Source organism: Hyla sarda, chromosome 11, assembly GCF_029499605.1.
Source record: "Hyla sarda isolate aHylSar1 chromosome 11, aHylSar1.hap1, whole genome shotgun sequence".
In the NCBI taxonomy this organism is placed as follows: Eukaryota; Metazoa; Chordata; class Amphibia; order Anura; family Hylidae; genus Hyla; species Hyla sarda.
In genome coordinates this window covers 18,409,421-18,697,778 of record NC_079199.1, presented here as the reverse complement: position 1 = coordinate 18,697,778, position 288,358 = coordinate 18,409,421, and the positions used below count along the sequence as shown (strand labels likewise).

The 288,358-nt window shown below is 44.9% G+C and overlaps 10 protein-coding genes across 17 annotated transcripts in view; 5 read left to right on the top strand and 5 right to left on the bottom strand.

Annotated features, from left to right (window-relative positions):
• Nucleotides 1-10,872, top strand: part of ATL1 (atlastin GTPase 1) — a 78,336-nt gene extending 67,464 nt beyond the window's left edge. Inside the window, 4 exon segments of the mRNA XM_056546657.1 lie at nucleotides 23-94; nucleotides 4,119-4,550; nucleotides 5,998-6,012; nucleotides 10,177-10,872. Of these exon segments, the coding sequence (XP_056402632.1) occupies nucleotides 23-94; nucleotides 4,119-4,550; nucleotides 5,998-6,012; nucleotides 10,177-10,284 (627 nt within the window). The 3' untranslated portion in view covers nucleotides 10,285-10,872.
• An 11,750-nt stretch (nucleotides 10,873-22,622) lies between these two features.
• On the bottom strand, nucleotides 22,623-61,118 carry SAV1 (salvador family WW domain containing protein 1). 4 transcript variants are annotated; one of them, XM_056546432.1, is made up of 5 exons: nucleotides 60,967-61,118; nucleotides 39,984-40,427; nucleotides 38,077-38,347; nucleotides 35,613-35,768; nucleotides 22,623-23,153 (listed from the first exon to the last, which is right to left on the bottom strand). In XM_056546432.1, exons 2-5 carry the CDS (start codon nucleotides 40,420-40,422, stop codon nucleotides 22,955-22,957), a joined length of 1,065 nt encoding a protein of 354 aa, XP_056402407.1. In that variant the 5' UTR covers nucleotides 40,423-40,427; nucleotides 60,967-61,118; the 3' UTR covers nucleotides 22,623-22,954. The 4 variants fall into 4 exon arrangements, with proteins under 4 accessions (XP_056402407.1, XP_056402408.1, XP_056402406.1 ...); XM_056546433.1 differs by lacking the exon at nucleotides 60,967-61,118 and adding an exon at nucleotides 45,589-45,720; XM_056546431.1 differs by lacking the exon at nucleotides 60,967-61,118 and adding an exon at nucleotides 43,121-43,703.
• Nucleotides 61,119-75,024: 13,906 nt separating this feature from the next.
• On the top strand, nucleotides 75,025-116,110 carry NEMF (nuclear export mediator factor). Its single transcript, XM_056544984.1, has 33 exons — nucleotides 75,025-75,179; nucleotides 75,258-75,326; nucleotides 78,598-78,700; nucleotides 79,257-79,382; nucleotides 80,006-80,154; nucleotides 80,632-80,699; nucleotides 80,778-80,864; nucleotides 82,354-82,427; nucleotides 84,075-84,145; nucleotides 85,598-85,673; nucleotides 87,242-87,304; nucleotides 87,434-87,511; nucleotides 87,603-87,811; nucleotides 88,491-88,673; nucleotides 88,782-88,845; nucleotides 92,670-92,758; nucleotides 93,102-93,205; nucleotides 94,912-94,974; nucleotides 96,182-96,294; nucleotides 98,762-98,819; nucleotides 98,903-98,961; nucleotides 99,613-99,733; nucleotides 101,023-101,278; nucleotides 101,371-101,419; nucleotides 101,510-101,556; nucleotides 102,213-102,351; nucleotides 106,574-106,651; nucleotides 106,725-106,913; nucleotides 107,063-107,095; nucleotides 110,010-110,116; nucleotides 112,610-112,653; nucleotides 114,290-114,369; nucleotides 115,860-116,110. The coding sequence occupies exons 1-33, from the start codon at nucleotides 75,121-75,123 to the stop codon at nucleotides 115,935-115,937; spliced, it is 3,186 nt and encodes a 1,061-aa protein (XP_056400959.1). The 5' UTR covers nucleotides 75,025-75,120; the 3' UTR covers nucleotides 115,938-116,110.
• Nucleotides 116,111-117,034: 924 nt separating this feature from the next.
• Nucleotides 117,035-146,953, bottom strand: KLHDC2 (kelch domain containing 2). Its single transcript, XM_056544983.1, has 13 exons — nucleotides 146,633-146,953; nucleotides 143,457-143,539; nucleotides 140,333-140,450; nucleotides 139,841-139,956; nucleotides 138,582-138,660; nucleotides 137,172-137,255; nucleotides 137,020-137,100; nucleotides 136,881-136,939; nucleotides 125,843-125,952; nucleotides 124,546-124,618; nucleotides 122,938-123,025; nucleotides 121,801-121,853; nucleotides 117,035-118,409 (listed from the first exon to the last, which is right to left on the bottom strand). Exons 1-13 carry the CDS (start codon nucleotides 146,876-146,878, stop codon nucleotides 118,283-118,285), a joined length of 1,317 nt encoding a protein of 438 aa, XP_056400958.1. The 5' UTR covers nucleotides 146,879-146,953; the 3' UTR covers nucleotides 117,035-118,282.
• Nucleotides 146,954-150,212: 3,259 nt separating this feature from the next.
• KLHDC1 (kelch domain containing 1) lies at nucleotides 150,213-175,098 on the bottom strand. 2 transcript variants are annotated; one of them, XM_056545335.1, is made up of 13 exons: nucleotides 174,986-175,098; nucleotides 170,017-170,087; nucleotides 169,768-169,885; nucleotides 167,668-167,786; nucleotides 167,508-167,586; nucleotides 162,000-162,083; nucleotides 161,844-161,924; nucleotides 161,708-161,766; nucleotides 159,954-160,066; nucleotides 159,714-159,786; nucleotides 157,340-157,424; nucleotides 156,234-156,286; nucleotides 150,213-153,146 (listed from the first exon to the last, which is right to left on the bottom strand). In XM_056545335.1, the coding sequence occupies exons 3-13, from the start codon at nucleotides 169,879-169,881 to the stop codon at nucleotides 152,978-152,980; spliced, it is 1,029 nt and encodes a 342-aa protein (XP_056401310.1). In that variant the 5' UTR covers nucleotides 169,882-169,885; nucleotides 170,017-170,087; nucleotides 174,986-175,098; the 3' UTR covers nucleotides 150,213-152,977. The 2 variants fall into 2 exon arrangements, with proteins under 2 accessions (XP_056401310.1, XP_056401309.1); XM_056545334.1 differs by lacking the exon at nucleotides 174,986-175,098 and adding an exon at nucleotides 174,624-174,979.
• POLE2 (DNA polymerase epsilon 2, accessory subunit) lies at nucleotides 174,993-195,366 on the top strand. The gene is made up of 19 exons (XM_056545333.1): nucleotides 174,993-175,207; nucleotides 176,486-176,586; nucleotides 177,193-177,268; nucleotides 180,619-180,696; nucleotides 180,920-181,013; nucleotides 181,317-181,391; nucleotides 182,809-182,892; nucleotides 185,216-185,272; nucleotides 185,772-185,820; nucleotides 186,122-186,194; nucleotides 187,629-187,801; nucleotides 189,416-189,505; nucleotides 190,111-190,165; nucleotides 190,802-190,861; nucleotides 190,967-191,044; nucleotides 191,812-191,920; nucleotides 192,010-192,186; nucleotides 192,873-192,940; nucleotides 195,177-195,366. The coding sequence occupies exons 1-19, from the start codon at nucleotides 175,140-175,142 to the stop codon at nucleotides 195,193-195,195; spliced, it is 1,584 nt and encodes a 527-aa protein (XP_056401308.1). The 5' UTR covers nucleotides 174,993-175,139; the 3' UTR covers nucleotides 195,196-195,366.
• A 4,679-nt stretch (nucleotides 195,367-200,045) lies between these two features.
• DNAAF2 (dynein axonemal assembly factor 2) lies at nucleotides 200,046-213,315 on the top strand. Its single transcript, XM_056545249.1, has 3 exons — nucleotides 200,046-201,579; nucleotides 208,800-208,946; nucleotides 211,728-213,315. Exons 1-3 carry the CDS (start codon nucleotides 200,125-200,127, stop codon nucleotides 212,175-212,177), a joined length of 2,052 nt encoding a protein of 683 aa, XP_056401224.1. The 5' UTR covers nucleotides 200,046-200,124; the 3' UTR covers nucleotides 212,178-213,315.
• A 17,901-nt stretch (nucleotides 213,316-231,216) lies between these two features.
• On the bottom strand, nucleotides 231,217-241,481 carry MGAT2 (alpha-1,6-mannosyl-glycoprotein 2-beta-N-acetylglucosaminyltransferase). Of its 4 annotated transcripts, none has more exons than XM_056545537.1 (2): nucleotides 241,460-241,481; nucleotides 231,217-233,082 (listed from the first exon to the last, which is right to left on the bottom strand). In XM_056545537.1, exon 2 carries the CDS (start codon nucleotides 232,783-232,785, stop codon nucleotides 231,484-231,486), a length of 1,302 nt encoding a protein of 433 aa, XP_056401512.1. In that variant the 5' UTR covers nucleotides 232,786-233,082; nucleotides 241,460-241,481; the 3' UTR covers nucleotides 231,217-231,483. The 4 variants fall into 4 exon arrangements, with proteins under 4 accessions (XP_056401512.1, XP_056401513.1, XP_056401511.1 ...); XM_056545538.1 differs by lacking the exon at nucleotides 241,460-241,481 and adding an exon at nucleotides 241,370-241,391; XM_056545536.1 differs by lacking the exon at nucleotides 241,460-241,481 and adding an exon at nucleotides 241,257-241,361.
• Nucleotides 241,482-256,603: 15,122 nt separating this feature from the next.
• On the bottom strand, nucleotides 256,604-275,909 carry LRR1 (leucine rich repeat protein 1). The gene is given in 5 exon segments (XM_056545650.1): nucleotides 256,604-257,333; nucleotides 266,851-267,578; nucleotides 269,306-269,352; nucleotides 269,355-269,397; nucleotides 275,507-275,909. Coding segments are annotated over 5 exon segments (1,269 nt in total). The 5' UTR covers nucleotides 275,702-275,909; the 3' UTR covers nucleotides 256,604-257,077.
• Nucleotides 275,910-278,468: 2,559 nt separating this feature from the next.
• On the top strand, nucleotides 278,469-284,869 carry RPS29 (ribosomal protein S29). Its single transcript, XM_056546542.1, has 3 exons — nucleotides 278,469-278,627; nucleotides 281,465-281,564; nucleotides 284,735-284,869. The coding sequence occupies exons 1-3, from the start codon at nucleotides 278,566-278,568 to the stop codon at nucleotides 284,741-284,743; spliced, it is 171 nt and encodes a 56-aa protein (XP_056402517.1). The 5' UTR covers nucleotides 278,469-278,565; the 3' UTR covers nucleotides 284,744-284,869.
• The last annotated feature ends 3,489 nt before the right edge of the window (nucleotides 284,870-288,358 follow it).

Genomic DNA, 288,358 nt, shown 5'->3' with positions numbered 1-288,358 from the left:
ATTATTATTTTTTATATGTTAGGCCACAGCGGAAGCAAACAACCTCGCAGCCGTTGCCACAGCAAAGGATTTGTATCATAAGAAAATGGAAGAGGTGAGAGTAGAGACATGAAAGGTGACATCTGTTTTTAAGTCTGTTTGACAAATTCTTTATAATCCTGTCAAATGGTCATATGCACGGTAGCATCGCTGCAGGGTCTGGAATTGTTCCGGCACGTTTGATCAATTCTATCTCTGTGTCACAAATGCATATTACTAAAATGTGTGTTTCTAGAAAGGTAAGTTTTGTTTTACTATATCCTAAGGATGACTTATTTTGATAAATGTGATCATGTGTAGTGTTGAGCGGCATAGGCCATATTCGAATTCGCGAATATTCGCGAATATATGGACGAATATTCGTCATATATTCGCGAATATTCGCATATTCGTTATATTCTCGTTTTATTTCCGCGTACGCGAAAATTCGTGTATGCGAAAATTAACATATGTGAAAATTAGCATATGCGAAATTAGCATACGCGCAAATTCGCATATGCGAAAATTAGCATATGCGAATTTTCGCGCGCCAGTCTCACACAGTAGTATTAGAACCTTCTTTACACCACCCAAGCTGGAAGCAGAGAGGGATGATCACTGTGATGTGTACTGTGAAGAAAAAAACAAAAAAAAAACGAATATTCGTAATTACGAATATATAGCGCTATATTTGCGAAATTCGCGAATTCGCGAATATGCGATATTCGCGAATAATATTCGAATTGCGAAAGTTCGCGAGCAACACTAATCATGCGCTATCAGTGCAAGCTAAATTAAGTTATATTATGATTAAAGGGGTACTCCGCTGCTCAGCGTTTGGAACAAACTGTTCCGAACGCTGGAACCGGGGGCTTGTGACATCATAGCCCCGCCCCCTCAAGACATCACGCCCCCACCCCATCAATGCAAGTCTATGGGAGGGGGCGTGACGGCTGTCACACCCCCTCCCATAGACTCGCATTGAGGGGGCGGGCGTGACATCATGAGGGGGCTATGACATCACGAGCTGCCGGCTCCAGCGTTCGGAACAGTTTGTTCCAAATGCTGAGCAGCGGAGTACCCCTTTAAAGAGTACCTGTCATCAAACCATATTTTCTAAACTAACTGAGATTATATTCCCTAACTATTCCTAACACCCCTCCTGCCCTTAAAGGGGTTCTCCAGCATAAGGTGATTTTAGTACGTACCTGGCAGACAGTAATGGACATGCTTAGGAAGGATCTGCGCTTGTCTTGGGCTAAATGGCTATGCTGTGAGATTACCATAACACTGTGGCTAGCTTTCTCTGAACTTGTATTTCCTGTTTTCAGTTTTCTTGTTTGCCTACAAATCCCATGATACCATTTTCTTCCTTCCCACACATCAGCTACCCCACCCATTGAAACATAAATGAGCTGCAGACCTGTGGTTTTCAATCAGAGTGCCTCCAGCTGTTCCATTACTTGCAGATTGCTCTCTCCACCCATTGAAGCAGAGAGGCTCCCTATCATCAGCTGACTAGTGAGTCAGGTCTCGACCGCATTGCAAGCTGGGAAAAATCCGAGACAGCAGTCATTTTGTATGCTGTTAAAAATAAATATTGGGATGAAAATCACATAAAAATTGTGAGAAAACCGTCACACACAGGTAAAGACACTATATTATGAACTACACTAACTTGACAGCCCCTGTAGCATAGTCAAATAAAAAAATTCCCGGAATACCCCTTTAAAAAAAAAATTCCGAACTTTAATAAGCTCTGTATCCTACCTTTCCCCTTGCTCACATTGTGTGAGCTCCCGGCAGGAGAAAGTGGGCGTTCCCCAGCAGGCGCAACGACACAGAAGCCTGTGAGAGCTGTGCCTCTCCATGCTCCGCACGCACTTCCTGAGTTTGGTCTCCTGCCAGGCCGGGAGAAGACCAAGCTAACTATTTGAATTGAACAGGGAACCGAATAGTGACCGTTTTTTTTTTAGCACATTAAAAACATAAAGGTTGAGAATTTTAACAGCAAGTAAATAGCAAAGTGTCTTATAATTATATAAGGAACAATATATTAAAAGTTTAGTTTGGTGACAGATACTCTTTAAAGGGAAAGAATTAACCGATTCCTACCTTGTCCCTACCCTTGATCATACTTCTCTGTCCCAGGTAGGTAACTGCTTCTTTGTCAGAGACTTATAGAGATGTGACCGGGGTCAACTGTACCCAACATTTGTGCCGCCTGAGACAAGAAGACCTGTCTCTTTGCCAAACCCCTATTAGCTTCACTCGACCCCAAAACCAGCCTTTTCTCTTAGGGATTGTTCACATGTCAAAATGAAGGTTGAGCATTAAAATGTTGCAGGTAATTTAACATAAAAGAACAAATCTGGCATGACGAAAAAAGCAAATAAAAAAAAAATATATTTTTTTTTTATAAAGACTGGTATCTTCGCTGCCGGTCTAAAAGAACACCAACCCCCCCCCCCAGGATTATGTGAGACGTGCGGCTCTACATAACTCTCTGCACATCAGGGCTGCCTTGCACACTTACTGAAATCAAACACAGTTTACACTTGCAAGAAAATGTAAACTGTGATAAATTATCTGAACGAGATGGCTACACCCCTTGTGCTAAGCCCATCCACCGTAAACTGTGCCCACTCGGAGGAGATTACCCAAAAAGTTGCATAATGTTTGTGCAAGGGCCTTCCTTGCACAAAAAGTGAGCAATGTTTTGACCACTTTCATCACTATTTTATTCATAAAAGCTCCCCTTTTGTCTACTATGATTTTAATTTTGTTTAAAAAATAAAATAGAAAATATTGTATATACTCGAGTATAAGCAGAGTTTTTTAGCACGATTTTTCGTGCTGAAAACGCCCCCCTCGGCTTATACTCGAGCTGTCCGGACATGCTGGGTGTTGTAGTTTTGAAACCTCTGGAGGTCCGCAGGTTGAAGACTACTGCGGCCTTCGTCATCATTCAGCCCCCCCCCCCCTTTTGTTTTGTACTCACCTCCCCTCAGTGGGAAGTTAGGGTGAGCTGCTCCGGGCCATCTATGCTGCAGGGACCGTCCGGTGGGGATGGTTAGTCATTGCGGACTGTCCATTTTCACCGGGGGGGGGCCTCTTCTCCGCGCTTCGGGCCCGGCCTCAGAGTAGTGACGTTGCCTTGACGACAACGCACAGGGACGTTCATGCGCAACATCCCTGTGCGTCGTCGTCAAGGCACCGTCACTACTCCGGGCCCGAAGAAGAGGCCCCCCCAGTGAAAATGGACAGCCCCCAACGACTAACCATCCCCACCGGACGGTCCCTGCAGCAGAGATGGCCCGGACCAGCTCACCCTAACTTCCCGCTGAGGGGAGGTGAGTACAAAACAAAAGGGGGGGTGGGGGCTGGATGATGACGAAGGCCGCAGTGGTCTTCAACCTGTTGTAGTTTTGCAACATCTGGAGGTCTGCAGGTTGAAGACCACTGATGACGGGATTGACAGGCGGTGATGATGACGGGGGGGTCTGGATGATGATGGGGGTATTGATGATGACATGGGGGGTGATGTATTTCCCACCCTAGGCTTATAGTCGAGTCAATAACTTTTCCTGGGTTTTTGGCGTAAAATTAGGGGCCTCGGCTTATATTCAGGTCGGCTTATACTCGAGTATATACGGTAATATATAAAATTAAACCAACAATCCAAAGGCAGCAAAAAATAAACTGGCACTGCAGACAACTGCACTAATAGAAATGTCCACGCACCTGGGATGCACTAGTATGATCGCAACTGGAACCATGGATGGTGCTCACGTAAAGAAAAAGTCCATAGGAATAATAATAACTGTACATAGAATATGAATCGGAGCACTCACCCAATCACTTCTGGTTCCAGTAATTTCCGAGATGTTATCCTCTTCAGACAGAAACAGCGTCTGAACTCCCCCGTTATCATCTACCGCCTTCCCACTACCGTCCGAAGAGGATAACATCTCGGAAGTTACCGGAACCAGAAGTGATTCGGTGAGTGCTCCGATTCATATTCTATGTACAGTTATTATATATAAAATTATTTTTACCTTAAATTGTGTTCTATTATTTCTTTTTCTTCTCTTATTTAGGTGTGTGGGGGGGACAGACCCTTTTTGGCACCCACTGACTTGCAGCATAAACATCAGGAACTAAAGGAAGATTCTGTGAAGCTTTTCCGTAGTGTGAAGAAAATGGGGGGTGAAGAGTTCAGCCGGAGATACCTTCAGCAACTAGAGAATGAGATTGATGAGCTTTATGTCCAGTATATCAAACATAATGACAGCAAGAATATATTCCATGCTGCCCGCACCCCAGCCACACTGTTTGTGGTCATATTCATCACATATGTGTTGGCCGCAGTCACTGGCTTCATAGGCCTGGACATTATTGCTAGCCTATGTAACATGATTATGGGACTCACGCTCATCACCCTGTGTACATGGGCGTATATCAGATACTCAGGAGAGTACCGAGAACTGGGGGCCGTAATAGATCAAGTGGCTGCAGCACTATGGGATCAGGTATTATTCATTGATATTATTTTATCATTTTACAAGTGCATAAGTAGGCAGATTTACCATTCAGGGATTTTGGAAAGCCATGTATATTTCTATACCTTACAAAAAGCTTAAAGGGGTTGTGCGCTGCCCTAATTTTCGGAGCTCCGCTCACAGCGTCCGGAAGTTCATTACTCCGCACGCTGTGTGCGGGCTTCCGTGTTCGCGGCCGTGTGACGTGACGTCACGCCCGGCCCCTCGCGACGTCTCGCCCACCCCCTCGTGACGTCACTCCCGCCCCCTCTACAAAAGTCTATGGGAAGGGGGTGTGACAGCGGCCACGCCCCCTTCCCATAGACTTTCGTTGAGGGGGCGGGCGAGACGTCGCGAGGGGGCGGGCGAGACGTCATGCCCTGCGGCCGCGAACACGGAAGCCCGCACACAGCGTTCGGAGTAATGAACTTCCGGGCGCTGTGAGCGGAGCTCCGAAAGTCAGGGCAGCGCACAACCCCTTTAAAGGTGCCTTTAAACTGGTGCCAGAAAGCTAAGCAGATTTGTAAATCACTTCTATTAAAAAATCTTAATCCTTCCAGTACTTTTTAGGGACTGTATACTATAGAGAAATCCAAAAAAGAAATGCATTTCCTCAGATGTCACGACCCACAGTGCTCTCGGCTGACCTCTGCTGTCCATTTCAGGAACTGTCCAGAGTAGGAGAAAATCCCCATAGCAAACATATGCTGCTCTGGACAGTTCCTAAAATGGACAGCAGAGGTCAGCAGAGAGCACTGTGGTCGTGATGTCAGCAGAGGAAATGCATTTCTTTTTTGGATTTCTCTTTAGTTTACAGCCCCTAAAAAGTACTGGAAGGATTAAAGATTTTTTTTTAATAGAAGTGATTTACAAATCTGTTTAACTTTCTGGCACCAGTTGATTTAAAAATAAATAAATAAATAAAAGTTTTCCACCGGAGTACCCCTTTTAACAAAGCAGGGGCATGCATGAGTAGCAGTGGAACCTGGGTCCTGGTGCCTGAGGGGGCTCACATTCTGCTATGCCACAAAAGACAATAGTATTATAGATGGCACATAGTAGGTGGGGGCTGTTACATATTTTGTACTGGTGCCCAGAAGCATAAATTTGTGTCCCTGTAACAAAACTAAATGGCTCTTTAATCCCTATAATCCCTTTTTGAGTTCCAAAAGTGTATAAATGATTTGTTCTCTATATCAGTGTTTCCCAACCAGTGTGCCTCCAGCTGTTGCAAAACTACGACTCCCAGCATGCCCGGACAGCCTTCGGCTGTCCGGGCATGCTGGGAGTCATAGTTTTGCAACAGCTGGAGGCACACTGGTTGGGAAACACAGCTCTATATAACTGACAGATATTTACTGATCCCTACAGAAAACGTTCACCAAATATTTCCATAAAATAACATGATTTTTTCTTCTTTTCAATTCCTGCTAAAAAGGGAAGCACCAATGAGGTAAGTGTCATAACAATAAACCGTGTTTAATCTTCTAACAACAGATCATAGATACTCCATGTTAGGTCAGTAGGGTAATATGGCTGCATTTATGTGTCCATATTATGACCTCTAGTCTGGTATCGACCACTGGTCTAATGACTTGAACTGACAGCATCATAGACCATAGGGCTGGGAGTTGAAGCATTTCACACTCTTGTAAAATTGGCCGAAGTCTGTTCCACCCTGAATTAAAGGGGTATTCCAGGAAAAGAAAATTTTTTATTATATATATATATATATATATCTATCGCTCAACTGGCTCCAGAAAGATAAACAGATTTGTAAATTACTTCTATTAAAAAATCTTAATCCTTTCAGTACTTAGAGCTTCTGAAGTTAAGGTTGTTCTTTTCTGTCTAAATCCTCTCTGATGACACCTGTCTCGGGAACCGCCCAGTTTAGAAGAGGTTTGCTATGGGGATTTGATTCTAAACTGGGCGTTTCCCGAGACACTTGTCATCAGAGAGGATTTAGACAGAAAAGGAACAACCTTAACTTCAGAAGCTCATAAAGTACTGAAAGGATTAAGATTTTTTAATAGAAGTAATTTACAAATCTAAAAAAAAACTAAAAAAACTAAAAAAGTAGCCCACCCCTCTAGGCTAGCATCAGTTGCCTGATACAGTAATGTAATGGTAAAAATGATGACTGGATCGTGCTTCAATTATAATATGAAAGTGCAAATTTATTACACAATAAAATACATATAAAATATAAACAATAACTCCTCGAAACACAAGGGCCCTTGTGCCGAGGAAAATTACAATATAAAACTTATAAAACTTATACACACACCAATAGCTAGCATTGAGAATTTTTTTGGAGAATTTTTTAGCAATGCAATAATACTTTAAATCCGGCCTCCGATATATCAAATGGGTTAAATGTCCCTTAAAGGTATGGATTCCAATTATACGTAAGGTAAAGTCCCATTATAGGATATAGATTCCAAATTTTAAACATAGAATGGGTAAATTATAGTTACCAGTCTGCAATACATCCCGATAGAAAGTCACCTTGAGTTGAAATGTGGAGTCCGCACGGTTAGGTGGTATCAGACACTGGCATGCGTCCTCGCGGCGGTCTGCCTGCCACAGACCAGCTGTAATAATAACCGCTTACTGATGTTTCGCTGCAGATGGTAACCACACGATGAAGCAGGTGCGGACTTCTAGGTAACTCGATGGTGGGTGACGTCACAGGCGCTTGGGCAATGCTGCCTGGAAGATGATTCCGGGAATGGTGTACTGCTTAGCAGAACTGGATCGGAGTTTGCCTTTGAACAGTCAGGTAGCGGTGATGTATAATAAGAATATTATACATCACCGCTACCTGACTGTTCAAAGGCGAACTCCGATCCAGTTCTGCTAAGCAGTACACCATTCCCGGAATCATCTTCCAGGCAGCATTGCCCAAGCGCCTGTGACGTCACCCACCATCGAGTTACCTAGAAGTCCGCACCTGCTTCATCGTGTGGTTACCATCTGCAGCGAAACATCAGTAAGCGGTTATTATTACAGCTGGTCTGTGGCAGGCAGACCGCCGCGAGGACGCATGCCAGTGTCTGATACCACCTAACCGTGCGGACTCCACATTTCAACTCAAGGTGACTTTCTATCGGGATGTATTGCAGACTGGTAACTATAATTTACCCATTCTATGTTTAAAATTTGGAATCTATATCCTATAATGGGACTTTACCTTACGTATAATTGGAATCTATACCTTTTAAGGGACATTTAACCCATTTGAAATATCGGAGGCCGGATTTAAAGTATTATTGCATTGCTAAAAAATTCTCAAAAAAAAATTCTCAATGCTAGCTATTGGTGTGTGTATAAGTTTTATAAGTTTTATATTGTAATTTTCTTCGGCACAAGGGCCCTTGTGTTTCGAGGAGTTATTGTTTATATTTTATGTATTTTATTGTGTAATAAATTTGCACTTTCATATTATAATTGAAGCACGATCCAGTCATCATTTTTACCATTACATCACTGTATCAGGCAACTGATGCTAGCCTAGAGGGGTGGGCTACTTTTTTAGATTTGTTTCCCTTATCACAACACCAGGTGTAGGTGTACAGCCCTCTTACCTCGGCTAGTTAATTGTGAGCTGCACATCCCCAGTTTTTTACCTAATTTACAATATCTGTTTAACTTTCTGGAGCCAGTTGAGATAGATAGATAGATAGATAGATAGATATAATATATAAATATAATATATATAAATAAAATTTTTTTCCTGGAATACCCCTTTAACCCATTACATTTTTTTTCAATATGGTGGCAAATCCTGTATTGTCAGCTGTAGGATATTTCTCAGCACACTGTGCGTGCTCTTGCCAGTACATGGACCACTTACTATATCACTGAATTATCATGTTATAGCCATCACTAGAGATGAGCGAACTTACAGTAAATTCGATTCATCACGAACTTCTCGGCTCAGCAGTTGATGGCTTTTCCTGCATAAATTAGTTCAGCTTTCAGGTGCTCCGGTGGGCTGGAAAAGGTGGATACAGTCCTAGGAGACTCTTTCCTAGGACTGTATCCACCTTTTCCAGCCCACCGGAGCACCTGAAGGCTGAACTAATTTACGCAGGATAAGTCAACTGCCGAGCCGAGAAGTTCGTGACGAATCGAATTTACTGTAAGTTCGCTCATCTCTAGCCATCACCACACAGCTAAAGTACCCACAGCTTGTTTTTACCACGCAGTTCAATCCACTACATCAGTGATCTTCAACCTGTGGACCTCCAGATGTTGCAAAACTACAACTCCCAGTATGTCCGGACAGCCAACGGCTGTCCGGGCATGCTGGGAGTTGTAGCTTTGCAACATCTGGAGGTCCACAGGTTGAAGACCACTGCACTACTTATACAGGCACCCTTAAAGGGAATGTGTCACATAGATATTTTGTTTCCTGAAGAGACAGCTACTGAAACCTGTTCTTTTTTTCTAATCAGGTTCAGGATTTTTTTTAATTTTATTTAATATTTTGTACAATTTTCAGACATCTTGCCTGAGCTGTTTTTAGAACAGTATTTAGTGATATGCTTTACTGCAGGATCAATGGACCATAGACACCAACCTTTTTAAAAGGGGAAGGAAGGGTGGGGGGGGGGGGGGTGTCTGCCTCTTAATTTTGTCATCTTTGATTGTCTGTATGCAGCAGGTTATGAGCTGATGTAGAGTTCTGCTATAATTCACGCCAATTTTCCGATGTGAATTATAGTAAATGTGTCCGGCCGCAAGACCCCTTCAGCTGAGTTCTGCCTAATTTTGAGAAAGTGCTGCAAACAGCACTTAGGCTAGGTTCAGACTATGGAATTTCCGCCTGGAATTCCTCTTTGAAATTGTAGGCGGAAATTCCGCTTGCTAAAATGTATAGTGTAGTGAATGGGTTTCCGTTCACAAATTCACACTTCGGAATTTGTGAAGCGGAATTTGTGAACGGAAAATCCGCTTGGAAATTTCCGCCTGAAGAATGGGGTTGCTCTTTCTTCAGGCGGAAATCCGCGCAGAACACATTGCAGTCTATTGGAGACTGCAGTGTCTCCGCGCGGTCCCAGCGCCGACTGATTCAGTCAGCGCTGGCCGCACTCGGAATCTCCGGCCGGAATTTTCTGCCCGGAGATTCCGTAGTCTGAACCTAGCCTAAGGCTAGATTCACACTACGGAATTTCTGCCTGCAATTCTGCTTTGAATTTGCAGGCAGAAATTCTTCTTGCTAAAATGCACAAGCTAGGGAATGGCTTTCCCGTTCACGAATTCACACTTTGGAATTTTGGAAGCAGAATTTGTGAACGGAAAATCCGCTTTAAAATATCCGCCTGAAGAACGGTGATGCTCTTTGTTCAGGCCGATATCCTCGCGGAACAAATTGTAGTCTATTGGGGACTGCAATGTCCGTGCGGTCCTAGCGCCGACTGATTCAGTCGGCCCTGGCCGTACTCCGAATCTCCGGGCGGAAATATTCCGTCTGGCGATTCCGCAGTGTGAACCTAGCCTAACTCCCAGCATGCTGGATAGCCACACGAGAAGTATACATAACATTGCATGCCTTTGTTCACTACATATCAGATGCAGAAAAATGTCATTTTTTGCTCCCCTTTTGTAGGCCCTCTATAAGCTTTACAGCGCTGCAGCAACCCACCGACATTTATACCACCATGCCTTCCCTGCTCAACAACCTGAGGCTGCCGAAGACCATGATAAGAACATGTAACGGTTTCTGTAACGGCCAAGAGAGCATAAAAGTCTCACAGTAAAAGCTGCATGAACTTAAGTGTCCACCAACTGGTAAATATTAATGGTAACGCTGTCATGACTTCACCTTTAAGAGCGGGCGTTCTACCATCACAGTGGTCAAGGAGGATCAACGCTGCTTGACACCTCGCTGGGCCCCTGACACCGGGATTCATGATGGCACCACCAGAACACTATAGAAATGTTGGGACACAACCAAACCTACACTCGCTTACGCTACTTTATTTTTAAAGTGTGTAATTATAATTTATTCTACGATATGGCACTTATACACTCACATTCATTATTTTACATACACTTTATTTCTAATACAGTTACTCGCTGTCCTGTTGCAGCTTAGGTTACCTTACGAGAGCACAAATCTAACGCCACCCGGCAATGCTTCCCGTGATCGCACTATAAGGTGCTCTGTGTAACTGCAAGCACTCACCCTGCCTGTACACTTGTATTTATTATACTGTATATTTTGTTGTTATGGTACATACTGGTGACGGAGAGGATGTTTCAAAAAGTTTTATAAACCTTCATTAAAGACAATTCTAAGAGACGTTTGATGTACTCCAAGACACTGTGTGGAACCTGCTGTTGCTTTGCCTTAAAGGGGTACTCCAGAGAAAACAAAAATCCAAATTAACTGGTGACAAAAATGTATAAATCTTTACTTATTACATTACATAAAAAAAAATAAAAAACATTTCAGTACTTAGCAAGCAGCTGCATACTATAGAAAGTTGTGTAGTCTTTCCAGTCAGACATGTAAGTAAAATATACTGCAGCCATTTTTAGGGTAGCGTGAGGATTCTTCTGTGTTTTGACACTTAGGATGCAGATTAGCCTCCTCTTAAAGGGGCTGCTTGGCATTCTGCATTTCCAGTTGACATTTCTGAGCTATAGCGTAGGTTCAGGTGAGCGGATTTACAGCATATTTTATGCTGCAGATCCGGCGCTGAAGGACCTCTGTATGGTGCCCTTACATGTGCCTGCTCGGAGCTGCAATACGCCGCTACATGCAGACACACTGAAGCAATGCGAGAGTCGCCGCGCACGTACGGTGTACTCGCACACATCGCGGCTGCTCCCCCTGCTCAATGAGCTAGGCCGAGAGCTGCCGCGATGTGAGAGTACACTGCGCATGCACGCGACGACTCGCATATCGCAGTGTGTATGCTCGTAGCAGCGTATTGCCGCTCCAAGCAGGCAAACGTAAAGGCAGCATATAGAGGTCCTTCAGTGGCGGATCCGCAGCGAAATACGCGCAAAAAATCCACTCATCTGAACGTACCCATAAACTCAGTCAGTGTAATTCATGTATCTCTAAACCACACTAAGATGCATTTGAAAGATCAAAAAGATACCCGTCGCTATTCAGTGTGTGAACTGCAGCGTATTCCCAATGAGATGTCTGAGGTGGTCACATGATATGAACAGGTCACACAGCTGTCTTCCTACCTCGGTTACATCCTGCACATGCACTTTCCCCGATGAGAAAGACTGGAGGTCTCCAGTTGCGTTTGCACCAGTGGTGTTTGTTGACTGGAATCAGTGTCAAAATTCTTAAGCTAAGCACACAGTGCTCTCTTACACTGTAGATCTCCTTTAATGTACAGTACTGTAAAGAGTAAGATACTTATCCCCTATCCGCAGGATAGGGAATAAGTGTCTGATCGCGGGGGGTCTGAACACATGGACCCCGGCTCTGCCCCTTCACGTTTCTCTATGGGAGAGGTGGAGATGCAGCGTTCGTTCCCTGCCTCTCCTACAGACATGTATGGAGGGAGCGTGTCATTGACCTCAGGGAGGTTGACAAACATGCACATTAGCCGTGCAGAGCCACAGGAGATCATGGAGGTCCCAGCGGTCGGACCAACGCAATCAGACACTTATCCCCTATCCTGCGGCTAGAGGTTAAATGGGCACTGTCGGATACAAAAACTTTTGATATGTTGTAAAGCATGCAAAACCAATAGATTTTGAAATTGGTTACTTTAGAACATTTTCTGTATTTAATACTGAAAAAGCCAGTCAAACAACTGCCCCAACCCCCCCCCCCCCCCCCCCCCTGCTTGGACACATACTAGTCCTGCTGTGTCCATGCGTCATCACCTATGTCATGGACACACTTCCTTGATTGACAGCTGTGAGCGCAGGGTTCACAGCTAGAGGAAAAATCCTCCCACTGTCAGCTTGTGTCCCGCTACTGTCAGTGAGGAGAAGCTGGGAGTTGTAGTTTTGCTAATGCTAGGGGAGATGTGAGCAGACAGCATACTGAGGGAGGGGGCGGAGACCTGCGCAGTGAGGCCACGCCCCCTCCCTTTGAGAGGAATTTAGACTAGTGAGTTAAATTGAAAGTATAATAAAAAAAAAAAAAAAAAAAAAAAAAAAGGTGCTAGACACATAAAAATTAGATGTACATGGTCAGGATTAGATACTGAGTGATATATCAAATAAAAGAAAATTTGTGTTGGATCTGACGGGTACACTTTAACCTGTTGACGACGCTGGGCGTATGCATACACCCTGCATACCGAGTCCTTAAGGACGTGGGGCGTATGCATACGCCCGTGGGAAATCCGGTCCCCGCCGCTAGCCAGTTGGGGACCGGACGGCCTGCTGAAATCATTCAGCAGGCACTCCAGCACATCGTCCAGGGAGGTCCTGAGACCCCCCCATGTCGGCGATGGCAGAAAATCGCATGTCAATTCAGACATGCAATTTTCTACTATTCCGGGCTGATCGGGTCTCTGGTGACCCGATCACCCGGAAAATAGCGATGATCTGAGCTGTCAGGGACAGCCCCGATCACCCTGAGGGCTAGGAGTGAGGTCACAGTGCTGCAATCTCCTCCTATCCCCTGCCATTGGTCAGAACTGATTCTGACCAATGGCAGAGCAGGACAGTGGGTTACCATGGCAACCCCCGTTCTGCCCACCCCTGGATGTCGAGGGGATCGTGGGAAGAAGATGGAGGCCGGTACCTGCAGGAGAAGATGCCTGGAGATCCCCGATAGTCGCTGGAGACTGCTGGATCCTGGGTCAGGTAGGGAAACTACAGGGGGGGAATTGAAAGTGAAAGTAAAGTGATCTTTACTGTGGCAACCACTAGGAAGGCCAAACTGCAACTCCCAGCATGCCCAGACAGCCAAAGGCTGTCTGGGCATGCTGGGAGTTGTAGTTTGGCAACATCTGGAGGGTCATAGTTTGGAGACCACTGTTACAGTGGTGCCCAAACGGTAGCCCTCCAGATGTTGCCAAACTACAACTCTCAGCATGCCTGGACTGCCCAGGCATGCTGGGAGTTGTAGTTCTGTAACATCTGTCCCTTCAGATTTAGCAATTTTTATGATTTTTTTGTGGAAAATTGCTGTTCTACTTTGAAGCCCTCTAATTTTTTCAAAAAGCAAAAATATGTCCATTTTATGATGCCAACATAAAGTGGACATATTGTATTTGTGAATAAAACTAAAAATTTATTGTGAATATCCATTTTCCTTACAAGCAGAGAGCTTCAACGTTAGAAAAATGCAAAATTTTCATGAAATTTTGGGATTTTTCACCAAAAAAGGATGCAAGCAACACCGAAAATTTACCACCAAAATAAAGTAGAATGTGTCACGAAAAAACACTCAGAATCACAATATTCGGTAAAAGCGTTTTCACGTTATTAATTCGTAAAGCGACGGTGGTCAGAATTGCGAAAAAGGGCTCAGTCCTTAAGGTGAAAAAGGGCTGCGTCCTTAAGGGGTTAAGTGTCTAACACTGCAGTACTCCTTTAAAACATTATATATATATATATATATATATATATATATATATAAATATGTCGGCCTGGCTGCCTGTAAGCAGTGCTTCTCAGCTATGCATAGCTATGTTAATTCTGTGATTCACTGCATGCCCACGCCTGTAAGGAACACAAGGGTTACTGCAAAACACACCTCTGTTTGCGTTATCATTGAAATCCATTCCATATCCTGTATCAGGCAGCAGATTGACCAAAAGCAGCAATGACAGAGCTAGCAAACAGCTAGATCTGCGGTTTTTTCCCCTTCCTAAGGGTACGTTCACACGCACTGATTTTTTAGCGGCGTATTTGAAAGTGGGCGGGCTCTTCTCAGCTGTCCGCAGACGATTTTCCACGGCGGAATGTACACTGCGGAAAATCCTCCGCAAGCCCCATTGAAGTCAGTAGGGACTGTGGTGGATTTTCCGCAGCGTAAATTCCGCCGCGGAAAATCTGCTGCGGACAGCTGGGAAGAGCCCGCCCACTACGCAGCGGAAAACCCGCTAAAAAAAATCAGCGCGTGTGAACGTACCCTTAGGGTGCGTTCACACGGGCGTATTTGTCAGCGGATCCGCAGTTGCGGATCCGCTGACAAAGGCCCCTAAAGTGCTGCCCTCTTTGTGCCTGCTAATAACGGCAATCCGTCGCTACCAGCAGACACACTGAAGTGCGAGTCGCAGGGTATCCGCACATCGCGGCCATTCCCCCCGGCTCTCTGAGCTACACAGAGCGGCCGCGATGTGTGCGAGTACACTGCAGGGTAACTCGCACAACGCAGTGTGTCTGCTGGTAGCGGCCGCTATTAGCAGGCACAAAGAGGGCAGCACTTTAGGGGCCTTTGTCAGCGGATCCACAGCTGCGGATCCGCTGACAAATACGCCCGTGTGAATGCCCCTTTAGGGTGCGTTCACACAGGCATATTTTTGCTGCAGATCTGCTGCTGCAGATTTTGCTGCCCATTGACTTTAATGGGTAGGTAAATCTGCTGAAGAAAATCTGCAGCAGAAAATACGCACGTGTGAACGCACCCCAAGTGTGTCTCCAGCTGTTGCAAAACTACAATTCCCAGCATGCCCGGATAGCCGAAGGCTGTCCGGGCATGCTGGGAGTTGTAGTTTTGCAACAGCTGGAGACACACTGTTTGGAAAGCATTGAGCTAGATACATGTTACACAACCATGTAGATTTATGGAGCCCTGACTGATATTAAGCATTGTACTCACAGGTTGTCTTCTGAAAGGGACACTGAATACAAAAAGTGCATCTTATCTATTTTTACAGTCATATGGAATGTATTGTTCCCCGTTATCGACCATTCCAGGCTTGGGAACGGCTGACTTTTTTCTATTCTTTTTTTTTTTTCATAGAATGGCAGGAAATCAGTCAAAATCCCGGCCCCCACATATGTAAATGTTTCTGGAGGTTGTCAGAACTGGAGATAGATATGATAAAGTTACATAAGCATGTAAAAAAAAGCTAAAGCATATTCCCTTCACGTAAGAAGCTGATCTATGATCATTTGTTTAGTGATATTTAATATTCACATTTTAAGAATAGACAAAAATAGAATATATATACCCTCTGGAAAATTGTAACAGATACATGAAGGATCAAAAAAAAGAAAAAAATTAAAAATTGTGCTTTCTTAAAGGGGTTATCCAGGAAAAAACATTATATATATATATCTCACAACTGGCTCCAGAAAGTTAAACAGATTTGTAAATTACTTCTATTAAAAAATCTTAATCCTTTCAGTACTTATGAGTAGAGATGAGCGAATTTACAGTAAATTCGATTCGTCACGAACTTCTCGGCTCGGCAGTTGATGACTTTTCCTGCATAAATTAGTTCAGCTTTCAGGTGCTCCCGTGGGCTGGAAAAGGTGGATACAGTCCTAGGAGACTCTTTCCTAGGACTGTATCCACCTTTTCCAGCCCACCGGAGCACCTGAAGGCTGAACTCGTTTACGCAGGATAAGTCATCAAAGGCCGAGCCGAGAAGTTCGTGACGAATCGAATTTACTGTAAGTTCGTCTCTACTTATGAGCTTCTGAAGTTAAGGTTGTTCTTTTCTGTCTAAGTGCTCTCTGATGACACCTGTCTCGGGAACCGCCCAGTTTAGAAGAGGTTTGCTATGGGGATTTGCTTCTAAACTGGGCGGTTCCCGAGACACGTGTCATCAGAGAGCACTTAGACAGAAAAGAACAACCTTAACTTCAGAAGCTCATAAGTGCTGAAAGGATTAAGATTTTTTTAATTGAAGTAATTTACAAATCTGTTTAACTTTCTGGAGCCAGTTGATATATACATATATATATATATATATAAAAAAAAAAAAAAAAAAAAAATTTTTTTCCTGGATAACCCCTTTAAATATAAAACCCATCTGCATAGTAGTGAGTGTATGTAAGCATATGCTACAGCAGTGGTCTCCAACCTGCGGACCTCCAGATGTTGCAAAACTACAACTCCCAGCATGCCCGGACAGCCAACGGCTGTCCGGGCATGCTGGGAGTTGTAGTTTTGCAACATCTGGAGGTCCGCAGGTTGGAGACCACTGTGCTACAGTATATTCAGTTCCATCGTCACAATAAATATACAGCATTTACGAATCTATGGCATACAGGAGGACAATAGGAAAATTACAGTACTGCAGTCCAAAAGTGAGCAAATCGGTCAGCCTGAAAAAAATAAAATCATTCTTTCCATTTGTAATGTGCACCGATTACTCCTCGCAGTCTTATGTGTGCCGAGCTATTGGGGGTACATCAAAAGCAGAACTACTTTTCAGATTGGGTTTGGGACTGCGGCCCTGTATTTTTACTCACCTCAGGCAAGGACCAAACATAACACATTGATAGTTTACTATAACCAGGAACCAGTTGTGTTCCACATTGTACCAAAAACTCTCTCTTCACCCTTCTGCTGCAAAATCTTGCTTTATTCCAGTTACACGAGACTCTCCCCCCATCTTTGGTATAATCCCCCTCATGGCATAATTATTGGAAAAAGTTGCACCCATCCCAATTCCTACTGCTGTACTATCTACAGGACATGCAAGGGGACAGCTGGAGCGCTGTATAAAAGCATGTTCCATAGTACATAAACTTCTACTGTAAAACATCCGCACATAGTGGAGCCATTCCTGTACAAACACCCAGAATATGCTCTTGTACACCTCTAACTGCCCATTACCCATTCATAATGATGCCTATTAGAGATGAGAGAACTTACAGTAAATTCGATTCGTCACGAACTTCTCGGCTCGGCAGTTGATGACTTATCCTGCAGAAATTAGTTCAGCCTTCAGGTGCTCCGGTGGGCTGGAAAAGGAAAGAGTCTCCTAGGACTGTATCCCCCTTTTCCAGCCCACGGGAGCACCTGAAGACTGAACTAATTTATGCAGGATAAGTCATCAACTGCTGAGCCGAGAAGTTCGTGACGAATCAAATTTACTGTAAGTTCGCTCATCTCTAATACCTATAGGCACTTGGTTGCTGCCCATGTAAGCCATTTAAAAAAAATATATATATATATATTTAGACATACTGCACAAACATGTTAAAAGTAGGGATCGACCGATTATAGGTTTGGACGATATTCACGATTTTGGACTTATTGGTATCGGCAATTACCTTGCCGAAATGCCGATAATGCCCCGCTCCCTGGCCAGAGACGACTGCCGCCGCTGCTGCTGCCCCATTGCCTTCCCATCCTCTGGCCACATACCGCCGCCCCATTGCCTCCCCCATGCCCGGTTTTATAATTACCCATTCCCGGGGTCCGCGCTGCTTCTGGCTCCTGCGGCGTGATGTCCTCAAAGCGACGTCACTGTGCGCACAGTGACAGCGCAGGACGCACAGTGCGCACAGTGACAGCGCCAGAAGTATCACGGACCCTGGGAACAGGTAATTATAAAACCGGGGATGGGGGAGGCAATGGGGCAGCGGTGGTGGTTGGACTCAGTAGGACCCCAGGACAGGCAGGGGGAGAGAAGCGGGCGGCGATGGCGGTCTCTGGCCCCACAAAAGCCGCTGCAGTTCATTGATTTAAAGCGCCCGCTTTAAATCATTGATCTGCAACGGCTTCTGCCCCACCGGGGGGGGGGGGGGGGGGGAGAGAATTAGCCGATAACTTATACCGGTATAAATTATCGGCCTGAAAGGTCACAGATTATCGGCCCTAAAAAATCATAATCGGTCGATCCCTATTAAAAGTTAAGATCAGTTCGGGTGTCAGTACCAAAGCCACATCCAATCGTTTTATATCACCAGGTAAAGCGTGTGGTAGCGCACTTCATGCTCAAGCTTAGCACTCAATGCAGGGGACAAGCTCCATAGACTATAATGGAACCCATCTCCTGTAATCAGACACAGTGCTGCTACATTCTTTACCCAGCAGTAACTATTGATCATTAGGGGACTCAGCACTTGGATCCTGACAGATTTTAAAGAAGTACTCCAGTGCATTATTTTTTTAACCCTATGTGGCAAGCCAAACAAAACAAACTTTAACTCACCTTCCTACATTCCCCCGTTGAGCTGATATCGATGTCTCGTTCTCTGGTCCCCGACTTCTTCTGCTTCCTGTAAGTCGAAGAGTCACGTGACGCTCAGCGTATCACCGGCCGCAGAGGGACACTGCTACGGCCGGTGAACGGGACATAGATATCATCTCAACGTGGGAACGTAGGAAGGCGAGTTAAAGTTTGTTTTGTTTCGCTTGGCGGCACAGAGGGTAAAAAAAAAAAAAATGCACCGAGCTCTCCTTAAACTAAGAACATGTCTGTGCGACATGTCAAAAGTTAGCTTAAAAAAGCAGTAATTTTTTTAACTGGTTCCTCACTTTGGACAATGGCTACGCATTTATAAGTACCCTTGACTATAAGCTGATCACAAGGAGTCCCCCCCCCTAATTAAAGAGTACCTGTCGTCAAACCATATTTGCTAAACAAACTCAGATTATATTCCCTCACTACTCCTAATACCCCTCCTGCCCTTAGAATTTTTTTTCAAGCTTTAAAAAGCTCTGTATCATACCTTTCTCCTTGCTCACCTTGTATGAGCTCCCAGCAGGAGAAAGTGGGCGTTCCCCAGCAGGGGCAACGTCACTGAAGCCTGCGATAGCTGTTCCTCCCCATGCCCCGCACGCATTTCCTGAGTTTGTCTCCTGGCAGGTCGGAAGGAGATCAAACTAACTGTTTGACTTGCGCAGGGAACAGAACAGAGCCACCTAGTGGCCGTTTTTTCAATCACATGAAAAACATAAAAGGTTGAGAATTTTAACAGCAAGTAAATAGCAAAGTGTCTTTAAATTATATAAGAAACAATATATTAAAAGTTTAGCTTGGTGACAGGTACTCTTTAAGCATTGATATCAATAGACTGTGTGGGTCATGCAGGACCGGTCCTCTAGAGATGCAGTATTATGTACATAATGACAACCAATACATGACACAGTTCATATGGAGAACAGAATTTTAAGATCTCAGTGTAGCTTTAGCTTGTGTATACTTAGCCCAGAGTCGATTGTTCTGTGGTATCAGTTTTAAGAGATCTCAGTCTCCCTATTCAGTATCTAAACAGGCACTTATACTGATCCTAATCTCTTAAACGAGAGTGTTGATGCATTGGTTATCCCCCAAATGAGGGGCTAGTTATCCCATTTAATCATTCTAGATAAACATTGGTATTAACATTAGACATCACACATGGAGATGGGCTTTTAATTTATATTTAGTCTTAACTTAGTTAATTTAGATTGGTGTTAAAGGGATACTCCGCTGCCCCATCGTTCGGAACATTTTGTTCCCAACGCTTGGAGCGGGCGTCATGACGTCATGACCACGCCCCTTGGTGACGTCACACCACGCCCCCTCAATGCATGTCTATGGGAGGAGGTGGCGGCGGGGGTCATGACGTCACGCCCCCTCAATGCAAGTCTATGGGAGGGGGCGTGGCTACCGCCACGCCCCCTCCCATAGACTTGCATTGAGGGGGCGTGACGTCATGACCCTCGCCGCCGGCACCCAGCGTTCTAAACGAACGCTGGGTGCGGCACACATTGCGGGGATCCCAGCTATCTCTGTGCAGCAGATTTGCGGGGGTCCGAGCTGTGGGACACCCGCGATCAGACATCTTATCCCCTATACTTTAGTAAGGGGATAAGATGTCTAGGGACGGAGTACCCCTTTAATAAAAGTTATATTTTAGACCTCTTACAACTGGGAATAGGTTCACTGTTTGCCTTCTGCAATTTGTAAGCATGTAATGGAAAAACTAAGAAGAGAAAACCGCTATATGGGCACTGCAGCGCCTGTATCCTAAAGATCCATGATGTTTGACTCCTTCCAATAATAAAGTGATGGCATACCGCTAGGAATTGATCACCATGTTTAACATCACTTATACTTTAAATATGTCCTCTCCTTCCTCACTAGACTGCCTAAAACTGTGAAAGTAGATAACTTCATTGTACCGACTATGTAACTTCTGGTAGGATGCCATGGGGAGACTGTGACTCTTCCTGTCAATCCATATTAAAAAGGAGTACTCCGCTGGAAAACATTTTTTATTTTATTTTTTTAAATGAACTGGTGCCAGAAAGTTAAACAGATTTGTAAATGACTTCTATTTAAAAAAAAATCTTAATCCTTCCAGTACCTATTCACAGCTGTACACTACAGAGGAAATTCTTTTTTTTTTTTTTCTCTCTCTTTTCTGTCACAACCACAGTGCTCTCTGCTGACACCTCTGTCCACGTCAGGAACTGTCAAGAGCAGGAGCAAATCCCCAATAGCAAACATATGCTGCTCCGGACAGTTCCTAAAATGGAAAGAGAGCACTGTGGTTGTGACAAAATAAATCCAAAAAAAAGAAAAGAATTTCCTCAGTAGTATACAGCAGCTTATAAGTACTGGAAGGATTAAGAATTTTTAATAGAAGTAAATCTACAAATCTGGCATCAGTTGATATAAAAATAAAAATAAAAGTTTTCCAATCGGAGTACCCCTTTAAAGATATAGTACAATGCAGACAACTGCCTGTGGGTGCAGTGGGTCATCACCCATGTAGTCACCAAAGAAACTCATCGAGCCATTTAGAGCGTTCAGTTGATAGTTTTAGGGTAAATTCTCGAGAGGCAGATTTATTGCAGAAATTCCTGTGAATGAAGATAAATTCTCTTTCTGTAACAAAATCTGCCGTGTATGAATTCACCCATACAAAGTTTTCAATCCAGGGCATCACAATCTGATTACTATTTTTTTTTTAAATAATAAAACAAGGCTGTCTCTATATAGCAGTGTTTCCCAACCAGGGTGCCTCCAGCTGTTGCAAAACAAGAACTCCCAGCATGCTGAGAGTTGTAGTTTTGCAACAGCTGGAGGCACACTGGCTGGGAAACACTGACCTAGACATTTCTAGGGCGCAAAGAGGAGAAATGGCTACTGTCACAAATTTCTGCTTGCAAAAGGAACACCGTACAACTTAAAGGGGTACTCTGGTGGAAAACTTTTTTTTTTTTTAAATGAACTGGTGCAAGAAAGTTAAAAAGATTTGTATATTACTTCTATTACAAAAATCTTAATCCTTTCAGTACATTTTAGCAGCTGTTTGCTACAGAGGAAAATCTTTAATTTTTTGTGTTTCTTTTTTGTCTTATCCACAGTGCTCTCTGCTGACACCTGATGCCCATATCAGGAACTGTCCAGAGCAGGAGAAAATCCCCATAGCAAACCCATGCTGCTCTTGACAGTTCCTGACATGGACAGAGGTGTCAGCAGAGAGCACTGTGGACAACACAAAAAAGAAATTCAAAAAGTAAAGAATTTCTTCTGTACCATACAGCTGCTAAAAAGTACTGGAAGGATACAGATTTTTAAATAGAAGTAACTTACAAATCTGTTTAACTTTCTGGCACCAGTTCATTTAAAAAAAAAAAAGTTTTCCACCGGAGTACCCCTTTAAGTAGTAGAGCCCTCAGCATGTATATATTCGGATACAGTGTTTCCCAACAGGGTGCCTCCAGCTGTTGCAAAACTACAACTCCCAGCATACCTGGACAGCCAAAAGCTACTACCCAGCTCTCCTACACTCCAGAATGGCCTATCAGGCTGGACCCTGATTTTGTACTGCAGTGTTTCCCAACCGGCATGCCTCCAGCTGTTGCAAAACTACAACTCCCAGCATACCTGGACAGCCAAAGGCTACTACCCAGCTCTCCTAGACTCCAGAATGGCCTATCAGGCTGGACCCTGATTTTGTACTGCAGTGTTTCCCAACCGGCATGCCTCCAGCTGTTGCAAAACTACAACTCCCAGCATACCTGGACAGCCAAAGGCTACTACCCAGCTCTCCTAGACTCCTGAATGGCCTATCAGGCTGGACCCTGATTTTGTAGTGCAGTGTTTCCCAACTGGCATGCCTCCAGCTGTTGCAAAACTACAACTCCCAGCATGCCCGGACAGCCGAAGGCTGTCCGGGCATGCTGGGAGTTGTAGTTTTGCAACAGCTGGAGGCACCCTGGTTGGGAAACCCTGCTATATATAGGGTGGCTTGCTCCATGAAAATCTCATCACAGTAAAATCATTGGCTCATACATCCCAAATGAGAACTTCCCTGCGTGTACCTACCCATAGAGGGGGGTAAATGTGCAGAAATCTTTTAGGGTTATAAAACTTTCAGACAAAAAGTTTACGTTCTGTGAGTTTCCCTTTTATGAGTACATAAAGCATTTACTGTAGGAATATTTTTGTCCAAATGAACCACCAAGGCACTGAGAATAAGAGGGGAAACATTTCCAGTCCTGAGGAGAAGAAGAATACAGGGAGAGTATAAAGAGGTGGCGGAGGGTCCTAGAAGTTCTTGTTGTGCTGAGCGTACCACTGTTGCCTCTGTTTGCGCGTCTCCACCTCGGTAATAAGTGCCTGTCTATAGGCTTCATACAGTTTTACTATCCTTTCCAGTTCTTTCATGAACAGTAACTTGAGCATTCCCTGGTACGTGTCCAAATCTGCCAGCTGGAAGAGTTCCCACTTCAAGATGTGGTCATATCTGTGAGTAGGAAGAAAAATAGGAGGTTCAGAAGCATTGCAGAAGATTCAAGTAAAATGCAGAAAATTCTGGTCATCTACCCCAATGTACGCTCTTCAGTTTTATATGGTCCAATAAGCCCCCAACTCTCAAAACTACAACTCCCAGCATGCCTTGACAGCTAAAGAGCCACAGATTGGACACCGCTGCAGTGCAGTTGTCAGGGTATGCTGGGAGCTGTAGTTTTGCAACAGTTAAAGGGGTACTCCCTTTTTTTTTTTTTTTTTTTTTTTAGATTACCGTATATACTCGAGTATAAGCCGACCCGAATATAAGCCGAGGCCCCTAATTTCACCCCAAAAACCCAGGAAACGTTATGGACTCGACTATAAGCCTAGGGTGGGAAATACATCATCCCCCCCCCCCCCCATGTCATCATCCCCCCCCTTCATCATCACCGCCTGTCAATCCCTTCTCAGTGGTCTTCAAACCGCGGACCTCCAGATGTTGCAAAACTACAACTCCCAGCATGCCCGGACAGCCATCGGCTGTCCGGGCATGCTGGGAGTTGTAGTTTTGCAACATCTGGAGGTCCGCGGGTTGAAGACCACTGAGAAGGGATTGACAGGCGGAGATGGACGGCCGGGACATCCCCTCACAGCTAAAGCCAGAAACGTTTTTTTTCTTTTTTCACTCGAGTATAAGCCGAGGGGGGAGTTTGCAGCACGAAAAATCCTGCTGAAAAACTTGGCTTATACTCGAGTATATACGGTAATTTTTTTTACATCAACTGGTGACAAAAAGTTAAAAAAGATTTGTAAATTACTTCTATTAAAAAATCTTAATCCTTCCAGTACTTATCAGCTGCTGTATACTACTGAGGAAGTTGTATAGTTATTTTCTGTCTGACCACAGTGCTCTCTGCTGACACCTCATTACACACCAAAATACCCTCAGGGCAAGTATGGGGCCCTTGAGACTAATGAAACACCAAACCCCAGGGCCGTAGGTTTTACCGGCCGGGGGTTTGGTGGTTCATCTACTGACACCTCTGCCCATGTCAGGAACTGTCCAGAGCAGGATATGTTTGCTATAGGGATTTGCTCCTACTCTGGACAGCGGTGGCAGCAGAGAGCACTGTGGTCAGACAGAAAAGAACAACACAACTTCCTCTGTAGTATAAAGCAGCTGATAAGTACTGGAAGGATTACAATTTATTAATAGAAGTCATTTACAAATCTGTTCAACTTTCTTGAGCCAGTTGATATGAAAAAAAAATTAAAAATAAAATAGTTTTCCACCAGAGTACCCCTTTAAATAGCCACAGGTTGAGGATCGCCATCTTACAGCACTCCAGTACGTTTAAGTGTCCTACAACTTTGTAGCCGAGACTAAAGCAATCGGGATACGGATTTGCCTGAAATCCAATGCAAGTCTCTGAGACTTTAGGCCATACTGTAGTCTCGGGTTATAAAGTTGTGCGTGTTACCCTTTAAATCAGTGGTCTCAAATTGTGGCCCTCCGGGCATGATGGGAGTTGAAGTTTTGCAGCATCTGGAGGGCCACATTTTGAGACCATTGCTTTAAATAGTAACAATAATGCCAGACATATCCGTGCCTATAGAAGCTGACGCTCATGTTTCGAATATCACATATCAGTATTTCCCAACCAGTGCGCCTCCAGCTGTTGCAAAACTACAACTCCCAGCATGCCCGGACAGCCGTTGGCTGTCCGGGCATGCTGGGAGTTGTAGTTTTGCAACAGCTGCAGACACCCCGGTTGGGAAACACTGCCGTATATCCACAAGGTTATCTATTCCACCTTCTGTTGTACCACTACAATTCTATCCATGTATGTTTTGTGACGCTGCAAAATGTAGAAGATCCTTCAGATCCATAAACAAAAAGTTTCCTTTCCTTTCATCATATGGGATGGAACAAAATAGGGAAGTGACGTTGTAGCATTAACCACCATCAGTGAAAGGATATTTGTTGACTCAAGGCTCACAATAGGCTGCTCTGTACACAAACCACGTCTGTTCTCCTACAATCCCAAAACATGCCCCGGGCAATTCCTCCTGTATACGTGTCCTAGGACTTCCTTACAACACAGCCAAAAGTGCCCCCAGCACAAACACACACCTCATTACCTACACCCATTTATGAGGCAGAGGAGGGGAGGTGGGGGGTCTGTTTTGGGTACTACAGTGTGTTACTCTTCGATTCCAGAAAGCAGCAATGGCTACTGCCGAGAACTACGTGTTCTTCCGTCTCTGTTGCTCCGACTATTTTGTTCTGCAGAATCAGGACGAAGTTCTCCGGATCAGGACACACTATATGCCTCGCTATTGAGATGGTTTGTCTGGTTACTGCTGTTCTTCTCCTGGCTATGACCTTTGACTCCATTCCCGACTATGACCTTTGACTCAGTCCTTGACCATGTTTTTGTCTCATCCTCTGCCTCGTACTCAGGATGGCTCATCTAGTACTTGTTGTTCTACTTCTGGTTCCGACCTTTGGCTTTACTCTCTATTATAACCCAACTGTGTATTGACAACATTTCAGTCTTGTCCTCGGCCAGTGCCCTTGGGCTGGTTTGCCTGGTAACGGTTCTCCTTCTGATTCCATCCCAAACTACACAGCTAGTACTGCATTAAAGGGGAAAACAATTATTTTATTTTTTTTCTAAATCAACTGGTGCCAGAAAGTTGAACAAATTTGTAAATGACTTCTATAAAAAAAAAAAAAAAAAAATCTTAATCCTACCAGTACTTATCAGCTGCTGAAGTTGAGTTGTTCTTTTCTGTCTGACCACAGTGCTCTCTGCTGACACCTGTCTGTCTGTCTCAGGAACTGTCCAGAGTAGCAACAAATCCACATAGAAAACCTCTCCTGCTCCGGACAGTTCCTGACATGGACTGAGGTGTCAGCAGAGAGCACTGTGGTCAGACTGGAAAGAACTCAACTTCAGCAGCCTATACGTACTGGTAGGATTAAAAAAGAAGTAATTTACAAATCTGTTTAAAGGAGATGTCCGGCTTAGACTTTTTCTATTCCGTCCTGCCCGGGCTGCAAAAAAAGACAAAACAAACTTTCACTTACCTCCATATGTTCCCCCGGAGCTCCGCAACAGTTGATCAGTCGGCCGGGCGGTCTGCTTCCTACTTCCTTTAGCCCGGTACATCACACGGAGCTTCAGCCTATCACCGGCTGCAGCGATGTCCCGCCTCGGCCGGTGATAGGCTGAAGTGCCGTGTGACGTACCGGGCTAAAAGAAGTAGGAAGCAGACCGCCCGGCCGACCAATCAGCTGTTGTGGGGCTCCAGGGGAACATTTGGAGGTAAGTGAAAGTTTGTTTTGTCTTTTTTTTTTGCAGCCCGGACAGGATGGAATAGAAAAAGTCTGCGCCAGACATCTCCTTTAACGTTTTGGAGCCAGTTGATATGAATTATTTGTATTTTTTTCCATGGAATACACCTTTAATGCTACTATTGTCAACCTGTGACTTTTCTGGGTTCTGTGACCTGAGGATCTTACTTTAGCAAAGAGGATCTCTTAGGCTCCTTTCACACTATGAACAGGACCTGTTGTATAACACCCGTTATAAAATTGCGGCCGATCGCGGGGTAAAATGGCCATTAGAAAAGCCCTAACTTACGTTAGTAAATCCCATTATAGTCTATGGGATTGTTCTAACGTAAGTTAGGGCTTTTCTAATGGCCATTTTACCCAGCGATCGCCCGCAATTTTATAACGGGTGTTATACAATAGGTCCTGTACATAGTGTGAAAGGAGCCTTAGAGTGGCTATGTTCACGGTACTAATTGTCACGCTATAACAGAAGATGCTGAATCTGCATCTAAAATTAAAGGACAACTGCAGCGCAATATACACTTATCCACTATCTACAAGATAGGGGATAAGTGCATGATCGCGGGGTGTCCGACCGGTGGGACCCCCCACGATCTCCTGTACAGGGCCGCGGCTGTCCCGTGCAGGGGGCATGCCTGCCGCTGCATGACGTTGCAGCCGGCACGCCTCCTCCATACATCTCTATGGGAGAGGCGGGGAGGCAGCGTTCGTGCCTCCCCGGCTCCCCCATAGTACTGTATGGGGACGGGGAGGAGACGGGGCGTCACCGTCGACCTCTAGGTTAACGCTACGCGCCCTTAGCGCTCACTATGAGCGCTAATGGCGGCGCCCCGTTAGGGAGATCTCAGGGGGGTCCCAGCGGTCGGACCCCCGCGATCAAACACTTATCCCCTATCTTGTAGATAGGGGATAAGTGTATATTGCGCTGCAGTTGTCCTTTAAAAAAAATATATATATTTTGACACTTTTTTTAAGGTTCCTTTAAATTCAAAAAAAATATAAAAAAAATAAGCCACATGGAACCCTTTGAAAAAAAGGGTCACATTTATTTATTTATTATTTCAGTGTCTAAGAACGTAACATTGCACAGAAAAATCAGTGTTACCTGCACTGTCAAGTGGTTCGTGGGCAGAAGTGACACAGAATACAGAATAGGCAAGGATTCTGTGCCCAAATCAGCCCCCAATTTTGCGGTGTGAATGCAGATCGTAGCTCCACATTTTGCAAAACCACAACTACCAGTATGCCCGGACAGCCAACGGCTGTCCGGGCATGCTGGGAGTTGTAGTTTTGCAACATCTGTGGAAGTGCTATGTTACCCTGCAGTTCCATATTTATAACCCACTGCAGTAACTTTTCCATGGAACCCCTTCATCCTGTACCTAGCCTGGAAAAAAATAAAATAAATAAACCTTACTTATATATGCGTGCACACCATTTATCTAATTTATATGAGTAAAAAATAAAAAAAAAAAGCAACCATAAAGCTATTTTTGGGTGCATTTAGTGGCCATGACATGTGTATCCTATAGTTAAATATACACACAAGCTGCTTTCATCACCCTCTGCTTTTATATTCACAGGGCTGATGAGATATTATAATTAAAGGGGTACTCCCGTGGAAAAAAAATTAATTTTTCTATTTAAATCAACTTGTGCCAGAAAGATAAACCTATTTGTAAATTACTTCTATTAAAAAAAAAAATCCTAATCCTTCCAGTACCTTTTAGGAGCTGTATACTACGGAGGAAGTGCTTTTCTTTTTGGATTTCTCTTCTGTCACGACCACAGTGCTCTCTGCTGACCTCTGCAGTCCATTTTAGGAACTGTCCAGAGCAGCATAGGTTTGCTATGGGGATTTTCTCCTGCTCTGGACAGTTCCTAAAATGGACAGCAGAGGTCAGCAGAGAGCACTGTGGTCGTGACAGAGGAGAAATCCAAAAAGAAGAGCATTGCCTCTGTAGTATACAGCCCCTAAAAAGTACTGGAAGGATTAAGATTTTTTTTAATAGAAAAATTATCTTGTTGCCAATGGTGTTGCATAAGGATGACCCCAATAGGAATTAGAAATAAGTTTTTTCAGGATTTAGATAGGAAAATAAATGAGTTCATATGGGGGAGGGAAAAAAGGTACGGATGAAGAGCTGCTATCTTAAAGGGGTATTCCAGGCAAAAACTTTTTTTTATATATCAACTGGCTCCGGAAAGTTACCGTATATACTCGAGTATAAGCCGACCCGAGTATAAGCCGAGACCCCTAATTTCAACCCAAAATCCCAGGAAAAGTTATTGACTCGAGTATAAGCCTAGGGTGGGAAATACCTCATCCCCCCCTGTCATCATCCAGACCCGTCATTAACATCCTCATCATCCCCTTGTCATCATCCCACACATCCCCCCTTCATCATCCCCTTGTCATCATCCCACACATCCCCTTATCATCCCACACATCCCCCCTTCATCATCCCCTTGTCATCATCCCACACATCCCCCCTTCATCATCCCCTTGTCATCATCCCACACATCCCCCCTTCATCATCCCCTTGTCATCATCCCACACATCCCCTTATCCCACACATCCCCCCTTCATCATCCCCTTGTCATCATCCCACACATCCCCCCTTCATCATCCCCTTGTCATCATCCCACACATCCCCTTATCATCCCCTTGTAATCATCCCACACCCCCCCCTTCATCATCCCCACCCCCCTTCATCATCCCCACACCCCCCCCCCCCCTTCATCATCCTCTTCTCATCATTCGCCCTCAGTGGTCTTCAACCTGCGGACCTCCAGAGGTTTCAAAACTACAACTCCCAGCAAGCCCGGGCAGCCATCGTCTGTCCGGGCTTGCTGGGAGTTGTAGTTTTGAAACCTCCGGAGGTCCGCAGGTTGAAGACCACTGCGGCCTTCAACCTGCGGACCTCCAGAGGTTTCAAAACTACAACTCCCAGCAAGCCCGGGCAGCCATCGGCTGTCCGGGCTTGCTGGGAGTTGTAGTTTTGAAACCTCCGGAGGTCCGCAGGTTGAAGACCACTGCGGCCTTCAACATGCGGACCTCCAGAGGTTTCAAAACTACAACTCCCAGCAAGCCCGGGCAGCCATCGGCTGTCCGGGCTTGCTGGGAGTTGTAGTTTTGAAACCTCCGGAGGTCCGCAGGTTGAAGACCACTGCGGCCTTCAACATCATCCAGCCCCCTCTCACCCCCTTTAGTTCTGAGTACTCACCTCCGCTCGGCGCTGGTCCGGTCCTGCAGGGCTGTCCGGTAAGGAGGTGGTCCGGTGAGGAGGTGGTCCGGGCTGCTATCTTCACCGGGGGCGCCTCTTCTCCGCGCTTCCGGCCCGGAATAGAGCCGTTGCCTTAACAACGACGTATCTGCGTCGTTGTCAAGGCAACGTGACTATTCTGAGGCCGGGCCCGAAGCGCTTAGAAGAGGCCTCCCCGGTGAAGATAGCAGCCCGGACCACCTCCTCACCGGACCACCTCCTTACCGGACAGCCCTGCAGGACCGGACCAGCGCCGAGCGGAGGTGAGTACTCAGAACTAAAGGGGGTGAGAGGGGGCTGGATGATGTTGAAGGCCGCAGTGGTCTTCAACCTGCGGACCTCCGGAGGTTTCAAAACTACAACTCCCAGCAAGCCCGGACAGCCGATGGCTGCCCGGGCTTGCTGGGAGTTGTAGTTTTGAAACCTCTGGAGGTCCGCAGGTTGAAGACCACTGCGGGTGGGGGAGTTCACTCGAGTATAAGCCGAGGGGGGTGTTTTCAGCACGAAAAATCGTGCTGAAAAACTCGGCCTATACTCGAGTATATACGGTAAACAGATTTGTAAATTACTTCTATTAAAAAATCTTAATCCTTCCAATAGTTATTAGCTTCTGAAGTTGAGTTGCTGTTTTCTGTCTAACTGCTTTCTGATGACTCACGTCCCGGGAGCTGTCCAGCGCCTATGGGGATATTCTCCCATCATGCAAGGGATATTCTCCCATCATGCACCGCTCCCGTGATGTGACATCATCATTGAGCAGTTAGACAGAAAACTTCAGAAGCTAATAACTATTGGAAGGATTAAGATTTTTTAACAAAAGTAATTTACAAATCTGTTTAACTTTCGGGAGCCAATTGATATATATAAAAAAGTTTCTGCCTGGAATACCCCTTTAATTCTCCACTGGGGAAAGGGGGTCTGGGACTTCCTAATTTTGACTATTATGTAGTGACACAGATATATATATATATATTGCACAGGTTTGCTGGAAAACATTATTAAAAAGAAAGGGATGAATATTAGTCATTTTGTATTGGTATTGTCAATGACGAAATTGGTAAATAAAAATTTATAATAAAAAAATATATATATATTGTTTTTATAGAAATAATTTACAAATCTGTTTAACTTTCTGGCACCATTTGATTAAAAAAATAAATAAATAAATAAAAAAGTACCCCTTTTAAGGCACCCAGACATAGAGTAATGTTACCAAGCCTATGGCCCCTTCGTCAGACCCCACACCCTGTAAATGAGGTTTGCCTTCAAGAGAATTTCTTAATTATAGATGTATTTCACTGCCCGGCCCTGGGGATGGGAGTGTACAGAAAACGAACAGAGCTTAAAGTTAAAAGAGAAAATAGCTTGCACACAGCTTCTAGAACTGTATGATCACTTAGAACAGCGTTTCCCAACCAGGGTGCCTCCAGCTGTTGCAAAACCAACTTCCAGCATGAATTCACCCATACAAAGTTTTCAATCAGGGGCATCACAGTCTGATTACTATTTTTTGTAAATAATAAAACAAGGCTGTCTCTATATAGCAGGGTTTCCCAACCAGGGTGCCTCCAGCTGTTGTAAAACTACAACTCCCAGCATGCCCAGACAGCCGTAGGCTGTCTGGGCATGCTGGGAGTTGTAGTTTTGCAACAGCTGGAGGCACCCTGGTTGGGAAGCACTGACTTAGAAATTCATCTGTCCAAGCAGTAGTTTCAACTTCAGAGCTGTATCACCATCTAACCAAGTTGCGATCATAATTGCCCATTATGGAGCCCACAGGAGACAGTATTTGGCCACCACCAGGTATATATAATTTATCTTCTCAACTCCACGTCAACCGCATATGTTCTTGCCCACAAAAGGATGGATAGAGATATATATATATTATATATATATTATATATATATATATATATATATATATATATATATATATATATATATACACACACATACACTATAATATATATATATATATATATATATATATATATATATATATATATATATATATATATATATATATATATATATTATAGTGTATGTGTGTGTGTGTGTGTGTGTGTGTATGTGTATAATATATACATATATACACACACACACACACACACACACACACACACACACCATGGGAACAAAATACAGATTTCCCTGTTTTGGACATTTAAGTGGAAAAACATATGAGGCATAATATAATGAGCCAATAAAAAAAAAAAAAAATAAATAAATGTACGACCGCAAGCATGTCTAAAAAAATAAAAATAAAAAAAATATAAAAATTTTTTTTTTTTTAAATCAAGACATAGCCGGAAATATGCTTTAACATTCCAAAGTCAGAAAAACAAAAAAGGGTCAAGAGGATGGATTCTTCATTATTAAGAGCTGGAACATCTCTTCCAAAATAATATCAGAGGAATTTGAGTCGGGGTTGGCAGGAGGAGCTGTAGGAGGGACCACTGGAGGACTATGGGACGGCAGCATGCACATTATCTGTATGCCTGCCACCTTATCCTTGAAAGCGTATCTGTCTATCAGTAAAAACTTTTCACAAGTCAAAAGTTGATTTATTTTATTTTTATATCCGACAGGATCTGAGTGTCCAGACTCTGACTAATGACAAGTACAGGAGAGAACAGCAAGCGCTTCTCCCCACTGTGTCTATGAGACCTAGACAGTCCGGCCACAGACTCTGTAAGGCTGGGTTCACACCACGTTTTTCAATAGAGTTCCCGTATACGTACAGAACCATATTGGAAACCGTATGCATTGACTCTCCATTGAAAACCATATGCCAAACGATGCATCAAGTTGTGTCCGTTTTGCATCCTGTACGGTTATCAGGTTTTTCTCCCGTACCCAAAACCGTAGCCTACCACGGTTTTTGGTCCGGTTGAAAAAACGTATTGAAATGTACTTTTTTTTCTCACATGGGAGTCAATGGGAACCGTACAGAACCGTATGTGCGTACAGTTCCATCCGGTTTTCACCATATGGTTTTTGACTTTGCCCAGTTTTTTTCTTGGAATTTCAGTCAAACAAGTGAAACTTTATTCATAATGGAATGAAAAGTTAATAAACGTATACTTTTTTTTTTCTTACAAAATGGATGCCACCGGACATCACTTTTTAAAACCGTATACGGCTTTCAACCATATATGGGTTAAAATTTGTACACACGTTTTCATACAGTTTAGTCCAGTTTTGAGCAATCCGTTTTTCATCAAAAACCTAATGCGGAAACTGTATTGCCAAAACATGATGTGAACCCAGCCTAAGTCTATCCAGGTCACGAAACACAGAGCCAGGAAAGTGTGCTAAGGGCAGACTTCTCCCAGCTGGTGCTCGTGATCAGAGTCTGAACACTACGGCCACGTTCACACGTCAGGACTCCGGAGCAGCAGAGTCCCATTGAATTCCACAGGATTCTGCTGCGCTGTGCACACGGCCCGAATTTCTGTGCCAGAAAAACTTTTAAGGCAGAGAAATTCAGTTTTCCGTGTTCGCAAAAATTATGAACCTGTTCATTCTTTGTGTGGACACCGCACAGAATGCATAGAAGTCTATGAGACGGCGCATTCTTAGCGCCAGCATATTATTCCAGCGCCTGCACTCCCCGGAATGTCCGCACTGAGTTTTTCCGTGCGGACATTTTGGAAGTGTGAACAAAGCCCAACACCCAGATCGATGAGAACGATTGATAATGTCCCTACGACATAAGTTTTTTTTTTTTTTTTTTAAACATATAATGACAGGTACCATTTAAAGCTGTGACCACCTACACGACCAATTGTTTTTAATGCTTCATTGCATCTAAAATAAATAAAAAAAATGTTTTTCAAATAGTCTCTATTAAAGGTTTCCTAATTTTTTATGTCTACAACTGCTGTGCAGACTTGTGTGACACCCTGGCAACAGAAAACAACCTGTGCAGTGAACATTGGACGTAGCTGTAACACTCAGACAAAACAGAGGCCCAGCAATATACCAGAGGTGTTCAAATAATTAAAGGGGCTCTGAAAAGCACAGCAGGATGACAATGAATAGGGGGAGGTCACTGCACCCTCTCACCACCAATGGTAACATCTTCTAAAATGACTAACAGAATGGGCACCTATTCTATTTTTGGACACATTTAGTGACAGAGAGACGGGTTCAATCGATTTTCCACATCTGGATTTACATTAATGTTTCTAAAACCTGATGATTTTCAAGGTATCAGTCAATTGTCTATTTTGTATGGGGCCTCTTGGCAGCATCCAGGGAGAACCGATGGGCACGTTGGATTTTAACAAGCCTGATCCTGAGGCAATAAACAAATGAATAAAAAAAATAAAGAAATACAACCTTCACATCCAGCATTGTATAAATATAATTTTATTTTTAGAAGAATATAGATATAAAGAAATTTGTGTCTCCCGTTCTTTGTACACCAAATCTTGCCACGCTAAAAGGAGTCCTCTGCAATTACCTGCTGCTCTGTCCACACAAGGCCGATCTTTAAGGCGTTTACAATTGATGTGTAAAAAGGTGTTTACAGTTCATGTGACTCAACATAACCCAACCAGGTGAGCACCAGTCTTCTGTTTACATGCATTTAATCTTCACTGTGCTACCCTATGAAGCGCTCTGCACCTTTGTCTTTTCTACCTTATGACATTTTTGTTTAAAGAGACAGAAGCCCACAAGGTGTCTGGCAGCAGATTTTCTCTTTGTTAGGAGTGCATGCACACTCCTTTGCTCAAGTGTGCATGTGTATAGGGTGGTCCAGGAGACATACGAGCCGAGAGTAGTTCTCTAACTCTGTGTCACGTGACTGAGACAGTCTTGAGACAGTCCAAAGGATAGGGGATAAGATGCCTGATTGTGGGGGTCCCGCCGCTGGGGACCCCTGTGATCTTTCACGCAGCACCCAGTTACCATCAGCCCCAGTCTGATGACTGCCGATCACGGGGCCAGAGTTTAGTGACGTCACGGCACCTCTCCTGTGTGATGTCACGCTCCGCCCCCCCAATGCAAGCCTATGGGAGGAGGCGTGACAGCTGTCACCCCCCCTCCCATAGGCTTGCATTGAGGAGGCGGAGCGTGACGTCACAATACTCCGGCTCCGTGATCGGCAGTCATCAGACCTGGAGTACCCCTTTAAAGGGGTTGTACGCTGACCTGCCATTCGGAGCTCCACTCGCAGCAGAAGTTCATTACTCCGAACACTGTGTGCGGGCTTCCGTTTTCGCGGCCGCCCCCTCGTGACGTCACGCCCGGCCCCTTGTGACGTCACGCCCGCCCCCTCAACGAAAGTCTACGAGAAGGGGGCGCGACCGCTGTCACGCCCTCTTCCCATAGACTTTGGTTGAGGGGGCAGGCGTGACGTCACGAGGGGGCCGCCGCGAACACGGAAGCCCGCACACAGCGTTCGGAGTAATGAACTTCCAGATGCTGCGAGTGGAGCTCGGAAAGGCAGGGCAGCGCACAACCCCTTTAAGTCCATGGGGCCATCTCACTCAGACACAGAGCGGGGGGAGAAGCGCACATCGGCACACTTCTCTCCTTGCTCATTTTAGTGAAAAGTTCTGAAGCCCATAAGCTTGTCCACAGTCCTGAATGTTTAAGGAATCAATTTTTTGCCTACAATAGCCATTTTTACATACTGCACAGTCACATCCAGCAGAAACAATTCACATAATACCGATCCAAAGTAGAAACCCAGAAAACAAATACCAAATATAATTTCTACAAGATAAAATCTCCGAAAACTGTAGGACATTATCCTGTCCAGAAATCATACACTGCAGCTATTTTATGGCTTAGTTCACCATGACCTCATGCAAAACACAAAAGGAACTTACTTCACAGGGGCCCTGGCGTAGACTTGAAGCCAATCTGGGATCTCAGCCGTATGGTATGGATTGGCAGGCACCAGGAGCGGCTGGCTTCTTTCCACTTGCTGCGGCTGATAAGTTACAGGCGGAGGGAGGGGTGGGGGCTGGTCGTAGCGGGGAACGCTGCAGGGCAAATACAGCTTAAATGAGCACAGATACAATGGGGCCTAACAAAAAGAGCCCACCCAAATGTTATTTTTCATCACAATAAAGCTAGGAGAGGAAAAGGGAACAAGTAATCTGAGGATAATAGCACCTTGAGTGTATTTATGCAGGGATGCAATAAACACCCATGGCACAATACAGCATTAGCATACAAAGCCTGCGTCCATTTAAAGACTATAATATAATTAAGCAAAGAACAGACACTTGTGCCGGACAACTGCATAAAAAGTAATTTAAAATACTAATATTTGTGTATTCACTCTGTAGCAGTATTTTCCAACCAGAGTTCCTCCAGTTGTTGCAAAACCACAACTCCCAGCATGCCCAGACAGCCAAAGGCAACATCTGCAGTCTTGCCTGTCCATGCCGCCACATGAGCAGAGTACAGACTGCTGCAAACTGTGACATTTCCTTCATCATCACATCACTCCCAATAGCAAACAAGTGCAAATCATCCGTGATTCACAAAATGGATAGGATTTATACATGGTAATAGAAAAATGACAAATACCCCCATTCAGGGCAATTATTACTCCCCCAGTGTAAGGCTGGGTTCACACTTGTGTGATATGGCTGCATATTTCTGTCTGTATTACAGCTACAGGTCTGGCCTGAGTTAGTTTGGCTCATCAGACCTGCAGTGGGCTCGGACTAGTGACCGTAATACAGACAATTTAATCTGTATTAAGCTAGTGTGAACCCAGCCTAGGCGTATATTTACATGTTCTGGATCTGCCGCTGATTTTTTTGTGGGTTTTGACTTCCCCATAAAAAATCTGCAGCAATTTTGCACGTGTAAACATATATTAAAGGGATACTCTGGCCCTAAGACATCTTATCCCCTATCCCGCCGCTGGGGACCCCCGCTATTTTCATGCAGCACCCCGCTATCATCATCCTCCGGAGCGAACATCGCTCCGGGTCTGATGAATCACGATCACGGGGCCGGAGTATCGTGATGTCACGGCTCCGCCCCGTGTGACGTCACATTCCACCCCCTCCTCAATGCAAGCCTATGGGAGGGGGCGTGCCAGCCGCCACATCAGACCCGGAGGGATGTTCGCTCCAGAGGCTGATGATAGCGAGGTGCTGCATGAAAGATTGCAGGGGTCCCGGACCCCCGTGATCAGGTATCTTATCCCCTATCCTTTGGATAGGGGATAAGATGTCTTAGGGATGGAGTAGCCCTTTAAGGGTAGCTTCACACATTCATATCCTGCTGCTGATTTTCCTACCTATTAAATTCAATGAGTAGTAAAATATGCAATAAAATTAGCATTAATGAATGTACCCTAACGGTACGTTCACACGAGCGGATACACAGCGTATTTTACGCCGCTGAAGGACCGCTGCATAGTGCCTCTAGATGTGCCTGCTCGAAGCGGCAATACGGAGCAGACACACTGAAGCGATGTGCGAGTCGCTACGCATGTGCGGTGTACTCTCCCACATCGCGCCTGCTCCACGAGCTAGGCCGAGAGATGCCGCGATGTGAGAGTATACTGTGCATGCGCGTTGTGACTCGTACATCTCAGTGTGTCTGCTCGTAGCGGCGTAGGCACATCTTAAGGCACCATGCAGCAGTCTTTCAGCGGCAGATCCGCAGCGTAAAATACGCTGTGGATCCGCCCGTGTGAACGTACCCTTAGGGTATATTCAGATGCAGCAACTGAAGAGCATGAAAAACCTGTGTTTCCTCACTAAACAATCACTGGATGCGATTATTGATTTGCAGGATCTTCTGCAACAAATCAGTGACAAAGTGCGAATATCCCCATTGGTGTAGCGTGGTGGTCTCCAGACTTCAGACCTCCAAATTTTGCAAAACTACAACTCCCAGCATGCCCGAACAGCCGAAGGCTGTTCGGGCATGCTGGGAGTTGTAGTTTTGCAACATCTGCAGGTCCCCAGTTTGGAGCCCACTCGTGTAGTGCCTGTTTTACTGGTTCTTATAGTACTTAAGGGTTCGTTTACATCTACTATTAACAATACAATGCTTGCATACCTAGGAATAATACCCAAAAGCTAAACCACAGAACACAAACGTTTACTTTGTGTTACTCAAAAACACAGTAGACCACGTTTCCAAATCTTGTAAAAATGAAGATATATGTTGGGTTTCAGTCCATTAATGTGCATGGGTACGTGATGGTATAAATTGGTATACATTTTTCCGGGTATCCTGACCTATACCTCTAACATAAAGCCCAAATGTAATGTGAATTTAGCCTAATAAACCTATTTTGTGAAGAATAGATGCTTTTACCTTGGCGCACATGGATGCTTGTACTGGGCTCGTTTATTAATATGATCCACATAATAAACCCCAAATTCTGCTGACTCCACTCGCTCCCAGCCCGGGGGCAGTCCTTCCCTCTCCAGCGGGTGACTCCAATGTGTAGTGTTAGTATTGTGGTCTATGTAGTACTTTCTGCCCCGTATCGTCCAGTCCACCGACCACCCAGCTGGCAGGGGCATGTCTTCTGAGCTGTGGTTTGTTAGGTTTCCTAAAGAAGTTGCAGCGATTCTTCCGATACCTGGTCCAGAATATAAAATACTAATATCAGGGTCATCCAGCTGAACAGGAAAGTAATGGAGTAGTATTTAGTCTCGTACAACGGAAACGCCTGTCTTAAGAAGTCCATTCACCCGTCCTGCAGATTATAATATCCACGGGAATGTGAAGTGTTATATACCCCTCCCCGAGGAATCCGATATGTGAAAGGTTAAATTCATACCAAGGAGGATGAGCACATCGCTGTTGTTTTTGGAGCACTGTCAGACTAAAAAGGTTACAATAAAGAGGCCTTAAAGGGGTACTCCACTGGAAAACTTTTTTTTTTTTTTTTTTTTTTTTTTATCAACTGGTGCCAGAAAGTTAAACAGATTTGTAAATTACTTCTATTGAAAAAAATCTTAATCCTTCCAGTACGTATCAGCTGCTGTTATGATCCACAGGAAGTTCTTTTCTTTTTGAATTTCATTTCTGCCAGACCACTGTGCTCTCTGCCGACACCTCTGTCCATTTCAGGAACTATCCAGAGTAGGAGTAAATCCCCATAGAAAACCTCTCCTGCTCTGGACAGTTCCTAAAATAGACAGAGGTGTCAGCAGAGAGCACTGTGTACAGGCAGAAAGGGAATCATACAGCAGCTGATAAGTACCAGAGCGATTAAGATTTTTTTAATAAAACTTATTTCCAATCTGTTTAACTTTCTGGCACCAGTTGATTTTAAAAAATGTTTTCTAGTGGAGTACCCCTTTAAAGGGAAACTACTATTAGGAAAAAAAATTAAAAAAAAATAAAACAGAGTTGAATTGAAATTAAAGGGCTAGTGAACAATAGTTTAGTCCTAAACTAAAACGGACTCACACTTTCTCCTAAAGCAGTAATTCCAAGATATATTTTAATCTCCTTTAGGCTAGGCCGATGACGGACCCTACAGTGTGTCTCAAGCTGTGCCTGCCTGCTTGTAGCGGCAAACCCCGCTATGAGCAGACACACGGCGATCTGCGAGTGGCCGCGCGCAGGCGCAGTGTACTTGCAGACATTGTAGCCGCTCCTTCCGCTCCCTGAGCTAGGCCGAGAGCAGCCGCAATGTGTGCGAGCACGCTGTACATGTGTGTGGCGACTCGCAGAACACTGTGTGTCTGCTCGTAGAGGTCGGATTGCTGCTATGAGCAGACACACTGTACGGTCCGTCATCGGCGATCCACAGCGTAAAATATGCTGTCGGTCTGGTTCACGTGACCCTACAAAGGATAGTGGCTAACTAGCTGATCAGTGGGGGTCCAACAACTTGATCAACAGAACAGGGGCCGCCGCTCAATTCATTGTCTAAGGGACTTCTCAAAATCCACTGGCAAAGTTTTAAAATCGCACAGAGAATGAATGAAGTGGTGGCTGAGCCTGCAGGTTGCCGCATCATTCACTCAGGGAAAAATTGCTATCTGTTCCCGGTAATTGGACCTCAACTGATTGGCTAGTTATCCTTTAGGGTCTATTCACACGTACAGTATTCTGCGCAGATTTGATGCACAGAATCTGAAGCTGTGTTCAGTCATTTAGTTTACATTGAAATCTGCAGCAGAAAATCTGCGCAGAATACTGTACGTGTGAATAGACCCTTAATGGAAAAGAGGAGAACCCATTTTAAAGGAGTTTTCACTAACCTGCAGGATGTCGACCTGGTCCGTGCATCATCCGCTGTACATGATCACCCCCGTGTTCATAGTATCTGTATTCTTCATGTGCACGGTCCCCGAGCTGTTTCCTCCTTTGACCATCATAGTGGTGGTCTGAGAAGTACCTTGAGTTTGCATCCCCATTTTCCAAAACAGAATTGCTCTCTGTTAAGAAGGACTGAGAAGAGGAACCATATTCCCTAGGGACATCACCTAGTCCCCTAACTAAGTAGGACGGAGCAGAAAGTCTATTGCTCTCCCTGCGCATCACCTCATGGGGGGTTCTCTGAACCGGAGTCCGCAGAAAGCTTTGGTTCCTTGAAACTATCCCATCCCCTGTGGCGTTATACTGAGAAGGAGCAGGTTCTGCCGGCAAGATATCAGTCCGTCTTGGTATGGTTGGTCCATGGCGGATGAAAGAAGGCATCAGATCTGCAAACAAGGAAAAGGTGGGGGATTTATCAAGCAGTAAAAAGGCATGACAATATACAGCAGTGTTTCCTGACTAGTGTGCCTCCGCCTGATGCTAAACTACAACTCCCAGCATGCCTGGACAGCCGAAGGCTGTCCAGGCATGCTGGGAGTTGTAGTTTTGCAACAGCTGGAGGCACGCTAGTCGGGAAACACTGACTTTGGAATAAAAATACCTAAGCAAGATGCCCATGGGTGCACTACTTTCCAAAGAGCAGCTGACAAGGTGGTGACAATAGACAATGGATGTTTATTGCTGAACACCAGGTGTAGGCACCTGATCTATAGGTGTAGGCAGCAATCGGATGGTTAAAAAAAAAAACACACTTAATAGATCATTGGCATATAAAGCATAAACAAATGCAGGCTTCGGAGATATCTCGTTGCCAAAAAAGGAGGATCCTATAGCTGGAATACCCCTTTGAGGCCAGGTTGAAGCATAGTATTTCGGACAGTATTTGGTCCTTATTTTTTGGCAAACCAAGAATGGTTCCAAAACATTAAAAAAAAAAAAAACCTTAATTATAGTTCTTCCGTGTGTCTGTTTGGCTCCAATTTTTGACTTAAAGGGGTTATCCAGGAAAAATCTCTCTCTCTATATATCTATGGCTCCAGAAAGTTAAATTTTAATCCTTTCAGTACTTATGAGCTTCTGAAGTTAAGGTTGTTCTTTTCTGTCTAAATCCTCTCTGATGACACCTGTCTCGGGAAACGCCCAGTTTAGAAGCAAATCCCCATAGCAATCCTCTTCTAAACTGGGTGGTTCCCGAGACAGGTGTCATCAGAGAGGATTTAGACAGAAAAGAACAACTCAACTTCAGAAGCTCATGAGTACTGAAAGGATTAAGATTTTTTTAATAGAAGTCATTTACATATCTGTTTAACTTTCTGGAGCCAGTTGATATATATTAAAAAAAAATCCTGGATAACCCCTTTAAAATACTGACAAAATAACATGTGTAAACCCAGCCTAAAAGTTAAAGTGTACCCGATGTCAACAAAAACTTTTTATATAATGTAGATAATACTATTATATGTATATTTGTAATATACATTGGTTAAAAAAAAAAAGTGTATAATTTTGGTCCCTGCAGCTATTGTCTGTGTGTCTCTATGAGGAGACCAAATACAGGAAGTGAGGGTGGACAAGCAGGGCTCTGTGCACTAAGGAAAATCAGGGCTCTGTACACTGAGGCTCTATAACATGCTCCTGGCTCACACAGCCAGGAGTCTGCACAGAGCCCTGCTTGTCCAGCTCTCACATCCTGTATTTGGACTCCTCATAGAGACACACACACACACACACACACACAATAGCTGCAGGGACAGCATTTTTCAACCAAAAATATACACAATTTTTAACCAATGTATATTACAAATATACATAGAATGGTATTATCTACATTATATCAAAAGTTTTTGTTGACGACAGTTACACTTTAAAATACTGACAAAATACTATGTGTAAAACCAGCCTAAGAGTTAAAGCTGCAGACAATTGCAAATATAGAAAAGCATTAAAGGGTTTATCAAGGAAAAATCTTTGAGATATATATATATATATATATATATATATATATATATATATATATATAAATCTCAACTGGCTCCAGAAAGTTAAACAGATTTGTAAATTACTTTTATTAAAAAATCTTAATCCTTTCAGTACTTATGAGCTGATGAAGTTGAGTTGTTCTTTTCTGTTTAAGTGCTCTCTGATGACACGTTTCTCGGGAACCGCCCAGTTTAGAAGCAAATCCCCATAGCAAACCTCTTCTACTCTGTGCAGTTCCCGAGACAAGCAGAGATGTCAGCAGAGAGCACTGTTGCCAGACAGAAAACAACAACTCAACTTCAGTAGCTGATAATTATTGAAAGGATTAAGATTTTTAATAGAAGTAATTTACAAATCTGTTTAACTTTCTGGAGCCAGTTGATATATATAAACTTTTTTCCTGGAATACCCCTTTAACACAGCATTAACAATGGGCACATGCCATTACTTAGATAGCACAAGGTCGGTAATCTGTGAACTACTTCAAGCGCAGGAACTGCCAGGACATAGTTTACATAGCTTTCAAATGGACTGAAGCAGCACACGCAGATTCTCAGCTCACGGGCGGCTCTGGACTTGTAAATCTTAAGTAATATGGCAGCTCAAAGCAAAACTCAGAGGTCAGTGCAAAATAGGTGGTTGCCCACACCATACTCAGCAGTCCCAAGTAATTACCCTTGTAATATTTAAAGGGGAACTCCAATGGAAACAAGGGGAAAACAAATGTTTTTAAAATCAACTGCTGACAGAAAGTTAAACAAATTTGTAAAATACTTCCATTTCAAAATCTTTAAATCATTGATCTGCAACAGCTTCTGCCCCGCCAGGGGGGGGGGGGGTAAAATAGCCGATAACTTATACCGGAATATCGGTACAAGTTATCGGCCTGAAAGGTGACAGATTATCGGTATCGGTCCTAAAAAAAAAAAATCGATATCGGTCAATCCCTAGTAATAACTCAGGTAGATATGGGCCAGTCAGGAATAGTTGATGGTTTCTGGTTCCCGTTGAAGTGGAAATTCACTTCTCCAAACCTTGTGTTCAGTGGTCACAGAAACCAGATGAAAAGTTAAAAGAAAGTAAATGATAGGGTCCAAACCTTAGAGTAACCTGCACTGCACCTTCCGGAGGTTGGGCACACAAGGTCTGAAGTCATGACAAGACGGATGTTATCTGGAGCTCCAGACAAGCGTCACTTCCAGCATCCTTGGTACTTTGTGTGCAGCGGGATGAGGGGGTCTCATTGTACAGGGCCCCATAATATTATAAAGGTCTCCCTGATGGATGCTTCACAGGAGAGGTACAGGGCAGGGCGCTCCTGCTATTTGTCCCCCTCTTTTTATGCTATTATATGTGTATTATAGTTCAGGACAGTGTTTTCCAACCAGGGTGCCTCCAGATGCTGAAAAAATATAACTCCCAGCATGCCTGGACAGCCTGGTTGGGAAACACTGGTTTAGGACAATGGACTGTAATAAGATGATCATTTCCACAGTCCTCTGCTGCACTGAATACTGCTCTCATATTTGGGAGAAGTCCTGAACAAGGGGGCAGAGAATCCTAACTGCCCACTTCTCTTTCTCCAAAGACCTCCCCATGACCGCTCCCCTTCACTACATTCTAAGCGCTGTTCTTCATCACATATACCCCGGGGATAAGACAAGAACCACTTTATTTACTACAGATACACCCAATACAGCTCCCCTCCATCACAGACCCCCCCCCCCCCCCCCCAGGAGCACTCCCCTCCATCACAGACCCCCCCCTGGGAGCGCTCCCCTCCATCACAGACCCCCTCTGGGAGCGCTCCCCTCCATCACAGACCCCCTCTGGGAGCGCTCCCCTCCATCACAGACCCCCCCCCCTGGGAGCGCTCCCCTCCATCACAGACCCCCCCCTGGGAGCGCTCCCCTCCATCACAGACCCCCTCTGGGAGCGCTCCCCTCCATCACAGACCCCCCCCTGGGAGCGCTCCCCTCCATCACAGACCCCCTCTGGGAGCGCTCCCCTCCATCACAGACCCCCTCTGGGAGCGCTCCCCTCCATCACAGACCCCCCCCGGGAGCGCTCCCCTCCATCACAGACCCCCTCTGGGAGCGCTCCCCTCCATCACAGACCCCCCCCTGGGAGCGCTCCCCTCCATCACAGACCCCCTCTGGGAGCGCTCCCCTCCATCACAGACCCCCTCTGGGAGCGCTCCCCTCCATCACAGACCCCCTCTGGGAGCGCTCCCCTCCATCACAGACCCCCCCCGGGAGCGCTCCCCTCCATCACAGACCCCCCCCTGGGAGCGCTCCCCTCCATCACAGACCCCCTCTGGGAGCGCTCCCCTCCATCACAGACCCCCCCTGGGAGCACTCCCCTCCATCACAGACCCCCCCTAGTACCCCTCATGCTCATTATGGAGGACCTCAACTATCTCTCTTCACCACGGTGACCCCTCACCCCTCTCCTCCAAGACTGTGCACCCCCCAAGACCACTATGGACAACCTATTAAGTGGGTGCAGGGAAGGCACTAGGTGCAGAGGAGCCCTCACATAGGCTGCACTCACTCCAGTGCCCACTCACTGTGTAAACTTGTGCAGATCTTGGATAGTGACCGCCCAGTGATCTCCGGCACCCGGGCTCTCCCCTGTCCCTCCTCTGCAGACCCCCAGACTAGGACCCTCTGCCGGACCGACCCCACCTCTCACTTACTCCGCAGCAGGGGAGACGTCTCCTTCTTCACGTACTTCCCCTGCACCTCGGAAGGTTTAGAAACTTCTTTCTTGGTTTTCTTCCTGGATAACATCCCCTCCTCGGGTTCCGCTACACGGCGCGTCCCCTCATAGTGTCCACTGTACGGCTGGATAGTGACAAGTTCCCAACTGCACCCTCTCCCCCCTAGCGCCCTCTACAGGCGGCACCGGGGCCCGGCTCGCCCACATGATCCTCCAGCGCGTACTCGCCTCAGGGAAAAGCGTCATTAGGTCACATGACCACATTAAAGGGACGTGGGCGCGCCTGACCATAGCCCCGCCCACCTCCAGGGCCAACAGCAAATGACGTCATCAACTGTTTCCTATTGAACCGAAAAAAAACTATAGTTCCAGCGTTGGGAGGAGTTTCTACATCACAGACGCCGCCAGAGGGCGCTAGATAAATGATTCCTAAACTTACATAATAAAACCCAGAGGGGCGTGTGTGTGTGTGTGATAGGTCCCCGTGCTTTATTATCAAGTGCCCCAAACGCGCCAGGGATACAGAAATATGTATATTGAGGATTATTCACACAGCTACATTACAGCTCCGGGTGGTATAAGGCCATACTATAGCACGGTGTTTCCCAACCAGGGTGCCTCCAGCTGTTGCAAAACTACAACTCCCAGCATGCCCGGACAGCCTTTGGCTGTCCGGGCATGCTGGGAGTTGTAGTTTTGCAACAGCTGGAGGCGCCCTGTTGGGAAACACTATATAGCATTTATGCAAGTCCCCCCCTACTTTACAATGTCTTCAGGCTCAATGAGTTTTGTTTAATTGCTGACACTAGGTGTCGCTGTTGCCACAGTCACTATTATGCCAGTTACCAACACTAGATGTCGCTGATGCACTGTATCCGCTGATGCCAGTTACCAACACTAGATGTCGCTGATGCACTGTAGCCGCTGATAGTAAATGTTAATGGAGTGAAAGCGCTTTTTACTGCCACCAGGTGTCGCTATTGTCCCGCTGACGTCACTAAATTGCATCTCCTAGTATAGGTGGAGGAGACTGTAACACTCTGCTGCTGCCAGGAGATGGCACTAGCTGTCCGGGCATGCTGGGAGTTGTAGTTTTGCGACAACTGAAGGCACCCTGGTTGGGAAACACTATATAGCATCTATGCAAGTCCCCCCTTACTTTACAATGTCTTCAGTCTCAGAGTGAGTTTTGTTTATTGCTAACACTAGGTGTCGCTGTTGCCACAGTCACTATTATGCCAGTTACCAACACTAGATGTCGCTGATGCACTGTAGCCGCTGATAGTAAATGTTAATGGAGTGAAAGCGCTTTTTACTGCCACCAGGTGTCGCTGTTGTCCCGCTGACGTCACTACATTGCATCTCCTAGTATAGTGGAGGAGACTGCAACACTCGCCGGGCGCGGTGGCGTGCGTCTGTAATCCCAGCTACTTGGGAGGCTGAGGCTGTCGGATCACTTGAGTCCAGGAGTTCTGTTCTGCCCTGCGCTATGTCGATCGGGTGTCCGCACTAAGTTCGGTATCAATATGGTGACTCTGGGGGAGCTCGGAGCCACCAGGTTGTCTAAGGAGGGGTGAATCGGCCCAGGTCGGAAACGGAGCAGGTCAAAACCCCCATGCTGATCAGTAGTGGGTCCGCGCCTGTGAATAGACAGTGTAGAGCAGCCTGGACAATACAGTGAAACACAGACTTTTTGTAAAAAAAAAAAAAATCCTTTCTTATTTCTTCCTGATACTTATTTCTCTCTGCATAGAAATCATTTATTGATATATTTGCACGATGTGCATCATTTTACTCCTATAAAGGACCTTGATTGTACAGTATTTGTACTGGAGACTGTTACTGCCTCCTGCTGGTGAACATGAAGAAACTCTTTGCTAACAGCATGTCATTCTATAATAGGCCACAGGGTGTCACTAGATTAAAAAAAATGTGGATAGACAGTATGCAGACTGAATACAGTGCAGCACAGACTGGTTAAAGGACAACTGCAGAGGCATTACACTTATCCCCTATCCACAGGATAGAGGATAAGTGTTTGATCGCGGGGGGTCCGAGCGCTTATTCTACGGGGGACTACGATTCCATTGATACCAAACTTGGATATTTATTTTTTATTTCCTTTTAACCCCTTAAGGACCGGGTGTTTTTCCGTTTTTGCATTTTCGTTTTTTGCTCCTTGCCTTTAAAAAATCATAACTCTTTCAATTTTGCACCTAAAAATCCATATGATGGCTTATTTTTTGCATCACCAATTCTACTTTGTAATGACGTCAGTCATTGTGCCCAAAAATCTACGGTGAAACGGGAAAAAAAATCATTGTGAGACAAAATTGAAAAAAAAACGCCATTTTGTAACTTTTGGGGGCTTCCGTTTCTACGTAGTACATTTTTCGGTAAAAATGACACCTTACCTTTATTCTGTAGGTCCATATGATTAAAATGATCCCCTACTTATACAGGTTTGAATTTGTCGCACTTCTGGAAAAAATCATAACTTCATGCAGAAAAATTTATACGTTTAAAATTGTCATCTTCTGACCCCTATAACTTTTTTATTTTTCCGTGTATGGGGCGGTATGAGGGCTCATTTTTTGCGCCGTGATCTGAAGTTTTTAACGGTATCATTTTTGCATTGATAGGACTTATTGATCGCTTTTTATTCATTTTTTCATGATATAAAAAGTGACCAAAAATGCACTATTTTGGACTTTGGAATTTTTTTGCGCGCACGCCATTGACCGTGCGGTTTAATTAACGATATATTTTTATAATTCGGACATTTCCGCACGCGGCGATACCATTTATGTTTATTTTTATTTTTATTTACACTGTGTTTTTTCTTTTATGGGAAAAGGGGGGTGATTCAAACTTTTAATAGGGAAGGGGTTAAATGATGTTTATTCACTTTTTTTTTGCACTTTTTTTTTGCAGTGTTATAGGTCCCATAGGGACCTATAACACTGCACACACTGATCTTTTACATTGATCACTGGTTTCTCATAAGAAACCAGTGATCGATGATTCTGCCGCATGACTGCTCATGCCTGGATCTCAGGCACTGAGCAGTCATTCGGCGATCGGACAGCGAGGAGGCAGGTAGGGGCCCTCCCGCTGTCCTGTCAGCTGTTCGGGATGCCGCGATTTCACCGCGGCTATCCCGAACAGCCCACTGAGCTAGCCGGCATGCTTTCGGTTTCACTTTAGACGCGGCGTTCAACTTTGAACGCCGCGTCTAGAGGGTTAATAGCGCGCGGCACAGCGATCAATGCCGCGCGCTATTAGCCACGGGTCCCGGCCGTTGTTAGAGGTCGGGCCCGAACCGCTATGACGCGGGGCCACGCCGTGGCCCCGCGTTATAGATCGGGAGTGGACACATGACGTTCCAGTACGTCATGTGTCCTTAAGGGGTTAAGGTAAAAAAAAAAAAAATAGAAAACTTAAAAAAGTTTGTTCAATGCCATGTTCTGACTCCTATACCTTTTTTTATTTTTCTACCTACAGAACTTTGTTAGGTTTTATTTTTGGTGCCATGAGCTGAAGTTTTTAACAGTACCACGTTTGCGTATCTGTGACTTTTTGATCACTTTTTATTAAGTTTTTTTACTGGGACGTCATATAACAAAAAATCAGCAATTTTGGTGTTTGGAATGTTTTTGCGTTTAAAGCGTATCCGTCAGAGAAAACAAAAAAACATTTTTTTAAATATATCACTCAGTACCTAATTCTGACCATGTACATCACATTTTTATGTGTCTAGCACCTTTATATATTTTTTTATTATACTTTTAATGTAGCTCACTAGTCTGAATTCCTCTCAAAGGGAGGGGGTGTGGCCTCACTGTGCAGGTCTCCGCCCCCTCCCTCAGTATGCTGTCTGCTCACCTCTCCCCTAGCATTATCAAAACTACAACTCCCAGCATGTCCTCACTGACAGTAGTGGGACACAAGATGACAGTGGGGGGATTTTTCCTCCAGCTCTGAGCCCTGCGCTTCCCATTTAAGCTGTTCACCGTGCACGATCAGGAATGCCATCATTTAATCGTTAGGACAATTACACATGTGGGGATACCAGATATGTTTTTTTTTTTACAGTGTTTTATTTGAAAAATGGGAATAGGGGGGTGAGTTATTAAAACTTGTATTAGGGAAGGATAGTGGCCTATCATAAGCTATTTGTAGATGGCTTACATAGATCAGTGTAATGCTATCGCATTACATTGATCTTTGTTTTCTGCACTCGATTTCTAAGGGCTACCTAAGGCAGCCTTAAGCAATCGCTGATCCACGGAGCATTGGAGGGAATATCAAAAAGCTGCATTAAGGTGTTATAAGGACACCCTAAGTTATTTTAATAATAGTAACATGTCATTTTAGGAGATTGGCTACAGATTCTCTCCTGGGCACCTGGGATTTAGCGCACCAGGACATACATGTACTTCCTGCGCCTGTCGTGGCTATGAAGTTAGTGCAGGCGCCTTTGAGCAGACCAGAGTAGATCATAGATAACACTGAACAGTGCTATGCCTATTATGTGTGTGTGTGTGCTTGGTGCACTTCACTTATATGTGTGTGCGTGTGCGCTTGTGCTACCATGTCAGCGCCTTATATGCGGCTGTGAGCCGCGGCGCTGTATCGGGCCGGGCGCTCTCAGCTCAAGTTTACTTTCGTTTTGTCGGCAGCGCCTTATATGCGCTGATAGCGCTTCAGTGCCGGCTTACTTTCTCTTTCACCGGCAGTCTCTGCCGGTGCTTTGTCGGCCCGCTCTCTTCCCCCAGGCGCATAAACCGTCAGGTGCGCTTGGGACAAGGAGCGGGCGCCATGACAGTTCTTTAAGGCTTCCGGAGGGGCACTTTCACTTTCGGTCTAGCCACGGCTCCTCGGGTCTTTACAAAGATCCTTGCGCCAGTGATGGGCCTATTACGATTGAGGGGAATCTCGGTCATACCCTATCTGGACGACCTTCTCATCAAGGCTCCAACCAGGGCCCAGACTCTGGAGAATCTGGACGTCACTCTCCACACTCTGACTCGCTTCGGGTGGATGGTCAACCGGGACAAGTCAGTCCTCTGTCCTACCCAGTCTCTAACCTTCCTGGGACTTCAATTCAACACGGCCTCCTACCAATCTGAGGAAGGAGGAAATACCCTCCGAAACGCGTCATTGGAAGCTCTATTAATAAACGGAGTGCCTCCGGGCACTTTACTTTCCATACATATTCATGTTTCATTAACCTGGATCTGCGAACAGCGCCTCGACAAGGTTCCGTTTTTTTCTCTCTTCATTTCTACTCTTCCCGGATTTGTCTTCTGCTGGACAAACGTCTGGCGCTCCGGTCGGGGGTCCGCTCCCTTCGGTCCCGGGTATCAGTCTCCATCCGCACTTGTATGGAAGTCCTGGGTCGGATGGTGGCAACTATGGAGGCCGTACCCTTTGCCCAGTTTCATTACCGCCCCCTTCAACTGGCGATTCTTTCCCGATGGAACAGGTCTCCTCTGTCCCTCGATCGTCAGATTGTTCTCCGTTGCAGGGTCCGTCAGTCTCTGCTCTGGTGGCTCCGCTCCCCCCGCGGTCGTTTCTTCCCCTTCACTGGCAGGTTGTTACAACGGATGCCAGCCTGTCGGGCTGGGGCGGCGTGTTCAGGGATTGGACGGTTCAGGGACTCTGGTCTCCCCAGGAGACTCTTCTTCCGATAAACATATTAGAATTACGGGCGATTCTTCTTTGTCTTCTTCATTGGGAGTCCCGTCTTCAGTCCCGTCCTGTCCGCGTTCAGTCGGACAACGCCACGGCCGTGGCGTACATAAATCGACATGGCGGCAGCCATGGCCGAGGTGACCAAGATTCTCACCTGGGCGGAGAGCAATGTTCTGGCCATTTCGGCGATTCACATTCCGGGGGTGCTCAACTGGGAAGCGGACTTCCTCAGTCGGTCCTCACCCGTCCCCGGCGAGTGGTCTCTACATCCAGAGGTCTTCGCACAACTCTGCGACCTCTGGGGCATTCCGGACGTGGACCTCTTCGCGTCCCGGCACAATCGGAAGATCCTTCCTTTTGTGTCCAAGTCCCGGGACCCTCAGACTCTGGTTGTGGACGCCATAGTGATTCCTTGGGCGGGGTTTGCCCTACCCTATCTGTTCCCTCCTTTTCCGCTCCTTCCCAGGGTGCTGAGGAAGCTCAAGGCAGAGGACGTCCCCGCCATTCTGGTAGCTCCAGATTGGCCCCAAAGGTCGTGGTACGCCGAAGTAGTCAGGCTCCTGAACGACACTCTACTGCGCCTTCCGCTCCGTCCGGACCTGCTCTCTCAGGGTCCTCTTTGCCACCCCAATTTACAGTCGCTGCATTTGATGGCGTGGCGGTTGAGACCGCTGTTTTGAGGGCCCGCGGGTTCTCTTCCCAAGTCATTCACTTTTTGCAGTCGGGGTTGGAACTAGGGTTGTCTCTCAGTTCCCTTAAAGGTCAGGTTTCGGCCCTTACTGTTCTTTTCCAGCGGCCCCTGGCTTCTAATTCTCATGTTCGGACTTTCCTTCAAGGAGTGACGCATGTTGTTCCTCCTTATCGGTCACCCTCTCCCCCTTGGGACTTGAATTTGGTTCTTAGTGCCCTCCAGGGTGCACCCTTTGAGCCCCTTAGAGAGGTGTCTCTCCGCCTCCTTTCTTGGAAAGTGGCGTTTCTTGTTGCTATCACCTCCATCCGGAGGGTGTCTGAATTGGCAGCTCTCTCCACCAAGACAAGGTTGTTTTCAGATCCCTCCTTTTTGCCTAAGGTGGTTTCGGCCTTTCATCTCAATGAGGACATTGTTCTCCCGTCTTTTTGTCCTGCTCCTTCTCATCCTAAGGAGCGCTTACTACACAAGCTGGATGTAATTCGAGCTGTTCGGTCTTATCTCTCCATCACTTCTTCGTTTCGTCAGTGGGGGAGATTTATCAAAACCTGTGCAGAGGAAAAGTTGTCCAGTTGCCCATAGCAACCAATCAGATCGCTTCTTTCATTTTGCACAAGCCTTGTTAAAAATGAAAGAAGGAATCTGATTGGTTGCTATGGGCAACTGGGCAACTTTTCCTCTGCACAAGTTTTGATAAATCTCCCCCAGTGTGATTCCTTTTTCGTCCTTACGGAAGGTCGTCGCAAGGGACAACCTGCTTCCACGGCCACCATTTCTCGGTGGATTTGGTCTGCCATTTCAGAGGCCTATCGCTGTAAGGGGTAGATTCCTCCTTTGAGGGTTGTGGCTCATTCTACCCGTTATGTTGGGGCATCCTGGGCTCTCCAGAATGGAGCCTCGGCCTCGCAGACTACCTGGTCGTCTGAAATGTCTGATCTATTAAACTATTATGTTAATGATACCAAAGTTCAAACTTACAAATTTTAGGTCACATCACAACCTAGAAAAAAATAATATAAAGTAATCCAAAAGTCACATATACTCAAAGAAGCGCCAATAAAAAAAACTACATATCACAGTGCAGAAAATGAGCTCTCATACAGTCCTGTATTCAGAAAAATAAAAAAGTTGTAGGGGGTCAGAATAGGGTAATTGTAAACATACAAGTTTTGTAATATTTCTTTTTTGTATTTTTTTTTTAAAGTAGTACAATAATAGAAAAGCATGTAAAGATGTGTATCATTTCAGTCATTTTAACCCACAGAATAAAAAGAGCATGTTTTACCATAGAATGCACTGCGTAAAAAAAAAATAATAATTAAAAAAAAGAAGGTTGCCTTTTGGACCGAAAAACGGTACTTCCAGTGTTGAGAGGAGTTGCTGCTGCCAGGAGATGGCACTAGCTGTCCGGGCATGCTGGGAGTTGTAGTTTTGCGACAACTGAAGGCACCCTGGTTGGGAAACACTATATAGCGTCTATGCAAGTCCCCCCTATTTACAATGTCTTCAGTCTCAGAGTGAGTTTTGTTTATTGCTGACACTAGGTGTCGCTGTTGCCACAGTCACTATTATGCCAGTTACCAACACTAGATGTCGCTGATGCACTGTAGCCGCTGATAGTAAATGTTAAAAAAGAGATAAAGCGCTTTTTACTGCCACCAGGTGTCGCTGTTGTCCCGCTGACGTCACAACATTGCATCTGCTAGTATAGCGGAGGAGACTGTAACACTCGCCGGGCGCGGTGGCGTGCGTCTGTAATCCCAGCTACTTGGGAGGCTGAGGCTGTCGGATCACTTGAGTTCAGGAGTTCTGCTCTGCCCTGCGCTATGTCGATCGGGTGTCCGCACTAAGTTCGGTATCAATATGGTGACTCTGGGGGAGCTCGGAGCCACCAGGTTGTCTAAGGAGGGGTGAATCGGCCCAGGTCGGAAACGGAGCAGGTCAAAACCCCCATGCTGATCAGTAGTGGGTCCGCGCCTGTGAATAGACAGTGTAGAGCAGCCTGGACAATACAGTGAAACACAGACTTTTTTTTAACTTTCAAATTACTAATTTTTGTTAAAAAACAAAAATGCCTTTCTTATTTCTTCCTGATGTCAAGCTCTCTGCATAGAAATAATTTATTTTATATATTTGCACAATATGTATCATTCTACTCCTATAAAGGACCTTGATTGTATTTTAACTGGAGAGTGTTACTGCCTCCTGCTGGTGAACATGAAAAAACCGTGGGGACTAAAAAAGTGTAAGAAAAAAGTTTTAATAAAAGTAAATAAGCCCCTCTCCCAATAAAAAATGTAATTCTTCCTTTTTCCCATTCTACAAATAAAAGAGTAAAAAATAAAAATAAACATACTTATTATGGTCGCGTGCTGAATGTCTGATCTATTAAACTATTATGTTAATGATACCAAAGTTCAAACTTACTAATTTTCGGTCACATCACAACCTAGAAAAAAATAATAGATAGTAATCCAAAAGTCACATATACTCAAAGAAGCGCCAATAAAAAAAAAACTACAGATCACAGTACAGAAATTGAGCTCTCATACAGTCCTGTATTCAGAAAAATAAAAAAGTTGTAGGGGGTCAGAATAGGGTAATTGTAAACATACAAGTTTTGTAATATTTCTTTTTTGTAGTTTTTTTTAAGTAGTACAATAATAGAAAAGCATGTAAAGATGTGTATCATTTTAGTCATTTTAACCCACAGAATAAAAAGAGCAAATTTTGCCATAGAATGCACTGGGTAAAAAAAAAAGGTTGCCTATTGGACCGAAAAACGCTACTTCCAGTGTTGAGCGGAGTTGCTGCTGCCGGCAGATGGCACTAACAGCCTTTTTCTTTGTGTAATAAGCATTGATTCGGAAACAAGCATGAGAATGCGGTAGATAGCAAAAGAAAAAAAAATGTCACAAAATTTCAGCTGTTTTTACATTCAAGTGATTCCTAAACTTACATAATGAAACCCACAAGAACTAGAGGGGCGTGTGTGTGTGTGATAGGTCCCCGTGTATTATTATCAAGTGCCCTAAATGCGCCAGGGATACAGAAATATGTATATTGAGGATTATTCACAGTGGTGTCCCGGTACAGGACATGGTCCTGTACCCTTCCTAGGTCCCCTCAGGAAGAGTCCCTGCAGTCCATAGGGCTCTCCTGCAGGGCTTTCCCCCTTGCTCATCAGTTACTGCTTCATATAAATGCATTGTAAATGTATTGTGCATATTGTTCAGTGTATATAAAGTTGCACTAACGTATAGGACCTTCCTGGGTTATGTGATCTACTGTCATGTGATGTACCCAGAGTTCCCTGGGTACAGGACCTACAGGCTTTGCAACCAATGGGCTTTAGTCCAGCCTCCCTAGTATATAAGGGGCTGTAGTCTCTAAATTCTCTCTCCTATCTCCTGGATCTAAAGCAAGCACAATCTCAGCATATACTACTAAATTCATCTTATCTAGGCCAAAGCCTAAGGAACCTGCAGCCTCTTCAAAACATGAGTTATCAAGCTCTATCTACAATTCTAGTGACTACTACTCAACTCAAGCATACAATTAGTAGCACAGTGGCCTGCATAAATCTCCATACTACAAGTCCCAGCAAGCCTGTGAGGTATCCTGCATCCCGGTTGCCTCTAGAGAAACTGCATAATTGTAAAGACTGTTCCATAAGAAGTTTAAGTAAACGTTCCAGTTATTTGCACAATTCCTGCTGCGGACATTCCTTTATTTCCTGCCGTTTCTGAGTTGGTTGTCGGCAGGGCCTTATACAGAAAACAACCACATCCTGGCGTCACGACAAATCAGGAGTTAATAACACCTTACCCCACAGGGTTAATACCACCAGACCCTGCTACACCGTTGCATCACCCCAGACACCACACACACATCTACATTACAGCTCCAGATAACGCAGGGTGGTATAAAGCCATTCTATAGCACAGTGTTTTCCAACCAGGGTGCCTCCAGCTGTTGCAAAACTACAACTCCCAGCATGCCCGGACAGCCAAAGGCTGTCCGGGCATGCTGGGAGTTGTAGTTTTGCAACAACTGAGGGCACCCTGGTTGGGAAACACTATATAGTGTCTATGCAAGTCCCCCCTACTTTACAATGTCTTCAGTCTCATAATGAGTTTTTTGTTTATTGTTGACACTAGGTGTCGCTGTTGCCACAGTCACTATTATGCCAGTTACCAACACTAGATGTCGCTGATGCACTGTAGCCGCTGATAGTAAATGTTAATGGAGTGAAAGCGCTTTTTACTGCCACCAGGTGTCGCTGTTGTCCCGCTGACGTCACTACATTGCATCTCCTAGTATAGTGGAGGAGACTGCAACACTCGCCGGGCGCGGTGGCGTGCGTCTGTAATCCCAGCTACTTGGGAGGCTGAGGGTGTCGGATCACTTGAGTCCAGGAGTTCTACTCTACCCTGCGCTATGTCGATCAGGTGTCCGTACTAAGTTCGGTATCAATATGGTGACTCTTAGGGAGCTCGGAGCCACCAGGTTGTCTAAGGAGGGGTGAATCGGCCCAGGTCGGAAACGGAGCAGGTCAAAACCCCCATGCTGATCAGTAGTGGGTCCGCACCTGTGAATAAACAGTGTAGAGCAGCCTGGGCAATACAGTGAGACGCAGACTTTTTGTTACGTTCAAATTACTAATTTTTGTTAAAAAAAAACTCCTTTCTTATTTCTTCCTGATATCAAGCTCTCTGCAGAGAAATAATTTATTTTATATATTTGCACAATATGTATCATTTTACCCCTTAATTGTATTTTAACTGGAGACTGTTACTGCCTCCTGCTGGTGAACATGAAAAAACACTTTGCTAACAGCATGTCATTCTATGATAGGCCACAGGGTGTCACTAGATGAAAAAAAATGTAGATAGACAGTATGCAGACTGAATACAGTGAAACACAAGACTGGTTATTCCTGTAATATTTTAATTTTTTCCAAATAAAATCTTATTACTATAGCAGTGGTGCACAGTATTGTCCCATTTACTTGTATACATCAGCAAACTGCCAACAACATAGTCCAAAATCCAAATGTGAATGGATCTTTAGTCACGCTTATGGGGTAACCTGACAACCTGTTCTACTCCCTGGACAACCCCTTTATAAGATATAAGATCCCGTATTCACATGATAGAGGATTACTAGCTGATCATGGGGGTCCGACCTTTGGGACCAATCACGAGAATTGAGTTCCATTCATTCTGGAGACAATTTTCTTCCATTTTCATGATAAGTGATTGGTCCCAATAGTTGGATTCCTACCGATAAGCTAGCTGTCCCCTATCTACCTATCTATTGAATATGGGATAGCCTTTTGAGTTGGGAATAACCCCTTTAAAGGGGTTGTGTGGTTAGTAGAAAAGGTCCTACCTGTTCTACTCCCTGGAGCTTACTTCTGCCCTCTGCCTGGAGGCTTTTGCTGGGAGTGAACCTATAGTGGGACCTATAAGCTGTAGTTTTTAACAGTACCACGTTTGCCTATCTATCTCTTTCTGATAACTTTTTATTAAGTTTTTTTCTGGGACATAATGTGACCAAGAATCAACAATCTTGGTGTTTGGAATTTTTTGTCGTTTAAGCGATTCACCGTGCACAATCAGGAATGCCATAATTTAATCGTTTGGACAATTATGCACGTGGTGATAACAAATAATGTTTTTTTTTTTTTTACAGTATTTTATTAGAAAAATGGGAAAATGGGGGTAATTTAAACTTTTATTAGGGGGGGATTTTTTAAATATATTTTTTAACTTACTTAACAGATTTTTTTTTCCAACGGAGTACTCCTTTATGGCCAAAATGCACTGAATCCTTAAGGGGTTAATAGACCAGTCTCCTGTTGGTCTATAGTTGCCAGGTTTCTTATGGGAAAAATAAATTAAAAAAATGATCAATTAAAAAAGTTTGATACAAACAGAAAAAGGGGTAGGATAGATTTATATATGGGGTGGCTCAGTACGGGAGTTGCACCCCTGTACCCTTGCTACCCTGTCAGGCAGCCTCTCTACAGTGCCCTTGGGCCCCCTGCATCTGTTCCCCTTGCATATTCATTTATATGTGTGTTATCTCCTGTAATATACCTGTAATGTGTTATAGCTTTAAGAATAGTTGACATGTGATTAAACTGTTGTCATGTGATTGTAACCCAGTGAGGTGTCAGTGACCATGTGACCTAAGAGTGACCAATGGGACCCCTCAGAGTCTCCCCCATATAAGCCCTGTGTGGAGCCTCTGCTCACTCTCTTAGTCTTTGCTGAGTTGCAGTGAGGTCAAGTCCTAGGTGTCTGGAGTCCAGAGGAGGCCTAAAGTCAGTCCAGCAGCCACGGATTCTCAAGTCCATTGCCCCACAGGTCAAGTCAAAGCTACAGAAGGGGTGAAGTCAGTCATAGTCTGTCATAGTCAAGTCAGTCCAAGTCATCCTGTCTCAAGTCAGCGTGGCCTGCATTCAAATTGTCCAAGTCCACTACAAGTCCCAGAAAGCCCTGTGGTCTCTGAAGTCACTGGCCACCTCCGTGGGCCTAGCCAAGCTGTATAGACTGTTACACCTGTCTGACTCAGTAATGCTGCCGTTATTCCGTAACTTGGCATCAGAGTCATAAATGCCCCCGTGCTTAGCCCAGGATCCAGCGGTATTCCTTCGGGTGGTGTAGAGCAGTGCTCTCCAACCTTTTTATCACCGCGAACCGCTAAACGTTTGATAATTTTTCCGTGGCCCGTTTGTTTTATATAGATATCAGCCCCCCCTTATATAGACAGCAGCCCCCCCCCTTATATAGACAGCAGGCCTCCCCACTTATATAGACAGCAGGCCCCCCTCTCATAGACAGCAGGCCCCCCTCTCATAGACAGCAGGCCCCCCTCTTATGGACAGCAGGCCCCCCACTTATATAGACAGAAGCCCCCCCCCCACTTATATAGACAGCAGGGCCCCCCCTTATAGACAGCACTCACTCTGCTGCTAGATCAGTGGTCTCCAAACTGTGGACCTCCAGCTGTTGCAAAACTACAACTCCCAGCATGCTGGGAGTTGTAGTTTTGCAGCATCTGGAGGTCCACAGTTTATAGACAGCAGGCCCCCGCCCCCGCCCCCCTCCTCTTGTAAACAGCTCACCACCTCCGGTTGTCCTCGGGTGCTGCCGCTCCACTGCCCCGTTCTCCTGTCCTCATAATGGCGTCCTATGGAGGAGCATGTGACATACACGTCACTCTGCTTCCTCCGCAGCGTTACGATGGGCGCAGGGGAGGAGGAGTGACGTGTGTGTCACATGCTCCTCCATAGGACGCAATGATGCGATCAGGAGAACAGGAGAGCAGCACTGCAGGGATCTGACATGGTATCGATTGGCCAGGAGGAGGATCAATGTAACAATAGTGAATTTTAATTCGCTTATGTCACACACTGGGCGGGCTCGGCCGCCACAATGAAATTATTTAAAGTTCCTCGGGCAGCCCGGTACCGTTTGATTCACGGACCGGTACCGGTCCGCGGCCCGGGGGTTGAGGAACACTGGTGTAGAGGATAAACCACGCCCTGGCATCACAAACACAAGGGGTTAATGCCATCCGCCCCTAGGGTAATTCCATCTGCCCTCATCACACCCTCACCACATATAGCCATCTAAAAATATGTTCACAGACTTTTTTTGAACAAATTTAGCAAATAGAAAAAATATGCTGGTTGTCCAAAAACATAATGTAATGTCCACATCTAGGTCAGAGGTTCTTTTAGGAGTCTCTCTCAGATTATGGCAAATATCCTGGACTAGATGGCCAACAACCAAGACAGGCGGTGGAACTACTGGTCCCAGCCATCCCCCAGAAGCTCTTCTCAGCTGCTGCAATAGTCTACACCTCCTCTGGTTTGCCCACACTACATTTGGCCTATTTCTAGTCTGACTGACACCCCTGTCTGTCTCAGGAACTGTCCAGAGTAGAGGAAAATGCCCTTAGCAAACCTCTCTTGATCTGGACAGTTCCTGACATGGACAGAGGTGTCAGCAGAGAGCACTGTGGTCAGACAGAATGGAAACTCAAAAAGAAAAGAACTTCCTCTGTAGTATACAGCAGCTGATAAGTACTGGAAGGATTAAAGGGGTGCTCCGCCCTTAGACATCTTATCCCCTATCCAAAGGATAGGGGATAAGATGTCAGATCGCCAGGGTCCCACTGCTGGGGACCCCCTGGATCTACCATGCAGCACCCACCTGTAGCGGCTTCCGGAACCGCTTGAGTTCCTCAGGCTGTGTCCATCTTGACCACCGGGACGGAAGATCGTGACGTCACGACTCCGGCCCTCGTGTGACGTCACACCCCGCCCCTCAATGCAAGTCTATGGGAGGGGGCGGGACAGCTGTCACGCCCCCTCCCATAGAATTGCATTGAGGGGGCATTACCGGGACATCACAAGCCTCCTCCCCGCATCGTCAGTCATCCGGCACAGAGCAAAGTTCGCTCCGTACACCAGATGTCTGGGGTGCCGCAGCCAAGATCTTTTGGATAGGGGATAAGATGTCTAGGGGGCAGAGTACACCTTTAAAGGGACAGCAGCACTGAATATGATGGAGTTTGTTTGAAATCATTGAGGTATTGTGCCTCCCTACTGGGGGGAGATTCTATTCCACAAGTCTCACTTGCACGGGTTGCCAGGTTACAAGTAAAGCCTCTAATCTTTTCAGCAGAACTGTGAGTGTGAGTCCTTGCTCCGAGCTCACTGAATATGAGTGAGCCAGGCTTCTCCCAGTTCTCTAATCTATGTATTTGTTAGGTTTCATCCACATGGATGTTCCGTTAGGACCCAGTCGCAGATTTAGAAGAAATCTTGGAGAAAATATTGCATGAAGCATCACTATCTTTTCTGGGACAATACCGGACACCATGCCTGATACCTGATGGTCCCTGTTACAGTCAATGGGGTCTATTGTCTGTCAAGTGCCATTGGTGTCCAGCAGTCACAGGATTGGGCACTGGTGCCATTTCCATTGTTCTTCTCCTATGATCGAGAGGAAGAATGGAAATATGTAGAGAGCCTAGACCAAGCATGTCAAAATCAAAGGCTAACATGGGCCAAAAAAACAAGGTTTAAGTTTATGTGGGCCGCATGAAAAAAAAAAAAATTAAACTTTACTATATGTATCAAGACCCCAACCCCCCCCCTGTACAATACCCCAACCCCCACCTGTACAATAACCCAACCCCCCCCCCTGCACAAGACCCCATGATGACCCCTTTGCACAACAACCCATGCCCCCGGCACAACATCTCATGCCCCACTGCACAAGACCCCATGCCCACCCTACAAAAGACCCCATGCCCCCCTGCACAACACCTTATGACCCCCTTCACAAGACCCGATGTCCCCCCTTCACAAGACTCCATGCCCCTTTTGTACAACACTCCATGCCCCTTTAGCACAAGAACCCATTCCCCCCCTTTGCACAAGACCCCATGGCCCCCTTCACAAGACCCCATGCCTCTTTTGTACAACACCCCATGCCCCCTTTGCACAAGACCCATGCCCCCCTGCACAAGACCCCATGCCCCCCTTTGCATAAGACCCCATGCACCCTGCACAAGACCCCATGCCCCCTTTGCACAAGACCCCATGCCCACTCTACACAAGACCCCATGCCCCCCTTGACAAGACCCCATGACCCCCCTTCACAAGACCTCATGCCCCTTTTGTACAACACTCCATGCCCCCTTTGCACAACACCCCATGCCTCTTTTGCCCCATGCCCCCCACCCCTGCACAAGACCCCATTCCCTGTTTTTTTTTTTTATCAAACAATATTAGCATTAATATTTACTTTTCTTACCTTGTGAATCTGTTGCCCTGCGTCTAAAGCTGCAATGGCACCATCCGCAGCATGTGTCAGAACTCCTTCAAGGTGCTGCCTGATGACGTGACATCAGGACGCAACGTTTACCTCTGCGCACCTCCATCCTCTCCTGGACCGCCTCCAACTGCTCCTGGACCGCCTCCACCAGCCTCCATCCTCTCCTGGACCGCCTCCAACTGCTCCTGGACCGCCTCCGCCAGCCTCCATCTTCTCCTGGACCTCCTCCGCCAGCCTCCATCCTCTCCTGGACCGCCTCCGCCAGCCTCCATCCTCTCCTGGACCGCCTCCGCCAGCCTCCATCCTCTCCTGGACCGCTTCCGCCAGCCTCCATCCTCTCCTGGACCGCCTCCAACTGCTCCTGGACCACCTCCAATTGCTCCTGGACCGCCTCCGCAAGCCTCCATCCTCTCCTGGACCGCCTCCGCAAGCCTCCATCCTCTCCTGGACTGCCTCCGCCAGCCTCCATCCTCTCCTGGACCGCCTCCGCAAGCCTCCATCCTCTCCTGGACCGCTTGTCAGCTACTGGACCACCTCCAACTTCTCCTGGACCTCCTCCGCCATCCTTCAACCGCTCCTGGACCGCTGTGAGCTGAGGGGAGGAGCGGTCGCACGTTTGCATGGGTTGCAAAATTCTACCTCACACCTGCACCTGTGAAGTCGCAAAATTCCACCTCACACCGCCTCTGACTTTTTTATTTCATCTCCGCCCCCCTCCAGGTAACCAGAGCAATTAATATCTTTGCCAGGCCGCTAAGATATTCATTGTGGGCCACATGTTTGACACCCATGGCCTAGACAATGCAATGAGACACAGTCGTTTAATTCCTATATTGTTATTAATTTTTCTTAACCCCTTAAGTACTCGTGCCATACGTAATCATACAGACCTACAGAATAAAGATAATGGGGAGATTTATCAAAACCTGTCCAGAGGAAAAATAGCTGAGTTGCTCATAGCAACCAATGAGATCGCTTCTTTCATTTCTCAGAGGCCTTTTTAAAAATGAAAGAAGCGATGTGATTCGTTGCTATGGGCAACTCAGCAACTTTAAGGCGTTATTACTATTAGAAGGTGAGGAGGAGAAAACTGAAGTGCAAAAATTAAAAATATCTGCATCCTTAAAGGGGTAGTCCAGTGGTGAAAAACATATCCCCTATCCTAACGATAGGGGATAAGCTTCAGATCGCGGGGGGTCCGACCGATGGAGCCTCCTGTACGGGGCCCCGGCTCGCTGGTCAAATAGCGCGTGTTGACCACCGCACAAAGCGGCGGCCAACACGCCCCCTCAATACAACTCTATAGCAGAGCTGGAGATTGCAGAAGGCAGCGCTCCGATTTTGCCATAGAGTTGTATTGTGGGGGGGTGTCGGCCGCCGCTTCGTGCGGTGATCAACACGCACCCTAAATGGGAAGGGGGGAGATGATTTATATTTTTATTAGGGCAGGGAGTGGGGCTTTTATATATATTTTTAAAACATTTATCACAGCATCTATACAGTAAATCTATATTGATTGATCACAGAATCTATTGAGTTAAAGGGGAACTCCGGTGGGGAAAAAAATTTCAAATCAACTGGCTCCAGAAAATTAAACAGATTTGTAAATTACTTCTATTTAAAAATATCAACCCTTCCAGTACTTATCAGCTGCCTAAACTACAGATATACTACAGAGAAATTTGTGAATTTTTTTCCAGTCTGACAACAGTGCTCTCTGCTAACACCTCTGTCTGTGTCAGGAACTCCAGAGCTGGAGAGGCATTCAATGGGGATTTGCTTCTAATCTGGACAGTGCCTGACACAGACAGAGGTGTCAGCAGAGAGCACTGTTGTCAGGCTGGAAAAAACTTCACAAATGTCTCTGTATTATACAGCAGCTGATAAGTACTGGAAGGCTTCAGATTTTTTAATAGAAGTAACTTACAAATCTGTTCAACTTTCTGGCACCAGTTGATTTAAAAACATTTGTTTTCCACTTGTTTCCACCGGAGTTCCCCTTTAATGGCGGACATCAGCATGAACACTGATGTCCACCATTAGTGGTGAGTCCTTAAACACCCCATAAATGCATGGTGCTGCACATTACTGACTCACTACAGTGCCATACATTTACGGCATATGGCGCAAGTACTTACCGGCTGAAAGAAAATTAACATTATAGGAATAAAAAGACTGTGTGTGACTGTATTGTCCAGGCTGCTCTACACTGTCTATTCACAGGCGCGGACCCACTACTGATCAGCATGGGGGTTTTGACCTGCTCCGTTTCCGACCTGGGCCGATTTACCCCTCCTTAGACAACCTGGTGGCTCCGAGCTCCCCCAGAGTCACCATATTGATACCGAACTTAGTGCGGACACCCGATCGACATAGCGCAGGGCAGAACAGAACTCCTGGACTCAAGTGATCCGACAGCCTCAGCCTCCCAAATAGCTGGGATTACAGACGCACGCCACCGCGCCCGGCGAGAGGGGCTGCCTGCTGTGTAATATAGGAGCCGCCTGCTGTGTAATATAGGAGCCGCCCGCTGTGTAATATAGGAGCCGCCTGCTGTGTAATATAGGAGCCGCCTGCCGTGTAATATAGGACCCGCCTGCCGTGTAATATAGGAGCCGCCTGCCGTGTAATATAGGAGCCGCCTGCCGTGTAATATAGGAGCCGCCTGCCGTGTAATATAGGAGCCGCCTGCCGTGTAATATAGAAGCCGCCTGCCGTGTAATATAGGAGCCGCCTGCTGTGTAATATAGGAGCCGCCTGCTGTGTAATATAGGAGCCGCCTGCCGTGTAATATAGGAGCCGCCTGCTGTGTAATATAGGAGCCGCCTGCTGTGTAATATAGGAGCCTGTGTGATGGGGGATACAGACAGACAGCGCCACCTACTGTCTCTTTTTTTTGTGTTTGGTTCAGTCTCTAACTGTGATATTGTGCATAGTGTAAGTATAGTAAAGAGACAGTAGGTGGCGCTAGCTGTGATATTGTACATAGTGTAAGTATAGTAAAGAGACAGTAGGTGGCGCTAGCTGTCTGTATCCCCCATCACACAGGCTCCTATATTACACAGCAGGCGGCTCCTATATTACAAAGCAGGCGGCTCCTATATTACACAGCAGGCGGCTCCTATATTACACAGCAGGCGGCTCCTATATTACACAGCAGGCGGCTCCTATATTACACAGCAGGCGGCTCCTATATTACACAGCAGGCGGCTCCTATATTACACAGCAGGCGGCTCCTATATTACACAGCAGGCGGCTCCTATATTACACAGCAGGCGGCTCCTATATTACACAGCAGGCGGCTCCTATATTACACAGCGGGCGGCTCCTATATTAAGCAGCAGGCGGCTCCTATATTACACAGCAGGCGGCTCCTATATTACACAGCAGGCGGCTCCTATATTACACAGCAGGCGGCTCCTATATTACGCAGCAGGCGGCTCCTATATTACACAGCAGGCGGCTCCTTTTGCCGGGCGCGGTGGCGTGCATCTGTAATCCCAGCTACTTGGGAGGCTGAGGCTGTCGGATCACTTGAGTCCAGGAGTTCTGTTCTGCCCTGCGCTATGTGGATCGGGTGTCTGCACTAAGTTCGGTATCAATATGGTGACTCTGGGGGAGCTCGGAGCCACCAGGTTGTCTAAGGAGGGGTGAATCGGCCCAGGTCGGAAACGGAGCAGGTGAAAACCCCCATGCTGATCAGTAGTGGGTCCGCGCCTGTGAATAGACAGTGTAGAGCAGCCTGGACAATACAGTCACACACAGTCTTTTTAGTAAAATCTGATAATTGTGTTATTTCTTCTCCCCATAGGGTTAGTGTGAACACAACTGCTGCAGCCTCCTCTACTGGACTAGAAGCTGAATATGTGCAAATTATACAGGACAACAGCGACACCTGGTGGTGACAATCAGCACAGACGCTCTTATCTACTATAATCCTGGAGTGTAACGTTCTATTAGGCCACCAGCGCCACCTACTGACCACACACAGCTGAAGCTTTGGAGCTTTTGGGAAAAAAATTCTGAGCATGTTGGGAGTTGTAGTTTTACAACATCTGGGGGCTCCTCAGTTTGGTAACACTGCATTAGGCAAATGTGCAGCAATCGTGGACAAATCATCATTGAATACATGTGATGTGTAAAAACATTAAACAAACAGACGTCCTCCTGACCCCAACAGACTGGTCAGAGGAGGTCGTCAGCTGATTCACAACTCAAGTAACCAAAAGTAAAGAGATGAACAATCCCAGGTGAAATACGACAACTACAGAGTCTCATTGTTCTTACAGCCCATAAAGATCAGATACAATGTAATAAATGATGGTCCGTGTACACAGCGTATACTGCAGTATAAAGACTGTGTGTGACTGTATTGTCCAGGCTGCTCTACACTGTCTATTCACAGGCGTGGACCCACTACTGATCAGCATGGGGGTTTTCACCTGCTCCGTTTCCGACCTGGGCCAATTCACCCCTCCTTAGACAACCTGGTGGCTCCGAGCTCCCCCAGAGTCACCATATTGATACCGAACTTAGTGCGGACACCCGATCGACATAGCGCAGGGCAGAGCAGAACTCCTGGACTCAAGTGATCCGACAGCCTCAGCCTCCCAAGTAGCTGGGATTACAGACGCACGCCACCGCGCCCAGCAAATGTTGCAGCCTCCTCCACTATACTAGGAAATGCAATGTAGTGACGTCGCGGGACCACAGCGACACCTGGTGTCGGTAATGAGCGCTTTTATTCTGTTCTCATTTACTATGAGAGGCTACAGTGCATCAGCAACCTCTAGTGTTAATAATTAGTGCTGCCGCTAAAGAAGCTGCAATGTAGTGATGTCGCGGGATACAGTGACACCTGCGCTCTGTTACTATTATTTGATGCTACAGGGCACTAGCGACATCTAGTGTTGGTAATTAGTGTTGCCGCTCTCGCCACCGTCTACTGACGGCTCTGCTGTAACAGAGGCTGTGTTACCAGCGACACCTAAAGTTAGCAATGGAAAAAGTCGCATCTCTGAAAAGAGAACGTTACAAACTGCTCATTAGGTAACAATTACATTCTTTTGTTCATTGCTAACACTAGGTGTCGCTGTTGTCACAGCCTCCATCACACCAGAGCAGTCAGTAGACCGTGGCGGCTGAGAGCGGCAGCGCTAATTACCAACACTAGATGTCGCTGGTGCACTGTAGCCTCTCATAATTTAGATGGTAACAGAGTGACCGACACTAGGTGTCGCTGTGGTTCCTCGACATCACTACATTGCGGCTTCTAGAGCGGCAGTATTACCAATACTAGATGTCGCTGCTGCACTGTAACCTGTTATAGTAAATGATCACAGAGTGAAAGCGCTCAATACTGACACCAGGTGTCGCTGTTGTCCCGCTGACATCCCTACATTGCATCTCCTAGTATAGTGGAGGAGACTGTAACACTTGCCGGGTGCGGTGGCGTGCGTCTGTAATCCCAGCTACTTGGGAGGCTGAGGCTGTCGGATCACTTGAGTCCAGGAGTTCTGCTCTGCCCTGCGCTATGTCGATCGGGTGTCCGCACTAAGTTCGGTATCAATATGGTGACTCTGGGGGAGCTCGGAGCCACCAGGTTGTCTAAGGAGGGGTGAATCGGCCCAGGTCGGAAACGGAGCAGGAGAAAACCCCCATGCTGATCAGTAGTGGGTCCGTGCCTGTGAATAGACAGTGTAGAGCAGCTTGGACAATACAGTCACACACAGTCTTTTTAGTAAAATCTGATAATTGTGTTATTTCTTCTTCCCATAGGGTTAGTGTGGACACAACTGCTGCAGCCTCCTCTACTGGACTAGAAGCTGAATATGTGCAAATTATACAGGACAACAGCGACACCTGGTGGTGACAATCAGCACAGACGCTCTTATCTACTATAATCCTGGAGTGGAACGTTCTATTAGGCCACCAGCGCCACCTACTGACCACACACAGCTGAAGCTTTGCAGCTTTTGGGAAAAAAATTCTGAGCATGTTGGGAGTTGTAGTTTAATGACATCTGGAGGCTCCTCAATTTGGTAACACTGCATTAGGCAAATGTGCAGAAATTGTGGACAAATGATCATTGAATACATGTGATGTTTAAAAACATTAAACAAACAGACGTCCTCCTGACCCCAACAGACTGGTCAGAGGGGGTCGTCAGCTGATTCACAACTCAAGTAACCAAAAGTAAAGAGATGAACAATCCCAGGTGAAATACGACAACTACAGAGTCTCATTGTTCTTACAGCCCATAAAGATCAGATACAATGTAATGAATGATGGTCCGTGTACACAGCGTATACTGCAGTATAAAGACTGTGTGTGACTGTATTGTCCAGGCTGCTCTACACTGTCTATTCACAGGCGCGGACCCACTACTGATCAGCATGGGGGCTTTCACCTGCTCCGTTTCCGACCTGGGCCGATTCACCCCTCCTTAGACAATCTGGTGGCTTCGAGCTCCCCCAGAGTCACCATATTGATACTGAAATTAGTGCGGACACCCGATCGACATAGCGCAGGGCAGAGCAGAACTCCTGGACTCAAGTGATCCGACAGCCTCAGTCTCCCAAGTAGCTGGGATTACAGACGCACGCCACCGCACCCGGCAAGTGTTATGGCCTCCTCCACTATACTAGGAGATGCAATGTAGTGACGTCGCGGGACCACAGTGACACCTGCGCTCTGTTACTATTATTTGAGGCTACAGGGCACTAGCGACTAGGTGTCGCTGTGGTTCCTTGACGTCACTACATTGCGGCTTCTAGAGCGGCAGTATTACCAATACTAGATGTCGCTGCTGCACTGTAACCTGTTATAGTAAATGATCACAGAGTGAAAGTGCTCAATACTGACACCAGGTGTCGCTGTTGTCCCGCTGACATCCCTACATTGCATCTCCTAGTACAGTGGAGGAGACAGTAGCACTCGCCGGGCGCGGTGGCGTGCGTCTGTAATCCCAGCTACTTGGGAGGCTGAGGCTGTCGGATCACTTGAGTCCAGGAGTTCTGTTCTGCCCTGCGCTATGTCGATCGGGTGTCCGCACTAAGTTCGGTATCAATATGGTGACTCTGGGGGAGCTCGGAGCCACCAGGTTGTCTAAGGAGGGGTGAATCGGCCCAGGTCGGAAACGGAGCAGGTCAAAACCCCCATGCTGATCAGCAGTGGGTCTGCGCCTGTGAATAGACAGTGTAGAGCAGCCTGGACAATACAGTCACACACAGTCTTTTTTGGTTCATTTGAGTGTCCACTGTATATTTTTTGCAGCTGATGTTTTCAGAATATATGCAGCAGTTACTGTACGTGTATTCTGACCCTAAAACTGATCCCAGTTTGGTATCAATGGAATCGTAGTCCCCCGTAGAATATAGATAACATGTCAGATTTACCCTTCTGTGAACTCTAAAAAAATGATTGCCCCACAAAAGCATTTCACTCTTGGACCCAGGCAGCACAATGTTTTGGGCCGGCCCTGCCCCTGACTGTATAATCCTGACCACCACCTGATCAGTTATTTCCATTATTAAAATAATTTCACGCCTGTCTAATGATTAACTGAATTGTCAAACTATAAACCACATATGTAGGGACCAGGAGTCATGTGGCTGTGAGGTCTCTCCAGGTAACTGAATCCCGTCTGGGTATCATGAGTTTAACCAGTCTGTGCTGCACTGTATTCAGTCTGCATACTGTCTATCCACATTTTTTTTTAATCTAGCGACACCCTGTGGCCTATTATAGAATGACATGCTGTTAGCAAAGAGTTTCTTCATGTTCACCAGCAGGAGGCAGTAACACTCTCCAGTTAAAATACAATTAAGGTCCTTTATAGGAGTAAAATGATGCACATCGTGCAAATATATAAAATAAATTATTTCTATGCAGAGAGGTTGATATCAGGAAGAAATAAGAAAGGCATTTTTTTTAACAAAAATTTGTAATTTGAAAGTAACAAAAGACTGTGTTTCACTGTATTGTCCAGGCTGCTCTACACTGTCTATTCACAGGCGCGGACCCACTACTGATCAGCATGGGGGTTTTGACCTGCTCCGTTTCCGACCTGGGCCGATTCACCCCTCCTTAGACAACCTGGTGGCTCCGAGCTCCCCCAGAGTCACCATATTGATACCGAACTTAGTGCGGACACCTGATCGACATAGCGCAGGGCAGAACAGAACTCCTGGACTCAAGTGATCCGACAGCCTCAGCCTCCCAAGTAGCTGGGATTATAGACACACGCCACCGCGCCCGGCGAGTGTTGCAGCCTCCTCCACTACACTAGGATATGCAATGTAGTGACTCAGCGGGACAACAGCGACATCTTGTGTCGGTATTGAGCGCTTTCACTCTGTAATCATTTCATAAGAGAGGCTACAGTGCAGCAGCGACATCTAGTGTTACCAATTAGCATTGCTGCTTTCACCACAGTCGTCTGATTGCTCTGCTGTACTGGAGGCTGTAACAACAGCGACACCTAGTGTTAGCAATGAACAAAATACTTCGTTCTAAAAAAACAGAACACTACAAACTGCTCATAAAAACACATTTTCGTTCGTGATCTACAACAGCTACGACTAGTATTAGTAATAAATGGCTGCCGCTCTAGAAACTGCAATGTAGTGACATCGCGGGACCACAGCGACACCTGGTTTCGATAATGAGCGATTTCACTCTGTAATCATTTCATAAGAGAGGCTACAGTGCATCAGCGACATCTAGTGTTAATAATTAGTGCTGCCGCTAAAGAAGCTGCAATGTAGTGACGTTGCGGGAATACAGTGACACCTGCGCTCTGTTACTATTATTAGAGGCTACAGGGCACTAGCGACATCTAGTGTTGGTAATTAGTGTTGCCGCTCTCGCCACCGTCTACCGACGGCTCTGCTGTAACAGAGGTTGTGTTAGGCTGCGTTCACATCACGATTTTTCCATCTGACTTGTGTAAACGATTTTATAACTTAAAATCATATGAAATCGTATATAAAGTCGAATCCATTGACCTCCATGAAAAAATCGGATCCATTACACACATCCGATATGTTCCGCATCCGATTTCACATGATTTTTGTTCAGGTCTGAAATCGTGGTCAAAGAGAAGGTTACAAACTGCTCATTAGGTAACAATTACATTCTTTTGTTCATTGCTAACACTAGGTGTCGCTGTTGTCACAGCCTCCATCACACCAGAGCAGTCAGTAGACGGTGGCGGCTGAGAGCGGCAGCGCTAATTACCAACACTAGATGTCGCTGGTGCACTGTAGCCTCTCATAATTTAGATGGTAACAGAGTGACCGACACTAGGTGTCGCTGTGGTTCCTCGACGTCACTACATTGCGGCTTCTAGAGCGGCAGTATTACCAATACTAGATGTCGCTGCTGCACTGTAACCTGTTATAGTAAATGATCACAGAGTGAAAGCGCTCAATACTGACACCAGGTGTCGCTGTTGTCCCGCTGACATCCCTACATTGCATCTCCTAGTATAGTGGAGGAGGCTGCAACACTCGCCGGGTGCGGTGGCGTGCGTCTGTAATCCCAGCTACTTGGGAGGCTGAGGCTGTCGGATCACTTGAGTCCAGGAGTTCTGCTCTGCCCTGCGCTATGTTGATCGGGTGTCCGCACTAAGTTCGGTATCAATATGGTGACTCTGGGGGAGCTCAGAGCCACCAGGTTGTCTAAGGAGGGGTGAATCGGCCCAGGTCGGAAACGGAGCAGGTCAAAACCCCCATGCTGATCAGTAGTGGGTCCGCGCCTGTGAATAGACAGTGTAGAGCAGCCTGGACAATACAGTCACACACAGTCTTTATTGGTTCCTTGTCTTTTTTGGTTCATTTGAGTGTCCACTGTATATTTTTTGCAGCTGATGTTTTCAGAATATATGCAGCAGTTACTGTACGTGTATTCTGACCCTAAAACTGATCCCAGTTTGGTATCAATGGAATCGTAGTCCCCCGTAGAATAAAGATAACATGTCAGATTTACCATTCTGTGAATTCTAAAAAAAATGATTGCCCCACAAAAGCATTTCACTCTTGGACCCAGGCAGCACAATGTTTTGGGCCGGCCCTGCCCCTGACTGTATAATCCTGACCACCACCTGATCAGTTATTTCCATTATTAAAATAATTTCACGCCTGTCTAATGATTAACTGAATTGTCAAACTATAAACCACATATGTAGGGACCAGGAGTCATGTGGCTGTGAGGTCTCTCCAGGTAACTGAATCCCGTCTGGGTATCATGAGTTTAACCAGTCTGTGCTGCACTGTATTCAGTCTGCATACTGTCTATCCACATTTTTTTTAAAATCTAGTGACACCCTGTGGCCTATTATAGAATGACATGCTGTTAGCAAAGAGTTTCTTCATGTTCACCAGCAGGAGGCAGTAACACTCTCCAGTTAAAATACAATTAAGGTCCTTTATAGGAGTAAAATGATGCACATCGTGCAAATATATAAAATAAATTATTTCTATGCAGATATCTATGTTGATATCAGGAAGAAATAAGTAAGGCATTTTTTTTAACAAAAATTTGTAATTTGAAAGTAACAAAAAGTCTGTGTTTCACTGTATTGTCCAGGCTGCTCTACACTGTCTATTCACAGGCGCGGACCCACTACTGATCAGCATGGGGGTTTTGACCTGCTCCGTTTCCGACCTGGGCCGATTCACCCCTCCTTAGACAACCTGGTGGCTCCGAGCTCCCCCAGGGTCACCATATTGATACCGAACTTAGTGCGGACACCCGATCGACATAGCGCAGGGCAGAACAGAACTCCTGGACTCAAGTGATCCGACAGACTCAGCCTCCCAAGTAGCTGGGATTACAGACGCACGCCACCGCGCCCGGCGAGTGTTGCAGCCACCTCCACTATACTAGGAGATGCAATGTTGTGACTCAGTGGGACAACAGCGACATATTGGGGGAGATTTATCAAAGGATTTAGACTGGTTTTTCTTGTCTAAATTTGTCGCACAGAATGTTGCAGTCTAAATATGTGCGACTTTTCTGCGACTTTTGCTCTAGAGGATTTTTAGAACATGATGCATGCAAGTCTATTTTAGACTGAAATGCATTGAAAAATGCATTGGTGCTGAATTTATCAAAAGCGACTTTTCAGCGACAAGTCGCATAGGCTGAAAGTACGCCGAAATGTTAGACCATGTTGGAGCAGGTTTAAATATAGATTAAACCATAGATCATGCAGTCTGTGCACAGAATTTATCAAGAGCTGTGCGCCATTTGATAAATTAGGTGCACAATAGACCAGACTAACCCTCTGTAGTTTGGTCTATATTGATGCGGGACATAGACAACTTTGATAAATATCCCCCATTGTGTCGGTATTGAGCGCTTTCACTCTGTAATCATTTCATAAGAGAGGCTACAGTGCAGCAGCGACATCTAGTGTTAATAATTAGTGCTGCCGCTAAAGAAGCTGCAATGTAGTGACGTTGCGGGAATACAGTGACACCTGCGCTCTGTTACTATTATTAGAGGCTACAGGGCACTAGCGACATCTAGTGTTGGTAATTAGTGTTGCCGCTCTCGCCACCGTCTACCGACGGCTCTGCTGTAACAGAGGCTGTGTTAGGCTGCGTTCACATCACGATTTTTCCATCTGACTTGTGTAAACGATTTTATAACTTAAAATCATATGAAATCGTATATAAAGTCGGATCCATTGACCTCCATGAAAAAATTGGATCCATTACACACATCCGATATGTTCCGCATCCGATTTCACACGATTTTTGTTCAGGTCTGAAATCGTGGTCAAAGAGAAGGTTACAAACTGCTCATTAGGTAACAATTACATTCTTTTGTTCATTGCTAACACTAGGTGTCGCTGTTGTCACAGCCTCCATCACACCAGAGCAGTCAGTAGACGGTGGCGGCTGAGAGCGGCAGCGCTAATTACCAACACTAGATGTCGCTGGTGCACTGTAGCCTCTCATAATTTAGATGGTAACAGAGTGACCGACACTAGGTGTCGCTGTGGTTCCTCGACGTCACTACATTGCGACTTCTAGAGCGGCAGTGTTACCAATACTAGATGTCGCTGGTGCAACTGTAGCCTCTCATAGTGTTAACAAAGCGAAAGTGCTCATTACCGACACCAGGTGTCACTGTGGTCCCGCGACGTCACTACATTGCAGCTTTTTTTTTTTTTAGCGGCAGCACTAATTACCAACACTAGATGTCGCTGGTGAGCTGTATCCGTAAATGATCACAGAGTGAAAGCGCTCAATACCGACACAAGGTGTCGCTGTTGTCCCATTGACTTACATATTGAAACCCACAAGAACCAGAGGGGTGTGTGTGTGTGATAGGTCCCCGTGTATTATTATCAAGTGCCCTAAATGCGCCAGGGATACAGAAATATGTATATTGAGGATTATTCACACAGCTACATTACAGCTGTCCGGGCATGCTGGGAGTTGTAGTTTTGCAACAGCTGATTGGGAAACACTATAAAGTGTCTATGCAAGGCCTCCCTCTACGTTACAATGTCTTCAGTCTCAGGGTGCGTTCACACGGAGTAATTCAAGAGGAATTTACTCGAGTAATTCCTCTCGAATTCTCCGCTCCAAATTAATTCACATCTCCTCTGCCCAAATGTTTTGTTTTTTTTTTGTTTGTTTTTTCCACTGTCCTGTTCACACTGCGGAAATTCTGCTAGCGGAAGCTTGAAGAAAGAGCATATTCATTCTTCAAGCGGAATCCCCTAGCAGAAATCAATAGAAGTCAATGGTAAAACTAAAAATATTGGTCATAATGAGTTTTGTTTATTGCTGACACTAGGTGTCCCTGTTGTCACAGTCACTATTATGCCAGTTACCAACACTAGATGTCGCTGATGCACTGTAGCCGCTGATAGTAAATGTTAATGGAGTGAAAGCGCTTTTTACTGCCACCAGGTGTCGCTGTTGTTCCCTCTATTTTACAATGTCTTCAGTCTCAATGAGTTTTGTTTATTGTTGACACTAGGTGTCGCTGTTGCCACAGTCACTATTATGCCAGTTACCAACACTAGATGTCGCTGATGCACTGTAGCCGCTGATAGTAAATGTTAATGGAGTGAAAGCGCTTTTTACTGCCACCAGGTGTCGCTGTTGTTCCCTCTATTTTACAATGTCTTCAGTCTCAATGAGTTTTGTTTATTGTTGACACTAGGTGTCGCTGTTGCCACAGTCACTATTATGCCAGTTACCAACACTAGATGTCGCTGATGCACTGTAGCCGCTGATAGTAAATGTTAATGGAGTGAAAGCGCTTTTTACTGCCACCAGGTGTCGCTGTTGTCCCGCTGACGTCACTACATTGCATCTCCTAGTATAGTGGAGGAGACTGTAACATTCGCCGGGCGCGGTGGCGTGCGTCTGTAATCCCAGCTACTTGGGAGGCTGAGGCTGTCGGATCACTTGAGTCCAGGAGTTCTGTTCTGCCCTGCGCTATGTCGATCGGGTGTCCGCACTAAGTTCGGTATCAATATGGTGACTCCTAGGGAGCTCGGAGCCACCAGGTTGTCTAAGGAGGGGTGAATCGGCCCAGGTCGGAAACGGAGCAGGTCAAAACCCCCATGCTGATCAGTAGTGGGTCCGCGCCTGTGAATAGACAGTGTAGAGCAGCCTGGACAATACAGTGAAACACAGTCTTTTTTGGTACCTAGTCTTTTTTGGTTAATTTTAAGGTCCAGTGTCCGCTGTATATTTTCTGCAGCTGATTTTTGCAGAACATATGCAGCAGTTACTGAGCGTGTATCCTGACCCTAAAACGATTAGGTTTTGTTAATAAAATCCCTTCCTTTTCCATAGCCTCTCTGCATAGAAACCAATTTATTGTATCTGCTAGCTAGATCATACAACTGCACGATGTGCATCATTTCGTTCCTATGATTGTTTTTTTTTTTTTTTTACTGTAGCGTGTCACTGCCTCCTGCTGGTGAACGCGGAGAAAAACACCAATTTTGTGCATGTCATTCTACAATAGGCCACAGGGTGTCGCTAGACGCAACCAGCGCTTTACAGAACTGAGCCTGCCGGGCACCCGTTCTCCTACGCGCATGTGAGGCAGTGAGCTCGAGCTGTGTCTCAGCAGCAGTAGGAACAGAAGTACAAGATGAAGAGTCGGTTTAGCACCATAGATATCCGGGCTGTCATCTCCGAGCTCAGTGACAGGTGAGTGGGGGCGCTGTGACCCTCTTAAAGGGACAGTAATGCATGTGTGAATGCTGACTATGGCTTCTTATCTCCTAGCCTGTTGGGGATGAGAGTGAATAATGTGTATGATGTGGACACCAAGACCTATCTCATCCGACTGCAAAAGTAAGTGCACCCCCTGTCCTATGTAGTCACTGGGATACAGTATATACTTGCTTTTATATGTTGTTAGCAGAGCTGGGATTCAGTAAATAGTCTCACAAGTGAGAAGTGGTCTCCAACCTGGACTTCCAGATGTTGCAAAACTACAACTCCCAGCATGCCTGGACAGCCAACAGCTGGGGGCACACTGGTTGGAAAACGGTGCTCTATCCTGTGCAAAAGGAAAAACTTCATCTTGGGATAACCCCTTTAATTGTTTTGACATGTACAGCATGGACACACATCATTATGGGATGTTGTAGTACAGCATGGACACATTTCAGTAGATAGAGTTGTATTACAGCATGGGCACATATCATTATGTGGGGTTGTATTACAGCATGGGCACATATCATTATGTGGGGTTGTATTACAGCATGGGCACATATCATTATGTCGGGTTGTATTACAGCATGGGCACATATCATTATGTGGGGTTGTAGTACAGCATGGGCACATATCATTATGTGGGGTTGTAGTACAGCATGGGCACATATCATTATGTGGGGTTGTATTACAGCATGGGCACATATCATTATGTGGGGTTGTATTACAGCATGGGCACATATCATTATGTGGGGTTGTATTACAGCATGGGCACATATCATTATGTGGGGTTGTAGTACAGCATGGACACATATCATTATGTGGGGTTGTAGTACAGCATGGGCACATATCATTATGTGGGGTTGTAGTACAGCATGGGCACATATCATTATGTGGGGTTGTAGTACAGCATGGGCACATATCATTATGTGGGGTTGTAGTACAGCATGGGCACATATCATTATGTGGGGTTGTATTACAGCATGGGCACATATCATTATGTGGGGTTGTATTACAGCATGGGCACATATCATTATGTGGGGTTGTATTACAGCATGGGCACATATCATTATGTGGGGTTGTATTACAGCATGGGCACATATCATTATGTGGGGTTGTATTACAGCATGGGCACATATCATTATGTGGGGTTGTATTACAGCATGGGCACATATCATTATGTGGGGTTGTATTACAGCATGGGCACATATCATTATGTGGGGTTGTATTACAGCATGGGCACATATCATTATGTGGGGTTGTAGTACAGCATGGGCACAGATCATTATGTGGGGTTGTAGTACAGCATGGGCACAGATCATTATGTGGGGTTGTAGTACAGCATGGGCACAGATCATTATGTGGGGTTGTAGTACAGCATGCGCACATATCATTATGTGGGGTTGTAGTATAGCATGGGCATAGTTCCCCCCACATTAGGTTGGCAGTATAGTTCCCCCCACATTAGGTTGGCAGTATAGTTCCCCCCCCACATTAGGTTGGCAGTATAGTTCCCCCCCACATTAGGTTGGCAGTATAGTTCCCCCCCACATTAGGTTGGCAGTATAGTTCCCCCCCACATTAGGTTGGCAGTATAGTTCCCCCCACATTAGGTTGGCAGTATAGTTCCCCCCACATTAGGTTGGCAGTATAGTTCCCCCCTTTGGTAAGCGGCCTGGGAATTACCGTCCCCCACCCCCACTAACAAGATCTGCTGATCCCGCACATGAGGCGCCTTCCTTCCTCTTTCTAGATTCCACATTAGGTTGCCAGTATAGTTCCCCCCCCCACATTAGGTTGGCAGTATAGTTCCCCCCCACATTAGGTTGGCAGTATAGTTCCCCCCCCCCCCCCCCACATTAGTTTGCTAGTATAGTTCCCCCCCCCCCCCCCCCCACATTAGGTTGGCAGTATAGTTCCCCCCCACATTAGGTTGCCAGTATAGTTCCCCGCCCCCCCCCCCCCCCCCCACATTAGGTATAGCAGTAGGTCCTGGGACCGGAGGAGCGGTGGTCGGAGCACCGAAGCTGACATGCCGCTGGTGACACTTACCAAGCTGGCCAGCACTCGTCCTGCTCGCTGCTCCGCTCCTCCGCGCTCCGTTGCTATGGGCGTCAGTGATCTCCCTGCGTGCGCTACCTCCCAACGTTCCTTGTTTTACTTATACATTTGTATGTTTGCCGCCACAGATAAGTATAATATAGGGGCCTATGTGCTGGGACCAATCACACAGCGGTCCTAGCGATGACATACAGGAGATAGGCGTGGCGGCCGCGGGCCATAGTCACACCTATCCGACTGTTACTGACTGTCTTATAAAGCATTTCCTAGCCTGATAAAAGCAGTAAATGGTATACCTGGAGAGTAATTCTAAAGAACTTTGTGACCCTGTGATTGGTTTATGGGGGGTGCAAATTCGTGACAGTTGCGCTGTAAGGATCTGTAATATGGCCATATACATTGTACACATTTGTCCTGGAGGCTCCATTCTGGGGCTGTATACAATATTGGCGAGCGATCATAGGAAGCACAGGGTGTTTGCAATGAGGAGAGGGAAGCGCACGGGTCACAGACCCATCTGGCTGTAGGATATCGGTCACAATAGTCAGATACCACATGCACATGACATGTTTGTCCGGTCCTGCTTAAACCATCCAATGAATCTGGATATAAACATTCTTTCATTCACTGGCGTTACAAAGCTGATCATATAGCTGTGTTCACACATTCAGGTTTTTAATTGTCATTTTTTTAAATAAAAAAGTGTTTCTGTTGTAGATTTTTGATCTGTTCCAAGCTTTAAAGGGGTACTCCGGTGGAAAACTTTTTTTTTTTTGTAATCAACTGGTGCCGGAAAGTTAAACAGATTTGTAAATTACCTCAATTAAAAAAACTCTTAATCCTTCCAGGACTTATTAGCTGCTGAATGCTACAGAGGAAATTCTTTTCTTTTTGGAACACAGAGCTCTCTGCTGACATCATGACCACAGTGCTCTCTGCTGACATCTCTGTCCATTTTAGGAACTGTCCAGAGCAGCATATGTTTGCTATGGGGATTTTCTCCTACTCTGGACAGTTCTAAAAATGGACAGAGATGTCAGCAGAGAGCACTGTGGTCATGATGTCTGTGTTCCAAAAAGAAAAGAATTTATTTTGTAGTATTCAGCAGCTAATAAGTACTGGAAGGATTAAGATTTTTTTTTTTTTTTATAGAAGTAATTTACAAATCTTTTTAACTTTCTGGCACCAGTTGATTTAAAAAAAATAAATAAAAAAAATTCACCGGAGAACCCCTTTAATTTCGGTAATTGCAACTAAAAACCTGAATGTGTGAACATAGGCAAAGTTCCTCAAATAAATTGAGAAAATCCCTGTACGTTTTTCTTTCCTGTTCCCTTTCTCCATGCAGACCTGATGCTAAGGCTGTGCTCCTCGTGGAGTCCGGGATCAGGATTCACACCACAGAGTTTGAGTGGCCCAAGAACATGATGCCGTCTGGATTTGCCATGAAGGTTTGAACACATTGACTAATCCCTTTTTGTTTCTTCTCTCATCTTCAGTGACCTTCACCCCAGTCTCATCTCTCTTTGTACCCCATAAATATAAATGTGCCACCTTTACCCAGGATGCATTTCTTTAAAGGGGTACTCCGGTGGAAAACTTTTTTTTATTTTATTTTTTTAAATCAATTGGTGCCAGAAAGTTAAACAGATTTGTAAATTACTTCAATTAAAAAAATCCAACTTGCTATGGGGATTTGCTCCTACTCTGGACAGTTCCTGAGACAGATAGAGGTGTCAGCAGAGAGCACTGTTGTCAGACAGAAGAGAACAACTCAACTTCAGCAGCTGAAAAGTACTGGTAGGACTAAGACTTTTTTTTAAATAGAAGTCATTTACAAATTTGTTTAAGTTTTTGGAGCCAGTTGATATGAAAAAAAAAACAAAAAAAACCTATGTGCTGCCTATTTAACCTATGTGCTGCTGGCTTGTTCTGATATTGTTTTGCCCTGCTGCCATCCTTTTCATTAAGTACCTTATAATGCAATCTGTATTCTTCTTCATCCAGTGCAGGAAACATTTACGATCCCGGCGACTGGTCAGTATTAAGCAGCTCGGAGTGGACAGAATCGTGGACTTCCAGTTTGGCTCAGATGAAGCTGCTTATCATCTCATTGTGGAGCTGTATGACCGGGTAAGATGTGTGGTATACATGGAGATGAATGTGCGGTATGTTTTATGTCCATTTCAGACATTCTACACCCTGTGGCCCTGCAGCTGTTGCAAAACTACAACTTCCAGCATGCCTGGACAGCCACAGCTCCTTGGGGGCATGCTCGGAATTGTATTTTCAGGTTTCTACTTCTGCTGTATGTCCCTTTATTGGTAAGATCCTATGGAGATCCTGACTGCTTCTCCAAATTTCACCGCTATGGGTATTACTTTGCATCTATACCAGTATAAACCTTGGAGTCTTGAGCCATCTGTAAAGGGGATTGTACAGGATAAATAAAACACAACTGCTTTTTTGCAAAAACAGCGCCACATCTGTCTGCAGGTTATGTGCGACATTGCAGCTTGGCCGCGTTCATTGCAATAATGCTGAGCTGCAACCCCAGACTTGATCATGGTTGGGATTTGGTGCTGGTTCTGAAAGTAAGCAGTCATGTTTTTCTAATCCTGAAAAACTACTTCATTGTATAATTCCTATAGAGATGAACTGCAGTACCAGTCACTGCCCATATACAAGAGGGGGTGCTGTTTTTTCTAATCCTAGACAACCCTTTTTAATTTTTTATTTAATTTTTTTTCCCCCAGGGTAACATTGTCCTCACAGACCACGAGTATCTCATCCTGAACATCCTCAGGTTTCGCACAGATGAGGCCGATGATGTAAAGTTTGCAGTACGAGAACATTACCCCGTGGATAACGCCAAAGCCCGGGAACCTCTGCTCACTATGGAGAGGTGAGGTGCTAAATATTATTGGAGTCATTAGGATTGTAAGTTTTTTTTATGTATTTTTATTTTTTTTAAATAAAGTTTGTTCTTTATTGAAAGTTGCATGGTACGTAAAATAAAAGTGAAACTGAGTAACAGCACCTCCCATGCTGCAAAACTAGTGGTCTCCAAATTGTGGACCTCCAGATGTTGCAAACATACAATTCCTAACATGCTAAGACAGCCAACGGCTGTCTGAGCATGTTGGGAATTGTAAGTTTGCAACATCTGGAGGTCCACAGTTTGGAGACCACTGCACTAAACCATACAAAACAATTGTAAGTTTTTATTTCAGTATATTCTAATGCACATCTATATCCATGGAAGTAATTGTAACTGTAATTATGATAAATTCCTGTAACCTATCATATCATATTAGCAAGTTGACGTTTTTAAAAAAATATATGTAATTTTTTTTTCCGATTTATTGCTTTTTTTGATCAGATTGAAAGAAATTTTGGAGAGTGCTCAAAAGGGAGATCAAGTGAAGAGGATCCTAAATCCCCATCTACGTAAGTTGTGTGGCCCCCTGTAGTAATGGATTGACTCCGGCAAGAACCAGACCGTAACTTACCCCTGTCTTTATACAGCGTATGGCGCCACCGTCATAGAGCATTGCCTGCTTGAATCTGGTTTGTCCAGCAATGTCAAGGTTGAGCAGCTGACAGGGGACACAGGTCAGTGACTATTCATAGATATTTTGGACATGCCTATTATAGGTTGATATTCCTATAGGCAGGTTCGGCCTTAAAGGGGCACTGTCAGATATTTAAACTTTTTATATATTGTACATCTTGGCAAAACAATAGTTTTTCTAATATACCTCTTCACATTTTATTAAAGAAAACTACCTTTGAAAGTCCCACCACTAGGGGTCCCCTTACCTCCTGGGACATTCATGAGTCCCACAGCAGCATGAGTGTGTCCAAGGGTCATGGACAAGAAATGGCTGATTGACAAGGCTGCAGGCCTGCAGCAACACTGTTGTAACACTGAGTTTTACCAATCATGTGCCTTCAGCTGTTGCAAAACTACAACTCCAAGAATGCCTGGACAGTCAAAGGATGTCTGGGCATGCTTGGAGTTGTAGTTTTGCAAAAGCTGTGGGCAACACTTCTGTAAAAAAAATAAAAAAAAAACGGAGTTATTTAAACACTGTACCTCCAACTATTCCAAAACTACAAGTCCCAGCATTACAGGACTGCCTAAGGATGACACACACATTAATGACATAGGAAGATGTAAGTTATACACTCACCATATTGTCTTTGGTGGTAGAGTACAGGCAATCTCCAATAATCATTGTGTGTGCGCGTGTGTGTACAACATAAAACCAGAGAGGAAAGGGTTACAGAGCAGAGCTGCCATGCTCCTCCAAGAGCATTGAGTCAGCAGAGTGAGTGAGTGAGGGAAGGAGGGGGAGGAGTCCTCACAGTGCAGGCAAGAGAAGGACACACCCCCTCCCTTTGAGACAATTTGAAAAGAAATTGAGCAGGTGTAATATTCTATTTTTTTGTGAAATATGGGTAATAGAGACATAAAAATTACATGTACATGATCAGGATGAGGTACTGAGTAACATATAACCCTTTTTTTTTTGTGGGATCTGACAGGTACACTTTAAGGCATTTCCAGCTTTATGTTGTGGCTATTTCAATACTACAACTCCCATCACTGGTAGTGTCCCAGATTGCAACCTGTAAATCAGTATTTCCCAACCTGTGGATCTCCAGCTGTTGGAAAACTATAACTCTGATTATGCCCTGACAGCCTTCACCCCTCAGAGCAGGGTGGGAGTTGTAGTTTTGTAGTAGCTTTATTTAGACACCATCCAACATACAGTCAGCCCTGCCAATAAGAAACCCTGATGTTTCTTTGCCCTATTTTCTATGTAAAAAAAAAATGTTTTGGTTGTGGTTTTTTTTGCAGTCTTTGGGTGAGATTTATCAAAACCTGTCCAGAGGAAAAGTTGCTGAGTTGCCCATAGCAACCAATCAGATCGCTGCTTTCATTTTTCAGAGGCCTTTTCAAAAATGAAAGAAGCGATCTGGTTGCTATGGGCAACTTTTTCTCTGGAGAGGTTTTAATAAATCTCCCCCATACTGTGCATCTCATTTGCTATGAATTGTTCAAGGTTTGACACGGTTCACTTCTGTTCATTTGTAGATTTGGAGAAGGTGCATTCAGCTTTAAGGAAGGCTGAGGAATACATGGACAATACAGGGAGTTATAAGGGAAAGGTAAGAAGTATTTGTTGATGTTGGGGGAGATTTATCAAAACCCGTCCAGAGGAAAAGTTGCCCAGTTGCCTATAGCAACCAATCAGATCGCTTCTTTCATTTTGCAGAGGCCTTGTTAAAAATGAAAGAAGAGATCTGATTGGTTGCTATGGGCAACTGGGCAGCTTTTCTTCTGCACAAGTTTTGATAAATCTCCCTGACTAAGTTTAGTGTTTGACTCATTCTACACAAAAAAAAAGTCCCGATCTGATATCTGGGGTCCCCTGTTTTTTTTGTATCTATGGCGTGTGCGAATAAGCTGGTCATACACATAGCTGAACATACTAAGATATTTTGTGGTCACATTATTAGTCTAGACCAGTGTTTACCAACCAGAGTGCTGCCAGCTGTTGCAAAACTACAACTCCCAGTACAGGCATGATGGTTGTTGTAGTTTTTCAACAGCTGGAGGCACCCGGGGTGGGAAACACTAGCCTAGATAATATCATACACTACTTCTGTGATAAAATCTGGAAAAAAACGGGGGGTAGTGAACAAAATGTCACTTTTAATTAATCGTTTAAAAAATATCAACATATCATCTTGTGCGCTGAGCAGCTGGCGGGACAGCACGGCTCCCCGCTACAGCAGGTCGCACAGGAGTTCGCAAAATAGCCTAACTGGCTGACCAGACCCGGAAAGAGGCTCATTAAAGGGGTATCCAGAGGATAGGGGATAAGATGTCTGACTGCAGGGGGTCCACTGCTGAGACCCCCGCGATCTCCCTGCAGCACCCGCATTCTATACGGGTGCTGAATCTCCAGTTTCGGAAACCTCCGGGTTTCTGGGACTGGGGATGTGACGTCCTGTGATCAGACATCTTATCCCCTATTCTTTTGGATAGGGGATAAAATGTTTTTGCCCTGAATACCCCTTTAACTATGTGTGACTGTGTGCCCTAAGATCAGGGGACTATTTGCTTGATAGGTCACAGTGTTAAATAGGGACGGATACTGTATCATTTGTCCCTATGTTCAGTTGTAGTGTGTTGTTCTTTATATTAACAGGAACATATGTCTCTATTTGATATACACTGATACCCCATCCAGTCCCTGAGGAGGCCACACATAGTGGCCGAAAGGCGTCGGATTTTGTGGGACATTATCTTTATAGTTTGAGACACACTCATTTAACATGAGTTATTGTCTTTAATGTATTCTGTAGGGAATACCATCAGTCCCTCTCCACTTTACACGCACTTATATGTTAATATTGTTTAAACGATTTAATAAATGTGACGTTTTATTCACTCATTTTATTCCTTATTCGAATGACTGGGAGTCTTGCACTTATATGTGGTGGGTAGAAACCCGATATTTTTTTTCTACAATTGCTTTTTCTGTTATAAAATCTGACCAGTGACTAATGAAGCTTACATTTAAGGTACGTTCCCCCACCTGGTGTATTTGCTGCTGCGTATTTTATTTTCCCATTGAAGACAATGGGTAGGAAAATACACAGCAGCAAATACACAGCAAAATACGCCAGGTGGGAATGCACCCTTAATGGAGATGATGGGAGTTGTTTACTAGACTGCCAGGACCTGGGATACAGTGGTGAAATTGTAGCTATATTTTGTATGTGTAAAATTTCTGTGTTGTCTAACAGGGCTACATAATACAGAAGAGAGAGAAAAAGCCGAGCCTGGAGCCGGATAAACCTACTGAAGAAATCCTCACGTGAGTCTTGTGGATTCAGCATCTACTTTACTATAGATCAGTGGTCCAGAAGAATTCGCTGGTTGTGTATCTGCATTTCCTCTCGGACACATACTGTCAGGGAGTTGTACTTTCACACCGGCTATAGAGCTACAGATTGTGGACCACATAGATGGCTATAAGGTGCATTATGTAGCACAGGAAAACAGTAATGTTACTGAATGTAGCCATTCAGATTTAAAGGGGTACTCCAGCGCTAAGACATCTTATCCCCTATCCAAAGGATAGGGGATAAGATGCCTGATCGCGGGGGTCCCGCCGCTGGGGACCCCCATGATCTTCCACGCCGCACCCTGTTAGAATCAGCCCCCTCCCATAGGCTTGCATTGAGGGGGCGGAGCGTGACGTCACACAGGGGCGGAGCCGTGACATCATTATGCTCCGTCCCAGCGATCGCCAGTAATCAGACTCGGAGCGAGCACGCTCCGGGGGCTTATTCTAACGGGGTGTGGCGTGGAAGATCACGGGGGTCCCCAGCGGCCGGACCCCCGCGATCTTTAAAGCATTCATTGTTCCATAGCGCCTCTGTGGGGTATGTTGGCGCTATATTAAAAGATAAAAAATTTGGAAGTTGATTAGGTTGCCGCCTGGCCGGTATTTTACTATTTTGGCCACCCTGCCAGTATTTTTATATAAAAAATACCGGCCATGCGATGGCCGGTATTTAGGCAACCAATCCTCCAACTCCCGGTATGTTGCACCATATACCATACTAGTGTTTCCCAATCAGAGCACCTCCAGCTGTTGCACAACTACAACTTCCAGCATGCCCGGACAGCCAACGGCTGTCCGGGCATGCTGGGAGTTGTAGTTGTGCAACAGCTGGAGGTGCTCTGGTTGGGAAACACTAGTTTTTGGAATTGTAGTTTTGCAACAGCTGGAGGCACTCCTGGTTGGGAAACACTGACCTTTACTATATACTACTATATAGTCCAACATGCTGGGAGTTGTAATTTTTGTTTGGGGCGGCTGCTGAGCCACAGTTGTATCAGGGCATGCTGGGAGTTGTAGTTAGTAACTAACTGCAACTCCCGAATTTTATGAAAAATTAATGAATAAAAAAAGCAATCAAAAACTTGCATCAAAACAAAAATGGTAATGTTAAAAACTGCAGGTCGGGCGCAAAAAAATGAGCCCTCTTACAGCCCCGTATAAGGAGAAATAAAAAAGTTATAGAGGTCAGAATAGGACAAAATTTCCCCTCACATACGTGTATCCTGTGATGTCACGCATATATAATTAATTATGCAAATTAGCATGGCCGGCATTTTTTGGGGGCAAGAAAGGTGGCAACCCTAAAGTTTACGTTTGGGCATCTCCACTAGATTTTATAAAATGCACTGGCGGTCTTTTCTTGGCTTGTTGTGGAAAGTTATTGTTGGTATTTTTTTTTTGTCTTTTTTTTATATATAGGTATGAAGAATTTCACCCATTTCTCTTCACGCAGTATGTAAACTGCCCGTATGTGGAATTTGACACGTTTGATAAGGTGTGTTGCCATCTCTATAGTGTTGTATTCAAGTTGTTCCCTTCTACAAGCTGGTAATTGTTGGAGTAAGGTGGAGTCAGTATTATTTTTGCATATGTGTATAGGAAGTGGCCACAGTATGTTCCACAATAAAAGGGGTTATCCAGGAAAAACTTTTTTTTTATTATATATCAACTGGCTCCAGAAAGTTAAACTGATTTGTAAATTACTTCTAATAAAAATATGTTAATCCTTTCAGTACTTATGAGCTGCTGAAGTTGAGTTGTTCTTTTCTGTCTAAATGCTCTCTGATGACACGTGTCTCGGGAACCGCCCAGTTTAGAAGCAAATCCCCATAGCAAACCTCTTCTACTCTGTGCAGTTCCAGAGACAAGCAGAGATGTCATCAGAGAGCACTGTTGCCAGACAGAAAACAACAACTCAACTTCAGCAGCTGATAATTATTGAAAGGATTAAGATTTTTTAATAGAAGTAATTTACAAATCTGTTTAACTTTCTGGAGCCAGTTGATCTAAAAAAACAAACCTCTGTGGCAGAACACAAGTAAGGGATGATTTTAGTCTATGGGACAGCTGTTATAGAAGGTGCCTCTTGCTGCCACTGTTGGGCCCCTTGCCTCAGAGAAGCCCTACTATTACTACTAATTATGATTTATTTTAAGAGAAAAAAAGGTAAAAAGTAATGCTTAAATACTTAATTCAAACCAAAGAGCAGACCCCTAAATTATTTAGACCCCAGGCCTCTAAATTAAGACCTTCCAATTCATTTAGACTCCACAGAAGTAAATACATCCAGATCTTCGATCATATCCATTAAATTGATCCAGACCTGTAAATCAATTCAAACCCCAAACTAGCTGCCCTAATTTAAAGGGAATCTATCAGCAGATTTTAGCATATATAATGCTTGGCAATGCGTTATATATGCTAAAAACTTTATCCTCACCATCCCCGGGGACGTTTGCGCTCCCAGGGATGATGAAGATATTAAGTTATAAAGTCCCCCCTGGCCGCCCGGCAAGTAGTCCCCTGGGCGGGAACCCCTAAATTAATTCAGACCCCTAAACTAGTTTAGACCGCAGATCAGTTCAATAGACCAATCTAGACCCCAGATTAACTTTTCTAAATTCACTTAGAACTCAGACCAGACTCTCAAATTACTTCAGACCCCAAACCAGACCTTTGTCTAGGGGAGCAGGGTGTCTTCTTTTGTTGTTGGTGATCATATTCCTAGGGCAAAGAGATCACCAGACTCAACGCTGACTTGTTGGGAGCCATTCCCTGTATCACCAAAAAATGGGCTCCAGCCCATCAGTCAGTCTGCTCATCACCGATCCTGGTGACAGCCATCTTTGCCGGTCTGATGTGTTGGTATCAAATTACACTAGGAGGAGGGGATTATTTTGATCTTGGCAGTTGATCCCCCAACTATAACAATTACTTTCTTCTGTATTACATGACATACTACATATTAACGGGCATCTTAGAGATGTGTATATATATAATTTATTTATTTTATTGAAGAAATCACTGTTAGTTTATTTTAAAATATCTATTATTTCCCCATAGGCTGTGGATGAGTTTTACTCCAAGCTGGAAGGCCAGAAGATTGATCTGAAAGCCTTACAACAGGTACATGTTATGTTGTTGTGCAGTAGCCTTCCCGTAATGCATCCTCTGATAGTCCAGAAATCCCACCCACATGTTTCTGGCACTGAACCGGCTTCCTGACCTTTTTTTTTTCTTCACCTTGACCAACAGGAGAAACAAGCATTGAAGAAATTGGATAATGTCCGTAAAGACCATGAGCAGCGGCTGGAGTCTCTAAACCTTGCTCAGGTATGTATTCTGTGATGGCCACCTGCAGGGAGAAGCACATCTCTCATCATCTTCCTCATCATACTTATTATCTCATAAACTTATCTCATAGGAAATCGACAAAGCCAAAGGAGAACTCATTGAAATGAACCTAGACATTGTGGATCGTGCTGTTCAAGTTGTACGTAGCGCCTTGGCCAACCAGATTGACTGGACAGAGATTGGGGTCATTGTGAAGGAGGCGCAGGCACAAGGAGACCCGGTGGCCCTTGCCATCAAAGAGCTTAAACTGCAGACAAATCATATTACTATGCTGCTGAAGTAAGGAGAACCACTCTGCTTAAAGGGGTGGTCATAAGGCTAAAAGCGATCTCCTATCAGCAGAAAAGGAGATAACTAGCTGATCATTGGTGGGTTACCACTGGAACCCCCACTAATCATGAGAGTGGAGAACTTGGGGGACAATTGACCTCTGTTCTCTTGATTGATGAGGATCCCAGCAATCAGACACCCCCTCTTCGCCCACAACTGCTCAGCTTTTTATTCCCAATCTATGACTTTTGAACTTGGGGTAACACCTTTAAATGTATATCTTATAATTGCACTTCTTGCCTGAAAATTGGAAGACATTATGTTCCTAAAAGTAGTGGGGTGCCCTAAGTAGGGGGTACACCCTTGTTGATGTCCACCACTCTAAGGCCCAGGGCTGCTATAGGTTTAGTACAGACATTTCATTCAGTCACTTAAATGTACAGTGATGCACAACATGTCTGAAATAGAATGTTGCAGGGACTTTGAATATGGCTACAAATGCATTAATCGAGTGATTCCAAACTGATGACTCTCCAGCTAATGCAAAACTACAACTCTTTTCATGCCCTGACACTCTTTGGCTGTCAGAACTGGATGAGAATTATAGTTTTTCAACAGCTGGAGAACTGTAGGTTGGTGAACATTGCATTATGTTATTAACAGGACCATGTTTATTCTTTATATATAGAAACCCATATACACCCTCCGAAGAAGAGGATGAGGAGGAGGAAGAAGAAAAACAGGAGAAGGATGAGCCTAAAGGAAAGAAGAAAAAGGGCAAAAACAAACAGCAACCAAAGAAAGCACAGAAAAACAAACCCACGCTGGTGGATGTAGACCTCAGCTTATCTGCCTACGCAAATGCCAAAAAGTGAGTCTAATAGACTGATTATTTAAAGGTTCCTATGCAATATTGCTCCTAGAGGCCGAATGTAATGTTACTCAAGTAGATAGTATCTTATATATTCTGTATTTGTAGATATTATGACCACAAGCGACATGCAGCAAAGAAAACACAGAAAACAGTGGAAGCGGCACAAAAGGTAAAGTCTGTACCCAGTAAGATACAAGTTTCTCGGTCGCTATTCATTGGGGGACACCTTACAGATGGTATATGCTCTTGCCACTAGGAGGCGCTGGCACTAGGAAAAAAGTCAGCTCCTCCCTGGCAGAATATACCCCCCACTGGAAGTGAGGTAATCAGTTTTAGCTAGTGTCAGTAGGAGGCAAGACACAGGTCTGGGAGCTCCCTAGATCTGGCCTTTTTTATTATTTTCTAGTAAGGGTTGTTTAGTTAGGTTTTTATCTCCCTTTTGTTTCCCTTTTTCAGGTAGGAGTTCAGGAGCAAGAGTATGGGCCGTCAGTGGTCTGTGTGGTTTCCTCCACTGCCTGTCATTCATCACTTAGCTGAAGTATCTGTGGCTGGAGTTCCGGTACCCCACTGCTGTGGAGGTGTATGAAAACTTGTCCCAGCGTGTCCTGTGGACTCTAGACTGTGGATGTAGGGATGCATTCTGCGGCTCCTTAGCCTCCCCCGGTCTCCCAAGGTTGGCGGGGATACTATCTATGGCTCCTAGGCCTTCCCTCCCTCCCACATGCGGCAGTGGGGCACGGTGATCGCCTATCTGGCTGTCCCCTTTTATCCAGCACCAGGAAGTGTACTTGTTCAGCCAGACTGTTGTCTGCACGGTCCCCATCGCTATCTGTCTCCCATCTCTGGGCTGCCGCAGGCTTGGTCAGATCTCCCGTACCTCTCTGCTGGTATAAGGACTCTGGATGATAGTCCCTGCAGGTACTCGGGACTGATGACAGTCAGCCAGACTTTCGTCTGCTGGGTCTCTTACACCACCAGGTTGCTCGTTAGTTCGGTCATACTCCAATACCCCACTTTCTGTAGGGGGGTTCGATGGAGTGTCCCTGATTATTCAGGAATCCTATACCAGTCTGCCTGACAGTTGTCAGCATGGTCTACTACTACCACTACGTCGGGTCCACTACCATACACTTCCCACACCGTGGACGATAGTTCAGGTTATCCACTGCCAAGGTGTAGTTACAAGTGAGTCTCCCCATGTTGCTCCGTGGGCCCTATACAATACACCACATACTGGTTTGCTGGGTTCCCTCCTTTACCAGGTTCCTCCCTACATGCCTGCCACTCTCTAGGCTGAAGGCTGGTAACCCACTTTCTGTGTGTGATTCTGTCTACTGCACCCGGTGTGGCCATGGTCCCTATGCCAGATAGCCAGACTGTCTGCATGGTTTTTCACCCCACCAGGTCACCTTCTCCATTCTTGCCGCTCCCGCGGTTACAGTCCTGTGACTCATTTTCCAGGTGAAGTTCCAAAGAGATTCTCGGTGGTTTCATTGGATCTTTTATACTTGCCGGTCAGACTGTGTCTGCATGTTTCCTGCTCCACATACATCCTTGATCCCTTGCGTCCGCAGCTGTGTGGCTTTATTTGGAGCGGGGGTGTGGGCGTTTCCTGCAGCTTCCATGGTCTTTTGCAGAAAGAGCATCACTCTGTTCCCCTTTCTAAGGGGGCAACATCGGTCTGCTAGGGGTACCATGCTGCTGGACTTTTGAATGTCTGCTGTTTCTTTCACGTCTGCAGTCTTGGTACCCCTCTACTATTGTGCAATAACCCCCCTCCCAATGCCTCCAGGTATCTGTCCCGGGTTCCTGTCCAAGGGGTGGTTCAGACGCCTGCTCTGTTGCCTTAGGGAATTACCAGAATGGCTCAGTTGACGCCCTTCTAGTCCAAGGTTACACCACATTGAGGTATTCCCCTCAACGCTTTGGGTGTGTGTGTGTGTCTTACTTCCATTCATAGTCAGGACTCAAATTAGCTCCTCCATTCCTTGATATGTTGTTGCAGGGTTCCTGGGGACTACATTAACCCAGTACTTTGCCCCCTTTGCTTCAGGCAGCATTTCACTGCTCCTATAGTGCCTTGCACACGTTGATCATCCTCCTTCCACAGGGGGTACGGGGATCAGGGGGCTTGGCATGGTCTGGGCCTGGGATTCATTGCGACCACCCCTTTTTTTCCTTTCCTCTATATAGGTGGGGTACCTGGCTGGGCCCTTGTTTTATGCTGAGCTGCACACTTTTGCAGCATGGCTCTCTTCCAGTTTCTTGGTTATCTACTGCTGCTCTTACAGACTTGGCACTCTTCTCCATTTGAGGAGTTTATGCACTCTTGGTCATGCCAAGGCTCTCCTCCTCTCTCGGTGCAATCTCCATAAGGGGGGGGGGGATTGTTCCTCCTTCCTTCTCGGCGTCAGTTGCGCTACACTGACATTACAGTGTTCTGGAGTAACCTTCCCTTTTGTTTCCCCCTTCGTCCCGTCTTGACGGGATGTTGCTTCGGTCCACTCAGACCGTTGGGGTTCATGTCTGGTTAGTCTCCTTGTCTATGACACTATCATAGTATGCTTTGGCATGTCTTCTTTTCTAGGTCGGCCCTTCTGGTTCTTTTGGGCCTTAGTGATGGTTGTGGTCTTGGGCAGGTTAGCTCTCCTGCCCCGACTTCTCCGCAGTCCTGTTTGTGGGGTGGTCTTACTGTACCGCACTTCTTCTTGTCTAGACGTAGAAGTTTGTCACCCGGAGCGTTTTGCGGACATTGGGTTTACTTACTCTACAAGTGTACGTCTTCCAGGTGACCCGGGTACCTCCAGTTCCCATGTCGGACGCTCCGGTGTTCGGGGATGCCCCCTTTTAAGGGCATTCCGCTTCCTTTTTGGCCTTATTCCTTCAGTCTCCTCCTTTCTGGGTCAATGTACTCCCGGGGTGTTCCGGTTATCCGGATTACTCTACTTGAGCTTATTTCGCCTCCCAGGTGCTCGCGGCGGGCCCCTGGGACAGAGGTTTTTGGTCTGCAGCTGTTCTGGTCAGCGATTTTCTGCACCAGGCCTCTCCACAGCCAGTCTCCATCCTTCTTTCTTTTTTCCAGTGTTTATCTGGTCTCCATCTTCTATTCCCGCCTTCTGCTCAGGCGTGCGCTGCTCTCCCTAGCGTTTTTTTTCCCCACCATGTTTTCTTGACTTGGTTGACTTTGGATGGGGTTCTCTTGTTTGTGCCCCTTTCCATTTTTGTTTCCCAGCCGGGTTAGCCTTCTGTCTGGTTCTGTGTTGCTCAGAGTGGATGCCTACCTCTACCTCCTCCCGGAATGGTTCCGGCCCATCTGGCTTCCTAGTTGACCTTTTCTTGTCTCTCGTTATAGACCGTAGCTTTGGAATCTCTACATAGGACGGTCTCTTCCTTGGCTTCCTAGTCCTTCTCCATGGACGGGGGTTCTCCCGGGAGCTCAGTTTGTGGGCCTCAGTTGTCTTTGGTACGTCCCATCAGGATAGTTGTCCCCCAATGAAGAGCGACGAGAAAAGGATTTTTTTTTTTTTTTATACTCAACGTAAAATCTCTTTCTGGTAGCCTTCATTGGGGGACACTGCCCCCCCCATTTCTTCTATTTTGGTCCGGATTTTCTTTTCCCGTTCTTGTTTTTTTTTTTTTTTTTTTTTTTATACAGGTTTCCTTACTAGGGTCCTTCGGACATATTTCTTTGTTGGCTTCTCCTACTGCTTGGTGACAAGACTGATTACCTCACTTCCAGTGGGCGGGTATATCCTGCCAGGGAGGAGCCTACTTTTTTTCCTTAGTGTCTGCGCCTCCTAGTGGCAACAGCATATACCCATCAATATAGGTGTCCCCCAATGAAGGCTACGAGAAAGAGAAATTTTACAGTGACTACAAAAAAATCTCCTTTTTTCATAGGATGTGCGTATCTAAGTGAAATGGCTCCTATGTATTAGGATTAAAATGTAACAACAATTTACAAATGTCACAATGTGCGTTTTTATGTCACAGGCCTTCAAGTCAGCAGAAAAGAAAACCAAACAGACCCTGAAAGAGGTGCAGACGGTCAGCACTATCCAGAAAGCCAGAAAGGTCTACTGGTAAGATCACTTGCATATCAATGTATGGGGCCGGGTAGTCACAATGGAGTAGTCCTGACTACTGAGCCCCATAAAACTTACATGGCCAGTATCCCATATTGCAATCTGTAAACCAGTGTTCCCCATTTCAAAACTATAACTCCCATTATGCCCTGACAGTCTTAGGCTGTTATGGTATGATTGGAGTTGAAGTTTTGCAATAGTTGGCACCAATGCAGGATCATGGGAGAAACAATGGTTGCATTATAGGGACAGTGTATATGTACATGGGTGTTATGTTTGTACTGTCCATACTGGTACATTTGTACAATGGTGTATGTTTTCTTTTTTGTTTTATCATCAGGTTTGAGAAATTCCTGTGGTTCATAAGCTCTGAGAATTACCTGGTCATAGCTGGAAGAGACCAGCAGCAAAATGAAATGATTGTGAAGAGATACCTGCGGCCCGGTCAGCAACTTCTCACTTATTAGTCTGTACATCAGTGTTTCCCAATCAGGGTTCCTCCAGCTGTTGCAAAACTACAACTCCCAGCATGCCCGGACAGCCGAAGGCTGTCCGGGCATGCTGGGAGTTGTAGTTTTGCAACAGCTGGAGGCATCCTGGTTGGGAAACCCTGCTGTACATGATAATGCATTTTTTATATATATACACAGTATAAGTCCAATATTATGGGACCTGATTATCATTAATGCTAATGGAGATCCTGCTCCAGGTCACTCCTGTACCCTTAATGCGTAGAGTAGAAAGAAACGACCCTTTCAAAGGTGCTGCTGGTTCAAGTAAGAAGTGGATCCAAGCCAGGAATATTATAAAAAAAACTGTAGTGGTTTATTAAGTAAATAAAAAAGCAATAAAACACCCAGGGATGACGCGTTTCGGGGGAGCCACCCCCTTCCTCAGATCTGTCACTGATCTGAGGAAGGGGGTAGCTCCCCCGCAACGCATCTTCCCTGTATGTTTTGTTGTTTTTTATTTACTGAATAAACCACTACAGTGTTTTATAATATTCCTGGCTTGGATCCACTTCTTACTTGAACCAGCAGCTCCTTTGAAAGGGTCGTTTTTTTTTTCTACTCCACGCATTGATTCTCATTAGGATTGGATTACTCCTTCTCCTGTGACCTGGGCTTTGCAGCTGGCTCTCACTTCTTGGGAAACCCCTTTTGTGGGTTGATATGCGAATTTCCTATTCGCTTCTGGTAGGCGGCCATTACCTAAGGGCATTTCCTGCCTAGTGACATCATCTGTCACATTACTGCCGATTGTTATAGTGGTAATGCACAAGGCACTCCTGTACCCTTAGCACTTACTGAAAACTGCTAGAGTTTCAGTGAAATATCAGACATTTTAATGGGTGCCATACAATAGATAACCATACAGCCATGGTGGCCGCACCTGGGAGCAGGTATGATCCGTGTTTTGAGGTTTCCTTTATCCATTATGGCTCCATAGTGGGTGATAAGGTGACATAACTGCTGATGGTGTCATCAGAGATGGTGGCAGAAACACATTGGGGAAGATTTACTATTCCATTATTACTATTACATAGAGTTGTTGGTTAGGGTATATTCTCATATAGTCTCACGTTACACGGGCTATGTTTAGTGTATATAGCAACATATTGGAAAAACAGCATGCCAACATAAACCATGGTTTACCCAAGCCGTACCCATTCAGTTCAATAAGCTGAACATTTTTGGTCACTTTCCGAGGGTATAGTATATTTTGTTGGACTTTGGAGTAATTTCTAGACTACATTTGGTCATAGAACTGAATGGGCACAAATTGAGTAAACATAACATTGAGCAATGTACCAGCAGGCCAACACATACCCAAAATATAGGCTGCTTTACAAGTGAACACCAGACACTAATTTGCACAATAAATGGCTTGGGGCTGTAGTTTATTAGAAAAAAAAAAATGGGTGGGGGGGTGGCTTGATGTGTGACACCTTGCACCAAAATTTTGGTGCAAAATATCAGCATAAGGTAGGCCAAATAATAGGAGGGATAAAATACAAGTGTCTAAAGATGCACCAAATTATACTGTGTGAGGTATTGTGATAATTTTGTCGCACCTTCAGACTGTTTACGCTAAAAAGGGTTAGTATATATTTGTGCCTGATACTGACTAGTGTTTCATCGTATATACAGGTGACATCTATGTGCACGCTGACCTGCATGGAGCCACCAGCTGCGTCATCAAGAATCCCACAGGTAACAAACTGCACAGATGTCATCCTCATTGCATTAATATCAGTTCTGATCCAATTATAGTCATACGAGGGAGTAATTACTTTATATTATAATATTTAGGTTATAATTGACATCAAGGGGTATTCAAGTCATAGACATTTATGGAATATCAGTATAATAGGAAGGAAATCCCTGCAGTGCTCGCTGCTCCTCCTCCTCCTCCTCCTCCTCCTCCTTTTATTATACCCATCTGGCTGACTTCTACTTCTAAACAATAAGTTGGGGTTCTCCAGCTATTAGGCCCCCCACCCATCAGTCAATTTATGGATTCCAATCTCAAGGTTCCAGTTGCAAGACTTCTTGAATATGTGATTGGCTTCTTTATGCATACTAGTAGTATTGGAATTTAAATTTCCTGATTCAGAAAAGATAGCTTCATATAACATCTGAAGTCATAAGTGCAGTATATATAATATGCATATAGAGAGAATACAAAATGGACAGAAAAATAGGAGGTAATTGGGTGGAGCACTTCTGCTAGTGAAGGACGGGACTCAACAGCCACAGTTGCACAGGACAAGAATTTATTGGAATAGAAAATGTTTGGACAACGTGTTTCGGCGCCAACATGCATCTTCCTCAGGTCCACAAAGATCAAGTGAGTGCGTCCTGGTGATGTGTGCTGTGCAATGGTGGTATGTGGTCACATGCCACCATTGCACCGCAAACATCACCAGGACACACTCACTTGATCTTTGTGGACCTGAGGAAGGCGCATGTTGGCGCCGAAACGCGTTGTCCAAACATGTTATATTCCAATAATTTCTTGTCCTGTGCATCTGTGGCTCTTGAGTCCCGTCCTTCACTAGCAGAAGTGCTCCACCCAATGCCCTCCTTTTTTCTGTCCATTTTGCATCCACATTTCCGTACCCTTGGAGATACGGAAAGGGGAAAGTGAGCTGCACGCATCCCACTCACCAAATACCCCTCACAGGGTCTTGCTTGCTTTGCTGGAACACCCCAGCGGTCCACGGCGACACCCAAGACAATGTGGTGGGTTGGGTCCATCTCGTCCTTATACTACCACCACCACAGAGAGCGCCCCTCTTTTTTTCCTTTCTGCCTTCGCACTATAGAGAGAATGGAGAGTTTTATCTCTGTAGAAGATAACCTAGTGCTAAGAGAAAAATCAGCCTATTTTATAATGTGTCTTTTTTTCCCCCCCCAGGTGAGCAAGTACCGCCCCGTACCCTGACTGAAGCTGGCACTATGGCTGTGTGCTACAGCGCTGCATGGGATGCCCGGGTTATTACTAGTGCCTGGTGGGTCCATCATAATCAGGTATTGTACTTTATTATGTAGAATTAAAGGGTTTTCTCATGAAGCCACCAACCCTTCATGAGCCAGAGCTTCTCGGTTCTTGTTCTGACATGTACGAGATGTTCTCGTATAATAAGTGTTACATTCATATGTAATAAAGGGGAGAAAAGGGAGAGCGCTTCTTGGTGTGATAAAAGAGAGATAATCAGTATAAAAGTGAAATAAGACAGCAGCTCACCAGATGTGGTTGTGTAACGTCATACACAACAACGGTAAGCGCATCAAGAGGTAGTGTATCCGCAGCCCTCTGGCTAGGCAAGGTATTCAATCGGTCTGGCGTCAAGGAGAACGCGGGCTCCACGTGGCGCCGGATACAAAAGGAATGGAGATCAGATAAAATCGAGGTAATTTATTTCCCAAGATGCAATGCATTTTGCTGCGCGAAAGCAGCTTCATCAGGCATTGATGCCTGATGAAGCTGCTTTCCCGCAGCGAAATGCGTTGCATCTTGGGAAATAAATGACCTTGATTTTATCTGATCTCCATTCCTTTTGTATCCTGCGCCACGTGGAGCCGGCGTTCTCCTTTAAGCCAGACCCATTGAATACCATTCATATGTAAAGCCACCATGTAGTAAATTTTCCTTTAAAATGTAGTTGCCAATTGATAAGAACTTTTCACATGTCCTGACATGTCAAAAGTTTTTTTTATCCGTCAGGGTCTGAGTTTGAAGACCCTGACCAATCACAAGCACAAGCAGGGAGAGAGCCACACTGCTACACGCTCTTCTTCCGGCTCTGTGTTTAGGAGACCTGGACAGCCTTATAGATACATTGTAAGTCCATTAAAGGGGTACTCCCGTGGAAAACTTTTTTTTTTTTTTTAATCAACTGGTGCCAGAAAGTTAAACAGATTTGTAAATCACAGTCTAATAGAGATAACTCGGCACCACTTGGAATGACTGGTAGGTATCAGGATAGTAATAGTGTACGGCCCCTTTAACTGCTGTGTGAGCTCTGTATTCGGTGCTAACTGGAGATAAGACAATTCACAATTCAACACTGAAGATGCAGAAAATGCAGAGCACTCACCCAAGCTTCAACTGCAGTGGTAGTTTATTGTAAACTTATAAACATAGGGGTACACGGATCAGGGAGCTGTGCTGGAGGACGCGGGGATATAGTCTCGGTGACGGACCGTTACGTCCCGGTCTGACAAAGCGCAGAAGCGCGCAACGGTCCGTCACCGAGACTATACCCCTGCGTCCTCCAGCACAGCTCCCTGATCCGTGTACCCCTATGTTTATAAGTTTACAATAAACTACCACTGCAGTTGAAGCTTGGGTGACTGCTCCACATTTTCTGCATCTTCAGTGTTGAATTGAGATTTGTAAATCACTTCTATTAAAAAAATCTTAATCCTTCCAGTACTTTTTAGGGGCTGTATACTAAAGAGAAATCCAAAAAAGAAATGCATTTCCTCTGATGTCATGACCACAGTGCTCTCTGCTGACCTCTGCTGTCCATTTTAGGAACTCTCCAGAGCAGGAGAAAATCCCCATAGCAAACATATGCTGCTCTGGACAGTTCCTAAAATGGACAGCAGAGATCAGCAAAGAGCATTGTGGTCATGACATCAGAGGAAATGCATTTCTTTTTTGGATTTCTCTTTAGTATACAGCCCCTAAAAAGTACTGGAAGGATTAAGATTTTTTAATAGTAGTGATTTACAAATCTGTTTAACTTTCTGACAACAGTTGATTTAAAAAAAAATAAATAAAGTTTTCCACGGGAGTACCCCTTTAAGGTCACGTGACACAGAGCCGGGAGAGAATGTTTGAAGCATACATTTCCACCAACTCGTTCTTGTGATCATTTGGGGTCAAACCCTGACCAATAAAGTTTTTTGATTTGTCCCTATGAGCTTTCAAAAGTTTTTTTTTTTTTTTTTTTTTTTTATGACAGCTACTATTTAAATAGCTGCTGTTTGTCCCCCCCCCCCCTTGGGTTCTAGGAGTGGGACCTGGGAAATTACTTCATCACCTTGCTTGGAGGCCACATTCTACAAGGGGGTTGTGTCTGATGAGACAGCCCTTCTAAGGGTGCATTCACACCACGTTTTGTACATACGGGTGCCAGATCCGGCGCAAACCGGGCGCTCCCGTACCCCGGCCGGATCAGCCCGTGACTCCACTTACTTTAATGATCTAACCGTAGTCAAACGGTGACTCCGGTCGGCTCAGTTTTGACCCGTATGCGGTTTCCTGACCGGACCTAAAACCGTAGTATACCGTATGACTCCGGTCGGATTATTAAAGTAAATGGAGTCATGGGCTGATCCGGCCGGGGTACGGGAGCGCCCGGTTTGCCCCTCCCCCGCCGGATCTGCAACCCGTATGTACAAAACGTGGTGTGAATGCACTCTCACTTAGCTTCATGGCAAACCCTGACATCCATCTGTCTTCACATTTTCACATTGTCCCTTTCAGGTGTCAAAGACGGCTCCAACAGGAGAGTACCTGACCACCGGCAGCTTCATGATCAGAGGTGAACTGCGTGAGAGATCAGCCATATTGTCTTCATTACATCTATGATAACATTTGTACTTATATCTTTAATCTTCCTTTTAGGAAAAAAAAATTTCCTTCCACCTTCCTACCTTATGATGGGATTTGGGTTTCTCTTTAAGGTGTGTACATCCAGAGTTTCATATACATTACGATTTATGCTTCTTGGGGGACAAGTATCAAAGGTTTTACCCCTGTTTTAAATTTTTGCGCAAGCTGTTTTTTTGCGTCCTTTTTTTTGCGTCCATTCTGGTGGAGCATTTCCTCCAGATGTGTAGGTTTCGGTGCACCTTGGAGTGACATATTTAGTACGCACAAACTTATTAACTGCGCACATTTCATTTACCTGCAGAAATCTGGCGCAATGACCATATTTTTAATGCAAATATAAGCCATCTTGGATTGCACGTAGCGAGATGCTCTAAATCATCGATTCTATTTTTCAAAGAGTGGATTGAGGAAATGACTATATTTGCCCTCAATTTATGAAACTCTTTGCGCTTGATTGATAAATTTTGCGCTTCTGCGCATAATTTAGAATTAGGCAAAAAGGGGGTAAACTGCTTCTACCATACACAAATAATGATACATGTCCCCCCCCCCCCCCCCCCCCTTGATCCTTATTTTGTTGTGTATTTGCTGGCTTATTATGTTCCTTATATGATCAGTAGGGGGCAGCACTTGGTGGGTTGTATGTAACTAGTTTGCGTGAGGATTTGATTTGGGCTGGTACGTAATAAAGCTGCTTCTGAGGACATGGCCCTTTGTTTCAGGTGGATGAGCCTTGTGTTTGGAGGCACAAAGGCGAGCGCAAAGTGAAAGTACAGGATGAAGATGTAGAAAGTGTAACCAGTAGTAATACAGCGATTGCTGACGAAGATAATGAACCATTGGGTAAGAAGTCACCTATAAACATACTGTACGTCAGTGTTTTCCAACCAGGGTGCCTCCAGCTGTTGCAAAACTACAACTTCCAGCATCCCCGGACAGCCGTTGGCTGTCCAAGCATGCTGGGCGTTGTAGTTTTGCAACAGCTGGAGGCACCCTGGTTGGAAAACACTGCTGTATGCATTGCATTGTGTTAACTGCCCTCTAATGCTGAGGAGGTAGTCATGCGCCATCTACAGTACAGAGGTGGTATTAAAATTCTCAACAATTTTATTTATTTTTTAATCAGGAGTTGCATTAATAGTCAGAAATCCATCAGCATTAACCTCTTAACGACGCAGGACGTAAATGTACGTCCTGTTGAGCTGGTACTTAACGCACCAGGACGTACATCTACGTCTTATGCATAACCGCGAGTATCGGAGCGATGCTCTCGTCATGCGCGGCAGGTCCCAGCTGCTGCTAGCAGCCAGGGACCCGCCCGTAATGGCTGTCCGCCTTTAACCCCTCAGATGCCGTGATCAATACAGATCACAGCATCTGCAGCATCGCGGTCACTAAAATGGATGATTGGATTGCTCTCAGCGCTGCCGCAGCAATCCGATCATCCAGCACGGCAGACGGAGGTCCCCTCACCTGCCTCCGCTGCCTTCCACGGGTCTCCTGCTCTGGTCTGCGATCGAGCAGACCAGAGCAGAAGATGACCGATAAAGATGACCGATAAAACAGTATTAGCAATCCAATGATTGCTGTAAATAGTCCCCTATGGGGAAAAATAAAAGTTAAAAAAGTAAGGAAAAAAAAAAGCTAAAAAAATTAGAAAAACCCCCTCCCCCAATAAAAACGTAAATTGACCAATTTTCCCTATTTCACCCCCAAAAAGTGTAAAAAATAAATAAATAATTATAATTTATATACATATTTGGTATCGCCGCGTGCATAAATATCCCAACTATTAAAATAAAATGTTATTGATACCGTATGGTGAATGTAAAAAAAAAGGCCAAAATAGCTGCTTTTTTTTTACATTTTATTCCCAAAAAAAATGTATAAAAAGGTTTCGTTACTATTTGGCTATGTGGGGAACACGCTGTATGTAATTTTTAATGTGAATTTCGCAGATTGATATTGTAAAACAACTTGAGTTACAACATGTCCTTGTTGAAAATGTTTTAAATTCCCTTTTTGTTTTTAATTGAAATAAATAATAAAAAGATTTAAAAAAAAAAAAAAAACAATCTTCCATAGAGTAGAATTTGAAAAGTAATTTTTATTTCTTCTGGTTTTATTTACAGAAAATCCAGAGGGCGACACTGACAGCAGCGACGATGAGGAAGAGGAGAAGCCTCACAAGGACAAGGACGGAGCTCTGCCTGGGTCAGAGGATATTAATGATGCTTCCGGTCATGGAGACATCTCGGAGGATGAACACTCAGATGAAGATAGTGATGCTGGGAGCTCACATTCTACTGAAGAGATCACCGCGAAAGAAGAAGAGGACGTCTCCTTCCCCGATACCTCAATTGACTTATCCCATCTTCAAGCAAAGAGGTATCTTCATAGAGGGCTTCACCAATACATGGAGGTTCTATTATTACGTCAATCCCTGTAATCTCTAATATAATCATTGTCACACTTTGTAGGACGCTGAACCGGGCAGCTGTAGCTCAGCCTGGAGACTCTGCAGTGGCGGTAAGATTTTCTTATTGGTATAAATCCATAGACCTAAATGAATTGAGGTTTTCTTTTTCGGTAATTATGACCCTTTCCTCCCACTATTAGAATGACAAGCCAGGTGGGCGAAAACATTTATCGGCTAAAGAGAGACGGTAAGGAAAACCTGGGTTGTTGGGATCAATATCCATTTTTGTATTCGCCATATATAACCCGCTCTGCTGTTCCTTTTTTTGGGCTGTCATCTCCTTATCAGGGACTCTTTAGTGGTCCTACTGCTGTACCCGACAGGGTGGGCACAATATTCTGCTTGGTTATATTTACTTCCGGGAATGGTCCAGAGATCGTTCTATTAAAGGGGTTCTCCACTGCCCTGCCTTCCGGAGCTCCGCTCGCATCGTTTGGAAGTTTATTACTCCGAATGCTGTGTGCGGGCTTCCGTGTTCGAGGCCACCCCCTCGTGACGTCACGCCTGCCCCCTCGTGACGTCACGCCTGCCCCCTCGTGACGTCACGCCTGCCCCCTCGTGACGTCACGCCCGCCCCCTCGTGACGTCACGCCCGCCCCCTCGTGACGTCACGCCCACCCCCTCAACGAAAGTCATAGACTTTCGTTGAGGGGGCGGGCGTGACGTCACGAGGGGGCGGCCTTGAACACGGAAGCCCGCACACAGCGTTCGGAGTAATAAACTTCCGGACGCTGCGAGCGGAGCTCCGGAAGGCAGGGCAGTGGAGAACCCCTTTAAATACATTGATCCATTGTACATAAAGGATATTATTTAGGGTCTCTTGTTGTGTATTTTCTATTACAGAGAAATGAAGAAGAAAAAGAAGCCTGATGATCCTGAGGAAGACAAACCTGCAGAAAATACAGAGAAAGCTGAGGTGTCAGTACCCCAGAGTGCGCCATCAGGGGGCACAGTGCAGCAGCCATTGAAGAGAGGACAAAAGGTATTTGTAACTCTTGTGATCTTTACAGTTTTTTTGCTATGAAATCTGAGGCTGACCGCATCTCTCTACCCTCGCTTGGGCTTGTTTTAAGAAGTCATTGAATAAAGAGGACGTTTTATTTTTACCGGCTGAGTGCGATCTTACTATTTCTATTTGAAGTACTGCATCTGCTATACCTTGGACATTGATCTGCACCCCCGGGTGGTTACTTACCTGTATATCCCTGCGCTGCCTTCATCCTTTCTATTATACAGTCTTCAGTCTAACCCCTGCCAGACTAGCAATTGTGCCTGCTCAGCTTCTCACAGCCTTAGTATGTTAAATTGAAGTCCATCCTTATAGTGGCCATAGACCTTAAAGGGGTACTACCGTGCTGACAACTTATCCCCTATCTAAAGGATAGGGGATAAGTTGCCTGATCGCGCGGGGTCCCGCCGCTCAGGACCCCCGTGATCTCGCACGCAGCACCCCGCTCTCATCAGGCCCCGGAGACAGCTGTCTCGCCCCTGCCATAGACTTGCATTGAGGGGGCGGAGCTGTGAGGTCACGATCACCGTCCCCGTCATCAAACCCGGAGCGCATGTTCGCTCCGGGGCCTGATGAGAGCGGGGTGCTGCATGCGAGATCGCGGGGGTCCCCAGCGGGCAATCAGGCAACTTATCCCCTATCCTTTAGATAGGGGATAAGTTGTCAGCACGGTAGTACCGCTTTAATGCTGACCAAACCCATCGATTTTGTGGGGACCAGTCAATCATCTGTGTGTATAGGGACTCTCCTCCAGCAGATTACAGGGGAGATAAGGATTGGGAAGTTGGATTTCAACATGCCTGAGCCTTTTGTTCTCAGGAAGATAAGGAGAGTCTGGCAATGGCTTACTCCCCATTGAGAACACTGAATGCTCAACCAAGCCTTGTTTGCCGGGAGGGAAACGACTGGCAGCTATATGATGTGTATGGGTAGTATAGTATTGTCACTTTTTGGGGAAAGCTGGGTGACTACCAGTATTTCTCGGTCGCTCTTCATTGGGGGACACCGAACTGATGGGTATATGCTCTTGCCACTAGGAGGCGCTGACACTAGGAAAAAGAAAAGTCGAATAGCACATGTACTTTGCTGATACCTGTAACAACTGCATGATATGTTATTAGTGTGTTTTCTAGGGAACGGCTAATATGATTGGCCTATTAGTCATTGTTTACATGGGGTGCTTCTTTATCCTGCCCGGTTAGCTTTCTTAGAGGACTGATTGTCCTTTTGGGACAACCCTTTAAGAAGTTTGTTTTACCCACGGGAGCCATATTGAAACTTGTTTTCATTTATAATCCTTCAACTATGGCAAATGTCAGCTAAGTAGTTGCTATGGATGGTGCCACTTTTAATAGGATTCTCATTCATAGAAGTCTTAGGCTGCATTCACACCACAAAAGTGAAAAATGTGTAGCTCACTTACAACTAAGTATGTACCCAAGGTTACTGGTGTTGCCTACACCCAAAAAGGCCAAAGATATATATAGAAAAATAATATAAAATAAATTATATATACCAGTCCTCAAAGGTACATGGAAATAAGGAAAAAGATATTAGATACAGTAATATAGTAAAATAGGTGACTATTTATTAGTATATGATATAAAATTAATTAGCAGGGCTCTTGCATCAGATGAAGGGGCTAATAAAGATGTATAATAAATAAATAAAACCCTGCGTATATACCAACTAGATAACACAATATAACAGCAGCTGTGTAGCGTATTGGGAGTTTATGTTAGGATATATACACTGCTCAAAAAAATAAAGAGAACACTAAGATAACACATCCTAGATCTGAATGAACTAATCGTATGAAATACTTTCGTCTTTACATAGTTGAATGCGCTGACAACAAAATCACACAAAAATTATCAATGGAAATGAAATGTATCAACCCATGGAGGTCTGGATATGGAGTCACACTCAAAATCACAGGGGAAAACCACACTACAGGCTGATCCAACATTATGTAATGTCCTTAATACAAGTCCCAATGAGGCTCAGTAGTGTGTGTGGCCTCCACGTGCCCGTATGACCTCCCTACAACGCCTGGACATGATCCTGATGAGGTGGAGGATGGTCTCCTGAGGGATGTCCTCCCAGACCTGGACTAAAGCATCCGCCAATTCCTGGACAGTCTGTGGTGGATGGAGCGAGACGTCCCAGATGTGCTCAATCGGATTCAGATCTGGGGAACGGGCGGGCCAGTCCATAGCATCAATGCCTTCCTCTTGTAGGAACTGCTGACACACTCCAGCCACATGAGGTCTAGCATTGTCTTGTATTAGGAGGAACCCAGGGCCAACCGCACCAGCATATGGTCTCACAAGGGGTCTGAGGATCTCATCTCTGTACCTAATGGCAGTCAGGCTACCTCTGACAAGCACATGGAGGGCTGTGCAGCCCCCCAAAGAAATGCCACCCCACATCATTACTGACCCACTGCCAAACCGGTCATGCTGGGGGATGTTGCAGGCAGCAGAATGTTCTCCACGGTGTCTCCAGACTCTGTCACCTCTGTCACGTGCTCAGTGTGAACCTGCTTTCATCTGTGAAGAGCACAGGGAGCCAGTGGAGAATTTGCCAATCTTGGTGTTCTCCGGCAAATGCCAAACGTCCTGCACGGTGTTGGGCTGTAAGCAGGAGGTAGCGGTCCTGCTGCTGGATTGTTGCCCTCCTACGGCCTCCTCCACATCTCCTGATGTACTGGCCTGTCTCCTGGTAGCGCCTCCATGCTCTGGACACTACGCTGACAGACACAGCAAACCTTCTTGGCACAGCTCGCATTGATGTGCCATCCTGGATGAGCTGCACTACCTGAGCCACTTGTGTGGGTTGTAGATTCCGTCTCATGCTACCACTAGAGTGAAAGCACCGCCAGCATTCAAAAGTGACCAAAACATCAGCCAGGAAGCATAGGAACTGAGAAGTGGTCTGTGGTCACCCCCTGCAGAACCACTCCTTTATTGGGGGTGTCTTGCTAATTGCCTATAATTTCCACCTGTTGTCTGTTCCATGTGAAATTGATTGTCAATCAGTGTTGCTTCCTGAGTGGACAGTGGGATCTCACACAAGTGTCAGTGACTTGGAGTTACATTGTGTTGTTTAAGTGTTCCCTTTATTTTTTTTTGAGCAGTGTGTGTATATATATATATATATATATATATATATATATATATATATCTCAGAAGCTGGTTGTAGGATTATTCTTAGAGAAAGTTTGTTAGTGTTACAGTGAAATAGGTTTTAAAGTCCCATTTGTGATGTAAAGTCGCTGGTGGTATAGTAAGTGCAGTATTTCACCTTAGAGCAATGTTTTTACACGGGGTTTGGCGCACGGCCCCACTCACCACCCATAGGAAGTGATACTGGAAATCGCAGTAGGGGCTGGCACAGCTGGAGGTGGTGGGCATCGCGGAGTCTCCTTGTCGCTTTCCAGTCCTCGGCTGGCACAGGCTGCGTCCGGCCTGATGGAGGGTAATGTCCGTGGCTGGCAAACTTGTAGTGGAGGCAGCGATAAGTCCGTGGTGGTACGGGAGTGAGAGCCGGCGTCCGCGTGTGAATGATGCGCTATTAGCACTCGTGCTGCAGTGGTCCTAAAATAGGGGGATTCCAGCTGTTGCAAATGCTGGACAGGGATTAATAATTGGTATACTGGCTGTATACTTGCTGAACTGTATCAATATAGTAGCTAGATGCCTTGAAACGCGTAGCTAGACGTTTGAAAACCGTATGCCGCACGATGCCTCCGGTTGCATCCGTTTGGCGCCTTGTACGGTTTTGTCTTTATTTTTTTCCCGTACCCAAATTGACATCGGAGTCAATGGGAAATGTAGAGAACTGTATGTGCGTACGGTTCCATCCGGTTTGCACCACACGGTTTTTGACTTTGCTCAGTTTTTTTTCTTGGAATTTCAATCAAACAAGTGAAACTTTATTCATAATGAGTGAAAAGTTAAAAACATATACGTTTTTTTTCTTAAAAAACTGATGCAACCGGACATAATTTTTCAAACCATATACGGTTTTAACCGTATAAGAGTTAAAATTTGTACACACGTTTTGATACAGTTTAGTCCGGTTTTGAGGAATCCGTTTTTCATCAAAAACCTGATACGGGAACTGTATTGTTAAAAACATGGTGTGAATCCATCCTTAGTTCTTCATATCTCTACTTTTCTTATACCATCAGAGTAAAATGAAGAAGATGAAAGAAAAGTACAAGGACCAGGACGATGAAGATCGAGAACTCATCATGCAGCTGCTGGGGGTAAGAACCTGCCATGGCTTCCATGTAGATGTCTCTGTGTTGTGACTGAAGCTCTAGGGTCTCTGTTTTATAGTCTGCAGGGTCCATAAAGGAAGAGAAGGTCAAGAAAGGAAAGAAAGGGAAAACAAAAGAAGAAACTGCAAAGAAACAACCGCAAAAGGGGAAACACGCTCTGGGGAAAAAAGGGGGGACCGACTCTACCGAGGTCTTTATAACACAAGACTTACAAGATATGACATTAGAAGATCAGCAGGATGACAAGGTGCGGAGGGGGGGGGGTTCTGCATTACTAATGTCAGCAATTCTACAACGTTTGCCTGTCAGTGATGAAAGATGAAGTTTAGTGACAGCTGGAAAGTCACAGGTTCGGGATGTTGGTCTAATATTTAGCAAAATCTTTTATATTTCCAGGATGATGCAGATCAAGACGCTCCAGGATCAGAGGTAGCTGGCTCAATTGTGTGATGGTGTTTTATCTTTACTATTATTATTTTAAGACATTGGGGAGATTTATCACTGTTCTCTTTGTTAAAGGGGTACTCCCGTAGAAACCTTTTTTTTATTTTTTTAAATCAACTGGTGCCAGAAAGTTAAACAGATTTGTAAATGACTTCTATTAAAAAATCTTAATCCTTCCAGTACTTTTTAGGGGCTGTAAACTACAGAGGAAATGCTTTTCTTTTTGGATTTCTCTTCTGTCACGACCTCAGTGCTCTCTTCTGTCCGTTTTAGGAACTGTCCAGAGCAGCATATGTTTGCTATGGGGATTTTCTCCTGCTCTGGACAGCAGAGGTCAGCAAAGAGCACTGTGGTCGTGACAGAAGAGAAATCCAAAAAGAAAAGCATTTCCTCTGTAGTATACAGCACCTAATATGTACTGGAATGATTAGGATTTTTTAATAGAAGTCATTTACAAATCTGTATAACTTTCTGGCACCAGTTGATAAAAAAAAAAAAGAAAAAGTTTTCCACGGGAGTACCCCTTTAACCCCTTAAGGACGCAGGACGTAAATGTACGCACCAGGACGTACATTTACGTCCTGTGCATAACCGCGGGCATCGGAGCAAGGCCCGTGTCATGCGCGGCTGATGCCGGCTGCTGATCGCAGCCAGGGACCCGCCGGCAATGGCCGACGCCCGCGATCTCAGGCACCTCAGGTGCCGGGATCAATACAGATCCCGGCATCTGCGGCAGTGCGCGATTTGAATGAATGATCGTATCGCCCGCAGCTCTGCTGCGGGGATCCGATCATTCATAACGCCGCACGGAGGTCCCCTCTCCTGCCTCCGTTCGGCTCCCGGCGTCTCCTGCTCTGGTCTGTGATCGAGCAGACCAGAGCAGAAGATGACCGAAAACACTGATCTGTTCTATGTCCTATACATGAAATAAATAGAAAGAAAAAAGACCGGGGAACGGCGCCTCGTGTATTACCCTTAAACACAAACAGCAAGTGTAAATGTGGGAGAAACCCACGGCACTTATAGGTGGCTGCTCACCAGATGTAAATAGAAGTAACGCATATCACCCCAAATAGGGGTACTCACTGATGTCCAAAGGAGGGCTGCAAGCCGGAGGTCACAGGCACATACGTCCTGACGTAGTCATCAAACGGAAAATGGAAAAGGACCTCATTCATCCAGGCGCTGCCGGTTAGGTCATCAGGTGCACAAAATGATGCAATGTATACCTTGGAATATTGTATACATGAAAGTTTATTAAAAAATAATAAACAACATACAGATTACGCGTTTCGAGGGTGACTCCCCTCTTCCTCAGATCAGGTGTGCACACCTGATCTGAGGAAGAGGGGAGTCACCCTCGAAACGCGTAATCTGTATGTTGTTTATTATTTTTTAATAAACTTTCATGTATACAATATTCCAAGGTATACATTGCATCATTTTGTGCACCTGATGACCTAACCGGCAGCGCCTGGATGAATGAGGTCCTTTTCCATTTTCCGTTTGATGTCCTATACATAGAACAGATCAGTATTAGCAATCATGGTATTGCTATGAATAGTCCCCTATGGGGACTATTCAAGTGTAAAAAAAAATGTAAAAGTAAAAAAAAAGTGAAAAATCCCCTCCCCCAATAAAAAAGTAAAACGTCCGTTTTTTCCTATTTTACCCCCAAAAAGCGTAAAAAATTTTTTTATAGACATATTTGGTATCGCCGCGTGCGTAAATGTCCGAACTATTAAAATAAAATGTTAATGATCCCGTACGTTGAACGGCGTGAACGAAAAAAAAAAAAAAGTCCAAAATTCCTACTTTTTTAATACATTTTATTAAAAAAAAATTATAAAAAATTAATTAAAAGTTTTTTATATGCAAATGTGGTATAAAAAAAAAGTACAGATCATGGCGCAAAAAATGAGCCCCCATACCGCCGCTTATACGGAAAAATAAAAAAGTTAGAGGCCATCAAAATAAAGGGATTATAAACGTACTAATTTGGTTAAAAAGTTTATGATTTTTTTTTTAAGCGCAACAATAATATAAAAGTATGTAATAATGGGTATCATTTTAATCGTATTGACCCTCAGAATAAAGAACACACATAATTTTTACCATAAATTGTACGGCGTGAAAACGAAACCTTCCAAAATTAGCAAAATTGCGTTTTAATTTCCCCACAAAAATAGTGTTTTTTGGTTGCGCCATACATTTTATGATATAATGAGTGATGTCATTACAAAGGACAACTGGTCGCGCAAAAAACAAGCCCTCATACTAGTCTGTGGATGAAAATATAAAAGAGTTATGATTTTTAGAAGGCGAGGAGGAAAAAATGAAAACGTAAAAATTAAATTGTCTAAGTCCTTAAGGGGTTAAATGAGTTTAGAATTTTTTTTAAGCTTTGATTTTGCTTATGTGCAACATATTTATCATACTCAAGAGGGTGAAAAATTGGGCACACATAAGCAAAAAGCAACAAATTACTTCAGAACACGATTTTGTATGATACCTCCAAATCCCAGCGACTTTTTACACAACTTTTTTGAAAAAAAGGCTCTTCAAAGGCAGTTTTGTAAGCCAGGTCTCACCTGGTTTAGGTTTGCAAATTTTTTTTTTATGCCTACGTGCGACAATCGCACTTCATTAATTCCCAACCACTGTAAAGTGAAGACTGAAAGTTGCTTAGGTAAGGCTGTTTGCTACTTTTATGTTTATTTTGTGCACAAAGAGTAAGCAAAAAAAAAGCTATAAATGTAATGATAAATCTCCCCCTTTGGATTTTATGGATTTTTAAGTATGCACTTTAGAAAGTTTCCAAATATATGATACAATTCATAATAATTAGCTTAGCAACATCAAAATACAAATGAGAACTGAAATTCTATCTGTCTTGTAGGAAGCAGAAAATCTATTGGATTCCCTGACCGGGCAGCCAGATCCAGAGGACATCCTCCTATTCTCTGTGCCAGTCTGTGCCCCATACACTGCCATGACCAGTTATAAGTATGCATACTGACGTAATATTGTAGATGTACACAAATGTGATCTTGGCCTTAGCCCTAAGAGTAGTTTATTCTGTTTGTATTACCAACTGAGTATAAGTGAGGGCAAAGATCATAAACAAAATGTAATGTGGGGCCTTGCCTTAAAAGGGTACTCCGAACCCCTAGACATCTTATCCCTTATCCAAAGGATAGGGATAAGATGTCAGATCGCGGGGGTCCCGCTGCTGGGGACCCCCAGGATCTCTGCTACAGCACCCACCTGTACGGCTTCCACCTCACACCGGCAACACTGGAGGCTTCGGATCCCGACCACAATGGCGGAAGAGTGTGATGTCACGACTTCGCCCCGTGTGACGTCACGCCCCGCCCCCTCAATGCAAGTCTATGGGAGGTCTGTCATGCCCCCTCCCATAGACTTGCATTGAGGGGGCGGGGCGTGACATCACACGGGACGGAGTCGTGACATCACGCTCTTTCGCCATTGCGGTCGGGATCCGAAGCCTCTAGCGTTGCTGGTGTGAGGTGGAAGCCGTACAGGTGGGTGCTGCAGCCGAGATCCCGGGGGTCCCAGCGGCGGGACCCCCGCGATCTGACATTTTATCCCCTATCCTTTGGATAGGGGATAAGATATCTAGGGGTGCGGAGTACCCCTTTAAGAGTTTTCCCAGACTTCTTAATGTCTGACCGTGGTGGTCTGGCTGCATGTGAAGGTCCTGCTTTAAAGGACAACTGTCCAGAATTACAAAAACTGCTCCTTAAAAACAGGACCACTCCTTGTTCTGGTATTGGAGCTCAGCTCTGTTAAAGTGAATGGGACACAGCCCTTCCATGCAACTCTTTGGGAGCTTTCGGCAATCTCGGGCTCTGCCATAGAACTGCATGGAGGGGGCATGTTGGACGCAGCTCCGTGCTGTGGTCGAAAATGCTTGTTTCATGCAGGGAGTCGGGGCTCCCTGCATGAAACAAGCATTTTCGACCACAGCAGTCCGACCCCCCACGATCTAACATTTATCCCCTATCCTTAGTATAGGGGATAAGTTGTTACATTCCGGATTTATCCTTTAAGTAGATGTTTCTGCTCTCTAGCATCTTCACTTGGCACTCTGCATTGTGCCGTTACTGTTGGACATATAAATAATTTCACAACTGGGCCTCCCCATTTATTTGTCAATAAGGTGTGTGTTTACACAGTGTCAAAACAATGGCCCTGATTTAGGGTGTGTTCACACCACGTTTGTGCGATACAGTTCCCGTATCAGATTTTTGCGGAAAAACGGATTCCTCAAAACCTGTCTAAACTGTATCAAAACGTGTACAAATTTTAACCCATATACAGTTAAAAACCGTATATGGTTTGAAAAGTTGTCCGTTTGCATCCGTTTAAGAAAAAACGTATAAGTTAACTTTTCTCTCCATTATGAATAAAGTTTCACTTGTTTGATTGATTGAAATTTCAAGAAAAAAAAACTGCAAAGTCAAAAACCGTATGGTGCAAACTGGATGGAACCGTATGCTCATACGGTTCTGTACGGTTCCCATTGATTCCCATGTTAAAAAGAAAAAAAGTAATGTGTACGGTTTAATATGGTTTTTCACCCGGACCAAAAAAAACGTGGTAGTCTACGGTTTTGGGTACAGAAAAAAAAAAAAGACAAAACCGTACAAGACACAAAACGGATGCAACCAGATGCATCTTTTGGCATACGGTTTTCAATACGGTTCCATACGGTTTTCTCATTGAAAACGTATACGGAAACTGTATTGACTGTAGTTCTCTTTTGTGTTTTTTTTTTTTTTTTTTTCCCCAATAGATATTTTTCCACAGTATTTACTAAGGTTTCCCTGCATTTTGCACTTTTCCCTACGTTTTGGTTTTTTATAATTTATTTTTTATTTACACATGCTTTGATCTGTGGGTTTTCCTCAGCTCCAATCCACCACATTTTCTGGGGAAACTTTAGTAAATAGGGATTTTTTTTTTTTTTTTTAATGTTGGGGACACACACCCTTTTCCCCAGCAGCTCCGCCCCTTATTCAGATTTTCTATGTAAAGTGGAGAGTTGTTTTTTTTTATTTAATTTTTTTTCCAAGAAACTGGCGCACAACCCCAAAAATGGGTCAAGTTTTCAATAGTAAATCAGGGCCAATGTATTTGGCCATTTTTGATTTTTACACAGTCTGACATGATCAGCACTGGTTGTAATGTTTTGACAGACCCAGATGATAAGGCAAATGGAGACTCCCAGTGGTCAATTTAGTCATATAGAGGAACAACCGAGGACTATAGCAACGTAGTGTAGGTAGGTACTTGAGAATTGTTGTTTCATAAGAAATATTTGTATTTATTTAGACAGGTCAGGGGACATTGTGTAAGTAGTGAGCAAATATAATAGATTTGTTGTGGATTCCACAGTTAGCTTTACACTGACCCTATTTTTCCCGTTTACAATCTAATATGTCTTACAGGTATCTTGTGTTTAACTATTTTTAGGTACAAGGTAAAATTAACTCCAGGGACCCAAAAGAAAGGAAAAGGTAAAAAAAAATAATAATAAATAAATAAATTATAATAATAATAATAAATAAATCTAATTTTCTTTAAAAATGGATCCAGAAGGGAAATGGTTACATTTTCACAGTATTTAGTAAAAAGTTCTGATTAGAGATGAGCAAACTTACAGTAAATTCGATTCGTCACAAACTTTTCAGCTCGGCAGTTGATGACTTTTCCTGCATAAATTAGTTCAGCTTTCAGGTGCTCCCGTGGGCTGGAAAAGGTGGATACATTCCTAGGAAAGAGTCTCCTAGGACTGTATCCACCTTTTCCAGCCCACCGGAGCACCTGAAAGCTGGACTAATTTATGCAGGAAAAGTCATCAACTGCCGAGCCGAGAAGTTTGTGACAAATCAAATTTACTGTAAGTTCGCTCATCTCTAGTTCTGATCCTCTGGTGACTTGTACCTGTATACTGGCCATCTACATATTGAGCAATTCCTTAAAGGGGTATTGACATATCAGCAATTACATCTTACACTTTCTCTGATGCAATGTTATAAAAAATATATATATATATCTTTTTTTTTTTTTAAAGCGTTCTCCTTACAGTCTATTCAAACGGCAGAATTTCCGCTTGCGGAATTCCGCCTCAAATGAAAGCCCATAGACTTCTATGGGATTCCGCACTCCCATTCACACTTCTGAATTTCCGCTTGCAGAATTTCGCATCAAATTAAATCCTATAGACTTCTATGGGATTCCACACTCCCATTCACACTTCTGAATAAGTGTGAATGGGAGTGCGGAATCCCATAGAAGTCTATGGGCTTTAATTTGAGGCGGAATTCCACAAGTGGAAATTCTGCCGTGTGAATAGACCCTTATAGTCTCCCTTATGGTAATTATGTCAGCTTTCCACGGTATACAGCCATTACCATGGTCCTTCTGTGGTCTGAGCATATTGCTGTGTGGCTGGCCGGGTTTCGGGAGCGTGCATTGTTTGCTCATGTGCAGGAACGCTCAGCCAGCTCTGAATTGCAATACAGTTGCATAGAATGGCTGTGTCACATGTATTTATGATTGGAGCAGTCCTATTGTTCTATACTTGACAGGTAGCTTCAGCCCCATGTATAGAACCAGTTACAGTAACTAAGACACGAGCCTTGGATAGCCGAAAGCTCCAAGTTAAAATTTTCCTGGTTTATGTCACATTTCTGGCTCTAATAGTGTAAGTGGGAGCCTGGGACACACAGAATGATGCTTTTTTTTTTTCTTCTTCCTATTGTTCTAGTGCAGTGTTTCCTAGGGTGCCTCCAGGCATGCTGGGAGTTGTTGTTTTGCAACAGCTGGAGGCACACTGATTGGGAAACAATGTTCTCGTGTGACATTGCTGGCTCCAGTACCTGGGATGGGAGCAATGCTGTGCTTCCTTGTTACCACTTATCTGTTATCTCCCGTAGCAGGGACAGTGGTGTTACATAATTGGTGAATGGGAACAATAACATATTTTATTGTTCCCATTCCGAATTTTGGACTGGAATCCAGCATAAAAATTCTGCTCGGAAATACCGCTGCAGCAGTGTCCCATTATTTTCAGTAAGATTCTGCTGTACCGTGCACATGGTGCCAAAGTCTTGGTGTTCTTATTTATCAATTTTTTTCCCCCCCCCACAGCTGCTAAAACAGCCCTGAACAGTTTCATGCATTCCAAGGAAGCGTCCAGCAGAGAGAAGGACTTGCTGCGAAGTGTGAAGGTATGACCTATAACGGTGCTCTTCAACCTGTTACAAAACTACATTTCCTACTAGCCAATGGCATGCTGAGCGTTGTCTCGCCACTAAGTAGCCCCAGATACATCAATGCCTACACATAACACACCTGTAACTAGAATTATACAAATAAAGCCGGAGGTAGATGTTGAATTATATGGGGGATTTGGATCCACATAACGGAGCAAAATTGGCATAATTGTTAAAACAGATTCGCCAAATTTGTCAATTAGTCTGAGCCACTATGATAAATCTGGTGTATTTTCAGATGGTCTAGCCCAAGTTTTAGGCTATGTTTACATGCAGGAAAATTAGCTGAATGTCAGACCGGAAAACACGGACGGACAGTGTGCAAATTTGCATGTTCTGCTGGTGCTAGGACTGCTCAGAAATGCATCATCTCCATGGACAACAATGCATTTCTGAACGGATTCTGTCGAAAGAATGAGCACCAGAAAAGAAATGTCCATGGTTGAAACATCTGCGCCAGAAATTCTGCCGTGTGCGCGGTGCAGCAGAATCCAATTGAAAGCAATGGGATTCTGCTGCAATGGAATTTCAGAGAGGAATTTTTCCGCCAAATTTTGCTCAGAAACTCTGTCATGTGAATATGGCCTTTAATCTCAGTTTTGTACTTGCCAGTTTCAGCAATTACACCTTCACTGCTAAGAAGCAAAAACTGACAAGTATTAAAGGGGTTGTCCAGGATTAGAAAAATTCTTACAAAAATAGCACTCTGGGATTGGAGCTAAGCTCCACTGAAATAAATAGGACTTACAGAAATTGGTCCAGTGGTTAAATTTATGTCCCTCATTCGCTTTATTAATGCAGCTCTTCTGTGCGCAATGGAGTCGGGGAGCCAGCTTGCCGAGCTTCCCTGCCTCCTCTTGATGCAGCGCAATGCTTAGCCATTAGAGATGAGCGAACTTACAGTAAATTCGATTTGTCACGAACTTCTCGGCTCGGCAGTTGACTTTTCCTGCATAAATTAGTTCAGCCTTCAGGTGCTCCGGTGGGCTGGAAAAGGTGGATACAGTCCTAGGAGACTCTTTTCTAGGACTGTATCCACCTTTTCCAGCCCACAGGAGCACCGGACAGCTGAACTAATTTATGCAGGATAAGTCATCAACTGCCGAGTCGAAAAGTTTGTGACAAATCAAATTTACTGTAACTTCGCTCAACTCTATTAGCCATTATAATAATATTCAATGTTACTGACTCTCCCATCCAAGTGACGTGAGAGCCTGCACTCAGGTGAGCGCTGTATTGTGGCAAAATGGAGACTGAGCATTTGCGAGCGGTCCTAACACTAGCTTATTGTCCTAGCATCTGCGGAATGTCAGCCTGGAAATTTTTCAGGCAGACGTTCTGCCGTATGAATGGGACTTAAGTTCTTACTTTCTTGGGTCTTCTAAGATTTTTGGAATTACCAAAGCCAGCCTTTAATTCTCTCTTGTCCTTAACATTTTTAACAGGACACAGACCTATCAAGAAACATGCCAGGAAAAGTGAAAGTGTCTGCACCGAATTTGCTAAGTGCAAAGAAGAAATAACCTCATCCTAGATGAATTTCATATGTAAATATGGAGCTATAAAAAATTTGCACCTAGATATTTTGGGTAGGGTGGAAATGTTTTTACAAAACTGATTGGCAGGTCTGTGTACCACAGTAGGGCCACAATGTCATGATGCTGTAAATTGTAAAAAAAAATAAAAAAATATGAAATTTAATTGTAAATCTTGCACAGGTGGCTTGTTCTGGACACAGTAGTTAGACTAGTGTTAAGCAAACTTACAGTAAATGCAGCAAAACCTGACTTTGATTACTTTAGTCTGCATAAACTAATGTCAGGTGCCTAGAAAAGTCCAGGATGACAGTATTAAGTCTCTGAGGATTAAGAAATAGTTTATCCAGACTAAAGTAATAAACTGCAGAGATGTCTGGTTCAGCTGCATTTACTAGAAGACGCTCAACATTCTTAAAGGACTGTAGTTTAAAAACTGCTTGTAACATGTTTTTAATAGCATTGATGCTTTTATATACTGTGCCAAAGTGCTGCCACCATGAACAGTTCTTGAGCAAGATGTGGGGGGGGGATTGTCAGGATTGTAAACCACCCCCCACCACCAAGCCGACACTATATCAAGATATAGTTATGCTACAAACCTCAAAAGGCAGTGGTCTTCTACCTGTGGTGCTCTAACTATAGTAAAAGTACAACTCCCAGCATGCATGCTGGGAGTTGTAGTTTTGCTGGAGAGCCAACGGTTGGAGACCATAGGCTTAAAGGGGTACTCCAGCGCTTAGACATCTTATCCCCTATCCAAAGTATAGGGGATAAGATGCCTGATCGCGGGGGTCCCACCGCTGGGGACCCCCGTGATCTTGCACACCGCACCCAGTTTAAAATCAGTCCCCTGAGCGTGTTCGCTCCGGGTGCGATTACTGATCACGGGGCCGGAGCGTTGTGACGTCAAGGCTCCGCCCCGTGTGACGACATGCTCCCTCCCATAAGCTTGCATTGCTCCGGCCCCGTGATCAACGGTAATCAGACCCGCAGCAAACACGCTCCGGGGACTGATTTTAAACAGGTTGCGGCGTGCAAGATCATGGGGGTCTCCAGCGGCGGGACCCCCGCGATCAGGCATCTTATCCCCTATTCTTTGGATAGGGGATAAGATGTCTAAGCGCCGGAGTACCCCTTTAAGGGTTTATCCAGCCTGTATAATCTGGATTGGGTATTAATAGTCAGATTCCTGACCCACCCTGCTGCTATTTGAAGGCACTGTGGCCCCTTCAGTGTGTATTTTAACTCATCCTTGTGTTATTCTGTTAATAGCAGCAATGCAAGGTACTGCAGCGTGGAAAATGCTACTAGTAGGGTGATGCAAAGACTAGCACCATTAAACAAAAAACGGGGCTGCCATGCTCCTTTTAGCACCACAGTCTCTTCAAACGGCTAATCTGTGGAGGTGCTGGAAGATGTATTGTATATTCTTGGTTATCCGGAGAATAGCCCATCAACTTTTGCAGGTTTGATAACTCTTTTTAAAGTAACACTTCAACCATGAATTTAAACTTCAACCATAAAATTTAATTTAAGGGGCTTTATCAGGGTGAGGCTAAGCAGTCCCCTACTTTTGCTCTTACTACTTAGCTTTGTTTCTCTAATTACCAGGTTCTTAGTGAAGGTGAAGTCATAAAAGGGCCTTCCGCTTCACATACAAACCCATGTGTGAAACTGCTACTCACAATGCAGTGGGCTGGAACCTGGTTATCAGAGGAATGAAGCTGTGCGGTAAGAGGGAAAGTATGGGGACTGCTTAGCCTCACCCTGATATTGCCTCTCACGAAATAAAATTTATGGTTGGAGTGTCACTATAAAGTATGTAAGTTGCAAGTAACTCATTTGGTACCCACGGTTGTATAATTATCAGCTGTCACCTATGGATGCTCAGTGCTTTCACTTCCAATGATACATCAGTTTGTGAGCAGATGATTTGTTAGAAAAGTATTATAAGAAATGTAATTATCGTATTTAATATTTCTGTGATTTTATTTTGGAAACCAGGGAAGGGGAAGCTACTTCTAAAAAAAAAAATTTAGTAAGAAATAAAAGAATGTATTTTAGCTTGGCGGCTTTTTATTTTGGTGAAATTAAATTAAAGGTGAAAGAAATTGTCCATGACAACAGAATCCAGGAGTGAATATTCCCCAATAAGGCTACAGAGCCTAGAACAGGAGTCCTGGCTCCATATAACGAACAAGAACAGCTTGAATTCTCAACATTTATTAAATATATTTACACTAAATAAAATCTCAATTCACTAACAGGAAAAAAAAAAAAACTAAAACAAGAAACAATGTGGCTTATATACAACTGGCAGTGTTCACTCTTCATGACCCACGTGTGTTGGTAACACTTGCAAACCTCTGATGCACGTAGTGGAGCAAGTGCTTAGGGAGACAATCCAGGGAGTCGGAGAGAATCTCTTTCAGGGAAATCACGGTCTCTAGAGAAAGTCTGGCGAAGGAAAGTAAATATGTAAGATTACTGGGTTAAATCTGTAATATTGTTTCTATGTATACAATTGCTGATTTAAAGTGTACCTGTTGTAAACAAATGTTTGATATAATTAGAGATGAGCGAACTTACAGTAAATTCGATTCGTCACGAACTTCTCGGCTCGGCAGTTGATGACTTTTCCTGCATAATTGAGTTCAGCTTTCAGGTGCTCCGGTGGGCTGGAAAAGGTGGATACAGTCCTAGGAGACTCTTTCCTAGGACTGTATCCACCTTTTCCAGCCCACCGGAGCACCTGAAGGCTGAACTAATTTATGCAGGGAAAGTCATCAACTGCCGAGCCGAGAAGTTCGTGACGAATCAAATTTTCTGTAAGTTCGCTCATCTCTCGATATAATGTAGATAATATGTATATTTGTATTATACATTGATGTGTATATTTTTAGGTGAAAAATGCTGTCCCTGCAGCTATTGCCTGTGTGTCTAAGCCGGGACCGAATACAGGAAGTGAAGGTGGGACAAGCAGGGCTCTGTACAGGTTCCTGGGTAGTCAGCCTGTTGTGTGAGCTGGGGGCGTCACAGAGCTTTAGTGTGCAGAGCCCCGCTTGTCCCCAGTGTGCAGTGCCCCGCTTGTCCCCCCCCCCCCCCCCCCCCCCTCATTTCCTGTATTTGGTCTTGTCAGACACACAGACAATAGCTGTAGGGACAAACAAAATACACTTTTTTTTAACCAATGTATAGTACAAATAAGGAGATTTTTGTACTCACTGTAAAATCTCTCTCATAGCCTTCATTGGGGGACACAGAGACCATGGGTATTATGCTGCTGTCCTCTAAGAGGTTGACACTAGGCAAAAAAAAAAGTCTGCTCCTTCCAGCGGGATATACCCGCCCACAGGCACAGAGCTAATCAGTTGTGTCACAAAGCAGTAGGAGAAGCCAAACAACAAAAGGGATATGTCCGAAGGACATCAAAAGTAACAACAGCAACAAACAACCTGACCAGTAACCAGAAATGGGGGGGTGCTGTGTTCCCCAATGAAGGCTACGAGAAAGATTTTACGGTGAGTACAAAAAAAAATATCTCCTTTTCTCGGTTGCCTGGGGTGGGAAAAACAACCGCCAGAGAAGGAAAGAGCAGGCCAGAGACTAAACTATACCCATAGGAACGTGTAAGAGGCCCAGAGAAAGCTGGAAACCAACCACCTGGAAGCCCCTACAAAGCATGAGGGGGAGGGAAGAGCTAGGACCCGACAAAGGAAGGAACCAAGCAAGGACAGAGGTCAACCTCTAACCAAATGCGACAAGAAACAGTCGCCTCGGAGGCCTGCCGGCCAGACAGCCCACTGGCCGGAAAGCGAACACTACTTCCAAAGAAAAGACATAAGGCGCAGGACCACCATGTCGGGCCCAAACGTGGGAGAGAGGGCAAAAAGAACTCCAATTCAGGGGTTCCACGAAGCAAATTAACATGGAAAAGAACCTCCAGCTGCCAGAAGAGAAGCGTGTCGGACAGGCCCGAAGGGAGAATCCCGCCAGGAGGCCAGCTGCAACCACAGGACCGAGGCTGAGGAAAGAGAGAGATAAGAAGGCAACAACTCAGAAGGTGGAACTAGAAGCCGTTGGAAAAGGAGAAGAGAGACAAACAAGATCCACTTCCAAACCCGAACGCAGAGTCCAAAGGACGACTAGAGCATGGGGCACATTGCCGACCACTCGGACCGAGAGGCCAGGACACCAAACCACAGTCCAAGGCCATGCGACCAGGTGTAAGAGAAAACTCAAGGAGCACACGGTATCGCCTGGAAGGGTGAGGAAAACTGAGGGCGAAGGGAGGACAACGCCTATCTAGGTGCGAAATTGCCAGACAGATGTAACCAGGAGGACAGAAGGGCCCTCAGCCACAAGGTCCGTACAGCCCCGGAGGGAGACTATGGGATATAAACAGGCCTGTGAGGAGACTAGAACTGTCCGGAAACCCTGGAGAAGCCATCAGGAGAACCAGGAGGTTCCCAGATCCGGGAATAAGTTGAGGGACCGCTGGGTCCCACACCAAAGGCAGCCAAGCAAACCCAAGCCTGAGTGAAACATCCCAGGTGAAGAGCCCCTAGGCCAGAAAAAAGCATAGGGAAACCACCCCGGAGACGAACAACCACCTGGAAGATAACACAACGCAAAGAAGTCCTGCACAAACAGATCAAGGGAGAGGGTCCTGAACCAGTCCGGGATCACCACGAAAAAAGTGGCATACCCTATGAGGGAGCAGCAGGCACCGCTAGCACAGAGATCACTGCGCAGCACAAGCTCCCTCAGATACAAGGGACGAGAGGCCAGACAAGGCTGAACAAGCATTGGGTCCAAGCGGTCAGAATGAACTGGATGACTCCAAGGAGAGACAGCCCAGAAGGCAAGGCACAGAGAGGGAGACAGAAGGGACTTAGCTGCGGTGTGAGTCCAGCCGAAGCAGAAAGGCGCATGAACTGAAGACATGATCTGGGCGCAGGAGGTCGCCCACTAAGACTGTCGTCCAGGCACGGAACAACTGCCACACACCCCTAAAGAGGAAGGACATGCCACATCAAGACTGATGCCAAACCTTAGGGAGCCAAGAGCAGCCCACACAGAAGAACCACGAAGAGGAAGGTCTTGAGACACTCCAAGCAAGGAGACCGCAAACCAAAAACACCCTCCCACAAAAGGAAAAGGGGGAGGAGACTGAAAGATAACAACGAGCAGAACCGCACAAGGACTGCCCGGATGTAGTCTAAGCAAGTTACCCTGAAGGAAAGTGCCACATGAGGGTCAGGGTAACCAGAGTAAAAACCACACCAGGACTGCCAACACCCCACTGAGAAAAAATGGGGATAAGGCAGAAACCACCCCAGCAGTGCCAAAAAAGGCAACGTGAATGCCGGGACAGCAACAGCCGCAACTAAGCCAATCCAGCAGCACTCCGCCAGAGGTGGGATGATGAAGGAAGGGATAGGAAGAATAGGCGAAGAGCGGTGCTGTCGAACCCGGGCCTCCCACTTGGCAGGAGAGAATCATACTTATTAGCTCTGTGCCTGTGGACGGGTATATCCTGGTGGGAGGAGAGGATTTTTTTTTTTTTTGCCTAGTGTCAGCAGCATAAGACCCATGGGTCTCTGTGTTCCCCAATAAGGCAACCGAGAAATACATAGTTATTATCTACATTATATACACAACAACGGAGTGGTTGCAGGAAAATAAAATGCTGCATGACATAAATTCCGTCATGTTGACATCACAACATCTTCCAAGTTAGATTGGCAATGAATTCAGCCAATGTTGATTAACTTTATGTACACAAAGGTTATATCATGTCCCATTTATTTCAATTTTCTCCTTCCCTAGTTGTGAATTAACTTACTTTAGTAGAGACCTTGGCTGTACAGGGAACACGAGAACTGCATTACTATGAGCCTGTGGGAAAAAAAAGACCAGAAGAGCTAGGAACCCAGAAAGTTATTAAAACAATAAAAAATATAACTGCTATAGTGCCTAATATAGGTAAATGGTCTAAAGAATCAGCATGTGAAGCAACTATCTTTAGGCACCACTACATTACTATTCTATAGTAGCGGATTAGATGTCTGGTAATTACACAGCTGGTGCCTGAGAATATAAAAGTAGTTTATACACTTCTCTATTCTATTCTCGCCTACACAGTGGCCATAAAACCAGATCAACTCAGACTGACTAATGTCACCATAGAGGGCAGTTCTTCCCTAGTGTCTCTTGTGGATGCCCCTGTTACAGTGGAAAACTGTAAAATAACAAATATCGTTTGAATGTCCTCCAAAGATATTTTATTACTTTTTATTTGGATGTATTAAAGAAAAAAAAATTTATATAATTTTCAAATTTTCCACCTGTTAAGAAAGAGAAATAATAATAATCACCACCACCACCAAGGCTAAAACAAACGCTGCCATGCCCTCCCCATTTACTTGACACTATACACATTATATATCTAAACAATTAAGGCCCCTTTCACACTACAGGTATCATCCTGAAAATTACTCCCAACAAAAAGTCCTGAAAACGGCTGTCAAAAAATCCCATTCATGTCAATGGGATTTTTTTGAATATTCTTTTGCATCAGGCATGTCCGTTTTTACTAATGTCAGTTATTTTTGCCGGCACAAAAGACTGCGCGTGCAGAAATTTTTGGTCCGGCAAAAAAAAAAAAAAAAAAAAAAATGGTGCAAAAACCGATGTTAAAATTTAACATTGAAGTCTATGGGAACCGGATGTTCAAAAAAAAAAAAAAAAAACCATCCGATTTCATCAGTTATTGTCAGGTTTTTTAACATCCGTTTTTTGTACTGAGCATGCTCAGTACAGCTTTACAAAAGAAGGCCGCAGCTTTTGCATGATCTTTTGTCTTTAAAATAAATCACACTCAAAAACCACATTGTTAAAGAACCAAATTGATGAATGTCAAGAAATTAGAAGCTGTTGTACCCTTCACCCCTGAGGTAAATAAATGCAAAGTTACAGTTACCGCTTTGTCATGGGCTAGAAGATTGTTGGCACATCCTCCGAAGACAAAGATTTCCCCCTCTTTACTGGCACATGCTGTATGCCACAACCTGCATGTAGAACACAATACATTATCATGGAGGACATGAACTCACACACCATGTCTGCAAAGCAACTGCAGGAAAACCATTGCAAAACTGTATGGGGGAGATTTATCAAAACCTATGGAGAGGAAAAGTTAACCAGTTACCCATAGCAACCAATCAGATCGCTTCTTTCATTTTTCACAGGCCTTGTTAAAGGGGTTCTCCGGTGGAAATATATATATATATCAACTGGTGCCAGAAAGTTAAACAGATTTGTAAATTACTTCTATTGAAAAATCTTCATCCTTCCTGTACTTCGTAGCTGCTGAATACTACAGAGGAAATTCTTTTCTTTTTGGAACACAGAGCTCTATGCTGAATCACGAGCACAGTGCTCTCTGATGACATCTCTGTCAATTTTAGGAACTGACCAGAGCAGCATGTGTGTGCTAGGGGTTTTCTCTCCTACTCTGGACAGTTCTTAAAATGGACAGAGATGTCAGCAGAGAGCACTGTGCTCGTGATGTCAGCAGAGAGCTCAGTGTTCCAAAAAGAAAATAATTTCTTCTGTAGTATTCAGCAGCTAATAAGTACTGGAAGGTTTAAGATTTTTTAATAGAAGTAATTTACAGATCTGTTTAACTTTCTGGCACCAGTTGATTAAAAAAAAAGTTTTTAACTTGAGTACCCCTTTAACAAGGCCTGTGAAAAATGAAATTAGCAATCTGATTAGTTGCTATGGACAACTGGTCAACTTTGCCTCTCCACAGGTTTTGATAAATCTCCCCCTATGTATTTATATGTGCTTTTGCAGTGCAGTTATAGTTATGCCCCATTACCACCATGTGTGAACATACACAGTGATGTATAAACCCCTTTATCCTGACAACTTCTGAAGGCTGCTTACAGTAAAGCCCTATACAATAGGCATTGAATATACAACATTCTTACAGCCTTAAAGGAGAACTCCGGTATGGGTGGGAAAAAAACAACTTATCTGCTATCCTAAGCATAGGGTATAAGTGTTAGATCGCAATCTCCGGCCTTGCCATAGAAGTGAATGGAGGGGGCGTGTCGGCCGCAGCTTCGGCTGTGGTCGAAAACGCTCGGCTCCTGCATTGAGCAGGAGCGAGCCGGGTCCCCGTACAGGAGATCGCGGGGGGCCCCAGTTGTCGGACCCCCCGCGATCTAACACTTATCCCCTATGCTTAGGATAGGGGATAAGTTGTTTTTTCCCACCCATACCGGAGTTCTCCTTTAAGAAGTGACCAGGTGGTGTGATAGTATTCTCATAACCCAGTGTTTCCCAACCAGGGTGCCTCCAGCTGTTGTAAAACTAAAACTCCCAGCATGCCCGGACAGCCAAAGGCTGTCCGGGCATGCTGGGAGTTGTAGTTTTACAACAGCTGGAGGCACCCTGGTTGGGAAACACTGTCATAAGCAGTAACACTCTTGCAATATTAGAACTGTGCATATTACTTGTCACATTCACTTGTATTGCAAGAACTCAAAAAGCATCGCACAAGCTGCATTAAGCTGCTTACCTGGGTTTTTCAGCATGGCAGCTCTTAAAGGGAATCCACTCGTTGGTTTCAATACTGTAAATCCAAGTATCACCTGAACATAGATAACCAAGTCACATTTAATAAATTCAGGTCCAGACATTACATGATGACAGATTTACAGCTACCTAGATAACAATCTTTACTGGTGGCGATAGTTCGTGTAGAGCCACTATGCCCAGTGGAAGAGTTACACCTACTATGTGACAAATATGCTCTTACTTTTTCAAGCCTGTGACTCTCCAGCAGTTTGGAAACTATAACTCTCATCATACACTGACAGTCTTGATGGGAATTGTAGTTTTGCAACTGCTGGACATCCACAGGCTGAGAATACTTGTTGACACTGTGAAAGTAAAATGTGAACGCTGTATAAAGACATGTTGGTGGTTTAAATGGGTATTTCAGGGGAAAATTTTTATTTTTATTTTTTTATAATCAACTGGCTCCATAAAGATTTGTAAATAACTTAAAAAAAAAAAAAAAAAATCAAATAATCCTTCCAATAATTATCAGCTGCTAAAGTTGAGTTGTTCTTTACTGTTTGGCAACATTGCTCTCTGCTGACATCTCTGCTTGTCTCGGGAAATGCACAGAGTAGAAGAGGTTTGCTATGGGGATTTGCTTCTAATCCCGACAGTTCCTGAGATAGGTGTCAGCAGAGAGCACTTAGACAGGAAAGAACAACTCAACTTCGGCAGCTCGTAAGTACTGAAAGGATTAAGATTTTTTTGAAATAAGTAATTTACAAATCTGTTTAACTTTCTGGAGCCAGTTGATAGATAGATATGAGATAGATAGAGATATATATGCAGACGAGGTAAGGCTGCTCACCACTCCCGCGTGTGCTGCACAATCTCGTGCTACGGACACCGGTACCGCTCCCGGCTTAGTAGAAATCACACAAGAAAAACGTCCGGCACTCGGGAAGATGCAGGTAAAACTTGTCAATGGCTTTATTCACACGCTTAAGGCAGGACACAATCTGACATGTTTCGCACGCTTAGTCTACGACTAAGCACCTGAGCGTGCGAAACGCGTCAGATTGTGTCCTGCCTTAAGCGTGTGAATAAAGCCATTGACAAGTTTTACCTGCATCTTCCCGAGTGCCGGACGTTTTTCTTGTGTGATATATTATATATAAAAGCTTTTCCTGCATAACCCCTTTTAATGCCTCAAAACAAGGTAACAGGTTCCCTTTATGTCCTAAGATTTCTATTAATAAACTTTCAAATTTTACTATTAGGTGATGTAAACCTTATTCACACTGAAGACTTACTCAGAGGTTGTTTGTCTGTGGTAAATCCACCAAACAGAAACAGGGTGGTTTGGGTAGCTTGTGTTAGTGAATGCCAGGATCTCCCCACTGGAACAACACCTTGTGGGACTCTGCAATCAAAGAAAGGTCAGGTGACAGAAAGGAAGAACAACGGATTAGATTCATGATCTTTAAAATTAGTGAGAATTTATTTCTCTATCGGCACCATTAGGGGACACAGACCATGGGTTTATGCTGCTGTCTCAAGGAGGCTCGACACTATGGCAACCAGAAAAGTCGGCTCCTCCCAGCAGGGTATACCCGCCCACAGGCACCTGAGGTAATCAGTTTTTGCTTAGTGTCTAAGGAGGATAGACACTGGTCTGGGATTCTCCTCAGACCAGGTCTTTTATTTTCTTAGGTTTATGGAAGGTGTTAGTTCTTTTATTCCTTTTTCTTTCAATTTTCAGGTGGGGACTCAGGAACTGCGGTTCACTGTTTCCCCATTGCGAGAGGTGGCAGGCATCTTGGATGTACTGTTAACCCCCTCTCGCCAACGGTCAGCGCTTGGGGTTGTACTTCATGGGTTCGGGTCCCCCTACCTCCCTGTTCACCTCGCTATGAGCTTGGTTTGCTGCAGGTGACAATGCTGACTGAAGACTACATTGTGAAGACTTCTAGAGGAAAGTTCTTCAGACTAAGGTGAGTATTTTTTCCTTCCCTTAGGTCACGGACTTGCAAAATCTGGAGTACCCCAGTTTTGGGACCACTTGCTCATAATTGAGCAGTGTGAGGATGGAGCTGGCCATAGGGTTTTTCCCTCTTCTCTCCAGGGGGAGCACCTTTATTATCTTATGGGGAGCAGTCTTCCTGAGCAGTCAGTGTGTTTATGGGGCACAGTTATAACGCCTTCTGCAGCCACGGCATGGCACTTTCTCTACGAGCGCATTGCGCTCGTCTTAGTTTCGTTTCGGCGGCTACCGGCGGTGCCCTCGCCCGCTCAGTTCCCCCCGGGCACATATGTCTTCTCATGTGTACTCGGGGCCGGGAGCGGGCGCATTAGCTCCGCCCACCCAGGCCGCCGGAGTCTCTACAGGGGCGCGAACTGGTCACCAATCAGAGCTATGCGCGCGCATGGGAGCTGTAAGGGTCAATCAGCAGAGCCCTTGCACTTAGCACGGCCCTCTTTTGCTATTGGCCGGCGTCTCTCTCTCTCCCCCTCTCTCGCTTTCTGACTGACTTTATGCGCAGCAGCTGCCCTGGAGACACAGGCTTGGGTGAGATTGTTCATTTTTTACTATGTCCGTGCCCAGAACTGTTCCTCCCTCTAAACAGTTAACGGGAGTGTTAGCCACTCATTACATCTGTTAAAGTTGTAACTCAAAAGGTCTGGTTCTGCTGAACCACTTGTTCTGCCTGCTCCACTGCTCCCCCAGACCCTACTGCTATCTACCCCGGTTGTCTTCCAGACCCGGTGGGTTCAGCCGGACCCCCAGTCTGGGTTCCTCCCTCTCCTAGTCTATACGACTTGGCCCAGGTCTCCCCTTATGTGGTAACTGCCTTGGAGAGACCATCCCTACACCGGCCCTCCGGAGGGTCCCGCTCTCCCCCTATTCTGACGCTATCGCAGCGTCATAGGGGTGTTTTTCATCTGACTCATTCCCCAAGTCTTCTGGCAGTCACGGGCGCTCCCCTCGCAGGCATCGCCCTGTTACTCCGCCCTGTAGCAAGTGTTGCTCCCCTAGAGGACGCTCCCATGGTCGCCGCTCTGGCTCTCCAGACCCGCGTACCAAGTCCGTCTCCCTCTATTCCAGGGCCATCTCACACGTTTCAGTTCACCTGGTGAACTTGTGGATGAAGTTTCAGATACGGCCTCTGATTCAGAAGACCGCACATATGTCGGACATGGTGCGCTCATTGGTTTAGGCCATAAGAGACGCCTATTCAGCCTCCGACTCAAAAGGAACGCACGGATGCCTGATGTGGTGTACTCATTGGTTTCAGCAATAAGAGACACCTTCCATCTATAGGATCCAGGATCTTCGGACGTGGCTCCAGAAGTCTCCTTTTTTGTGCCCGACCGGCACCCATGACCTTCAGCTCTCACGCTGAATTTTACGCCCTGCTGGTATCCGCCTGGAGGCACCCTGACAAGAAGTTTCAGGAAACAAGGATGGTTCAAGCGCAGTATCCTTTCGCCAAGGACCTCATTGCTCGGTGGACCTCCTCTCCAACTGTGGATCTGCCGGTCTCCCGCCTCTCTAAGGCGCCTACCTGGCCATTGGCTGATGCGGCTGCGTTCAAGTATCCAGCAGACATGAGGGTGGAGACTTTAGCAAACTTTGCCTTTGAGACAGCAGGTTCTTCCTGCTTTTGCTTCGGTCTGGGTGTCAGGAGCCCTTTCAGTATGGTTTCCCATCTCCGCCAGGGTAATCTTCAAGATCCCTCTGGAGGATTTATTTAATCTAGCTCTCCGATGCTCCGCAGCTGGAGATTTACTGTGTTCTGCTTCCATGCGCAGCCACTGTGCTCCCTTTACCACAAGTTACCTGGTAGCCACTGTCCCTCCATGTGGCTTAAAAGCCTGGAATGTGGACGCCGCCTTCAGAAAGTGAGACGACGAGCGGAAAAGGGTTCTTTATTACCTCTGGATAAGGCTCACAGAACCGCTTTCCGTCTTAAGTCCTCCTTCCGGTTCTGCGGACCTTTGGTACCAACAAAGGGTACCAACAGAGGGTCAAGCCGGGCGCCTTCATGGGAAGAGGGCTCCCTCCTTCCGGACCTGTCCTTCCGGAGGTCGGCTATCTGTTCCGGCCGCTTTGCGGCCCCATCAGGCACCCGTAGGCCTTCCTTGGTCTGAAGGGTCGCCCCCCACCCGCCGACCTTTCTCGGGTGGTTGGTCGCCTCTTACTTCTGGGATGCCTGGTCCACATCTCATGTTTCTCGGTCATCAAAGGTTCCAGCGCTTTGCAGTTCCGGATGGTCATTTTCTATTGTTGCTCGCCGTTTCGGTCTGACCACTTCTCCGCGGACCTTTACCAAATTGCTGGCGCCTGTGATAGCCTTTTACAGACAACAGTTGTTTCCGTGATTCCTTACTTGGACAACCTCCTGATCAGAGCTCCAGACCAGGGCCTAGATCCTGGAGAGTCTTCGTTTCAACCTCCAGACCTTGTCTCACTTCGGTTGGATGGTCAATCGAGACAAGTCCAACCACTCTCCTGGGGCTCCAGTTCGACGCGGCCTCTGCCCGCTTCGACTCCGCTGACCAATCGGCTGACTCTTTTTTAAGAGTCCGATGACTTCGGCATCCTGCTCCAGTTTCAATTTGCTTTTGCATGTATGTCCTGGGTCGGTTAGCGGCGTCCGTGGAGGCCGTGCCATTTGCCCAGTTTCATCACCGACCTCTTCAACTGGTGATTGTCTTCTGGTGGGACAGCTCTCCATTGTCTCTCGACCGCAAGATCGTTCTCTCTCGACAGTCTTGTCGGTCCCTTTTATGGTGGCTTTGTTTCCCCCATGCTTTTTCGGGGGCGTTCCTTCGTACCCTGCCTTATCTGTTTATTGGTCAGGCTTTGCCCTACCTTAGCTGTTTCCTCCCCTTCCTCTCTTTTTGGGGTCCTGAGGAAACTCGTAGCAGGGACGTTCCCGCCATTCACGTGGCCCAGACTGGCCCCGACGGGCATGGTACGTCGTCGTGGTCAGGCTCCTGAACGACTTACCGCTGCGCCTTCCCTATTGTCCAGACCTCCTATATCAGGTCTCCTGTGCCACCCCTATTACAGTCTCTGCCTTTGACGGAGTAGCGGTTTAGACAGCGGTTCTGAGGACCTGTGGTTTCTTTTCCCAAGTGGTTTGCACCAGGCAGAGGGCTCACAAGCCTTCCTCTGCAAAGATTTACCACCTTACCTGGCGGTCTTATTTCTGTTGGTGTGAAATTCAGCCTTTTTCTCCGGTTGTGGTTGGCTTTCAGCTTCCTTAGAGGTCAAAGGTTTGGCCGTTTCCATTCTTTTTCAACGTCCTCTGGCGTTCAATTATGTCCGAACCTAGTTCAGGGAGGGGCTCATGCTGCCCCTCCTTATCAGTCCCTTTTTTCCCTTGGGCCTTGCACTTGGTCTTAGATGTCCTGCAAGGCCCCCCTTTTGAGCCTCTCAGGGACATTTCTCTTCGCCCTCTTCCCCAGAAGGTGGCGCTCCTTGTTGCTCTTACCTCTGATGGGAGGGGTCAGAGCTTGCAGCATTCTCCTGCCGTTCTCCCTTCCTGGTTTTATACCAGGACAAGTTGTTTTCCGTCCAGGTCTGTCCTTTTTACCTGAGATGGTCTTGATTTTTTTTCATCTCTATGAGGACATCGTCCTACCGTTCTTTTGTCCGGCCCCTTTTTCATCCCTGGGAGCATTTGCTCCACCACTTGGTTGTGGTGAGGGGTGTTCGGACTTGTCTCTCAGTCACTCTTTCCTTTCGGCAGTGTGACTCTGCTTCTACGACCACCATTTTTTGGTGGATCCGGTCTGCTATTTCGGAAGCTTACTGCTGCAAAGGGAAGATCTCACCCTTCAGGGTTTTGGCTCATTCCACCCGTTTTTCGGGGCATCCTGGGCACTCCGCTACGTTGCTTCGGCCTCAAAGTTCTGTAAAGCGTCCACGTGGTCGTCTTTGCACACTTTCACAAGGTCCTACCAGATTCATACCTTTGCTTCAGCTGATGCTCCTCTTGGCCATAAGGCGTTGCAGGCGGCGGTGGTCCAGCCGTCCGCCTAACTGATTTCCTTACCCACCCAAGGGACGGCTTTGGTACGTCCCAATTGAGCCGATAGAGAAAAGGAGATTTTTATGCTTACCGTAAAATCTCTTTCTCGAAGGATCCATTGGGGGGACACAGCTCCCACCCCTTTTCTGGTGTTCCTATTTCAGTTATCTGTCCGAGGGTGTGTTCAGTTACCTTTTTCTTCTGGTTGCTCGGACAGTTTGTGTTTTTTTTCTCCTGACCTGTCGGTCTTCTCCTATTGCTCTGGGACTAAAACTGATTACCTCAGGTGCCTGTGGGCGGGTATACCCTGCTGGGAGGAGCAGACTTTTCTGGTTGCCATAGTGTCGAGCCTCCTTGAGACCGCAGCATAAACCCATGGTCTGTGTCCCCGAATGGATCCTTCGAGAAAGAGATTTTACGGTAAGCATAAAAAAAGGAGATTTTTTTTTAACACTTACCGTAAAATCTCTTTTTCGAAGGATCCATTGGGGGACACAGACCGTGGGGGACACAGACCATGGGTGTATGCTGCTGTCTCTAGGAGGTATGACACTATGGCAATAAGAGAAGTCAGCTCCTCCCAGCAGTATATACCCGCCTCCAGGCCCTGAGGTAATCAGTTTTAGTACCAGATCAATAGGAGAGGACCGACAGGTCAAGGAAAAAACACGAACTGTCCGAGAACCAGATGAAAATATATAACTGAACACACCCTCGGACAGAGAACAAAAGAGAAACCAAAAAGGGCGGGAGCTGTGTCCCCCAATGGATCCTTCGAGAAAGAGATTTTATGGTAAGTAAACAAAAATCTCCTTTTCTCTATCGGCTCCATTGGGGACACAGACCGTGGGACATACCAAAGCCGTCCCTTGGGTGGGCAGATAATCAGACAGGCAGACGGCTGTTCCACTGACGCCTGCAGCAGTCTACGGCCCAGACTAGCATCAGCCGATGCGAAGGTATGAACCCGGTAGAACCTCGAGAAAGTGTGCAAAGATGACCAAGTAGCCGCCTTGCAAATCTGCGAGGCTGAGGCTTGTTGGGGAGAGCCCAGGATGCCTCAACAGAAACGGGTACAATGAACCACAACCCTGAAGGGAGGAATCTTCCTCCTACAGAAATAGGCTTCTGAAATGGCAGACCGGATCCACAGAGAAGTGGTTGCCTTGGAAGCAGGTTGTCCCTTACGACGACCTTCCGTAAGGACGAAAAAGGAATCACACTGACGAAACGAAGAAGAGAGAGCGGTAATACCTAACAGCCCAAACCACATCCAGTTTGTGGAGTAAATGCTCCCTAGAATGAGAGAGCGGGACAAAAGGACAGAAGAACAATGTCCTCATTGAGATGAAAGGCCGCAACAACTTTAGGCAAAAAGGAAGGATCTGGCCGGAAGACAACCTTGTCCTGGTGAAGCAACAGAAACGGAGAACGGCAGGAGAGCTGCCAATTCAGACACTCTCCAAATGGAGGGGATAAGAAAATGCCACTTTCCAAGAAAAGAGGCGCAGGGACACTTCCCCAAGGGGTTCACAAGGTTCACCTTGGAGTACCCCCAGAACCAGATTCAAGTCCCAAGGGGGAGAAGGTGACCGATAAGGAGGGGCAGCATGCGCCACTCCTTGAATGAAGGTCCGGACATGAGAATTAGAAGCCAGAGGATGCTGGAAAAGAAAGAAAGGGCCGAAACCTGGCCCTTAAGGGAACTGAGAGACAACCCCAGTTCTAATCCCGACTGCAAGAAAGAGAGAAGACGGGAAACCGAAAAGGTAACAGGACACAATACCTGAGCTTCACACCAACTAAAATAAGACCGCCAGGTACGGCGGTAAATTTTTGCCGAGGAGGACTTATGAGCCTTGAGCATGGTGCGAATGACTTGGGAAGAGAAACCGCGGCTCTCAAAACCGGGGTCTCGACCGCCATGCCGTCAAAGCAGGGACGGTAATAGGGGTGGCACAGGAGACCTGAGATAGGAGGTCTGAACTATAGGGAAGCCTGACCATGACGACGTACCACGCCCGCTGGGCCACTAGAATGGCGGAAACGTCCCACTGAGTTTCCTCAAGACCCCGAAAAGAGAAGGGAGGAAACAAATAAGGTAGGGCAAAGCCCGACCACCAAATAGACAAGGTAGGGCAAGGCTCGACCAAGAGAGAGGAACGCTTCGGTTGTGGCGGGACCAGCAGAGGTCCACGCCTGGAGCGCCCCAGAGGTTGCAGATCACAGCAAACACCACTGGATGTAGGGACCAGTGCCTTGGACAACTGAGGACCGGCCGAGAAGGTCACATACCGGGGACGGCCAGACTGAAGATAACTGGGATGGCTGGAAACCTGAGTTCCGCCCAGGAGGGAAATTCCCAAGAAGCAAGCGAAGAAAGAATTGCCCTAGGCCCCAAAATGTTGAAGGGGAAAAAGTTTCACGGGGGGCCAAGACCCCAGACCAGGGGCGGTCCCTGAAAACACCTCTTCAGACTGGCAGGGATGGACAGGAAGGAACACCCCGGAATAAAATGAGGTGGAAAACGAAGCCACCATAGAAGGGACCAACAAGACTGACAAGAGAGGACGATCTTGCGGCCGAGAGACAATGGAGACCTGTCACACCGGAAGAAAATCACCAGTTGAAGAGGTCGGTGATGAAACTGGGCAAATGGCCGCCAATCGACCCAGGACATCCATGCAAAAGCGAATGGAAACTGGAGCAGGGAGCCGAAGGCATCAGACTCTTGAAAAGAGTCGGCAGAGTCGAAAGCGGGCAGAGGCCGCATCGAACTGGAGCCCCAGGAGAGCGGTTGGGCTTGTCCCAAATGACCATCCAACCGAAGTGAGACAAGGTCTGGAGGTTGAGACTAAGACTCTCCAGGATCTGGGTCCTGGCTGGAGCTCAGATCAGGAGGTAGTCCAAATAAGGAATCAGGGAAACAACGGTTGTCCGTAAAAAAGGCGCCAGGACTTTCGTAAAGTTCCGCGAGAAGTGGCCAGACCGAAATGGATAGCCACAATAGAAAATGACCGTCCGGAACTGCAGAGCGGACGAACCGCTGATGATCGGAAAACAATGAGAAGTGGAGGCAGGCATCCTTGATGTCCACCGAGGAACGAAACTCCCCTTGAACCATGGATGCCAGCACCGAACGGAGTGACTCCATTCGGGATGGGAACGCAAGATGCTGGCTGAGATGCTTGAGAACCAAGACTGGGCAAACAGAAACGCCTTTCTTGGAGACCACAGAGAGTTTGGAATAAACCTCGAAAACGTTCCCCTAAAGTTGCATGTCCAGGTATCCCGGAGGGTAAGAGGCGACCAACCACCAGAGAGAGGTCGGCGGGTGGGGGCGACCCTTCAGGCCGAGGAAGGCCTACGGGGCCTGATGGGGCTGCCAAACGGCCGGAACGGATAGCCGACCACCGGGAGGAATGGGATCGGAAAGAGGAGCCCTCTTCCCATGAAGGCGCTTGGCTGGACCCTTTGTTGGTACCAAAGGTCCGCAGAACCGGAAGGAGAACTTACGACGGGAAGCGGTTCTGTGAGTCTTACCAGAGGTAATAAAGAACTCTCTTTTCCGCCCATCGCCTCACTTCCTGAAGGTGGCGTCCGCATTCCAGGCTTAAAGCCACATGAAGGGACGGTGGCTAGCAGGTAGCTTGTGGTAAAGGCAGCACAGTGGCTGCACATGGAAGCGGAACACAGAAAAATCTCCAGCTGCAGAGCATCGGAGAGCTAGATTAAGTTAATCCTCCGGAGGGATCTTGAAGACTACCCTGGCGTAGTTGGAAGAACATACTAAAAAGGGCCTTTCCGACACCCAGGCAGAAGCAAAAGCAGGAAAAACCTGCTGCCTCAAGTGCAGAGATTGCCAAAATATCCACCTTCATGTCCGCTGGATTCTTGAAGGCAGCCGCATCAGCCAACGGCCGAGTAGGCGCCTTAGAGAGGCGGGAGACCGGTCGGATCCACAGTTGGAGAGGAGGTCCACCGAGCATGAGGTCCATGGCGAAGGAATATCGCGCTTGAACCTTATTAGTTTCCTGAAACTTCTTGTCAGGGTGACTTCAGGCGGATACCCACAGGGTGTAAAATTTAGCGTGAGAGCTGAAAGTCTTAAGTGCCGGTCGGGCACAGAGAAGGAGACTTCTGGAGCCACGTCTGAAGTTCCTGGGTCCTTTAGATGAAAGGTGTCTCTTATGGCCGCAACCACTGAGTACACCACATCAGGCACATCCGTGCAGTCCTGAGTCGGAGGCCGAATCAGAAACCTCATCCACTAGTTCTCCAGGTGAATGGGAACGAGGTGAGGCCGCCCTGGAAGAGAGAGGGAGACTGACCTGGTACGCGGGTCTGGAGAGCCAGAGCGGCGACCCTGGGAGCATTCTCTAGAGGAGCGACGCTTGCTACAGGTCAGAGTAACGGGGCAATGCCTGCGAGGGGAGCGCCGGTGCCTGCCAGAAGACTCGGGGGATGAGTCAGATGACACACCCCTATGATGCTGCTAGAGCGTTAGAATAGGGGGGAGAGCGGGACCCTCCAAAGGGCCGGTGTAGGGAGGGCCTCTCCAAGGCAGTCACCACATAACGGGAGACCTGAGCCAAGTCGGATAAAGATTGGGAGAGGGAGGGAACCCAGGCTGGAGGGGCGGCCGAACCCACCTGGTCAGGAAGAACAACCGGGGTAGAGTAGCAGGGGGGTCTGGGGGAGCAGTGGAGCAGGCAGAACAAGTGGTTCAGCAGAACCAGACAGTTTAAAGTTACAGTATTGACAGAGTAAAGGAGTGGCTAACACTCCAGTTAACTGTTTAGAGGGAGGCCGTTCTGGACCTCTCTCACCCAAGACTGTGTTCCATTTCACTGCTGATACAGTTTGCTTATCTTACTGTTTCACATGCCTTGAAATCCCCATAGACCACAATGGGCCTATTTAAAAAATTTAACCACAACACTAACACTCTGTCCCACCCCGGGACTCGAACCCGTGGTGGTCTGCAAGCTGTCAGAGAGGAGAAATGCCGGCCAATAGCAAGTGAGGGGCGTGTTAGGAGCAGGGGGCACCGCTTATTGGCCCCTGCCACCAATCGCGCGCACAGCGCTGAATGGTGTATAGTTTGCGCCCAGAGAAGCCTCAGCGGCCCTGGGTGGGCGGAGCTAAAGCGCACCGGGCCGCCAAAGCATTAACAAGAAGTCTGTAAAAGCGCCCGCTCCTTGCCCCGAGTGCACATGCGAATGCATGTGCGCTCGCGGGGAACTGAGCGGACTAGACGCCGCCGGCAGCAGCTGCTGCCGAAGTGAAAGTTAACCGGCGCTCAGAGCGCCCGCATAGAGAACGCTGCGGCTGTCAGCCGCTTCAATGTAAAAAACACAGACGTTCCACACTCACACACACAGTATATATGAATAAAGTGTAGAGAGTTGTGCCCATCCAAACTGCCACTGCTCCCCTCGGTAATAAAGGACCCCCACTGTCCAGGCCAGCCCCATTAGACCCCATGTTGTCTATCAGCATAATACTTACTATCAAATATGACCAGAAATGTTTTGTACAAAATTGGTGCCAAAAATGAGGGTAAAATTGTGGTAAAACCCCTGACCTGCCATTTTCGGTGAATAAATGGATTTTTACACTCACTGTAAAATCATTGTGGGTATAGGCCCTTGCAACTAAGAAGAAAAACACTATACCCTTCCTATCCACGCTAGGCTAACCAGTTTGTGCAAAAGCAGTAGTAAATACAAAAATAAAAACACGTGTAAGCAGATTACTGAAGTGGTGGGAACTCTCAAGCGCCAGCTTCTAGTGGGTTACATCTAGTGTGTGGCAGTTCACTAAAATAAAGAAAAAAAACTTCTTAGCCTAGTGATGGTAGGGGATATAGTCAGAGCCAAAACCTTTTTCTCTTCCTACCGTTAAGGGCCTATACCCACAATGCTGTGCCCCTCAGTTCTATCCACATTAAACTTGAATTCCCCATAATTCTAGAATATCTTTTCTTAGAACTCATCATTGTAGGGACACCCTCCACTTAGATGTCAATTTAGTAGTAAAGCTTCATGAGGAATAACAGGGGCACAGCACAACACAGATGTCTAAGAAAAGATACTGCAAGACTTTTTTTATGTGGAATACAAGTGGTAAAACATGTATATAGACATGTTTTCTGTACTATCAACCCAAATGGCACAGAACATAGCCTAATAAAGAATACAGTGGACTAAGAATACTGATCTTTGGCTACTGTCTATACCTGGTAGCCAATCAATCAGAAGGAAATGTATGGGGGGGGGGGGGGGGTTAAATTTAACCCATTACTTACACTTCATGCCATTCCCAGGTATCAAAATTCAGATAATATAGGTCATTCATTCTGTAGTTCTAGAAAATAAAGCAAGCCTGTTAGCACATTGGAAGTGTTTTTTTTGCTAAGATACTCAGCTATAGGAGGTGGTACTCACCCGGTATCTACCACCGAACACATATCCTCTATTTCCAACAGTGGCACAGGCATGAGCAGCTCGAGGAGAAGGACTCTTTCCCTGCAGAGGAGACTCTGTTACTAGGCTGTTTTTGTACAGTTATTTCTTTCTGTTGCAGACATGAATATTACCGTGGGCACAATGCGATGCCAGGTGAAGCTGTCGAGATGTACAGCGTGGACGTGATCATTCCAACCCCTGGCTGGACCCATGTTCTAGAAATCAACAATGAGAGATTAATTGGTATAAATCATCTTTATTAGAGCACTAAACCTTAAAGGCCCTTCCCAATGAAGTGATGAGCGAACTTACAGCGATTCGATACGTACTTCGCTGCTCGGAATTTGCTTACTTTAGCCTGCATAGATTAGTCCAGCTTTTAGGTGCTCCGGTGGGCTGGAAAAGGTGGATATAGTCCAAGGATCGAGTCACCTAGGACTGTATCCATCTTTTCCAGCCCACTGGAGCACCTAAAAGCTGGACTAATTTATGCAGGCTAAAGTCAGCAACCTCCAAGCAGAGAAGTTTGTGACTAATAGAATCACTGTAAGTTCACTCATCTCTAGAAGTGACTGTTGTAGGATGTGCCTCAGAACAGATCAGTTTTACTATTAGAGGGGGTTGTACCACCAGTGACACTTATCCCCTATCCACAGGATAGGTGTATGATCATTGGGGAAGGGGGTTGACCACTGGGTAATGGTGGCAAAATCCCTAAGTCAAAACATAGCACCTTAAATGTGCACAACAGTGTGTTGTCTCATAACCAGCATCAACTACTGCCTGTGCTCTACATGGGTGTTCTAATGACAGACATTTATGGTACAATTCCATTGCTAATCTGTTAGCCAGTGGTTGGCTGTGCAGACAGGTCCTTCACCAACTCTAAAGTGGAGGGAAGAGATGAGCCACAGGGAACTGGAAGTTTTTGGAATGGGAGCTACAAGATACATCACGCCCAGCAAAATAAAATACAATTTTTTTTATATATTTTTTCGACATACCCATTTAAAGGGGATTTCAAAGACTTTACATTGACAACCTATTCCAAGGACAGATCGTTAGTGTGTGACCCATTTACTCACAACACCCACTTTTCAGCAGATACAAGCAGTAACAGTGGTTGCTAAAGCACCATGGCCTCCCAAAAAGGACCCCAGGGATAGGGCATCAATGTAAAATTTCAGTAACCCCCTTTAAAGGGGGTACTCTGCTGCTTAGCGTTTGGAACAAACTGTTCCGAGCGCTGGCAGCTCGTGACATCGCACCCCGCCCCCTCAATGCAGGTCTATGGGAGGGGGCGTGACGGCCGTCACGCCCCCTCCCATAGACTTGCATTGAGGGGGTGGGTGTGACGTCACAAGCTCCCGGCTCCAGCGTTCGGAACAGTTTGTTCCAAACGCTGAGCAGCGGAGTACCCCTTTAAATCATAAAAGGAAAGGGCTGCACAGTTAAGGCCAGCCGTCTCCCCTCCTATGCAGCTGAAGTTAGGCTCCTACTGAACATCACCCTGTTCTTCCAATCACATGCCATATACCTACCCCAAAAGAGGTTATATCAAACTCAAATGTCCCAATTGAATCTTCTTGATAATAACCATACCCAGCAAAGTAAATAAGCCTGGAAGAAGAAAGAGAGCCATTAGACTTCCGTAATTTATGGGCAAAAAAATAGATTTAAAAAAAAAAAAAACATCCACAGATGTAGTAAAAAAAAAAAAAAAAATCTTGTGTTTTCATTCCATGTCAGCAATGTCAAGAAACGCACATCGCTTATACTGCCTTCCGTAAACTTTTTCTAGAAATGGCTTAACTATTAAAACATAATGTTTATGAACCCGTACGATGAACAGTTTCAAATGTAAAAAATTACTTAAGTTCAAAATGGCTGATTTTTGGCCACATTATATGCCAGGAGTGATGGAATAAAATCAAAAAGTCATATGTGGAAAAGTGGTACTGAGGAAAAACTACAGATCGTAGTGCAAAACATGAGCCCTCATATATCCCCATATATATCGAAAAATAGAAAGTTATAGGGGTCAAAGTAGGGCAATTTTAAATAATAATAAAAAAAATCATGTAAACATGGGTGTTTATGGGTATTATATTGACCCAAAGAAGAGATAAAATGTCATTTTTCCATAAAGTGTGCTCTGTAAATATGTACCCCCCCCCCTCAAAAAAGGTGGCAAAAGAGGTTTCTTTTCAATTTCTCCCCAAAAATATATTAATATTTTTTGGGTTGCGCCATATATCTTATGGTAAAAGAAAAGGGTCATTACAAAGTAAAACTAGTCGTGTAAAAAAAAAAAAAAAATACACAATCCCTCATATGGCTCTGTGGATGAAAAAAATTAAAAAAAAAAAAAAAAAGCGTTATTTCTCTTGAAAGGAGAGGAGGAAAAAATTTTAAATCACAAAAAAAAAGGAAATTTGCTGTGTTATTAAAGGGGTACTCCGCTTCTCAGCGTTTGGAACAAACTGTTTTAAACGCTGGAGTCGGCGCCGGGAGCTTGTGACGTCATAGCCCTGCCCTCTCCCCTCAATGCAAGTCTATGGGAGGGGGCCCCCTCCCATAGACTTGCAATGAGGGGGTGGGGGATGACGTCACGAGCTCCCGGCGCCGGCTCCAGTGTTCGAAACAGTTTGTTCCAAACGCTGAGCAGCGGAGTACCCCTTTAAGGGGTTAAGTCCTGTATCTGGTACTGAGAAGTAGTCTCTGGTGTCTTTCAATGAAACCAGGCGGAGGTCGCATTCAAAGTAAAAAATTTAAATAATTTGTATTTACAGGCACTCACTTGTTCTGATAAGCCCACACACCCAGTTTATCCTTTGGAGATGGTGGCGTTCCTTTACATTCTACCTTTTCCCAGAAAAGTTCGCCATCATTAGAATTCAGGTTCAGCATGTAAAGCTGCAAAAGAAAAAAAAAAAAAACAACAAAAAACACGACAATTATTTACAAACAATTAACGAACAGAAACAAAACATTCAGATGATACTTTGCAGCACTTCCCAGGGCTCCCTATTTGATTGACAGGTAACAAACTAGGGTAATGCTGACCAAAGGCATCAATAATTCAGGGGACAGAGGGGAAGCTTTATCAAGACTTGTGCAGTGGAGCAGTAGCCCATAGCATCCAATCAGATCGCTTATTTCATTTTTTAGAAACGCCTGAGTAATGAAAGCTGGAATATATGATTGGTTGCTATGAGTACCTGCTCCATTGTTGTTCTGATAAATTTCTCCCAAAATATGTTGCGCAAGCCCCCTCAAGTTAAATACTGACCATGTTGGTGTTTCCATGGGCATGATGACCTCCGAACAGGTACAGCACTCCATCCACACATATGGCACAGCTGCCAGACATCGATGGTGGGACAGTGCCCTTGGTTTTCCTTCTCTGCCTGCAATATAATAGCATGTTATAGGGGAATGATAGGAAATACTGATCCTATATTTCATTCAGGCAGAAAACACAGACAACAGAAGGCAACAAAAAAAAAGTACAAGAAGGCTTTAACGGGGTATTCCGATGTAAAAAAAAAAAATTATAATAATAATATTTATTTTGATGCTGCAGAGGCATATAGCATTGTTTACCTGCCTGCCCCAGTTCTGAAGTGAGGTTGCAGCACCATTCATTCTGTCTGCTCCTCTTCCCGTGATATTGTTTAGCACAAGGCAACATGCTATAATCCACTGTTTCCCAACCAGAGTGCCTCCAGCTGTTGCAAAACTACAACTCCCAGCATGCCTGGACAGCCTTTGGCTGTCCAGGCATGCTGGGAGTTGTAGTTTTTCAAAAGCTGGAGGCACCCTGGTTGGGAAATACTGCTCTAATGTAATCATAGTCACACTTTGTAGGACGCTGAACAGGGCAGCTGCAGCTCAGCCTGGAGACTCTGCAGTGGCGGTAAGATTTTCTTTTTTTCTTTTTTCAATTGTCATTTTTTATTGTCAAGGATACAAATCCAAGTATGGAGAAAATTATACAAAAAACAGAAAGGGTCGAAACCCTGTAGCAATCAGAATATCAGGAATAAGGAAATTAGATAAAATAAAAGAATAGCCGTAAGCTAACGCACCAATGAGCGTAAGCACTAGGGCCCAGAAGACCACAGACATGGGAGGGGAGGGGTAGGGAGAAAAACAAAATTGGACCACAAGGACAAACACAGAACAAACCACAAGCCCCTAGGAAAATAGAGGAGGAAAGAGAGAAAGAATAAGGGTGCGTTCACACGGAGTAATTCAAAAAGGAATTTACTTGAGTAATTCCTCTTGAATTCTCCGCTCCAAATTGATGCACATCTCCTCTGCCCATTGACTTTAAAGGGGTATTAAAGGCCAAAACTTTTTTTTATATATCAACTGGCTCCGGAAAGTTAAACAGATTTGTAAATTACTTTGATTAAAAAATCTTAATCCTTCCAATAGTTATTAGCTTCTGAAGTTGAGTTGTTGTTTTCCGTCTAACTGCTCTCTGATGACTCACGTCCCGGGAGCTGTGCAGTTCCTATGGGGATATTTTCCCATCATGCACAGCTCCCGGGACGTGACATCATCAATGAGCAGTTAGACAGAAAACTCCAGAAGCTAATAACTATTGGAAGGATTAAGATTTTTTAATAGAAGTCATTTACAAATCTGTTTAACTTTCCGGAGCCAGTTGATATATAAAAAAAAGTTTTTGCCTGGAATACCCCTTTAATGTTTTTTCCGCTGTCCTGTTCACACTGCGGAAATTCTGCTAGCAGAATTCCGACGCTGAATTCCGTTCTGCTTGAAGAATGAGCATGTTCATTTTTCAAGCGGAATCCGCTAGCAGAAATCAATAGAAGTCAATGGTAAAAAAAAAAAAAATTCCGCCCGACATCGAATTTCGCGGGGAAATAAAAAGAAAAAATTTCCGCCCGTAAATTTTTTGGCGTGAATTACTCTTGATTAACTACGTGTGAACGCACCCTAAGGATGAGTCAAGGAAGTTGGTGATCAGAATAATGATCCCAGGGTTCCCAAACAGAGAGGAATAAGGGGATTGAATTATTGAAAGAGGCCGTGAGAAATTCCAATGAGCGAATCTCACAGATTTGGGAGAACAAATCAGACTCTGAGAAGATTTTCTTATTGGTATAAATCCATAGACCTAAATGAATTGAGGTTTTCTTTTTCGGTAATTATGACCCTTTCCTCCCACTATTAGAATGACAAGCCAGTTGGGCGAAAACATTTATCGGCTAAAGAGAGACGGTAAGGAAAACCTGGGTTGTTGGGATCAATATCCATTTATGTATTCGCCATATATAACCCGCTCTGCTGTTCCTTTTTTTGGGCTGTCATCTCCTTATCAGGGACTCTTTAGTGGTTCTACTGCTGTACCCGACAGGGTGGGCACAATATTCTGCTTGGTTATATTTACTTCCGGAATGGTCAGAGATCGTTCCATTAAAGGAAATCTGTCACCAGTGTCACCTGCACTAACCTATCGGTACCAATGGGTAGTGCAGGTGACACTGATGACAACGGTACTGTTTGGCTGTCCAGGCATGCTGGGAGTTGTAGTTTTGCAACAGCTGGAGGCACCCTGGTTGGGAAACACTGCTATAATCACACCTCATATTACCCTGAAAGTCCCAGTAAATAAAAATATATATATATATATATAATACACACACGAATATATCTTTTTATGTATATGACAAGGAGATGGTGATGTAGGCTGTAGTGGGCTGATCACAGGTCATGACATCACTCAGGGGGTGGGGCTTGTGCTCAGAGACAAGATACTGCCACAGCTCCTGAGACTGCAAAGAATAATGTGCCGTCTCAAGAGAGAAAGAGAGGATTTGCTGAGACAACACCACACTGACAATGAGAGGACTACACAACTCCCTGTCGGGTGAATCAAGCAAAAGCACGCTCAGTACAATTTCTGATATCACTATATTAGTAAGTTATATTTTAGTGCGATTGTCCTATTTAAATGCAATTTTCTTATACAAGTAACAAATTGAGTGTGTGTATGTGTGTGTGTGGGGCGTGTTTTCACTTGGACCTCCCACCAATCACAAAAACGGGGGGTCGAATGTCCACCAAATGAATGGAGCGGCAGCATGCATGCTCTGCCACCTCTCTATTCCCTGCCTATGGGACTTCCAAGCATAGTGCAGTTCAGCACTCCTGACATCCATAAAGAATAAATGAAGCGGTGTCCAAGCATGCCCACTGCCACTTCATTCTCTTCATTTCGGTCTCTATTGAGTCTCCACTTGATCTCCATTCTTATGTTTAGTGGGGGTCCCACAGATCAGCTACTTATTTCCTATATTGTGGACGGGATAATGTTTAATTGTGGGATAACCCCTCTATACAGAATATACATATAATACCCGGTCCTGATATACACTTACCAGGTTACCCCATTCACCATGTCATAAATCCAGATGTCATCCCGTGGCAAGTAGAAATCAAAAAATCCTCGTACAGGAGCATTCTGTAAAGACAAATTATCACTGTTATGGATACAGGTTTATTCATTTCTTACTCCTGAACATAAAGCTGATGCAGAGACCATTACCTGGGTCATCGGGAACTTAAAACGGTACTCCAGAAATAGAAACAGAGCTAATTTCTTCAAAAAACAGCACCACACTTGTCTTTAGGTTGTTTGTGGCATTGCAGCTCAGTTTTATTGATGTGAATGGAGACAAGTTGTAATACTGAACACAACAACCTGAGGACAGGTGTGGTGCAGTTTTTTGTTCTTCTTTTAAGAAATTAACTGTTTTTTCTATTCCTGGACAACCTATTTAGAAAGTTTTAGAATTAAACTAACTGCCACTGTGGTGCCCATGCTCTTCTCCTGTTTTTCATGTAATTTCATGAAGCAATGACATCACATTCAAGCATGTGCCCCCAGCGACCATTCACTGACCTCAGTAGTCACATGCCCTACTTTCTAGCATCCCTACTGCAGTCTACGATTGGTTGCAGCGGTCACATGGCTAAACACAAGTCGTCACCTCAGGAAAATAAAAAAATAAAAAAGACCGAAGGGGACCACTGGAGTATTAGCGCCCATTCACACTACGTATTTTCCAAGAGGAATTCCGCTACAGAAAGTCAGGTGCAGCAGCCTCCCGTTGTTTTCAACTGGATTTTGTTGAACCATTCATGTGACTGATCCGGAGGAAATTACGCTGCAGAAATTCCGGATACCGGACTCCATTGAAAGAATTAATATGTTCAGAAACGTATTGCATTCTATTAAGACGGTGCATTTCTGAGCGGCGACACTTTTACAATACCAGGCACAGCCCACATGGATGATCCACTGGAACTGTGCAAACAATGGCGGGTGTACAGCTTTCTCAGGAGCACTAGTGGGGGTCCCACAGATAGGATCCCCAAGTGATGAACAATGACTCCATCTCCTATGGATTCGACTTTTCAGCCTCATATTCACAGGGATGTCTTGTCGCAAACTGCAATCGGCTACAATGTAAACCACATTATTTCAAGCAAACATTACTTTTTAGGCATGAAAGTTTTGCATGCAAAATCCCTAGTTTTGTAGAACTTTTGCTGCAGTTTTCCCACTGCACACAGGGGTTTTTATGCTTGAGCGCTATTCTCCAACCTGTGTCCCTTCAGCTGTTGCACAACTACAATCCCCAGCATGCCCTGACAGCCAAAGGCTGGGAATTGTAGCTTTGCAGCAGCTGGAGAGAGACAGGTTGGCAAACGCTACTTTTAGGCAGCGCTCTGTGTCCTGCTGCACATCTTGTACAAATAGACACCTGGCCACAGCAGGGAGCTAGCTCTTGTGACTGCCGTCAGCGCATGTGCAGTGTGAAATAGTGGCCCTACTTTTAGGGACGTTCACAGGGGTGGAATACCTGCGGAATTTCTGCATCGTATATACTGCGGAAAATTCACGGCGGATTTTGATTGACTTCAATGGGTCAGCTGAAAATCCGCAGAAGAGGCAGATTTTCCTACGGACCCATTGAGCAAAAATGCTGAGCTAGGCTAAGAGCATGCACGCGGCAACTCGCGTATAGCAGTGTGTGTCTGCTCATAGTGGTGGATTGCCACTAAGAGTAGCACAGACGCTGGCTGTCCGGGCATGCTGAGAGTTGTAGTTTTGCAACAGCTGGAGGCGCCCTGGTTGGGAAACACTGGTATAGTATATGGTACAACAGGGCAGTTTGAAGGAATTTGGGGGCCCCAAGCAAAGTAGACATGGAGCCCTAGTCATACAGTTTACGTTCACCCAAACTTTATATAAATGAAAAAGGAGGTTTACATAGCAAATACTGCTGTTGCATTTAATGTGCATGTACCCCCTCCCCCAGTAGGCAGGTAGTACCCCCAGATTAACCCCCCCCCCCCCCAGTAGGCAGGTAGTACCCCCAGATTAACCCCCCCCCACCCTCAAATACAGGTAGTATCCCCAGATTAGACCCCCTCCATCCCAGTAGGCAGGTAATACCCCTAGATTAACCCCCTCCACCCAGTAGGCAGTACCCCTAGATTAGACCCCCTGTCTGGTACCTCTGCAGTTGCCGACAATTCAGGACAGAACCTTCCCCAGATAAGGGCTTGCACAGTTACGCATGGTTATGATGTTCGCTCTCAAAGTACCTAGGGCCGGCTTCAGGACATAGTAACGCTGGCCCTTGAATTCTGGGAGCGTGATGTGAGTGAACGTCAAAATGAGGCTGATGCGCGTAGCTGTACGGCACTTAACTGGGGGCGGGGACGTCCTGAGTGAGGCAACTACAGGCGAGCCAGGCACAAAAATAGGAGCCGGAGGCCGAGCGGCTTTAGTCTCTGCCCCTCGCTCCAGACTCTCACACTGCTGCCGAAACGGGATAGTCGCAGGAGGATGGCCCGGCCCTTCTCCTGTACCGTGCGGTACTCAGCCAGACTGAAAGCCAGGAGGAAGAAGAGCTCGGCCACGCTACAGGGAAGGGGAGGAACTCGGGAGGTGATCAGGAGTGCTGCGGCCGCCTGAGTCTCTCCATAGAGCGCTCAGGCGGCTGCAGCATTCTAGGAATCACAACAAGCACCGGCTCTGCTTGGGGCCCTGGGACAGCTCGGGCCCCAAGCAACGACTTGGTTTGCCTGTCCTTCAGTGACGGTCCTGTGGTACAACATTCCGGTGGAGGATTGGTTGTATAAATACCGGCCAGTTGGCAGCCCTAACCTCTAGACCAGTGTTTCCCAACCAGGGTGCCTCCAGGTGTTGCAAAACTACAACTCCCAGAATGCCTGGACAGCCATAGGCTGTCCAGGCATGCTGGGAGTTGTAGTTTTGCAACATCTGGAGGGACCCTAGTTGGGAAACACTGGTCTAGACATCACAGCCCCAGTCTTGTGTATATAAGCCTGTGCAGCCATGACGTTATGCAGTTGCCTATGGCAACCAAATAGCACTTTCCCGCTTATAATAGTGTGCTGACAGGTTGCTACGGACAACAGCTCCATTCACAGCCCGCACTAGGTTTTTATACTTGTGGCCCAATGTGAAGAGGGGACGTGGTAGAACTACAAGTCTCAGCACAGTATTCGCAGCTGATACCTTGTATCCCCCCCACACAAACATTCGGGTCCCGTCAGTGACAGCCACGTGACCGCTCCGCTCCGCCGGGAGACTGTTGTCAGCCCCGGGTTCTGGTTCTGCCTCCGCCTCGTCCTCGTCGACATCATCATAATCATCATCATCATCATCATCGTTGTCGTCTACTTCTACTTCTTCTTCTACTACTTCTTCTTCCTCCTCCTCCTCCACCACTTGAGCAAGGGGGTTATCATTGTCATCCGCCATGCCTGGGCGAACAAACGTCGTCACAGCTTCCAGTCGCAGACACTACACGTAAGGATCGCCTGTGAAAAAAAAAAAGGCGCCATCCTAGAGAAGGGCAAAAGGGAGGAAAGTCTAGCGCCCCTAGCGGCAGACACTGTCATTGGCGGTATACATGTGAAAAACATGTTTACCTGCTGTTTCCCGCCCTGTGATCAAGGGAACAGGATATATTTTTATTCCCTGACAGTAAATAAGGATTGAAATGAAATAAGGATTTCAAACAATTACAGCAAGCAGAGATCTGTGATGGATTGAATAATAAAGTATATTACAGGGTGCAAGACATCACCCTAGGGCAGTGTTTCCCAACCAGGGTGCCTCCAGCTGTTGCAAAATTACAACTCCCAGCCAAAGGCTGTCCGGGCATGCTGGGAGTTGTGGTTTTGCAACAGCTGGTTAGGAATTACTGCCCTAGGTACAATCCTTCAGGGTGAACACAAAGGAGTAAAGCGGAAAGTGTTGCATTCAGGTGTCAGTATGACTTAGGGGGCATTCACACCACGTTCCCGTATACGTTTCCAATGTGAAAACCTTACGGAACCATATTGAAAACTGTATGCCAAACGATGCATCCGTTTTGCATCTTGTACGGTTTTGTCCTGTACCCAAAAACATAGCCTACCACGGTTTTTGGTCCGGGTGAAAAACCGTATTAAACCGTGTACGTTTTTTTAAAACATGGGAGTCAATGGGAACCGTACAGAACTGTATGTGCGTACGGTTCCATCCAGTTTGCACCAAACAGTTTTGGACTTTGCACAGTTTTTTTTTCCTGGAATTTTAATCAAACAAGTGAAACTTTATTCATGATGGAGTGAAAAGTTAAAAACTATGTTTTTTTTTTTTCTTAAAAAAAGGATGCAACCGGACATAATTTTTCTAACCGAATACAGTTTTTAACCATATAAGGGTTCAAATTTGTACACACGTTTTGATAGTTTAGTCCGGTTTTGAGGAATTCGTTTTTCATCAAAAACCTGATACGGGAACTGTATTGCAAAAATGTGGTGTGAATGCAGCCTAAGACTTTGTTCACATGACGAATTTCCAAATGGAATTCCGTTTTGAAATTCCACTCTTAAATTCCGGCACAGCAATGGGATTCCGCACACTACAGAATTTCAGCGGCAGATGTTCTGCCGCCAAAAGAATGGATTTATCTATTCTTTAGGCAGAATCTGCTACATAGACATTGCCATCTATGGGGACGACAATGTCCACGCAGTCCTAGCGCTGACTGATTTAGTTAGCGCTGGTCGTACTCGGAAGCTTGGAGTTGGAGCTTTGTAAGTGTGAACCTAGTCTTAAAGGAGTCCAGTGGTGACCCAGTGGTGAACAACTTATCCCCTATCCTAAGGATAGGGGATAAGTTGCAGATCGCGGGGGTCCGACCGCTGGGGCCCCCTGCGATCTCCTGTACGGAGCCCCGACAGCCCGCAGGAAGGGGGCGTGTCGACCTCCACACGAAGCGGCGGCCGACACGCCCCCTCAATACAACTCTATGGCAGAGCCGAAGCGCTGCCTTCGGCAATCTCCGGCTCTGCCATAGAGATGTATTGAGGGGGCGTGTCGGCCGCCGCTTCGTGCGGGGGTCGACACCCGCTATCTGGCCAGAGAGCCTGGCCCCCGTACAGAGAGATCGCAGGGGGCCCCAGCGGTCGGACCCCCCGCAATCTCAAACTTATCCCCTATCCTTAGGATAGGGGATACGTTTTTCACCACTGGACTACCCCTTAAAAGACAGGTCTTAAAATTTTGCAGGATGTGTGAAGGGACAGCGGAATCTTATTGAACGTTTTGGGCATGCAATGCCTGATGAAGCTGCGGAACTGCAGTGAAACGCGTTGCATCCTGGGCATAAACTACCTTTTGGATTGTACTTGGTCCTTCTTTGAGTATTTCCTGCGCCTCGTGGAGCCGGCGTCCTGTTTGAAGCCTTACCGATCCTAAGTGAGATTGTTGTCGGACTCACCACTGTGTTACCAGGCGGAGCTGATTTATCGTGCAGTGTCGGCTGCGGTTTCTATCACTTTCTCTCAGATACTTATGCTGCCCATTTTTTCCTGCTTCCAACACATCACCTTTAATAACTGATTGTTTATATATCTTTTTCAGCTAAGCAGAACTCTTTCTTCTAAAATGACATCATTACTTTACATTTTCAAAAAAACTTTATTTAATAATGAACTGTAACACAAACATTAAAAGTGTGAAAACACATTGGACTTTATTAGCGTTTTTGTACCTTTGTCAACAAACACCCAGGCTCTCAGTTGTAGAGATTTCTAACTCCATTTCTTTGTGGCGACTCAGAGCTGGTGGGCTCTAGGGACCGACCGATTATCGGTTTGGCCGATATCGTTTGGCCGATATTATCGGCCGATAATCACGATTTTGGGCATTATCGGTATCGGCAATTACCTTGCTGATAATGCCCCCCCCTCGACCGCCCCCCCCCCCGAACCGCCCCGGCCCCATTGCCTCCCCCATCCCCGGTTTTATTATTACCTGTTCCCGGGGCCCATGCTACTTCTGGCTCCTGCTGCGTCCTGCGTTACGCTGTGCGCAATGACGAGTGACGTGACGTCACCGTCAGTGCGCACAGTGACAGCTCAGGAGGACGCCACCGGAGCCAGATGTAGAGTGGACCCCGGGCCCAGGTAATTATAAAATCGGGGATGGGGGAGGCAATGGGGCCGGGGCGGTGCGGTGGGGGGTGCGACGAGGAGCGGCGGTGGGGGGAGCGGTGAGGGGGTGGCGGTGATAGAGAAGCGGGTGGCGGCGGCGATCTGTGGCACCGCAAAAGCCACTGCAGTGCATTGATTTAAAGCGCCCGCTTTAAATCAATGATCTGCAGCGGTGTCGCGGGGGGATAAATAGCCGATAACTTATACCGGAATATCGGTATAAGTTATCGGCTATCGGCCCTAACCTCCACCGATTATCGGTATCGGCCCTAAAAAAACTATATCGGTCAATCCCTAGTTTTAGGCTAAGTTTCTACTTGTTTATTTTTTTTTGGGGGGGGGATGAAACACAGAGAAAAATGCAAAATTTGCCGCATGCAGTTTTTTCCGCAAAAAAAACGCTGCAGCCAAATCAATGAGAAATCACAAAATTCTTTTTCCACTTGGCGTTTTTCATTTTGGCCTTTTTTTTTTTTTATCCTTTTGTTGTTTTTTCTCTCTTTTTTGGCGTTTTCAGCTCCTTGGTGGATTTCCAAAGTCGCAGCATGTTGAGCCACTGTCGATTTTTTTTTTGTCAAAATCGTGGCATTTTTCTCCCATTGGGAGTGAAAAAACGCCATTAAAAACGCCACTTATGTTTTGCATTTGGCGATTTTCTTTGGCGTTTTTTCACCTGTGAAAAAAAGGGGCTGTTCCCAGGAAGAGGAACAGCAGCCATTTTCTCTGGAGTCAGCCAAAAAGTTCAAAAAATCCAACTTGGAAAGGCTGGAAAAACTGCCAAGGTGGCAAAAATGAAATTTCCACACAAATTAAAAAAACGCCAGAAAAAATGCCAGGCGCAGGAAATTGCACTGGTGATTTTTTAGGCGTTTTTTCTTGTTTTTTTTCTCCAAACAAGTAGAAACATAGCCTGAGAACACCTCTGAGTGACAATTATGACCAAATCCCTTTAAACAGCATAGTGAACCCTTTTTTCCCCTTTACATAAAAATATAAAATATATAATCTTTTGACAGAAATACAGAAAATTAACACATTATACAAAAAATATAATTTAAATAGACCCAAGAGTAGTCTGGGGGGGGAGAAAAAAAAAATAACAGGAAGAGTTATTTTTCACAATTAATAACAATAACAATACTTAAAAGGATAAAAAGTGCAATTATTGGTACCTATAATAGAAGCTATGTACCATTTAAAGGGCCAGTAAGCATGATCCATCTTGGGTGCGGTCTTTTCCAGTGTTCACTAACCTGTGGTTCTCTAGCTGTTTTAAAACCAAGTCTCTCAACTTCCGCTGTCAGGGCATGCTGGGAGTTGTAGTTTTGGAACAGTTGGAGAGCCACAGGTTCTGAAACACTGGTTTAGATACCTACGCCTCCAAACTGTGGACCTTGAGCTGTTAAAAAACTACAACTCCCAACATGCCCGGACAGCCGTTGGCTGTCCGGGCATGCTGGGAGTTGTAGTTTTGCAACACCACAGTTTGGAGGCCATTGATCTAGACACATAACTGGGTATTAGCATCAGTCCCTGACAGGCTGTCTTGCAAATATGACAGACTAAATGTCAACCGTTCCCTTTAAATATATATTCTAGACCACAAAATGGACGCCTCTTCTGTGCGGAAATAAATATGACAGATCCCTTGGCAAACAATAGTGTTGTCTGTAACTATGGCGAAATTATCTCAGGACACCAGATGTCTGAAATAGTATGGGCTAAAGTTCAATTCTTAAAGGGGAAGTCCACCTAAAATGTGCCTTTCATGTCTGATGAACGCATCAGAAGGTGCAAGTGAACAGAGATCCCCACAAATTTATAAAAAGATAAAAAAAAGGGGGGGGGGGCCACTGCACTCTGCACCCTTTACTCCTAGAGCTTCTCGAAATGTTCATTTCCGTATACCTTCAACTAGAGGCCTCGACAAAACGTAAAAAAATGTTTTTTATCGTATTTCAATCGGTGCTCCAACATCATGAGCAAGAGAAATCGAAATTTAGCAGCATAAAAATGGGTTGGAGAGATCTAGAATGTTGAAGTGTATTTTGTAAATCTGTAGGAGGGGGAGGGGTGCTACGCTGTCTGAGCATAGGATATAGGGAGAGTTGCTGAGCTCAGGGATATAGTTTTCTATTATTTACTCCAGTATTTTAAAGCAACATTAAATATTGTGAGAACTCATTGAGAAAGCCTGGAGGTTCTGCTACCCTCATCATCTTAAAAAGAAAACATGTGAATGCTGCTTCCCCTGCCCACTCCCAATGAAAGCCTGTAAAGCAGGACTCACAGGCTCTGGCTATGAGTGGGTGGGGAAAACAGGACTCACAGGCTTTCTCTATGAGTGGGTAGGAGAAGCAGGACTCACAGGCTTTCTCTATGAGTAGGTGGGGAAAGCAGGACTCACAGGCTTTCTCTGAGTGGGTGGGGAAAGAAGGATTCACAGGATTCCTCTTTAGGTGGGTGGGGAAGGCAGGACTTACAGGCTTACTCTATGAGTGGTTGGGGAAGGCAGGACTCACAGGCTTTCTCTATGAGTGGGTGGGGAAAGAAGGACTCGCAGCCTTACTCTTTAGGTAGGTGGGGAAAGAAGACTCACAGGCTTCCTCTTTAGGTACGTTGGGAAAGAAGGACTCACAGGCTCTCTCTATGAGTGGGTGGGAAAAGAAGGACCCACAGGCTTTCTCTATGAGTGGGTGGAGAAAAAAGGACTCACAGCCTTTCTTTATGAGTGGGTGGGGAAAGAAGGACTCACAGGCTTTCTCTTTAGGTGGGTTGGGGAAAGCAGGACTTATTCTCTCTATGAATGAAGCAAGACATAAGGTATTCCCCTTTCCTACACCTTGTGTGCTTTACTATACAGCTGGACACTGTAAAAATGTTTATACTACAGAATACTTTTTTTTTTCTTATATTAACATGTGGGACAAGGCGTGGTATGAAATATGTGCAGAATGTAGACCTGAGATGTGATGTGAACAGACCCTTATTAAATATGCCCGTAGATAAAGGTACTTGTTGATAGGGAGATCCCTGGGAGGTGCTGCCTATGTTCATCCTCCATATTTGTGCATACTATACAATGCAATATAGCTATTCCCTTATCATTCCCAAATCTACTATGTGCTGTTTGTGACAAATGGCCCGATACCAGCAAATCACCATATCGGTATGGAAGCCATCTTACATTTCTAGCGTCCTGCCTTATTTGACTTAAACATCTGCAACCAAATACAAAACATTTATAAACAAGAAAAATGGTTTGCTTTAGTAATTTACAGAAATCAGCCCTACACAACACTGCATTTCATGTTCATGCTTCCCTCGAGAGGTTAAAAACAAGTGCAAATAGACTTTGTATGAGATGCCGCCATCAGCCCTTGTTGTTATTGATCTCATAATGTTCTCTCCTGCCCTGGCGGAACCTGGACGCTGTCCAGAACGTGATTCTCTGGTTGACCTGCTGGAGAAGCTTTACGGGTAAGGAGGATATCTGGTTTTTCAACTGGATATAATTTTTCCCAATGGTGTCCAGGCATAACCTAAAATCATAAATGATACCAATAGAACATGAACTGATTACCCTACATCAGTGGTTCCCAACCAGGGTGCCTCCAGCTGTTGCAAAACTACAACTCCCAGCATGCCCGGACAGCCAACGGCTGTCCGGGCATGCTAGGAGTTGTAGTTTTGCAACAGCTGGAGGCACCCTGGTTGGGAAACCCATGCCCTACATCAATCCATTACCCATCAATGTAACCAGGGGTACTAAATCGGTTCTCTTTGTATATGTTTGGCTTTGTATGTTTTTGTCTGCTCCATCCTAAACTAAAAATCAGGCTGGGAAGTGACCAGGCTATGACTATAAATGTGAGACGACTGTATGGAATCTCCATACAGAATCACCTGACCACAGACTTAGGGTATTTCACACAGGACAGGTTTGCTGTAAATGTTCTGCAAAAAAGGTGGCAGATTTTGATGTTCAGTTGCACATACTTCTTCAAATGTTCACGATGTCAATTTATGCTGCGCAAACTGCAGATTTTCCCATATTGACTTTAAAGAGGGCACTCCGGTGGAAAACGTATTTTTTAAATCAACTGGTGCCAGAAAGTTAAACAGATTTGTAAATGACTTCTATTAAAAAAAACTTAATCCTTCCAGTACTTATTAGCTGCTGAAAAGAGTTTTGCAACAGCTGGAGGCACCCTGGTTGGGAAACACTGCCCTACATCAATCCATTACCCATCAATGTAACCAGGGGTACTAAATCGGTTCTCTTTGTATATGTATCTGAAAAGAAATTCATTTCTTTTTGGAACACAGTGCTCTCTGCTGACATCATGACCACAGTGCTCTCTCTGTCCATTTTAGGATCTGTCCAGAACAGCATATGTTTTCTATGGGGATTTTCTCCTACTCTGGACAGTTCTTAAAATGGACAGAGGTGTCAGCAGAGAGCACTGTGCTCGTGATTCAGCAGAGAGCTCTGTGTTTCAAAAAGAAAAGAATTTCCTCTGTAGTATTCAGCAGCTAATAAGTACTGGAAGGATTAAGATTTTTTTAATAGAAGTAATTTACAAATCTGTTTAACTTTCTGGCACCAGTGGATTAAAAAAAAAATTAAAAAAATAAAGTTTGCCACTGGAGAACCCCTTTAATCGGGGAGTCAAAATCCACAATTAATCCACACTTGAGGATTTTGCTGCGCAACAGTGTTTTTTTTTTTTATTACAATAATATTATAATTGACTTTAAATATCTGCTGGACAAAAAAATTGAGAAAAATCCCAAATCCTCTGTTTTGGCTATAATTTTGACGTTTATTGTGGTATATAATCCAATATATAGGCCAATAATTCACCATACCAAATGTTTGATGCCCATTAAACTAATAAGAATACCTATCAATATGCACCAAACCACACATATTGGATAGGGGATAAGATGTCTAGGGACGGAGTACCCCTTTAAGGGGACGGTGACCATTGTTTATTCCATTCTTTATGTGAGAAATCGGTGTTCTAACGTTTATGGATGTGCTGTGCCCTCCATGTTCAATTGATTCACCCATGATCTCACTTGTATCTGTCCTAGTATCAAACAACTGACAATTACATGCTATCCCACCATTGTTTGTCTCTAACATATTAGGTGGGCTGGGTATATATATATTTTGTAACAAGGGTAAATATTGTATATTGTGATACTTCTTATTTACATATTATGTCCCATGTTATCCCGGACATAATACTGTGAATCCTGTTTTATACATTATTTTCCTTGGCCATATTGAGTTCTCTATGGTTCTTTTTTCTGCTGTTTATATATAGCTTATGTCTGTTTCCCCCTCCAGTACCCTGGTCGGTTATTATAGGCATATTTGAATAATTTTACATCATTGTGTATGATCATTACCCTTTCCCTTTGTCCTCCATTTTGTTTGTTAATTTCTATGCCTATTGAAACCCCCTCATGTTTTATTCTGTGTATGTACTCTGTCAAAATGAAGAAGGGGTAGATTAACCCCGAAACGCATCATTGCTGTACATCAATAAAGTTGCTGAACACTTTACCTCCATGACCTGAGTGTGATACAGTGATCCCTCAACTTACAATGGCCTCAACTTACAATAGTTTCAACATACAATAGTCTTTTCTGGACCATTGTAAGTTGAAACCAGACTCAACATACAATGTACAGACAGTCCAGATCTGTGAAATGTGTCAATGGCCGGAAGAAGTGACCAATCAGAATGGGCATTCACTAGTAAAACCCCTGAATTACTGAAGCGCAAACACTAACTGCCTGTCTGGTAGCGCCCCCTACAGTACAGGGAGGTATTACATGTTCTGTACACTTTACCTGTGCCAGGGTTACCTGCTCCTCTGGACACCAGGTAAGGGCGGCTCCATGTTACTTTTTTAGGACATTGTGTGTTCTGTACAGGACCCCAAAGAAGCTCCTGTCCTCTACATAGACCAGTGTTTCCCAAGCAGTGTGCCCCCAGCTGTTACAAAACTGCAACTCCCAGCTTGCCCGGACAGCCTTTGGCTGTCCGGCGTGCTGGGAGTTGTAGTTTTGCAACAGCTGGAGGCTCCATGCTTGGGAAACAGTGACAGACAGTGATTACAGCTCCCAGCAGATCTTTCTTACCTTTATATGTAAGGATTTGCTTTATCTATATTAGTTTTCTACTTATTTATCTTTAATTCTCACTTTTTCCTATTTTTGGATGACATTTTAGTGCCTTCAGAACCAATTACCAGGTTTCCATAGAGTTTAAAAAAAATCTTAATCCTTCCAATAGTTATTAGCTTCTGAAGTTGAGTTACTGTTTTCTGTCTAACTGCTTTCTGATGACTCACGTCCCGGGAGCTGTGCAGTTCCTATGGGGATATTTTCCCATCATGCACAGCTCCCGGGACGTGACATCATCATTGAGCAGTTAGACAGAAAACTTCAGAAGCTAATAACTATTGGAAGGATTAAGATTTTTTTAATAGAAGTAATTTACAAATCTGTTTAACTTTCCGGAGCCAGTTGATATATAGAAAAAAAGGTTTTGCCTGGAATACCCCTTTAAGGTTTTTAGATTGAATGACTGCAGAGAGACTATTCTTACCTGAGCAGCGGGTACGGCTCTGTTTGAAAGATCAGCAAATCATTACAATGGCCCTGCAGTAAAAAACAAACAAAACATACGTTGTCACAAGCTATAACCAATGCTAAAATTGAAAATCTAGTAAAATGATGTCCTGAGGACATCGTAACAGGAAAAAACATTCAGATGTATTACTAACTGACTTAGCATTCACAGAATATGCATTATTTTCTGCAAGCTCTAGTCAGATGAATGTGACAGTCGGCAAAATGTCTCCAATAAATCTGCGAATATAATCTTACTCTTATCATCAATGGGTTTTAAAGGGGTACTACCGTGGAAAACTTTTTTTTTTTTTTTAAAATCAACTGGTGCCAGAAAGTTAAACAGATTTGTAAATTACTTCTATTTAAAAATATTAATCCTTCGAGTAATTTTTAGGGGCTGTATACTATCTTTTTAAATTTCTCTGATGTCATGACCACAGTTCTCTCTGCTGACCTCTGCTGTCTATTTTAGGCACTGTTAGGAGCAGCATATGTTTGCTATGAGGATTTTCTCCTGTTCTAGACAGTTCTTAAAATGGACAGAGATGTCAGCAGAGAGCACTGTGGTCGTGACATCAGAGAAATCTAAAAAGATAAGCATTTCCTCTGTAGTATATAGCCCCTAAAAAGTACTCGAAGGATTAAGATTTTTAAATAGAAGTAATTTATAAATCTGTTTAACTTTCTGGCACCAGTTGATTTAAAAAAAAACAAAAAAAGTTTTCCACGGTAGTACCCCTTTAAAGAAAATATATTCATGGCGGAATGTACATATTCTGGATAAGAAGAGGGGAGAAAGCTGCTGACGAATACCCCCATACACATTAGATCAGTGTTTCCCAACCAATGTGCCTATAGCTGTTGCAAACTTGCAAAACTACAAGTCTCAGCATGCTGGGAGTTGTAACAGCTGGAGGCACACTGGTCAAGAAACACTGCACTAGATGGTCGTCGGATCCTTCTGAAATTGGTGGATTCAACTCACATTAATCTAATGTGTTTGGGAAGCGTAAGTAAGACTAGAATATTTTAATAGGATACAAATAAACACAGATATATTGGTAAAATCTGCATACTAACAGTGTTTATGGAGAGAAGGTTGTCCTTACTGCCACCGAACACCATCACTTCATTGTCTCTTCCAGGGCAAGCTGTGTGCCATATTCTACAAATAAAAGACTAGTGAATAAGTGAAATAACTGATTTTACTCTCATATACAATACAATATTTTTTCACATTCTGTTATGTTGAGGCCTTGTGCTAAAACAAAAACCAAAAAAACTTTTCCCCTGTCCTCAATACCCAATAATGACTAAGAAAAAAATGAATTTATATTTGTTTTGCAAATGTATTAAAAATTAAAAATAAATAAATGAATTAATACATTTTGCATGAACTTAAAGAGTACCTGTCACCAAACTAAACTTTTAATATATTGTTCCCTATTTGATTATTAGACACTTTGCACATACTTCTTCAAATGTTCACGATGTCAATTTATGCTGCGCAAACTGCAGATTTTCCCATATTGACTTTAAAGGGGGTACTCCGGTGGAAAACGTATTTTTAAATCAACTGGTGCCAGAAAGTTAAACAGATTTGTAAATGACTTCTATTTAAAAAAAAACTTAATCCTTCCAGTACTTATTAGCTGCTGAAAAGAGTTTTGCAACAGCTGGAGGCACCCTGGTTGGGAAACACTGCCCTACATCAATCCATTACCCATCAATGTAACCAGGGGTACTAAATCGGTTCTCTTTGTATATGTATCTGAAAAGAAATTCATTTCTTTTTGGAACACAGTGCTCTCTGCTGACATCATGACCACAGTGCTCTCTCTGTCCATTTTAGGATCTGTCCAGAACAGCATATGTTTTCTATGGGGATTTTCTCCTACTCTGGACAGTTCTTAAAATGGACAGAGGTGTCAGCAGAGAGCACTGTGCTCGTGATCTTCCCGAATGTTTTTAAGCAAATAAAGCACCCTTGTGCACCTGACATGGCATTGATATTATTTAGGGAATAATCTTTGTAGGTGTCTATAGTGACTGATGCACGGAATCAGAATTTGCAGTAAATAAACTCAATGCAGAAAATGTATCAAAATTGGCGCAAAGGAAAATTGGAATAGTTTCCAAACCAATCAAAAAATCTGACTGGATGCTACAGAAACTACTCTGGTTTTCATTTTGTGTATTCAGTTTTTCTTCTTGTGTACAATAAGGCACAACAGCCCCAGCATGCATTAAGGGGTCACTTGTACTATAGACACTATAGTAAGGTAGGGATTGGAGATCACTGACAAAGGAGAGGATAGAGTTAAAGGGGTACTCCGCTGCTCAGCGTTTGGAATAAACTGTTCCGAACGCTGGAGCTGGGAGCTCGTGACGTCATAGCCCTGCCCCCTCATGACGTCAAGTCCTGCCCCCCCCAATGCAAGTCTATGGGAGGGGGCGTGACGGCCGTCACGCCCCCTCCCATAGACTTGCATTGAGGGGGCAGGGTGTGACATCATGAGAGGGCGGGGCTATGACATCACAAGCTCCCAGCTCCAGCGTTCGGAACAGTTTGTTCCCAACGCTGAGCAGCGGAGTACTCCTTTAACCTTTTCAGGACGTAGGGCGTATGCATACGCCCTGCATCCCGAGTCCTTAAGGACGTAGGGCGTATGCATACGCCCGTGGGAATTACGGTCCCCGCCGCTAGCCGGTTGGGATCCGGACCGGGATGCCAGCTGAAATCAGGAAGAGGGCAGTAAAGTGATCTTTACTGCTGCCCTTCTAATGGTTGCCAAACTGCAACTCCCAGCATGCCCAGACAGCCAAAGGCTGTCTGGGCATGCTGGGAGTTGTAGTTTTGAAACATCTGGAGGGTCACAGTTTGGAGACCACTATTACAGTGGTGCCCAAACGGTGGCCCTCCAGATGTTGCCAAACTACAACTCTCAGCAAGCCTAGACTGCCCAGGCATGCTGGGAGTTGTAGTTCTGTAACATCTGTCCCTTCAGATTCTGCAATTCTCATGAAAATTTTGAAAATTGCTGCTCTACTTTGAAGCCCTCTATTTTTTTCAAAAAGTAAAAATATGTCCATTTTATGATGCCAACATAAAGTAGACATATTGTATTTGTGAATCAATATAACATTTATTTGGAATATCCATTTTCCTTACAAGCAGAGAGCTTCAAAGTTAGAAAAATGCTACATTTTCAAAATTTTCATGAAATTTTGGGATTTTTCACCAAGAAAGGATGCAAGTAACGACGAACATTTACCACTAACATAAAGTAGAATATGTCACGAAAAAACAATCTCAGAATCAGAATAATCGGTAAAAGCATCTTAGAGTTATTAATGCTTAAAGTGACGGTGGTCAGAATTGCAAAAAAGGGCTGCGTCCTTAAGGTAAAAATGAGCTGCGTCCTTAAGGGGTTAAGATTCTGAAAGCTCTTACCTTGGCTGATCTTTAGGTAAGTGGCTAAACTCTGTCCAAACATTGGTTTTGAGGTTATACATCCATCCATCACCTGGGAAACAAAACAGTTCCGGCATTTATTAAATCATATATAGCAGTGGATTTACCAGAAATGGCCGACAAACACTTCTATGGCTTCCTTTATGAGCGCTGCTACCTAACGTCCAATCTATGGGGGACCACATGCACTGGATCATGGATCCGCCAGCGGTTACTCACTTAGTGGTATACAATCTGCACTCAGACCTCCAAAAAGGAATAACTGGTTATCTCCAACAGGTGTTAAGGTATGCCACGACCTGCCAAGTGGTTTTTCTCCATTAATCTGGATCCTAAACAAAATGTAACATATTTGGTTACACTGAGGAATTTGCTGCTATTTTATATAATAATATAACAATAACAGATACGTTTGTATAATGTTTGTAAGTATGTATGAAGCATGTGCCAGGTACAACTTGGGGGGCTACATTCAGGGCCTCTGTCACAGGCTCTGCTGCACAAGGTACACCGTTGGATCCCATTGATTTCAATAGGGTCTGTCTTAGAAGCCATGCTGAAATCCATTGGAAAAGAAAACATTTCTACTGATCTGTACAAGGCCCCTTTAAAGGGGTACTCCGCCCCTAGACATCTTATCCCCTATCCTAAGGAAACGGGATAAGATGTCTGATCGTGGGGGTCCCGCCGCTGGGGACTCCCGCAATTTCGGCTGCGGCACGCCAGACATCCTGTGCACGTAGCAAACTTCACTCTATGCCGCATGACTGGCGATGCGGGCGGAGACACGTAACGTCACGGCCACACACCCTCAATGCAAGTCTATGGGAGGGGCTGTGACGGCCGTCACACCCCCTCCCATAGACTAGCATTGAGGGGGCATGGCCGTGACATCACAAGCGGGGTATGACCGTGACATCACGAGTCTCCGGCGCTGCACCCAAAGCTCTAAACGAACACCGGGTGCAGCAGGGAGATCGCGGGGATCCTCAGCCTCTGGGCCCCCGCGATCAGATATCTTATCCCCTATCCTTTGGATAGGGGATAAGATGTCTAGGGACGGAGTACCCCTTTAAGTACTAAACAGCCAGTATCTACAATCATGTTTCAGTGCACAAATTGCAGTGAATTTGCTCACTTTGCTCAACTTCTACTCATTTGCTGTAACAGCGCCTCCTCGTGAATATTCATCTGCAGACATACAGACATGTTTTGCAGGGCTATAATGTCAGTCTATGCCACTACCTGGAAAAAGCAAAGAAGTACCGTGGCACTTTTCAAACACCATCGTTACTATGTTCTGAGGATCAGCGGCAGATGCAGAAGTTGTACCCCTGTCAGTCACATACTGGAGACAATACAACTTCTTTATCAATTACATAAGAGCAAGTGATTGATTATAATTCTAATGTTATGTTAGTATTTAAAGGGGTACTCTAAAGGGGTACTTTAAAGGGGTAAAGGGAATTTTTTTTTTTTTTTTAAATCAACTGGTGCCAGAAAGTTAAACAGATTTGTAAATTACTTCTCTTAAAGAATCGTAATCCTTTCAGTACTTATTAGCTGCTGAATACTACAGAGGAAATGATTTTCTTTTTGGAACACAGAGCTCTCTGCTGACATCACGAGCACAGTGCTCTCTGCTGACACCTCTGTCCATTTTAAGAAAATCCCCATAGCAAACATATTCTGCTCTGGACAGTTCCTAAAATGGACAGAGATGTCAGCAGAGAGCACTGTGGTCATGATGTCAGCAGAGAGCTCTGTGTTCCAAAAAGAAAATAATTTCCTCTGTAGTATTCAGCAAATAAGTACTGAAAGGATTAAGATTTTTTAATAGAAGCAATTTACAAATCTGTTTAACTTTCTGGCACCAGTTGATTAAAAAAAAAAAAAAGTTTTCCACCGCAGTACCCCTTTATACAATCTTTAATGGCTACAGCAGACAGATTTTACCCTGTTGTCAATCTTACCCTCCAGACCAAGTCCATGTATCCAGGTTCAGAAAGTGCAAATCATTCATCCGTGTTTGCTAAAAACAAACAAAAACATGAGGCCTCTCTGTGGAACTAAATCTTTTATAAAGCTGCAGTGAAAAGTGACGCTCACCAGTACACGGCCACCGAACATGTATCCTTTATTTCCAAGGAGGGCGCAGGAATGGGCTGCACGGGCTTGAGGGGGGGTGTTCTGTGAATAAAACAAAGACAAGTTATTAGAAGACAATAGACACAGAGGTGATGACATACCTTACATAAAACTTACCTTTATTGCTGGCTGTATCCAGGCTTTTTTCTCAGTGTCAAAAACATTTATGTCATTGTTCCATCCCCAAAACATCTGACCTTCCTGCAAACAATACAGTAGTTAAATGGTTGTCCAGAATAAGAAAAAAACATTGCAATCCCACAACTGTGCGCATTCATATCAATGAGGCTGAGCTGCAAACCAAATACACCTATGGACAGGTATGAGGCTGTTTCTGGAAGTAAGCAGCCATGTTTTTCTACTCCAATACTTACCTTTACTCATTTAGGCAAGATTCATATCACATTAAAGTGGTACTCCACTGGCCAGCATTGGGAACATTTAGTTCAGAACATTGTGTGCGCGCTGCGGGGGTAAGCCACACCCCCTTTTAACATCACACCACACCCCCTCAATGCAAGTCTATGCGAGGGGCGTGGCTGCCGCCACGCCCCTCGCATAGACTTGCATTGAGGGGGCGTGGTGTGATGTCACAAGGGGGCGTGGCCGCCTCCCGCAGCGTGCACACAGCGCTCGGAAATTAATGTTCCCAATGCTGGCCAGTGGAGTACCACTTTAAAGGGGTACTCCGCCCCTAGACATCTTATCCCCTATCCAAAGGATAGGGGATAAGATGTCAGATTGCGAGGGTCGGCTGCAGCGCCCACCTGTTACGGCTTCCGGAAATGCTGGAGGCTTCGGCTCCCAACCACGGTGACGGGAGATCGTGACGTAACGACTCCGCCCCCGTGTGATGTCACGCCCCGCCCCTCAATGCAAGTCTATGGGAGGGGGCGTGACAGCTGTCACGCCCCCTCCCATAGACTTGCATTGAGGGGGCGAGGTGTGACGTCACACGGGTGGTGGAGTCGTGACGTCACGATCTCCCGTCACCGTGGTCATGAGGCATTAGGATGAGAGCCTCCAGCGCTGCCGGAAGCCGCAACAGGTGGGTGCTGCAGCCGAGATCCCGGGGGTCCCCAGCGGCGGGACCCCCGCGATCTAACATCTTATCCCCTATCCTTTCGATAGGGGATAAGATGTCTAGGGGCGGAGTACCCCTTTAAGGCCTTCTGTCAAAGGTATCTGTCAGTAAATAGGATGTCAATGTTAATTAAGAAAAGCCCAGCACTCACCAGTTTTACAGAAAAGGTGAATATTTATTCACATAGGCCGGCACTGTAGGTATAAGTGAAGCATTTTTCTACACCTTTTTTTTGTGTGCTGGTAATGTGTAGGAGCACCAAATTTATTAAAGGGGTATTGTGATGTCACGACTCCGCCCCCGTGTGACATCACACCCCGCCCCTGCTATGCAAGTCTATGGGAGGGGGCGTGACCGCCATCATGCCCCCTCCCATAGACTTGCATAGCGGGGGCGGGGAGTGACGTCACACAGGGGCGGAGTCGTGATGTCACGATACTCCGGCCTCGTGGTCACCACACGGCAGATTCCGAGCTGGCAGCCATCTTATCTGAGCAGTCAGACATCTTATCTTCTATCCTTTTAATAGGGGATAAGATGTCTTAGGGCCGGAGTACCCCTTTAAATGGTCACAGAGCATTTGATAAATTTTGTGCAGGTAAACATTTTCCAAAATTTCTCTCGTTACATACACCAAAAAGCTAAGCTAAGTCTGGGCTGGAGGATTTTTAGAGACTTTTTAGTGGCTTTGTGTCTTTTTTTTTTTGTGAAAAGGCGCAGTTAAAAAAATAAAAAACCTTCCATATCATGTGTATTGCCAAAATCAGTGGATTACAGCTCAAAATCAGCAGAAAGGTGTAAACCAAAAAGGTAAAAATAAACCCTTTTTGCACCTTTTCTAGACACAAAAAACAGTCTAAAGACAATGATAAATGTCGGCCATAGTGTCAGGTAACAGGACATGTTTCGGCGGGATGCCTTCCTCTAAAACTGGTGAGTGCTGGGCCTTTCTTAATTCACATTGATCTCTTCTAGCCACGAGTACCACCACCAGCTACGCAGCTGCCCACCACTATGTTTCAGTAAATAGGATGTTGACATATACAGTGACCCCTCAACTTACAATGGCCTCAACATACAATAGTTTCAACATACAATGGTCTTTTCTGGACCATCATAACTTGAAACCAGACTCAACATACAATGCTATGGAATCTGCGAAACATGTCAATGGCTGGAAGAATCGACCAATCAGAATGGAATCAGAATGTTGCAAAACTACAACTCCCAGCATGCCCGGACAGCCTTCGGCTGTCTGGGCATGCTGGGAGTTGTAGTTTTGCAACAGCTGGAGGCACCCTGGCTGGGAAACACTCACATAGACAGTGATTACAGCTCCCAGCAGATCTTTCTTACTTTTATGTGTAAGGACTTGCTTTATCTATATTAGTTATCAACTTTTTCTTTAATTCTCACTTTTTCTTATTTTTGGATGACATTTTGGGGCTTCAGAACCAATTACCAGGTTTCCATAGAGTTCTGATCTCAACATACAATGGTTTCAACATACAATGATTGTCCTGGAACCAATTAATATTGTAACTTGAGGGACCACTGTACAGTAATTGAGAGGAGCGGATGCCATTCATTTTAATGGCCAGTTGAGGACATATGAGCCATTTTCAATGGACTTGCGGTCAGCTGTATTACTTAAAGTATTGCATATGTCCCAGAGTCACTGGATGATTCCATTTGCGGCATTAAAATGAATGGCATCAGCTGACTTGCTTTTCGTGTCGGTGGGATGCCGACAGATACCTCTAACGGACTACTTAAACGCAGGTTTGGGCCTAGCCTTAACTGGGTTTATAAATTAAAGTGCAAGGGGGGAATATGGGCAACAGTATAATTTCACATTATTAGTTACTATTGCACTTGCATAACTGAACCCTATCTCAGGTACTATGTAAATTGTGTGCTATACATATGCAAACTAAGACACTTCTCAGCTTTTATTGCAGAAAGGAGTAACCTTGTTGTGCCCTAAGGCCAGTCAAGCTGTGAAGTGCATTCATTTGCACATCTAAAAGCTTCAATGAATTTCTGATAAAAAGTTATGCAACCAGTTGTGCAACATTTTTGCAAATTTATTTTTTACAAGCTGTCCAGAGTCCGTTTTGTAAGCCAGTTCTGGGTTGAAGTAAATGAGGCCATTGCACCAAACTGTGTCAGTTTAACATAAACTGGACATGGCATTTAGCTTCTGGAAATAAACAAGAATTCTATTCACTGACAGAACAGCAAAGCGACTTCGGCAGGTTTCAGGAATTTAGCGGCGCTGAACAGAACAGGACTTCAACACGGGAGCCAGCAGTATGGATTACAATCCTTTACTAGGTATTCATGCAACACGTTTCACTGCACATGCGCAGCTTCCTCAGATGCCTGAGGAAGCAGCACATATGCAGTGAAACGCGTTGCATGAATACCTAGTGAAGGATTTTAAATGATACTATACTACAAGCATGAGGAGAGCACACTAATTGGTAGGAAAAAACAAGCAACGTATGGCAGGCACTAACTTGTGGACCGTTCCGCGGCTCTGGAGTACCAGGGAGTTCAAAGTGAAGCCGATCTGCGGGGTGCAGAAAACTCACGGCAGAATCATAGAATCAACAACAGAAGAAAAGAACATCTGCACTCACCGCTCAGTATCGGCCATCGCGTCCGGAGATCCGGGGTTACAGGCGCTGCATGTAGCAGGAAGCGCTCTGAGCGCTTCCTGCTACATGCAGCGCCTGTAACCCCGGATCCCCTGGACGTGACGGCCGATACTGAGCGGTGAGTGCAGATGTTCTTTTCTTCTGTTGTTGATTTTAAATGATACTGCTGGCTCCCGTGTTGAAGTCCTGCCGAAGTCGCTTTGTTGTTCATATTAACAATCAGGAAGGCTGCAGACAGGCTGGATTTCCCTGATATAAGCTCACCATTGTTGTGTATGCGGGTACACAACCTGCTTTGGTAAGCCGTTGACTCCCCTCCCCTGCTTTGTTATATGTGGAAAACCTGCACCATGGAGTGCCTTTGCTTTTTGTTTTAGAATCACTGACAGAAAGCAGAGATCTTAAAAATGCAGATGAAGTGAAATGCAAAGGATACTTCAAAAGTGGAAAAACATTGAAAATATCTAGTTGATATTTTTTAGGGTACGTTTCCATGTATTGATTTGGATTTGTTGATGGAAAATCTGCAGCTGTATACTATAGTAGCAAAGTGGATGAGACTTAAATGGGTAGTCCAGGATTTAAAAACATATCCCCTATCCTTAAGATAGTTTTATATTGCGGGGGGGTCCGACCACTAGGACCCCCCCGCGATCTCCCGTACGGGGCCCAGGCATTCTGGCCAGATAGTGCGTGTCGACCACCGCACAAAGCGACACGCCCCCTGAATACAGCGCTATGGCGGAGCCTGAGCTTGCCGAAGGCAGCGCAGCAGCTCTCCCATAGAGTTGTATTGAGAGGACTTTTTAGCCGCCGCTTTGTGTGGTGGTTGACATGCCCCCTTTCCCACAGACTGCCGGGGCCCCATACGGGAAATCGCGGGGGGTCTTTAGGATAGGGGATACGTTTTTTAATCCTGGAATACTCTTTTAAGCAAATACACAGCAGAAATTTTTTAATGCACATTGACTTGTGGTGCAAAGCAAAAGATTTTTTTACGGTAGATTACCTGCAAATGAGAAGCAAAATCCAGAATAAAAAAAAAACCTATACTTTGTGATTCCATTGCAAAGTTGCTCTGGAAATACGTACACCCAACCTCTGGAAATGATGTGCCCTCACATGTGACTACTGTATTCGTCACATGTGCCGAAACTTTATTGTTGTGAACCTTGTTAAAGTTACCAAATGGGGAACCACTACAATGGGGGGCAACAGGAAGGTGATTAAATGTTAAAGGGGTTATCCAGGTAAAAAACTTTTATATATATATATATATACATATCAATCAACTGGCTCCAGAAAGTTAAACAGATTTGTAAATTACTTCTCTTAAAAAATCTTTATCCTTTCAGTACTTATCAGCTGTTGAAGTTGAGTTGTTCTTTTCTGCCTGAGTGCTCTCTGATGACACCTGTCTCGGGAACTGTCCAGAGTAGAAGCAAATCCCCAGAGCAAACCTCTTCTACTCTGTGCAGTTCCCGAGACAAGCAGAGGTGTCAGCAGAGAGCACTGTTGCCAGATAGAATAGAACAACTTAACTTCAGCAGCTGATAATTATTGGAAGGATTAAGATTTTTTAATAGAAGTAATTTACAAATCTGTTTAACTTTCTGGAGCCAGTTGATATATGTATAAAGTGTTTCCTGGAATACCCCTTTAAATTCTCTTCAAAATTTGCATACTTTGGTGCAGATTTTCTGGTGGGTATCCCTGCAGATTATGAATCAGATAGTATAGGAAGAACAGTACTTGCAACCCCAAAATTTAACCTGTGCGAACCTAGCCTTAGTATGAATATATGTACCAGGATCTTTGCTTGGCCTGGCTTTACACTGACAGACACAATGGAATGAAATGCGTGAACAGACATATTACCCATGATGCATCATGAACTTCAAAGCAGTCACTGAGTTCATTGTGTCTTCGGCTTCCATAGCCTCCAAAATAGATTAACCTGCAGGACACACGTTCAGAATTAAAGTGCCTGTGTTGTAATGTATAATACAATGATGTACTTCTTTCCCTGCTCACTCACTGGTTTTTATAAACCCAGCAGGAAAGTTTGTCCCGGGCAGTCGGTGGTTGACCCTCAAAATACTTTATTTGCTTCCATAGGAATTTATCAATGCCAGAGCGCAGATCCACACAATACAGCTGCAGAGGTATAAACACAAAAACTGTGAATTACACATAATAAAAAGTACTGTAGTAATCTCTGTATAACATAATAAATGTCTTTAATCAAAGTCTTAAAGGGAACCTGTAACTGGTTCACACTGCCCAAACCAGTGTTTCCCAACTAGGGTGCCTCCAGGTGTTGCAAAACTACCACTCCCAGCATGCCTGGACAGCCTTTGGCTGTCCAGGCATGCTGGGAGTGGTAGTTTGGCAACACCTGGAGGCACTCTGGTTGCGAAACACTGGCCCAAACAATGACCAGCCGCCTCAGCACAACGATCTACGATTCACTTTCAACTTCAGCCGGGGATCTGAGGCTGGGTTCACACCACGTTTTTGCAATACAGTTCCCGTATACATTTTCAATTTGAAAACCGCACGGAACCTTATTGAAAACCGTATGCAATGACTCTCCATTGAAAACCGTATGCCAAACGATGCATCCAGTTATGTCCGTTTTGCATCCTGTACGGTTTTGTCAGTTTTTTTCCCGTACCCAAAACCGTAGCTTACCACGGTTTTTGGTTGGGGTGAAAAACCATATTGAAACGTACACGTTTTTTTATTTTTTTTAAACATGGGAGTCAATGGGAACCATACAGAACTGTATGTGCGTACGGTTCCATCCGGTTTTTACCATCCGTTTTTTTACTATTGCACAGTTTTTTTTCTTGGAATTTCAATAAAAAAGTGAAACTTTATTCATAATGGAATGAAAAGTTAAAAACGTATACTTTTTTATAAAACGGATGCAACCGGACATCATTTTTCAAACCGTATACGGATTAAAATGTGTACAAACGTTTTGATACAGTTTAGTCAGGTTTTGAGGAATCCATTTTATTTTATTTTTTTTTTATCAAAACCTGATACGGGACTGTATTGCAAAAACGTGGTGTGAACCCAGCCTCAGACATATACAAATAGGGAAAGATCTGTCTATCAGGGCCAGAACGCTGCTTCTGAGCGGCTTTCCTGGCTGCAGTTATAATTATGATTACTCAGAAATGGTACTGCCATAACACAGTGCATGATGGTCATATGTCTAAATGAGATGCATTTCAAATTTGGTGCTACTGTTCTACCCACTCCCGCCGCACCAATAATAAATGGCATCTCCTGCAGGGACTTAGGTGCCTATGTATGTCATATAAGAAATTACTATCGTATACAATGCTGCACAAAAGTCATTTTTTTAAATATTGATCATGGGTTTTCGGGTACATTTTAAGACAAACTGATAAGGACAGAATATCGAACAGTCATCAGAATACCAAAAAGTATATACAAATTCCTTGTGTAACATGCTATTGAGCATGTGGTGGGAGATGACCTGTTCTCAAGTGCTGTCCTGTAAAGATAGGGTCACACGTAGCGCATCCGCATTGTATTTCATGCTGCGGATGGTCCGATGACCATCACTAGAGTGAGTTTCCTGCCGTGCTCGTGTGTCCTGCCTGTCTGATCGTGGCAGCAATCAACAACCAATCAGATCGCTTCTTTTATTTTTCAAAGGCCTTTTTAAAAATGAAAGCGGCAATCTGATACGTTGCTATGGGTGACTGTACAACTCTTCTTTTTTTTTTTTCCCTGTACCCAAAACTGTAGCCTACCACGTTTTTGGTCCGGGTGAAAAACCGCATTGAAACGTATACTTTTTTTTTTTTTAAAACATGGGAGTCAATGGGAACCGTACAGAACCGTATGTGCGTACGGTTCCATTCGGTTTTCACCATACAGTTTTTTACTTTGCGCAGTTTTTTTTGTTGGAATTTCAATCAAACAAGTGAAACTTTATTAAAAATGGAGTGAAAAGTTAAAAACGTAAACGTTTTTTTTCTTAAAAAAACAGATGCAAACGGACATAATTTTTCAAAACGTATACAGATTAAAATTTGTACACATGCTTTGCTACAGTTTAGTCAGGTTTTGAGGAATCCGTTTTTTCAAACATTACCTGGTTGCTGTAGCCCTTATCATCGTAACCACCAAATATATACAGCTTTCCATTCAAACAAGCTCCACAGCTGCCGGACATGGAGGGGGGCAGGACGCCATCTGTTAAGTGCATCTGCCTACAAGTAGTACCAAAATATTAAAAAGACTACAGGATGAAGGTAAATATTCCTCAGTAATTGGAATACACAGAGCATACATGTCAGGGAAACAATGATACATAGGATAATACATCTATAGGACGACTTACCATAAACCATTCTCAGTGTTATAGACCCAGATCTCATCGTTAGGAAGGTAAACTTCATTCTGTTCAATTGTCTGTAGAAAAATAAATTGTAATCATTAATCTGCTATAAGGAAAATAGCACCTGGTGCCACTTATTCCCAGACTTTCCCTCGCTGGTAAGGAGGTACTGAGGTCCCAATTTTTTGTAATTGGTGAAGATCACAGCAGTACGATTCCCACCGATATCCCCCTTCGGGTCTATTCACACGGCAGAATTTCAGCATGTGGAATTCTGCACAGATTCTGCCTGGGATTCCGCCCTCCCATTCACCACTCAAATTGATGTGAAAGCAGAATTGGTGTGGATGTGCGGAATATCTGCCTTGTGAATAGACCCTTAGGGATTGTTTACGCTGAGGAATTTCCTATGTCAATGACAATTTGCTGCTTACATAAGTGTTTTTCTTTGATAAACCACACTTTTCTGCCAGATTCTGCCGGAAGATTTAAAGGAAAACTGTCATATGTTTTCTCCCGCACTATCCACACCAGGAGACGCTAAACATTTTGAGTCCTACCTTGCCCGGATGCGCTGCGCCGTTCGCCAGTTATAGCAGTTTTTCTGTATATTTAAATTAGCTGCTAACTGGCACAGGCGGGGATACTGTCTTCATCTGGCACTGTGAAGTAACTGCTGCCCGGCCCTCAGCACCGCCCTGCTAATGAATATTCATATAATGTCTTACACTCGCCTTCTCCTCCTGGCCGATACTGCGCTGCGCATGCGGGGTTACTGCCTTCATCTGGCACTGTGACGTAACCGACGCCCGGCCCGCAGCACCGCCCGGCTAATGAATATTCATATAATGTCTTACACTCTTCTTCTCATCCTGGCCGATACTGCGAATGTGCGGGATTTACTCCAGCGCTGCTCCGGACTAATGAAGCAGCGCTGAAGACCGCTTCTGGGTATAGTAGGAAATCCCGCACATGCGCAGTATCGGCCAGGATGGGAAGGAGAGTGTAAGACGGGCGGTGCTGCGGGCCGGGCGGCGGTTATGTCACAGTGCCAGATGAAGGCAGTAACCTCGCCCGTGCCAGTTAGCAGGTAATTTAAATATACAGAAAAACTGCTATAACGGGCGAACGGCGCAGCGCATCCGGGCAAGGTAGGACTTCAAAGGGGTACTCCGGTGGAAATTTTTTTTTTTTTTTTTAATCAACTGGTGCCAGAAAGTAAAACAGATTTGTAAATTACTTCTATTAAAAAATCTTAATCCTTCCAGTACTTATTAGCTGCTGAATACTACAGAGGAAATTATTTTCTTTTTGGAACACAGAGCTCTCTGCTGGAATCACGAGCACAGTGCTCTCTGCTGACATCTCTGTCCATTTTAGGGACTGTCCAGAGCAGCATATGTTTTCTATGGGGATTTTCTCCTACTCTGGACAGTTCCTAAAATGGACAGAGATGTCAGCAGAGAGCAATGTGGTCATGAGGTCAGCAGAGAGCTCTGTGTTTCAAAAAGCAAAGAATTTCCTCTGTAGTATTCAGCAGCTAATAAGTACTGGAAGGATTAAGAGTTTTTAATAGAAGTAATTTACAAATCTGTTTAACTTTCTGGCACCAGTTGATTAAAAAAAATATATATATAGTTTTCCACCGGAGTACCCCTTTAAAATGTTCAGCCGTCTGGGCATGTTGGGAGTTGTAGTTTTGCAACAGCTGGAGGCACCCTAGTTGGGAAACACTGCCATAGACAGATCGGCCAAGGTAAGGGCAGGTGGAGAGCTTGCACAATAGCACAAGGGCAGTCGGATCAATGCCAAGTTTAAATGCATTGCTAAGCTTTGGGACCAAAGAGACCTGAGGCCCAGGAAGGGAAGTGAAGGGCCCTTACAGCTATGCATTGTTTGAAGAAACAAGGGTCAGCACACTGTAGGGTCAGCACACTGTAGGGTCAGCACACTGTAGGGTCAGCACACTGTAGGGTCAGCACACTGTATGGTAGACAATTACAAAGGACAACAGAGAATGTGACACTCAAGCAAATAGGAGGCACCAGATTACGTTGGAGGGCATTTACTTTGGGCAGCGTTTTCATACATTTGTAAAGCTCTGCCCATTCTTGGAGGCTCTATGGTTGCCCATTGACACCTATACCAGCTCCGAGCTGGGGGTCGATTTCTACAATATTTAGTGTTGCATATCGGGTCTCAAATCGCATGTGAGGAGGGCGCGTCCGCTCCGTGTGAAGTCATGCCCCCTTCCTGGCTTCTTTCCTCCCCCTTGGCACAAGTGGCATAGTTCTGCAAAGGTCACAAATTTTTGTGCAAAAATTGTGTTTTGCAGTTTCTCTGCTGTGTTCACATCTTGTATTTTACTCAGTATTTTTAACAAAAACCAGGAGGGGAACTGACATAATTCCCTATTCACACAGATGAATTTCCAAACGTAATCCAGCTCAAATGAGATTCTGTTGTATCGTACACACGGCAGAAATTTAAAGGGGTACTCTGGTGGAAATTATTTTTTTTTTAAATCAACTGGTGCCAGAAAGTTAAACAGATTTATAAATGACTTCTATAAAAAAAAATATCTTTACCCTTCCAGGACTTTTTAGCAGCTGTATGCTACAGAGGAAATTCTTTTCTTTTTTTATTTCTTTTTTGTCTTGTCCACAGTGCTCTCTGCTGACACCTGATGCCCGTATCAGGAACTGTCCAGAGTAGGAGAAAATCCCCATTGCAAACCTATGCTACTCTGGACAGTTCCTGACACGGACAGAGGTGCCAGCAGAGAGCACTGTGGACAAGACAAAAAAGAAATTCAAAAAGAATAGAATTCCCTCTGTAGCATACAGCTGCTAAAAGATACTGGGAGGGTAAAGATTTTTTAATAGAAGTCATTTACAAATCTGTTTAACCTTCTAGCACCAGATGATTAAAAAAAAAAAGTTTTCCACCGGAGTACCCCTTTAAATTCTGCCCTCCACAGAAACTACTACTGACATGTCAATTCTTTCTGTGGAATCCACTCTAAAATGCATTACCGCCTAATGAAACTGTGCATTCTCGAGAGGACCTGGCACCGGCATGTTCTGCCTGCACCTGCAGAATGTCTGCTCGGAGATTTTTCCTGCAGGACATTTCGCTATGTGAACATGGCCTCATGGAAACATTTGCACCTTTTTCTGTGACAGTTTCACTTTTGGTTAAAAATACTGAAAAAAAAAAATAGTATGTGTGAACATAGCCTTGGGCTAGGTCCACACTGTGTTAAAGGGGTTATCCAGGGATAGAAAAACAGAGCTAATTTCTTCAAAAAAAAAAAAAAAGCACCACACCTGTCCTCAGGCTGTGTGTGGTATTGCAGCTTGTAGCTCAGTTCCATTGAAGTGAATGAAGCCAAGTAGTAAAACCACACATAAAGTGCCATTCACTTCAATAGAACCGAGCTGCAATACCAGGCAAAACCTGTAGAGAGTTGTGGTGCTGTTTTTGCAAGAAAAAGGCAGCAATTTTCAAAGCCTGGACAACCCCTTTAATGATTCCATCAGATGTATTGGTCGATATCCCACCAAAAATGGGATGTCAATGTATACAGCATGGAGAGCAGCAGACGCCTTTCCTTCCAATTGCCGACTATACACCAACATTTCCCAAAGCTGTGTTTATACAGCTGTTGCACCACTACAACCCCCAGCATGCCCAGACAGCCGAGGGCAGTCAGGGCATGCTGAGGGTTGAATTGGTACAACATATGGGCAGACTTCAGCTGTCAAGCATGCTGGGAGTTATAGTGGTGGAACGTATGGGCAGACTTCAGCTGTCAGAGCATGCTGGGGGTTGTAGTGGTGCAACATATGGGCAGACTTCAGCTGTCAGGGCATGCTGGGAGTTATAGTGGTGGAACGTATTGGTCAGACTTCAGCTGTCAGGGCATGCTGGGAGTTGTAGTGGTGGAACGTATAGGCAGACTTCAGCTGTCAGAGCATGCTGGGAGTTGTAGCGGTGAAACATATGGGCAGACTTCAGCTGTCAGGGCATGCTGGGGGTTGTAGTGGTGCAACATATGGGCAGATTTCAGCTGTCAAGCATGCTGGGTGTTGTAGTGGTGGAACATATGGGCAGACTTCAGCTGTCAGGGCATGCTGGGGGTTGTAGTGGTGCAACATATGGGCAGACTTCAGCTGTCAAGCATGCTGGGTGTTGTAGTGGTGGAACGTATGGGCAGACTTCAGCTGTCAGGGCATGCTGGGAGTTGTAGTGGTGAAACGTATGGGCAGACTTCAGCTGTCAGGGCATGCTGGGAGTTGTAGTGGTGGAACGTATGGGCAGACTTCAGCTGTCAGGGCATGCTGGGAGTTGTAGTGGTGAAACGTATGGGCAGACTTCAGCTGTCAGGGCATGCTGGGAGTTGTAGTGGTGGAACGTATGGGCAGACTTCAGCTGTCAGGGCATGCTGGGAGTTGTAGTGGTGGAACGTATGGGCAGACTTCAGCTGTCAGGGCATGCTGGGAGTTGTAGTGGTGGAACGTATGGGCAGACTTCAGCTGTCAGGGCATGCTGGGAGTTGTAGTGGTGGAACGTATGGGCAGTCTGCATTACACCCAGCCACCTCTTACCACGTATCCCCCCCACACGTAGAGACAGTGCTGATCCATGGCGGCACAGTGACCGCTCCTCTCCTCGGCCACACTGAAGCGTTGTTGGGCCATGACCTGTCAGCGTGGTCTCAGGAGACAGGCAAACCCCCGACTCTCAACATCATCCCCGTGATTGTGATAACACAGACGGACGGGTGGCGGCCAGAGTCAAACCTCCACCCGCGTTTTGGAATAACGTCACAGAGATACAACAGCTGACTCCATTATTATTATTACAGTATTAGGCTACTACGCTACAGGTCCCAGTGGAGAAGACTAGAAATGACACTCTACGATAAACCATATGCAAAGACTGTATCGCTGTATTGTTGGTAACTAACACTAAACGAACTGTGGTCTCCAGCAAAATGGCGGCTTGATGCGGACAAAGATTAACAGCTGGTTTTATACTCTGGTGACAGCGCGCTGCAGAGCGGATGTTTACGGAATGACGTCATCACAGCTGTCTGCAGGGTTTGGCGCGAACCTTTCGAGATGGCAGCTGACAAACTGAAGAGTAAAGTGTCCTCCGCCTTTAAGATGCACGGCCTCCTCCTGCGGGGGTGAGTACTCCTGATAGAGTGGGCATGTGTGCCAGCCCCGGGTATTATTCTGGCGGCATTGGTTATGTATTACAGTGCTATTAAGTAAGCAAGTGCAGGATATTCATTGTACAATGCAGTGCTCGTCAGCTGGTGAAAAACTCCCATCATGCCCTGATAGCATGCAAAACTACAACTCCCATCATGCCCTGACAGCATGCAAAACTACAACTCCCATCATGCCCTGACAGCATGCAAAACTACAACTCCCATCATGCCCTGATAGCATGCAAAACTACAACTCCAATCATGCCCTGACAGCATGCAAAACTACAACTCCCATCATGCCCTGACAGCATGCAAAACTACAACTCCCATCATGCCCTGACAGCATGCAAAACTACAACTCCCATCATGCCCTGACAGCATGCAAAACTACAACCCCCCATCATGCCCTGACAGCATGCAAAACTACAGCTCCCATCATGCCCTGACAGCATGCAAAACTACAACTCCCATCATGCCCTGACAGCATGCAAAACTACAACTCCCATCATGCCCTGACAGCATGCAAAACTACAACTCCCAACATGCAAAACTACAACTCCCATCATGCCCTGACAGCATGCAAAACTACAACTCCCAACATGCAAAACTACAACTCCCATCATGCCCTGATAGCATGCAAAACTATAACTCCCATCTTGCAATGATAACATGCAGAACTACAACTCCTATTTTGAACTGACAGCATGAAAAACTACAACTCCCATCAGCCCAGTGTTTCCCAACCAGTGCACCTCCAGATGGTTCAAAACTACAGCTCCTAGCATGCTGGGAGTTGTAGTTGTGCCCCAGCTGGATGCACACTGTTTGGCAAACATTGCAGCCAATTCATAGCTAAAACTCCCATCATGCCCTTGATAGCTTCATGATAGGAATTGTAGTTTTGCAACAGCTGGAGAGTCACAGATCGGAAATACTGGAATAATGAAAAGTTCTACAATTCTGAAATATTACTCATTACACATCTCTGCTTGCTGTCATTGAATTGAACTCTTTTTTTTTATTTTAGTAATTTTCTTTGTATACACATTCATTTGATATGTCTTATTTTCTTATCTGTTTTATTTTTTCTTCACTGGAAAATTATTAAAAATTAATAAACAAACAGTTATGAAATCTAAAACATGTCTGCATTTTTTTTCTATCTTGTTCACGGCTTTGGTCTTCACAGCTTTTCCATGCACCCCCCTAATACATATCAGACATGGGATAACCTGTATGCGTTAATTTCAGGGAGGCCAGCAAGTACCTCAGTGAAGTGCTCCGGTCTGTAAATGAAGTGGAGATTGAGGACGTCATTGACAGTATAATTGATGCTGTGGAGAAGCAGCCATGTAAGTATTTTATTCTTATCTCCCTTTCTGTAGGGCTCATGCACACAGCCACGTTACCACAGAAGGGTTATGTCTAGAGCTGCAACTAACGATTATTTTCATGATCGATTAATCGGATTAAAAAAAAAAAAACATAGATAGGAAACCCTGCTCTAGACAATGTAATGATCCATTGTTTACATTTATGTGCAGTGAGTGGATAGTCTCACATGTTATATTGTTATTTAAAGGGGTACTCCGGTGCTTACACATCTTATCCCCTATCCACGCCCCCTCCCGTAGGCTTGCATTGAGGGGCGGAGCGTGATGTCACACGGGAGCGGAGGCGTGACGTCACACGCCGCCGACCCTGCGGTCGACCGTAATCAGTCCCGGAGCGAAAATGCTCCAGGGACTGATTACAAATGGGGTGCCACGTGCATGATCACGGGCGTCCCCAGCTGCGGGTCTCCCGCGATCAGGCATCTTTTCCCCTATCTTTTGGATAGGGGATAAGATGTGTAAGCACCGTAGTACCCCTTTAACAGTACATATTTATCGCACTAAAGATACAGATTCCTAAATGTTTAAGTTTTTTTTTTTTACTTATTGACTCTTACTTTTTAGTGTCCTCTAACATGATCGAGAAGTCAACAGTGGAGACTGCCGTACAGGAATGCAGCCGCTCGTGTGATGAAACAATGTAAGATAATGTCTTATAAGTTACCTCTGTTCTAAAACTTCCTGGGATGATGGACCAATCCAATTTTGGAAACATAATCTTAAGGATAATGTGCAGATATGGAAAGATCACTCTTATTTTTGCAGATATTTCTATATATACCCCTTTTAACTATCTGAAATCAGATTGAAATTTTTTTTTTGCCATATATATATATATATATATATATATATATTATAATATTTATTATTTTTTGGGAAACTAAGAAAGGTGGAGTGATTTATATTAGGGAAGCTATTATATAATTTTAAAAACATTAAGGACTTTTATATGCAATCAATAGATTGCATGCACTGTTCACTGCTATGCTGTTGCATAGCATCAAACAGTGAGATCGGTGACTGATACAGCCAGGCCTCTGTAATTTTAGCTCATTGGACCCCTGCGATCACGTTGCAGGGGTCCAATGAGCCCCCTGTGCTAACCAGTGTCTTTCCTTATTCCTTTAGATGCTGTGATCATCATTAATCACAGCGTCTAAAGGGTAAATGATGGGCAGCTGCCTGTGTCATTAGCAGTGAGGTCTCAGCTACTGATAGTAGGTCATCCCTCACCACCTATGACATTTAATGATCCAGGGTGTAAACATGTTAACTCTTGATTGTAAAGTCCCAGATGGCAAGGATCAGGAACAAACACAACAGAATTTTAGGGAAGTAATCCCGCGCTGCCGAACCTCCAAAGGTAGAATGTGACTGTGGGACGCACATGTATCCTCTGTTTGTAAACAAAGTCAATGCGCTTGCGCCGCCGCAAGCGCATTGACTTTGTTTACAAACAGAGGATACATGTGCGTCCTGCAGTCCTGTTCTACCTTTGGAGGTTCGGCAGCGCGGGATTACTTCCCAAGCATTCTGCTGTGTTTGTTCCTGATCTGCTACACGCCATCCCGGCATGGGAAGCCTGCAGCAGCCTAGTAGCATTATGTGCGATCTCCCTATTGTTCATTGAGCGTTGTGCCTCGGTTATTGCACAACAATAAAAGGTGAGCATATCACTTACCTTTTCTTCCACACACTTATTGGTGGTCCTGCACATAGTAGTGCTCCTGTCTCCTTTTGTCTTCCCAGATGGCGAGGATGTACATGGAAGCCCAGTGTGGTCTAGGGGTTAAGCTGGCTATAGGCATTTGATATGTGTCGGAAGGATCGGCTGATTTTGGCGAGACTGACCATTCATCTGATGTGTATGGTGGCTTTCCGACGCGTTTGATAGCAGATGTCAGGGGACAGAAAAAGCCTGTCCATTTTGTTTTTGGGTAGATAAGCCATTGCTGGAGGATTCAGAACATATGCACACTTGGCTGAATGTATATTGGGGATCAGTTGATAGCTGTAGGCTGAACGAACTATAGAGGGGTAGTGCTCAACTTGGGTCCCCCCTTTATTAATCATAGAAGACACTAAGAAATTGCATCTGTATTGTCAACCCTTTCCTGCCAGAGCTTCACACAAATGTATCAGATGCTTATGGTGTGTTTTGAAACCACCTACAATGGGGCAAAAATTTATTTAGTCAGCCACCAATTGTGCAAGTTCTCCCACTTAAAAAGATGAGAGGCCTGTCATTTTCATCATAGGTATACCTCAACTATGAGAGACATTATGAGAAAAATCCATAAAATCACATTGTCTGATTTTTAGCAAATTTATTTGCAAATTATGGTAGAAAATAAGTATTTGGTCACCTCCAAACAAGCAAGATTTCTGGCTCTCACAGACCTGTAACTTCTTCTTTAAGAGTCTCCTCTGTCCTCCACTCATTACCTGTATTAAAGGCTCCTGTTTGCACTTATCAGTATAAAAGACACCTGTCCACATCCTCAAACAGTCACACTCCAAACGCCACCATGGCTAAGACCAAAGAGCTGTCGAAGGACACCAGAAACAAAATTGTAGACCTGCACCAGCTTGGTGTGAATAAATCAACTGTGGGAGCAATTGTTAGAAAATGGAAGACATACAAGACCACTGATAATCTCCCTTGATCTGGGGCTGCACGCAAGAGCTCACTCTGTGGTGTCAACATGATCACAAGAACAGTGAGCACAAATCCCAGAACCACACGGGGGGGGACCTAGTGAATGACCTGCAGAGAACTGGGACCAAAAGTAACAAAGGCTACCATCAGTAACACACTACGCTTCCAGGGACTCAAATCATGCAGTGCCAGACGTGTCCCCCTGCTTAAGCCAGTACATGTCTGGGCCCGTCTGAAGTTTGCTAGAGAACATTTAGATGATCCAGAAGAGAATTGGTAGAATTTCATATGGTCAGATAAAACCAAAGTAGAAAATTTTGATAAAAACTCAACTCGTCGTGTTTGGAGGACAAATAATGCTGAGTGGCATCCAAAGAATACCATACCTACTGTGAAGCATGGGGGTGGAAACATCATGCTTTGGGGCAGTTTTTCTGCTAAGGGACCAGCACGGCTGATCTGTGTAAAGGAAAGAATGAATGGGGCCATGTATCGTGAGATTTTGAGTGAAAACCTCCATCCATCAGCAAGGGCATTGAAGATGAAATGTGACTGGGTCTTTCAGCAAACACATCGCCCGGGCAACTAACGAGTGGCTTCATAAGAAGCATTTCAAGGTCCTGGAGTGGCCTAGCCAGTCTCCAGATCTCAACCAGATAGAAAACCTTTGGAGGGAGTTGAAAGTCCGTGTTGTCCAGCGACAGCCCCAAAACATCACTGCTTTAGAGGAGATCTGCATGGAGGAATGGGCCAAAATACCAGCAACAGTGTGTGAAAACCCAGTGAAGACTTACAGAAAACGTTTGACCTCTGTCATTGCCAACAAAGGGGATATAACAAAGTACTGAGATGAACTTTTGTTATTGACCAAATAATTATTTTCCACCATAATGTGCAAATAAATTCTTAAAAAATCAGACAATGTGATTTTATGGATTATTTCTCATTCTGTCTTTCATAGTTGAGGTATATCTATGATGAAAATTACAGGCCTCTCTCATCTTTTTAAAGGGGTACTCTGCCCCTGGACATCTTATCCCCTATCCAAAGGATAGGGGATAAGATGTCAGATTGCCGGGGTCCTGCCGCTGGGGACCCCCGCAATAAAGCAAGCAGCACCCACCTGAAACTGCTTCCTGAAACGCTGGAGGCTCTCAGGCTAATTCCTCCCGACCACGGGGACGGAAGATCGTGACGTCACGACTCCGCCGCCGTGTGACGTCACGCCCCGCCCCCTCAATGCAAGTCTATGGGAGGAGGCGTGACTGCTTGCTGTCGCTCACATTACTGATTGAATTGAATTATCTATTATCTTACTCTGTGTTTTGCAGAGAGCACATCTTCAACATTATTGGAGCATTTGACGTCCCAAGATTCATCTATAACTCTGAAAGAAAGAAGTTTCTGCCGTGAGTGGTTAAGATTTGCTTTATCGTGCAAATGTTCATAGTGTAGTTACTGTTAATTCTGAAATTTCACAAATGATACTAAAGTAAAAATTATAATAATTCCCACCACTTCTCATTCATTGGATTTGCTGTAAGAACACAAGAGTTCACAATGTTCTATAAACAACATTTTATTCGCAGTCTATGTTTCACATGTATATATAACGTTGCCTGTATTCTGCAGTTTAAAAATAGCGAATTATCCTGAACCCAATCTGCTTGCAAGTGCAAGAGACAAAGCCGAGTTATTCCGGGAGAGATACACAATACTGCAGCAGGTAAGGCAATGGGCTATTCAAAATACAGTGACACTCATACATGTCAGCCCTTGTTTTTAACTACATAAAACATCTGACCAATACATAAAGCACTGGCACAAGATGAATTAACCTTTAAGGCTGGGTTCACACTACGGTTTGTATTTACGGTTCCCGTATACGGCTGGGAGGAGGGGGGGCGGGGTTTAAGCCCCGCCCCCCCTCCTCCCGGCCGTATACGGGAACCGTAAATACAAACCGTAGTGTGAACCCAGCCTAACGTAATAAGTAAAAAGTGATAACTGTGCCTTTTGTGAATTACAGAGAACTCACAGACATGAGCTCTTCACGGCGCCTGTTATTGGTGCAAACCCTGATGAAGGCAGAAGCAAATTTCAGGTATAAAGATATTAAAAGTATTTGGCTTTAAAGGAGCACAACCTTACTTTGTTTGGCCTATTAAAGTATATTCAAATTATGCCCTGACTGCCCAGTTTCCCTCCCCGAGACCACCCATCTCTGCGTACCCCCTCATTGGAATTCTTCAATCCCAAGGACCGCAGGGCCTAATTTCCATGCTATACACACACCTTACTAGAGCCAGGATTGTTGCTGCTACTGACTCGGCGGAGGCTTATTGGAAGGCGTGCGTTCCTTCGCTTACGGAGGATGATTGGTCCGAGATGCTGTCCTCTCATCTATCGGTGTCTCCGGCAGCTAATAATAAATTGATCCAACTTTACATTACTCATTATTGCTATCTTACTCCGAAGCGGTTATTCAGAATGGGACGGGTGCCTTCCGATGCCTGCCCCAGATGTCATTCTCCCAGAGCGGATTTTTGGCATATGATATGGCAATGTCCCTTCCTACAGTCATACTGACATAGTATTATAGATTTCCTGTCATCTCTTATCTCTATCCCGGTCACCCTGGATCCCCTGATCTGTCTATTTGGTGTACTCCCTGAAGAATCTTGGCAACACCACATGCGGATATTTTTGCATGAGGTGTTGTTTTTGGCCAGGAAGGCGGTGGCTCTCCCTTGGATGGACCCCCGTCCTCCCTCTCTCCCACTGTGGCGAAAACTAGTTAATACTATACTTCCCTATGAACACTTAGTCTTTAAAGGGGTACTCCGGTGAAAACCTTTTTTCTTTTAAATCAACTGGTGGCAGAAAGTTTAACATATTTGTAAATTACTTCTATTAAAAAAAATCTTAATTCTTCCAGTACTTATTAGCTGCTGAATGCTACAGAGGAATTTCCTTTCTTTTTGGAACACTGATGACATCACGAGCACAGTGCTCTCTGCTGACATCTCTGTCCATTTTAGCAACCATGCATAGCAGATGTATGCTAAGGGCAGCATGGTGGCTCAGTGGTTAGCACTGCTTCCTTGCAGTGCTGGGGACTTAGGTTCAAATCCCACTAAGGACAACAATAAATATAGCATTATTATTATTATAATAGCGTCATCAGAGAGAACTGTGCTCGTGATGTCATCAGAGAGCATTCCAAAAAAAAAAAGAATTTCTTCTGTAGTATTCAGCAGCTAATAAGTACAGGAAGGATTAAGGTTTTTTAATATAAGTAATTTACAAATATGTTTAACTTTCTGCCACCAGTTGATTTAAAAGAAAAAAGGTTTTCACCAGAGTACCCCTTTAAGCATAGGAAATGCCCTGATAAATTCCAAAAGGTGTGATCAGAACAGTATGATTCTAAAGAAAATGTATGCTTCATATTGTAGCTTTTTAGTTTATGTTCCCCTTTATATGCATAAATCATATTTCTTTATATTTGTCTTTTACAGCTCAAAACTGTTGAAAACCTCTTAGGCAGCGCAGCAAAGATGGGGGAGGTGATTGTACTCGGGATGATAACGCAGCTAAAGGAGGTGAGAGGAGAACACATTGTCCATTGTAACTGAGACAGTAATTGTAATTTCTTAAAGCTTTTGACTCTTGCCTAGGCCTGGTTCACACTGTGTTAATCCGTGTCTGTCACAGGTATACACTAGGGGAGTCCCTGACGTACACCTATGATGGATAACACTTGTGGGCATCCTTCATACATAGGGATATATATATATATATATATATATATATACACACACACACACACACACACACACACACACACACACACACACACACACACACACAGTGGTCCCTCAACATACGATGGAATTCCGTTCCAAATGGACCATCGTTTGTTGAAACCATCGCATGTTGAGGGATCCGTGCAATGTAAAGTATAGGACAATGGTCTACAACCTGTGGACCTCCAGATGTTGCAAAACTACAACACCCAGCATGCCCGGACAGCCATTGGCTGTCCGGGCATGCTGGGTGTTGTAGTTTTGCAACATCTGGAGGTCCGCAGGTTGAAGACCACTGGTAGAGGAAGTTGTACTCACCTGTCCCCGCCGCTCCGGATTGTCACCGCTGCCTGGGATGTTGCCTTCCATCGCTGTCGCCGCGTCCCTGAGGTGTCCCCGACGCTCCGGTTAGGCCTCTGCTTCCCCGGCATCCTCACTCTCCGTCGCCGCCATCATGTTGTTACGCACGCCGCTCCTATTGGATGACGGGACGGCGTGCGCACAACGTGATTACGTCGATGGAGAGCGCCGACGATGCAGGGGATCCCGAAGAGGACGCGCCGGAGCCCCGAGGACAGGTAAGTGATAGTCAGCGGACCACACGGGGCACCGTAAATGGCTATCTGGTGGTAGCTGAAGCAGTCTGCGCTGCCGGATAGCTGTTTATGCGATGGCCCCGACATTCCAAAGCATTGTATGTTGATGCTGCCTTCAACATGCGATGGCCTCTCAGAGGCCATCGCATGTTGAAATTATCGTATGTGGGGGCCATCGTAGGTCGAGGGGTCACTGTATAGAATTATTATTATTTTTTTTTTTCTGGATCCAGCTAAATTCTATTAAACAAACCCTGCTGGACGCTGTTTAGCGCAATATGAACCCAGCCTTATTGATATGTCAGAAGATTTTATCTATGAGGGTCTGGGTAGTGGAACCAACACTGATCAGAAATAGAAGTGATCAGCTGAGCCCTGTGGCCCTTCATTTCTGATTGTCCTAGTTTGGCCGTCTTCAAGAGCAGACAAAGCCTTTCCAAGATTTGATCAGAGATAAAAGGACACAGCATTTACATGAATGCTTCTGCACCTTGGTTTGAGCCATTGGGGGGGGGGGGTCTCAGCACCTGAACCCCCACCTGTCATTACTTTTAATATATATTTATAACATACCATTACGTTTTAAAGGGATATTCCCATCTGATACAAAATGAGTGTGTTAAAATGTACATTGTACCCTCCTGTTTGGAGTCACCCAGTCTCACCTTTTATGATTAAAGAAAGACCTTTGATTATCATATTAGGCTTCTCTCTTCTTTTATCGTGCAAATGAAGAATGATGGTGCCACTTCCTTATCAACAAGTCTTAGTATTGTATGGCGTCCTTCATTTACACAGTGTAACTGTGGGGTAGAAACATATTGTTCACTCTATTTAGCATCTGTAAGGGATACCTGTCATACTTAAAGACCTATTGATGTGAGAATCAGTGTAAACAATTAACATTTTACATACTGATGAGATAAATTTCCATTCAGACTCGCAACCAAAACCATAACATTCCACCTTTAATTCACTTAAATTAAAAAGACTAAATTATATAATTTAAAGACTTTCACTATTTAGAAGCACAATTTTTGTACAATTGCTAGGACATGCCATCCAATTATGATTGTGGGGGAAGGGGTCGAATCTCTGAAACCCTTACCTGAAAATGAAGGGGCTGATGTAGCAATGCATCCCCTTTAATTTTTTTTCCTGCACAGTGGTGTTCCCAGCCTCCCTCCTCTTGAATGATGCAGTTCTCTGGACACACCATGTAGTTGTCTGCTGTACAGGTGAAGGGGACTTGACACTAAAGCAGTTCTGCATCCCCTTCATTCTCAGACTTGGAAGGGATTCCAGAAGTTAGATCCTCTCCCCCCCCCCCCCCCCCCTAAAAAAAATAAAAAAAAATCCTGTTCATACTGCATCACTTTATGAGATGAGAATACTACCATAACTTGTTTCACTGTCTGTACTGGACTTCACCGTAAATCTGCTAGTATTATATTGAATCGTTTCACCAATATATTTGCTCTGATTTTAACTGTTGTATTATATCCTTTATGTTCTTTTTATAGGGCAAATATTTCTTGGAAGATCCCAGTGGAACCGTTCAGCTTGATCTCAGCAAAGCAATATCCTTTCTTTATGTTTTTTTTTCCCTCTTTATGATTTTTGACAAAGGGGTTTTCCCACCAACAATTCTTATCAGCTATTTGTAATGTCTGTTTGGAGCGGGTCCCACCACTGATCGCCGGAACAGGAGTCCCTGTGTCCCCCCTGTTTGAAACAAGTGTCAGTCAGGCATGCTGCTGCTCCATTCAACACTTTAGACCCGATGAACATAGTTGCTTACAGTGCTTGGCCATCTTAGTCAGACCCATATGGTTAAATGGAGTGGTAGTGAATATGTCCGACTAACACTTCACTTAGAACGGGGGAGGGGGGAATGTGTGATCCTCATTCTTGTGATAAGGTCCCAGTGGTCAGATCCCAATGATCAGACACATCATAGGTAATAAAAACTGGTGGGATAACCCGTTTATTCACCAGTATGGATAATATTATATTTGGTGTGTTCCTATATTCCATAAACATTTTATACATAATTAATTTTCTTTAACATCATTGCACCAGTTCCATAGTGGCTTGTACACAGAGTCCTGCTTTGTTCTTGCAGAAGGTAAGGTTACAACACATCAAGATTGTGTTCTGTTGCAAAACTACAACTCCCAGCATGCCCGGACAGCCAAAGGCTGTCCGGGCATGCGGGGAGATGTAGTTTTGCAACAGCTGGAGGCACACTGTTTGGAAAACCTTGCCTTAGTGCAGTGGTCTCCAATCTGTGGCTCTCCAGCTGTTGTAATACTACAACTCTCCGCATGCTGGGACATTGTATTTTTGCAACAGCTGAAGAACCATAGGCTAGAGATTAATGCCTTAGAGAATAGAGCAAATATAATATGTGGTTTGGCTTTACACAGGTTGGTATGAAGATAAAGTATTTCATGTAAATGCCTTTGGATTTCCTCCCACTGAACCTTCTAGCACAACACGGTAAGAAGATTTTTATTTTTTTTTTAGATCAAATTTACTTGTTGGTAATATTGTATGAATGTTTACATGATGTATCTTAGGTCTATTGTCATAGATGTACATATTGATCTGTAAAGGACAACACAGTTCCTGATTTAAAGCTAGCCATTCACATTAGATAAAAATCACCCTAATCTCCCAATTTTGGCAGGACTGGTCAACCATTTAAGCCGGGTTCAAACTACAGAATTTCTTTAGAATTTTTTTTATTTATTTTTTTTTAATTCTGCTTGGAAATTCAGGTGCAGCTGAGTCCCATTGCTAGCTATGGGATACCGCTGCACAGTGCACACTGCAGAGTTTTCCACCTGGAAAATCCCTTGAAATAATTCCTCCAGGACATGTTCTGGCTGATCTCCGCTCAGCAGATATTGCCGTCTATGGGGATGGCAATGTCAGCACAGTTCTAGCACCGACTGATTCAGTTGGCGCTGGCTGCACTCTGAATCTCCGGTCGGATTTCGTCCAGCCGGAGATTCCAAAGTGTGAACCCGGCCTAAATGTGCTTGGTGGCCACCTGACACTCTCTGATGCCAGTGGTTCCCCCATTCAGAACACATTCATGCTCTGCCCAGTGTCCATGTACATGGGGAATTGGTAAAGTTAGCGGTCAACCAGGCAAACATCTATCTTATGTGTATGGCTAGCTTAAAGGGGTTCTCCGGTGCTTACACATCTTATCTTATCTGTTTGTAATCAGTCCCCGGAGCGCGTTCGCTCCGGGACTGATTACCGGCGACTACAGGGCGGGCGGCATGTGACGTCACGGTCCCACCCCGTGTGATGTCACGCTCCGCCACTCAATGCAAGCCTACGGGAGGGTGCGTGACAGCTATCACGCCCCCTCCCGTAGGCTTACATTGAAGGGCGGAGCGTGACATCACACGGTGGCGGGGGCGTGACGTCATACGCCGCCCTGTAGTCGCCGGTAATCAGTCCCGGAGCGAACATGCTCCGGGGACTGATTACAAACAGGGTGCCGCATGCATGATCCCGGGGGTCCCCAGTGACGGGACTTCTGCGATCAGGCATCTTATCCCCTATCCTTTGGATAGGGGATAAGATGTCTAAGCACCAGAGTACCCCTTTAAAGGGGTACTCCACTGCTCCGAAACTGTTCCGAAACTGTTCCGAAGGCTGCAGCCTGCACCAGGAGCTCGTGACCTCATAGCCCCACCCCCTCATGATGTCAAGCCCCACCCCCTCAATGCAAGTCTATGGGAGGGGCTATGACGTCTTAAGCTCCCGGCGCCGGCTCCAGCCTTTGGAACAGTTTGTAGCTGATCAGCGGAGTACCCCTTTAAAGGACAAATCAGACATTGGACTTTTCCTTCCTTGTAAAAAGTGTGACATCCCTTCCGAAGTGCAAACCGAACCCCCTTTCTCCCTTCTCAGGGCGTATTACGGTAATAGCAATTTCTTTGGTGGACCATCTGCAACATCAGTAAAAGCTTCAGTCAAACTGAAACAACTGGAAGAAGAGAATGAGGACGCCATGTTTGTGTTTGTGTCTGATCTCTGGTTGGATCACGTTGAAGTGATAGAGAAACTCCATGTAATGTTTTCAGGTATTTTTTTTATGTCATTTTTATCTAAATAGATTTATCAACAGTAATAATAAAGTTCTGTGTGAGAAGGATTTAGGGGGCCTGATTCTGTAAATAGGGAATGCAAGTCAGATGCTGGGCTAACCAGTCTAACCAGTAGGAAGAGGGAGATTGTCATCCTGCAGTATAGAGCTCTTGTCAGACCATATCTGGAATACTTAGTCTGGAGGCCTCATCTACAAAAAGATATTGATAAAACAGAACAAGTCAAGATGGGCTACAAAAATGGTGGAAGAATAAAACCAATCAAGAAGCACTTAAAGATGTTGATTAATACAGTGATCCCTCAACTTACAATGACCTCAACATAAAATGGTCTTTTCTGGACGATTGTAACTTGAAAACAGACTAAACATACAATGTACAGACAGTCCAGATCTGTGAAAGGTGTCATTGGCTGAAAGAACCGACCAATCAGAATGGGCATTCACTGGTATTACTGAAGCGTATGCACTGAATTCATGTCTAGTAGCGCCCCCTACAGTAAATGGTGGTACTACATGTTCTGTACTCTTTACCTGTGCCAGGGTTAGCTGCTCCTTTGGACACCAGGTGAGGGCGGCTCCATTTTATTTTTTTAGGACATTGTGTGTACTGTACAGGACCCTGAAGAAGCTCCTGTCCTCTACATAGACAGTGATTACAGCTCCCAGCAGCTCTTTATTACTTTTATATGTAAGGATTTGCTTCATGTGTATTAGTTATCTACTTATTTTTCTTTAATCCTCACTTTTTACTATTTTTGGATGGCATTTTGGTGGCTTCAGAACCAATTACGAGGTTTCCATAGAATTATGGTCTCAACATACAATGGTCTCAACATACAATGGTCTCAACATACAATGGTTTCAACATACAATGGATTCAACATAGAATGGATTCAACATAGAATGGATTCAACATACAATGGTCTCAACATACAATGGTCGTCCTGGAACCAATAAATATTGTAACTTGAGGGACCACTGTATAGCCTGGATGAAAGGGAGGAGACATGATGGAAACCTTTACTTATGTTAAGTTAGGATAAAGGGGTACTCCGGGGGTCAGACCGATCCTCTGCCAGTGTTTTGCTGAGTGGGCCGTAACAGAAGCTCATCCCTGAGGGTGAGGACGGGTGAGTAGCCGGTCCCCGTACAGGAGATCGCAGGGGGCCCCAGTGGTTGGGCCCCCGAGATCAGAAACTTTTCCTGTATCCTGTGGATAGGGGATACGTTTTATTTCCCTGGAGTACCCTTTAAACAACATGGGAGGGAAGTTTTTGTTGCCATTAAAAATTTAAACACAAGAACAAGGGGTATAATCTGGTGAAGGAGGATGGGATTAAGAAGCAACATAAGGAAATAGTATTTTCCTGAAAAAGTATTAGATGCTTAGAACAAACTTCCAGCATATCTGGTTGATAAACCTACAGTAAGTGAATGTAAACCCGCCTGAGATAAACATAAATGTATCCTAAGATAAAAGTAATAAGTGAATAATATAAGGGCAGACCAGATGGCCTAGGGGATCTTTTCCTATATCTTCTATATTTCTACTTCTATTGAATCACCTTTTTTTACCACCACTTTTTAGGATACTCTACAGCTCCTCCAACTTGCTTCATTTTCTGCGGCAATTTCTCTTCAGCGCCCTATGGAAAGAATCAAAATCAGTCACTAAAAGGTACAATTATGTGCATGAGAACAACACAATGAAAATTCATGGACATAATAAAGCGTAGACTAAATTGCACTACATGCTGTATTCATAGGCCCAGATTTATCAATTTGAGTCTGGTTTTTGTTTCAGACAGATGGCAACCAATCACAGCTCAGCTTTCGTTTCTCAAAGTAAGCTGTGATTGGTTGCTATCAAATCAGACATCTTTTTTTTTTTTGTCTTAGATTAATAAATCTGCACCATTATCTTCAGGGTAATTTGCAAAGTCATTGAAAACACATCATAGTATTAAGCAGTGTTTCCCAACCTTGTTAACTCACAGCTGTTGCAAAACTACAACTCCCAGCATGCCTGGACAGCCGTTGGCTGTCTAGGCATGCTGGGAGTTGTAGTTCTGCAACAGCTGGAGGCACCCTGCTTGGGAAACACTGGTATAATTCTGAGAAATATGCTGGCACTCTACACATAATAAGAAATAAATACAAAATAGCAGTATTGTGGTTAGGAATAGTTTGTGACTTAAATTATCTGTTTTATGCTAAAAATGTATAAAGATTGCATTTATAGTAGTCAATTTATATAGTCAGTTGTTACCTCTCTGCTTTTAGAGACTCTGAAGAATCTTGCAGATGTCATATGTGAGTACCCGACTATACACAAAAGGTAAAGATTTCCTATTTGCTTCATACTCAGAGGTTTCTATATCACTACTTGTGCATTTAAAAAGGTGGCACAAATACCGCACTTTAAAGGGGTACTCCGGTGAAAACCTTTATTTATTTATTTTTTTAAATCCACTGGTGCCAGAAAGTTAAACAGATTTGTAAATTACTTCTATTAAAAAATCTTAATCCTTCCTGTACTTATTAGTTGCTGAATACTACAGTGGAAATTCTTTTCCGTTTGAAACACAGAGCTATCTGCTGACATCACGAGCACAGTGCTCTCTGCTGACATCTCTGTCCATTTTAGGAACTGTCCAGAGTAAAAGGAAATCCCCATAACAAACATATGCTGTTCTGGACAGTTCCTAAAATGGACAGAGATGTCAGCAGAGAGCTCTGTGCTCGTGATGTCAGCAGAGAGAGCTCTGTGTTTCAAAAAGAAAATAATGTAGTATTCAGCAGCTAATAAGTACAGGAAGGATTAAGATTTTTTTAATAGAAGTAATTTACAAATCTGTTTAACATTCTGGCACCAGTTGATTTAAAAAAAAAAAAAAAAAAAAAAAAGTTTTTCACCGGAGTACCCCTTTAAGAAGATTCTCCTTTAATTGCTTGTGTTTTTTCACATTCACAGCAGTCGGTTTGTGTTTGTACCTGGTCCTGAGGACCCCGGCCCTGGTTTTATTCTTCCAAGGTATCTAATATTGTGCTGGCTAATCTGTCTCAATTATCATTCATTATTGTTAGGAAAAAAAGTTTTTGCTGAATTTCTTATTTTTTTTTGTAACGTTACCTGCAGACCTCCTATTGCAGAACACATTACAGCGGACTTTAGACAACGAGTGCCTTTCTCCATTTTCACCACAAATCCTTGCAGGTAAAGTTTACTCGTTGTGCGAATATTAGAAGCTAAGGAATAAGTTATCAGTGATTTAATAACACAAAGATGTTATTCTACGTACGTGCATAAAAAAAACTGGGCTGGTTTTCTAGGCAGCTGACTGATAAAGCTGCACTTACATCTGCTCCAATCCACATGACCCATTTTATTTATTTGTTTATTTTACCAATTTTACTATTCAAGAGTACACAACCACACCAATGATTTTGTTGCAACTTACTATATGAATGCAGAACTTTCTACAGTCAATAAGACAATTCTTTTCAGTCCGTTTTGATACATGGTATTTCCTTAGGACCTGTTCAGAATTCAGTGAGGATTTTGGCACAGAGTCCATGCAAAAAAAATCCTCATCCAGTCTGGGTAACATTCTGGACCCAATGCAAGTTTATAGGGTATTCGTAACCCCTTTACAAGCATTGGAACGAACCTGTGTGGATTTTTGCCTGTTTAGCGTTAAAAGAAAACAATTTCATGAAGAATGAGCATGTTCTTTCTGACCGAATAGCCCCACTGAATGTGGATAATCCTCTCATGGTTCCACTGCACATCTATTGTAGAAATCCAGTTATCCTCCATGGATTTTTGCCAGATTCTCTTGTATATACATTTTCGTTTTATCATGACATGTGAACATGCCCAACAATGGCAAATTTCTAAGGACAATCTCAAAATGATTGTTAGGTAACTTATCAGAAGGAATGACTAGCCGTGCCCTAAATGTAACTTCTTTCCATTCTCAGAATCCAATACTGCACACAAGAAATAATCGTGTTTCGGGAGGATCTGGTGAACAAAATGTGCAGGAACTGTGTGCGCTTTCCTAGCAACAGCTTGGATATTCCAAACCATGTAAGTAGTTTCCTCCCTCAGTGATTTGAGACAAATCCATAGTCAGTTTGTTACATTTTATTGACCTTTCTTGTCGCTTTTTATTCTAGTTTGTGAAAACAATCCTGTCTCAGGGACACCTGACGCCTCTTCCACTGTTTGTCAGCCCCGTATACTGGGCGTATGATTATACTCTGCGCTTATATCCTTTGCCTGATCTAGTAGTCGTTGCAGATAAATATGATCCTTTCTCCATCTCGAATACCGAATGCCTCACCATCAACCCTGTAAGAAAAACATCTTAATTTCTTTTTCTGTTTTCCAGCTCAGTATTTAAAGGGGTACTCCGGCCCTAAGACATCTTATCCTCTATCCAAAGGATAGGGCATAAGATGTCCGACCGCGGGGGTCCCGCCGCTGGGTACCCCGCAATCTTGCATTCGGCACCCACCTCTTTGAGCTGCAAGCCGCACTGGCAGCTCCCAAACTGCCGGGTGCCAACATGGGGCCGGAGTATCGTGACATCAGCCCCTGCCCCCGCTATGCAAGTCTATGGGAGGGGGCGTGACGCCCCCTCGCATAGACTTGCATAGCGGGGGCTGATGTTGCACCGGGGCGGAGTCGTGATGTCACGACACTCCGGCCCTGTGGTCTGCACCCGGCAGTTTGTGTGCTGCCAGCGTGGCGTGCAGCTTAAAGAGGTGGGTGCCAAATTCAAGATTGTGGGGGTTCCCAGTGGCGGGACCCCCGCGGTCAGACTTCTTATGCCCTAACCTTTGTATAGGGGATAAGATGTCTTAGGGCCAGAGTACCCATTTAAAAAGGTATACTGTGTCCTATTTACCTTGGCAGAGCATTGATTTATCATACATGGAGGTGTGAATGTGGCTGCCACTTACTGGGCGCAGTGTGTGCATTGTTCATTACACATCACTGCATTGAAGTTGCTATAATTATTTTTACTTTATTTCAGGGTTCATTTCCAAGAAGTGGATTTTCTTTTAAGGTGTATTACCCATCTAATAAGACAGCAGAAGATAGGTAAGAGTCTCTGGGTATAAGTATTTGCAGATGTTGTTCGGGAGACATGTCTCATTGATTCGTTTTCCAGTGGAACACAGGTTAACCTCATACCGTGATGTAACTGTTCACAAAGGCTTTGTGATATAGATACATCATGGTGATCGTGCAGGCAGAGGAGCCATGTCCCCACGTGGTTGATTGCTGTGCTCCTGCCAATGTCTTGAATCACATAACGTTTATCCTATCTCATCCATTTAACCCCTTATGTGATGCGGTCAATAGCGAGGAGCTTTGCCCATCAGTGTCCTGCAATGTGTTAGTGGGGTGTCAATGGGTGAATAAGTCCCCACAAAAAAACAAGTTCTCAACTAGATATGAAAGATTAAAAAAAAATTGTTATACATCTAACTATGCAGAAGTGAAAAAAAATGACACTGACAAACCAACCCATAGAAAAAAAAAAGATAACTTGCTAAAAAAACTTGCAAAAAAAACAAGAAATCAATGGTGGGATTTTATAATTTTTTGCCCCCCATCAAGGTGTGAATACATGCTAAGGGTAGGAACACCCAATGTTCTGGCCCCTGTTAATCGTATCTGTCGGCATCCTGACCAAAATGGGATACCGACGTATACTGTTAACGGGAGCAGCGCAACCCATTCACTTCTGCTGCCGAACGGAGTCACTGGTGACTCAGTTGTGGACATATACGCTTTTTTAAAGGGGTTATCCAGGAAAAAACTTTTTTTTTAATATCTTAATCCTTTCACTACTTATGAGCTGCTGAAGTTGAATTGTTCCTTTCTGTCTAAGTGCTCTCTGATGACACGTGTCTCGGGAACCGCCCAGTTTAGAAGCAAATCCCCATAGCAAACCTCTTCTACTCTGTGCAGTTCCTGAGACAAGCAGAGATGTCAGCAGAGAGCACTGTTGCCAGACAAAAAACAACAACTCAACTTCAGCAGCTGATAATTATTGAAAGGATTAAGATTTTTTAATAGAAGTAATTTACAAATCTGTTTAACTTTCTGGAGCCAGTTGATATAAGTTTTTTCCTGGAATACCCCTTTAAGCAGACTCATGACAGGGGTTGTTGCGCTTTTCAGGTGACTCCTTTCGGCTATAGAATTAAATGGCGTCCGCTGCGCCCCCGTTAACGGTATACAGCCTCTTTTTTTTCCGGCAGGATGCCGATGGATACGATTAATGGGGGCCAAAACGTAGTGTGTTCCTACCCTCATAATGATATGTAGGGGAGAAAAAAAGAGAGACAGATGCGGCGCTAATAGTGCCGGTTATCCGTGGATAACGGATGGTAGATAGAAAGGTAGATATGAGACTGCTCACCTTTGTTGGTTGCGCAAAATTCAGGCGCAACGCTGATAGAAAGCCTTGAGCAGGTATCTTTTCTGTAGGTGTGCCGGGAGCAGCTGGCCGTCGGTCCTGTCAGAGACGGTTGGTCGCAATATAGTAGCGTGTTCGGGAGGGAGGAATCCCGGAAGGGGTCTCCTATTCTTCCTGCGGGTAACCGTTTCGGCGCTGCAGCGCTACACCGGCGGAGTGGAAATTAGCAGTTGGAGCTTTTGAAGTTAATGATCACTTTTTATTAAAAAGTCATAAAAAGGATCAGGTATGGACAACGCGTTTCGGAGGGGCTCCCTCCTTCGTCAGGTCCGCCGGTGTAGCCTTGCAGCGCCGAAACTGTTACCCGCGAGAAGAATAGGAGACCCCTGACGGGATTCCTCCCTCCCGAACACGCTACTATATTCCTACCCTCATAATGGCAAAAGAAAAATGACTTGGCCCCAAATAGGCCAGACCTGAAGGGATTAACTACTAGTGACACATGACTTCATTAGCTCAGTGTTATTATATTGGTCAAAGGTAAGTCAGTTAATTTGGAGACACAATGGCTTTCACTTGTTATCCTGCTGTGAGGCTCGAAGAGCTTTGTAAAGTGATTCTCCCTACATAAGATCTTACCAAGTGATCGCATTTCCTGACCTATCCGTGCACCCTGCAGTGTTTGATAACTAGACATGTGAGTGAGTCTAAGGTGAGAAGTCAGTGACCTTTATAGAAGATTTAGCTCCACAACAGGATACACTTTCCTCATCTGATTTTTCTTATACTTGATGCTGTGAAAACAGACGGCATAAATAAAAGTATATCCCTCAATAGGATTCATAAATGCTGCATACACTGGATTTAGATGTAATTATTATTATTACAATTTGTTTCTTTGTATTCCAGCAAACTGCAGAACGTGTGACCGGATGATGAAAATAAGCTTATGGGCGACAGAAGATTTTAAAACCCTTTCTGTAAAAAGTGTTTTGTTTTTTCTTTTTTTTTATGTACATTATGTCTGTATTTTATGTATTGGTTACATTGATAATGTATTGTAATAAATGATGAAATCTGGTTCATTTCTCTTGGATCATACTATATGTCAGTGGTCTCCAACCTGCAGACCTCCAGATGTTGCAAAACTACAACTCCCAGCATGCCCGGACAGCCGTTGGCTGTCCGGGCATGCTGGAAGTTGTAGTTTTGCAACATCTGGAGGTCCGCAGGTTGAAGACCACTGCTATATGCGAAACTCTAAATCATGAAAATGACCCAATCTTTCCAAGATATAAACTAGTTATTTGCCCACCGCAACCAATCACAGCTAAGATTTCATTTTACCAGAACTTAGTATGATATGAATGCTGAGCTGTGATTGGTTGCTACAAGCAAAGCCAGACAGAATCGCTCTGCTCAGAAAAAGTGTTCTAAAGTTATTACCATTTAAAGAGATTCATGTCAAATAAAAAAAAAAAGAGCCTGGTCATTGAGGTAAAAAATGGGTCCGTCCTTAAGGGGTTAAAAATGAGAGGCAACCTGATAGGTTGCTATGGGCAACTGGGCACGTTTTGACAAATCTCCCACCATGTCTCCTGCTGGGGTGAATCTGAATATTTATCTCTCCAATCCTTTTTCCCCAGATACAATAGGCAATCACGTATGTGTTGTATGGCCACTTAGCAGTAATAAAAAGTGAGTTAAATACTACAAGGGTTAGTCTGATTATCATAGCCTCCTAGGGCATATGGATGTAAAGGGGGAGGGGGTCCTTCTGTCAACCAAAACAGCCACTCCTGTGTATTTCCAAAGCATGGGAACAAACAGGTTTGCATGGCTGATACCTAAGTAATTCATATACTTGTACATTAGGCCGTACTAGACTTCAGCTGCCACAAAAACAGGTGTCAACTGAAGCCTTGCTTCTTTAGAATAAATCACTCCATAGCAAAAGGTGCAGCTGCAAGACATGATGGACAAGATTTATCCGTCTGCCAGAAACCAAAATGGTCTGGCTTAAAGGGGTTCTCCACCATAAGGGGAATTTAGTATGGGGATTTAGCTATGTTGTGAGATTACCATAACACTGTGGCTTTTTGTGAACTGGTATTTCCTGTTTGAGTTTTCTTTTTTGCCCAAAAATCCCATAATTCCATTTTCCTCCCTCCCACACATCTGCCACCGCACTCACTGAAACATAAATGAGCTTCATCCATTCAAAAGACCTGTGGTTTTCAATCAGGGTGCCTACAGCTGTTGCATTAGTTACCGATTGACCTCTCTCCCACCAAGCGATAGCTCCACCCATTGAAGCAGACAGGCTCCCTGTCATCAGCTGAATAGTGAGGTCAGGTCTCAACCGCATTGCAATCTGGGAAAAATCTGAGACAACAGTCATTTTGTATGCTGGTAAAAATAAATATTGGGGTGAAAATCACAGAAGAATTGTGAGAAAACCATCACACACAGGTCCAGACACTATATTATGAACTACACTAACTTTACAGCCCCTGTAGCATAGTCAGGTAAAGAAAAAAATCATGGAATACCCCTTTAAGTAACCAATTGCAGCTCCGCTTTCATATCTTATTGAGCTCTGGTAAAATGAAAGCTGAGCTGTGATTGGATGCTGTGGGCAAAACCAGACACTTTTGGTTTTATGCACATTGATATATTTTGGGCCTATATCCTTAGGTGTAGTTATAAATGCTCAGATTTGTGTTTGTCACCCAATCAAAAAGTGCTCTAGAATCTGGTTTACTGCAAGTCATCTCGAAAGGTGAAATACAGTAGACCTTGCCTAAGCCAGAAAGGCCTGCAATGCTTAAGGACTAGTGCAAACGTTTAAAGGGTACCTCTCATCAAATAAACTTTTGATATATTTTAGATGAATGAATGTTGAATAACTTTCCAATAGCATGTTAATGAAAAATATGCTTCTTTCTATTGTATTTTTCCCGATCAGTCCTGTCAGCAAGCATTTCTGACTCATGCTGGAGTCCTAAACACTCAGAGCTGCCAGCCTGCTTTGTTCACAGCCAAACAGGCTGTGAACAAAGCAGGCTGGCAGCTCTGAGTGTTCTCCTTTGTGAACAAAGCAGACTGGCAGCTCGTAGTGTTTAGGACTCCAGCATGAGTCTGAAATGCTTGCTGCCAGGACTGGTAGGGAGACTCCTAGTGGTCATTTCTTCAAAGTGGAAAATTAAATAGAAAGAAGCATATTTTTTAATAACATGCAATTGTAAAGTTATTCTGCATACATTAATCTATAATATATCAAAAGTTTTTTTGATGAGAGGTACCCTTTAAGGATTTTTTCCATAATAATCTTAATTATGAAAAAAAACTTTTTAAGAAGAGATTGTGTTTTTTGGTGTCTACCTCATTGCCACCCAAGTGACCCACCTGGCCTTAAAGGGGTTCTCTGGTGCTTAAACATCTTATCCCCTATCCAAAGGATAGGGGATAAGATTCCTCATCGCGGGAGTCCCGCCGCTGAGGATCCCCGGGATCTTGCACGTGGCACCCCGTTTGTAATCAGTCCCCGGAGCGTGTTCGCTCTGGGACTGATTACCGGCGACCACAGGGCGGGCGGCGTGTGACGTCACGGCTGCGCCCCCGCGCGACGTCACGCTCCGCCCCTCAATGCAGGCCACGGGAGGGGGTGTGATAGCCGCCCGCCCTGTGGTCGCCGGTAATCAGTCCCGGAGCGAACACGCTTCGGGGACTGATTACAAATGGGGTGCGGCGTGCAAGATCCTGGGGATCCCCAGCGGCGGGACTCCTGCGATCAGGCATCTTATCCCCTATCCTTTGGATAGGGGATAAGATGCTTAAGCACCGGAGAACCCCTTTAAAACAGTGTTTCCCAACCAGGGTGCCTCCAGTGTTTCCCAACCAGGGTGCCTCCAGGGTGCCAAAGGCTGTCCGGGCATGCTGGGAGTTGTAGTTTTGCAACACCTGGAGGCACCCTGGTTTTGAAACACTGCCTTAAAAACAATTGGAGGCAAGCATCTATTTAATCAGATCATCTAAAGCAGTGCTCTCCAAACTCTGATTCTCCAGCTGTTGAGAAACTACAACTCCCAGCATGCCCGGACAACCAACAGCTGTAGTTTTGCAAAAAAAAAAAAAAACTGGAGAAGCAAAGGTTCTAAATTACTGTTCTAAATGGGGGTTTAAGAATGGTCGAAATCAATCTTACTAACAATATACAAATAAACACGGTAAATTAAACCATATTTTATCTGACTTTGGGGAAACCTTGGCCATCAGGGCATGATGGGAGTTGTAGTTTTTTTTTTTTCAATGGCTGGGGAGCCCCCCAAGGTATTTTAATGTTGTGAGCCTAAGGATGCATTCACACCACATTTTTGCAATACAGTTCCCTTATACTTTTCAATGTGAAAACTGTAGGGAACCGTATTGACAACCGTATGCCAAAAGATGCATCAGGTTGTGTCCGTTTTGCGTCTTGTACAGTTTTGTCGTTTTTTTTTCCTGTACCCAAAACCGTAGCCTACCACTTTTTTTTGTCCTGGTGAAAAACCGTATTAAACCGTATGTTTTTATTTTTTTCATTGGGAGTCAGTGGGAACTGTACATAACCGTATGGTTCCATATGGTTTGCACTAGGGATCGACCGATATAGTTTTTTTAGGGCCGATACCGATAATCGGTGGACGTTAGGGCCGATAGCCGATAACCTATACCGGAATATCGGTATAAGTTATCGGCTATTTATCCCGCGGGCGCTTTAGATCAATGCACTGCAGTGGCTTTTGCGGTGCCATAGGCCGCCGCCGCCACCCGCTTCTCTCCCTCTACCTGTCAGGGTGGTTCGGGCCATCCATCCTTCCTGTAGTGTCCGACGACATTCCGGGTGGAGGGTGAACCGGTCCGGGCTGTCCTTCTCCGGGGGTCCTCTTCTCCACTCTAGGCAGGCTCCGGCCTAGTAACGCAGTATAGACGCCGCTACTCAGTGACGCACGTGCTCAGCGACGCACCTGACGTCACGGTGTAGCAGCGTCTATGCAGCGTACTAGGCCGGAGCCTGCCCGGAGTGGAGAAGAAGGACCCCCAGAGGACAGCCCGGACCGGTTCACCCTCCACCCGGAATGCCGCCGGTCACTACAGGAAGGATGGATGGCCCGGACCACCCCCATTACGGGGAAGTTTAATTTTTTTTATTGACTAGGAGGGTGGGCCCGACCGATATAGCGGTATGGGCAAAAATCCATACCGTGGGAGAAGAAAAAAAAAACGGTATTCGGTATCATTTTTCAAACCGTATACTGGTTAAAATTTGTACACACGTTTTGATACAGTTTAGTCCGGTTTTGAGGAATCCATTTTTCATCAAAAACCTGACACGGGAACTGTATTTCAAAAATGTGGTGTGAATGCACTCTAAAGGACCCCTTTAAGCATATTTCTGTTTCCCCTTCTGACTTTGATGTCCTATTATTGGACTGGGTCTCAGACTGGCAGCTCCTGCTGGGACATGACACTGCAGCAGCTGGAAGCTCATGTTATCAATAGCACAGGCGTCAGCTGTTGTAGGGCTCTGTACAGACACGTTACAGCAGCGCATTCCCATATCACAGCGATCTCCCATCATGCGCCTCCACTACGTGCAGCAGCACATGCTCCGCTATCTGCGACCGCGCTTCCTGTGTAAATAACCGCGATGCTATGAATCCCCATAGCAACCTGCCGACGCTTCCACCTCATTGGCTGAGCGGAGGGCTCCCGCCCCACGTGGTAACGCCTCGGCCAATCAGCGTCCGGTCGCGGATTCAGTCTGACTTCATCACTGCGCGCCCGTCTCCTAGGTGATCAGTAGTGGAGTAGAATGGCGACCAAGCTGGAGGAGCTCAACGTGACCTCGGAGGAGCTGCAGCGCTTCAAGGCCGCCTTCCAGGACGCCCGGTTCCGTGAGCTCTTCACCCAGTATGCTGAGGAGATCAGCGACCCCGAGAACCGGCGCCGGTACGAGCAGGAGATCACCGAGATGGAGCGGGAGAGAGGGATGGACGTGCAGTTTATCAATCCGCAGCCCGGCCATGTGCTGCGCACCAGTGTGAACGGGGAGCAGACGTGCTATCTGAACGTGTGTAGTAATCCTCTGGTCACCAAACCGCACTGTGTGCCCGGTACCGACAAGGACGGGCGGCCTGGACAGCACTGGAGCCTCCCCTGCACCCTGACCCCACCCAGAGAGGAGCTCAGCTCCGGGGGCAGTAAGGAGGTCATCTACGATGTGGTCTTCCACCCGGACACCTTGCACTTGGCCTGCAGGAATGACAAGTTCCTCTCCATGGTGGACCTCACCGCGCTCAGCACCGTGTCCCAGCAATTCAGTGTGGAACTGGACACCAGGAACGTGACAACGCTGAGCGAGAAGTATAAGGGGGTCCCGCAAGCTACCGTCATCCGCAAACCCCGTCCTGGGGTGACCCCTAAACCACAGGACCCCACCGACCCTCTCCGTTTCCCGTATCCCTACAGCGAGCCTGGAGAACAAAAGAGCGTGAAACATGGCCACCACCAGCCCACCAGGGCCCATGGCGATTGTAAAGCGCAATGTCAGGAGCCCACCGTGCCACACTACACCATCCGACACCGCTCCTACGTGGACATCCAGGACTACCGCAATGCCAGGGACTCTGCCCCCAGCCCGGTGCCCAAAGAGCTGGTTATCACAGTAGACATGCCCTTACTGGGGTCCGCGTCTGACGTCAACCTTCACATCGAAGGGAAGGAACTGAGCCTTGAATCCCATAGACCGGCCTATAAATTGCAGCTGAAGCTCCCGTACTTGGTGGAGGACAAGCACGGCACGGCCCAGTTCAATAAGACAATGAGGCAGCTGGTGATCACGGTGCCGGTGGTGCAGCCGGATCCTGTGTCGATGGTACAGCGGGATCCTATGCCGGAAGAAAACACAGAGACGACCACGGATGACGACCCCCAAAACTCCAAGCCCCAGGACCCCCCCGAATGCCCCATATTCACCTGCTCCCAGGATGCCACCTCATTGACCCTGATCATCCACGTGAAGGACATAGATGAGCACAGCATAACGTCTGAGGTCAGCAGCTACCAGTGCGAGATCCGCTTTGGCGTGAAGAACACCGGCGCCCCCTACGTTTTATTTGTGGAGTTCCTGCCGCAGTATAACCTCAACACGAACGACATCGCCGTCAACGTGTCTGAGGACAACATGGTCATCGAGCTCACCAAATCCTCTGAGTGCTTCGGGCTGTGGAAGAATCTCTACTTTGGCGTGAACAGCAATTCGCTGCAGGTATAAAAATTTTATAATATGATATTGGGGATAACCAAATAGAACAAGGTTTACCAACAAATGTGCCTCCAGCTGCTGCAAAACTACAACTCCCAGCATGCCCGGACAGCCTTCGGCTGTACGGGCATTGTGGGAGTTGTAGTTTTGCAACTGTCGGAAGCACCCTGTTTGGGAAACACCGACATAAGCAGCATGAATTGCCAAATTTTAATCTCAAGCATCCACAGTCGACTTGTTCTGTTTAGAAAGTCAATTTGCTTTCCAAGTGCTTCGATACCCTGGAGAAGCCATTGAACACTTCGGAAAGCAGAACTACTTTTTCTAGACCTAACAAATCTATCTTGATACTTGAGATCCAGATTTGGTGATAAGTACTGTACAGGCACTATAAGAGCTGTAGTCACTGCTACTGTAGGCACTATAAGATTTTATATTAACCCCCCGACCTACGATGGCCCCGACATATGATCAAATCGACATATGATGGCCTCTCAGAGGCCATCGCATGTCGATGTCAGCATCAACATACGATGCTTTTTTATGTCGGGGCCATCGCATTAAGTGCTGTCGGGCAGCGCAAAATGCTTAAGCTGCTGCCGGATAGCAGCTTAATGTTCCCCGTGTGGTGCGGTGAATATTACTTACCTCTCCACGATGCCCTTCGGGTCCAGCGCTGGTCCTCCGGTGTCTTCTCGGCCCTCTCCAGTGACGTCAATACGAAGCTGCGCACGCCGTCCCGTCATCCAATAGGAACGGCGTACGCAGTGGTGTAATGACGTCGCTACGTAGGCCCAGTAAGGCCTTGCGGAAGACAGAGGAGGACCGGAGAAGACCAGGAGAGCCCAGTGGAGGCCCGGGGACACCATCGGGAGCGGCGGAACGTGGTCCGGAGCGGCGGGTACAGGTGAGTACAGCTTCCTATACTTTACATTGCACGAATCCCTCAACATACCATGGATTCGAATTACCATCGTATGTTAAAGGACCACTGTATATACAATCTATCTCTATTATATATACATATACATATATATATATATATATATATATATATATATATATATATATATAGACATACTAGTAGTATATAGAGTAATATTTAATATTAAAATAGGTTTCCAAGAAAGGCTTTTGCTATGGACTATATTATATATAGAAAATAAATAATAATGTTGCACAATATATATAGATTAAATGTCCATAAGTCAATAGAACAGCCACCTATTGTACAGTGATACTGTTACTGTGTCCAACTGGATGGAGAATAAAGTTAGCAGATGTATTATTGAAGTAGATACAATGATGCCTGTAGTAACTTGATAATAGTTTGGTGCTCTGCATCACTCACCGCTACACAGGAAAGGACTCTGGGATGGTGGTCCAGCTAAGTGGCGGACTTCGTGGTGCAGACTGGCACGGCTGTGCAGCCGGCCCGATGGTGATGTCCGCGCGGCTTGTGGAATCCCGATGTCCTCCCCAGGTGGCACAGAATTGCGTCCGGCCATCTGATGGTATGGGATGCGGTATAGAGGCGGTGAGGGGGGATGCAGGAGAACAATTATGCAGACAGGCGGCGTCCTTGTCCCAAAACGGGGGTTTCCAGCTGTTGCAAATACAGGTCTTTTCTTTGAGTGGTCTGAGTTAAAGGGGTATTCCAGGAATTCGTTTTATTTGACTATGCTACAGGGGCTGTTAAGTTACTATAGTTCATAATATAGTGTCTGTACCTGTGTGTGACGGTTTTCTCAAAATTCTTCTGTGATTTTCACCCCAATAGTTTTTTTTTTTTTTTTAAACTGTATTTTTTTTTTTTTTTTATTAAAGAATTTTCATAATTATAAATCCAGCCAGGGAAAAACATAAGAGAAACAGTAGTTGGGCCGAAGCCCAGGAACAATCGATGCAAAACAAACAGCACATGAAGCTTGCAAGGGATAGAAGCAGGTTAGGCTAATACAACAACGGAGAGTGCTCCGCCAGCCCCTGTACAAACGGGGAAGCACAAAGACCTACAAAAAGGACCTGTCCACACATAAGGAAGTAGATATGTAAAGTCAGAGAAAAGACAAGAGAGTAAGAGAGAAGGGAAAGTCAAGGCGGCTGCCTGTCAGAAAAGCGATCCCATGGTTCCCAGACTGAAAGGAAGGAAGGGATAGAGATATTCAAGGAGGCCGTTAAATATGAGAACAAATCTCACGTATGCGAGACAACAGGTCAGACCCGGAGGGAGGGGGGGGGGGGTCCTCTTCCAACATTTAGCAATAAGGGTTTTAGCGGCCAAAACTATATGCATAAAAAGCTTAAACAGCTAGACAGAGCAGGATGAGAAAGATGAAGAAGGTAGAGAAGAAGGTCGAGGGGAACCAACACACCCAGAACCTCAGAGAGCAAACCCTGCACTTTATTCCAGTACAATGGTCCCTCAAGTTACAATATTAAGCGGTTCCAGGACGACCATTGTATGTTGAAACCATTGTATGTTGGGACCAGAACTCTATGGAAACCTGGTAATTGGTTCTAAAGGCACCAAAATATCATCCAAAAAAATAGGGAAAAGTGAGAATTAAAGAGAAATAAGTAGAAAACTAATACAGATAAAGAAAATCCTTACATATAAAAGTAAGAAAGATCTGCTGGGAGCTGTAAATCACTGTCTATGTCAGTGTTTCCCAAGCATGGAGCCTCCAGCTGTTGCAAAACTACAACTCCCAGCACGCCCGGACAGCCAAAGGCTGTCCGGGCATGCTGGGAGTTGTAGTTTTGCAACAGCTGGGGGCACCCTGCTTTTGAAACAGCAGAGAGGAGTTTCTTCGGGGTCCTGTACAGTACACACAGTGTCCTAAAAAAGTAACATGGAGCCGCCCTCACCTGGTGTCCAGAGGAGCAGGTAACCCTGGTACAGGTAAAGAGTACAGAACATGTAATACCTCCCTGTACTGTAGGAGGCGCTACCATACATCAGTCAGTGCATACACTTCAATAATACAGGGGTTTTACCAGTGAATGCCCATTCTGATTGGTCAGTTCTTCCGGCCATTGACACGTTTTGCAGATCTGCACTGTCTGTAGCATTGTAAGTTGAGTCTGGTTTCAAGTTACAATCGTCCAGAAAAGACCATTGTATGTTGAAACTATTGTATGTTGAGGCCATTGTAAGTTGAGGGATCACTGTAGTTCACTATACGAGGACAGGACCCGAAGATATGGAATACCGTGCCCATACCAACCCCACACCGCCAGCACTGAGGGGGGGGATGTCAGGGTTCAACCTATTCAATAGCTTCGGGGTATGATACCAAGCCATAAGCAATTTGTATTGGGTTTCCTTATAGGCCGTGCAGATGAATGCCTTCGAGGCCCTTTCCCAAATGACTTTCCACTGAGGGGCAGTAATGACAGTATCGAGAGCGTCTTCCCAACGGCCCATATAACTATGTGACCAATATTTATTTTTAACAGCATTCAAAATGACTCAGATTTTTCCCAGGTTGCAATGCGGCCGAGACCTGACTCACTAGTCAGCTGATGACAGGGAGCCTGTCTGCTTCAATGGGTGGAGGGATCGCTTGGTGGGAGAGATCAATCTGCAACTAATGCAACAGCTGTAGGCACCCTGATTGAAAACCACAGGTCTTTTGAATGGATGCAGCTCATTTATGTTTCAATGGGTGGCTGATGTGTGGGATGGAGGGAAATGGAATTATGGGATTTGTAGTCAAAAAAAGAAAACAGGAAATACCAGTTCACAAAAAGCTAGCCACAGTGTTATGGTAATCTCACAACATAGCCATTTATCCCCAAGACAAGCGCAGATCCTTCCTAAGCATGACCATTACTGTCTGCTAGGTACGTACTGAAATCACCTTATGGTGAAGAACCCCTTTAATAGTGTATATAGCAGCTAAACTCGTTTCGGTTTGACCCCTTCTTCAGTAGTGGTATATCCATATACTGATATACCGCTACTGAAGAAGGGGTCACCCAAAACGCGTTTAGCTGCTATATACCCTATTAACACAGACCACCCAAAGAAAAGACCTGTATTTGCATTTGCAACAGCTGGAACCCCACAGTTTTGGACCCCTGTCCAGGCGCGTGCGTTTAGCCACAAGGACGCCGTCTGTCTGCATCATTGTTCTCCTGCATCCCCCCTCACCGCCTCTATACCGCATCCCATACCATCAGATGTCCGGATGCAATTCTGTGCCACCTCGGGAGGACATCGGGATTCCACACGCGCGCGGACATCACCATCGGGCCGGCTGCACAGCCGTGCTAGTCTGCAGCACGAAGTCCGCCACTTCTGGACCACCATCCCGGAGTCCTTTCCTGTGTAGCGGTGAGAGGTGCAGAGCACCAAACTATTATCAAGTTACTACAGGCATCATTGTATCTACTTCAATAATACATCTGCTAACTTTATTCTCCATCCAGTTGGACACAGTAACAGTATCACTGTACAATAGGTGGCTGTTCTATTGACTTTTGGACATTTAATCTATATATATTGTGCAACATTATTATTTATTTTCTATATATGATATAGTTCATAGCAAGGGCCCTGCTTGGAAATCTATTTTAATTTTAAATAAATATTACTCTGTATACTACTAGTCTGTCATTACATATGTGTGTGTGTGTGTGTATGTATACCTATATAAATAGTTCTGTACCTTATTTTGTTTCTGTATTCTTTTTTTGGCACGAAGGGTTACATAGTTACATAGTAGCACATTCGCAGCTGTTTTTCCACATTTTATATTCCTCTTTTGGATTATGTTGTTACCCATTGAAGTCAGTGGGCAGCAACGTAATTTACTTGCGGATTCTCCGCTGCAGATGCTCTACATGTGACCCTACCTGAAGGTTATGTTCACACAGTGAAGATTCTGCTTTTCAGCTCAAATCCCAAGCAGAAAAGCATAATGTGGATTTACTGCAGGTTTGCGGAATTTTGAAACACAAATTTTGCTCGGATTAAGAGTCCTATTAACTGCAAATGTATAAGACCTGTCTTGTGGAATCGGAATAAGGAATTTCGGTGAAGAACGGTGCAGTTACCCATAGCAACCAATCAGGTTGCTTCTTTAAAGGGGTACTCCGGCACTTAGACATCTTATCACCAATCCAAAAGATAGGGGATAAGATGCCTGATCGCGGGGGGTCCTTAGGCTATGGTCACAGGGTGGAATGTCCAAGCAAAATTCAGTGTAAAAATTCAGCAAAATGCAGAGCACATTAGGGGAGATTTATCAGAGTGGTGCAGTTGCCTATAGCAACCAGATTACTACTTTCCTTTTTAAAGAAACCGATGAAAAATTAAAGGGGTACTCCGGTGCTTAGACATCTTATCCCCTATCTTGCACGCCGCACCCCGTTAAAATCAGTCCACTGTTCATCTAGGAATGCTTGGACCTGACACCCATAATGTGGTGGTCACCATCTTGCTGGAAAAACTCGGGGAACGTGCCAGGTCCGAGCATTCCTAGATGAACAATTTCCTGGAAAGTGGATTGGTCGTCGTGGGCCAGTGGAATGGCCCCCAAGGTCTCCCGATCTGACCCCCTTAGACTTTTATCTTTGGGGTCATCTGAAGGCAATTGTCTATGCTGTGAAGATACGAGATGTGCAGCACCTGAAACTATGGACACTGGAAGCCTGTGCTAGCATTTCTCCTGCGGTGTATATAGTAGTATATAGCAGTGTATACAGATACTGGAAGCCTGTGCTAGCATTTCTCCTGCGGTGTATATAGTAGTATGTAGCAGTGTATACGGATACTGGAAGCCTGTGCTGGCATTTCTCCTGCGGTGTATATAGTAGTATATAGTAGTATATACGGATACTGGAAGCCTGTGCTAGCATTTCTCCTGCGGTGTATATAGTAGTATGTAGCAGTGTATACGGATACTGGAAGCCTGTGCTAGCATTTCTCCTGCGGTGTATATAGTATATAGCAGTGTATACGGATACTGGAAGCCTGTGCTAGCATTTCTCCTGCGGTGTATATAGTAGTATATAGCAGTGTATACGGATACTGGAAGCCTGTGCTAGCATTTCTCCTGCGGTGTTGCTATCAGTGTGTGAAGAGTGGGAGAAGAGGGTTGCATTGACAATCCAACACAATGGGCAGCACGTGGTCAGAAACTTGTAAATAACTCATGAAAGAATAAAGTTATGTTAAGACCAAGCACATCATTGTTTTTCTTGTGAAATTCCCAATAAGTTTGATGTGTCACATGACCCTCTTCCTATTGAAAAAACAAAAGTTGGATTCAAAATGGCCGACTTCAAAATGGCCGCCATGGTCACCACCCATCTTGAAAAGTTTCCCCCTCACATATACTAATGTGCCACAAACAGGAAGTTAATATCACCAACCATTCCCATTGTATTAAGGTGCATCCATATAAATGTCCCACCCTGTAGTTTTGCCATAGCTGGAGGCACTTTGGTGGGGAGACACTGTCCTAGATCTAGATATACAGTAATCCCTCAATTTACAATGGCCTCAACATACAATGGTCTTTTCTGGACCATTGTAACATAAAACCAGACTCAACATACAATGTACAGATCTGTGAAATGTGTCAATGACTGGAAGAACTGACCAATCAGAATGGGCATTCACTGGTAAAACCCCTGTATTACTGAAGTGCATGCACTGACTGGTGTCTAGTAGCGCCCCCTACAGTACAGGGAGGTACTACAAGTTCTGAACTACTCTTGACCTGTATTACTGAAGTGTATGCACTGACTGGTGTCTAGTAGCGCCCCCTACAGTACAGGGAGGTATTACATGTTCTGTACTCTTTACCTGTGCCAGGGTTACCTGCTCCTTTGGACACCAGGTGAGGGCGGCTCCATGTTACTTTTTTAGGACACTGTGTACTGTACAGGACCCTGAAGAAGCTCCTGTCCTCTACATAGACAGTGACTACAGCTCCCAGCAGATCTTTATTACTTTTATATGTTTTATTGATTATTATTCTTTAATCCTCACTTTTTTCCTATTTTTGGATGACATTTTGGGGGATTCAGAACCAATTACCAGGTTTCCATAGAGTAATGGTCTCAACATACAATGGTCGCCCTGGAGCCAATTAATATAGTAACTTGAGGGACCACGGTTTATATTCCTGCCGCTTATTGTTAGTGAGTTACATTCATGTTATACAGGATGTTATTTGACACTTTTTTGTTTTCTTTTTATCCTGTAGGAAAGAAGGTTTATCAATGAGGAGAATGTTGCAGACTTCTTAGAGAATGGTTTACGCCATTCTACTATTCCATGGTCCACTCTGGAGGATCAGCCGCTGATAAATGTGCTGGACATAACAGACAGAAGAACCCAGATCCGGCTCAATGTAAGTGCCTGACCTAAGCTGTGGATGGAGTATATACACCTCTCACTGGATATGTATATAATAACTGAATAGTGGCTGATGTCACGAGTATCTATTACTGCTGCAGACCCGGGAGCCAAACTATGTTCAGTTTAATGCAGACCCTAAAACACAATGTAGGGGTATGTTCACATAGGACTTAAATGCTGCAGATTTGTTGCAAATGTTTCCAATATAAAATCTGCAGTGACTTTTCTGCAACATAATTTAGTCCTGTGTGAACATAGCTTTATACAGCACAGTGTAGTGTGGTGAGCCACGGGGTGTAAAGGTGAGGTGAATGGGGCAGATGGTATTAACCCATAAATGTTCGTGACGCCAGGGTGTGGTCTTTCCGATAACCCTCCCTAGTTAGGCAGGGCAAATAAGAGTCCAAGACCAGGTCAGGGTTAACTGTAGCTTTACTGAGGTAGACAGATGTTACAGTCTTTACAGCCAGGCCAGGATCCCAGAGAGGTGACCAGTAGCACAGGGGACCTCGCAGCTTGCTGGGACTTGCAGTGACTTTACAGACTTTAACACAGCCGTGCTGACTATAATAGACTTGACTGAGGATAGTGACAGCAGACAGAGATGACTTACTGACTTGTGGCTGTAATTTAGGCCCGAGGCCTCCAGATGTGCTTGACACTGGCTCTGAGACGTCTGGACTGGACCTGACCTCAGCAGAGAGAATCACAAGAGCAAAAGAGGCAGATTGCAGCTCCTCCCTTCCTTATAAAGGAGTCTGAGCAAGGAGCCCATAGGTCAAGCTGCAGGTCACCTGGTGCTCTCTGGGTAACTTAACATGTGACCACATTATCATGTGACTAACGCAAAGGTCCTTTATAAATAATACATGTTACACTATGGGGAAGACTCTGCAGGGAGCCCCTAGGACAATGAGGGACTCAACCTGACAGGACCCAAGTACTGTACAGGACTATATCCCGTACTGGGACATCACAGTAGTCCGATGTAACAAATGGAAGCAGGCAATGGCGGATGCCCCTATTCCATCCCAAACCATTCTTTTCCCTGTGGCAAAACTCCATGGCAGTATTGATTTAAAAAAATCCAATATATCATGAATTTATTTGTGCGGATTATAGTTTACTGTGATACAGATAAGTCAGAAATTCCGTAGTGTAAACCCGGTCTTGGTTTGGGTCTTACCGCTGTAATACGGATCCTGCAAAGCAAGGTTGTAATTACAAATAGTGTAGTACTTTGGGTTTTTAGCTAAAATCAGGAGTGGGACAGACACATAGGAAACTTTTTTATTTTTGTGTTTTGGACTAAATTATTGTCCAAAATGTGTGTGAACCCAGCTGCTTCTTCCAAAAACAGCACCACAATTGTCTTCAGGCTGTGTGTGAGATTGCAGTTCAGACCCCTTCATTTCAGTGTAGCTCAGGGGTCTCCAAACTGTGGACCTCCAGCTGCCAAATGGCTGTCCGTCCATGCTGGGAGTTGTAGTTTTGGTAACACAGCATGCCACGTATTGCTGTGTCTCTGTGCACAAATGAGCATCATGTTTCCAGATGGTTCCATTGTATTACCCTACTCGGCATCCAAAACCATTGCAAAATCTACTGCATGTCCAGTGACTGTTACACATGGGGGGGAGTATATCCTCGGACTGGACACAGATAAGCAATTTGCCCTAAGTATGTTCCAGGCTTCTGAACTGCATTCTCTGCTTTTTAGTTTTTGGCGATTTCTTTGTAGTGTCATCTTTACAGTATATGCCAGTGTTTCCCAATCAGGGTGCCTCCAGCTGTTGCAAAACTACAACTCCCAGCATTCCCGGACAGCCAAAGGCTGTCCGGGAATGCTGGGAGTTGTAGTTTTGCTACAGCTTGAGGCACCCTGATTGGGAAACACTGGTACATGCTCTGACCTTTTAAAAGGGTACTCCACTGAAACAATTTTCTTTTAAATCAACTGGTGCCAGAAAGTTAAACAGATTTGTAAATTACTTCTATTAAAAAATCCCAATCCTTCCAGTACTTATCAGCTGCTGTATACTACAGAGGAAGTTATTTTCTTTTTTTGAATTTCCTTTCTGCCTGACCACAGTGATCTCTGCTGACACCTCTGTCCATGTCAGGAACTGTCCAGAGCAGTTTGCTATGGGGATTTGCTCTTACTCTGGACAGTTCCTAAAATGGACAGAGGTGTCAGCAGAGAGCACTGTGGTCAGAAAGAAAGGAAATTAAAAAAGAAAATAACTTCCTCTGGAGCATATAGCAGCTGATAAGTACTGAAAAACATTTCTTTTTTTAATGGACTGGTGTCAGAAAGTTAAACAGATTTGTAAATTACTTCTAGTAAAAAATTTTTTTTTAATCCTTTCAGTACTTATGAGCTGCTGAAGTTGAGCTGTTCTTTTCTGTCTTAAGTGCTCTCTGATGACACCTGTCTCGGGAACTGCACAGAGTAGAAGAGGTTTCCTATGGGGATTTGCTTCTACTCTGGACAGTTCCCGAGACAGGTGTCATCAGAGAGCACTTAAGACAGAAAATAACTCAACTTCAGCAGCTCATAAGTACTGAAAGGATTAAGATTTTTTTTTAATAGAAGGAATTTACAAATCTGTTTAACTTTTTGACACCAGTACATTAAAAAAATAAATGTTTTCCAGTGGAGTACCCCTTTATCTCCCTGACCCTACAATGTTCCCCGGTAAGGTGTAACAGAATTAGCTTTTTCTTACTAAATAATGTATGGCTTTTTTTTTTTTTTTTTTTTCACCTGCAGAAACCTGAACTGGAAGAGGAACCTTATCCGACCTCTGGAGCACAAATTTCAGACATGAGGGAGGTAATGGAGCAGCTGAGCTGTCAGTCGGACAACACAGGCCTATCTGATGCCGGGGAAGCAGCCGAGGAGAGACGAAGCCCACACCTGGCAGTCCCATGTCACACCTCACCTGCTGCACACACTCCTGCCCAGACGCTGGGGGCAGATGACTCTGCAGAGAAGGATGAGGGTCTCTGCTTTAAGGAGATTACCCCCGCCACAGAACTTGATGAAGATGATCTGCCGCAGAGTGAGGGGCACACCCCGAGCACTGCGCCCCACCCTGCCAGCACAGAGCAGGTCCTAAAAGAAGTCAACCCCTCAGATGGCTCTGTCCAGGTCCTCTCCGACCACAGTACCCGATGTGCCTTCAAGTTTGAGAATGCCCTGTTGTTTGAGCTGGATTGATGTGTGGAGTTTAGTAGCACAATGTTGTATGTGTTGTGTTCTGTAGGTAGAGATGTTTTTGTACGTTCTGTCACTTCTTACAGGTTGAGTTTGATTTTTTTCTGTTTTGTATATTAAAACTAACCTATCATATGTATACAATGGAAGCAGTCGGTACTGTCGTGTGAAAGCACAGGATTTGGTGAAGGTCCGGGTGCTTATATCCTAATAATCGCTTGAACAGTCTTTCACCAACTGGGGTGCCTCCAGCTGTTGCAAAACAACTCCCAGCATGTGGCTGTCTTGGCATGCAGGGAGTTGTAGTTTTGCAATAGCTGGAGGCGGCCTGGGAAACACTGCAGGAATGAAGGAGCTATACAACAAGAGAGCCGGTGTTGTGACATATATACAACAAGAGAGCCGGTGTTGTGACATATATACAACAAGAGAGCCGGTGTTGGGACATATATACAACTAGAGAGCCGGTGTCGGGACATATATACAACTAGAGAGCCGGTGTCGGGACATATATACAGCTAGAGAGCCGGTGTCGTGACATATATACAGCTAGAGAGCCGGTGTCGTGACATATATACAGCTAGAGAGCCGGTGTCGTGACATATATACAGCTAGAGAGCCGGTGTCGTGACATATATACAGCTACAGAGCCGGTGTCGTGACATATATACAGCTACAGAGCCGGTGTCGTGACATATATACAGCTAGAGAGCCGGTGTCGTGACATATATACAACTACAGAGCCATTGTCGTGACATAAATACAGCTACAGAGCCGGTGTCGTGACATATATACAGCTAGATAGTCGGTGTCGTGACATAAATACAGCTAGGATCTCTCTGTGTTAGTGCTCTGGAGAATCTCTTCCTTCTCGTGATCAGCAGGGCGATCACCCAGATCCCTATGAATAACTATTTTCTCCTATGTGAGAGCTTTGGGATTTTGCACGATTTCTTTGGAGGAACATTGTATGTCAGGGTACTGTTAAACATGCAGATTTTTACTACCAATTGAGGTCAGTGGGCAGCAAAATCTAAGGGAACATTCACAAATGCGTATTTTTGCTGCCCATTGACTTCAATGGGCAGCATAATCTACTGAAGCAAATCTGCAGCAGAAAATATGCACGTGTAAATGTACCCTTAGTGGATCCCCCCAGCATGTATTATGCTGCGGATCCTCTGCTGAAGGACCGCTGTATGCTGCCTTTACAGGTGCCTGCTCAGAGCAGCAATACGCAGCTATGAGCAGACACACCGAAGCGATGGGTGTGTTGCTGCGCATGCGCGGTGTACTCGCGCATTGCAGCCGCTCCCCCTGCTCTATGAGCTAGGCAGAGAGCTGCAAGCATATCGCACATCGCTTCAGTGTGTCTGCTCGTAGCTGCGTATTGTGGCTGCTCCGAGCAGGCACCTGTGAAGGCAGAATACAGAGGCGCTTCAGCAGCAGATCCGCACCACAATACATGCTGGGGATCCGCTCGTGTGAACGTACCCTAAGGGTACATTCACACGTGCATATTTTATTTTTTTTACTATACATTTTTATTAAAGTTTTTCTAATACAAAGGTAGAACAACACAAGATACATATTAGGGCAATGTGTAAGTCAAAATAAAATACCTAGGAAATAAAAAAAACAAAAACAGGTAGTAAAGATATCTAGGTAATCAAGTGCAAAAATATCACTTACGTTATACGTGCATATTATCTGCTGCGGATTTGCTTCAGTAGATTATGCTGCCCATTGAAGTCAGTGGGCAGCAAAAATACGCATTTGTGAATGTACCCTTAGATTTTCCTGCCCCCACTGACCTTGTAGTTTTGGAAAGCCCCAAGGAGAACACTGCTTTTAGATATCTCTTGTTACATGTCTTATAGTAAATACTTTACTAGACAGGATTTTTTGGTATCTTTTCCTGGCACTCTGCCGATCCTCTGTTATCCCTTTTGGAAATTTGTGATTTGTCACGAACTTCTCGGCTCGGCAGTTGCTGACTTATCCTGCATAAATGAGTTCAGCTTTCCGGTGCTCCCGTGGGCTGGAAAAGGTGGATACAGTCCTAGGAGACTCTTTCCTAGGACTGTATCCACCTTTTCCAGCCCACCGGAGCACCTGAAGGCTGAAATAATTTATGCAGGAAAAGTCATCAACTGCCGAGCCGAGAAGTTCGTGACGAATCGAATTTACTGTAAGTTCACTCATCTCTAATATGTGTAATAGAGAACTATATATTTATGCCCATACACAAGGGGACTATCCACTGGCAAAGCACACCTTATTGACTGGTATAGCAACACCTAGTAGTCGATTTATTCATAAATTTCCAGGAGGAATAACAGAGGAACGTTAGGGCAGAGTGCCAGCATTGTAATTGCATGGGGAAAACAAGTAGGTATCGTATATGTCAGGAAAATATATATAATAAATCACATAAAGCCTTATAGTTAGTCCCAGTACATGGATAGGACTGCACTGCTGCCTGTTTCTTTTAGAGCAAGGTTTCCCAATCCATTGTGCCTCCCGCTGTTGCAGAACTACAACTCCCAGCATGCCCGGACAGCCTTCGGCTGTCCGGGCATGCTGGAAGTTGTAGTTATGCAACAGCTGGAGGCACGCTGGATTGGGAGACACTGTTTTAGAGGATGGTTGTACCTCTATCCTAAATTACCGGTTTGTGTGCCAAAGAGATGGGGCCTGCGGGGCTCATAGTTGTATTTATTTCTGTGCCAGGTTTCAGCAGTAATGTGTTCTGCTGGGATCTGGTCCAAACTTTGGCAAAGACGGAATATTCAGCAACTATCTGACTATAAACAAACCCATTGTAAGAATTGTTGTTTCCTTGTTGCAGATAAAAGTAAGAAAAAAAAAAATTATTGTATTTAGTCTTTTTATAAGCCAGAAACTGACCATGGAAGGAACATGACTCAAGCAGCTCCACCATATACGCCTTAAAGGGGTACTCTGGTGGAATTTTTTTTTTTTTTTAATTAATTTTTTTTTTAATCTGCTGGTGCCAGAAAGTTTAACAGATTTGTAAATTACTTCCATTAAAAAAATCTTAATCCTTCCAGTACTTATCAGCAGCTGATAAGTACTGGAAGGATTATCAGCAGCTGATAAGTACTGGAAGGATTAAGATTTTTTTTTTTTAATGGAAGTAATTTACAGAGGAAATTATTTTCTTTTTGGAACACAGAGCTCTCTGCTGATATCATGAGCACAGTGCTCTCTGCTGACATCTCTGTCCATTTTAAGAACTGTCCAGAGTAGGAGAAAATCCCCATAGCAAACATATGCTGCTCTGGACAGTTCCTAAAATGGAAAGAGATGTCAGCAGAGAGCACTGTGCTCGTGATGTCAGCAGAGAGCTCTGTGTTCCAAAAAGAAAATAATTTCCTCTATAGAATTCAGCAGCTAATAAGTACTGGAAGGATAAAACATTTTAACAGAAGTCATTTACAAATCTGTTTAACTTTCTGGCACCAGTTGATTTAAAAAAATAGAAGAAAAAAAAGGTTCCTCCGGAGTACCCCTTTAAAACATTTCGGTGTGTATATAGCCAGCTTTAGGCCACTTACTGCAGGTGCGAGTTGCGACCCAACAGTGATCTGTGATACTATATGTCATTAGACCCATGGTGGGATCGGGATGTAAGTTTATATGCGCATTACAAATACATGTGAATAATGTCTTAGGCTGGGTTCACACTACGATTTGTAACTACGGTTCCGGTGCCTGTGCTGGGAGCTGTAGTTTTGCAGCAGTTGCCGATTGGATTCCGCTATGTCAGTGGTCTCCAAACTGTGGACCTCCAGATCTTGTAAAACAAGTTGGTTTCCAGCATCTGGAGGTCCACAGTTTGGAGACCAGTTTGCTACATACTATACAATTTACAGTAGACCCATTATCCAAAGGTGTCTGAAACTGGGTCCAATTGTGTTGAAGCACTTAAAGGGGTACTCCCGTGGAAACCCTTTTTTTTTTTTTTTTTTTTTTTTTTAAATCAACTGGTGCCAGAAAGTTAAACTGATTTAACTTGAGCAATCGAGCCCCTATCTCACTGATCCGTGCACAGCTATGGCTTTACAGGGATCAGCATAAGAGATCAGTGTGTGCAGTGTTATAGGTCCCTATGGGAGCTATAACACTGCAAAAAAAAAAAAAAAAATGTTAAAGGGGTACTCCACTGGGAATTTTTTCCTTTTTGTTTTTAATCAACTGGTGCCAGAACGATTAAAAATATTTGTAATTTAAAAAAGAGTTGTGCAGCTCACAATTTGTAATTTACTTCTATTTAAAAATGTTAATCCTTCCAGTACTCATCAGCTGCTGTATGCTCCACAGGAAGTTCTTTTCTTTTTGAATTTCCTTTCTGTCTGACCACAGTGCTCTCTGCTGACACCTCTGTCCATCTTAGGAACTGTCCAGAGCAGGATAGGTTTGCTATGGGGTTTTGCTTGTACTCTGGATAGTTCCTAAAATGGACAGAGATGTCAGCAGAGAGCACTGTGGTCAGACGGAAAGGAAATTCTAAAAGAAAAGAACTTCCTGTGGAGCATACAGCAGCTGATGAGTACTGGAAGGATTACAATTTTTAAATAGAAGTAAATTACAAATTGTGAGCTGCACAACTCTTTCTATTTTTAAAATTACAAATATGTTTATCTTTCTGGCACCAGTTGATTTAAAAAAAAAAAAAAAAAAAAAGTTTCCCAGTGGAGTACCCCTTTAACTTTTATTTTTTCACTTTTTTTTTTTTTTTTTTTTTTAATGCAGTGTTATAGCTCCCCTAGGGACCTATAACATGGCACACACTGATCTCTTATGCTGATCCCTGTAAACCCATAGCTTTGCACGGATCAGTGAGAGAGGGGCTCGATTGCTCAAGCCTGTAGCTCAGGCTTGGAGCAATCAAACCCCGATCGGATGCCGCGGAGACAGGTAAGGAGACCTCCGCCTGTGTCCCAGCTGATCGGAACATCGCGATTTTATCGCGTTGTCCCGATCAGCCCGACTGAGCTGCCGGGAAGTGTTTACTTTCACTTTCAGACGTGGCGGTCAACTTTGACCGCCGCGTCTGAAGGGTTAATAGCACACGGCACAACGATCGGTGTCGCGCGCTGTTAGCCCAGGGTCCTGGCTATGAATAGAAGCCGGGACTGACCCGGTGTGATGCAGGGTCACGGCGTGACCCCGTTTTAAACACCGGGCTCAGGGCGAACAGGTACGCCCTGAGTCCTTAAGGATCGGGGATGCAGGGCGTATGCATACTCCCTGCATCCCCAAGAGGTTAAAGGTGTACTCCGGTGTAAATTATTATTTTTTTTTTTATCAACTGGTGCCAGAAAGTTAAACAGATTTGTAACTTACTTCTATTAAAAAATCTTAATCCTTTTTAGCAGCTGTATGCTATACTGAAAATTATTTTCTTTTTGAATTTCTTTTTTTTTGTCTTGTCCAGTGTTCTCTGCTGACACCTGATGTCCGTATCAGGAACTGTCCAGAGCAGGAGAAAATCCCCATTGCAAACCTATCCTGCTTTGGACAGTTCCTGACACGGACAGAGGTGTCAGCAGAGAGCACTGTGGACAAGACAAAAAAGAAATTCAAAAAGCAAAGAATTTCCTCTGTAGCATACAGCTGCTAATAAGTACTGGAAGGGTAAAGATTTTTTAATAGAAGTAATTTATAAATCTGTTTAACTTTCTGGCACCAGTTAATTTAAAAAATAAAATGTGTGTAAATAAAGGGAAATAGGAGAAGACAAAAACTGGAGAGAAAAGAAAGAAATAATAATAATAAAAAAAAGTAAAGTAACAGGGTTGGATACAGGTATTGACATGGGCGTCACTACAAAAGAATTCTCCTTTGTAAAGTTGCTGGTTGATGATCAGGCCGCTTTCCAGCAGAACATAGAGCGCACACTCAGCAGGTGGGATACGACAGATTTATTGGAGCTTTTATCCCGGACATAACTTCCTCCATCGATCAAAGCCGAATAAATATAATTTGACAGCTGCATTAAGGTAACGTCACCTGTAATAGATCTTCGCTGTCAGCGCGTTAAGCCCTGGGTGTGCTGTCGCTTCCTGGTGCCTCAGGTAATACAAAAGCGTTCGCGTTCGGCTCACCTGTCTGCCGTATAGTTCTGAACAATTACTCAATGTATATGTCACTTATAGAATTAAGATCACGCCGTGTACAATTGCCTGCAGTATTTATTTTACGTGTGTATTTTCCTCCATTATTGGCCATAAAATGCCCACAGAAAACTCACTTAAGAAGAAGTCTAAAAATACTGAAGCAGCAAACTTTGTTAAAGGGGTTCTCCGGTGCTTAGACATCTTGTCCCCTATCCAAAGGATAGGGGATAAGATGCTTGATAGCGGGAGTCCCGCCGCTGGGGACCCCTGTGATCTTGCACGCAGCACCCCGTTTATAATCAGTCCCCGGAGCGTGTTCGCTCCGGGTCTGATTACCGGCGACCCCAGGGCCAACTGCGTGTGACGTCACGCCCCCTCCTGTAGGCTTGCATTGAGGGGCGGAGTGTGACATCACATGGCGGAGGTGTGACATCACACGCCGTCGGCCCTGTGGTCGCCGGTAATCAGACCCGGAGCGAACACGCTCCGGGGACTGATTATAAACGGGGTGCCACGTGCAAGATCACGGGGGTTCCCAGCGGCGGGACTCCTGCGATAAGGCATCTTTGGATAGGGGATAAGGTGTCTAAGCACCGGAGTACCACTTTAAAGTCGAAAGATGTGTCTCAACTTTTGGCCTCCGCTGTAGATGGTTTGATGTTAAGGGAGTACTCCGGCAAAAATTTGCAAAAAGCTGATCATGGGGCTCTGACCACTGGGTTACCCACCCCGTTTCAGTGAGGAGTGAGTGGTGTCTACCGGCACGCGCTCCATTCATATATATGGGAGCGCTGATGATGCCCGAGTGTTGGACTCCGGTCCTTTTGGCGCTCCTCACTGAGGGCCGGTCCTGTCCCCATGATCACCTAGCGCTTGGACCCCCACGATCAGCTACTTTTCCCCTATCCTGTGGTTAGGGGATAAGTTAAATATTCTAGTTTTGTATCGCTGGAGATCTCCTTTGAGCTGTAATCTTGGCGCAAAATCCAACATGTGCCACCGCTCTGCCCGACCTGAACTTTATACAGTCCTGAGAAATATTTACTCTGTATTGTCTGTCCGGTCATCTACTCGCACTTGGCAGCAGTTCTGTATGTCAACTGGCGCCAGAAAGTTAAACAGATTTGTAAATGACTTCTATTAAAAATTCTTAATCCTTCCAGTACTTCTTAGCGGCTGTATAATGCAGAGGAAGTTATTTTCTTTGTTGATTTCTTTTCTGTCTGTCCACAGTGCTCTCTGCTGACATCTCTGTCCATTTTAGGAACTGTACAGAGCAGGAGAACATCCCCCATAGCAAACCTATGCTGTACAGTTCCTAAAATGGACAGCAGAGAGCACTGTAGACAGACAGAAAATAAATCCAAAAAGAAATTAATTTCCTCTGAAAAAAATGTTTTCCACCGGAGTACCCCTTGTACGATGCCCTGATCCTGTTTACAGCTTCTTGATAGGCCCTTCTGTTCCCAAGATATGATTTTTTTAAATTATTTTTTTTTAGTTTGTCTGACAATTCATGGGCGTGGACTTAATTTTAATATTTGCCCTGATGGGCGGGGTTATACAGTCGGGGGTGGGGGGGGTGTATTAGGCATACACTCCCCTCAGTGCACAACATTCACACTCCTGACTGTATAATCCCGCCCATCACCTGATAGTCACGCCCATTTCTCAGGAATGGAGGGGGAGTATCAAGAAGCGGTAAAAAGTCATGTGATCAGGGCACCCTAGGCTATTTAATAGTAGTAAAATCTCAATTTTTGGGGTTTTGGCCACAGATCCACTTTAAACATGTTCAATCTTCCACTGGACTCCAAATCCGCGGCTGAAGTTCAGTCACGAAACTTCCGACGTGTGAACTGAGCGCCACAAAACCTATTGAAACCAGTTGGGCCTGTGGTGCAAGTCAGAATCTGCACAGAATTTCTGTAGTGTGAACAGGGTCTTAGGGTGGATTCACAAACAGCATCTGAATTGACAGTGATCATGTAGATTAGAGCAATTCGGGTGAGACAATGTCAGTGAATGCAGTACGAGGATAGTTGTTGGCACATCCAGCGCTCGCTCCTCTTCCATCATGTGGCGGCTTTATCACCTCGGGGTCAGGACGTTACGTTCTTGCAGCTCTTGTTTATTTTTACAGCTACAGATTTCTGGTTATCACTTCCTCTTCTATTTCATGTTGAAGCTGCATTATTACATTTTAGTTTTTCTTCTAATTTAATTATAACAGACTTTTTAAGGGCCATTAAAGGGGTACTCTGGTGAAAAACATGATTTATTTATTTTTTTAAATCAGATTTGTAAATGACTTCTAATAAAAAGCTTTATCCTTCCAGCACTTTTTAGCAGCTGTATGCTACAAAGGAAATTCTTTTATTTTTTAATTTAGTTTTTGTGTTGTCCACAGTGCTCTCTGCTGACACCTGATGCCCCGATCAGGAACTGCCCAGAGCAGGAGAAAATCCTCATAGCAAACCTATGCTGCTCTGGACAGTTCCTGACACGGACAGAGGTGTCAGCAGAGAGCACTGTGGACAAGACAAAAAAAGAAATTCAAAAAGCAAAGAAAGTGCATGTTCTGCTATGAAGCAGTGATCTGCAACCTGTGGCTCTGCAGCTGTTGCAGAACCACAGGTTACAGATTACTGTTATAGAGGAAGTATTTTACATTGTAGTTCCCTGGTCATCCACTAGGGAGGCACTGTAGAGCTGCCGGGGTTACCTATAGCCCCAGCAGGGTAATTTGGGGAATGTAGCTGGATCAGAGTATCTTCAGCATGTTGTGTGCTGAGACTGACAAAATTCATCAGAATATTGCGTATGTCAGTTCAGTGCCAGAATGTTTGAGATCTGGGAGTGTTTTGTAACTTTTTGGTCCAGATCTTCTGCCGTCAGCAGATTTTTCTTTTTGTAATTGTCTGGGTTGTGACGTGTCTATTTTTGCCTTTCTGGCACTCTAGAGAGGGGGTCGCACAGAAAGAAAAAAAAAAAACCTGCAAGGATGAGCAGAAAAAATGACTCCTAAAAAAAACTCATAAGTAAGACCCTGTTTTGCCTATGGGCACATCAATCTTAAAAGGGGTATTCAAGGAAAAAAATATATATATCAACTGGCTCCAGAAAGTTAAACAGATTTGTAAATTACGTCTATTAAAAAATCTTAATCCTTCCAATAATTATCAGCTGCTGAAGTTGAGTTCTTTTTGATCTGGCAACAGTGCTCTCTGCTGCCATCTCTGCTTGTCTCGGGAACTGCACAGAGTAGAAGAGGTTTGTTATGGGGATTTGCTTCTACTCGGGACTGTTCCCAAGACAGCTATCATCAGAGAGCACTTAGACAGAAAAGAACAACTCAACTTCAGCAGCTCATAAGTACTGAAAGGATTAATATTTTTATTTAATAGAAGTAATTTACAAATGGGTTTAACTTTCTGGAGCCAGTTGATATATAAAAAAGAATGTTTGTTCCTGGATAACCCCTTTTAGGGTGCGTTCACACACTATTACTAGCAGACAGTCCGCAATAGTGTCAGATTTGCCGACTTTCCACGGACCCATTCAAATGAATGGTAGCGGAACTCGCAGCGCGTTTCCTGCTGCGGGAAACCCGCTGCTAGTTACTAGCATGTAAACGCACCTTTAGGCTAAGTTTCCACGTGTTTTTTTTTTCTGGCAGTTTTTGAGCCAAAGCCAGAAGTGGATCCATAAGGAATAGGACATATAAAGGAAGGACTTATACTTCTCCTCCCTTATGGATCCACTTCTGACTTTGGCTCAAAAACTTCCAGAAAAAAAACCAAGTGGAAACTTAGCCTAAAGCAGGTCTACATATGTTGATAAATGTGGAGATGTATAGTGTCAAAACCCAGTGCAAAGCTAGGGCTACATAACCTGCCTGCGTCACACCTAATGAAAGTGAATGCTTTTGTAGCAAGCTGCCATGACCAGACAGACGGCGGAAATCTATAATGCGATGCCGATATTATACAGCCCTATCTAAAATCCTAAGGAGGCGGCAGAATTAGGCTTTCCTATACAAGATCACTCCTTTTGGGAGGCCGTGAGGGGGACACTATGGGAGCAGAGCTGTTGCAGGGTATTTCCTGATCGGAGGAAATTCCCCTAATGTCCGTGGGGGAGATTTATCAAGACCCGTCCAGAGGAAATGTTGTGCAGTTGCCCATAGCAACCAGATCGTTTCATTTTTAACAAGGCCTCTGCAAAATGAAAGAATTCTGATTGGTTGCTATGGGCAACTGGGCAACTTTCCCTTTGCACAGGTTTTGAGAAATCTCCCCCCATATGCGCAGTGGACAGTGTCCTGTGTGGACATTCCCTTTTAAATCAACCATTTTTCTGGCAGAGGTATTCCGCACCCCCCTGATATGTTTTATTCTCTGTCTGGATCCTGATCTGTTTAAATCATAGCAGGCACTGGATTCAATGAACTCGAACAGATTATCCAGAAGTAAACTGACCCCCGATTGACCGATGGCCACATCCTTCCTTACTCAGACTTCCTGGGATAGAATTATTTTGGTTATGTGATAAGAGCTGCTGAAAGTTCCTGAAATACACAAATCTATTGCTTGTTTATCAACTACATATTGATCTTTGCCTTCAAAATTGCTGTAAAAATATATTCAATTGACATCATATCCTCAGGATAAGTCTGGAAAACCCCTACAGGGCAGAAGCTCTGCCGTATATAATGTATAGTTGACTCATCCTGGCCAGTGACTATTCAGCCAGACTCCCTCATGCATATTAAAGGGGTACTCCGGTGGAAATTTTTTTATTTTTTTTGGTAAATTACTTCTATTAAAATTTTTTTAATCCTTCCAGTACTTATTAGTTGCTGAATACTACAGAGGAAAATATTTTCTTTTTGGAGCACAGTGCTCTCTGCTGACCTCTGCTGTCCATTTTAGGAACTGTCCAGAGCAGCATATGTTTGCTATGGGGATTTTCTTCTACTCTGGACAGTTCTTAAAATGGACAGAGATGACAGCAGAGAGCACTGTGGTCGTGATGTCGGCAGAGAGCTCTGTGTTCCAAAAAGAAAATAATTTCCTCTGTAGTATTCAGTAGCTAATAAGTACTGGAAGGATTAAGATTTTTGAATAGAAGTAAGTTACAAATCTGTTTAACTTTCTGGCACCAGTTGATAAAAAAAAAAAAAAAAAAAGTTTTCCACCGGAGTACCCTTTCATCACCCCCCTTTTCCCATAAAAATAAACATGTGGTAACGCCGCTTGCGGAAATGTCCGAACTATAAAAATATATAGTTAATTAAAATCGCACGGTCAATGATGTATGCGCAAAAAAATTCCAAAGTCCAAAATAGCGTATTTTTGGTCACTTTTTATATAATGAAAAAATGAATAAAAAAGCGATCAAAAAGCCCGATCAATACAAAAATGGTACCGATAAAAACTTCAGAACACGGTGCAAAAAAGGAGCCCTCATACCGCCCCATATGCGGAAAAATAAAAAAGTTATAGGGGTTGGAAGATGACAATTTTTAACATAGAAATTTTCCTGCATGTAGTTATGATGTTTTTCCAAAGTACAACAAAATCCAACCTATATAAGTAGGATATCATTTTAACTGTATGGACCTACAGAATAATGATAAGGTGTCATTTTTACCGAAATATGCACTGCGTAGAAACGGAAGCCCCCAAAATTAAATTGAAATTTTTTCTTCAATTTTGTCGCACAATTTTTTTTCCGTTTCGCCGTTGATTTTTGGGTAAAATGACTAATGTCACTGCAAAGTAGAATTGGTGGCGCAAAAAATAAGCCGTCATATCAAGCGTTAGGATTTTTAGAAGATGATGAGGAAAAAAATGAAAATGCAAAAATGGAAAAACGCTGTGTCCTTAAGGAGAAAATAGGCTGAGTCCCTAAGGGGTTAATCTGTAACATACTTTTTTTTTTTTTTTTTTTACATTTTTCTTGCTACCAGGTTTTGCATAGAGTTTCGTTCCCCAACCACCCGGAAGTGGTGGTTCCACCCCAAACTGTATTGTATTTCTGGAGGAGAGAACAGATATTGAAACCACTAGTCTCACAATCTTCTGAAGTTAAAGAGACAGCGCAGCATTCAGACGAAGGTGGTGGTGGGGGGGAGAAATTATGTTCTTTCCTAGCACATTTCTGAGATGTTGAACATCAGATCACATAGGTCAGTGTTTCTCAACCAGGGTGCCTCCAGCTGTTGCAAAACTACAACTCCCAGCATGCTGGGAATTGTAGTTTTGCAACAGCTGGAGGAACCCTGTTTGGGAAACCTAGACCTAGGGTTAAGTAAATCTGCAGCAATTATACCGTGATATTGAGTGCATATAACCGCAACCCCCTCCCACCATTCCGTACCCAATCTCTCTATAATCTGTGTTAAAAAACAAAACAAAACACGAGAACAATTTCCTCATCAATTCGCCTCGAATATCAGAAAAACTCCACTGGAAATTGACTTTAATCATGAAAACCGATCCCCTAAATCACCAACCTCCCCCTCACGCCACGTGCGGCAAAACATAACTAGTGCCTCTGCCCGAGCTGCTATAGTAACACTATGTCCTCGCCAACTCGTGTGACCAACCTGCCCAGTGCCAGGTAAGAGAACAGCGAGCAAAATAAAACATTTATATTTTATATATTAAATTTACATATATATATTAAAAAAAAAAAAAAAACCATTATATATATACACACATATATATATATATATATATATATATATACATATACACATACATACATACATACATACATACACACACACACACAGTCATGGCCGTAAATGTTGGCAGCTAATTGGACAAAATGTCACACCAAACTCCATCAATGGTTTGGACAAAATTATTGGCACCCTTAAATTAATATTTGGTTGCACACCCTTTGGAAAAAATAACTGAAATCAGTATCTTCCTATAACCATCAATAAGCTTCTTACACCTCTCAGCCGGAATGTTGGACCACTCTTCCTTTACAAACTGCTCCCGGTCTCTTATTGGAAGGCGCCTTTTCCTATCAGCAATTTTAAGATCTCTCCACAGGTTTTCAATGGGATTTAGATCTGGACTCATTGCTGCCACTTCAGAACTCTCCAGTGCTTTGTTGTCATCCATTTCTGGGGGCTTTTTGATGTATGTTTGGGGTCATTGTCCTGCTGGAAGACCCAAGATCTCAGACGCAAACCCAGCTTTCTGACACTGGGCTGTACAGTGCGACCCAGAATCCATTGGTAATCCTCAGGTTTCATGATGTCTTGTACACATTCAAGGTCCCCAGTGCCAGAGGCAGCAAAACAACCCAAAATATCATTGACCTCCACCATATTTCACTGTAGGTACTGTGCTCTTTTCTTTGTAGGCCTCATTCTGTTTTCGGTAAACAGTAGGATGATGTGCTTGACCAAAAAGCTCTGTCTTGGTCTCATCTGTCCACAAGATGTTTTCCCAGAAGGATTTTGGCTTACTCAAGTTCATTTTGGCAAATGTAGTCTTGCTTTTTTCTGTCTGTGTGTCAGCAGTGGGGTCCTCTGGGTCTCCTCCATAGTGGGGTCCTCCTGGGTCTCCTCCATAGCGTTTCATTTCATTTAAATGTTGACGGATAGTTTGCGCTGACACTGATTCTCCCTGAGCCTGCAGGACAGCTTGAATATCTTTGGAACTTGTTTGGGGCTGCTTATCCACCATCCGGACTATCCTGCGTTAACACCTTTTCTCTTCCGTCCAGGCCCAGGGAGATTAGTGCCATGGGTTGCCAACTTCTTTATAATGTTGCGCACTGTGGATAAATGCAAATCTAGATCTCTGGAGATGGACGTGTAACCTTGAGATTGTTGATATTTTTCCACAATTTTGGTTCTCAAGTCCTCAGACAGTTCTCTTCTCTTTCTGTTGTCCATGCTTAGTGTGGCACACACAGACACACAATGCAAAGACTAAGTGAACTTCTCTCCTTTTTATCTGCTTTCAGGTGTGATTTTTATATTGCCCGCACCTGTTACTTGCCCCAGGTGAGTTTAAAGGCGCATCACATGCTTGAAACAATCTTATTTTTCCACAATTTTGAAAGGGTGCCAATAATTTTGTCCAGCCCATTTTTGGGGTTTGGTGACATTATGACCAATTAGCTTTCTTTCCTCCCTTTTTTTGTTTAGTTCTAATACACACAAAGGGAATAAACATGTGTATAGCAAAACATGTGTTACTGCAATCCTTTTCTGTGAGAAATGCTTCATCTTGGTAAAAACATTTCAGGGGTGCCCAATGCCTGGGAAGCTCTAGCTCTTTTACTTGCTCCCTCACTTTACTGTCTCCATTATTCTGCCCTGGCATCTGGATGGTTTCTTCTCTGCCTTTTAGTTTGCGATATATATTGTTGCCTTAACATATTTGTTCTATTGTTCCCTTATTATATTGCTTACCGTACTATATTTTTTATCTCGGCCCACCAGGCAGTTGTTACCTTATATTGAGTGCATGTTTAAGTCATTGTCATTCTTTGCTTTGCTCAATAAAAGTTTTTGGGAATTTGAAAAAAAAAAAATAATAATTTCAGGGGTGCCAACATTTACGGCCATGACTGTAGGTAGGAAATTGCCCTATTAGGTAAAAGCCCTCAGTAGGTAGGTAGCTAGGGAATCCCCCATATTATTAGGTAGAAGCACCCTAGTAGATAGGTGATCCCCCCCCCCTATTATGCATAAACCCCCACGAAGTAGGTAGGGCTTGATCCCCCTCCCCAAATCCCTAATAAGGTAGAGCCCCCAGAAGATAGGTTGGTAGGGATTCCCCTTTTAGGTAGAAGCCCCCAGTAGGTCAGTAGGTATTTACCTTTTTAGTAGAAGCCCCCAGTAAGTAGGGAATCCCCCTATTAGATAGACACCCCCAGTAGTTATGTAGGGAATCCCCCTTAATAGATAGAAGCCCCCAGTAGGTTGGTGGGTAGGTAGGTATGGGACTCTTTCCTAATAGGTAAAAGCCGCCTGTAGATAGGTAGTGTATCCCCCCTTTTAGGTAGAGGCCCCCAGTAGGGAACCTCCTATTAGGTAAATACTCTGTTAAGGAGTTTCCCCCAATAAGTCTCCTCCCTATAAGAAAGTTATAAAAATCCTAATTCCCTTTCCTCTGCTACCGCACTGAGACCTTTACATCCTCCGCTCTGTTAGTGGTGCAGGACCTCATGACGAGGCACGAACAATTACGTTTCAGCCTCGGCTGTCCGGGCATGCTGGGAGTTGTAGTTTTGCAACAGCTGGAGGGCCCCAGATTGGGGAGCACTGGTCTGAAGAGATTAATAGTTATGAGCATGTCCTTATTTTAGGGCAATTTATGTGATGCAACTTTCCCTAGAACAGACGACCAAGAACAATATAAGACGAGGATGACTCAAAGGACATGATGACACTTTATGATTGGTGGGTGTCTGACTTTTGGGACCCCCAATTCTATAAATGTTCATTTAGTGTCCCTTTATAGTCTTTTTCTGTGCCTCGGGACTAGGTCAGACCCACACCGAACATAAAAAGATAGTATATCGTAAATCGGCTGCCATAGGGGGCGCCATACGGAGCAAAATGCCCAGGTTTGAGTTGATCCCTCATCTAGGAAATAAGACTTTAGCAGTTGTTCTAAAAATTAAGCTACCGTTTTGTGTATACAGCACCTGCGCAGAACCATGCGGTCACCCTCTTTCGGGGCGAGTGTCGGTCTAATAAAATCTCTGTAAAACGCCATAAATAAATCTTTACAAGGAGCCGAGAGGAGCCCAGCCCAAAACTGAAACGTGACATCACAGACAAAAGAGCAAATACGAGAGCGGCGGCGGCAGCGGCGGATGCAATCCACTATTAAGAAAACAAATGGCTTTTGTCTCGCAGGTTTCTCTCTTTTCAATTTTGCTGGGTAAATATTTCATAAGATGCAGTGGTCGGACCTGTAGCTGAAGTGCGAGGAATACAAAGTACGTAATCACCTGGAGGAGAAGCCGCCGCGCTGAGACAATAAGACGGAAAAGGGGAGATGAATACGGAATCCGAGAATTCGCCATAATATTAAAATGCATACTGAACAGTATGCATGCAAAACTACAACTCCCAGCATGCCCGGACAGCCTTTGGCTGTCCGGGCATGCTGGGAGTTGTAGTTTTGCAACAGCTGGAGGCAGCCTGGTTAGGAAACACTGATCTATCATTTTAAAAAGGCATAAAATATGTTTAGATCATTTGAACAATTTTTAGGAATTTCTGGAGTTTTATCCCCCCCCCCCAATTCTTTTCCATTTTGCCATCATTAAAAAATAATCCCGAAATCTTGCAATTTTTATTTTGGCCACTAGGGCCTAAACTAAGCTGAGATTTCCCCTATTTTATCTGTGATCATAAGGAGGAGGCTGCTGGAAAGTGATCAGTACAGCGGGACACCAGTGGATTGGTAAAGCAATAGATGATGTTGACAGAAAAATTATCATTGTTAAATGTCACAGAGTATGCCCAGTAAAGTTTCCCATTCATGAAAATTAAACAGGTCTTGTCCACTGCTGCCCATCTTCATGGGGCCTGCCGGGTACGCTGGTAAAAAAAACAACTTTTTTTTTTAAATCAACTGGTGCCAGGGAGAGTTATATAGATTTGTAAATGACTTCTATTTACAAAAACGTAATCCTTCTAGTACTTATCAGCTGCTGTATGCTCCAGAGTAAGTTGTGTAGTTCTTTTCGGTCTGACCACAATCCTCTCTGCTGACACCTCTGTCCGTGTCAGGAACTGTCCAGAGTAGGAGTAAATCCCCATAGCAAACCTCTCCTGCTTGGACAGTTTGACACGGACAGAGGTGTCAGCAGAGAGCACTGTGGTCGGACTGAAAAGAAATTCAAAAAGAAAAGAACTTCCTCTGGAGCATACCGCAGCTGATAAGTACTGGAAGGATTAAGATTTTTAAACAGAAGTAATTTACAATTCTAATCCAAGTGAAGAGACAAATGCGGAACAACTCACCCAGCACTAAGGAGTTAAATTAAGTAAATCACATTGCAGTCAAGCAGAGATGCAGCGGGAGGCGGCAGATGTAACGGGGGAAATCAGGCGTCGGGCCACAGCTGTATCGCACAGTTTGGTGCTTCATCGGGCCCCTGCGACCCCAATTTACAAAATCTGTTTAACTTTCTGGCACCAGTTGATTTATAAAAAATAGTTTTCCACCGGAGTACCCCTTTAAGCATCACTCTGTAGTGATTTCAGCATTTAGAGTTTAATCCAGGGCAGCCAGAGCAACCTGAATCAATCGGCGCTAGGACAGCATAGACACTGTCGTTCCCATAGCTCATTTTTTGGTGATGAAATTCCGTAGTGTGCACTGTGCAGTGGAATCCTATTGACAGCAATGGGATTCTACTGCACCGGAATTTCTCAGCAAGTAAAATTCTGCTTTTATAGGGGTTCTCCGGTGCTTAGACATCTTGTCCCCTATCCAAAGAATAGGGGATAAGATGCCTGATCGCGGGAGTCCCACCGCTGGGGACCCCCGGGATCTTGCACGCGGCACCCCGTTTGTAATCAGTCCCCGGAGCGTGTTCGCTCCGGGTCTGATTACCGACGACCACAGGGCCGTGACAGCTATCACGCCCCCTCCTGTAGGCTTGCATTGAGGGGCGGAGAGTGACGTCACACGCTGCCGACCTTGTGGTCGTCGGTAATCAGACCCAGAGCGAACACGCTCCGGGGACTGATTACAAACGGGGTGCCCCGTGCAAGATCCCGGGGGTCCCCAGTGGCAGGACCCCCGCGATCAGGCATCTTATCCCCTATCCTTTGAATAGGGGATAAGATGTCTAAGCACCGGAGAACCCCTTTAAGTTTTGTAGTGTGAACCCAGCCTGAGACATGTAAAAAAGGTGTACAGATGCATGACAATATTCTTTACAGCATTGCTGCCTAGCAAACGAGTTTCCAGCTGTTGCAAAACTACAACTCCCAGCATGTTTGTTCTTTTGAAACAGAATTTCCCTTTTGCACATGCTTTATAGCAGCCATGCCCAATTCTGACTTCCAGGGAACAGTGGGTTACAGCGGCGCGGACCAGGGATAGGTATCCCACCATTCCCTGGAAGTCTTCACCCATTACTGCTCGTTTGGTTGGGAGGCTGCAGACCGGGCCTAAGAGTTTCTTCAAATTACCATTTACTCTCACCCGGCGGTTTTACGCTATGGTGCGCGCTCTCTCTCTTTATAATGCCAAATTCTGAGGCTTCTTGTAGTTTCGCAACAGCTGGAGAACCACAGGTTGGAAAACTCTGAATAAGTTGGTATGATCTGCAGCACAGACTCGTTCCTATCTAAAAAGGATAGTTCCTGCAAAAAAAAATAATAATAAATAAATAAAAATTGGACTATTAGGGAGTCATAAATGGTCCCCATGTAGCCAGCATACCTTAGTGGTCCAGTAATAGGAATTAGTATTGCAGAACACAACCTACAAATGTGCACAGGGCCCCTATATATACTGGGGTGATGGTGTTCACACAATAGACGCCACAACTAGAGATGAGCGAACTTACAGTAAATTTGATTCGTCACGAACTTCTCGGCTCAGCAGTTGATGTCTTAACCTGCATAAATTAGTTCAGCCTTCAGGTGCTCCGGTGGGCTGGAAAAGGTGGATACAGTCCTAGAAAAGAGTCTCCTAGGACTGTATCCACCTTTTCCAGCCCACGGGAGCACCTGAAAGCTGAACTAATTTATGCAGGATAAGTCATCAACTGCCGAGCCGAGAAGTTTGTGACGAATCAAATTTACTGTAAGTTCGCTCATCTCTAGCCACAACCATTGAACACACCCTCAACCCCTTGAACGTGCAGTGACCATACCCATCCTAACATCACTTCATATTCATTTATTTCGAAAAAAAAAGGATCTGAATGGCCATGTTATACATAATGCAAGTCCGAAATCTCATTAGTATTAAGATACAAAGAGGCAGAAATCAAGTTCTTCTCATCAGATTCCACGCGGATAGAAACGGACGGACAATCATGGGGACGACATTTGACAAAAACTGGTTATTGAAATTAGAGCATAAACTGGTATAATATTCCGTCACTCGGAAGGCCATAGTACAAACTTAAAAATATCATAGAGGTCCGTATCACTGCAGCCTGCGATAGCTCTTACATAGCTCGTGGTCCCTAATGTCTCCCCAGCCCCCGTTTTTCACATGAGGCGACAAAGCCGCCATTGAGTATCGCCTGCTGATCACCATGTTTTCTGGAAACAAGTCATTCTGGTTGCCTGCGAACAGGGCCTCCAGTTTGGCACTCTCTGTTGTAGGTTTACAGGATTTCTTATGGTGCATTCCACAGCTTCCAGTGTGGTAAATCCTGGGAACTTCGGGGACTAGGACCTTCCAGAACTTAGGAAGACAATTAACAGTCAGGTGCTGAAGGGTCCAGTCCCAGTTATAGTCGTCGTAAGAGCAAAAGGCGTCAGTGCACTGGATGAGCTTCTGATAGGTGTCCCTGCTCATGGCCATCCCCATGTTATGTTCTGTAGACTTCCAAGTCTTCACCTCTACTTTATCCGCTTTCTCAGAGAACGACTGGAGACGGGCATAGGTGCCGAGGGTCAAGACGTCACAGTCAGGGCATTCCTCTATCTTCTTGCTCCATATCTTCTTAAGGACGTAATAAAAGTCAGGGGCCATGTAATGATCTTCTTCGATGAACAGGACTAGACCCTTGTAGTCCTTCAAGACCTTGACCTTCTCCCAGACGAAATGCAGTTTCCACCACCAGTGATGCTTTGTCTGGGAGAATTTGGCTTCTCTGTAATGTCCGAAGGAATCGGGATATTCGGCATTGATGCAGCCGAGCTTGATGGCGTCCTTCTTCTCTATGTCTCTCGGACAATCCTTGGGGTCGTGACCTGGGAATTCATTCGGGTAGAGCTGGATGCTGAAGGGGAAAAATATCTGAAGCACTTGACAAAAATCCACACTGGCCACGATCTGGTTAATCTCCGGGGACCAATAATCGTGGCTGAATATCAACAGGACATTCTCTATGCCCTTTGCTTTGCGCAGGGACTCCAAGAGATAGCGCAGATAGTCAGGACGATTGTGAACCTGCACGACTACGACTACGTCATCCGCCGGTCGTTTTATGGTCTCCAGATTTTTAATGGTTTGGTCGAAATTGAGCTGGAAAACCACAGACCGGTACACCAGGGTGATGTTATCCACTTCTGGCTTCTGTACTTTCTCTACCGCCGACTCGTTGACCATTTTCCTAATCCCCGGCGACACGTACGCCCTGATGTGCATTTTTTCCCCCTCTGGGTCTTGAACAAAGTCATTTTTCTTTTGCTTCCCGCTGTTCCACAAGGCCAAACCGCAGGCGACCACCACCAGAGTGAGGATGATGACTTTCCTTTTATAAATTCGGCACCTCATGATCTGCAGCGACTGGAGGGAGGGAAGTTGTTGGAATGACACACACAGGGCCTGCCTGTGGGATCCAAATCAAAGCCCAGACGGAAAAACATTAAAAAGAACAAATCTTTTTGGCTAACTCATCTTCCCATCTGATGAGGATACGAGTGGCAGCTCCAAGTGGGCGATCAGATGCATCTCTTATCCCTCTCCCGGCTTCGCACACATTGACGGAGGCAGATCACCGGCTGGGAACAGGCTCCGTGCAACATCTGCTACTTAAGGACACGCAGAATTCTGTCCTCGGCGCCGCTCCCCCTGCAAAAGAAAGCAAATAATGATAATCCTGGCAAAGCGCTAAGCAACCCAAAAAAAAAAAAAAAAAAAAAAGAGCTGAGCACTAATGTCAAGTCACCGCATCTACCGGGCTATAAAACCTGCAAACACCTCCAGAGGATATAGGAGACGACACTAAAGACCCTATGACCCAACTACCCGTCATGAGAACAGGGGGCTTTGACCCCAAAATAAATGGAGCGGCAGGACCCATGTTCCACCACAAATACTTGCTATGACTGCTGTACTCTACTACCTTCAGCAATCCCATAGTGCAGTGTTTTCCTACCAGTGTGTCTCCAGCTGTTGCAAAACTACAACTCCCTACAGAGAGTCCCACTACAACTTCTCAGAGAGTCCCACCCCATGTCTCCCTTATGGTTGGGGATTAAAACTACAAGCATGGCCTGATAGACTTAGGAGGGCATGCTGGGAGGTGTAGTTGTGCAGTAATCGCAAACCCAGTGTTTCCCAAGCAGGGTGCCTCCAGCTGTTGCAAAACCACGACTCTCAGCATGTTGGGCTTTAGAGTAAAAGGTTTTTTCCTGGAATACCCCTTAAACACAGTGTTTCCCAACCAGGGTGCCTCCAGCTGTTGCAAAACTACAACTCCCAGCATGCCCGGACAGCCTTCGGCTGTCCGGGCATGCTGGGAGTTGTAGTTTTGCAACAGCTGGAGACACCCTGGTTGGGAAACAGTGCCCTGACCTGTGTTTCTCAAATGGTTGCAAACTACAATCACTAGCAACAGCTGGAGGCACGTCGGTGGGAAAACACTGCCATAGAGGAAACGGAACAGCAGGACACTCGCTATACCACTCCTCCAAGGGGGACATGTAACTCAGGATCAGACGAGGTCCCAGAGAGGATCAGCTGGAATCTTGGGATAACACCCAGCCCCTTAAAGGAGATATCCAGTGGTGAAAAACGTATCCCCTATCCTAAGTTTCAGATCACGGGGGGTCTGACCGCTGGGGCCCCCTGCGATCTCCTGTAAGGGGCCCCGACAGCCCGCGAGAAGGGGGCGTGTCGACCTCCGCACGAAGCGGCGGCTGACACGCCCCCTCAATACAACTCTATGGTAGAGCTGGAGCGCTGCCTTCTGCAATCTCTAGCTCTGCCATATCGATGTATTGAGGGGGCGTATTGTTGCAGTGGTCAACACGCTCCATCTGGCCAGCGAGCTGGGGGCCCCGTAAAGAGATCGTGGGGGGCCCCAGCGGTCGGACCCCCCGCGATCTGAAACTTATCCTCTATCCTTAGGATAGGGGATACGTTTTTTCCCACTGGACTACCCCTTTAAGAAAGCACAAAAAGTCAGTTCCCAGTAGAGACACCAATAAACTTTCTTATCTAGAAGACCCCACTGTCAGAAGGTTCATGTGAACTCTGGACAAGTAATGTTCTTTATCAGTACAGTGCACTATAGTCATAAGACAGGGCCCCTCAATGTCCACTATATAGGAGACATCTGTTCTCCTTAGATACCAAGGCTGGAAGTGTAAAGCCAGGAAGGAGAACTATAAATCCTTTCTTTATATTTACAACCCTTTTGATCCTCTCCAGACTTCAGTTAATAAAAAAATAAAATAATAATGAATAAATAAATATAACTGCATATCATGCTGGGAGTTGTAGTTTTGTAACAGCTGGAGGCACACCGGTTGGCAAACACTGGTCCAAAGGATCCTCTAGTAACTCAGAATTCCCTAATACTGCACATAGAAATCGTTCTTCTAATCTAAACAACCCCTTTAAAGGAGATCTGCAGTCTGATCGCAGGGGGTCCGAATGCTGGGACCCCCCACGATCTCGTGTACAGGGCACTGGCTCTGCCGTGCCACTTCCGTGCAGGAGACATGACGGCCGCAGAAAGACGCCATAGCCAACATGCTCCCTCCATGTAACGCTATGGTAGAGGCGGAGATGCCGTTTTCGTGAATCCCCGCCTCTCCCATAGGGCTGTATAGAGGGGGCGTGTCATTGACCTCAGTGAGGTCGACATTACACACAGCTGCCGTGCAGAGCCGCGGCAATGCTGGGTCCCCGTACGAGAGATCGCAGGGGCTCTCAGCGGTCAGAACCCCCGTGATCAGACACCTATCCCCTATCCGGGGTATAGGGGATAAGTGTCTAAGACTGCAGTACTCTTTTAAAAGGGGCACTCGGGTGGAAAACTTTATTTATTTTAAATCAATTGGTGCCAGAAAGTTAAACAGATTTGTAAATTACTTCTATGTAAAAATCTTAATCCTTCCAATACTTATCAGCTGCTGTATGCTCCAGAGGAAGTTCTTTTCTTTTAGAATTTCTTTCCAGTCTGACCACAGTGCTCTCTGCTGACCCCTCTGTCTGTTCCAGGAACTGTCCAGAGTAGGAGCGAATCCCCATAGCAAACCTCTCCTGCTCTGGACAGTTCCTGATATGGACAGAGGTGTCAGCAGAGAGCACTGTGGTCAGACAGAAAAGAACTTCCTGTGCAGAATACAGCAGCTGATAAGTACTGGAAGGATTAAGATTTTTTTTAATAGAAGTTATTTACATATCTGTTTAACTTTCTGGCACCAGTTGAGTTGAAAACCTTTTTATTTTTTATTCCACCCCCCTTTTTCTTCTTCTGGAGTACCCTCCCTCTTTAAAGGGGGGGATGTAGTGGAAAAGATTTCTTTGGGTTTCTTTTCACCTGCCTTGGTGTAAGTACAAGGCTACATTCACACTACCATTGTGCCTGTCAATTGCGATTAAAGACGAGCGAACTTACAGTAAATTCGATTCGTCACGAACTTCTCGGCTCGGCAGTTGCTGACTTTTCCTGCATAAATTAGTTCAGCTTTCAGGTGCTCCCGTGGGCTGGAAAAGGTGGATACAGTCTTAGGAGACTCTTTCCTAGTTCTGTATCCACCTTTTCCAGCCCACCGGAGCACCGGAAAGCTGAACTAATTTATGCAGGAAAAGTAATCAACTGCCGAGCCGAGAAGTTCGTGATGAATCGAATTTACTGTAAGTTCGCTCATCGCTCATCTCTAATTGCGATCGTACACTTTTATATATATATATATATATATATATATATATATATATATATATATATATATATATATATATATAAATCTTTTAGTTTGACGGCCATCATTTTGATGGGGTGCAACGGGCAATAACGGGTGCCGATGGACCCCATTATAGTCAATGGGGTCCGTCAGGCACCGCTATTTTCAGAGAGAAAAAGACTGTGCAAGAACTATTTTTTCTCCCGCTATTCCCCCCGGCGGTCCTGACGGCCGTTCCACTACCGGGCCATAACGATAGTGTGAAAGAGGGTCAAGTCCTGGAAAAACAAGTGAGGGAACTCACCCATGATTTCCACTCCTGGGCCGGTCCTGCAGGACTCCTGCTAATAGGAATGGTGTTCCTGCTGTGAAAAAAGTGCAGGAGCTAAGTTCCCACACGTTCCTGCAGGACTTGACCCCTGGGTCTAAGTAGTTGGGCCAGTTCCGCAGGCTTCAGAGCTGAAATCTCTCAGCAGTCGTTACCAGATAAGAATCTGGAAAGAGCAGTTTTCCCACCAAACACTACATGGTAACCAGATACAAGAAAAACAATCCACTCCTTTGTATCATAGACATAAAGTAACCAGTCCGCAAGGTGTCACATGACAGTTTACAATGACAAGTAAAGAATTAGAATACAGCTCTGGAGTAGAACTAATGCAAAGATTCTCCAAGTTATTCAACTTAAAGGGGTACTCCGGTGGAAATTATTATTATTATTATTTTTATTTTATTTTTTATTTTTTTTTTTAAATCAACTGGAAAGTTAAACAGATTTGTAAATGACTTCTATTAAAAAATCTTTACCCTTCCAGTACCTTTTAGCAGCTGTATGCTACACAGAGGAAATTCTTTTCTTTTTAAATTTATTTTCTGTCTTGTCCACACTGCTCTCTGCTGACACCTGATGCCCGTATCAGGAAGTGTCCAGAGCAGGAGAAAATCCTCATAGCAAACCTATGCTGCTCTGGACAGTTCCTGACACGGACAGAGGTGTCAGCAGAGAGCACTGTGGACAAGACAAACAAGAAATTCAATAAGAAAAGAATTTCCTCCGTAGCATACAGCTGCTAATAAGTACTGGAAGGGTAAATATTTTTTTTAATAGAAGTAATTTACAAATCTGTTTAACTTTCTGGCATCAGTTCATAAAAAAATAAATAAATAAATAAATGGTTTCCACCGGAGTACCCCTTTAATACTACTGGCAATAATGGAAGATACAGGACATACCCTCAAAGACACTTTTCTCAAGCAGGGTGCCTCCAGCTGTTGCAAAACTACAACTCCCAGCATGCCCGGACAGCCGTTGGCTGTCCGGGCATGCTGGGAGTTGTAGTTTTGCAACAGCTGGAGGCACCCTGCTTGAGAAAATATTGCTTAAAGGACTGGGATATGTATTTCTACACAAGGTGACTGCAATCCGTGTACTTTGGACTTCAAAGACATGTTTCAGTGTTATTAAGCAATAATGACTAGAGATGAGCGAACTTACAGTAAATTCGATTCGTCACGAACTTCTCGGCTCAGCAGTTGATGACTTATCCTGCATAAATTAGTTCAGCTTTCAGGTGCTCCGGTGGGCTGGAAAAGGTGGATACATTCCTAGGAAAAAGAGTCTCCTAGTACTGTATCCACCTTTACCAGCCCATCGGAGCACCGGAAAGCTGAACTAATTTATGCAGGAAAAGTCATCAACTGCCGAGCCGAGAAGTTCGTGATGAATCGAATTTACTGTAAGTTCGCTCATCTCTAATAATAACCCCCCCCCCCCCCCCGTGACAAAACTACAACTCCCAGAACAGACTGAAGATCACTGCTAGGCATCACGTCCAACAACATTTTATAGTATATATTGCTGTGAAACTACAACTCCCAGCATGCTCTATAGCAGGGATCCCCAACCTATGGCTGCAAAACTACAAATCCCAGCCAGCATGCACAACACAGGGTTGTAGTTCTGCAACCACCAGAGAAAGTTACATAACATGTCTAAAAACATATAAAGGCTGTCAAGGGCATGCTGGGAGTTGTAGTTGTATAGCTTTATAAAGCATGTCTAGTAACACATAAAAGGGGAATATTGGTCGCAAAACTATAACTTCCAGGATGCCATTAAAAGGGGTATTCCAGTGGAAATTTGTTTTTAATTTTTTTTTTTTAAATCAACTGGTGCCAGAAAGTTAAACAGATTTGTAAATTACTTCTATTAAAAAATTACTACTATTTAAAAATCTTAATCCTTCCTGTACTTATTAGCTGCTGTATACTCAACAGGAAGTTAAGTTGTTCTTTTTTGTCTGACCACAGTGCTCTCTGCAGACACCTCTGTCCAGAGTACAAGCAAATCCCCATAGCAAACCTGTCCTGCTCTGGACAGTTCCTGGATGCTTCATGCCGGTAATCCCCAACCTACGGAGAGGCAAAGGTTGGGGATCACTGTTATAAAGCAGTGGTCTCCAAAACTGAGGACCTCCAGCAGTTGCAATACTACAACTCTCAGCATGCTGGGAGTTGTAGTTTTGTAATCCTCTGTAGAATGTAGGAAGTGTAAAATTTGGTTGCAAAACTACAACTCCCAGCATGCCATTCAGTCACAGCATGCTGATGAGTGTCGTGTGTTTCCCCAAGAAGGGTGCCTCCAGCTGTTGCAAAACTAAACTCCCAGCATGCCTGGACAGCCGCCAGCACTTAGGAGAGGGGAAAAAAAAATAAAACCAGTGGGGGTAACCTCTAGGGAAACCATGGCTGAAGGATTGCCCTTCTCTTGGTTTTAGAGCGATGTTTCCAAAGCAGGGTGCCTCCAGGTGTTGTAAACTACAACTCCCAGCATGCCTGAATCAGGATTGTCTGATCCTGAGTTACATGTCCCCCATGGAGGAGTGGTATAGCGCGTGTCCTGCTGTTCTATTTACTCTATGGCAGTGTTTTTCCACCAATGTGCCTCCAGCTGTTGCTGGTGATTGTAGTTTGCAACCATTAGAGAAACACAGGTCAGGGCACTGTTTCCCAAGCAGGGTGCCTCCAGCTGTTGCTGGGGATTGTAGTTTGCAACCATTAGAGAAACACAGGTCAGGGCACTGTTTCCCAAGCAGGGTGCCTCCAGCTGTTGCTGGTGATTGTAGTTTGCAACCATTAGAGAAACACAGGTCAGGGCACTGTTTCCCAAGCAGGGTGCCTCCAGCTGTTGCTGGGGATTGTAGTTTGCAACCATTAGAGAAACACAGGTCAGGGCACTGTTTCCCAAGCAGGGTGCCTCCAGCTGTTGCTGGTGATTGTAGTTTGCAACCATTAGAGAAACACAGGTCAGGGCACTGTTTCCCAAGCAGGGTGCCTCCAGCTGTTGCTGGTGATTGCAGTTTGCAACCATTAGAGAAACACAGGTCAGGGCACTGTTTCCCAAGCAGGGTGCCTCCAGCTGTTGCTGGTGATTGTAGTTTGCAACCATTAGAGAAACACAGGTCAGGGCACTGTTTCCCAAGCAGGGTGCCTCCAGCTGTTGCTGGGGATTGAAGTTTGCAACCATTAGAGAAACACAGGTCAGGGCACTGTTTCCCAAGCAGGGTGCCTCCAGCTGTTGCTGGTGATTGTAGTTTGCAACCATTAGAGAAACACAGGTCAGGGCACTGTTTCCCAAGCAGGGTGCCTCCAGCTGTTGCTGGGGATTGAAGTTTGCAACCATTAGAGAAACACAGGTCAGGGCACTGTTTCCCAAGCAGGGTGCCTCCAGCTGTTGCTGGGGATTGTAGTTTGCAACCATTAGAGAAACACAGGTCAGGGCACTGTTTCCCAAGCAGGGTGCCTCCAGCTGTTGCTGGGGATTGTCGTTTGCAACCATTAGAGAAACACAGGTCAGGGCACTGTTTCCCAAGCAGGGTGCCTCCAGCTGTTGCTGGGGATTGTAGTTTGCAACCATTAGAGAAACACAGGTCAGGTCACTGTTTCCCAAGCAGGGTGCCTCCAGCTGTTGCTGGTGATTGTAGTTTGCAACCATTAGAGAAACACAGGTCAGGGCACTGTTTCCCAAGCAGGGTGCCTCCAGCTGTTGCTGGGGATTGTCGTTTGCAACCATTAGAGAAACACAGGTCAGGGCACTGTTTCCCAAGCAGGGTGCCTCCAGCTGTTGCTGGGGATTGTCGTTTGCAACCATTAGAGAAACACAGGTCAGGGCACTGTTTCCCAAGCAGGGTGCCTCCAGCTGTTGCTGGGGATTGTCGTTTGCAACCATTAGAGAAACACAGGTCAGGGCACTGTTTCCCAAGCAGGGTGCCTCCAGCTGTTGCTGGGGAATGTAGTTTGCAACCATTAGAGAAACACAGGTCAGGGCACTGTTTCCCAAGCAGGGTGCCTCCAGCTGTTGCTGGTGATTGTAGTTTGCAACCATTAGAGAAACACAAGTCAGGGCACTGTTTCCCAAGCAGGGTGCCTCCAGCTGTTGCTGGGGATTGTAGTTTGCAACCATTAGAGAAACACAGGTCAGGGCACTGTTTCCCAAGCAGGGTGCCTCCAGCTGTTGCACAACTACAACACCCAGCATGCCCGGACAGCCTTCGGCTGTCCGGGCATGCTGGGAGTTGTAGTTGTGCAACAGCTGGAGGCACCCTGCTTGGGAAACACTGGGTTAGGGATTACTGCACAACTACAACTCCCAGCATGCCCTCCTAAGTCTATCAGGCCATGCTAGTAGTTGTAGTCCCAGACCATAAAGGGAGACATGGGGTGGGACTCTCTGAGAACATATAAATTGGAAAAATGGTTGCTCTGAGGGCATGCTGGGAGTTGTAGTTTGCAACCAGAGAGAGCCACAGGTAGAGGAGGGTGACTGTTATTTCTACCCAGGAGCAAGGGGGCGCTCACCCCAAATACTGAGCCCGCCTGTATATACAATATACAGTGCCCGGGGCAGCCCGCAAGGCCCATAAATACATTCATTCGTCTATGGAAAGGACAATAACCCCCATCATGCACAGCTCACCCCCTCTAAACAATAGCGTTTTCTGCTCCCAATGGCCACACATGACGTCATCACCGAACCCTCCTACGTCACCGGTGGGACACCGGAGCCCCTCCTCCTCCCCAACTAGCCGCCCGGTGGGGGAGTCACCTCACCTGAGGCTCCTGCCGCCGTAGTCCTGTCAGCTCTTAGGCTTGAGTCCCCCCCCACCCCCACAACGAGCTCCCTGACCCAGCGTCTCCCCCTCCGGCTCCTCCTCCTCACCAACCCCATTCGCCAGTAAAGGTCGTGACGTGCCGCTGCGGATTGGGAGCCACCAGCAGTACCAGCCCGTAAGGGTACAAAAGGGTTAACTGACCACGGGAAAGCCGATAGGACAAGCCTCAGGAAGCCGCTCTTGTTTTAGCCAATTAGAACTCGTGGGCGGGACTTCACAGACGCGTTAAACCAATCGGTAAGAAAGCTTTGAGAGGAGGCGGGTTTCACGAAACAAAGCCGCCAATAGGAATGCACGCTTTTTTGGCCGTGCACATCGGCTTGCCAATGAGCGACATTAAGAAGGCGGAGCTAGTGTAACGTGACAGATTTGATAGCCAATAAAAAGAGGTTTTAGCGCAGCGAAGGCGGGGTGACCGGGAAACAGGTGAAAGGGACAGACCCTTAAGTGATAATGAAAAGGCGGGCTCGGAGAACTGTGGGCCACGTATATAAGATGTATTATGTATGTTCTTCACAGAGGCTCCGACAAAATGGCGGACTTTTAAGATAACCCTCATTTACGAACATAGGTTCTAGGGCTAAACGACAAGAAGGACTTGTGTGGTATCGTATCAGCAGAGTGAGCTGCAGTACCGAAGATATCCTATGGAAAAGAGTGGTGCTGTTACGTAAAAAAATCCACCATGTAATTTAAATCTACCATAACCCCTTAAAGGGGTTTTCCAGGAAAAAACTTTTTTTTATATATTAACTGGCTCCAGAAAGTTAAACAGATTTGTAAATTACTTCTATAAAAAAAATCTTAATCCTTTCTGTACTTATGAGCTGTTGAAGTTAGGGTTGTTCTTTTCTGTCTAAGTGCTTTCTGATGACACGTGTCTAGGGAACCGATCCGTTTAGAAGCAAATCCCCATAGCAAACCTCTTCTAAATTGGGTGGTTCCCGAGACATGCAGAGATGTCAGCAGAGAGCACTTAGAAAAGAACAACCTTAACTTCAGAAGCTCATAAGTACTGAAAGGATTAAGATTTTTTAATAGAAGTCATTTACAAATCTGTTTAACTTTCTGGAGCCGGTTGATTATATATATATATATATATAAGTTATTTCCTGGAATACCGCTTTAAATTCTAGACAAGCAGAGCTGCAGTGTAGGGGTACATTCCCACACGGCGTATTTGCTGCTGCGTATTTTATTTTCTCTGTTGAAGTCAATGGGTAGGAAAATACGCAGCACCAAATACGCAGCAAATACGCAGCAAAATACGCCGTGTGGGAACGTACCCTAAAGCAGGGACAAAACAGCTGCCTCTGATCAGATGAACGTTTGATTTCATTTTTACCTTTTATTGCAGTTTCTAGGATTTTCCCTCTAGAACTCTCTACTTTCGGTCTTTTCCGGAGACCATTTGGGACCATACATCCACACGCCGTCGATAGAGCTTCAGGGTAAAGACAACTCTGCTCCTCTAGGTCATACACACCCAGCCCGGCCCCAGACACATGTTAACAATTTACGATCCGCCAGTACACAGGCTATGATTTACCTGAGTAAACATCCCTGGGCAGTGTACACTTTATAGTTTCTGGCTTATGCATAATACTAACTCAACAAGTTAGGGCTGGAAAGTGTATAATTTGGGACGCACAGTTGGCAGACGTGTTCACTCACTGTTGGCTCTGAGCCTTGCTAGAAAGAACCGTGGATCATCTACCGGCATATTAGGATTGCCATAGAGACAGGGACGTACCTAGGGTATTTGGCCGACGATCACCTAGTTATACCCTATCCTGTGGATAGGGGATAATTGTAAATTGTGGGAATACCGTTTTAAAGGGGTACTCCGGTGGAATGTTTTTTTTCTTTTTTAAATCAACTGGTGCCAGAAAGTTAAACAGATTTGTAAATGACTTCTATTAAAAAATCTTTAACCGTCCAGTACATTTTAGCAGCTGTATGTTACAGGAGAAATTATTTTCTTTTTGAATTTCTTTTTTTTGTCTTGTCCACTGTGCTCTCTGCTGACACCTCTGTCCGTGTCAGGAATTGTCCAGAGCAGGAGAAAATCCCCATAGCAAACCTCAGCGCTGCTTTGGACAGTTCCTGACACGGACAGAGGGGTCAGCAGAGAGCATTGTGGACAAGACAAAAAGAAAAGAATTTCCTCTGTAGCATACAGCTGCTAAAAAGTACTTGAAGGGTAAAGATTTTTTAATAGAAGTCATTTATAAATCTGTTTAACTTTCTGGCACCAGTTGGTAAAAAAAAAAAAAAATGTTTTCTACTTGTACCCCTTTAACAAAACTTATGTGGTCAGCCTGTCACCTCCAAGATTACCTGACAACAACCGATATTTACACTGCAGACCATATAAGTGATTACAGTGCAGTTACATCGGGCGACTCACAGGTGATGTTGTCTTCAATCCGAGTCGTTCACTTTCCTGTTTCTTCTCCATCCAGACTATCATCATGACTTTTATTTTCCAGTCCCCTCTAGTCTCTGCAGGACCTGCCAGACAAACATTTTAGGCTCCCCACTTTTCTAGCACCTATAGTGCCCCAAATAGTAATAATTCTCCCCTTGGAGCCCAACAATGTAAAGTGGGTAGATAAATGAGTTGGAGAAGAGTAGGTAGGTCCTCACCACCATTAGGTACTTAGGTCACTCCAGTAGGTAGACAGGTCCCTTAACGTGTGTGTGTGTGTGTGTGTGTGTATATGAATATATAATATATACTATATATATATATACTATATATATATATACACACACACACACACACACACACAGTGTGGCAGGTCTATGAAGCATCAGCAGCCAGGGCCCACGGCTAATGCCAGACACTGACGATCGTGCCAATGCCAGGCATTAACCCTTTAAACGGCGCTATCAAAGTTGATTGCAAATTTTTTTTATAAAAGTGATTAAACGTTCTTTTAAAACATGCAAATTTTTGTACACAAAGTTGTAATTTTTTTTAAAAAGAAGTAAAACAAAATAAAACCAAAATAAGTAGGGTATTTTAATTGTATGGACCTACAGAATAAATATAAGGGGGGAGATTTATCAAAACCAGTGCAGAGGAAAACTTGCCCAGTTGCCCATAGCAACCAATCAGCTTGCTTCTTTCATTTTTATGAAGGCCTGTGAAAAATGAAAGAAGCGATCTGATTGGTTGCTATGGGCAACTGGGCAAGTTTTCCTCTGCACAGGTTTTGGTAAATCTCCCCCAAGGTGTCATTTTTATTGACAAGTGCACAGTGTAGAATCATAAATAATATTTTTTTTTGTTTCGCCATAGACTTTGTATTGACATCAATCATTTCACCGCAAAGTACCATTGGTGGCGCAAAATTAAAAGCATCATGATTTGTTGAAGGTGAGGTGGAAAAAACGAAAGTGGGAAAATGAAAAAACCCTGTGCCCTTAAGGGATTCTCCACCATAAGGTGATTTTAATACGACCCCCCAGGCAGTAATGGACATGTTTAGGAAGGATCTTAGTCTTGGGGCTATATGGCTATGTTGTGAGGTTACATAACACTATCGCTAGCTTTATGTGAACTAGTATTTCCTGTTGGAGTTTGTTCTTTCAAACTATAAATCCCATGATTCCTTGATTGTAAGTGTGAGGTCACTTTCCTCCCTCCCACACATCAGTCACCCCAGCAATTGAAACACAAATGAGCTTCATTTCATGCAAAAGACTTGTGTTTTGTAACCAGGGTGCCTCCAGCTGTTGCAAAAAGACAATTAGTTGCAGAATGATCTCCTTCCCACCCAGCGGTTGCTCCACCCATTGAAGCAGGACTAACTCCCTTTTTGCACACCTGACTAGTGAGGTCATGTCTCGGCCACAATGCAACCTGGGAAAAAACCCACACCTGAGTAATTTTGTATGTTGCTAAAAATAAATATTGGGGCGAAAATCACAGAAGAAATGCAAGACCACCATGAAACACACGTACAGACACTATGGGGGGCATTTACTAATCTTTTACTATGTAGTCTGGTTTTTACCCTGTTTTTTTCTACTTCATTTTTGACTATGTGCGACAAATTTACTAAATTGCTGCACGGCATTAATAAATTTGTCACACATAGGCAAAAGTGGGAAATTTACTTCATGTAGTAGAAAAAATAGTCTGTTCCTTTTTCCTGCTGTCTGAATAGGTTTGGCTGCTGGTTTCCTTCTGGATCTTTTGTTTTTGAGTTTTTTTTAGCTTTTTCACCACATCTAAATAATTCAATAACTACAGTGGTCCCTCAAGTTACAATATTAATTGGTTCCAGGAAAACCATTGTAAGTTGAAACCATTGTATGTTGAGACCATAACTCTATGGAAACAGGGTAATTGGTTCTAAAGGCACCAAAATGTCATCCAAAAATAGGAAAAAGTGACAAAGAAAAATAAGTAGATAAGTGATATAGATAAAGCAAATCCTTACATATAAAAGTAAGAAAGATCTGCTGGGAGCTGTAACTCACTGTCTATGTCAGTGTTTCCCAAGCAGGGAGCCTCCAGCTGTTGCAAAACTATAACTCCCAGCATGCCTGGACAGCCAAAGGCTGTCCGGGCATGCTGGGAGTTGTAGTTTTGCAAAAAATGGGGCCACCCTGCTTGGCAAACACTGGTCTATGTAGAGGACAGGAGCTTCTTCAGGGGTCCTGTACAGTACAGGCAATGTCCAAAACAAGTAATGGAGTTGCCCTCACCTGGTGTCCAAAAGAGCAGCTAACCCTGATACAGGTAAAGTGTACAGAACATGTAATACCAGTCAGTGCATACACTTCAGTAATACAGGGGTTTTACCAGTGAATGCCCATTTTGATTGGTTGGTTCTTCCAGCCATTGACACGTTTTACAGATCTGGACTGTCTGTAGCATTGTATGTTGAGTCTGGTTTCAACTTACGATGGTCCAGAAAAGACCATTGTATGTTGAAACTATTGTATGTTGAGGCCATTGTAAGTTGAGGGATCACTGTAAATTGTAGTCATGGCTCAGAAGTGGTAAACGGCGTTTAGTGTGTGTGTGTGTGTGTGTGTGTTTATTACATTTTTTTAACACAGTTTTTTTCTCCCTAAATGTACTTACACTTTTTTTTTTTTTGGTTACTTCTTCTACAGATCTGTGTATCCTGTGGACTCCTTCGGATTCGGTGGACTACTTCGATGACCAGCGTTTTTCTTTGCTTGATGTTAATAAAATGGTTAACGAGGGCTTGTGGGGGAGTGTTTTTTGTAATAAATTTTTTTTAAAACCTGTTGTGTTTTATTTTTATTTTACTTTACTAAACAGGCTTAGTAGTGGAAGCTGTCTTATAGACTGAGTCCATTACTAAACCGGGCTTAGCGTTAGCCACAAAAACAGCTAGCGCTAACCCCCAATTATTACCCCGGTACCCAACACCACAGGGGTGCCGGGAAGAGCCGGTACCAACAGGCCCGGAGCGTCAAAAATGGCGCTCCTGGGCCTAGGCGGTAACAGGCTGGCGTTATTTAGGTTGGGGAGGGCCAGTAACAATGGTCCTCGCCCACCCTGGTAACGTCAGGCTCTTACTGTTTGGTTGGTATTTGGTTGAGAATAAAAATAGGGGGACCCTATGCGTTTTTTTAATATATTTAATTATTTATTTAAAAAAAAAAACGCATAGGGTCCCCCCTATTTTCATTCTCAGCCAAATACCAACCAAACAGTAACAGCCTGACGTTCCCAGGGTGGGCGAGGACCATTGTTACTGGCCCTCCCCAGCCTAAATAACGCCAGCCTGTTACCGCCTAGGCCCAGGAGCGCCATTTTTGACGCTCCAGGCCTGTTGGTACCGGCTCTTCCCGGCACCCCTGTGGCATTGGGTACCGGGGTAATAATAGGGGGTTAGCGCTAGCTGTTTTTGTGGCTAGCGCTAAGCCCAGGTTAGTAATGGACTCTGTCTATAAGACAGCTTCCACTACTAAGCCTGTCTAGTAAAGTAAGAAAAAAACACAACAGGTTTTAAAAATTTTTTATTACAAAAAACACTCCCCCACAAGCCCTCGTTAACCATTTTATTAAAATCAAACAAAGAAAAACGCTGGTCATCGAAGTAGTCCACCGAATCCGAAGGAGTCCACAGGATAAACGGATCTGAAATGAGAAGAAAACAAAAAAAATGGGTTAGTACATTTATTATCACCTGCTCACACATCTCCCGCCCCGCACGACTACAACTGCCAGCATGCCCTTACAGTAAGGACATGCTGGGAGTTGTAGTTGTGTGGTGCAGGAGATGTGTGAGCAGGTGATAATAAATGTGACAAGCTTGTCCCCTGCCCCCAGCTGCAGGACTACAACTCCCAGCATGCCCTTACAGTAAGGTGGGGCGGAGGCCGGGCACAGTGTTTCCCAACCTGGGACTTGTAGTTTTGCAACATCTGGAGGCACCCTGGTTGGGAAACACTGTTTTAGGCCAGTGTTTCCCAACCAGGGTGCCTCCAGATGTTGCAAAACTACAAGTCCCAGCATGCCTGGACAGTCAAAGGCTGTCTAGGCATGCTGGGAGTTGTAGTTTTGCAACATCTGGAGGCAACCTGGCTGGGAAACACTGGCCTAAAACAGTGTTTCCCAACCAGGGTGCCTCCAGATGTTGCAAAACTACAAGTCCCAGCATGCCTGGACAGTCAAAGGCTGTCTAGGCATGCTGGGAGTTGTAGTTTTGCAACATCTGGAGGCAACCTGGCTGGGAAACACTGGCCTAAAACAGTGTTTCCCAACCAGGGTGCCTCCAGATGTTGCAAAACTACAAGTCCCAGCATGCCTGGACAGTCAAAGGCTGTCTAGGCATGCTGGGAGTTGTAGTTTTGCAACATCTGGAGGCAACCTGGCTGGGAAACACTGGCCTAAAACAGTGTTTCCCAACCAGGGTGCCTCCAGATGTTGCAAAACTACAAGTCCCAGCATGCCTGGACAGTCAAAGGCTGTCTAGGCATGCTGGGAGTTGTAGTTTTGCAACATCTGGAGGCAACCTGGCTGGGAAACACTGGCCTAAAACAGTGTTTCCCAACCAGGGTGCCTCCAGATGTTGCAAAACTACAAGTCCCAGCATGCCTGGACAGTCAAAGGCTGTCTAGGCATGCTGGGAGTTGTAGTTTTGCAACATCTGGAGGCAACCTGGCTGGGAAACACTGGAATAAAACAGTGTTTCCCAACCAAGGTGCCTCCAGATGTTGCAAAACTACAAGTCCCAGCATGCCTGGACAGTCAAAGGCTGTCTAGGCATGCTGGGAGTTGTAGTTTTGCAACATCTGGAGGCAACCTGGCTGGGAAACACTGGCCTAAAACAGTGTTTCCCAACCAGGGTGCCTCCAGATGTTGCAAAACTACAAGCCCCAGCATGCCTGGACAGTCAAAGGCTGTCCAGGCATGCTGGGAGTTGTAGTCTTGCAACAACTGGAGGCACCCTGGTTGGGAAGCCTGCGCAACTTACCGGCTTCCGTAGGATCCAGCGCTGCACGACACTGCCGCGCGACACTGCCGCGCGACACTGCCGCGCGACGATCTCCGACAGCGATCGTCGCTGGAGCCTCGGAAGGGTAAGTGAACCTCTTCGCCGGTCCCCTTCAGCTGTTTAGTTTTGCAACAGCTGGAGGACTACAGTTTACAGACCACAAACCAGGGGTCTGCAAACTGTGGCCCTCCAGCTGTTGCAAAACTACAACTCCCAGCATGCCTGGACAGCCAATGGCTGTCCAGGCATGCTGGGAGTTGTAGTCTTGCAACATCTGGAGGCACCCTGGTTGGGAAACACTGTTTTAGGCCAGTGTTTCCCAACAAGGGTGCCTCCAGCTGTTGCAAAACTACAACTCCCAGCATGCCCGGACAGCCAATGGCTGTCCAGGCATGCTGGGAGTTGTAGTCTTGCAACATCTGGAGGCACCCTGGTTGGGAAACACTGTTTTAGGCCAGTGTTTCCCAACAAGGGTGCCTCCAGCTGTTGCAAAACTACAACTCCCAGCATGCCCGGACAGCCAATGGCTGTCCAGGCATGCTGGGAGTTGTAGTCTTGCAACATCTGGAGGCACCCTGGTTGGGAAACACTGTTTTAGGCCAGTGTTTCCCAGCAAGGGTGCCTCCAGCTGTTGCAAAACTACAACTCCCAGCATGCCCGGACAGCCAATGGCTGTCCAGGCATGCTGGGAGTTGTAGTCTTGCAACATTTGGAGGCACCCTGGTTGGGAAGCTTGCGCAACTTACCGGCTTCCGTAGGATCCAGCGCTGACAGTGCCGCGCGACGATCTCCGTCAGCGATCGTCGCTGGAGCCTCGGAAGGGTAAGTGAACTTCTTCGCCGGTCCCCTTCAGCTGTTTAGTTTTGCAACAGCTGGAGGACTACAGTTTACAGACCACACACCAGTGGTCTGCAAACTGTGGCCCTCCAGCTGTTGCAAAACTACAACACCCAGCATGCCCTGACAGCCAAAGCCTATGGCTCTCAGGGCAGGAGCCCGGGCTGACATTACAGTGCAGCCGCCCGGGCTCCTCATACGGTCTCCCCGCTACCCCCCTTGTCTCCCGTCCGGGCTCCTCACACGGCCTCCCCGCTACCCCCCCCCCCCCCCTTGTCTCCCGCCCGCGCCGCTCAGCTCCCGCTGCTCCAAGACTACAACTCCCAGCGTGTCCTCACTGTAAGGCCATGCTGGGACTTGTAGTCTTGCAACAGCAGACAGATGGGAGTTGTGTGGCGCTGGCAGGTGAGAGGGGGGGATATAAATCACTGTAGTGACTGTAGTGCCCCGGTAGCGCAGTGAGGGTAGCGGGGAGAAAGTATGTCGGAGCCCGGGCGGCAGCAGCTTTTCCTGCTCCATGTTGGAGCTGGAGTAAATTTAGTCAATTTTTACGGCCGTTGCGACAGTTTATTGCGCAACTGCGACTGTCTCAGTTAATAAATTCCTGACCACTGCAAGTCAAAACTGAAAACTTGCGTAAATTAAGCGGGAAAAAAAAATTTGACTTTCTAGCTCTTGCTAGGGAAAGTCGCACAATTTATAGGGTAGGCGCAATTGCGACAATTTTGCGCCAAAAATAGTCAGAAAAAAATGACTAAACCCCTTAGTAAATGCCCCCCTATATGATGAACTACACTAACTTTACTATAAATTCCTAGAATACCCCTTTAAGAGTTTTTACCATCACATAGATGCCCTGAGAAGGTGGGACCCCAACTGTAGGTAGGTAGGCCCCCTGTATATAGCTGCCCCCCTACAGGTACTTTCTCTTGTAGATAGTTGCCCCCAGGGGGAAAGTCCCTTGTAGATTGTTCCCAATCCCAATTTCGGCCTCCACAGAAAAAATTAACATGTCAATTATTTTGGTGGAATCAGCTCAGAAATGTATTGCTGACTATAGAGATGGCAAATTTCCGAATGGGCCAGAATTTTTTGCCAGCGCCTACTATTTGTGGAAAGTCCGCCTGTGTTTTTGGGGCAGACAGTCCACAAAAATGTTGCCATGTGAACATGGCCTTAGGCCTAAAGGGAAACTTTAGGGAAGTTTGTAAAAACCTATCCCCTAGCTGTCACTCCTGAGATCAGCCCGTCTTGGATGGTGTGAGCCAAAGCCCTCAGGGAGGCAAGTTAGGCCCCGTTCTTGAGGATCCCAAAGGTCGGACATTTATCCTGTTTTACAAACTGGAGTTCCCCTTATATATGTTGCACTTTAGATTTTTTTTTTCTTTCTGCTAGAGACGAAACATCCCATTATAATCTGCAATTGATATCTGGTGTGTTTTTAAAGGGGTACTCCCGTGGAAAACTTTTATTTTTTTTTTTTTTTTAAATCAACTGGTGCCAGAAAGTTAAACAGATTTGTAAATTACTTCTATTAAAAAATCTTAATCCTTCCAATATTTATTAGCTGCTGAATACTACAGAGGAAATTATTTTCTTTTTGGAACACAGAGCTCTCTGCTGACATCACGAGCACAGTGCTCTCTGCTGACATCTCCAGATTATGTCCAGATTAGGAGAAAATCCCCATAGCAAACATATGCTGCTCTGGACAGTTCCTAAAATGGACAGAGATGTCAGCAGAGAGCACTGTGCTCGTGATGTCAGCAGAGAGCTGTGTTCCAAAAAGAAAACCATTTCCTCTGTAGTATACAGACCCTAAAAAGTACTGGAAAGATTAAGATTTTTTAATAGAAGTCATTTACAAATCTGTTTAACTTTCTGGCACCAGTTGATTTAAAAAAAATAAAAATAAATACATACACGTTTTCCACGGGAGTACCCCTTTAATATCTTTTTATGTCTCACTGTTCCCCTGTGTGGGATATTGTTGTTTTGTATCTCATTCCATGGTATTTTGTAATGAAGTTTTTCTCACTCCCTAATAAAATTAATAAAAAAATTTATATATATATATAAAAAAAATAAATAAATACGTGAATGGTGTATGAGGGAATCAGGAGAGATGGCTGTCGGGTGGTTACTAGAGATGAGTGAACTTACAGTAAATTTGATTTGTCACGAACTTCTCGGCTCAGCAGTTGCTGACTTTTCCTGCATAAATGAGTTCAGCTTTCCGGTGCTCCGGTGGGCTGGAAAAGATGGATACAGTCCTAGGAAAGAGTCTCCTAGGACTGTATCCACCTTTTCAAGCCCACCGGAGCACCTGAAGGCTGAACTAATTTATGCAGGAAAAGTCATCAACTGCCGAGCCGAGAAGTTCGTGACGAATCGAATTTACTGTAAGTTCGCTCATCTCTAGTGGCTACCATCATTCATAGCCTATGTCTGGATCTATAGCTTAGCCACAATTCCAGGCACGAACCATACTCAGGGTTGGCGATGTTTCTGAAGTGGGGAGAAAAAAAAAAAAAAGGTAACCCCTGTACAGTAGACCAGTGATTTCCAAACAGCGTGTCACCAGCTGTTGCAAAACTACAATTCCCAGCATGCCCGGACAGCCTTTGGCTGTCCGGGCATGCTGGGATTTGTAGTTTTGTAACAGCTGGAGGCACACTGGATTGGGAGACACTGTTTTAAAAAAAAATGGTTGTGCCTCAATCTTAAATTACCAGTTTTTGTGCCAAAGAGATGGGGCCTGCGCGGCTAAGTAGACACTGTAGTAGAGAGATGGATTATTTCCATCCCTGCCTTCCCGGTCACTGTATACACAACACTAAATGATCATGTGTAAAGAGCCGACATCCCATAAATGACACCATCACCAGGAGGTTGCATGATCTGCAGTGTGTCCAGTGGAACTAAAAGCAATGTTCACACCGTCCCGTACTGGATCTATTCAGCTTTTTTATTTTATTTTATTTTTTTCTCGTGCCGAATGGCTCCCACCGGATCCCATTGACTTGAATGTCGGGGGATCCGATTTTGTTTACGGTAGAGAAAAAAAAAAAAACAACTTCCTGTTATTTTGATAGAATTGCCGACGGAGCTTCATATAGTGGAAGAGGGCGAAGACTAAAGTACATAGGAAATCAGCTATAAAATAAAAACAAAACATTATATAAAAATGACTATAACAGTAAAAGGACAATACTTTTTAATATTGTCCTTTTACTGTTATAGTCATTTTTATATAATGTTTTATTTTTATTTTATAGCCGATTTCCTATGTACGTTAGTCTTCGCCCTATTCCACTATATGAAGCTCTGTCGGCAATTCTATCAAAACAACAGGAAGATAAAAGTAATAAGTGCTTAAAAAATAAATTATAATAAAATAAATTACACATGTGTGAGAATATTTATATATATATATATATATATATATATATATATATATATATATATATATATATATATATATATATACACATACATATACATACATACACATATATATACACACACACACACACACACACAATTTTTTATTTTATCTCCATATTCTGGGGCAAATTACCTTCCGGACTATTGATTGGATTCTGGATTAGGCCAGGTTCACACCATGTTTTTGGAATACAGTTCCCATATACGTTTTCAATTTGAAAACCGTACGGAACCGTATTGAAAACCGGATGTCAAAAGATGCATCAGGTTGTGTCCGTTTTGCATCTTGTACAGTTTTGTGAGTTTTTTTTTCCCCGTACCCAAAACCGTAGCCTACCACGGTTTTTGGTCCGGGTGAAAAACCGTATTGAAAAAGTATACTTTTTTTTAACATGGGAGTCAATGGGAGCCGTACAGAACCATCCGGTTTTCGACTTTGTACAGTTTTTTTCTTGGAATTTCATACTGGAATGAAAAAAGTTAAAAATGTATACTTCTTTTCTTAAAAAACGGATGCAACCGGACATCATTTTTCAAACAGTATACAGATTAAAATTTGTACACACGTTTTGATACAGCTTAGTCAGGTTTGGAGGAATCTGTTTTTCTATCAAAAACCTGATACAGTAACTGTATTGCAAAAAACATGGTGTGAACCCAGCCTTAGGGGAATTACACTGTATATAGCACCAACATGTTCCGTATGTAGTCACTTACCTCAGTCCCTGCCCCCACATACTAAGCCCCCTTATCAGGGCCACAGGGCCAATAACCCAGTGTGGGAGGAAACTCACTGAAACACTGAGAACAAGTGACCGAGAGCACATGTTGTCCTGGTTGGATTCAAACTAATGACCCCAGAGCAAGAAACTGCAGACAAAGAACAAAAAGAACAGAACTATAATGGGGCAATTTAAAGGAATATTCCTACCCCCGACTCCTATAAGATATCACTAGGATTTAAGTTGAAACCTAACAAGCCTGATCCTTCTGTCGGTGGAGAGTCATGAGGCCACCATACACATTAGGCCAGTGTTTCCAAACCAGTGTGCCTCCAGCTGTTGCAAAACTACAACTCCCAGCATGCCCGGACAGCCTTTGGCTGTCCGGGCATGCTGGGAATTGTAGTTTTGCAACAGCTGGAGGCACCTTAGTTGGGAAACACTGCATTAAGTTGTTAGCTGTTTTTAAAATCCATGGAGACATTAAAGGGGTAGGCCGGCAAAAAACTTCTGTATACAATCTGTTAAGGGAGGTGGGTTAGTAAAAATCAAAATAAAAATTGCTCCCCTCATTCCAGCATTGCTGACTGTTTTTATACACTACAAAAAAAAAATAAAAGGGAACACAAACAACACAATGTAACTCCAAGTCAGTGACACTTCTGTGAAAACCCACTGTCCACTCAGGAAGAACACTGATTGACAATCAATTTCACATGCTATTGTGCAAATGGGACAGACAACATGTGGAAATGATAGGCAATTAACAAGATACCCCCAATAAAGGAGTGGTTCTGCAGGTGGGGACCACAGCCCACTTCTCATTTCCTATGCTTCCTGGCTGATGTTTTGGTCACTTTTGAATGCTGGCGGTGCTTTCACTCTAGTGGTACCATGAGACTGAGTCTACAATCCACACAAGTGGTTCAGGTAGTGCAGCTCATCCAGGATGGCACATCAATGCGAGCTGTGGCAAGGTTTGCTGTGTCTGTCAGCATAGTGTCCAGAGCATGGAGGCGCTACCAGGAGACAGGCCAGTACATCAGGAGACGTGGAGGAGGCCATTGGAGGGCAATAACACAGCAGCAGGACCGCTACCTCCGCCTTTGTGCAAGGAGGAGCAGGAGGAGCACTGCCAGAGCCCTTCAAAATGACCTCCAGCAGGCCACAAATGTGCATGTGTCCACTCAAACGGTCAGAAACAGACTCCATGGGGGTGGTATGAGGGCCCGACGTCCACAGGTGGGGGTTGTGCTTCCAGCCCAACACTGTGCAGGACATTTGGCATTTGCCAGAGTGTGAACCTGCTTTCATCTGTGAAGAGCAAAGGGGCGCCTGTGGCGAATTTGCCAGAGTCTGGAGACGCTGTGGAGAATGTTCTGCTGCCTGCAACATCCTCCAGCATGACCAGTTTGGCGGTGGGTCAGTAATGGTGTGGGGTGGCATTTCTTTGGGGGCCGCACAGTAGGGTTGGGCGGTATACCGTTTCACACCGAATACCAAAATTTTTGGGCTGCACGATATGAATTTTTCCCATACCGCAATACCGGTTGGGCCCCTCCCCCTTGGGAATTAATTATCAGCTGTTCTGCTCCCCCCCCCCCCAATTAATTATCAGCCCAGCGGCCTGCAAGCACTGCCCTCCTCCTCTTTGTTGGGGGCTGCCGGCGCTGGAACTCTATATTGTACGCCAGTGGTCTCCAACCTGCGGACCTCCAGCTGTTGCAAAACTAACAACTCAAAGCATGCCCGGACAGCCAACGGCTGTCCGGGCATGCTGGGAGTTGTAGTTTTGCAACAGCTGGAGGTCCACAGGTTGGAGACCACTGCTATGCGCTGTATCACTATGCCCGGGCTGCAAAAGATAAAGAAAATAAACTTTAACTTACCTACGTCGGCCTTACGCTGGGGACGGGAACGTCGGACAGCAGTCAGCCTATCACCGGCCGCAGCGATGTCCCACCCCGGCCAGTGATAGGCTGAGCCCACTGTCATGTAAGGAGCTCTGGCCGGCTTCTTACATGACAGTGTGTTTAACCTATCACTGGCCAGGGTGGGACATCGCTCCGGCAGGTGATAGGCTGACGGCTGTCCGACGTTCCCGTCCCCAGTGTAAGGCCGACGTAGGTAAGTTAAAGTTTATTTTCTTGCATTGAGGGGGCGGGCCTTGACGTCACGAGCGCCAAACGCTGAGCAGCGGAGTACCCCTTTAATCTATAGAATACAACAGCAAGACACTAAAGTGTGAGAACAGGTTCAATAAATAAAAGTTGCATTTATTAAAACTTAAAAATATTCTTAAAAAACATTTTTCGTACATACATGTCCAGAGAACATTGCGTGTGAATGTTCTCAAAAAGAGCGCTAGGCTCCAAGGCGACCGCTGGCGACCGCTTTTTATATCATGCAAAAATAAGAGCACTAGTTATTGCCAAACGATAGCTGAGGCACGTTATGTGTTCATCTACATCTCTATAGGTCCTATATAGCCATGTCCAGGCCATGGATGCGGTATAGACTGCAACGGGTGGAAGCAGCAGAATTGTGGGTAAAAAAATTATCTACTCATCTTTTGCAAGGCCACTCGATCAAACCAGAAGTGATATCAGAACACACCGGGGGAGATTTATCAAAACCCGTCAAGAGGAAAAGTTGCCGAGTTGCCCATAGCAACCAATCAGATCGCTTCTTTCATTTTGCAGAGGCCTTGTTAAAAATGAATGAAGCGATCTGATTGGTTGTTATGGGCAACTCAGCAACTTTTCCTCTGGATAGGATTTGAAAAATCTCCCCCACTATTAGAGGCTAGATCTCAAAACTGTTGACCTCCAGCTGTTGCAAAACTACAACTCCCAGCATGCCCGGACAGCCGTTGGCTGTCCAGGCATGCTGGGAGTTGTAGTTTTGCAACGGCTAGAGGTCCACAGATTGGAGACCACTGCCGTATTACATCACCATTTGTTGTTTTATGTAAAAACTGTTCTCAGTAACCTAATGAAAACCCAAAATGTATAAAATTACAGGACGCTGTTAGTAAGCTACAACTCCTAGCATGACATGTAGCCGTCCTGACATGCTGGGAACTGTAGTACCACACCAGTGGGGTTACAAAACACTGCACTGTGCAGCTAGTGTTCTGAATCCCTACTATGGCAGCTTGTATATTTATTATAAATCGGGGACACGGCCAAGACATAAGGCTCGGCAATGTCAATGCTCGGGGAGCAGATTGCGACAGCAGGAGAGGCCAGGCCCGCACATCACACCCTGGTGCTCTGCAGGTATTTATCGAGGAACATTGAGTAGCAGGTGAGAGAGCAGAAGTAACAGATGATGGGGGCCTCGGTCCCCCCCATAGAGTCCACAAGGACCACGGTCTGAGACACCTGGTGCAGATTCATTTCAACAGTCGTCTGGATGAAGGAAGACAAGCACGGCCCGCCACAGTCGCATGTTTTAGCCACGGATAGATCTTGGCAGAGGTTCTGGGGGATCACTTGTGGTCCATATGGGATTCTATGGAGCAAAAAATTTAAAATTGTTAGTTAAAAAGAAAAGAAGTTCCAGATTTCCTGAATGCAACAAACGCTATGGGCTGATAAGATGTGTGGGCAGAAAGATTAAAAGGGTTTACTGTGAGTATATGAGTTTTGGCCTATCCTGTGGGTACTGCACATCTGCTATGAATGGGTCCTGGAAGCACAGCGCCATTCACTGCATAGTGGTGGTGCTGGGTAACTGCAGCTCAGCTCCCATTGAAGTGAATGAGAGCTAAGTTGCAGTTAAAGGGGTACTCTGCCCCTAGACATCTTATCCCCCTATCCAAAGGATAGGGGATAAGATGTCTGATCTCAGGGGTCCCACCGCGATCTCTCCTGTAGCATCCCCTGTCATCTGGCGCACGGAATGAGCTTCGCTCCATGCCAGATGACTGGCGATACAGGTGCCAGAGGATTGTGATGTCACAGCGTTACCCCTCATGACGTCAAGCCCCACCCCCTTAATACAAGTCTATGGGAGGGGGCATGGTGGCAGTAACGCCCCCTCCTATAGACTTGTAGTAAGGGAGCAGGGCGTGGCGTCACGTGTGTGTGTGTGTGTGTGTGTGTGTGTGTGTGGGGGGGGGGGGGGGGGGGGGGGGCGTGTCGTCACGAGGGGTGGGGGCGTGAAGTCACGATCCTCCGGCCCCTGCTCGCTCCGAGCACCAGATGGTGGGGGGGTTCCCAGTGACACCCCCCCTCCCGATCAAACATCTTATCTCCTATATGGAATAAGATGTCTAGGGACGGAGTACCCCTTTAACTGCCATCACCACTGTACAAAGAATGGAGTTACCCATGACTAAATGATTAAAGGGGTTATACAGTAACAGAAAACCAGAGCTGATTTCTTCCAAAAAATAAAGCACCGCCTCTGTCCTCAGGTTGTGTTCGGTATTACAATTATCTCTTTTTACTTCAATAGAACTGAGCTGCAATACCACACAAAACCTGAGGACAAAGGCTCTGGTTTTCTATCCCTGGATAACCCCTTTAATGGCCTAGTTACAGGAAAGGCCATCAATTGCTGATCAGCTGACACTCAGAACGTCCTCCAAATGTCACCTCGCATTATAGAGTGAACGAAGTCAGAAGTCCTGCGCGAATAGTCCACCATCTGCTTGGGCCAAAAAGCTTCAGATTTTCTGCAGCAGAAAAAATCAGCACAAAATGGTGTGATGCATATACTTAATGTATCCATAGACCCCCGATCATGTTAGCCTCTGTTTAAAAGGGGTACTCCGGTGGAAAAAAAATAAAAAATATTATATATATATATATATATATATATATATATATATTTATTATATAATATAATATAATATTATATTATATATATATATTATATATATATATATATATATATATATATATATATATATATATATTATAATATAATATATATATATATATATATATTTTTTTTTTTAAATCAACTGGTGCCCTGGATGAGAGCCATGAGACAATTGATCCCTTAGAGGCAGGAGGCCAAATACTGATGTAAAAGTCTCTAAGTAAACAAGCTAAGTATCCGGGCTGTCTACCGCAATAAATAATCTACCCTCAATATAAATACTTCCTTTACTAGAACCATAGTAAAAAAATAAAATAAAAAAAAGACAAATGTAATGAAATAAGCAAACATGTCAACGCGTTGTAAGAGCTGTAAAAGAAAGAAGCATGTGCAAGTTATATACGGAATATCAACCCTCTGCAAAATGTGCTGGAAGTCAACAACAGTTCTTGAAAACCCGGCTACGTTCCGGCACATGACAACGCTGCCCATATGTTTGCATTAGCCGTTGGCACATGGGTCCTGCAGCCAACAGTTCTCTCCTTATCCCCATACGCATGCACACTTGGCTTGGGAAAGCATGCATGTGTTCTGAATGGAGAGAGGGGAGAAAGCTGCTGCCAGGCACCTTCAGTGGCGGCTAATTTACGGAGTGTTCCTCAATCAGGGTGCCTGCAGCTGTTGAAAAACTACAACTCCTAGCATGTTGGGAGTTCTAGTTTTTTGTTTTTTTTTAAACAACTGGAGGTCTCCTGGTTGGGAAACACTGCCCTTGAGAAATAAGATATTGAGCAGTCAAAATCCAACATAAACGACCCTTCTCTCCCCCAACATTTGCAGTCAGTGGTTTTGACAACTTAAAGTGTACCCGTCAGATCCAACCAAAATGTATTTATTTTTTTTATATATCACTCAGTATCTAATCCTGACCATGTACATCTAATTTTTATGTGTCTAGCTCCTTTATTTATTTATTTTTATTATACTTTTAATTTAGCTCACTAGTCTGAATTCCTCTCAAAGGGAGGGGGCGTGGCCTCACTGTGCAGGTCTCCGCCCCCCCCCCCCCCCCCCCTCAGTATGCTGTCTGCTCACATCTCCCCTAGCATTAGCAAAACTACAACTCCCAGCTTGTCCTCACTGACAGTAGCGGGACACAAGCTGACAGTGGGAGGATTTTTCCTCCAGGTCTGAGCCCTGCGCTCACAGCTGTCAATCAAGGAAGTGTGTCCATGACATAGGTGATGACTCATGGACACAGCTGGACCAGTATGTGTCCAAGCAGGCGGGGGGGGGGGTAAGTTGTTTGACTGGCTTTTTCAGTATTAAATATTAAAACATTTCCAATGAAAGCAATTGCAAAACCTATTGGTTATACATGCTTTACAACATACCAAAAGTTTTTGTATCTGACAGTGCCCATTTAAGGGTCTATTCACACTTACAGTATTCTGTGCAGATTTGATGCGCATGATTTCAAGATGTGTTCAGTCAGTTTACATTGAAATCTGCAGTAGAAAATCAAATCTGCGCAGAATACTGTACGTGTGAAAAGCCCATTAAGGGGTTATCCAGGAAAAACATGTTTTTTATATATCAACTGGCTCCAGAAAGTTAAACAGGTTTGTAAATTACTTCTATAAAAAAAAATCTTAATCCTTCCAGTAGTTATCAGCTGCTGAAGTGGAGTTGTTCTTTTCTGTCTGACAACAGTGCTCTCTGACAACACCCCTGTCTGTCTCAGGAACTGTCCAGAGTAGGAACAAATCCCCATAGTAAACTTCTAATGCTTCGGACAGTTCCTGAGACAAGCAGAGATGTCAGCAGAGAGCACTGTTGTTGGACAGAAAATAGCAACTCAACTTCAGCAGCTGATAACTAATGGAAGGATTAAGATTTTTTAATAGAAGTCATTCACAAATCTGTTTAACTATATATATTTTTTTATTTTATTTTTATTTTATTTTTTTAAATATTTTTTTTCTGGAATACCCCTTAAATGCAGTGTTTCCCAACCAGGGTACCTCCAGTTGTTGCAAAACTACAACTCCCAGCATGCCCAGACATCCAGCTCCTATTACAATAAATCAACTGGTGACAGAAAGTTGAACAGATTTGTAAATTACTTCTATAAAAAAAATCTTAATCCTTCCAGTACTTAGCTGCTGTATGATTCCCAGAAAGTTCTTTTCTTTTTTAATTACCTTTCTGTCTGACCACAACTCTGATGACACCTCTGTCCATTTTTGGAACTGTCCAGAGTAGGAGCAAATCTCCATAGCAACCAATCCTGCTCTGGACAGTTCCAAAAATAGACAGAGGTGTCATCAGAGAGCACTGCGGTCAGACAGAAAGGAAATTCAAAAAGAAAAGAACTTCCTGTGGATTATACAACGGCTGATAAGTATTGGAAGGATTAAGATTTTTTTTTTTTTTTTTTTATAGAAGTAATTTACAAATCAGTTTCACTTTCCGGCACCAGTTGATAAAAAAAAAAAAAAAATGTTTTCCAGTGGAGTACCCCTTTAAGTTGCTGTACATTAAATAAAGAAAATAAGAATGCATGTTTTACATCCAGCTCCTATTACAATAAATGGGCCTAAGAGAGTCTCCAATACTGACAGCAGAGCCTAGGTGAATATTAAACCCTAAAGCAGTGTTTCCCAACCAGGGTGTCTAAAGTTGTTGCAAAACTACAATTCCCAGCATGCCCAGACAACCGTTAGCTGTCTGGGCATGCTGGAAGTTGTAGTTTTTCAACAGCTGGAGGCACCCCGGTTGGGAAACACTGCCCTGAAGGATGATGATGAAGTCCTATGAGCACTATAAATGATGTGGTGCTGACACAGACATGGTGGGTCGGGGTGTGCTCTGGGAGGTAAGTGGGTTTTTGTAATTAAAAGTCTTTCTGTAAGGTGGATGAAGAAGAAATGTGACTGCACGGTATGAGGGCTGCAGTCACAGCGGAGGATTCCTTTAGTTCTGCAGTGAATGGGAAATACCACAAAGTGACAGAAAATCAATCACACAGGAATCTACGCGATACATATCTGGCTCCTTTCCAGTGCATTACATATCACTGCAGTACAGATAAGCACAGACCTTCAGGTTTTATAGTATTAAATAGAGATGAGCGAACTTACAGTAAATTCGACTCGTCATGAACTTCTCGGCTCGGCAGTTGATGACTTTTCCTGCATAAATTAGTTCAGCTTTCCGGTGCTCCTGTGGGCTGGAAAAGGTGGATACATTCCTAGGAAAGAGTCTCCTAGGACTGTATCCACCTTTTCCAGCCCACCGGAGCACCGGAAAGCTGAACTAATTTATGCAGGAAAAGTCATCAACTGCCGAGCCGAGAAGTTCGTGACGAATCGAATTTACTGTAAGTTCGCTCATCTCTAGTATTAAACAGCTTTCTCAAGTCAAAAGCTTATCCAGGATTAGAAAAACAACGCTGCACCTGTCCTCTGGTTGTGTGTGGTAATGCAGCTCAGTTCCACTGAAGTAAATGGAGCAAAGTTGTAATACCACACACAACCTGAGAACAGGGGTGGTGCTGTTTTGGAAGAGGTTTCCTGAACAACATATTTGAAAAGGTCTCCAGCCTGTGAGTTCCTGGGTACAGAGTCTTTGAGTTCATGTTCCAGGGCGTCCAACAGACCTTGTGCAAAGGGGCACTGCCAAAACACATGCAAAGATGTTTCTCATATTATATTATATATATATATATATATATATATATATATATATATATATATATATATATATATATATATAAATAAAACATCTTTGCATGTGTTTTGGCAGTGCCCCTTTGCACAGGGTCTGTTGGACGCCCTGGAACATGAACTCAAAGACTCTGTACCCAGGAACTGCCTATCGTACCATTCGGTGCTTTACGGTCTGTTCCCTGGGACCCACGACGTGGAGGCCATCCAGGAGGCCTGGCGCCTTATGAACTGTTTTAAGGACGCAGTGTGGCTTGCCAGGAACCGCCTCGTGATCAACAGGGAGAACACACACACACACATATTATATTATATTATATTATATATATATATATATTTTTTTTTTTTTTTCTTGGGTATATCTCTCTCATATTATATATATATATATATATATATATATATATATATATATATATATATATATATATATATATGGAAATCAGATGCAAATCCATATCACATTGTTTCCCAACCAGGGTGCCTCCAGCTGTTGCAAAACTACAGCTCCCAGCAGGGAGTTGTAGTTTTGCAACAGCTGGAGGTACCCTGGTTGGAAAACACACTAGTAGTATACACTGATCAGAAATAACAAAACAGCTCTGCCCTATCAAGGCCTAAACACCGCTAGATCTGTGAAGGGGTCCTGTGGTAAATGCACCAAGACATCAACAACAGATCCTGTAAGTTGTATGGTGCGGCCTCCATGGATCAGAGTTTTCCTGTACACTTCACAGATGATCAAGTGTATTGAGCAATTTGGAAGCAGAGCCCTCAGCTCATGTTCCTAATGTGTGAACATTTTTTGCAGTGTAGCTGGGGCATCTTCCTGTATTTTCATGTGATCAGTAAAATCAGCGCTCTGCTAGTACAGTCTAAGGCGATGTTCACACTGCAGAATATACACAATTCCGCACAAATTCTGGGGGAGATTTATCAAAATTTGTGCAAAGGATAAGTTGCCCATAGCAATCAATCAGATCGCTTCTTTCATTTTGCAGAGGCCTTGTTAACAATGAAAGAAGCGATCTGATTGGTTGCTATGGGAAACTTAGCAACTTTTCCTCTGCACAGGATTTGATAAATCTCCCCATTAGTTCAGCAAATCTTGCTGAATGGAATTGCGTCATTCCGTCAGGACTGCAGAGGAATTCCGTGTTCTCTAAACACAGAATTCTGATGAAATTTAAAAGGACATCTGTAGTAGGGATCGACAGATTATCGGTTTGGCCAATATTCACGATTTTTGACATTATCGGTATCGGCAATTACCTTGGACTAGGGAGGACACCAGGACAGGCAGGGGGAGAGTAGCGGGTGGCGACGGTGGTCTCTGGCCCTGCAAAAGCTGCTGCAGTTCATTGATTTAAAGCGCCCACTTTAAATCATTGTTCTGCAGCGGCCTCTGTGGGGCTGGGGATAACTGAGGCCGATAGTCCGGTATAAGTTAACATATTATTGGTATCGGCCCTAAAAAAATAAAAAAATAAATCAATATCGGTCGATCCCTAATCTGTAGTGCAATATACCGTATTTATCGGGGTATACCACGCACCAGCCTATAACACGCACCCTCATTTTACCAAGGATATTTGGGTAAAAAAAAAAAGTTTTTTACCCAAATATCCATGGTAAAATGAGGGTGCGTGTGTGCGCGTGTATACCCCGATATACCCCCAGGAAAGGCAGGGGGAGAGAGGCTGTCGCTGCCCGCTTCTCTCCCCCTGCCTTTCCTGGGGTCTAAAGCGCTGCTGCCGGCCCTTCTCTCCCCCTGGCTATCGGCGCCGCTTCCCGTTCTGTCCCCCTGACTATCGGTGCCGGCGCCCGATTGCCGGCGCCCGATTGCCGGCGCCGCTGCCCCGTTGCCTCCCCCCATGCCCGGTGGCATAATTACCTGGTTCGGGTCCGCGCTGCTGCAGGCCTCCGGCGTGCGTCCCCGGCGTTGTTGCTATGCGCTGCACGGCGCATGACGTCAGTGCGCCGCACCATGCATAGCAACGACGCAGGGGACGCACGCCGGAGGCCTGCAGCAGCGCGGACCCGTACCAGGTAATTATGCCACCGGAGATGGGGGGAGGCAACGGGGCAGCGGCGCCGGCAATGGGTGCCGCTGCCCCTTCTCTCCCCCTGGCTGTCGGCGCCGGCAATGGGGCGCCGGCACCGATAGTCAGGGGGACAGAACGGGCAGCGGCGCCGATAGCCAGGGGGTGAGAAGGGCCGGCAGCAGGGCTCTAGACCCCAGGGAAGGCAGGGGGAGAGAAGCGGGCAGCGACGGCCTCTCTCCCCTGCCTTTCCTGGGAGTGTATCGGCGTATAACACGCACATAAACTTTAGGCTAAAAATTTTAGCCTAAAAAGTGCGTGTTATACGCCGATAAATACGGTAACTTAAAGGACAACTGCAATGGTAAACATTTATATATGCCTGTGCCCCAAAAATAAATGTATACATACCTTCCTACGAGCCCCCGTTGGTCCGGCACAGGCCTCACAGTCCGGCAGTGCAGATGTCATTCCACTTCCTGGGGACAGGGACGCAGCAGGGCCGTCGACGTATCACCGGTAGTAGCAATGTCCCGCCCCGGCCTGTGATAGGCTGAGCCCACTGTCATGTAAGGAGCTCTGGCCGGCTTCTTACATGACAGTGGGCTCAGCCTATCACCGACCGGGGCGGGACATCGCTACGACCGGTGATACACCGACGACCCTGCTGCGTCCCTGTCCCCAGGAAGTGGAATGACGTCAGCACTGCCGGACTGTGAGGCCTGTGCCGGACCAACAGGGGCTTGTAGGAAGGTATGCACGAGTTTATTTTGCTTATTTTTGAGGCACGGGCATATATAAATGTTTACCACTGCAGTTGTCCTTTAATCCTAGCGCTGGGACCCCCCACGATTTCCTGGACAGGGCCGCGGCAGTCTGCAGGAAATGCAGCGTCGTCCCCAGCAGAAAGCCGCGGCAGACATCTCAATGGTATACACGGAGTGGGCCAGTCGGCCGCCACATCATGCAGTGACTGAACACCCTCTTTCCAGCATACTGCCGCGGCCCCGTCCAGGAGATCGCAGGGGGCCCCAGCGCTCGGACCCCCGCAATCTATAACTTATCCATAAGATCTATTGCACTACAGATATTTTTTTAAGCCCCATTGAGTTCAAAGGGATTCAGCCTGCAATTTAGCAAAATTTTATGACAGATTTTTTTTTGCGGCAAGCTGAACAATGGACAATGGAATACCATTAAACATAATGGGCTTTACATATTGCTGGAATTCTGCATGGAAATTCCACCAGTGAACAAGTGAGGCAGTGGACCACAGTTTTCAGTCTGGGCCAAAAAGCCAGATACATTAAAAAAACTGACCTGAAGAAAGTCACTAGCTGACTCTGTTTGGCTCCTTGAATTGAATGGGGTATATGGCACAAGTATACGATATCAGGCAGTTTTCAAATGTTACCACTAAATCCAGCACCTGGGAGGCACAAAACGTGGTGTCCACACACCCTTACCTTTATAGCCAACAATCAAGAAGATAACAAAAAGTTGCACATGTAATACTCGGATGTTTCCCAACCAGTGTGTCTCCAGCTGTTGCAAAACTATAACTCCCAGCATGCCAGGACACCAGGACAGCCTTTGGTGTTGTAGTTTTCCAACAGCTGGAGACACTGCCTTCATATAAAGGCTCCTATCTTGTTACATGTCATGATCTTGTTAAATGTTATAATCCTCCCAGTTCACTGTCCCATCATGATAAACCACCCTGTGCCTTTAACTTTTAAATTTTTTTTTTTTTATAATTTTTTTGTTTTCTACCCTGATATTGCACTATATTTTTTGCGCAGTCCTCAGATTCACAGACTCGGAAGGGGCGTTCCCCAGCAGGCGTGACATCATCTGAAGATATACAGGGGAGAACTTCCTCCCTCACTCTGCTACACACAGCCCAGAGCAGTTCAGTGTGTGATGAGCTATGATTGGCTAAGGCTGCACATCCCCACACCCCTCAGCATTTCCTGATTTTGGACTTCTGCCATGCCAGCAGGAGTCTAAAGTTTGTGCAAGAGATGGGGCGCAAGAGATGGACAAGTTGGGAGACCTAGTGGCAGCTTTTTTAAAACACAAAACATAGAAAATTTCTTTTGTTTTTTTAACAAAGTACATTAGAAAGATTTTTTATTTTTATTTAGAGTGCAATAGCCAAAATTAGTTTTAATGAGAGTGACCATTTAAACTGCAACTGTTAAGACATGCTGCTAATACTACTGACAATAATGGAGAATACAGGACATATTCTCTAAGACACTGTTTCCCAAGCAGAGTGCCCCTAGCTGTTGCAAAACTACAACTCCCAGCATGCCCGGACAGCCTTCGGCTGTCCGGGAATGCTGGGAGTTGTAGTTTTACAACAGCTGGAGGCACTCTGGTAGGGAAACACTGCTCTACCTGTAATGCTCATCACAAGTCATACTTTACCTGTAGCCAAGAGTTGCCCTTGAAGCAGTCTCCAGTAATGTAAGCGGAATCTTCAGCTGGATGTCAGGAGCCATTGGATTCCCTTTAGCAAAGGGATTATCAAACATATCTAGCTTCTCCAGCACTAACATCTTGAAGCTGTTGGGAAGATGTGGAAGTTTATTTTTGGCGGCAGAAAGGAAGCGCAGTTTACTCAGCCTGCCGATGGCAAATGGCAACCGCACCAGTTCATTGCCATCCAGCTTCAGATTGACAAGTTCTCTGAAATTGCAGAACTGGAAAGGAAGAGCTGTTAGTTTGTTTTCGCTCAAGTCCAAAGACTTCAGAGAGTTCCTCAAGGAGGAGTTACAGAGCTCTACCTCGAATGTCTCCAGAAAGTTACTGTGCAGGACCAGCTCCTGGAGACACACCAGGTCACCTATGGTCTTTGGCAGCTTCTTGATATGGTTATTGCTGAGATCGAGTCTCTGAAGTTTCTTTAAGCATAGCATCCGCATGTCCACCCGAGCCAGCTTGCAGTAGGAGACCTGAAGCTGCTCCAGTGAGTAAGGGAAGCTCTTTGTGAGGGGATAGTCTTTCTTGCATGTAATGATCATTCTGGCTTTGGGTTTTTCTATTTCGGAGGTCTTGGCGGGTGTAAGACGTAACAGGGGCACAGGGCTGGCATCGGTGCCCTTGTGTGCTAAACCCACTGCAGAAATAAAGTTCCTCAGGTTGCTGATATCAGCCTGAAATAAAGAAAATCATATAAAATGAAATTTTTGTGTTGCATAACAGTATAACTTTAATTTTTCTACCAAAATCCAGTGTTACTTTAGTCTTTTGCAGCTCAGTCCAAACTGCTGCTGGCAAATTCCTTCTTTTTAGTCAATGAACATAAACATAAGTGTTATATTATATATACTAGCTGAGTCCCCGGTGCTGCCCGGTTTTTTCCTACCTTATCCTTGTAGGGGAGGAAAAGCAAAATAGGAGGAAGCTTTTGTCCTCATATCCCATTCCTAAATCCCGACCCCCAAATCCCCTCCTCATATTCCCGACCCCATATCCCAACGTCATATCCCGTCCCCCATAGCTAATCCTCATATCCCATCCTCAGGTGGGGCTGCGTTGTGGTAAAGATATTGTAAACTGATAATAAAAGGGTGTGGCTTAAAAGGTGGGCGTGTCTTTGTGAGATAGGACATGGCATGCGGGGAGGGTGTGGCTTACCAGTCTGCCTGACACATTCACCAGGAGATGTAGAGCGGAGCTTTAGGAGTAAGGCAGCCAGAAGTCCTATATACTGTACTTGCATGGGACTTGAAACAAAAACCCCATCCTTCAAATGTGGGGGCAGGTTAGGGTTAATTTAACTATTACATATTTTTATTTGACATACAAGTAACATGTGACCAAGTATTATCAAAATATCTCCAGCCGTTTGGAAGTTATGCAGTAACATATACAGTGACCCCCCCCCCCCCCCCCCAACCTAAGATGGGACATACGATCATTTCAACATACGATGCTTTTGTATGTCGGGGCTCATCGCATAAACAGCTATCTGGCAGCGCAGACTGCTTCAGCTGCCACTGGATAGCCGTTTAAGGTACCCCGTGTGGTCCGGTGATGATCACTTACATGTCCCCGGTGCTCTGGACCGTCCTCTTCAGGATCCTGTGCATCGCCATCACTCTCCGTTGTCGTCATCATGTCGCCGCACACGCCATCCCGTCAACCAATAGGAGCGGCGTGCGTAGCGACGTGATGACGGCGATAAGGAACGACGATCACCGGGCAGCGGAGACTGTCTGGAGCGGCGGGGACACCCCGGGGACGCGGCGACAGCGATGGACAGCGACATCCAGGGCAGTGGTGACGAGCGGTGACTGGTCCGGAGCAGTGGGTACAGTGGATTATACCTTCCTATATTTAACATTGCACGGAGTCCTCAACATACGATGGTTTCAACAAACGGTGGTTCATTTGGAACTAATTACCATCGTATGTTGAGGGACCACTGTATTTCCCATAGACTTGTATGGGGCTTTAAATAAAATCTCAGACTCTCGCAAATGGGGGTGGGTAAGGGTTAAATTACCTATCATGTTTTTTTGTTGACATATAAGCAACACGTGTGCCAAGTTTCAAGTCAATATCTTTAGCGGTTTGGAAGTGATTCTGGAACATACACACATTGATTTTTATATATGCTCCCCTTCTAGTAAACAGCACCATTCACCAGGGTCCGGTTTAGTTGCAGAATTTTTATTGCATTAGAGCAAATACAAGTGTGACATTTTGGGCCAACAAGCCTTTTTCATGCATGACTAAGGCTTGTTGGCTGAAAACGTCGCACTTGTATATGCTCTGATGCAATACAAAGTCTGCAACTAAACCGGACCTGGTGATCATCCTGTGCTGATTCCTTTCTACTGGACTCTATACATACAATATATATAATCTGCTGTACCTTGCTAAGACATATATCCACCGCCGGCTCTCTAAGTCGTATTGTGCCTTTCCTTCATTTACAAACTTGGAAAACAAATTCTCAATGTTCTGCTTTGCAGCTGTAGGAGAGAGAATGATACAGGTAAGTGGTGCTCTAGATAACAATAAAAAGTACATTTTCTGCAATTCCTGTTTGTGTGACAAAAAAAAAAAAAAAAAAAAAAAAAACACGTTTTTTTTGCACAAAACATTTCCGCTGTTTAGCCACTCAACGCTGGCACAAGGAATAAAAAATCCATCTCCCCCATAATGTATCCCCTCCCCCCATGAGTGTCACTGTACGACTGTTTACATGGTTTTGCTCACACATTTTTTTTCCTACGGAAATGTTGCTCAAGAGTTATTAAAGAGTACCTGTCATCATCTAAATCCCCCTCCCCATCTGTCCCTTACTCTAACTATGCCTATCCCTGTGTTTATTGAGGTTTAAAACACATGGTGGAAATACCTTTTTTCATCCCTCTTCATTAGCTCAGAAGCACTGTCTTTCTGAGGGGTGGAAGGAGGCGGGTCCTGGCAGGCATGATGTCACATGAAGGCCTGGCTGGAACTCTGCTTCTGCCAGTCTTCCTGTATGCTGCTCTCCCTCTGCAGCAGTGTTTCCCCAACCAGGGCACCTCCAGCTGTTGCAAAACTACAACTCCCAGCATACCCAGACAGCCAACAGCTGTCCGGGCATGCTGGGAGTTGTTAGTTTTTGCAACAGCTGGAGGCACCCTGGTTGGGAAAACACTGCTCTGCAGTGTGCATACAGACTAAGTACAAGGGAGAGACGGCAGCCTGTCTCTCTCTCTCTCCTGTGTCTCTCTGCACTAAAAAGTCAATGCTGAGAACCAGGGGCTGAGGGAGCAATTACACAGAGCAGGGAGTGCAGTGAGATAATACAATGTATAAGATAACGTGTGGTGAGGGGCAGGGGGGAGGGGGAGGTGACTGGCTGTTATATGAGAGGCATGTGCAGGCTTGTAGCTCACAGGCTGGGAGCGACTCCTAAGCTGAGAGTACTGAACTTCCAGTGGAAGGACCAGAGCCCTTCAGCATTAGTCCTAAAAGCTGTACACTTACTATGAAAAGCAGGCATAGAAGAGTGACCCCTAGTGGCCAAAAGTATAAAATGAAAAAACTGGTATAAATATTAATATTTTTTAATGAAGATATATTACAATATCTCTTCATTAATGATTATGAACAACATATTAAAAGTTTTTGTTGATGACAGGTTACTCTTTAACCATTTAGGTCATATATTGATAACATTCAACATCTTGTCATTTCTCTGCTAGGGACAAAAAAAAACAAACATAAAACACGGCTTAGGCTGCATTTACATCACAATGTCTCCAATTTCTCCATCCGACCTGAGTACAACGATTTTTATAACTTGAAATCGTATGAAATCGTATATAAAGTCGGATCCATTGACCTCCATTAAAAAATCGGATCCATTACACACATCCGATTTCACACGATTTTTGTTCAGGTCTGAAATCATAGTCAACCCCGATTTCAGACCTGAACAAAAATTGTGTGAAATCGGATGTGTGTATTGAATCCGATTTTTTAATGGAGGTCAATGGATCCGACTTTATATACGATTTCATACGATTTCAAGTTATAAAAATCGTGCACTCAGGTCGGATGGAGAAATCGTGATGTGAATGCAGCCTTAGTGACTACACCGGTGTTTCCCAAGCAGGATGCTTCCAGTTGTTGCAAAACTACAACTCCCAGCATGCCCGGACGGCAAAGGCTCTCTGGGCATGCTGGGAGTTGTAGTTTTGTAACAGCTGAGGGCACCCTGGTTGGAAAAACAGTGGACCACACTTAGAAAGTGTGACAACCGGACATGTAAAACAACCCTGATCACTTATCTATATATACACAGAGAAGTCAAAAGTTCACAGTGTTCCTTCCATGGAGATCACATGATCGACCAAAGGTCAGAAATGATTATTCCACAAAAACAAGGTCAATTTCTTTGTAAGAAATTTCACACTATAGCTAAAGCTTCAGGCGGGTGAATGGTGGTTTTCATGCTGGATTCTAGTGGTACCAACGCCATCTAGTGGTTGAATCAGGTACAGCATACACATTTTAAAAACAACAAGAATTTATTATTTTTCTGTTACTTCAACAAAGAAATGTTACTATTTTGGCATCAGTCTTCCTATGTTTATTTTACACATGGGACAACATTTTCTGCATGAAAATTCATTACAGATGACATGTGGTGTAGATTTCATTTGCTGGAAATGCAAATGGGTCTGCAGTGCTGCAGATTCTGCTGGGGATAATAATAAAAAAAAATTAAAAAATTATAAATATCAAACTAAAAATTGGCACAGCACTCCAGGAGATGCAAAAAAAAAAAAAAAAAAAAACACAACAGTAGTTTATTCACTCATGGAAAAAAAAAACAGCAGCAACGTTTCCGCTCACAAAGAGCCTTTTTCAAGCTAGTGATACACAGTGCTAAAGGGGTATATCTCCCCAAAACAGGTGATCCAATAATAATCATAGTGCAATACAATCAATTATGACATAATCTAATGTAATACGTATAATATAATCCTGCGCCTGCGTTAAGGAAACTTCCTGTTGTGGGGAGTGTAGTGATGTAAATCACGTGGGCCGCTGCGGTCACATGGCAAATGTCACCTGTTCCGGAGCAGTCACGTGCGAAAAATCGCCATGACAACCATCAATGCCAATGCTAGATCTCAACAAACAGAGCAAATCTATTCAAATCTACAATAAGGGACTGTAAGTGCACATCACCGGCTATTAGATAAAACCATATATAGTAATATTACTTGGTACATATTCTACTGATGGGCTATCATTTGCAGTAATACGTAGGAGAATCGCAACAAGTCAAAACATCAGTACCGCACCGTGTGCATAGCGGTCTCTCTCCAATGTGGTCCTTAAACTATTATAGCTACCAGGGATAGTTTACTCTGTATACAGGGATAGCTCCCATTTTCCTGTGCGACCACGACTTCGCCCTCGTATCATCAAGTTCAAGGACAGGATGTCAATGGGAGAATCACTAGATTTCCCCAGTTGTAATCAATCCCTCCACAGTATAGATCTGGAGCGCGCCCGCTTTTTAGCAATGCTCACCCTGTCCTCCTTTGATATTTAACCTCAGAGCATATTGAATTTTTTCAAGAAAATGAAGTATTTCTCACAGAAAAGGTTTGCAGTTACACATGTTTTGCTATACACGTGTCTATTACCTTTGTGTGTATTGGAACTAAACAAAAAAAAAAGGGAGATAAAAAGCAAATTGGACATAATGTCACCAAACTCCAAAAATGGGCGGGACAAAATTATTGGCACCCTTTCAAAATTGTGGAAAAATAAGATACCGTATATACTCGAGTATAAGCCGACACAAATATAAGCGGAGGCCCCTAATTTTACCCCAAAAACCCAGGAAAAGTTATTGACTCGACTATAAGCCTAGGGTGGGAAATACATCATCCCCCCGTCATCATCAACGGTCTTCAACCTGCAGACCTCCAGATGTTGCAAAACTACAACTCCCAGCCAATGGCTGTCCAGGCATGCTGGGAGTTGTAGTTTTGAAACCTCTGGAGGTCAACAGGTTGAAGACCACTGCAGCCTTCGTCATCATCATCCCCCCCCCCTTTCATCATCACCGCCTGTCAATCCCTTCATCAGTGGCCTTCAACCTGCGTACCTCCAGAGGTTTCAAAACTACAACTCCCAGCATGCCCGGACAGCCATCGGCTGTCCAGGTATGCTGGGTGTTGTAGTTTTGAAACCTCTGGAGATCCGCAGGTTTAAGACCACTGCGGCCTTCATCATCATCCAGCCCCCTCCCCTCGGTGGGACGTTAGGGTGAGCTGGTCGGGCCATCTATGCTGCAGGGACCGTTCGGTGGGGATGGTTAGTCGTTGTGGGCTGTCCATTTTCACCGGGGGGGGGGGCCTCTTCTCCGCGCTTCGGGCCCCGGAGTAGTGACGTTGCCTTGACGACGACGCACAGGGATGTTCATGCACAACGTCCCTGTGCGTCGTCAAGGCAACGTCACTACTCCGGGGCCCGAAGCGCAGAGAAGAGGCCCCCCCCGGTGAAAATGGACAGCCCGCAACGACTAACCCTCCCCACTGGACGGTGGTGGTGGTGGGGGGGGGGGGGGGGGGGGGGGGGGGGGCTGGATGATGACGAAGGCCGCAGTGGTCTTCAACCTGCGGATCTCCAGAGGTTTCAAAACTACAATCGCCTGATTACACAAATACCAGATTTGTATAGTTTCTGTCATGTTTTACAAATCTAAAAAAAAATAAATAAATAATTCGAAACTTTTTTTTTTTTTTTTTTTACATTTTTTAATTGCCATCTTTTGACCCCTGTAGCTTTTTTTTTTTTTTTATCCACATACCAGTCTGTATGAGGGCTCATTTTTTGCATCGGTACCATTTTGGTATTGTTCTGACTTTTTAACCCCTTAAGGACCAAGGACGTACCGGTACGTCCTTGGTCCTGCTCCCGTGATATAAAGCGGGGTTACACAGTAACCCCGCATCATAACACGGCGGGCCCGGCGTCATAGTGAAGCCGGGACCCGCCGCTAATAGCACGCAGCGCCGATCGCGGCGCCGCGCGCTGTTAACCCTTTAGCCGGGCTGAGCCACGCGGCTAAAAGTGAAAGTAAAAACTGCCGGTTAGCTCAAGTGGGCTGTTCGGGATAGCCACGGCAAAATCGTGGCATCCCGAACAGCTTACAGGACAGCGGGAGGGCCCCTACCTGCCTCCTCTCTGTCCGATCGCCGAATGACTGCTCAGTGCCTGAGATCCAGGCATGAGCAGTCAAGCGGCAGAATCATCGATCACTGGTTTCCTGTGAGAAACCAGTGATCAATGATAAAGATCAGTGTGTGCAGTGTTATAGCCCCTATGGGATAACAATGATCAGTGCGTCCAGTGTTATAGGTCCCTATGGGAGCTATAACACTGCAAAGTGAAAAAAAAAAAAAAAAAAAGTGAAGATGATTTAACACCTCCCCTATTAAAAGTTTGAATCACCCCCCTTTTCCCATAAAAAAAAAAAAAAAAGTGTAAATAAAAATAAAACATATATGGTATCACCGCGTGCGGAAATGTCCGAATTATAAAAATGTATCGTTAATTAAACCGCTCGGTCAATGGCGTACGCGCAAAAAAATTCCAAAGTCCAAAATAGTGCATTTTTGGTCACTTTTTATATCATTTTAAAAAAGTTATAGGGGTCAGAAGATGACGATTTTAAACGTATTAATTTTCCTGCATGTAGTTATGATCTCTTCCAGAAGTGCGACAAAATCAAACCTATATAAGTAGGGGATCATTTTAATCGTATGAACCTACAGAATAAAGATAAGGTGTCATTTTTACCGAAATACGCACTGCGTACAAACAGAAGCCCCCAAAAGTTACAGCGTTTTTTTTTTCAATTTTGTCGCACAATGATTTTTTTTTCCTTTTCGCCGTAGATTTTTGGGTAAAATGACTGATGTCATTACAAAGTAGAATTGGTGGCGCAAAAAATAAGCAATCATATGGATTTTTAGGTGCAAAATTGAAAGAGTTACGATTTTTTAAAGGCAAGGAGCAAAAAACGAAAATGCAAAAACGGACAAACCCCCCCGGTCCTTACGGGTTTAATCGCTTTTTAACACTTTTTTTTCTGGGATATTATAAAAATTGCAATTCTGTCGGTCGGTATTTTTCTACATTTACGTAATTTACCGTACGGGATACATAAGGTTATATTTTAATAGTTCGTACAATTACGCAGGCAGCGCTACTAAATATGCACATTTTTATTATGTTTACATGTTTTTATATAGGAAAAAGGGGGTGATTTGGACTTTTAACAGCCTTCGGCTGTCTGGGCATGCTGGGAGTTGTAGTTTTGCTACAGCTGAAGGCACCCTGGTTGGAAAACACTAAGCTAAAGTGTTTCTCAGGCAAGGTGCCTTCAGCTGTTGCAAAACTACAACTCCCAGCATTCCTTGACAGCTAAAGGATATTAGGGCATGCTGGGAGTTGTAGTTTTGCAACTGCAGGAAGCACCCTACGCTACGCTAGGGAGATCAGTAGCTGCTGCAGAACCTCATCTGCGTTGCTATGGTGACAAGGAGCTGGCACTCACCTTGTATCTGGAGCCTGCCTTGTCTTTGATGGTACAGATCATCAGGTAGATGGGTCCCCGCTGGCCGGAGCCCTTCTTCTCCTCCTGCCTCCCCACAGACAGCACAGCCCGGGTCCCTCTCCCTCTATTCCTCATACCGAATGTCGGGAGCATCCGGTTGATCACTTCCACCTCACACTGCAGCTTCATGGCGCCTCTAAAGCCTCGTCCGCCTTGTTTACTCCGCCGGGATCATAGAGAAGAGGGCTCCTCCGCACCGCTCTATCCCGCCATGACAACGACAACTTTGTGTTCCCGCTCAGCAGCTCGGTGACGTCATGGCCCCGCCCACACCTCCAAAGTAATAGAGATGACACCGTAGACCAGTGTTTCCCAACCAGGGTGCCTCCAGCTGTTGCAAAACTACAACTCCCAGCATGCCTGGACAGCCTTTGGCTGTCCAGGCATGCTGGGAGTTGTAGTTTTGCAACAGCTGGAGGCACCCTGGTTGGGAAACACTGGGCTATATAAATACGCTTTCTCTTTAAAGTTTTTTTTTTTTAATCTGGTCCAAAGATTAAAAAAAAAGTACTTGATACTCTGGGTACGTGATAAAAGTTCTTATATCCAATCAGAACTTTCTGCAAATTGGTTGCTATGGGCAACTGCTTTTTTTTTTTTTTTTTTTTTTATTAGTTTGTAATTATGAGGGCCAGTTGAGAAGATTTAAAGGGTTACTCCACTACCCAGAGTTTCCAACATGCAGGCTTCCATGTTCACGCCCGCCCCCTCGTGACGTCAAGCCCCGTCATGTGACATCACGTCCCGCCCCCTCAATGCAAGTCTATGGGAGGGGGCGTGATGGCCGTCTCGCCCTCTTCCCATAGACTTTCATTGAGGGGGCAGGCCGTGACGTCACGAGTAGAGATGAGCGAACTTACAGTAAATTCGATTCGTCACGAACTTCTCGGCTCGGCAGTTGATGACTTTTCCTGCGTAAATTAGTTCAGCTTTCAGGTGCTCCGGTGGGCTGGAAAAGGTGGATACAGTCCTAGGAGACTATTTCCTAGGACTGTATCCACCTTTTCCAGCCCACCGGAGCACCTGAAGGCTGAACTAATTTACGCAGGAAAAGTCATCAACTGCCGAGCCGAGAAGTTCGTGACGAATCGAATTTACTGTAAGTTCGCTCATCTCTAGTCACGAGGAAGCCTATGTTCTTTTTTGCCCATATAGTTCTATAGCGCCATCTGTTTCTTTCCAGCACTGATGCATTCATGCCTTTCATTTCTGTAACTGGGTCATGTGATCTTCAGCCTGACACATAGAAAATCACAGTTGTTAAAGGGGTTATCCAGCAAAAAAAAAAAGTATTATGCCCAGGCTGCCAAAATTAAAATAATAAACTTTGACCTAACTTCTGCTGCTCCTGCTGGTATTGCTTTCCCGTGCGATGTTCTTCCTGCTTTTGGGGCCCGACAGGTCATACTGCAATTGCAGGCTGCAGTGAGGAACCGGAAAGAAGACTGGGCCTAGGCTAGTGCAGAAAAAGCTAGAAAAAGATCGCATCAGAGGACAGGAGAGCGATACCAGCAGCAACCGGAGAGCAGAGAAAAATAAGTCAATGCTCTCACAAGGGGTCTGAGGATCTTATCTCGGTACCTAATGGCAGTCAGGCTACCTCTGACAAGCATATGGAGGGCTGTGCGGCCCCCCAAAGAAATGCAACCCCACACCATTACTGACCCACCGCCAAACCGGTCATGCTGGAGGATGTTGCAGGCAGCAGAACATTCTCCACGGTGTCTCCAGACTCTGTCACGTCTGTCACATGTGCTCAGTGTGAACCTGCTTTCATCTGTGAAGAGCAAAGGGCGCCAGTGGTGAATTTGCCAATCTTGGGATTCTCTGGCAAATACCAAACGTCCTGCATGGTTGTTGGGCTGTAAGCACAACCCCCACCTGTGGACATCACCCCACCCTCATGGAGTCTGTTTCTGACCATTTGAGTGGACACATGCACATTTGTGTCCTGCTGGAGGTCATTTTGCAGGGCTTTGGCAGTGCTCCTCCTGCTAGTCCTTGCACAAAGGCGGAGGTAGCGGTCCTGCTGCTGGGTTGTTGCCCTCCTACGGCCTCCTCCACGTCTCCTGATGTACTGGCCTGTCTCCTGGTAGCGCCTCCATGCTCTGGACACTACGCTGACAGACACAGCAAACCTTCAGCCAGCCAAAACATCAGCCAGGAAGCACAGGAACTGAGAAGTGGTCTGTGGTCACCACCTGCAAAACTACACCTTTACTGGGGGGTGTCTTGCTAATTGCCTATAATTTCCACCAGTCGTCTGTTCCGTTTGCACAACAGCATGTGACATTGATTGTCAATCAGTGTTGCTTCCTGAGTGGACAGTGGGATTTCACAGAAGTGTCATTGACTTGGAGTTACATTGTGTTGTTTTAGTGTTCCCTTTATTTTTTTTGAGCAGTGTAGTAGTTATACACCTCACCTACCAGCTCTATCTGTATACTGCTGCTATCTCTATGGGATCAGGATATATAGTAGTTATACACCTCACCTCCCAGCTCTATCTGTATACTGCTACTACCTCTATGGGATCAGGATATATAGTAGTTATACACCTCACCTTCCCGCTCTATCTGTATACTGCTGCTGACATTTCTAGGGATTTATATATTTAGTACTTATGCTCCACCCTAAGGCTCAGGCGCAGGAACCCCACATTTGGAAAGAACAAAATGGCCACGGACACTGTGTCTTGGCCCTTGTATCTTTTCGCTCACATAGCGCCCCCTTCTTTCAGGAATCAGGCCTGGTATTGCAACTCATGTGGATAATAAAAAAAAGACATTATTCTTTTTAATGAATTACGACACCAATAAAGTTTTTGGCATTTTGAATGCAGCCAGTGCAGGAGACGCTTAGGTTTCCATGGCAGCCTGGCAGCCGCGGTGCTAGCTGGGATACCCGCACTGCATGCCGGGAGGCCTCTCCCGAGTTAATATGCGCCTGCGCGACTCCGCCTCTTCCTTTTCGCGAGCAGATAGACGGACGAGATGGGTCACCAGCAGCTGTACTGGAGCCACCCTAGGAAATTCGGGCAGGGATCCCGCTCCTGGTGCGTGTGTGACGGCCCGCCGTGCTGTGGAGGGTGTGCGGGGCGCGGGCCGGGGAGGTTGGCCGCCGGGTGGTGTCCGTATTGTGGGGTATGGGGACAGGCCGCATGGAGAGCATCATGGCGGACGAGGCGGGCAGGTTGGCGGCGCCCGTGTGGTGTTCTCCCACATGGTGACCGGATCCTCCCTCCTAATGTTTTCGATCAGTTATATGTTCTGTATAGACAGGGAGGCCTAGGGCATCATTAGTACAGGCTATGATCACGTGATGTCTATATTATAGCTCTGTATGCTGTCAGTGAATGGAACTGTTCACGGTCGTGGTAATTTCCTTACTAACACCAATCTCAGGGGGTTTGTGGCATTGTGTAAGGCCATAGTCCAGGCTACAATGACAGCAATCTCCCAGTAATGTCCTTCATTAGGTAGAGTTCTCCCATATGTAGACAGGTCTGCAGATAGATATGAAACCCCATCAGGTAGGGCTCCCCAGTAGGTACACGGGCCCCTAGATATGAAACCCCATCAGGTAGGGCTCCCCAGTAGGTACACGGGCCCCCAGATATGAAACCCCATCAGGTAGGGCTCCCCAGTAGGTACACGGGCCCCTAGATATGAAACCCAATCAGGTAGGGCTCCCCAGTAGGTACACGGGCCCCTAGATATGAAACCCCATCAGGTAGGGCTCCCCAGTAGGTACATGGACCCCCAGATATGAAACCCCATCAGGTAGGGCTCCCCAGTAGGTACATGGACCCCCAGATATGAAACCCCATCAGGTAGGGCTCCCCAGTAGGTACACGGGCCCCTAGATATGAAACCCCATCAGGTAGGGCTCCCCAGTAGATGGACAGGCCCAAGATAGATATGACCCCCATCACTGATTGGAGTCATATCTGGGGGCCTATCTACCTACTGGGGAGTCCTATCTGATGATTAGGTAGGTCTTCCCAGTAGGTAGGTCCCCAGATAGATATGACCCCCTGGGAGTTAGGGCTCCCATATAAACAATTATACCACCTAAGTTAGTTTTCTTCAACCATGGTGCCTCCAGCTTTTGCAAAACTACAACTCCCAGCATGCCCGGACAGCCAAAGGCTGTCCGGGCATGCTGGGAGTTGTAGTTTTGCAACAGCTGGAGGCACCATGGCTGGGATGCACTGCCCTAAGTAAATAGGTTAGCCCCTAGTGGTAGGCAGGTCCTCCCTTATGTAGTTAGTAGGTAACTTACTTCTACTTACATCTCCCTGTTCCCTGCAGGGACTACCTTGCGGAGGTGCGCACGGTGAGTGGTGTCAACGCAAGCGCCGTGCAGGACTACAGCATACCGGCGTCCTGTGCGGCACGTAGGAAGGCTCGCTATAGGCTGCATCATGCAGCTCTGGTCTACAGCAGTTTAGTGACAGTCTTGCCCCGTCATGTGAATTCTTCCGGCATTTAGCACTGCTTGCCCGTACTCTGTTTATCAGCAAAAAAGTTTTTTTTTCACCCGGACCAAAAAAAGCGCGTTAGGCTACGGTTTTGGGTACAGGTTAAAAAAGGACAAAACCGTATAAGACTCAAATGGACTAAACTGGATGATGCGTTTGACATACAGTTTACGATGTTAAGTCAATGCATAGTTTTCTATACGGTTTCGTACGATTTTTAACTTGAAACCGTATACGGGAACTATATAGCAAAAAACGTAATGTGAATGCAGTCTTAGGAGTAAGACCAGATGCAATCAACAACTTTTTACATGCTTTTTGTCAGACAGTAATGCTTTAGGGAGTACACAACTTTAGATAGACACCCAGAATAGGCCAGTGTTTCCCCAACCAGGGTGCCTCCAGCTGTTTTAAAACTACAACTCTCAGCATGCCCAGACAGCCAAAGGCTGTCCGGGCATGCTGGGAGTTTTAGTTTTAAAACAGCTGGAGGCCCCCCTGGTTGGGGAAACACTGGAATAGGGGAAAAGTGATCATGGGGGGGGGTTCAATCTGGGATCTCCCAATTCCTGAACAGAACAGACTCCCCTTTGGATGCTGCTTAAACACCGGCCCCCATCTCCGATTAATTATTCATAAGGTTTAAGTTATAGGGGTATTCCAGGAAAACATTTTTTTTTAGATCAACTGGCTCCAGAAAGTTAAACAGATTTGTAATTTACTTCTATTACAAAAATATTAATCCTTCCAATAATTATCAGCTACTTAAGTTGAGTTGTTCTTATCTGTCTGGAAACAGTGCTCTCTGCTTGTCTCGGGAACTGCAGAGAGTAGAAGAGGCTTGCTTTGGGGATTTGCTTCTACTCTGGACAGTTCCCGAGACACGTGTCATCAGAGAGCACTTAGACAGAAAAGAACTCAACTTCAGCAGCTCATAAGTACTGAAAGGATTAAGATTTTTTTTTATACAAGTAATTTACAAATCTGTTTGACTTACTGGAGCCAGTTGCTTTATAAGTGGAGTACTCCTTTATACAATAGTAAACTGATCTTGTCTACTAATGCTCCCCTCTATATTGGGCATGTCTTATTTCATCTTGCCTGATCCCTTTGTCTCCTCTGGCTGCAGCATATTTCCCACAGATGTCTGGCAGCAGCTTACATGTATGTAGTGATAAGCAGATGAAGAGTGGACAGTTAGCTGAATGGTCGGTCGGCTTTAGTGCCATGGGTCTTGTAGGTTTCAGCAGTGATCGCATTGGTGTTCACATTTAACAATAAATTGGATGGTGGACAAAATGGCATGAAACCTCCCTACTGTGGCTTAAATAGTTGACATTTAGGCTACAGCCTTTCTTCATGTTTCTATAATTCTGTTTACTTATATGGTCCTCCTTGTTTTTTTGCAGCCGCGTGTGCTCTAACAGACATGGACTGATCCGCAAATACGGGCTGAATATGTGCCGTCAGTGCTTCAGGCAGTATGCCAAGGACATTGGCTTTGTCAAGGTGAGTGTGGCCTCTTCTGATTCTACCGGGTACCATTACTTGGCACTGACCGCTGTCAAACCACAAATTTCTTCCAAAAACAGCACCGCCCTTGTCATTAGGTTTTGTGGTATTACAACTTGGCTCTATTCACTTAATTGAAACAGAACTGCAATAGCACATACAACCTGATGACTGAGGTGGTGCTCTTATTAGAAGAAATTACCACTGGTTATCCCGAATAAGAGAAAACACTTTTTAAATGGGCACTGTCACCAACTTTTTTCTTGGTATGTTATAGTACTTATGTACTACAACATCTCTAAGATAGATTCATTATTATTTTTAAAATTAAAATAGTTTACTTTACATTTGAAAACCAGCTGCTAGGGGTCTCCCTCCTAGTGGCTGGCTGCAGCCTGCCGTGAAGTCACGACTGAATTAGGACTGATGCTGGGCAATTGGTCCTAAGTCAGTCAGCCTGCGCTCGCTCCGCCTGTCAATCTGACAGGTGGGAGCGAGTGCTGTGAACACAGGGTCTGCACTCATTGGCTGCCTGCCCCCAGCATGTACAGTCTGGAGGCGCTGATGCTCCAGGACTGTACATGTCCTGTACAGGTAAGTGAGATCTTATTTCACTTACCCGTACTGTTTCAGTCCCGGGTTTCGGTGGTGAGCACGGCAGGTGGGCAAAGCTCCTATACTCCTCCTCCCTGGGTAACACTACACTGCTAAACAGGGAGGAGACCCCGGAGCAGCCTGCTGTGCTAGTGGCTGCTCATCTATGCGTGCTACCGACAGGAGCACAGCATAGATGAGGTGAGGGTGGAAGTTGGCACCCAGCAGAGATAAACATACAAGCAGAAGATGAGCCATTTATAAGGTAGAAATTGTTGCTTTTTTTTGTTTTAGGCAGGGAGGTGGTAAGGGATAGATCAGCAAATAGGTAGGGATAGAAAAATACAGATGGTGGGAGCTACTCTTTAAAGGATAAGTCTCATGCCCAACAGCACAGAAACTTTTCCCCTATCTGCACTATAGGGGATAAGTTTTAGATCACAGGGGTCAGACTGCTGTGCCTTACTATGGGCAGCATAACATAGGGATGTGAACTATTTCCATCAGTGTCTCATACACCAGGATGTAGTGTAGCTTCATATGGGAAGATGTAACAAAACCTGTGCAGAGGAAAAGTTAACCAATTGACCATGGCAACCAGATTGCTCACTTTAATTTTTTTTAGTCTCTGAAAGTAAAAGTGATCTGGTTATGGGCAACTGGTCACAATTTCCCTTGTGCAGGTTTTGATAAATCTTCCCCCATAGAACCTGCATGTAGCCAGAATATTCACCACTGCTAGAGATGAGCGAAGTTACAGCGATTCGATACGAACGGCTCGGCGTTTGCGGGCTTTATCCTGCATAAATTACCGTATTTCTCGCCGTATAAGACGCACTTTTTCTTCCCCAAAACTGGGGGGAAAAAGTTGGTGCGCCATATACGGCGAAAACACCCCTATCGCGGCGGTCCCTGCGGCCATCAACGGCCAGGGCCCGCGGCTAATACAAGACATCACCGATCGTGGTGATGCACTGTATTAACCCTTCAGACGCGGCGATCAAAGCTGACCGCCGCATCTGAAGGGAAAGTGACACTAACCCGGCTGTTCAGTCGGGCTGTTCAGGATCGCCGCGATTTCACCGTGGCGGTCCCGAACAGCCCGACTGAATAGCCGGGTTAGTGCTTACAGGACACCGGGAGGGACCTTACCTGGCTCCTCGGTGTCTTCTCCGTTCAGGGATGCCCTGTATGGCCGGCGCTCTCCTTCCACGTCGTCGCGTTCGTGCGTCGGCGTGCGTAACAACGTGATGGCGGCGACGGAGAGCGAGGATACCCGGCCGGCAGCAGAGATGTTCCGGAGCGACGGGGACACGGCGATGGAGCGACATCCAGGGCAGCGGTGACGGGTCCGGAGCGGCGGGGACACGTGAGTATTACCTCCTATGCAGTGGTCTTCAACCTGCGGACCTCCAGATGTTGCAAAACTACAACTCCCAGCATGCCCAGACAGCCAACGGCTGTCCAGGCATGCTGGGAGTTGTAGTTTTGCAACATCTGGAGGTCTGCAGGTTGAAGACCACTATTGGGTTCAAAATCTTAATTTTTTTTTTTATTTTGCACCTATAAATTGGGTGCGTCTTATACGCCGGTGCGTCCTATAGGGCGAAAAATACGGCAGTTCAGCTTTCAGGTGCTCCGGTGGCTGGAAAAGGTGGATACCGTCCTAGGAGAGTCTCCAGCCCCCCGGAGCACCTGAAAGCTGAACTAACTTATGCAGAATAGTCATCAACCGCCGAGCCGAGAAGTTTGTATCGAATCACAAGTTCGCGCATCTCTAGTAATTTCCCCTATTGTGTTACATGTTTATAGGCATGAATGGGTTGCATATAATACTACAACCTGCCAGCAGCTTCCCTTAGTGATTATGAATGGTTTAAACCACTTTTCTAACCAGGGTGGCTCCAGTTGTTGCAAAACTAGAACGCTCGACATGGCAGGTCAGCCTTTGGCTAGTTATTGATGGATCATGTATGCTGGCTACTGGGGTCCATGTACAGATCATGTTCATCATTCATTTACTGGTTCCACTACTTTGTTTACATTCTTAAATGGGCATTACCATTAAAATTTTGCATATGATACAATAGGTAAATAAAATATTTAACTCCCTGTAAAAGTTGTCACTTTTGTGGCCACTAGGGGTCTCCCTTTTGGTCCGGACCGCATTCCGTCTGCTCAAAAGCACAAACTTTGGTCTTCTGCTGGACTGGCAGGAGACCAAACTTTGGAAGTACGGTCTGGCCATGGGCAGTGAATAGCACTGGGTCTGGCCATGGGCAGTGAATAGCACATTCTGCCTGTGTATGAAACAGGAGCGAGTGCTATTCACTACTGATGGCCAGATCCTACTTCCTGAGTTTGGTCTCCTACCAGTCCAGCAGAAGACCAAAGTTTGTGCTTTTGAGCAGACGGAATGCGGTCTTTTACTTGCTGTACCATATGCAAAACAAATTCTTAATGGCAGTGTCAATTTAAACATTGGGGCTGTATTGTACTATGGCTATATGGGCAGCACTATCTTAACACTTGTTTATTGACTCTTCTGACCTTATATCTTTTTGCCTTTTCAGTTGGATTAAGAGGATTTCACTTTGAAGATTCTGTCCATGTTATGAAAACATTCAACTTAACATCAGCACCATGAGAAGACTTTAGTGTGAACTGAACACAATTATTTGTACATAAATAAACTGGTGCAATCTTCATTATCTTGTGTTCTCCATTTCTTTGTCCTGCATTTTTCTAAATGTATCGGGAAGCCCAACACACAGGCATATGGAAGTCTTATTTCCTGAGAACTTTCCTTGGCTTTCATTGATCCATGGTACCAAAAAGCACAGACTAATTTTCGCCCTCTAAAGGGGGTTATGCAGAAGTTTGTTTTTATTCTCATTTTGTCAATTAAAAAAACCCTAGTTACCTCCTCGGCTCCCTCTATCACTGCTCAGGTCCCTGTTGCGATTCCCTTGCTGTGGTACAATACATCAGTAAATAACTGGCTGCAGCACTGAGTCCCTTAACCACTGATTGGCTGGGTGGCAATGTGACGTTGAGCCCGAGCCGCCTTTATGGTGCCGGTGTTCAATACACAGAGCCGCACTGGGCTGTATTGGGCCACAGAAGCAGAGTATTGACAAGGGATTGGAGCCGCTATACTGGAGTGGTTTATCTGCCCATTCTATATAGTGTAACCTTTAAGGGGGAGTTCACACACAGGCCCTTATTTACTAAAAGTGTTTAGGTTTCTTTGTGGGTTTTAATGCCCTACAATTTATTTTCCACAGTATTTACTAAGGTTTTCCTACATTTTCCACTTTCCCTACACTTTGCTTTTTTTTTTATTTATACATGTTCTGACCTGTAGGGTTTTCCTCAGCTGAAATCCACCACATTTTATGTGGAAACCTTAGTAAATATGTTGGGTTTTTGTGAAACCAGGAACTGGTCACAGCAGGAAAATTTAAAAGCTTTAAAACGGGGTTAGATACATTCCTGGAACAAAATAACATAAATGCTTAAGAAATATAAAATCCCTTCCCCAATATCACACCACACCCCTACCCTTCAATTCCCTGGTTGAACTTGATGGACGTGTGTTTTTTTCAACGGTACTAACTATATGTAAAATATCGGGAACACAACATTTTTCAGAGACCACACCCTCTTTTTCGGGTTTTCATAGCAAAATGGAGTTTGTTTTTTTTTTTCAATTCTGGCACAGACAATTTCTGGCGCAATGTGAAAGAATCTGGCGCACAACCTGACAAAACATGTCGGGTTTGCAATAGTAAATGAGGGCCATAGTATCCTGTGCTCATTGGATGTGCAGGATCTGTAGCAGTGTTCGGTCATTTATTCTATAGTGGACTCTGCAGCTTCCAATCCTGCACATCCAATATACAGGATACTGTGTGAATAGAACCTAAATAGGTGACTGACTACAAAGTTTGGAGACACTTGTGGTTATTGCAGGACAAAGATTTCCTACCTTTTTGTAGAGGATGTTTTTCTAAATGATTGTTTACGGCATGCTGTCTAAGGACGAGCCGGCATCCATTGTATGGCATGGGCTCCCGACTCGAGCTGGGGGCCAGCGTTCATAGCAAACATGCGGCGATTGCTGCGGGCGGTTATTAACACTTTAGATCGCTGCTGTCAAAGTTGACAGCGGCTTCTAAAGGGACGTTTAAACAATCCCTGGTGGTCCAGTGGGGTGGATCAGCCCCCCTGCAACATGATCGCCGGGGGTGGGGTCAAACCACTACCGAGGTAGCCGGAGGGCTTGCATCGTGTCCTATGCCAGAGAATGGAATAGAGTGCAGAGCACACAGATCAATATGGTTCTATGAAACCACATTGATCTGTATGAGGAATCTAATGATTCCTCCTAAAAGTCCCCTAAGGGGACTAAGTTTAAAAAAAAAAAAAATTGACTAAAGTTTATAAAAACCCACTAACCCCTTCCTCATTAAGTTTAAATCCTCACCAGTTTCCCAAATTCCATATAAAAATATGTAACCATAATTAAAAACGTTGCATTGCCACGTGCGTAAATATCTGAACTATAAAAATATATCATTAGTTAAACCGCACGGTCAATGGCATAGGTACGAAAAAGTCCAAAATAGTGTAATTTCGGTCACTTTTTAGATCATGAAAAATGAATAAAAGGCTAAAGTCCAATAAAAAAATAGTACCACTAAAAACTTCAAATCATGGTGCAAAAAATGAGCCCCATACATGGAAAAATAAAGTAAATAGGGGTCAGAAGACAATTTTAAATGTATTAATTTTCATGCGTGTTTTTTCCAGAAGACAAAATCAAACCTATATATAAGTAGGGTATCATTTTAATTGTATGGATTTTTAGGTGCAAAATTGAAAGGGTTTTGATTTTTAAAATGTGAGGGGGGGGGGGGGGAAAACTAAAGGGGTTAAACGACAATTCAAAAGCAATGTCATTATTTTTTTCTGTAATTTTCAGAACACTGATGTTTATAGAACAAATATGTTTAGCTTTCTGCCACCAGTTGATTTAAAAGAAAAAAATGTTTTCACCGGAGTACCCCTTTAAGTTTGAATCAATTATCCAGATTTAATGTGATGTCAGATTTTTTTCCAGAATGTTCCATGCTCTTACTGCCCACAATTTGTTCCTTTTTTGCCTATGGAGTGCAGACCTGTAGCTGTAATATGCTGCACTAACCAAGCATATACTAATAGGCTAAGGGGAATTGATCAGTGCTAGCATACATTTCCCTTTACTGTTTGGATAGTTTGAGTTTTTATCTTGGTGAGATCTCTTCAATGGCTCAGTTCTATCAAGCTTAGTTCTTCTGGTGTGAAGAGTATACAGCAGTGGCCTCCAATCTGCGGACCTCCAGATGTTGCAAAACTACAACTCCCAGCATGCCCGGACAGCCGTTGGCTGTCCGGGCATGCTGGGAGTTGTAGTTTTGCAACATCTGGAGGTCCGCAGCTTGGAGACCACTGGTATACAGTATATATTAATTTACCTTGAGAGATGAGCGAACTTACAGTAAATTCGATTCATTACGAACTTCTCGGCTCGGCAGTTGATGACTTTTCCTGCATTAATTAGTTCAGCTTTCAGGGGCTCCCATGGGCTGGAAAAGGTGGATACAGTCCCAGGAGACTCTTTCCTAGGACTGTATCCACCTTTTCCAGCCCACCGGAGCACCTGAAAGCTAAACTCATTTATGCAGGATAAGTAATCAACTGCCGAGCCGAGAAGTTCGTGACGAATCGAATTTACTGTAAGTTCGCTCATCTCTATTTACCTTAGATCCAAACAAGGTTCATAGGCAACTTTGTTTCAGCAATTAACAAGGGTCTTATGATACAGACCCCACCAAAATGTGTTTTATTATTTTTTGATAAACCGTCTTTATGTACTGATACAAAAAAAATCTCCAATATACCACCTCTTCCTCTAATCCAGCTTTTTACTACTTCATTATGAGAGATACACACCAGAATTTATGTCTTCCTTTTGAGAGAAGAAATTCTTAACACAAATTTTTCTATGAAGATTATCATGGTACCAGTTTTATTGCAACCAACCTCAATTGGAAAAGATTTACTAATCCTGTCTAATGTCTAGAGCTTTTGCCTGCCTGGGCATGCTGGGAGTTGTAGTTTTGATACAGCTAGAGCCACTATTGCTTCGAGAA

What these genes read in the sequence shown, in the direction of transcription:
- SAV1 (XM_056546430.1), bottom strand. Translation starts at nt 44,813, where the DNA reads ATGTTATCCAGGAAGAAAACCAAGAAAGAAGTTTCTAAACCTTCCGAG. An exon ending in ACCAGGTCGACATCCTGCAG is followed by an intron (nt 38,348 to 39,983) that starts GTTAGTGAAAAC and finishes ATTCTGGACCAG; the next exon opens with GTATCGGAAGAATCGCTGCA. An exon ending in AAGCATCCATGTGCGCCAAG is followed by an intron (nt 35,769 to 38,076) that starts GTAAAAGCATCT and finishes TTTGCCCTGCAG; the next exon opens with CGTTCCCCGCTACGACCAGC.
- NEMF (XM_056544984.1), top strand. Translation starts at nt 75,121, where the DNA reads ATGAAGAGTCGGTTTAGCACCATAGATATCCGGGCTGTCATCTCCGAG. An exon ending in AGTCTCTAAACCTTGCTCAG is followed by an intron (nt 87,512 to 87,602) that starts GTATGTATTCTG and finishes CTTATCTCATAG; the next exon opens with GAAATCGACAAAGCCAAAGG. An exon ending in ACTGCCATGACCAGTTATAA is followed by an intron (nt 110,117 to 112,609) that starts GTATGCATACTG and finishes AACTATTTTTAG; the next exon opens with GTACAAGGTAAAATTAACTC.
- KLHDC2 (XM_056544983.1), bottom strand. Translation starts at nt 146,878, where the DNA reads ATGGCGGATGACAATGATAACCCCCTTGCTCAAGTGGTGGAGGAGGAG. An exon ending in TTGATATAACCTCTTTTGGG is followed by an intron (nt 137,256 to 138,581) that starts GTAGGTATATGG and finishes GTTGATTTCTAG; the next exon opens with AACATGGGTCCAGCCAGGGG. An exon ending in TGTTCGGTGGTAGATACCGG is followed by an intron (nt 136,940 to 137,019) that starts GTGAGTACCACC and finishes TTTATTTTCTAG; the next exon opens with AACTACAGAATGAATGACCT.
- KLHDC1 (XM_056545334.1), bottom strand. Translation starts at nt 174,716, where the DNA reads ATGGCCCAACAACGCTTCAGTGTGGCCGAGGAGAGGAGCGGTCACTGT. An exon ending in AAGTTCATGATGCATCATGG is followed by an intron (nt 162,084 to 167,507) that starts GTAATATGTCTG and finishes TATTGTTTGCAG; the next exon opens with GAAGGTCAGATGTTTTGGGG. An exon ending in GGATACAGCCAGCAATAAAG is followed by an intron (nt 161,925 to 161,999) that starts GTAAGTTTTATG and finishes TTTTATTCACAG; the next exon opens with AACACCCCCCCTCAAGCCCG.
- POLE2 (XM_056545333.1), top strand. Translation starts at nt 175,140, where the DNA reads ATGGCAGCTGACAAACTGAAGAGTAAAGTGTCCTCCGCCTTTAAGATG. An exon ending in TACCCGACTATACACAAAAG is followed by an intron (nt 190,166 to 190,801) that starts GTAAAGATTTCC and finishes TCACATTCACAG; the next exon opens with CAGTCGGTTTGTGTTTGTAC. An exon ending in AATGCCTCACCATCAACCCT is followed by an intron (nt 192,187 to 192,872) that starts GTAAGAAAAACA and finishes ACTTTATTTCAG; the next exon opens with GGTTCATTTCCAAGAAGTGG.
- DNAAF2 (XM_056545249.1), top strand. Translation starts at nt 200,125, where the DNA reads ATGGCGACCAAGCTGGAGGAGCTCAACGTGACCTCGGAGGAGCTGCAG. An exon ending in TGAACAGCAATTCGCTGCAG is followed by an intron (nt 201,580 to 208,799) that starts GTATAAAAATTT and finishes TTTATCCTGTAG; the next exon opens with GAAAGAAGGTTTATCAATGA. An exon ending in GAACCCAGATCCGGCTCAAT is followed by an intron (nt 208,947 to 211,727) that starts GTAAGTGCCTGA and finishes TTTCACCTGCAG; the next exon opens with AAACCTGAACTGGAAGAGGA.
- MGAT2 (XM_056545537.1), bottom strand. Translation starts at nt 232,785, where the DNA reads ATGAGGTGCCGAATTTATAAAAGGAAAGTCATCATCCTCACTCTGGTG.
- RPS29 (XM_056546542.1), top strand. Translation starts at nt 278,566, where the DNA reads ATGGGTCACCAGCAGCTGTACTGGAGCCACCCTAGGAAATTCGGGCAG. An exon ending in GGGCAGGGATCCCGCTCCTG is followed by an intron (nt 278,628 to 281,464) that starts GTGCGTGTGTGA and finishes GTTTTTTTGCAG; the next exon opens with CCGCGTGTGCTCTAACAGAC.